General features: G+C 45.7%; 3 protein-coding genes and 1 non-coding gene across 5 annotated transcripts; 2 read left to right on the top strand and 2 right to left on the bottom strand.

Annotated features, from left to right (window-relative positions):
- The first annotated feature begins 13,365 nt into the window (after nt 1-13,365).
- CAPRIN1 (cell cycle associated protein 1) lies at nt 13,366-53,846 on the top strand. Its single transcript, XM_029059918.2, has 19 exons — nt 13,366-13,500; nt 13,759-14,037; nt 31,172-31,234; nt 31,376-31,462; nt 32,851-33,089; nt 33,231-33,313; nt 37,188-37,325; nt 40,831-40,883; nt 40,974-41,060; nt 42,753-42,908; nt 43,015-43,123; nt 43,924-43,985; nt 44,948-45,058; nt 45,334-45,483; nt 45,751-45,901; nt 46,827-47,021; nt 47,650-47,750; nt 51,299-51,362; nt 51,961-53,846. The coding sequence occupies exons 2-19, from the start codon at nt 13,759-13,761 to the stop codon at nt 52,023-52,025; spliced, it is 2,193 nt and encodes a 730-aa protein (XP_028915751.1). The 5' UTR covers nt 13,366-13,500; the 3' UTR covers nt 52,026-53,846.
- A 4,413-nt stretch (nt 53,847-58,259) lies between these two features.
- Nucleotides 58,260-89,292, top strand: NAT10 (N-acetyltransferase 10). Of its 2 annotated transcripts, XM_029061742.2 has the most exons (29): nt 58,260-58,321; nt 62,742-62,864; nt 63,613-63,704; nt 64,721-64,892; nt 65,803-65,925; nt 67,441-67,502; nt 68,180-68,294; nt 69,671-69,778; nt 70,009-70,142; nt 71,340-71,433; nt 71,609-71,707; nt 73,415-73,551; nt 74,456-74,580; nt 75,718-75,868; nt 76,387-76,483; nt 77,282-77,398; nt 78,651-78,752; nt 78,878-78,952; nt 79,538-79,654; nt 80,765-80,898; nt 81,154-81,202; nt 82,793-82,889; nt 82,985-83,095; nt 83,846-84,018; nt 84,621-84,740; nt 85,643-85,741; nt 86,128-86,201; nt 87,124-87,207; nt 88,300-88,411. In XM_029061742.2, the coding sequence occupies exons 2-29, from the start codon at nt 62,757-62,759 to the stop codon at nt 88,409-88,411; spliced, it is 3,081 nt and encodes a 1,026-aa protein (XP_028917575.1). In that variant the 5' UTR covers nt 58,260-58,321; nt 62,742-62,756. The 2 variants fall into 2 exon arrangements, with proteins under 2 accessions (XP_028917575.1, XP_028917576.1); XM_029061743.2 differs by lacking the exon at nt 58,260-58,321 and having other exon boundaries at nt 62,757-62,864; nt 88,300-89,292.
- Nucleotides 89,293-95,030: 5,738 nt separating this feature from the next.
- On the bottom strand, nt 95,031-260,432 carry ABTB2 (ankyrin repeat and BTB domain containing 2). The gene is made up of 17 exons (XM_029061740.2): nt 259,275-260,432; nt 148,131-148,277; nt 135,122-135,335; nt 112,377-112,529; nt 110,241-110,406; nt 108,879-108,968; nt 108,295-108,396; nt 105,648-105,744; nt 104,998-105,133; nt 103,092-103,321; nt 100,812-100,990; nt 100,341-100,446; nt 100,111-100,213; nt 99,538-99,628; nt 96,725-96,793; nt 95,937-96,050; nt 95,031-95,320 (listed from the first exon to the last, which is right to left on the bottom strand). The coding sequence occupies exons 1-17, from the start codon at nt 260,197-260,199 to the stop codon at nt 95,123-95,125; spliced, it is 3,120 nt and encodes a 1,039-aa protein (XP_028917573.1). The 5' UTR covers nt 260,200-260,432; the 3' UTR covers nt 95,031-95,122.
- Nucleotides 260,433-264,746: 4,314 nt separating this feature from the next.
- LOC114810381 lies at nt 264,747-264,884 on the bottom strand. The gene has a single exon (XR_003758081.1). It is a non-coding gene; the product is annotated as a small nucleolar RNA SNORA7 (small nucleolar RNA).
- Nucleotides 264,885-288,358: the final 23,474 nt, after the last annotated feature.

Raw genomic sequence — 288,358 nt, 5'->3', positions numbered from 1 at the left:
GGAATGTCTGAAAAATTTTGTTCGGCTAAGCAGAGAGGGATGTTCTAAAGCAGTGGGTGAAATTAACACATAGACACAAGGGGTTTTGTGACAGACACTTTTCAGTGACTCCACACCCTTGATGGAAGGGCAGAAATACAAAATCCTGCTGTCTCCACTGCCTCGCCCATCTGATAAAGAAAAGGGTGAGCAGTAGGCAAAAGCGGATGTAAAATCCTTGGGTGGCAGCTTTGAAGAGAAAAGCTGTTCCAAACCCAGTCTTCTGGGGACCAGAATACTAGCTGGGAAAAGTAGTCTGAAGTGCAGCATAGAGGCCAGCAACTTGCGCTCCTTTGGGCCCTGGGGTCTTCTCAGTACTTCTCTTTTTCCCCTCCTAGAGCGTCTCTGTTCCTGTGAAGTTCTGGGAAGAGCCAGAGAGGTGGTGACAGTGAAGGGGTTTGTGAGAGGCATCCAAGCTGCTCCACCAGCCAATCTTAACACTTCTGTATATTTCAATCAGGGGATAATATATACTGTTATATATATACTGTTTTGCCTCTGATCAGGGTGAGGCGTGGGACAGCATGAAGATAGCAGGTGATGTTGGTGGCTAAAGTCTTAACAGCTAGAGCTGGCTGTCCTGGCCACCACCTGCTGGTCTATAGGACTAAGGCACTACAACAGCCCTCCAGCGCTCAGCTGAGATTTGTAGAAGCAACGTGGCACAGCGGGTAGAGCATGGGCCTGGGAGTCAGAAGGACAGCGGTTTCAATCCCGGCCCTGCCACTTACCTGCTGGGTGATCTCTGGCAAGTCACTTTACTTCTCTGGGCCTCAGCTACTTCATCTGTAAAATGGGCATTAAGACTGTGAGCCCTATGTGGGACAGGTGCTGTGTCCAACAGCAGTGGAGACAGCAGTTATATATATAATTATGATACTTATTTATTCACATTCATTTGTGTGTTCATCTTTCCATGCCTTTGTTAGTGCTTGCTGTCTTTTTGCTCCTTTTCTTATTTTCTTTTCTTATTCCCATCTATTTGTAAATAAATGTGTTGTCTTGTCTCCCCAGTGACAATGCAAGCTCCTTGAGGGCAGGGACTACATCCTGTACCTTTATTTTAATACAGTGCTTTGCACATGGTAGGTGCTCAGTAGATACAATTGATTGATGATGGTGATGAAGATAAGGAGAAGGAAGGGGGGAAAGAGGAGGAGAAGGATGTAGTCTCCAGTAAATGACAGATTAATCAGCCCGATTAGGAAGTCTCTGGGACTGAGAATCAGACAGAGGGGGTGATGTGTCTCCATTCAGAGGAAGACTGGGGGTGGGGGGAACACTTTCGACAGGCAACAAAGTCCCTTGTATTTACAGTTACTACAAAGAAATGATCCCATTTCCCCTTTGTGGCACTAAATTTTTAAAGACGTGGACGTAAGCCTATGCCTAGCAGATTTGCCATGCTCAGCAGATAAATATTAGTTCAAAATGTTGGGGTATCAGAAAACCATCCTTGTGCCTAGTGAGATCTGCTTTTAGTGAGAATCATTTGCAGGTGCCTGGTTGCCCCACTAATGTGTTAATGAAAGAAAGCATCACTGACTAAAGACATCCTGAATATCTTTTTGTTCTTAAAAGATAGGAAGGATGGTTTTTACTGTTGTTCTGGGGTATCTCTGCTCAGGGTCCCCAGAACTATCCTAGTGAAAAGGAAGGTCTTGCTTATTTTTGGGATCGAAGCTAACAAGGTAAATTGTCTCAAATGCTAGCTGTAAATGTGGAAGAGAAATGTGTGCTCGAGGACCCCAATTTCTTTCCTGCCCACTTTCCCAAACTCTTCAGGGAATAATCATGTTAATGACCTATAGCAGAGGTTTTTAATATGTTGTAGAAAATGCCCCCGTACAGGGTTTTCCCTAAACTGCCTCCCACCCCCATATCTACACATATCAGTATGTTCCCTCATGTATTCCTTTGTCACCTCCATTCCCCTCTCCCACTGAGGGTTCCCTCAATTACATGCCCTTCTCTGTCTATTCCAACCACTCACCAGCTTCAAGTGATCCTCCTGATGCAGCAGAGAGCAATAGCAGATAATTCTGGTTATTAAACTGAGTACTGAGCTTCTTTTGTCAGTTTCGCTGACTGCCATAAAGGCCTTACCCTCTCCAGTGTTTTGAAGTACCCTTAGGGTTTCATGAACCCCCTTTAGTTGGTTAAATAAGTGATGATAATTGAGTCCCTGGTAGAAGAGGACAGGCTAGCCTTTGGAAGGCCTGGGGGCCCAAATCCTGTTAGAAGAAATAGATTATCATCAACCAGTGGTATTTATTGAGCTCTTCCTGTGTGCAGAGCACTGTATTAAGCACTTGGGAGAGTACATTAGAGTTGGTAGCCATGTTCCCTGCCCAAATGCCAGGGGTTAGTGTTAGGCCACTTCCACTCTCTCCTCCCTGCCAACTTTGCTCTGGCTGGGCTAATGGACGCAACAAGCCAGTGGCCAGGCAGGGATGCAGCACACTATAAAGTGCACGCAATGATTTTAAGTGTCATAATAATAATGATGGTTATTTGCTAAGTACTTACTATGTGTCAAGCACTGTCCTAAGCTCTGGGGTAGATACAACTTAATCGGGTTGGACACAGCACCTGTCCCACATAGGGCTCACAGTCTTAATGCCCATTTTACAGATGAAGTAGCTGAGGCCCAGAGAAGTAAAGTGACTTGCCAGAGATCACCCAGCAGGTAAGTGGCAGGGCCGGGATTGAAACCGCTGTCCTTCTGACTCCCAGGCCCATGCTCTACCCGCTGTGCCACGTTGCTTCTACAAATCTCAGCTGAGCGCTGGAGGGCTGTTGTAGTGCCTTAGTCCTATAGACCAGCAGGTGGTGGCCAGGACAGCCAGCTCTAGCTGTTAAGACTTTAGCCACCAACATCACCAGCTATCTTCATGCTGTCCCACGCCTCACCCTGATCAGAGGCAAAACAGTAGCAACGTGTCTGCTGGGAGCCAGGAGCTATGGGACCAGTGGTAAAGGCTTTGGATCAAAGAGTTACCTAGGGCATCTTGCAAGGTGGACAGGTTAAGCAAGTGGGGAAAAACTTCAAAGGATCTGTATGGCAAGTGAGCATAAGAAGTAGATGATTGCAACAGAGTAATACCCACAGAGATATTCATGGTCAGACTATGACTCTAACTGCAGCCAGTCACTTTGCAGCCAATGGCTGGGAAATAATAATAATAATGGTATTTGTTAAGCACTTACTCTGTGCCAAACACTCTTCTAAGCACTGGGGTAGATACAAGGTAATTGGCTTGTCCCATGTGGGGCTCACAATCTTAATCCCCATTTTACAGATGAGGTAACTGAGGCGTAGAGCAGTCAAGCGACTTGCCCAAAGTCACACAGCTGATAAGTGGCAAAACTGGGATTAGAACCAGGATCTCTAACTCCCAAGCCCATGCTCTTGCCGCTATGCCCTGCTGCTTCTCTAAGAATGTGGATGACTTGGAGCAACTCATTCCCACATTTTGGGCTGGGGGGGAGGGAATCAATCAACAGCATTTATTGATCACTTACTGTGTGCAGAGCACTGCATTACAAGCTTGGGAAAGTATATTAGAATTAGTAGATAAGATCCCTGCCCTCACGGAGGCAGACACTAAATTTATAGATAGGATGAAGTAATAGCAGTAACACTATTAATCATTTACTGTATAAGGAGCATTGGAATAAGCAATGGGAAAGAATACAGTGTAGAAGATGTATAGAAATGCAACTGGGAGTTGTGAGTATGAAAGTGCTTAGGTGGTACGAAAGTCCTGAAATGACATCTAGGGGATATAAGGCAAGAAGATTAGAAATCAATCAGAGAAGGTGTCATTTCAGAAAGACTTTGAAGATGGGAAGAGCAGAGTGATCTGTGAGAGCAGTAATCTGTGGGATGTGAAAGGGCAGGAAGTTCCAGGCTGGAGGGAGGGCGTGATAATGACAGAGACAAGAATGAGGCATGATGAATAGGTTAGTTTGAAAGGAACTAGGAGTGCAAGCTGGGGTGTTGTGGGAAAAGGGAGTGGGGTAAGTAGGGAGAGAGCTGATTGAGTACCTTAAAGCCAATGGTCAGGAGTTTCTGTTTGATGTGGGTAAGAATGGGGAAATAGTGGAGGTTTTTGAGGGAGACCTGTTAAGAACATTTTAGAAAAACAATCCAGGCAGCTGATTGAAACATGGACTGGAGAAGCGAGAGGCTGGAGGCAAGGAGATCAGCGAGAAGGCTGATGCCAGGAGTCAAGGAGATCAGCGAGAAGGCTGATGCCAGGAGTCAAGCTGGGATACAACAAATGCCTGATTAGAGTAGGGACCTTTTGGAAAAAGAGGAAAAGGGAGATTCTGGAAGAGTTCTGGAAGGACCAACAGGATTGGGTGACATATTGGATATGGGGGTCGAAAGAGAGGGAGGAGTCAAGGATAATCCCAGAGTTAAGGGCTTGAGAGACGGGGAGGCTACTGGTGGTGTTAACTGTGATGGGAAAGCTAGGTAGAAAAAAGATGAGTTCATTTTTTGATATACTGAGCTTGAAGTGACCGTGGGACATCCAGGAAGAGATGTGCTGAAGGCAGAAAGAAATGCAAACCTGCTGAGAGCCACAAGTTCAGACATCAGCAGAGGATTTTCCTCAGCTTTGAGAAACCAGGGAAAAGCCACAGCATTTCAGAGATGCCAGAACATCTTTGAGCAGCAGTAGTGTTACCTAGTGGATAGAGCATGGGCTTGGGAGCCAGAATGTCTTCATTCATTCAATCGTATTTATTGAGCGCTTACTGTGTGCAAAGTATCGCACTAAGCACTTTATTTAGATTCTAATTTCTTATCTGCTGTATGAACTTCGGCAAGTCACTTCACTTCTCTGGGCCTCAGTCACTTCATCTGTAAAATGGGGATTAAGACTATGAGCCCCATGTGGAACATGAACTGTGTCCGACCTGATTAACTTGAATCTACCCTCCCAGTGCTTAGAACAGTGTCTGGCACAAATACCATAAAAAAAATCACCAGCTCCAAGAAGAAAAGTGAGAAAGTTTGATTGCAGAAACTACTGGGGCATTCACTGCTCTCCAATGTTGGCAAAATCTTAGCCAGAGCCTTTTTTTTTTAGTGATACTTGTTAAGCACTTACTGTGTCCCAGGCACTGTTCTAAGGGCTGGGATAGTTACAAGGTAATCATTCCCTTCTGGGTCCCCTATCAAGGGGCTGATGCTTTGCTCTTACCAGTGGCTGTTTGATTTTGTGACTGCTGCCCCTGCTTAATTTGTAGCTGCTACAGAATCTCTCCCCTCTCAGGGTCACAGTTGGAAAATTTCCAGTACTCTACCAGTCTTGGCTATGGGAAGGAGAGTCAAGCAGAGGTCTACCTGTTCCATTCCTAGCTTGGACAGTGGCTAGTGAGTGGAAGGCAATCTGCTGTAAATCAAAACTCACCCATGCTGTGCAGCAGCAGCATGGGAGACAGTCGAGGGCGGAGACTCGTGTTTACTGGATGGAAGGCAGCAATGGTAAACCACTTCCGTATTTTTACCCAAGAAAACTTTATGGATATACTACCAGAATGATTGCAGATGGAGGTGGGGCGTTCTGGGAGAGATGTGTCCGTGGTGTTGCTATGGGTCGGAAACGACTTGACAGCATAAGAGAAGACAAGACAGTATCTCTGGACATCTCAGCTGAATCTTAACTGTTTGGGTAGGACTTCTCAAAAAGGACTTCTGCTGCACTCTCCATCCCTACTGTTTGGGATGTTCTCACCTCTGCTTTCTTTTCCACTGGTGCTGCTACTTTCCAAGACTCCTCTCATTCTGTCCCCTCAGGTCTCGCTCAGGAATTGCTGGGAACCCCAGGAACTACCAGAATTTTCCTTGACATAGCCTCATGTGCCACTCAGGTCGAAGTCAAGTTCAGGTAAGTTCCCTAGAGGAAATAGGGAGCTGAGCAGTTTCCCTCAAACACTGGAGAAAATGGCTTAGATGGCAAAGTGAGTACTGTCCAGGGACCACCACTCTGATAACAGTGAATAATAACAATGATGGTATTTGTTAAGTACTTACTATGTGCAAAGCGCTGTTCTAAGCGCTGGGGGGATACAAAGTGATCAGGTTGTCCCTCATGGGGCTCACAGTCTTAATCCCCATTTTACAGATGAGGGAACTGAGGCACAGAGAAGTTAAGTGATTTGCCCAAAGTCACACAGCTGACAAGTGGTGGAGCCGGGATTAGAACCCATGACTTCTGACTCCTAAGCCCGTGCTCTTTCCACTGAGCCACGCTGCTTCTCTGAATAACAATAATGATAATAATGATAATAATGATGGCATTTGTTAAGTACTTACTGTGTGTCATGCACTGTTCTAAGCGCTGGAGAAGATCCAAGCTAATCTGGAGTAAGTACCCCATGTTCCTGATGGAAATGGCAGCCCTGGACTTTCTGGGAAATTTTTCCAACTAGGTTAACTTTAAACCCTGGGCAGAAGGGACAATTGCCCCATACCTACCACTCTTGGGGGTGTACTGTGACTGCTCAATCTATGGTGTTTACTGAGTGCTTACTGTGGGCAGAGCACTGTACTAAGTGCTTGGGAAAGAACAATTTAATAGAGTTGGTAGCCCTCAAGGAGCTAATGGTTTAGTAAGGAAGACAGATAAATTACAGAGAGGGCAAGTAGCCAAGTACAAGGATATGTACATAAGTACTGTGGGGCTGGGGGTGGGGTGAGTATCAAGGGGTGAGTATCAACGTGCCTAAGAGGTACAGACCCAGTGCAAAGACAGTGCAGAAGAGAGGGCAAATAAGGGAAGTAAGATTTTTTTGTTATAGTTGTCTTTTTTTAATGACATTTGTTAAGCATTTACTGTGAGCCAGGCACTGTACTAAGCACTGGGATAGATACAAGATGATCAGGTTGGACACAGTCCCTGTCCTGCAAAGGGCTCACAATCTTAACCCCCGTTTTGCAGATGAGATAACTGAGGCACAGAGAAGTTAAGTGACTTGTCCAAGGTCACCCAGTACACAAGTGGCAGAGCCAGAATTAGAACCCAGGTCCTTCTGGCTTTCCATTAGGCCACGCTACTCCTCAGGGTTAGTCAGGAAAGGTCTCTAGGAGATGGGATTTTAGTAGGATTTTGAAGATAGGGAGAGGAGTGATCCATTGGCTGTGACGGGGAAGGGAATTCCCGGCTAGAAGGTGGACATGAGCAAGAAGTTGGCAGTGAGACAGGTGAGATCGAGGTACAGTGAGAAATATCTCACTTGTGCCATATTCTCTGCTATAAGCTAAACATACTCCCACAGTATTGAGCGGGTAAAGGTACAAATACACTCTGAACAGAGGGTGAACTTTGGTCAGGAAGTCGCCTCAAGCTTTTTCTGCCCAGCATGGCCTAGGAGAAAGAATATGGGGACCGGGAATCAGGAGATACATTTCCTCCACTTGCCTGCTTTGTGATCTTGGGCACATCATTTTATTTGTGTCTCGGTTTCCTCATCTGTAAGAAATGGGGATAAAATCCCTTTCCTTCTATGTGTTAAGCACTTACTATGCGTCAAGCACTGTCCTAAGCACTTAGAGCTCATAGTCTAAGTAGGAAAGAGAATAGGTATTTAATCCCCATTTCACAGTTGAGAAAACTGAGGCACAGAAAAGTTAAATGACTTGCCCAAGGGCACAGAGCAAGAAATTGGCAGAGTTGGGATTAGGCTCTGTGCCCCAGGTGAAGCAGATAACTATAAATGTAGAGTTCTCCAGGTCTGATTATCTCCGATCTACCCCAATGCTTAACACAGTGCTCAGCACCTAGTGCTTAATAAAGCCCATGATGATCCTTCTCACTGTGGCTGGATCTCACCTGTCTCGCCGCTGACCTCTGGCCCACGTCCTATCTCTAGTCTTGAGTAAGCTCCTTCCTCAAATCTGCCAAACACTCTTCCCCCTGCAAAGCACTACTGAAGGTGCATCTCCTCCATGAGGCCTTCCCAGACTAAGCCCCTTTCCTCAGATCTCCCCTTGACTCACTCCCTTTGCTCATCCCCCCCATCTCTGCCCCTCAGTACTTACATATATATGTAAATATCTATAATGCTATTAATTTATACTGATGCCTGTTTACTTGTTTTGATGTCCATCTCCCCCGTTCTAGACCGTAAACCCAATGTGGGCAGGGGTGGTCTCTCTTTATTGCTGTATTGTACTTTCCAAGTGCTTCATACAGTGCTCTGCACACAGTAAGTGCTCAAAAAATCCAAATGAATGAATAAATGAATACTTGTGATTTACTATGGGTTTGATCTCTCTCTCCCAGTAGATTGTAAAATCCTTGAGGGCAAGGATTGTGTCTACTAATTCTGTTGTGCTCTCCTAAGCACCTAATCATGTAGGCTTTACTCTCAGCAAACATTCAATAAATACTCTTGATTGATCTACCCAGGCCCTTACTCTGCCCCTGCTTCCAGCCCAACCATCTACAAACATTAATTTGCCTTATCAGCAGAATATTGGGTACTGGGCACATTTTTTTTAAATGTCATTTTCATAGAGGTAGAGTCAATCAGTGGTATTTTACTAATTGTTTACTTCATGCAAAGATCTATACAACACACTGTGACTATGAATTGTTTCCAGTTTACTGGGGCTCTAGGGTAGAAATGCTTCTTGGAAAAAATGAATTACATTCCTTCACTGAAAATGAAGAAAGTAAGGTATTTTGACAATGGACGATGTCTCCAATGATGTACATAACTGTTTGGGAGATTGTACAGCTAAAATGACAAGCAGCCAGTCAAGAAACTGGCTGGGTTGGGAGCAGTGGTCCATGTCTAAGGCCACCGTCAATCAATCGTATTTACTGAGTGCTTATTAGGTGCATAACACTGTATTAAGTGCTTGGGAGAGTATAACGTAACTGAATGCAATGAGTGCAGACCACATGTGGCCTGTTGGGCCACTCATACTGTGGACTTCCTGTTGCTTTGGCTGACCCTTAGCAGTGGCAAACCACGGCACCAGGTGGGCATATTTATAACAAATCTTTATTAAGCATTTACTCTGTACTAAGCACCAGGGAGAAATATAAGGAAATCAATAAAAAACAGGGCCAGTGGCTTATAAGGGGCTCAGAATCTATGAAGGAGGGCCGACACATAGAACAAAAGAGCTTTAGACAAACACAAGACAAAATTTTATATATTGTAATTTATAAATACATATTATATAGTACTTGGAGGGATAGTTTTCTGGCTCAGCGCCACCTCAGGCCTTTGATTACAAACTGCTGTAAACTCCCCAATATTCTAAAAGTTGGGAAGGCAGTCCTTGACCCATTTTCTGTTCCTAGTAGGAGGTAAATCTCACTCCCACAGTTTCTGGAGGAAGGAGGGAGAATGTTCTAGGTGAAAGGTGGATGCTAGAGTTCTGATGGCATGGGGATTCTGGACTGTGTGGCAACCAGCTTATTCCCACCCTTTGCTCCTACAAGATAAATCAATCAAGCGATCATATTTATTGAGTATTTACCATGTGCAGAGCTCTGTACTAAGTGCTTGGGAGAACGCAATATAATAGAGTTGGAAGACACATTCCCGGCCTACAGGAGCTCATAGTCTAGAGGGGGAAACGGACAATAATATAAATGAATAAATTATGGACTCCCACGGCTAGGGGCTGTAACATAGGAGCCCGTGAAAGAGAATGAGAAGAGGTCTGAGAGATAGGAGGAGAAACAGGAGAGGACAGTGTCAGTGAAGCCAAGATTAGATGTTTACAGGAAAAGTAGCGTGGCCTAGTGGAAATAAATAAGTGCTGAGACGCTGAGGGCAGGGTGAATAAAGGGTACAAATCCAAGTGCAAGGGCAACACAAAAGGTAGAAAGAATACGGGAAATGAGGGCATGGTTGGGGAAAGCCTCTTGGAGAAATAATTTTAATAAGGCTTTAAAGATGGGAGAATGATGGTCTGTCAGACATGAAGTCTGAGGGAGTTCCAGGCGAGAGGGAGGATGTGGGTAAGGGGTTGGCAGTGAGATAGATGAGATCTAGATACAAAGAGTAGGTTTCTGTTAGAGGGGCAAAGTGAAAATGCTTGGTTGTAGTAAGAAATCAGCAGGTAAGACTGGAAGGGGCAAGGTGGCCAAGTGCTTTAAAGCCGACAGTAAAGAGTTTCCGTTTCATGCGGAGGTGGATGGGCAACCACTGGAGGTTCTTGAGGAGTGGGGAAATATGGATGGAATGGTGTTTTAGAAAAATGATCCAGGCAGCAGAGTCAAATATGGATTGAAGCGGGGAGAGACGGGAGGCAGAGAGGTCAGCAAGGAGGCCAATGCAGTAATCAAGGAAGGACAGGACAGGTGCTTGGAGCGACGCAGTAGCAGCTTGGTTGGAGAGGAAAGGGTGGATTTTTGCAGTGTTGTGAAGGTAGAACTGACGAGATTTGGCGACGGGTTAAATACGTGAGTTGAATGAGAGAGATGAGTCGAGGACATCGTCAAGAGTATGGGCTTGTGAGACAGAGGGTAGTGGTGCTGTCTACAGTGATGGGAAAGTCAGTGGGAGGACAGGGTTTAGGTGGGAAGATGAGGAGTTGTGTTTGGATCATGTTAAATTTGAGTCGTCGGTGGAACATCCAAGTAGAAATGTTCTGAAGAAGGAAATTTGAGACTGCAGAAAAGGAGAAAGCTCAGGGCTGGGGATGTAGATTTGTGAATGGATAGTTGAAGCCTTGGGAGGGAATGTGTTCTCCAAGGGCATGGGTGTAGATGCAGAACAGAAAGGGACCCAGATCTGAGCCTTGAGGGACTCCCACAGTTAGGGGGTGGGAGCCAGGGGAGGAGGAGTCCAGGAAAGAGACTGAGGAAGGAGTGGCCAGAGAGGTAGAAGAACCAGGAGAGACCTGGGTCAATGAGGCCAAGGTGAGATGTTTCCAGGAGAAACAGCGTGACCTATCGAAAGGAGAACGGGCCTGGGAATCAGAGGGCCTGGGTTCTCATCCCAGCTCCACCACTTGTCTGCTGTGTGACCTTGGGTAAGTCACTTAACTTCTCTGTTCCTCTTACCTCATCTGTAAAATGGGGATAAAGACTGTGAGCCCCACGTGGGACAACCTGATTACCTTGTATCTACCCCAGTGCTTAGAACAGTGCTTGGTACATAGTAAGCGCTAAACAAATACCGTATTTTTACCCCAGTGTTTAGAACAGTGCCCAGCACACTTATCTAGTGAGCACTTAAGGGAGGCTGAGAGGTTGAGATGGATTAAAATGGAGTAGGGGCCACTGTATCTGGCAACTAAGGTATCATCGGTGAGCTTTGAGAGGGTGGTTTCTGTGGAGCGAAAGGGGCAGAAGCTGGATCGGAGGAGGTCAAGAAGAGAATCCGAGGAGGAAAAGTGGAGGCCGTGGGCCTAGGTAACTCGCTCAAAGGGTTTGAAGAGGAATGGTAGGAGGTAGACCGGGTGATATGGTATAGAGTCTTTAGAGACTGGGGGAGCTCGTGACCCGGCTAAGCCATGGGAAAGTGAGCTGCTCGAGGATTCCGAGAGGAACGGTGGGAGACATAGAAACAGAGGCGGGCACTTCTTTGGTGTATTTTGAAATATCATTTGAGGGATAATTGTTCCTGATGTCGGGGACTGGGAGCGAAGCTGGCTTTATCTGAACAAACCGAAAATCTGTTCGTTCCTATCTTCCCACTTCTAAAAAGGCCAGGGGATGTGCTGAGCTCAGTATGGCAACCTCGTGTTCAGTTTGTTTACTTTTCCCCCAACCCTCTTTCCCATCTTCCCTCCCTCCTCCACTGGGCCCACTTTTTTCCTTCCTCACCGGTCTTTCGTCCCTCCTCCCTCCCATCGATTTCAGGTTTGCCCCAGCTGACTTTTTCCTGCCACGACCCGATGTCCCCTAGGAAGCCTACCCTCTGAACCCGACCACTGAAAATACTTAAGGGACGAGAGTCGCCCCTGTCAGCTGTGTGACCGTGGGCAAGTCGCTTAATTTCTCTGTGCCTCAGTTCCCTCATCTGTAAAAATGGGGATGAAGACTGTGAGCCTCCCGTGGGACAACCTGATTACCCTGTATTCATTCAATAGTATTTATTGAGCGCTTACTATGTGCAGAGCACGGTACTAAGCGCTTGGAACGTACAGTTCGGCAACAGGAAGAGACAATCCCTGCCCAATGACGGACTTACGGTCTGTATCTACCCCAGCGCTTAGAACAGTGCTCTGCACGTAGTAAGCGCTTAACAAACATTCATTCAATATTCAATAGTATTTATTGAGCGCTTACTATGTGCAGAGCACGGTACTAAGCGCTTGGAATGGCCAAATCAGCAACGGATAGAGACAGCCCCTGCCCAATGACGGACTTACGGTCTGAATCTACCCCAGCGCTTAGAACAGTGCTCTGCACGTAGTAAGCGCTTAACAAACATTCATTCAATATTCAATAGTATTTATTGAGCGCTTACTACGTGCAGAGCACTGTACTAAGCGCTTGGAATGGCCAAATCGGCAACAGACACAGTCCCTGCCCACTGCCGGGCTTCCACCCACCTTATTATTATTCCACCCGAAGCCCAAGCGCTGAGTACGGCGCTCTGCACATGGTAAGCGCTGGCTCAGTAGGACTGAAGCGAGGTCCGTAGAGCCGAAGCTCCGTTTGGGCTGCGAGCCCGTGGTGGGGCAGGCCTCGCCTCCGCCTGGGGCCGAGCGTTCAGTCCAGTGCTCTGCGCGCAGGAAGCGCTGAAGACACAGGATGGAAGGAGCGCAGCTGCCCCTGGACTCGGCTTCCGAAGCCCGCCCATCGCCGTTTCTGGGGGGCTCCCGCATCGCCTTCGAGGGCTGCGGCCCGGACGGGCGGCTCTCAACTTGGGTGGGAGGGCAGGGGGCGGCGACGCCGAGGGAGTCGCTCCGTCCGTCCCCGGGCCCGGAGGGCGGCTGGGCGGCGGCCTGTCCCCCGCCGGAGGGTGGCCCCGGTGCCCGTCCTCCGCCCCGCCCGATTAGGGGCGTTCCCGGGCCGGTCCTTAGCGGGCCGCTCGGTCCCCCATTGTCCCCGCGGAGGTGGCGGCCCACTTTGCCCGAAGGCCCCCCGGGGTGGGCGCCGCCCGGGACGGGGCGGGCCGGGCCCGGCGGTCGGGGGTCCCCGGCGGCGGGGAGCCGGAGCGGGGGCGGCCGGTGGGGGCGGACGGGGCCCGGCAGGCGTTCGGGGCGGACAGGCCGGGCCCGCCCCGGCCCCGGCCCCGGCCCCTCCCCCTCGGCGGCGGGGCTGGGTAAGTCCCTCCCGCGCCCGCTCCCCTCTCTCCGCCTCACTACCGGCAGCGGCAGCAGCGGCAGCGGCAGCAGCGGCAGCAGCAGCAGCAGCGGTCGGTGCAGCAGGGACGGGGCGAAGCGGCCTGAGCCCACGGAGAGTCCAGTGCAGCCCGCAGACACCCGTCCCCCCTCTCCGCATCCACAGCGGCTTCCGCGCGTCCACGGTGAGGGCGGAGACCCCCCCCCCCCCCCGCCCCGAGGGCCCGGCACCAGCGGCTTCAGCCCCGCCGGCCGCGGGAGCCTGTCTGTGTGTGTGTCCGAGTGTGTGCGTTGGGAGGGAGGCCGGGTTGTGTGCGCTCGCAGGCCCTTTCCGTGCCCGCGGGCGACCCCCGTCCCGGCCCCGGGTAGGGGGGGAGACCGTTGCCCGGGTGCCGTTGCGTCCCTAACTCGGTGCTCTGGTCTGTCTCTTCTCGGCCCCGTAGATGCCCTCGGCCACCAACACCAGCAGCAGCAGCGGCGGCAAAGCGGCCGGGCCGCCGCCCCCGCCGGGCTCCTCCTCCTCCGGGAGCGAGGCGGCGGCGGCGGCCGCTTCGGGGCCCGGGGCGGCGGGCTCGCAGCAGCAGCAGCAGCAGCAGCAGCAGCAGCAGCAGCAGCAGCAGCAGGCCGCGCCCGGCGGAGGCACCGGCTCCGTGCAGACCGAGGCCATGAAGCAGATCCTGGGGGTCATAGACAAGAAGCTCCGTAACCTGGAGAAGAAAAAGGTGCCTCGGGGGAGCGGGGTGGGCGGTGGGGAAGGAGGAAGAGGGGACGGGCCGCCCCAACACACGCACGCCCAACTCGGCCTCGGTGGAGGCAGCCCCGAGGCCCGGGGCCTGCTCGCCCCCGGCTCGACGGACCCCCCGGCCGGGGGCTCTCCCTTCGGCCGCCGTTTGTGCCCCCCTCGGGCCCCCGCCCTAGGCCGCCCATCCGGATCGAGGGCATTGTCGACGAGGGCGGGGACGGCGACGTGGCTTCGGGGGTGGGGTGCCGCACCCCGAACCCGTTAGTCGGAGGCCGGTCCTTCCCGGGGGGGAGGCGGGCGGTGGGGGAGAGGGACGGTCGACGGGGGGCAGTGGGAGCCCCCGGGCCTCGCCCGCCCGTGCTCACCGCTTTGGGGGGACCCTTTCCTTCACGTGGAGCCCCCGATCGGCACGTTGGGGCCGCCCCGGGGTCGGGGGGTCAGTTGGGCCGCCAGCGGCCTCTTCCTCCAGCGGGCCCCTCCGGGTAGGGAGTGCCCGGACGAGCGCGCTCTTGCCCGTCCTTTGTGTCGTTGGGCCCGGCGGCCCCGGGACCCGCGCCTCCCCGCCCAGCCCGGGGGCCCCGGTCCCACCCCGGGGCTGTGGGTGCGAGGGGCCGAGAGGCCGGGTCGGGCGCTGGCCGCTGGGGCTCGGGCTCCGGAGGGCCGGGCACATGGAGGGGGAGACTAACATGGCGGCGGCGAAGGGGGGGGAAGAGGGAAGCGCTTCACAGGCGCTGCATTGTGAGCACAAAGCGAAAGCCGAGGGGGCGGAGGGAGCGAGCGAGCGACGGGCAGAGCGGGGAGGGAGGAAGGGAGGGAGGCAGGCAGGCAGGCAGGCGGCCGCCTTGGGTTCGGCGAGGGGGCCTGGGGCCCGACGCACCCACAGCCCGCAGGCCCAGGCCCCGGGCCTCCGGCCTGCCCCCAAACCGGCCTTTTGTTCCTCAGCCCCTGCCCGCCCCCAGCCCGGCCACCGGCCCCCAGGGCGGGACGAATCCCTCGGCCTCCACCCCAACGGGAATCGGGGGGGGGGGGGGAGGCTTCCAAACGATTCCAGCTTCTGTGGTGAAAACCCCTCACCAAGGATGGCAACGTTAGGCCGGGCCACTTGGGTGACGGGGCTTCCGCTTCGTTACTGAAACGGTGACCCTGGGTGGCCCTTTTTAAAAAATAAAATCACACGTTCCTTCAGTTAGGACTCTACAGACCCGTCTTACCTTTTCTTTCCTTTAGGATCAAGAAAATAACTTTGCCCCATTACTAGACGGAGGGCTTGAGTCTTTAAATTTAGGTTGTCGTGGGAATCCGTTTAAGAACCGTGAGGGAAGTGCCTGGGTACTTAACCCCGTGACAACTTAAACTTCTAAATATACCGGTTTCGTTGGAAAAGAAAAACTATCGGGGGGATTTTAGGGCGATTCTGCTTATAGTCGGATCTGAAGAACATTTACCCGTGAGGACAGATGATCACCGATTGAAGGGCTTGGCGTTCGGTGACGTTTTACATATTTCCTTCGTATCACATCTTTTCCTTCATTCTTCTGTAAAAAACTAAGTGGGTTTCTGTACTATAAACAATCAAACTTAAACCTCCCCGGAACCATGGAGAATGATTAAAAAAAAAAAAAAAAGCCCACCTTCGCCAAACTTGTTGATCTTAATTTGGGGAGTAAATTTAATGTTCCAAGAGAGTGGACCGGCTGGGTGCGTCCTAGGGCACACAACCAGAGTTCAGTTCCACTGGTACTGTGAAAACACAACCTGCAGCGAGGCGATCTGGAGCCCAGGTCTGGGCCCCCTCTGATGTGCAGTCTTCCCATCAGAATGGATAGGAGACTATGGCTGGAAATCCTAGATTAGCACCTGAGATCTCTCCAGTGGCCACTTCAAACCTGGAAGGGACTGCAAACCTGAAAGTACCGGTGCCACCCCAGATGTGTTTACCTTGCTGCCTGTTGGGGCAACCAGCAGCCTAGCATACTTCCTTTTAGACGAGATTGCCCGTCACTGGGTGTAACAGACAACCAGATATGTAAAGAGTTAAGAAATTAAGCAGCCTGGCGTGGTGAATAGAGCACTGGCCCAGGAGTCAGAAGGTTCTAGTGCTAGCTCCACCCCTTGTTTGATGTTACCTCATCTGTAAAATGGGGATTGAGACTGAACCTCACGTGGGACCCAATTTGCTCTCTAGACTGTGAGCTCGTTGGGGCAGGGAATGTATCTGCTTTGTCGTATTCTCCCAAGTGCTGAATACAGTGTTTTCTACACAGTAAGCGCTCAGTAAAGACGATTGAATGAATAGACGTGTTCTTAAAAATGAAAAATGGTTCGTAATGGTAAAACGGGTACCTCCCTAATCCCTAGAGAGGATGTCAGGGAGATCACACCAAGCTTTCTTGGTTACCACCGTCAGGGAGACAGTGGGCTCGAGGGACCATTGTCTGATTCCCAAAATGGCCTTTCTACTGTCCTAAGAAGTATGGCTGAAAAGATGGGTGAAAGAAAAGTAATGGGAAGCTAGTTGAAATCTCAATAAAAATGAAAATAAAACTGTTGTTTTGTTGAACTGAGCATATTTTTAAGATGGAAGCTTTCCTGTTTGGTAAAATAAAATCTATGCAACCATCAAATTTTGCAATTTCCTTGGTTGAGAGGATTCTTGTTAAGGCAAGCATAGTTGAGAAATGGGAATCGTAGTTGATACAGCTGGAGAGGAGAGTCCAAGGATGAACGGGTGTAGTTGAAAATGTCCAAAAAGGTAAAAGTGGAGTAAAAGTAAAACTAGTCCTAATCAAAGGGTCATTGTCATGATTTAAGTGTTAACTAAATATTACTGTGTGACATTTCCTATTTTTAAAATGGTATTCAAGCGCTTACTTTGGGCTAAGCACCATACTGCCTGCTGGAGTAGGTATAAGATTGCACAAAGTGTATGTCCCCCGTGGGGCTCAGTCTTAATTCCCTTTTTGCAGGTGAGGTAGCCGAGTTACAGTGTTTCACTAAGTTAGGTGCCTTGCCTGAGGTCACCCAGCAGACCCGTGGCAGAACTGGGATTAGTGCGAATTGCTCAAGTCCACAGTCAGGTGTACATCACACACCCACCATAGTCCTAACAGTAGCTGAAATAGGAGTTTTAATAAGCTTAAACTTGTGCCCATGTACAAGTGATATTTGTATAATTTCCAGAACTATAACCCAGAAACAGCTGTAGTTGCAGCATGGAGGATAAAAACAAATCGGACTGAAGAGGGACTATTTTGGCAAAGTCAGTGAGGAATTGGAGATAACTGCTCAAGGTAGCACTGATGAGAGTGGAATGTCTAAACTCTAGTGAGGCCGATAAAAAAAAGAAACCAGTCCACAGACTGGCTGAGAGATGCTTGGATTGAGTTGATTTTCTGGGTGCAATCTAAAGCCTCTTAGTAGTCATTCAGCTACACACATTCATAGGTGAATTTCACCAAAGAGTGGTAATTTCAAATGTGGACGAGCTCTTATAAATGTGTTTGGGTTGCTCACGTATAGGTAGAGGAGTTTCTTAAAACTGGTAACCGAATGCTAATGAGTTATTACGGTGGTCTTGGACCTATCATTTTGGAGCTGCCCTTTTTAAGTGCCCTTTATGCAGTGAATGTCACTAACCGAATTTTCCACAAGGTGCTTTGGTCAGCATAATGTGCCCCTTGCCCTAAATGAGACATTAAGAGTTAAAAACTTTAAGTAAAATGGAATACTATATCTTAGATGTTCATCTCATAAAGGTTCTAAAACATTAAACTGAAGTTTGAGTATTTGGGTCACGAGGAAAAACCAACATTGATTTTTACCTCAATTACTACCTTCTGCATTAATTATCATCAGTATGTATTGAATTCCTGCTGTGTGCAGAGCACTGCACTTGGTGCTTAGGAATATACAGCAAAAGTAGAAGATCTGGCCCCTGCTCTCAAGATGCGTATAGTCTAATGGGAGAGGGAAACAGACAACTGGTCACAATAAAAGCATAAATAAATAAATCAGTGAAATAAAACTGATATATACCCAGGTGCTAAAGACAGCTGTGGATTGACTTGAACAGGGAGGTAGGAATTGAGGTAGGTTTTTGTTGTCGTCATCATTGTTGGGGTTTTTTTTTTTTTTACATGGCATTTGTTAAAGACTTATGTGCTAGGCACTGTAGTAAGGGAAGGGGTAGGTACAAGCTAATAAGGTTGGACATAGTCCAGGTCCCACATGGGGCTCAGTCTTAATCCCCATTTTGGCAGATAAGGTAACTGAGGCACAAAAAAGTGAAATGATTTGCCCAAGGTCACAAAGCAGATGGTGGTGGAGCCAGGATTAGAACCCATCTATCCTAATACTTAGAAGAGGTTATCTAACATCCTTAATGGATTCCTTTTTGCCCTTCACTTTCCCTCCAGTAGTCCACGATAGACCTCATCCTTGAACTTACGCATACCGTGCTTGAACCTGATATTTTTGGCCTACATAACATAATGAATTACAAATGCCTGCTACTCGCTGTGAATAGAAGTGTTTTCTGTTTGTTTTGAGGCCTCTATCGTCAAGCGTCTGTGTATGCCCCTTGTTCTGGTAAATGTTTGGTATGGGCCAAGTACATTACCAAGCTCTGGAGTAATCAAGATGGGCATAGTTCCTGTCCCCATGGGGCTCACAGTCTACCTAGGAGGGACAACAAGAATTGAAACACCATTTTAGAGGTGAACAAATTGAGACCCAGATAGCTAATTGACTTGCCCAAGGACGTGTGAGTTGTGTCTTTTTAGCCCGTAGCCTTGGTATTATCCTCAGCTCCCATAAGTCTATCACCAAAGTCTCATTTCTACCTTCAGTCCATCCAAAAGGCTACCTTTCCGGATGGTGAGCTCTTTGTGGGTAGGCAACATGCCTACAGTTCTTTTGTATTGTACTCTCCCAAATGCTGTGTACACAGAAACCACCGAGAAACCACTCATCGATTGTAATGGTACCTATCTGTGATGTTATTTATTCACATTAATATCTGTCTACCCCTCTAATCATGATTATGGTATTTGTTAAGTCCTTATGTACCAGCCACTACGAAGCGCTGGGGTGAATACAAGCAAATTGGGATGGACACATGGGGTCCTACGTCAGGCTTACAGTCTCGATCCTGATTTTACAGGTGAGGTAAGAGACGCAGAAAAATGAAGTGACTTTCCAAGGTCACACAGCAGATGATTGGTGGAGCCGGGATTAGAACCCATGGCCTTCTGACTCCCAGGCCCATGCTCTATCCACTACGCAGTGCTGCTCTAGACTCTAAGCTTGTTATGGCTTTGGAAGGTATCTACTCATTCTGTTGTATTGTACTCTCCCAAGTGCCTAGTATAGGGCTCTACAACCTAGCGCTCAATAAATACCATCGATTCATAGTAATAGTATTTGAGTGCTTACTTTGTGTAGAGCACTTTACCAGGTGTTGGAACACAGTTGGTCCATGCACTTGTAGTAACCCACCATGATTATTGCCTGGACCTCCTTGTTGACTCCCTACCTTTAGCATTCCCTTCCCCTTTCCTGTCCCCCCTCCCCGAGGTCAAATGTCACCAAGGTCCCCAGACTATTTCTGTAAAGCACTATGGGGCTATCTCCCCATTCCTCCAAACCCTCTGATGCTTGTCCACCCATTTCCAAATTAAAGAGACACTCATCACCACCCCTTCTGCTTAACCTTGCTTCTTTCTGAAAAGAACCCAGGCCACACACTTGGCTCATATAACACTAATGCACTTACTGGTCCTCAATTGTATATCTTGCTGTCAATCCATTGCTCTGAAAACGTCCCCCCTTTATATCCAGCGGACCACCACTCTTTCCATCTTCAAAGCCCTACAGAATTCATATTTCTTCCAAGAAGTGTTTGCTCGCCACATCTACCCATTGTATTCTTTCCTCCCTTCTGTCTTACCTGTGCATTTATGTCTATACCCTCTAAGAACTGTGATGCCTATTCCACCCCCACAGCAGTTAATTACAATCAAAGGTATTTATTGAGCTCTTACTGTGTGTAGAGCACTGACCTGGGAAGGTACAATACAGCAGAATCAGTAGCCAATCCCTGCCCACAGTAAGCTCATGGTCTAGAAGGGGAGACAGAAATTAATACAAATAAGTAATCTACACATCTTTATATTCTGCTGATTCCTCTCTCTAAATGTCTGCCCAATTAGATTGTAGGCTTGACGGCAGGCATTGTGTTTGCTAAATCTACTCTTCTTTCTCAAATACTTAGAACTTTGCTCTGCACACAATAAGTGTGCAGTAAATACACCATTGATTGATTCAATCCTCTATGGTCATTGTTTACCAGAGGGACAAGCCCTTGGTCTCTCTGGGCTCTTCTCCTGTTAATTAGGGCTTCAACTCTCACTTTAAGCAATTTGTTTCTTCCTAGACCCTTGAGTTGTTGAAGAGCAGACTTGTACATGTGCAAAGTTGCCTCAGCTGTGCCATGTAACTTAACCCTTCCCTCCTTTTCCCTCCATTCTTTCCCTCCCCCGACAAGGAGCATTTGGATTGACCTTCTGTGTCTGAAGACCTTTGAGTTGCCTAAAACCAAGCCAGGTTAGTCCGAGTTCCCCAGAGCAACAGCTGAATGGATCCTACATCTGGGGGCTGCTGAACCATTTCTGTAAAAACCTACGTGGGTATCTCCCCACTTCCGAAAACCCTCCGATGCTTGTCCTCCCATTTGCTCATTAAAGAGAAACTCTTCACTCCTGGTGAGGCCTATAGGCTGTTCATTCAACCGCGGTCCCAGGATGTCCCGTGAGTGGGTTCATTGGAGTTAAGCTAAGCTTGCCTGAAGTATGTGGCTCACCAGACTGTAGGTGCGAAGAGATTCTGATCCGCCTTCAGAAGCTTGGACCCGGTTTTGGTTCAGAATTCAGGAAGTTCTCCAGTTCCGTCAACAATGCCCTGTCCCTTCAGTTTAGCGTCAGCAGAGTTCAGGTAGACTCACTTCGCATGGCTCAGTGGAAAGAGCATGGGCTGGGGAGTCAGAGGTCATGGGTTCAAATCCCAACTCCGCTGCTTCTCTGTGTGACTTTGGGCAAGTCACTTAACCTCTGTGCCTCAGTTACCTCATCTGTAAACTGGGCATTAAGACTGAGCCCCAGGTGGGACAACCTGAGCACCTTGTATCCTCCCGAGTGCTTAGAACAGTGCTTTGCACATAGTAAGCACTTAAATATCATTCTTATTACTATTCAACCTAAAAGGATGTATAACATCCTTAGGATAAAATTAAGTTAATCATTAGTTCCCTCCCCCCCTTTTTTGGGGGGGGCAAAATTAGAATTAAGAGCATCTTTCTATCTAGCATATCTACCTGAAAATCCAGGTATTGTGCTCATCAGGGAATAAATTCTGATCAGTTCATTCAGTGGTATTTATGAGAAGCAGCGTGGCTCAGTGGAAAGAGCACGGACTTTGGAGTCAGGGCTCATGAGTTCGAATCCCAGCTCTGCCACTTGTCGGCTGTGTGACTGTGGCCAAGTCACTTAACTTCTCTGTGCCTCAGTTCCCTCATCTGTAAAATGGGGATTAAGACTGTGAGCCCCACGTGGGACAACCTGATTCCCCTATGTCTACCCCAGCGCTTAGAACAGTGCTCTGCACATAGTAAGCGCTTAACAAATACCAACATTATTATTATTATTGAGCACTTACTGTGTGCAAAGCACTGTACTGAGCACTTGGGAGAGTACAATATAACAATAAATGGACACATTCCCTGCCCACAACGACTCTGTCCTTGAGACCTAGATCCCCTAAAGGCTTAAAAGAAAACAAATCATCTCAGTCCCAGACTTAAGTCTGAAATATATAGGAGTCACCTAATCAATGGAAACCACTTATAACTGGTGTTTTTTCTATTTTCTTTAAAGCAGTTAGCTTTTCAGGTAAGGCGTTTGGAAAAAAAGTATGTTCAGAAAATTGTGTAATGTAGGCCCGTGTGATATAGAGCAAGACACTGTGACACTTAAGATTTTAGCGTGCTAGCATTTGCTATTAAAGCTCAGCAAATTTACCTACAACTGAGTTGTAAGCCACCAACCAAGCTCAGGTGATGAAACATTGATGTTATTTTGCTTGAAAAGAAGAGCAGAGCAAGGAAATGAGCTAACTAAAGTACGAGCAGATGCTAAACTAGAAAGTTAGTATTGATTAATTTTACATGACCTTAAATATGAGTGCTAGTGAAACTCTTTCCGGCTAACAGTGAGTGAATGAAAAGATGGGGAGGTGGTAAACATCTCCTCTTGCCAGGGCATTGCAGTGTGCTAGTGCTAGGCAAAATTCTCACTGCAGTTATTTTATAGAACTGGTAATGTTAGGTTCCGGAGTAAATGATAAAAAAAAATGCTACTTTTTCATAGAGGTTCCCACTAAAACTGGCTGGTCTTTGTCAAACGGAAAATTGAGCCTTGGCTCGACATTTAAAAATCCCTCTGTTAACATGTGCATTTAGTTACAATAGCTTTTTAGCTGCAATGCAGAGGGCAAGATTGCTTTATGCTGTGCGTTCACCTTGGCCCGGTGAAAGAAGCTATAGTGCTGCTTTCTTAGAAATGGCCAAGATTATTAGCTTTTTAGCTCCTTTAAGGTGACAGAGAGGATTTAGTAAGTATGAGATGTTTGATGATTTTAAAAGTAGTTTAAATGGTCAGGGTCATTATGAACAGTTTAAATGCATGGTTATTTAAAATTGATGTTTCCTAGCAAGCTAATTAGTTTGATTTTCTTGCCCATTTTTGTGGACAGAGTGGTAGAATGAGAATGACAGGCTTTTAGGAAAAGGCTTTTTGGGTGGTAAACTTGGCCCAGCTATTTAATGAAACATTAACAAGTGTTAAATGGTCCTAAGCCTTTTTGTTTTCACTTACCTTTAGGAGACATTCTTAAGGATTTCTGAATGGTAAATTAGTTGAGTTTTCTGGGAAGACCTAAGTGAAAAGTACGTAGCCTGGAAAGGCATGATGTAGGAAATAAAGTTTGACCTTTCTTTGAAATCACTCTCAATTGTGTGAATAACTTAAATAGTTGAGGAGGACTTCCTAGGAAGTTTTTAGCCTTTAAAAAGGCAACACATGTTCATGTTACTGAGCACCATAGAGACTCCTTGCAGTTCCTTTTCCTGGCTTTCAATGAGCACCTGCTATACTGACAACTTAAGACCCAGTTGGAGTCGATGAAGTTTGTAAATCCAAGAGGAAAATGTCAAAAGGTGGCAGTGTGATGGTGGTATAAGTAGAGATGATCTACATCCTGATCCCTCTTTTGGAAATGGAATATTTTAAGCATCAGTTTCAAAGTGGACATATGGAGATTAGAGCCCACAGAGCAAGGGCTAGGCCGTGGAGGAGGGAGGGCAGCTCATCTCCCCACCTTGCAATCGTGTTCATGCTGCATCGACTCCTGGAAATTCATTGTCATATTTACTGAGCGCTTACTGTGCAAAGAGCAATGACTTACTCTCTCCCTTTTTGGTTGGAATTGGGATGCTTCTGTTTCAGGCGTCCCGGGTTTGGAAAGGTGGACTGATATGGAGCAACTGCGGGCTGGGGGTCTGGGATGGTCCCAGGATTTTCCATCCCGTGCCAGTCTTGTCTCTTGTGGTTTATATCCTTGGTTCCTTTACCTATTTCCAAGGGACTGCATCAGGTGCATGGCAGGAAGATAATTATATCTTTCTGGATTCCTGCTTGGATGTCTGACCTGATTGTTCCAGCAAATTCTTTTACAACGCGCCCCCCCTACCCTTCCCCCCCCCCCCAAAGAATAGACTGTTATTTTCAAGTGCCGATTACATTTAAGCCCTAAATGGCCGAACATGATGTTCTTTACACAGGGACGTTTTCATGGAATTAGAACCATTTGAAAGGAAATGTTTTCACCTTTGATCAGGAAGATGGGCAGTTCATTAACTTCTGGAACCATTCACTTAGTTCACTTAAATCAGAGCTTCACAATACTAGAGCTGTGTAGCTCCAATCATGTTCCCTTTCCACAAATTAGGAATGAAGCCATAGGTTGACCATTCTGTATACAGAGCTTGCTTTGCACCATAACTCTCCATAAATATTTTTTTTTTCCTTCTAGGATTGATCTTGGTAGCACTTGGGTAGATTTTTGGTATTGTAAGAGGAGTGAGTGTTCCTAGGGTTCCAGTTCTAAGCAAAAACCTCAAAAGTAATATTTCTTACTGCTTTTGCTTTTTTAAAGTAGGGATTTAGAGATTCCAACCTAATTAGAAAAGGCAATAAAATTAATTTAAATAGATGATTTCTCACAGTAAGAACTGGTTGCTTGTGAAGGTGGCCCAGGTTAGTTATGATTATGCTGTCCAGCTGAATTTCTTATTTTTCCCCCCAGCTAAATGTACTACATTTCAACCTTTTAAAATGCTCCACTAGAGAGAGAATTCTTTGCTAATCAACCAGTGGCACTTTCTATGTGCTAACTGGAGAGCCCTTTAATAAGATCTTGGGAGAGTCCAGCAGAAGCAAGACAATGTATCCTGTCCTCAGGGAGTTTAGGGAGACAGACAAAAATTATTTACAAATGGTGGGAGGAGGAGGGAGTGCAGTGGTATTACAGGAAGTACAAATGTGTCAGTTGGAAATAGCTAAATAAATTGAATGGGCTGGGAAGTAGTGTGGTCTAGTGGAAAGAGTACGGGCCTGAGTGAAGGACCTGGTTTCTGATGTTGACTCCTCTGTTTACCTGCTCAGTGATCTGGGACAGGTCATTTAACTTCTCAGTGCCTCAGTTTCCTCAATGGCAAAATGGGGATTCATTACCTGTTCTCCCTCCTACTTAGACTGTGAGCCCCATAAGGAACAAGGACTATGTCTGACCTGGTAGTAAAGCTGTTGAAGGCTACACAGTTGTGTGCCTCTTGAGCGACAGGCACCATGTCTGATTCCCAACTCTGCACTTGGAAGATGATATGGGAAAAGGAAACATCCCAGCCAATAAAGGTAGGCAGTTCTCAGGGCTTGAGGGTTCCTTGAAAAGAGTGTTAGTAAGCTACTGAAGGCAGGACAGGGACCATGTCCCGACTCTATATATTTGGTTCTGGACCTCTCATGCGCTTAAGGTATTTATCCTATCCCCAACACTAGTGTACATAATTATCTGTAATTTATTTTAATGTCTGTTTCCACCTCTTCAGTAAGCCTCTTATGGGTCAGGAACACATCACATATTATATTCTCCCAAGCGCATAGTCAGTGCTCTGCAAACAGTAGGCAATAAGTAAGTGAATGATTGATTTCACAAATAAAATATTTCAGATTTGGTATGCGCATCCTCCTGTGCAGTGAAACCTTTTTTTTTATCCTCATAAGCACTTATTCATTTATATCAATCAAAATGTGGGCCTGGAGAGAAAAATGTCACTTCTTTTGGCCAGTTGTCGGGACCTCCCACTCCAGGCCTGATGTTCCCGTTGTCTTGGGTGGAGCTGGAGCAGGCCTCGCTACTCCTAGACTCACCATCCTGGAGTCCCATGTGGTCTCAAGCATCCTCCCTGGGAGAATCCTTCCCGTCCCGATTATCGACTGCTGCCTTATAGTCTTCAAGTTTTGGTCCTTCCTCTCTCCTTCCCCACAGCTCATTCATATTTGGCCTGGAAAACGAGCTGGCGATCCATCAGAGAAAGCTGGTGTGAGCAGGTCCTCTCTCTCCTCCCTTTTCCCACCTTACTTCACTTCATAGGCTCCTCCTGCAAAGCCCCTTTATCTAATCTAAATGGTGCACCCCAGAACATTTGGGTTTAAAAAGTAATGCATTTCAGAATTGAGTATCCTAAGTTAGGTAATTGGGAAGCATGACTTCCTGGCACAAAATCACAAATAAGAAAACATTGAGACATATAGAGTGATTACTGCTGACATCTGCCCCAACATATTTTGCTATATACAGTCTGTTGGAGAAGGCGGGGTTAGGTTCCTGAAAAATCGTGGGTTATAGTAAACTTGAGTTATTGAGTGCTAACCCTATTCTTCTGATATAAGCTTATGAGTAGCTATACCATATGGAGTCCCTTGTTCTATATAGAGAACACTATTTTGGTGATTACTTTTCAGCTTTATGAATTAAGTTGGCCTGTCATACAGACAAAATAACAATCAGGTTTCCTTACTTTTTTTAGGGTGACACGTAGACTATACCACAGTGTTTTCCCTCTTCTTCCTTCACATTGAAAATAAAGTACAGTGCAAAATGTCATGGCATAATTGTGCTGTTGTGTGCAGAGCCAAGTACTAAGTGCTTGGTAGGGTACAGTATAACAAGAGTTGTAGACACATTTCCTGACGACGACAACATACTGCAACATCAAGCTTACAAGATAGAGATCTGTAATGCTGAACTCAAGGTAATAAACATGTTTGGACATAAAAGAGATCAGTTATGGGGTCTATAATATAAGTATAGGCAGTGGTACTGTATTTGTCATCAGTCAATCAATTGTATTTAGTGTTTACTATGTGCAGAGAACTGTACTAAGCGCTTGGTAGAGTTCACTATAACAGACATATTCCCTGCCCTCAGCGAGCTCACAGCCTAAAGGGGAGAATGCTAGCTACTTGGTTACCAAGATGTAATCATGTTTTCTTACAGCTGGAGAAGGGGGAGAGGGTGGCACAAATAAATACAACTTTGGTTAACTAAATATTTTCATTACTAATGCCTCAGAAGCCAAAGAGAGTTCTTCCTTCTGAGGACTTGCAATCTAATAGGGGAGGCAGGTTGACCCCCACAAATAATGGGAACAGGAGGAAGAGTAAAAAAAAAAAAATGTTGGTATTTGTTAAGCACTTACTATGCAGAGCACTGTTCTAAGCGCTGGGGTAGACACGGGAATCAGGTTGTCCCTCGCGGGGCTAACAGTCTTAATCCCCATTTTACAGATGAGGTAACGGAGGCACAGAGAAGTTAAGTGACTTGCCCACAGTCACACAGCTGACAAGTGGCAGAGCTGGGATTCGAACTCATGACCTCTGACTCCAAAGCCCATGCTCTTTCCACTGAGCCACGCTGCTTCTCTATAATAATGTTGGTATTTGTTAAATGCTTACTAGGGGCCGAGCACTGTTATAAATGCTGGGGGAGATACAGGGTAATCAGGTTGTCCCACGTGGGGCTCACACACTTTTAATCCCTATTTTACAGATGAGGGAACTGAGGCACAGAGAAGTTAAGTGCCTTGCCCACAGTCACACAGCTGACAAGTGGCAGAGCCGGGAGTCGAACTCATGACCTCTGACTCCGAAGCCCAGGCTCTTTCCACTGAGCCATGCTGCTTCTCCTTATTTGTTAAGTGCTTACTATGTGCAAAGCACTGTTCTAAGCACTGGGGGATACAAGGTGATCAGATTGTCCCACGTGGGGCTCACAGTTTTAATCCCCATTTGACAGATGAGGTAACTGAGGCATAGAGAAGTGAAGCGACTTGCCCAAGGTCACATAGCTGACTAGCGGCGGAGCGGGGATTAGAACCCGTGACCTCTGACTTCCAAGCCCGTGCTCTTTCCACTGAGCCATGCTGAGTAAGAAGATGACAGAATTAATGTTGGGATGAAAACCAAAAAAATACACTAAATACACCATAGTGAACATCAGGTACTTAAAGGGTGCGAATTTAAGGGGATAGAATGATTCATAAGGGAGAGGGAGTAGGGAAAGAGGGCTTAATTGGGGAAGACCTTGGAAGAGGTATGATTTTCATAAGACTTTGAAGGTGGGGAGAGTGGTGGTCTGTTGGCTATTTAGGGGGAAGCAGTTCCAGGCTTAAAAGAGAGGACATTGGTAAGGGGATGGCGGTGAGGTAGACGATTGAGGTACAGTGAGTAAGTTTTTGTTTGGGGACTGGTAGAGGTGCCTGTTGTATGGTGCAACTTGGGGTATTGGAAATTTAACCAGGGAAGGCTTCCTGTAGGAGATGGGATTTTTTTTTTTTTAGAAAGGCTTTGAAGATGGTGTTTTTAGGTGTTAGGGGCGAGTTCTGGGCTGTAAGAACAGCTTGGGCTAAGGATCAGAGGGCAAGAGCGTGGGAAGAGCAGAGGGTACATGCTGGTGAGTGATGAGTGAAGACAGTCAATAAAATATTTTAACTATGTTATTTGTTAAGTGCTTACTATAATAATAATGTTGGTATTTGTTAAGCGCTTACTATGTGCCGAGCACTGTTCTAAGCGCTGGGGTAGATACAGGGTAATCAGGTTGTACCACATGAGGCTCACAGTTAATCCCCATTTTACAGATGAGGTAACTGAGGCACAGAGAAGTTGTGACTTGCCCACAGTCACACAGCTGACATGGCAGAGCCGGAATTCGAACTCATGACCTCTGACTCCCAAGCCCATGCTCTTTCCACTGAGCCACGCTGCTTCAGGCACTGAGGTGGAGAAAAGCAAATCAAGTTTTACATAGTCCCTGTCCCAAATGGTATTCAGAAGTCTTAATCTCCACTTGGGACTCACAGAAAAGTGAAGTGATTTGCCCAAGGTCACGTAAAAGACAAGTGGCAGAGCCAGGATGAAAGCCGCTGACCTTCTGACTTCCAGGCTTGGGCCTTTTACACTAAGCCATACTGCTTCTCAAATATGGAAGATGGGCCTCGCTGGTATACAGCTTTGAAACTTGGTAAGGGGAAATTCATAGCCATTGGAGATTTGAGTGAAGCGGTATGTACTGAGACATTTAAAATGTATTGTTCTCTTACAAGTGCTTAGTACAGTACTCTGCACATAGTGTTCAGTAAATACCATTGATTGATTATATGGGCAGGGGCCAAAATGGGGCATGGCAGTTCCAGGGATTCTAATTAATAATAATGATGATGATGATGATGATGGTATTTGTTAAGTGCTTACTATGTGCCAAGCACTGTTCTAAGCACTGGGGTACATAAAAGGTAATCAGGTTGTCCCACGTGGGGCTTAATCCCCACAGACTTAATCCCCATTTTACGGATGAGGGAACTGAGGCACAGAGAAGTAAAGTGACTTGCCTCAAATCACACAGCTGAGAAGTGGTGGAGCCGGGATTAGAACCCATGACTTCTGGCTCCCAAGCCCGGGCTCCTTCTGTTAAGCCACGCTGCTTCTCTAGTTCATAATTCTAATTTAGAATTCCTGGCTGGAATTGCATTTGGAGTCACTTAGGATAGCCCTGTCCCGTTAAAATCCAGTGGGTCCTAAAGCCCTCCAGTTCTTTTTTCCTGGGTTGGACAGGATTTGGGGGTCCCTTCATTGCACACCCCACCTCAAGTCTCAAGCCCCTTCTTTTGCCATCACACCCTCATGTCTCTCAAACCTAGCACCCTTCCAAACCACAGGGGAATCATTCGGAGACCAGCCAGACATTTGCTGTCCTTAGAGGCTCCAAGAAGCTTGTGGGGAAAGACCTCTTTCCCTTCCTGGGCACCTGGACTTCCCAAGGCAGATGATGTTCCTGCTAAGAAAGCTGAATATGGGTTTAATGGGCACCTTGTAAGTGTTATTAACCTGTTAGTCAACTGATGCTGTTAGAGTGATTACCATGTGCAGAGTAGTCTACTAAACGCTTGGGTGAATATAGTGGAGGTGGTAAACATGGTCCCTGCTCTAAAGGAGTTTAGAGTCTAGTAGTAATCAGATAACAAATCAAACAGACTTGATCCAAACCACCTTTTCCTTTTCTGTAACATTTTCCCAGGACCCTTTCTTCTTTGGAGTAGGGTTCTGGTGCCTACGTTGTTTTGGTCCTTTCCCTTTTTCTTTTTGGGTGTCCCAAGTACTGATCTCACTCTCTCTGAGGTGTTCCCTTAGGATCTTCTCATGCCAGGGTGGGTCTGCTGCTGATCGCTTCTGGGGAGAAGCACTGAGGTCTAGTGGATAGAACACAGGACTGGGAGTCAGTCAGAAGGACCTGGATTCTAATCCTGCCAATGCAACTGTCTACTATTTGTTCAGTTCCCCAGTTGACCACCTGTCAGGGAAATGTATTTGGGAGTGAGCCTTCTGGGTTTCTCTCCTGACCTGGGTGGCTAGGTTTGAGTGACTGCCACAAGGGTTGAGGCTGGCGGCGCTGGAAGGCTTGGTAGGCAGTTGCTTGATTGTGATATGACAAGAGTTTGAATCAGCAAAATTGCTTGAGTCCCATTGGGACTAATGTAAGTCTCAGCTAAGCGCATCTTCCATCCCACTATAATGGAAAAAAAAATCATAGCAAAAGAATTCCTCAAAGTAGTCAACTTCTTTGCAATCATTAGTTTTCTTTTTTCTTTTTTAGCACCTGGCTATTTCTGAGTTCTGCCTGGGTAGAGAGGAAACTCCTGGAGGTGGCTCTAGCAAGGAGAGAACTCAAGAAATTGTTCTGGGTCTTGGACTGTAAATAAAGGGCATTCCAGAATAAATAGAGCAGGATAGTAACCCTCTAGGCAGTCTCCATTCATGAAGATTCTTTGAACTTTTTTTCAACCTGCCTGTAGAGTTGCTCAGTGCAGATATTCTCAGTGTCTCATCTAAATTATCTATTAAATTTCAAGGGTTTATGGGAAGTCAAAGATAATTTTTTATTTTAATTTAGGTAACTGCATTTAAACTTTATTTTTACTGAAATTTCACTCAAATGACGCGGTGTGAGGTAACCTGGGTGGTAACCTGAACGTGAAATTTAAGTTTTGTTTCATTTTGGGTTTTTTTTGCTGAGAATCCAAGAATAGTATATTTAATTTCTGGAGACGAAAAAACTTCAGACCGTTCAGCTCTCAGCAGAAAGGTGCCCTATTTTGAAAGCAGAACTCAAATTTATTTTTAATTACCAACGATGGAAGGTTAATTTTGTTCTACTGAATGGAGCTTTGTTATATCAGTGGTATTTAACAACTTGATTTTTCCCCTTTCAAATTAATAGAGAAACTCTTTGAATTCTATGTTCATATAAGCAGTGCTTCACATTCAAGTTCTACCTGAAGCAAGAAATGAGAGTCAGTGGATGGAGATGTCATTACATATTTAGGGGATTGGTTTTCCATCGTTAAAGCAAGAGGTTAATGCTATTTCTTTCTTTTTTTTAATCAGGGCAAACTTGATGATTACCAGGATCGAATGAACAAGGGAGAGCGCCTTAATCAAGATCAGCTGGTAAAGATATTAAATTTGACTTAACTTGGCCTATTCAGTATTTTAATAAGAAAGTAAGCCATCTTTCAGGCAGCAAAGGTATGGGGAGCTGAGGGAGAGTCCTGTAGGTTTCCAGTAAAGTTGGGACTTTTATCTTTTCAGGATGCAGTGTCCAAGTATCAGGAAGTCACCAATAATTTGGAATTTGCGAAGGAGCTGCAGAGGAGTTTCATGGCTTTGAGCCAAGATGTAAGTAGACATTAGACAATGATCACTGTGGATGTAGTTTATATATGCTTACGAAACTCGAAATGAAAATTGGTTATATCAGGGAAAAGTAAGATTATCTGATTCTTGGTAGAAGAAATTGCTTTGGGTGCTAAAATTTAATTCCAAAATATAACTAGTCAGAAAAACAATGATGCATTTGTCCAGACTCCACAGTCATAGAGACTAGAGATTCTTCTCCTTAACCTCCCTTCCTTTCAACACATGCATCTGCACCTGCACTCATATACATACAGGTCAGGCGATCTGCTCTGATTATATTGTATCTACTCCGGTTCTTAGCACAGTGCTTGGCACCTAGTAAGAAGTTGATAGTCTACTATCATCATTATTTTTCCAACATTTCTTTTTCACCTTTTGAGAAGGTAAACACTTGAGTGGTGCTCGTAGATCAGAGGATTCTCTCACACATTTGAAGCACGAGGCAACGTATTCTCGTAAATGATTGTTCCCTTGTGTACTTGGCAGATTTTTCAGATGCCTTGGAAAGGTGCAAACTGGCAGGAAAATGTGGTTTTGGGCTGTCAGAATCATATGAATTCTTTAACCATCCCAGTTTCGTGATATCACTTTTATGTCTGTTCCACAACACATTCCCCTAAACAATTGTTCCCTTGTGTACTTGGCCTATCTTTCAAATGCCCCAAAAAGGTGCAAACTGGAAGGAAAATGTTGTTTTTGGGCTGTCAGAATCATATGAATTCTTAATCCCAGTTTTATAGTATCACTTCTGTTTCTGTTTCCCAATTGGCTTTTGCCATCAAACATCTCATGTAATTTAAATTTGGTTTTGAAAATACATGTAAACTTCTCATGGTAGGGCTGGAAAATTCAGACTCATGCAGTTGAGGTATTGAATTTGGCATGGCTTCCTGATTAGCTCTAGAGTTCATACAGTGTGACAGCTGGCAGGGCTAGTGACCTGGACTCTGGATAATTCACCTGAGGTCACCTGAGAGACAAGAAGAAAGGAAAACAACAAGGTCGGGGAGAGGGAGAGGAAACATCTGAAATGCCTCCTGTAAATAGGGCAGATGTGTTGATGTGAGAATTCAGTTTCCCTTGTCCCACACTTTCAAGGAGGCCAAAATTTCTCCGTAGGGGGGAATTGGTCTGTGTGGTGTCTAAAATCAGTGGTTCCCAAAAGCCCTCCAGTCATTGGCTCTTGACCTAGGTATTCAAACAAAACCACTGCACCTCCACTCCTAACCAGCTCCTCCCCACGCCTGGATTGCCATGTTAAATGGATGTTGTTGTACTTTAATTTTTGATGACTTGAGGTGATCTGGCAGTTGTAGTAATCGGTTATTTACTGCTTAGGTTGTCTGAAGTTGTGCTTGGTCTTGTAGATTCAGAAAACAATAAAGAAGACAGCCCGTCGGGAGCAGCTTATGCGGGAAGAAGCTGAACAGAAACGTTTAAAGACCGTACTTGAGCTGCAGTTCGTTTTGGACAAATTGGGTGATGACGAAGTGCGCAGTGACCTGAAGCAAGGCCTCAATGGGGTGCCAATACTCACTGAGGAAGAACTGACAACGTTGGATGAGTTCTATAAGCTGGTTGAGCCTGATCGAGACATGAGTATGAGGTACTGCATTGCGTTTGAACGTGGAATGTTCCCATTTTAGATTGGTGATCCAAAGAAATACCAAATTTTGATAAGAAAACTATCTGAGTAGTTTTTTCATCAATTAGCAAAAAGCAAACCATTAAATATTCTATTTTTTAGATTAAATGAACAGTACGAACAAGCATCCATTCACCTGTGGGACTTACTGGAGGGGAAGGAAAAACCGGTGTGTGGAACAACCTGTAAGTTTTTTTTTTTTTTTTAATTTTCCCCTCTCGCCAACTGGCTCATCTTACAAAAAGAGTTTTAGAAGTTAGATTAGTTTTAGAAGTTTAGATTAGTACAACATCTGAAATCTCTCAGCCTTGTTGGTGAATTTAGAATGTGCACCCAGTTTTGCAGAAACATGTTTTTCATTTCTTGCTGCTACTTGGTTCTGTACTTCCCAGGTGCTTAGTACATTGCATTGCACCAACAGGGCACACAGTAAATGCTGCTGTGCTACATTTTCCAGCCTAACTTAGTGACCTACCTGGGAATGTGATGGATCTCAAAATTTCTAAGTAGGAACATTTATTGAGCGCTCGTTGGGTGCAGTGAACTGTGTGAGTAAAGAGGAAGTAAAAGCAACAGGTGTAAATGATCTGTTCTGGGTGTGTGGCTAGGAATGGGAACAGGGAGTTAGGGTGATAGCTCGAGGGAACTTGGGATTTAAGAGTGGGCTGTTGAGCTTTGGAGGACTTGGATGGCAGGGAAGGAGCCACCATGGTGAGAAGTTAGAGAAATCAATGAAGGAATGTGGGACCATGTGTTTTTAGAAGTGAAAGAGATAGAGCCAGTGCTGCAGGTAGAGAGGAAGGGTTTAGAATAGGAAAAAAAACCTAACAAAAATCGCATCCTTGGGCCCATGACACCTACTTGGCCTTCAATAGTCTATTTTGCTCATTGCCTCCCCTCTATAAGTAACTTCTTGTGGAAATATTTCCAACAAGTTATTGATTTTTAAATAGAATGCTGGCAAGTCAAATTTCCATTGAGATTTATTTTAGGGGACTAAAGAAAGTGAACTGTTAGGAATGTATGTTTGGAGTTATGCTCACCTTCAGTATTAGCAGAGTGAAGATCAAGCAATCAGTTAATGGTATTTATTGAGCATTTAATATGTGCAGAGCATTTCTAAGCTCTTGGGAGGGTACGACAGAATTAGCAGACACATTTCCTGTCCATAATGTGGTTACAGTCTAGGGGAGACAGACATTTATGTGAAAAATAAGTAATTTAAAATAGACATTTATATAAGGGCTGTGGGGCTGGGGGTGGGGTGATTATCTAATGTCCAAAGGTTGCAGATCCAAACCAGGAAAAGAGGGCTTAATCAGGGGAGACCTCATGAAGAAGATGTGACCTTAATTGATGTGCTTTGAAGGCGGAGAGAGTGGTGCTCTGGCATTTGTGGAAAGGAGGAAGTTCCAGGCTAGGAGGAGGATGCGGGAAAGAGGTTGGGTTGAGATAGACAGTTGGGGCACAATGAGTAAGCTGGTGCCAGAGGAGTGGAGTGTGTGGGCTGGGCTGTAGTAGAAGGTTGGCAAGGTAACTGAGTGCTTTGAAGCCGATGGTAAGGAGCTTCTGTTGGAGGCAAAGATAGTTGGGCGGCCATTGGAGGATCTCTTACGGAGTGGGTTATATGGACTGAACGTTGTTTTTGTTTTGGGGTCTTTTTTGGATAGATGATCTGTGCAGCCAAGTGAAGTATGGATTGGAGTGAGGAGAGATAGGAGGCCGGGAACTAAGCTGGGAGGCTGATGCAGTACTCAATCAAGGAGGGAAAGGATGAATGTTTGGATCAGCGTGGTAGCAGTTTGGATGGAGAGGAAGGGGTGGATTTTAGCAGTGTTGTGAAGGTAAACCCAACAAAATTTAGTGATAGATTGAATATGTGGATTGAATGAGAGGGATGAGTTGAAGACAATGCCAAGGTTATGGGCTTGTGAGACAGGGAGGGTAGTGGTGGTATGTGAAGTGGTGGGAAAAACGGGGAGGACGGTTTGGGTGTGAAGATAAGGAATGCAGATATAGACATGTAATTTGAGTTGTCGGCAGGACATCCAAGTAGATATGTCTTGACAGGAGGAGATGTGAGATTGCAGAGAAGGAGAGAGGTCAGGGCTGGAGGTGGGAGGTGTAGGTTTGCGAATCATCTGCGTAGAGATGGTAACTGAAGCCAAAGGAGTGGGTGTAGAGGGAGAATAGAAGGGGACCTAGAACTGAGCCTTGGGAAACCCCTACTGTCAAAGGGTGGGAGCCAGAGGAGGAGCCCCCAAAAGAGACTGAGAAGGGTAGGTCGGAGAACCAAGGGAGGAAAGTGTCAGTGAATCCAAGGTTGGATAAAGTTTTAAGGAGAAGGGGGTGGTCTACAGCGTCACAGGCGGCTGAGAGGTCTAGGAATGTTAGGATGAAGTAGAGGCCATCAGATTGGGCGAGAAGGTCATTGGTTACCTTAGAGAGGGCTGTTTCTCTGGAGTGAAGGGGACGAAGCCAGATCAGAGGGGATATAGGAGAGAATGGGAGGGTAGGAAGTGGAGACAGCGGGTGTAAACTCTCAAGAAGTTTGGAGAGAAATTGTAGGAGGGAGATGAGTTGATAACTGGAGGGTTAGTTATCAGAAACTCTTATGCCTGTGTCCCAACCAATACATATCTATCTTTCAAGGCCGGACAAAGAGCCGGTTCCCTATAGCATTGTGGAAAGTCCAAAGGTTGGGGCAGGGGAAGCTCTGACCATAAAGAGATTGTCCCAGTCTCTCCCCCAGCTAGTTTTTGCCACTGCTTCAGTGTTCCTGCTCCCAGCCACCTTTTCCATCCTGGTTCCCATGGCTTCTAGCTCCCCAGTGCCGGCCACCACCAGAGCCATTAATACTTGCTTTATAACCTGCCTGGATGCAGGGTGAGCTATTGTTTACTAAATGCCTTTGCTCAGGCCGCATGGTTTTTGCAGAGATGGAATTTTTTTTCTAGAAGCGAAGGTCAAGGGCCCATTAAATCTGGCCTGATGTAAGGAACGGATTGAGTATGATGTCTGCTTAACAAAGATCTGCCTGACGGAGAAAAGGACAAGTTATTTACTGTAAGGACAGACAGTGTGACTTAGTGAAAAGAATACAGGCCTGAGAATGAGGAGACCCACACTCTTAATACCGGCTCTGCCCCTTGCCTGCTGAGCGGCCTTGGCAAATCTCTAAAGTTCTCTGTGCTTCAGTTTCCTTATCTGTAATATAGGGATCCACTGACTGTTCATTGTGAGCCCCCATGTGGAAGAGGGGACTGTCTGATCAGATTGTACTGAATACCTCCCCAAGCTTAGTACAGTGCTTCACGCATGGTAAATGCTTAACATCCCACTGTTTTTATTTTTACTTCATAAAATTTCTGTGAAATGTCAGCAGCTTTAATTATGTTCCTCTAGTGGCTTGATATAAAATGTTCAATGTTCAGACCTCCTGGGTAAACTGCATGTAGATCCTGGTGCTCCCTCTGCTGGCTCTATTACATTCAGGTTTCTTGGATTTATGATGACCACAGATGAAATTTACTTCTTTGCACAAATGGGTTTCATTTTAGAAATTTTGGAACGGCTGTGTTTTCAAAACAACAGAAAAAAATCAAGAGCAGAATATATCAGTTCTTGCATGTGTATTTTCCACTATGCATTTTGGTTAGAACACTGCTAGAGAACATTGCCTTTCAACAATGTGAGCCATGCTGAATAGACTAGAATGCAGTGTTAGCAGAAGTGGTTTGTCTGGGTGCAGGGCATCAGTGAGGGAGATAGGCCAATTAATCGGACAATCAATGAATATATATTGAACACTTTATACACAGCACTATACTAAGCGCTTGGAGGAGTACAGTTCATTAGGCAGACATGATCCCTGCCCTCACAGAACTTACCCTAACACTTTTAAGCTTTAAGCTTTCCTTAATGAGGGTAAGTGTGACCTCTGCGTCATGGAAAAGCTGAAAGTGGACAATGTTTTCATTTTAAAAATTAATTTTCCTTTTTAAAATGTTCTCTTGGAATGATTAATTTATTCTTACTTGAATTCTTAATCCTTTATAGATAAAGTCCTAAAGGATCTCGTTGAGCGCATTTTCCAGACATGTTATTTTGACAGCACCCACAACCACCAAAACGGATTATGTGAAGAAGAGGAGACAGCCCCGGTACCTGCAGTTGAAGATCAAGTAACGGAAGCTGGTATGTAACTTTTTAATCATCAGTATTAAATTTTATAAGTACGTTTACATCTGTCATCTCATTAGCCCTCATACTATTCTGGGGCAGAATTTTACTGGTGGAGAAACTGAGGTCCTAAGAATTTGATTGTCCGGTGTTACACAAATATTGGAGCTTAGTCTAGAATTTCTAAACCTGTGGACTTCAAATCTAGCAGGAAAGGCAATAATATAAACTACAAATAGGGAAAACAGTAGGTAAGGATGTGAACACAAGTGTTGTGGGAGGTGGGTAAGAATCTAGGAGCTTGAGGGTCACAGATTCAAGTGCATAGGTGAGACAGTAACTTGGGCAGTTGAGGTTAATCGGGGAGGGCTTCCTAGAGGAGGTGTGATTTATTTATTAAGACTAAGGATCCACAGCAGGAGAGACAAGAGCAACACAAAGTTTGCAAGTTTGTGTTAGAGGAGTGCAGTGTGCTGGCTCGATTGTAGTAAGAGATTAATGAGGTGGGATAGTGGGGAGAGAGAGCTGATTTCTTTCAAGATGATGGTGAGAAATTGCTGCGTGATGTTGAGATGAATAGACAACCATTGGAGGTTTTGAGGAGTGGAGAACCATGGTGTGCACAGTTTTTTTTTTTTTTCTTTAAAGTAATACCTGGGCAGGCAAATGCAGTATGTCCTGGAGAGGGTGGAGGCAGAGGGTTTAGCCAGGAGGTTAATGCAGTAATTGACATGCTACGTGACAGTTGCTCGGATCAGGGTGGTAGCAGTTGGGATGGAGAAGAAGCAATCCTGGCGATGTTGGGAAGGGGCGGAAACGAGAGGAGGATCGTGACTGGGTATTTTACGTACCTTTATTAAAAACTTTGGCTGATAAGATAACATTAAGCACGGAAGTTTCCTGACCACAAGAACCTTATACTCCTAACAGGAAAGATAGAAATAAAAGCAGAAGCAGAAGCAAATAATTTGAATGTATAATTTAAATATACTCAAGTGCTTAGTACAGTGCTGTGCACACAGTAAGCACTTAGTAAATAGGACTGATCAATGGAAGGGCTAAGGATAAATGGAAATGTGTCACTGAATGTTTTTGGTCAGTTATCTGAGCAGTGGTGAATTTGCTGGCAGAATTATGAGGCACTCTGGTGATTAGTTGGCCTCAGAATGAATAGGTACTCCTCTGCTCTCTTTGTGTCATTATTATCTAGACACTTGGATAAATGGAGAATTAGAGGTACCTTACTATTGTGACCATATTCTTGAAATCTGCTACTTGAAAGCAAGTCAACTTGGAGTTCTAATTTCCCCTACCCCAAAGATTCCTGGTACCACAATAATTGTGACCCTGAGTTCAATATTTACCTGGGCAGTCTCAGATTTTTAGGCCGTCCCAGATGAATTTTGAAACTGCTGCCATGTGCTGGTTCCTAGCTTTTTGGCTGTCTGTGTGTTTGGTGTGTGCTTGTTGCCAAGTTTTCAGCAAGTATGGTGTGTGTGGCCTTCAGACCTGGAAAGCAAAGTCAGGGGCTTTGAAATAACGTTAACTGGAGTGAGGAGTCCAAATATATATTTTCTCCTATAGGTGACCTGCAAGCCCATCTCCAATCCTGTCAAAGTCCTCATGTACAGATTGCCAACTAAGCAAAGTGAGTTCTACATTCCCGAACTCAGCAATAAAAGCAATCCCACTAAAGCAAGCCAAAACAATGGGGTGCTCCTTTTTTTAGTTCTTGCAGTTTGTATAGGGCCCACATTACTCTCCCACAGACATCCCGTGGGAGCTCATGGACTTCTCCCTTTGTCGTGGAGCCATGCCTAGGTTAAATCCTCCAACATTCTGAGACTTGTACAAATAGCCATGGTATTAATGGACATTGCTGCTACTGCTCCTAGTTTCAGAATACTATGGAACATATACTTTTAAAAGACTTTACAGTGATGCATTAGCCAACAGGGACTATATAGGGAAAACTTGGTTAAATCTCCTGTGATGTGAAACAGCGTCTAATGGGGCAATCTTATAGCAAGGTATGCCTGTACAATGTCATTTTGGGAACTGGGGGAAGTGATAGCTGGTGATTCAGTGTCCATGTTTTTCTAGTCATGGAAAGACCAGTGCTCTGGGAATCAGGAGGCCAAAGCTTCTAACTCCAGATTTGGTTGAAGCTGGCCTACATAGGTGAAGACTTCCCATGCACTTCCTAATGTGCTACTTCCTTGTCATTCCACTTGCTGGTTTTATTCGGTGTACCAACAGGAAAGTGGCTGACATAAGTGAGTGGCATTGCACAAGCTAGTCCGGCTGTAGAGGAATGGATCCATTCCTTAGCATAGGCTCTCAGTCCCGAAGTCTCAAAACTGAGACTTAATGCTGAGGGGGATCGCCTCCTGCAGACATTTAGGAAACCAAATTGCCATTTGAATGAATTGCTTTATCTTTAGTTTTGTTAGTTCCAGAAGTGGGAAGGAAGCCAAAGGGATTGAAAAATTAAATTTGTTTTGTAATGGGAAAAACCATGCAGTGTGTCTTAGAGAGACTCATTGTCCTCAAAATCTAACTTGTTTCGTGGGTCACCTCGTACGTTGACCTGTGAAAATAGGCACTTGGAAGTTTTGCAGTTTATAATATCCACATAATGGATATGAATAAAATCCTGCACCTGGCTGTATAGCAGTACAACCATGTCAATGGAAGCTGTATTTTGGCTATTTGGTGTTCATATTATGGTCATGTTGTCTGGTGGATGTGCCACTTCTTGTAGTAACTCCTTGCCATGTCAGTTGAGAAGTGGAGGAATAAGCACTCAGAAAGTACTTGCAGTACATGTCCACCTTTGTGGAGCTTTTAATGTAGTCATGGAGACAAGAGAGGAAAACACAGTCAACAGGTAGTTATGATAATTTAAGGAAAAAGCATTTTGGGAATTGATGGAATTCAGTTAAGCAGGAATAAAGTTAAAGTAGAATTCTCTTCCTCTTTTTTTGCGTGTGATATTGAAATTAGTTACTGATATAGTAATATTTACTGAGCTCCCACCAGATGCAAGTGACAATGTTGCCTGCCCTCTCCATTGGATTTATCTGGGCAAATGGTTCAAATGTGTATTCTTGTGTATTCATAGGTGTGTGTGTGTGGGGGGGGGATTATTAGTAATAATAGTAACAATAATTATGGTACTGAGCACTTATGTGTCAGGCACTGTATTAAGCTGGAGTATATGTGTATACTGGGTGCCAAGCAGTATGCTAAGTGATATGCTGAATATAGATAACCAGCTCAAGTACATTCCATTTCCCACAGCATTATTTTATTCCTGTTTTATAAATGAGAAAACTGGGGCCCAGAGATACTAAGGCCCACGATCACAACCAGACAAATGGCAGAGCTAGAATTCAAACCCAGTCTCATGCTTTTGTCACTAGGCTGTGCCGCTTCCTCCACTTTCCATTAGGTTCATTTTTTGTTGTTGTTGTTCAAGATTCTTTTTCTCAGGTTTTTTCTTTATTTTTTGGTCTAGAACCTGAGCCAGCAGAAGAATATGCTGAACAAAGTGAAGTTGAATCAACAGAGGTATTTGGTTTGGTTTTCATTAGATGCTTAGTAAGTGAATTCCCCTCTGAAAAATTCAGGAGTCACCATGCTTATACTTCCTTTTTGCAGTATGTAAACAGGCAGTTTATGGCTGAGGCGCAATTCAGCAGCAGTGAAAAGGAACAGGTTGAAGAGTGGGCGGTCGAAACGGTTGAGGTAAGGTAATGCCGAAGTACAGTGTGTATTTTAATTTGAGGTATAAGTCCAGTTTTTGTAAAATTACTGGTAACAGTGAACTTAAACCAGACAGTAAGTTCCCTATTCAAGAAGCCTTCAAAGTACAGCCTTCTTAAAGCAGTACTGTGGGTTTGTTTACAAATCCCTAACAGGTTTGTTGGAAGCTGAGCATCCCTTAACCTCTTATTTCATAAGCCTTTGGTCTCCTCCCCCACCCCCCAGGCTATGGCTACTTTTAGCTGAGTCCTTGAGGTTGACAGGGAAATCCTATATTTAAAATATTGCTATTGTCTTCAAATGGAAGTAGAAACTTTTGCTCAAGATGAGTCACTAATACCTTGCTGTACTCCGTTCTTCTTGATGAGAAATGTCATGAAAACATGCAGAGTCATCTCTGGTGTCCACATCTGACTTATTTCCTTCAGCTACTCTTAGATACTTTAGATTATGGCACATGATGCGATAGGGCTGAAAAAGCCATCCAACTTCCTTGGAAATCCTAGGAATATGTAGGGAAAGTTCCCTTCCCTAAAGGGAACTTTGCCACTTGAATTCCGGATGGTTCCCTGAAACAGGGGAGAATCTCTTTTCTCTGGAACAGTATGGTAATTGTGATCATTGAATGAGAGTCCTTCTGACTCCCAGGCCCATGCTCTTTCCACTAAACCATGTTGTTTCTCTTATCATTTTCCTTCCCTTCTTTTCTCCCTCTTGACCCCAGCCCCCAGTTCCTTTTTTTTTTTTTTTGTCTTTAAAACATGGTTTTGGCTGGATGGGTTATATGGGACTGGCACTAGGATGCAGTCACATGACACAACAGTGACAATTTTGTGTGTATGGAAGCACAAAACCGCATCTTACATGTATGGTTCTACCCCTTTAGAAGTGGTCTCTGAACCCTTTTCTGGTTCTGGCTGGACTCGGCAAAAGCAAAATCCCTCAGTCCAATCATTTTTTTAGTACTTGTACAGCTTTGTAATGGAATATAAACTTTTTGGGGAATCTACGATTCAGGTGAATATCTTCTGCCAATTCATCATGTGTAGCACATTGCTAAACTTTGTGTAGGTAAGACATTTAATCTCAGTATAAAGATATGAAGAGAAACTTAAATTCTCTGAGTGGTCCTGTGGAATAGGAATTATCAAGTGTACTTGCTGATCTTTTTATGCCTGATAATGTGAACTCCGAGAACAGTGGAAACCACTTCCTTGAAGTGTCAATTTCAGACATGGAATACTTTTTCAAATCATTCATCATCTAGAGGGTTCTCTCTGTACTCAGTTTACAAAACAGGGAGAGGATGAGACCGACAGAAAAGGAAATACAAGGAGAAAAAAGGGTCACAAAATTAGGAACATAATGAGGGAGGAAAGGATAATGAGGATAAGCACCAGGAGACATGAAGAGGGGATGAGTAAGTATTCTAATCCCAGCTCTGCCACTTGTCTGCTGTGTGACCTTGGGCAAATGGTCTAACTTCTGTGCCTCAGATACCTCATCTGTACATTGGGGATTAAGACTGTGAGCTCTAAGTGAGACATGGAATGTGTCCAGGGGTGCAGTGTAGTCACAATATACGATTTCTTGTTATGGCAGATGTAGTTAAAAGGTTGAGTCATTGGTCTCAAATTTTTTTGTAATTTTTCTTTTTTCCTGCTCCGTTATTAGGTTGTGAACTCACTTCAACAGCAACCACAGGCTACAACCCCGTCGGTCCCAGAGCCCCATACACTGTCGACAGTGGCCCAGGCAGACCCTCTTGTGAGGAGGCAGCGAGTTCAGGACCTTATGGCACAAATGCAAGGGCCATACAATTTCATGCAGGTGGGGGTTTATTGTGAATGCTGAACTAAGGCCTGACTGGAAGTAATTCGGTTATCTGTCATTTGACACCTGATTGTAATTTCATTTTATTTCAATCTTGATTCAGGATTCCATGCTGGATTTTGAAAATCAGACCCTTGACCCCGCCATTGTCTCTGCACAGCCCATGAATCCAGGACAAACCATGGATATGCCACAACTGGTTTGCCCTCCCGGTTAGTGTTGCTAAATACATTGGGAAGAGGAGAAAATAGCCTTAACATCTAAAATTCCAGGCCATGACTGGGTACCAGTAGTTTTTTTAATCAACCCACCTCCCCACCCCCCAAATTTTCATATATGCTGACCTTTTGGCTTACCTCTTAAATTCTCTTTAAAACTAGTGTGCCCAAATTGAAAGGTGGAAGTAAAGTGGGAAGAGAGGGAAAAGAGACTTTGACCTAGAGACTCACCAAGGTGGATGGCAGATGATCTGCCATTTCCTTTACCTCTGTAATTGGTGATCTATTGCTGCCCAGCTCCCAATGCACTGTTTTTCCTCAAGTGTTCCACTGTGCATTTTGAGTAAAATGTCACATAGTACGCATGTGTACTTTTTTGATGTTAGTCGAGGTATGTGTACATAGGTTAAACTTTCCTTAGTGCACAAAGAGTTTATCAAAAACATTTAACCCCCTGCACTATGGGAGAATTAAATGCACTGTCATCACTTGAGCCCTGTACTAAGCGCCGGAGTGAAATCAAGGTTGTGAGCTATAAACCAGTCCCCCATCCCATAAGGGACTCACAGTGTAGCTAATGTCTGTTTTACAGTTGATGAAACCAAGGCCCATAGAAGCTAAGTGACTTCCCCGGTGTCACCCCGTAGACTAGTGCCAGGGCTGGGCTCAAACCCAAACCTCTTGACTCTCAGTCCTGTGTTTTTCCATGGGGTCTTTGTTCGGAACAAAATGTGATTTTTGAAACTCTATGAATCTGATAGTAAATGAAAGAACTTTGACTTTTGAATTTGCAGTTCATACTGAGTCCAGACTTGCTCAACCTAATCAAGTTTCCGTGCAACCAGAAGCCACACAGGTAGAATGATGCTTATCTGCAGATTTTCTTCTTTCAAATTTGCCTTCTTGATTCAAACAGAGTTTCCTGTTTCTTGAAGGAAACATTTATATTTTCATCTACTAGCAGTGTTTTAAGTGCTCAAATTGTATAGTCATTGGCATGGGTATAAACTTTTATTTCTGTTAAGTTAATTTGTCTTCTACCATATTAAGAGTGAGGGTATTGAGGGACTTGTGCGAGTGCATGGGAAACTTCTGATAAGTCAACAACCCTCCTGCCACACTCTTCCTGGGGTGGCAGTAAGACTGTGGAGAAAGATAACCTGGGGTGGCATAGGAGAGGGTGGAGGTGGGAGCCATAGAGAAAGGTCAGGAGAGGCTGGCTTTCTTGCTGTTGCCTTTGATAATAAAAATAATAATAATGGTGGTATTTGTTAAGCACTTCCTATGTGCAAAGCACTGTTCTAAGCGCTGGGGCATAGAGAGTAATCAGGTTGTCCCATGTGAGGCTCACAGTTTTAATCCCCATTTTACAGATGAGGTAAGTGAGGCACAGAGAAGTTAAGTGACTTGCCCAAAGACACACAGCTGTCAAGCGGCAGGGCCGGGATTAGAACCCACGACCTCTTGACTCCCAAGCCCGGGCTCTTTCCACTGAGCCACACTGCTTCTCGATTGTGCCTTTAAAAAGGCTAATTTTAAATTAGCATCACTTTAGGTATTGATAGAAAGAATAAGCAATGAACCCACCATATTTTCTGAATCATGTTAGGCTTCTGTCTATCTCTTTTGGGTTCCATGCCTTGGTAATCTGGCAGACAAAAAAGGCAAGTAATCAGCTATGTGTGTGCACTACCCGCACATTGTCCAGAGAGCTATTATAGCTAAATGGCTTCTTTATAGCTAAATGGCTTCTGTTTTGCTGTAATGGTCCATTTTGTTAATGAAAAGTGACTTTAAAATTCTGAATATTTGTTCTAGGTTCCTTTGGTTTCTTCCACAAGTGAGGGGTACACAGCCCCACAGCCCATGTACCAACCTTCTCACAGTGCAGAACAACGGCCCCAAAAAGAATCAATTGACCAGATTCAGGTAAGTTTTTCACTTATTACTGCTCTGATTTAAATGTGCACTCTGGTATACACTTTTGGATTTAGCATTACAAAAGAAAAGTGTATTAAGGGATAGTAAAACTTACTTCTTATGGCTTATTGGTCCTGATGGTAGGGTGATATAAATAGTGTATTTGTGGCATTTTACAAAGGACTGTCAAAACGTCTGTAAATGGAAATAAACCCAGAAGTGAATATTGATAATTAGGGCTTTATAGGAAAATGCTAACATGCTTCTCTTTCAATTATACTTAGGCCTCAATGTCTCTAAGTTCAGATCAGACAGCAGCATCTTCAACCCTTCCTGCTGCCTCTCAGCCTCAGGTATTCCAGGCTGGAACAAGCAAACCTCTCCATAGCAGTGGAATCAATGTCAATGCAGCACCATTCCAGTCCATGCAAACTGTAAGTCATAAATGAACAGAACTGAAGTTCTTGTTCTTGTGGTCACTTCACTTCCTTTTCTGCGTTTTGAGGCTGTGTGTTCTTTGAATAAATTCCATTAAGTGTAAGCTCTTAGTCACCAAAATACTAAAATCAACTTGGGTTCGTAAGAACTTGGGTATATATGAAGAAGTTTTCATCTCATGTTTATTTAGAGATTGGGAATAATAGTAATAGTTTTTGAGGCTGCAAAGATGTTCTAATTTTCTTTTCCCTCACCACTTTTAGGTGTTCAATATGAATGCACCAGTTCCTCCTGTTAATGAGCCAGAAAACTTAAAACAACAAAATCAATATCAAGCTAGTTATAATCAGAGTTTTTCTAACCAGCCTCATCAAGTAGAGCAATCAGAACTTCAGCAAGAGCAGCTCCAGACAGGTGAGTAACCTTACTTTTTAGTATCTGTAGTTCATTTGTTCATATTAATGTCTGCCTCTCCCTCTGATTGTGAGCTTGTTGTGTGCAGAGTCTGTTCCATTATACTGTTGTGTTGTACTCTCTCAAGCATGTAGTACAGTGCTCTCCACACAGTAAGCACTTAATAAATACGATTGATTGAAAGTTGGCTTACCGTATCGGGACTCTAAATATATTAGTGTAGCTATATTTCACCTCAAATTGAGTTTATAATTCTGGGTGATTTAGGTGAAAATAAGGCGTCAGATGGTGGTACCTGAATCAAGCCCCCATTTATTCCATTGCAGTTCTGAGAAAATTGGATGCAGTGTTTCCAGTTACTGATAGTCAGTTTTAGAGATTTCCTGTAAAATATACATTGGAGTTAAAAAACAAAACAAAACACCAAACCAACAACAGGAAGCAGTTGGGAATTCATATGTGGTGTAGGAGTACTATGTTTATGCCTCTATTTACATATAAATTATACTGTTTTATAATGTCATGGAAATAGCAGCCTGCACTGATGCCTGACTACTTGTTTTGTTGTCTCCCTTGTTTCGACTGTGAGCCCGTTGTTGGGCAGGGATGGTCTCTATCTGTTGCCGAATTGTACATTCCAAGTGCTTAGTACAGTGCTCTGCACATAGTAAGTGCTCAGTAAATACGACTGAGTGAGTGAATGACCCCCCAATTGGCGTGTCTTTAACACCCAAAGAAGAGGCAAACCATTTCTATAATTAATCGCTCAACTACTACGATTTTTGATCCTTTAGAGCTGCATGGCAAACCCCCTTGGGGAATATTAAAGGCAAACCCGACTTTGAAAAACGTGGTGCTGAAAATATTGTTGGGCAGTCTGGTCAAAGAAATATAAGTGGTATGTTATGTTTGCTTTCCATTTAAGTGGTTGGTGCCTACCATGGTTCCCAGGACCAGTCCCACCAAGTGGCAGGTAACCACCAGCAGCCTCCGCAGCAGAATACTGGCTTCCCTCGAAGCAGTCAGCCTTATTACAACAGCCGAGGTGTACCTCGTGGCGGATCTCGTGGCACTAGAGGCTTAATGAATGGATACAGGGGCCCTGCCAATGGGTTCAGAGGTAAAGAGCAAGCTTTTAATCCATTTTTGCAACTGTATCTAGCTTTCTCTTTCAGAAAGGCAAATTTTCACGTGGTATTGAAGTGAGATGCCTTGAACCAAGTATACTACCATTTAATAAATACTCTTTAAAGGTATCTGAATTTATCTGCATTAATGACTTGTGTTTACACTATTTTTCTGCCCCATTCTCAGTGCATCCATGCTAGTTCAGGAGCTTTTTAGTTTTATTTATTTATTGAACAGTGCATATGTTTTATGGCTGATTTGCAGTTTGGTCTTAGTCATTCAGAAGATTAAAAAGGGTAGATTTGTGTGAATGAAGATTTATACCAGTATCTCTCAAATTCTTGATTTATAATTGCCCTTTTTTACCTTAACAACATTTTTTGCCCATGATTTGTTCTTTTTGGATGCAATAATAAAACTTGCTAAAGTACACCTATTCAGATTTCATAGCAAAAATGGGTTGGGAGGTGTGGAAGAGGGGAAAATGGATTTATAGCAATTTCTGAGTTAATGAGAAAATGGACTTTTGTAGAAATTTTTTCCCTAGTAATTTTCAGTTGTCCACCATTAATAATAAAGCACATTCCTGTAAAGACAACATTTTTTCCCTTAAATTTTAGGTGGGTATGATGGCTACCGGCCTTCGTTTTCTAACACTCCGAACAGTGGTTACACGCAATCCCAATTTAATGCTCCTCGAGATTACTCCAACTATCAACGGGTGAGTAAGCAGGTTTTTGAAATGCGATTTGGATTTTTTTGGTTTATCACAATGCTTTTTTGAACAGCTTTCTCATTTAACTTAATAACATTATGGGGAGTGGAACTGGCGCAACATTATTTTGGTTTTATGATGCAGGGAGCTCAAGTACCTTATCTAAGGTCACAAAGACAGTGGTGGAGGTAAAATCAGAACTCAAGTCTCAGTGACTGAATAGTCTTCTAAAATTATTAAGTACTCCCTCCAGATTTTTTGATACTAGAGGCCTGGAGTCAAATTGTGAGTCTTTATTTTCTGAAGTTTAGTACCTGTTCTAAAAATTGAAGAGCAGTGTGGCCTACTGGAAAGAGCATGGCCTGGGAATCAGAGGACCTGGATCTAATCCTGGCTCTGCCACCTGCATACTGTCTGACCTTGGGCAGGTCACTTCACTTCTCTGTGCCTCGGTTACCTCATCTGTAAAATGGGGATTAAGACTGAGCCCCATGTGGGACAGGGACTGTGTGCAACCCAATTTGCTTGTATCTGCCCCAGTGCTTAGTATAGTGCCTGACATATAGTGAGTGCTTAGCAAATGCCCCAAATTATTGTTGTTGTTGTTGTTAAAATGTGATTCTGGGGAGGAGAGGGGGATATTTTCAGAGAGCTAGGAATGAAAAGTCAGGGGTGAATGGCACTTTTTCTCGGTGGAGAATTGTGAATAGTAAGATCTTCAGGAGGCTGGGTTAAGACTGATTTGTGTAGCATTTTCACAAATCATCTGCTAGGGGTACTGTTCAGGGAAACAATTTCTAGATTTTTAATTTTCCAGAGTTCTACTGAACTCTTCTGGGTTATTAATTGCCATGTTGGTCAATCAGTGGTACTTATTGAGAGTTTACCGTGTGCAGAGGACTCTACTAAGCACTTTGGAGAGTCCAGTCCAACAGACTTGGCAGATACGTTCCCTGCCCACATCAAGCTTACAGTCTAGGGAGGACAAATTGTAGGAAGCTGAGTGAGTGGGCAGCAGAATGTCAAGTGGACTTCCAAATAAATGAACACCTACAAGACAGTGCTTCTAGAAGTAAAAGTAATCTAAACTCCATTGTGATGCTCTTGGTACCATCGGAATGGATTCAGGAATCAATCAGTAGTATTTAATGAGCACTCTTACTGTATGCAGAACACCATACTAAGCCTTTGAGAAAGTACAATACAACAGAGTTGGTAGGCGTGATCCTTGCCCTCAAGAAACTTAGTCTACAGGGGGAGATGACGTTAAAATAGATATCTTCAGGAAAGGCATATTCATGTTGTTGACTGAGGGAAAGCAGCAGAAGCCCCCCCCCCCACTCCTTATCTCTTAAACATTCAACCTCCTTAGTGCCACACACCTGAGGGACTTCCATCAGCACCTAGGAAAGACCCAAACAAAGGCAGCATGACTTCTTAACTTTGAGAATATTGGGAAGGTCACCATCATGGCTGCGGCTTCTTTGTTTGTTGGTATGAGCCTTGGGGAGTCTGAAATCCAATTCCTGCTGTCCTTTTTATTATCGTCCTTGTCTTTTGTGTTTCACCTTTCCTTATGTGCTTTATGCCAGCCTTCAGCCTCTTGAGGACCAAAAAAAACCTGTCCTTACCTCATTCATGTACTTCTTTCCCAGGGCTGAGAACAATGCTTGGTATGCAGTAGGCACTTGATAAATACTCTTACACCTCTTCATGTGCTGAGGTAACCACAAGTAATAACAAAATGCTTGTTTTTTTCCACGTAATTCTTCTAGTTATATAAAACTAGGATTACACAGCTGGTATATGAAATTCTGGTTGGAACTTCATCAAGGAAACAATATTTGTTCTAGCTTCAGAGAGATACTTCAGAAAGTCTTCCTCTATACTTCCTGGTTGGGCAGGGAACCTATCTACCAACTTTGTTGTATTGTACTTTTCAAGCACTTGGTGCAGTGTTTTGCACGTGGTAAGCGCTCAATAAATACCATTGATTGATGCTGCAATATCGTAGACATCACTATCTTCCCTGTCCCACAAGCCTATAACCTTGGCATATTATCCTCAACTCATTCAACCCATATATTCATCTTGTCACCAGATCCTGTCACAGCATTGCTAAATTCCCCCTTTCCTCTCCATCAATATTGCTACTGTGCTGATCCAAGCACTTATATCTCTCCTTAACTACGCCATCAGCCTTCTCACTGGCTCCCTGTCTCTCCCCACTCTAGTCCTTTCTTCACTCTGCTCCTGAGTTATTTTTCTAAAATAAACTGTTCAGTTCACATTTCACCACTCATCAAAAGCCTCTAGTATTTGGCCACGCACCTTGACATCAACTAGAACCCCTTCCCATTTGGCAAGCACTTTCTTACGTCGCTGATCTACTACAACCCAGTCTACTCACTTCATTCCTTTCACCAGCTTATCCCCTGTACCTCAATTTCATCTAACTTGCCCCGACCCCTTGCCCATATCCTCCCTCTGCCCTGGAACTCCCTCCCCCTAAATATCCAAAAGATGATCACTTACCCCACTTTTACAGCCTTACTAAAATTACAACTTCTCCAAGAGGCCTTCCCAAACGAAGCTCTCCTTTCCCTTACTCCCTCTCCTCTCTGCATGGCCATGCACTTTGATCTGTAGTCTTTAAGCACTTGATATTCACACCACTCTAAGCCCTACAGCACTTATGTACATATCCATAATTTATTTTAATGTTTGTCTCCCCCTCCAGACTGTAAGCTCCTGGTGGGCAGGGAACGTGTCTACCAGCTCTGTTGTAGTGTACTCTCCCAAGCACGTAGTACAGTGCTCTGCACACAGTAAGTGCTCAGTAAATACCATTGATTGATTGATAGACTGGATCTGATGAAAATGGACTACCTCATCCAATTGCATGCTCATAGGAATAAGGGACATCCTTCAAAACTTGAGGTGATGAGCTCAAAACAAATTAAAGGAAAAATCCAAACAAGATTGGCAAGCATGTGGAATACATTACCAGAGGAAATACATTCTGTCAAGTGCTTCGTACGGTGCTCTGCACACAGGAAGCGCTCAGATGTCACTGATGGATTGAAATTATGAAGCATATCAACTAAGACTATCAAAAGGAAGGTTTTGATATATTCATCAGCACATGTTCTGTAGTATGGTATGAATAAAGCTATTGAACACCTACTATATGAATGCATTACTTGGGAAAGTACAACAGAAGCACAAGATATGATCTTTCCCCATATACTAGTAGAGTGTTCTAATGGAGACAGATATAAAATATTTACAAACCAAATATTAGAATAAAGAAGGATGTTAGACGACCTATCTAGGGTCAAGATGACCATTCAAGGTTCTCTGAGAACCTTTGATACTATTGTCAGTGACCCAGTACTGGACTAGTTAGACCACTCATCTGACCCAATATGAGATTGTGTATGCTTAGCAGTGCCAACGCTGAGGGTTAGTAGATAGTATGAAGGAGCTAAAACATAGAAGATACCAATTTTTATCTTGCTTCTAATTCTTTACCCCTCAACCCCCCCCTTTAGGATGGTTATCAACAGAACTTCAAACGTGGCTCTGGACAGAGTGGACCACGGGGAGCCCCTCGAGGTAATGCAGTGCTCATGGTGGCATTTTTAGGTCCACTCCATTGGAATTTCTAGTCCCATCTTGGAACTTGAGCTAGACCACATGTCAAGAATGCCTTTACCCTTCTCAGACTAGCTAGGTACTGAATTGTGGAACTCTTGAATGAAAATGCTCATCTAGTTTCAGCTGAAAGTCTTACATAGCACTTCTTCATCCAAACGAAGTTGTCTTTCGAGTAAAACATTATAAAGTTACCTTATTTTTTTAAAAAACAAAAACCTGTCATCTCACATGGGCTGCTGTTGCTCATCTAATTTGGAAGTTGCTCTTTGGTTCCTAAGACTTGGCAATATGTGCTTTTGGGTGGGCTTTAGCCTTTTTCGAATATTCGTTCAGAGAATGGTTCCTGTTGGGACCTATCTGTTTAGCCACAGCGTGAGTAATGAAGATCGTCATAGAAGAGAGAACGTCCAACCTTGGGGGAAGAGAGTTCTGAGACCTAGAATTTCATAGCAGATTTTCTTCAAATTCTTACCAAGCTTCTATCTCATCTGGTTGAAAGAAATGTGGAAAGAAATGTGTTTGAGAGAGATTTCAACTGCCCGTTTATGTTTCTTAGGTCGTGGAGGTCCTCCAAGACCCAACAGAGGGATGCCGCAAATGAACACTCAACAAGTGAATTAAACGGATTCACTGGATTATGTTGAAACGCCAAAAACACACTGGCCAGTGTACCATAACATGTTACCAGAAGAGTTATTATCTATTTGTTCTCCCTTTCAGGAAGTTCATTGTAAAGGGACTGTTTTCATCCCATAAAGACAGGACTCCAGTTGTCAGCTTTATATTACCTGGATATGGAAGGAAACCATTTTTACTCTGCATGTTCTGTCCTAAGCGTCATCTTGAGCCTTGCACATGATATTCAGATTCCTCACCCTTGCTTAGGAGTAAAACAAAAGCAACACACTTTCAGGGTGATCAGACCTCCATGATTATTTGAAGTGGCTGGAAAAAGCAAGATTGACTCATTTTTGACATTGGATAAAATCTGCAAGTCAGCCCCAGAGTTGTTGTTCTGATGGTAATTGACAAAACTAAAATATTTCCCATGAAAGGAAGCTGCAAGTTGTGGAGTGTGGTTTGGCAGAGTAACTGCATTTCACCGCTTTCCCGGTTAAATTTGGAGCAAGGAGTGTTTTGGGATGCATAGTAAACGATGCATGGGCCCCTAGTCACACAGATGAGGCTGAAAACCAACACTCTTCGTCACCAGGCCAAACTTTTCTGTGGTTAAAAAAATATATAAATTGCTTTGCGAAAGCCGATATTGTACAACAAAGCCAAAATGAAAAAATTAGGCTTTGATTGGCACTTTACAGAATCTGCAACAACTATGGGATGTAATCTGGATGGCCGCTTCTGTATTTAATGTGAAGTATTTAGATACCTTTTTGAACACATTTAACAGTTTCTTTGATAGCAATGACTTTTTGTAAGGATTGGTATTGTATATTTATCATTCCTTATGACATGCACATTGTCTGTCACTAATACTTGACCTTGCTGTATTGTCATCTAAATAATTGGTTCAGGTACTGATGAAAATCTCTAATGGATAATCGTAACACTTTTGGTCACATGTCTCTCTCCTGCAGCCCGAAGGTTTTTAAGAGAAAAATATCAAATGCCTGCCGCTGCCGCCCTTTTAATTGCTATCTTTTGAAAAGCACCAGTATGTGTTTGGATCGATTTCCCCTTTTAAGGGAAATGACAGCCAGCAGTTTCGATTCTAATGGTATAAGCAAAGACAAATAAAACATGTTTATAAAAATTGTATCCTGGAACACTGATGTACAATGGTTAACATGCTTATGAGATTGCTGTTATACAGTCATTTCGTTACTGTCTCACGAATTTTATGCTCTTGGAGGTTTTCCAACAGTTATTCCTGTGGTACCTGCACTTACGTCCTTGTCTTTAATAATCCACACTAATCGAGTTCTTGGTCTTGTGGAGGCATTATTCATAGTCCTATTTTTACCCTATGACGAGAATGCTTAGGGAGACAACAGCCACAGGTTGAATAGCAGGGCCCAGTTCCGGTAGCGGATTAGCCTTTGTCCGGGTTGAGACTCACTCTGGCTCTTGCCTCAGTTGTACTGCGATGTGCCTGTGAATTTACAGCTGCTGCTTGTCACATCCCACTTTGAGTTTGTCTTGGTTTAATCCCGTGTTAAGCAAAGGCTATTAAGTTAATGATACTTATTTCTCATATAAAGATTTAGTCTCTTCTTCTTTTCAGTAGTTTGACCAGTAAGCGTTCAACTCTTTGACGATTCTGAAATTAACTGTTAGAAAACTGGATTTTTTTTTCAAAATTGTAATTTTACTAAAAGGGTTAGGTGATTGACTCTTAGAACATTCCACATTCAGAGATTTTTCTTTTTGTAGGGGGTCTTTATTGTTTTATTTTAAAATAAAGTAAGTTCCTGTCTTTTCTCATTTGTCTGTGGTTGTGGTACATCTAGATGTCTGTGGATTTCTCCGTTAACCTTTCTGAGCAAGATGGCTTCTTAGCCAGCACCTCCCGTAATAGGCTTTGATGATGTTTAGCAGGGATGTACCACAACCATATGTCATCTGCCTTTGGGGTGCATATACGTCGGTGGAGTTGGTTAGGTAACTCACAAGCAACTCTACACTCACATTCCTTTTGTAAAAAGAAAAAAAAAGTCGTGCTATTTGTACAGAAAGTGGCTCATGAGAACTCTGAAAATGTAGAGACACATTAGGATTATAAATAGCTAAATTGGTAGATGTAGTGCCTTTTCAGTTAAATGTTCTTAATGCCTCATTCGACGTGGAGACGGGCCATCAGGGATCTAGGTTTCCCTCCAAACTGCAAGGGTGAAAACAGAATAGAAAACTTTTAAGATTCCTTTTACCACTTAGGGGGAAAAAGATTCCAAGGATCTAACCCTTACGTTTTCCCAACAGTTCGGACCCCTTTTAAGGAATGCCAGTATAGGGTACAGAGGAGAAATCCTAGCAGCTCGCTCATCTTAGTCTTCAAAAATTGAACAAGAAGTTGGTTATGGTTACCGTGTTCTTTGGCCTGGCCTACTGGAAAGGGAACGGGTCTGGGAGTCAGAGGATGTGGGGTCTAATCCCAGCTCCACCACTTGTCTGCCCTGCGACCTTGGAAGTCACTGAACTTCTTCCCTTGACTACAAAATGGGGATTCAATACTATTCTCCCTCCTATTTAGGTCTATGAGTCCCATGTGGGACCTGATTATCTTGTGTCTACCCCAGCACTTAGTACAGTGCTTAGCCCATTGTAAGCACCTAACAAATACCGCTATTGTCATTTATGTGGATGAATTGTCAGGGGAGGAAACAGGAATGGATGCCTCGGGATCTGTCTTCCACCTTCAGTGAAATGTGCTGAAGAACATCCTGATTTACATTCTTTAATAAAACAATTTTGGGGGTTTGGAGCAATGGAAGATATGAGAGTCGGACCCATTCCAAATCATCTTGCTATTTGAAGTGTCCTTTGTAAAGATTAACCAGTACCTACAAACTGCAACAGTACCCTTGACAGTGTTAAAATGAGTTATTCCTTAGTCTGCTAAGCCATATTTTATTGGAAATGCACTGGTAGGGAGAATGTGAGTTTTCAGTCACCCTCATGCTTTTGTGGATTCCTAACATCTTTAAGTGTGCTATATAAATGCACAATATATCCATTATTCTAATGGATCTTCGCGTATCTAAATTCTTTTAGCTTTAGGGTTGAATGAGGTTGGTTATTAGAAGTTAGAGCACGTCGTTCCCCAGGATCTTGGATTTCCTGGGAAACCTGAAGGATTTTTCTATTTACTGTAACTTGATATTAAAGACCAAGGTCCTTAAGATATTTTTTTACCATCATCAGCTGCTGAACCTTGTTTATTTTCCCAGTGTATGTCATGTTGCAAGAGACTTCCATTTCTATCAAGAGAATCATCTTACTTGCCCTCCTACTTAGACTGTGAGCCCCATGTTGGATCTGATTATCTTGTGCTTGGCACATAGTAAGCGCTTAATAAATAGCACAATCACTATTATTCCTTTCCCTGGTCAAGATTTTGGATATGGAGGCTCAAGGGCCCATTAAGGATAAAAGAAGTCCTCTTCTGTTTAAGTCTGCTTAAAGAAAGCCAAATACGTGAAATCCCCCATTAAAATTAGGGTTCCAGCAGTAAAGCAAGGAATGTGGAAAGTGACCACAGACCGTAGAGTTTTAGGTGTCTGGCAATTGCCTTCCACCCCCAGGGAAAATTGGGTATTTTGAGCCCCAACCCTTTCACCCAGTTTTCTTCAAGTCTTGTTTATGGCTTTGAAATTCTTGTAATTAATCACTGACTTGATAATAGGCATAACTGTGGCATTGCTCTATTCAAATTCCTCCATTCTCCAGGTCTATTAAAAAAATGTCAAGGGAACATATGCTCTAAATTAATAATTATGGTATATTTGTTAAGGACTTGTGCCAGGTGGAAGAAGTTTGTTTAAAACACCCAGACCTCCCTACAAAAATGAACTCTGCACCTATCAGGACATCTGTAAGACGAATACTGGCCATATAGTTTATAACGAGACTGTTCTAGCAGGGAAGCTTGAAATGATTGGGCATGGGAAAATACACTTCTTTAAATGATTGTCATTTCAGACATGCTTTGTTTCCTCTGTTTTGTGTCCTCTGCAAAGGCCATATCTTTGTAAATTCCCCTTGATTCTGGAATAATAGATTCTGAACTCTGGTGATTCAAAATCTTTGGCCTGATTTAAAGTAAAACTATGTATGAAACCTCAAGTAGTATGCATGATGAAAAATTCCAGATTTATGTTTCAAGACCATTTTATACCTTCTATTGAGTGTTCCTATACCTATTGAGTTGATATAAAAGAAAATAGTCTTAATACATAAGAATTGCCATTTCTTACTCCTGTATTTTCCATTTTATTCAGGGATAATAATGATGGCATTTGTTAAGCACTTACTCTGCGCTAAGCGCTGGGGTAGATACAAGGTAGCCAGGCTGTCCCACGTGGGACTCACGGTCTTAATCCCCATTTTTCGGATGAAGTAACTGAGTCCCAGAGAAGTTCATGCAATAGTATTTATTAAGCACTTATGTGCAGAGCACTGTACTAAGCACTTGGAATGTACAATTCGGCAACAGATAGAGACAATCCCTGCCCAATGATGGGCTCACAGTCTAAAGAGTGACTTCTCCAAGGTCACCCAGCAGACAAGTGGCAATGCCTGGATAAGAATAATATGGCATTGAAGTGCTTACTATGTGCCAAACACTGTTCTAAGCAGTGGGGTAAATACAGGGTAATTGCGTTGTCCCACGTGGGGCTCACAGTCTTTCTCCCCATTTTCCAGATGAGGTCACTGGAAGCCCAGAGAAGTGAAGTGGCTTGCTCCAAGTCACACAGCTGATGAGAAGCAGTGTGGCTCAGTGGAAAGAAGATGGGCTTGGGAGTCAGGTCATGGGTTCTAATCCAAGCTCTGCTATCTGTCAGCTGTGTGACTTTGGGCAAGTCACTTCACTTCTGAGAAGCAGCGTGGTTCAGTGGAAAGCACGGGCTGGGGAGTCAGAGATCATGGGTTCAAATCCTGCCTCTGCCACTTGTCAGCTGTGTGACTTTGGGCAAGTCACTTGACTTCTCTGGGCCTCAGTTGCCTCCTCTGTAAAATGGGGATGAAGACTGTGAGCCCCACGTGGGACAACCTGATGACCTTGTGTCCTCCCCAGCGCTTAGAATAGTGCTTTGCACACAGTAAGTGGTTAAATACCAACATTTTTATGATTATTCTTGGTGCCTCTGACCTCATCTGTAAAATGGGGATGAAGACTGCGCCCCACGTGGTACAACCTGATTCCCATGTATCCACCCTGGCACTTAGAACAGTGCTCGGCACATAGTAAGCGCTTAACAAATACCAACATTATTATTATAAGTGGTGGAGGTGGGATTAGAACCCACGTCCCCTGCCTCCCAAGCCCACGTCTCTGGGCCTCAGTGACGACCTCTCTCTGGAAAGAGCCCGGGCTTTGGAGTCAGAGGTCATGGGTTTGAATCCTGGCTCTGCCATTTAGCTGTGTGACTGTGGGCAAGTCACTTCACTTCTCTGTGCCTCAGTTACCTCATCTGTAAAATGGGATTAAGACCATTCAGATTAAGACTGTGAGCCCCACGTGGGACAACCTGATTCCCCTGTGTCTACCCCAGTGCTTAGAACAGTGCTCTGCACATAGTAAGTGCTTAACAAATACCAACATTATTATTATTATTATTATTATTATTATTATTAAAATGGGGATAAGACTGGAACGAGGGACAACCTGATGACCCTGGATCCCTCCCCAGCGCTTAGAAGCAGCGTCGCTCGGTGGAAAGAGACCGGGCTTGGGAGTCAGAGGTCGTGGGTTCGAATCCCAGCCCCGCCACTTGTCAGCTGTGGGACTGTGGGCCAGTCACTTCTCTGGGCCTCAGTGACCTCCTCTGTCAAATGGGGATGAAGACTGGGAGCCTCACGAGGGCCAACCTGATGACCCTGTCTCTCCCCCAGCGCTTAGCACAGTGCCCTGCACATAGTAAGCGCTTAACCCATCCCAACATTATTATTATTCCAGGCCCTGACCTCGTGCGCCTCCCCCCCCGCCCCAAGGCCCGCCCTCTACCCAGCAGGCCACGCGCGAGGCAGAACCTCGTGCCGGGGCCGCGCGGCGTTGGCGGCGCTGCGAGGCGCACGTCGCTTCAGGCAGTGCGGGGGCCAGCCCGGGCCCGCCGGGCCGGGGTCCTGCCGCGGCCACGTGCCGCCGCCACGTGCCGCGCCCGCCCTCCGCGCGCCTGCGCTCTGAGGCCTGGGCCGCGCGCTCTCCTCGTCTTCCTCCTCCTCCTCGCCGGCCGCGCCAGGTAAGGACGGGCCTGGGGCCGCCCGCGCCGCCATCTTTCTCCCTCCCTCCCTCCCTCCCTCCTTCCCTCCCCGTGTCCCGTGTGGCGGGCTGCCGGCCCTCCTCCCACCGGCCGCTTACCCGACTCCACACTTCCTCTCCTTCGGTCCTGTGTATTGAGCGCTTACCGGGTGCGCGAGCACCGCCCTCAGCGCCCTGGAAAGGCCCCTCGAAGTGGTGGACACGGTTGCTGGACCCTGTGCCCTGCACTGCGAGCCCGGGGGCGCACAGACGTTAACAGAAATAGACTAGGGCTAGGTAATAATAATGTTGGTATTTGTTAAGCGCCTACTATGTGCCGAGCACTGTTCCAAGCGCTGGGGGAGACACGGGAATCAGGTTGTCCCACGTGGAGTTCACAGTCCTCATCCCCATTTTACAGAGGAGGTCACTGAGGCATAGAGAAGTGACTTGCCCACAGTCACCCAGCTGACAAGGGGCAGACCCGGGATTCGAACCCATGACCTCTCACTCCAAAGCCCGTGCTCTTCCCACTGAGCCACGCTGCTTGGACCCAGGTCTCTGAACACTGCGAGCCCGGAGGCGCACAGACGTTAACAGAAATAGACTAGGGCTAGGTAATAATAATGTTGGTATTTGTTAAGCGCCTACTATGTGCCGAGCACTGTTCCAAGCGCTGGGGGAGACACGGGAATCAGGTTGTCCCACGTGGAGTTCACAGTCCTCATCCCCATTTTACAGAGGAGGTCACTGAGGCATAGAGAAGTGACTTGCCCACAGTCACCCAGCTGACAAGGGGCAGACCCGGGATTCGAACCCATGACCTCTCACTCCAAAGCCCGTGCTCTTCCCACTGAGCCACGCTGCTTGGACCCAGGTCTCTGAACACTGCGAGCCCGGAGGCGCACAGACGTTAACAGAAATAGACTAGGGCTAGGTAATAATAATGTTGGTATGTGCAAGCCAAATAATGTTGGTATGGATAGGGAAGCAGCGGGGCTCAGGGGAAAGAGCCCGGGCTTGGGAGGCAGAGGTCATGGGTTTGAATCCCAGCACTGCCACGTGTCAGCTGGGGGACTGTGGGCAAGTCACTTCACTTCTCTTTGCCTCAGTGACCTCATCGGTAAAATGGGGATTAACTGAGCCTCACGAGGGACAACCTGATTCCCCTGTATCTCCCCCAGCGCTTAGAACAGTGCTCTGCACATAGTAAGCGCTTAACAAATACCAACATTATTAGTATTAAAGAGCCCGGGCTTGGGAGGCAGAGGTCATGGGTTCGAATCCCAGCGCTGCCACTCGGCAGCTGGGGAACTGTGGGCAAGTCACTTCTCTGGGCCTCAGTGACCTCCTCTAAAATGGGAATGAAGACTGGTGCCTCACGTGGAACAACCTGATAACCTTGCATCTCCCCCCAGTGCTTAGAACAGTGCTCTGCACATAGTAAGTGCTTAACAAATACCAACATTATTATTATTAAAGAGCCCAGGCTTGGGAGGCAGAGGTCATGGGTTCGAATCCCGGCGCTGCCACTTGTCAGCTGGGGGACTGTGGGCAAGTCACTTCACTTCTCTGGCCCTCAGTTATCGCTTCTGCAAAATGGGGCTTAAGACTGTGAGCCTCACGTGGGACCACCTGATTACCCTGTATCTCCTCCAGCGCTTAGAACAGTGCTCTGCACATAGTAAGTGCTTAACAAATACCAACATTATCATTATTATTACAGAAGTGCTGTGGGGCTGAGGGGGACAGAAGGGAGCAAATCCGACTGCAAGGGGGACGCAGAAGGAGTGGGAATAGACATTCACACACTCTGCCCCCACTTCAAAGCCCCCCGAAGGCTCACCTCCTCCAGGAGGCCTTCCCAGACTTAATCCCCCCTTTTCCTCAGCTCCCCCTGCACCTCCACTTTGCCCCAACTCACTCCCTTTGCTCTACCCCCTTCCCTGCCCCAAAGCACTTGTGTACATAGCTATAATTCCATTTATATTCATGCCTGTCTTACTTGTTCCAATGTGTATAATTCCACTTATTTTTCTTGCTATTGATGCCAGTCTCCTCCTTTCGATGGCTGTCTCCCCACTTCTGGACTGTGAGCCTGTTGTGGGCGGGGGTGGCCCTTGTTGGCCACTTGTACTTTCCAAGCGCTTAATTTGGTGCAATGCGCAGAGTAGGCGCTCAATAGATTGAAGGAATAATAATAATAATGTTGGAATTTGTTAAGCGCTTACTATGTGCAGAGCACTGTTCTAAGCGTTGGGGGAGATACAGGGTCATCAGGTTGTCCCACGTGAGGCTCACAGTCTTAATCCCCATTTTACAGATGAGGGAACTGAGGCACAGAGAAGTGAAGTGACTTGCCCACAGTCACACAACTGACAAGTGGCAGAGCCAGGATTCGAACTCATGATCTCTGACTCCCAAGCCCAGGCTCTTTCCACTGAGCTACGCTGCTTCTCTAAGGAATGAAAGAGGCCCTGAGGGCTTGGTGGGGGGAAGCTCCCTGAGAGGAGAGGGAGGGCAAGTAATAATAATAATGTTGGTTATTTGTTAAGCACTTGCTATGTGCAGAGCACTGACCTAAGCGCTGGGTGGGGATACAGGGTAATCAGGTGGGCCCATGTGAGTCTCACAGTCTTCATCCCCATTTTACAGAGGAGGTCACTGAGGCACAGAAAAGTTAAGTGACTTGCCCACAGTCACACAGCTGATAAGTGGCAGAGCTGGGATTCGAACCCATGACCTCTGACTCCCAAGCCCAGGCTCTTTCTCCTGAGCTACGCTGCTTCCCTCGGATAAGCTTCCGAGACTTTGCTGCCTCTGTTTCCTGGATTTTATGGTGGGAGGTATTCATTCAGTTGTATTTATTGAGCGCTTGCAGTGTGCAAAGCTCTGTACGTCGGAACAAAGCTTGGTTAATAGACCGTGACCTGATCTTGGGACGCATTTCCTTTTGGCAGCCTATTCGTTTCATGGGCTTCGCATGTTTAGTGTACATTTATAGTGGGAATGAAACTTTTCCCCATCTTTTTACTGCTCGTCTTTCGTACTCAAAAATCTCTAGTGTTTATTAAACACTTTCATGTAAAAGCACCCTACTTAGAAGCAGCGTGGCTTAGTGGAAAGAGCAAGGGCTTGGGAATCAGAGGTAGTGGGTTCTAATTCCGGCTCTGCCATTTGTCAGCTATGTGACTTTGGGCAAGTCACTTCACTTCTCTGTGCCTCAGTTCCCTCATCTGTAAAGGGGGGTGTTAATACTGTGAGCCCCACGTGGGGCAACCTGTTTATCTTGTATCTACCTTTGCGCTTAGAACAGTGCTTGGCACATAGTAAGCGCTTAACAAATGTGTTAATGACAGTGAAGCAGCGGTTCTATTGGTTAGATCACGGGCCTGGAGTCAGAAGGACCTGGGCTCTAATCCCAGCTCTGCCACTTCTCTACTGGGTGACCTTGGACAAGTCATATCTCTTCTCTGTGCCTGTTAGCTCATCTGTGAAACAGGGATTAAGATTGTGAACCCCATGTGGGACATGGATTGGGTCCAATCTGATGACTTTTATCTACTCTAGTGCTTAGAACAGTGTTGGGCACATAGCACTGAACAAATACCATTAAAAAAAAATTACCATACGGATCAATACAGATCAATACAATATCAATACAGATACTGAATATGATCAGTCTGAGTCCGGGGTGAAGTGTTGGCCAGGATGTATGTAATTTAATCTCCAGGAAACAAATCAAGGATGGAGCTATTTTTTGCTTCTAGTGTATTCTCACAACCACTTTGTTGAATTATTGCAGAATTTTACTTTCCAAGTGCTTAGTAGAGTGCTCTGCCCACAGTAAGCGCTCAGTAAATATGGTTGAATAAATGAACCACTTAATATAGTGCTCTACACTGCTCAGTAAATACTAAATGCTTAGTACTGAATACTAGATTCAAGGTTCTAAATGCTTGGTAAATACTTTACTGCTTAGTAATACCACTCATAGTTTTTTTGTACAAGACCTAAAACTGAAATATATTTGAATTTTAGGCATTTGTTACTAGCAGGTTTGGGGCTTTTATTGCTTCAGAGAGAACAGGAAGCCATTCTGGTAACTTCACTACTCCTCCATTCCTGCACTTACCTGAAAAAAGCCATGTGTTTTGGACTCAGTTTGCTCTTTGCCCTTTTGGGAGTTGCTACCATGTTTTTTTGTGGGGAGGGGGAGGAAGACGGGGGTTCTTGGTGCCATCTGGAGTAACAGACACACGGTGCTCTGGCCCGTAGCACATGCCAACTCGTGACTGAGCTGGGTGGGGCCCACTTCCTGACACTACCATCCCTTTTGTCTCAGATTGGGTCGGGTGCTGCTGCCGCCTTGTAAGGTCATGTATATAAGGTCATGCTCTCTGTCCTTGTTTCCCCACTAGGTATCTCCCTTCAAAATGCAGAGGAAAAAGGTGGATAACCGCATCCGAATCCTCATTGAGAATGGAGTGGCAGAGAAACAGAGGACTCTCTTTGTCCTTGTGGGAGACCACGGAAAAGACCAGGTAGGAACAGGGAGTCTCTTCCTTGAGGACTCTATCTTGGTGCCTCTGAGGACTCCTGGAGTAAGAAGATGTCGCAAGGTTATCCACAGCATTTGCCTGGAGCTGTCGTAATAGTAGTAATAGTATGTACTAAGTACTTCATGTGAGGTAGGCACTGTTCATTCTTTCAGTTGTATTTATGCTCTTCCTGTGTGCAAAACACTGTGCTAAGCGCTTGGAAGAGTACAGTACAACAATAGACACATTCCCTGCCCACGACAAGCTCACCAAACATGAATCTGTTTTCCTGACCCATGCGGAGAAGGTGCTAGACAAGACTGCCCCACTTAAAACATCCATAAATGCTCCATGAACCTATGGTTCTCCAGGGTGAGACCAAATCTAGCTAGTAGGCTTAACAGATCTTGGAGTTGCCAGACTAGTAGCAGAGCATTAGTGGTGGTAACACTTCCAGGGTAGCGGGTGGTCCTGCGTGATGTCATTAGATGGGACCTTCTGCTGCTGCTCCATCCCCTCTTCCCTCTGGAAAAGGTGCAACTTTCTGTGCTAAACAGTGACTGAATACCCTTTGAGTAGCCAATCCTGCTTGCGTGCCTCCTGGAAGCTGCTTAGAATCCACCTGTTCAGTAGACCTGTACTTCTGGGCATTCGGGTGGGCTGAAGAGCTGAGTGCCCTCTACATTCTCAAATGAGGAAGAGAAGGTAGGTGGATGGGTGGATGAGCTTTCACTCTTCCTTCTTTTGGCAGGTGGTTATCCTGCATCATATGTTGTCTAAAGCAACGGTGAAGGCCAGACCCTCGGTGCTGTGGTGTTATAAGAAGGAGCTGGGATTTAGCAGGTACCTGACCGTAGAGCGATTCCGTCCCACCTGTCCGTCCCAACTCTTCGGCCTTTGCATTGCCTTTCCCTCTCTGGCTGAATAAAATTGGACATAAATAATTGGTATTTATTTAGCACCTACTATGTGTTAAGCACTGGGGTAGATTCAAAATAATAATGTCAGACCCAGTCCCTGTCCCATGAGGGGCTTATAATGGAAAAGCTGAGTGCTGGAGCTCCAGCTCATCAGAGGCTTGTCATAGTGATTCAGGTTGATTACAGACTGATGGCCAAGGACAAACATTTTGGAAGTGAGCCAACAAAGGTCACCTGGCTCCTGGAATGTTTATGGAATGTTTCACCCGTTTATGTGAAAATTTCCCAAAGAACCGATCAATCATTGGTATTGATTGCATGCCTACTATGTGCCGAGCACTGAACAGAGCACCTGGGGGAGAGTACAAGAAAAAAGTTAAATCAACCAAGCATATATGCATTTCAGATTCACAGGCCATTAGTCCACCCAGTCATGGATTAAAAAAAGTAGATGGTTCTGAAAAATCAGCCCCTGGGCAAATCAGAATGTTAATCAAATCTGAAAATAAGACCCACAGCCCTGATCATTGTCCTTTGGGCTCCTAATTCTCATTCTGAAGCTTGTAACTAAGACATGGACTCAGCTGGGATGTTTATTTTAAACCCATTATAAAGCTGGGCACAAATCTTTTTGGACCAGCCATGTGGAAAGTCACTTATCTAATCACCATTAATGTGTTCTTCCTTAATGTCCAATCTGTCTCAATTTTATGCATATGTATCTCATGTCGGGTGTTTGTAACCCTTGTGGGAATTTTGGCTCTAGAAATCTGGGTGGTTGCTTTGGGTAAATAGAAATAGACAGAAAATAAAAAATTTAGGGGGAGCTGTTTTGTTCACTTGTTCCTTTTCATCTGCACATTGAGCTGAAATTCGGAAGCTCTCTTTGGCTCCGGTAATTAATTTTTCCGGTGCCGGGGGTCTCCTGGTTTATTGCAGCCACCGGAAGAAAAGAATGAGACAGTTACAAAAGAAGATAAAAAGTGGAACGCTGAACATTAAACAAGATGATCCATTTGAACTATTTATCGCGGCAACAAACATTCGATACTGCTACTATAACGAAACCCATAAAATCCTGGGCAACACTTTTGGCATGTGTGTCCTTCAGGTACCAAGCTGTCTCTGGTTTCTCTTGCTAACTGTTTTACTGGATGGATCCTGAGCCTTTAGAGAGTGTCTGATTCAGCTGGGGGCCAGGGGCAAGTGCCTTCCAGCCAGAGGCATGCTCTCCCCTTTGCCCTCCACCCTCCATTGTTGAGGCTATCTAAAGGAATGTCATGTCTTCTGGCATACCCACCTGGAATGCATTTTGCCCTTTCAGAAACTTTTGCCACCCCCACAAAATTGTTTTTCTGGGCCTGATGTTTCCTGGAATAAAACATGCACCTTTACCTTGGGTTCCTTGACCCATCCCTTGGCATGTTCTGGCAGAAAGCCCTGGGTTCTGGCTTTCTCTGATGTTCTGCTTTTGGATCGTTGAGGCTCAATACCCAGGGCATCATTCAGCCCTTAACGGGAACTGCCAAATTCATTCTTTCTTTTGTTATGCATTTATAAATAGGAAGCTTCTCCTTGTGTACTTTTCTTGGGTGTTGTGGACTTGGGATGGTGATCGTGGAGGGAGGAGATGAAACTCCGCTCCCACCTGCCTTGGCTCTGAGCCTGCTTGGGACTCATCTCCACAGCTGGGGATGCTGTCAGCATTTCTCTCCTGCTGTTTTCCCTGTAGCCCTGCTTGGCCTGGTACAGAAGCTGACCTCAAAGGTTCCCCCATCCACCCCTGGGCTAAAGGCTGCCTTGCTCTCACCCTGTACTCTGTTAAACGGCCTTAGAGTCTGTCCTGAGCCAAGACCTGGTCTGGAACAAACACACTCTGAGTGGGCCCGGCCCTACTCACTGCGTTTCCCGGCGGGGAATTCCCCACACTGCTTTTCGGCAGGTAGGCAAGCAGCTGCCCGTTGCTGTCAGCATCTCCTTTTCTCTGCAGGAGGCCAGTCAAGTTTTTTTTCATCTTGTAGGATTTTGAAGCTTTGACTCCGAATCTTCTGGCTAGGACTGTGGAAACGGTGGAAGGGGGCGGGGCAGTAGTGATCCTCCTGCGTACTGTGAATTCACTCAAGCAGTTGTACACGATGACCATGGTAAGTATCCACTTGGGACATAATCATTGCATGTGTGTATGTTTCAGCCTCGTTTTGGGTTTTTAAGCAGTTGGGCCGGTTGTTATTATTGTACCTGTGAATTCAGTGCTCCAGTCTGAGCAGACGACAAAGGAAGCCCTGTTGTACTAGAGCCTCCTTCTCGCCTTTGAGGAGTCAAAAATGTTGGAAGACCGAGCAGTCCTCAAAAGGAATTGTCCACTTAATAGTAATAATAGTATTGTTTTAAGGGCTTACCATATGCAAAGCACTCTGCTCAGTGCTGGGAGTATGTAGCAGTATGCAGGTGGAAATTAGACATGTACGCTGTCTCTCACAGCCTGTGAGTATTGGTGGTGGCTTGATTGGTGGGGGTGGGGGGCCGGAGACACATTGAGAGCAATGAAGCACAAACATTAAGACAGTGCAAGGGGCAAGGTATATTGCCAGTGTATATTGACCAATATACAAAATAAAAATAAAGTCAGTAGGGGGCTGTGGCTAGTGGAGCAGTCAGTATTTCTCCTCTTGATTCAGCTTTCAAAGCAATGGCTACAGAGCCATTAGGTTTCCTGAGCTTCTGTGAGGCCTCCGCTTCTCATTCCCTCTGGGGCAGTGGAAAGAAGGACAGAATGGGGTCTGTCACCCACTCGATGGGATGGAGGGAGGGAAGGCAGTTCTCTTGGCCTCTGTGAGGGGGCCTGAAAGCACACGGGGATGTGAGCCTACAAATGCTGATTGTGCTGCTCCGAGGGTGAAGAAGGGCTGAGAAGACAGAGTGGCAAGCATTAGAAGTCTATTTTTAGATGTTTTCTAATGCCGTTGAGTTTAATGCATATTTTTTGTCATGTCTTCTGAGTGGGTGTGTTTAAAAAAAGCAAATTAGGAAATTATTCAGAGGGATCCAATTGAATATTTAATGCTTGACCCTCACATCGATCAAGGCACCTGGCCTAATTCACAGATGAGATTGCAAATAATCATTATGCGCAAGCACACGTGTGCATGAGGGTGCATACAGGTGAGCATGCACTTTTGAACCACAGGGCATTGCGGAAATTCTTCAGTGATTTATGAAGGACTTCAGTCAACCAGTGGTATCTGTTGAGCGCCAACAATGTGCAGAGCACATTGAGAAGCAGTGTGACAGTGGAAAGAGCACCGACTTGGGAGTCAGAGGTCATGGGTTCTAATCCCGGCTCGGCCACTTAGCTGTGTGGCTTTGGGCAAGTCACTTAACTTCTCTGTGTCTGTTACCTCATCCGTAAAATGGGGGTTAAGACTGTTAGCCCCATGTGGGACATCCTGATTACCTTTTATCTAGCCCAGTGCTTAGAACAGTGCTTGGCACATAGTAAGCACTTAACAAATAGCACCATCATCATCAGAACACTGTACTAGAAGCTTAGGAGAGTACGCTAGAATTAGCGGGTATCATCCCTGACCTCATGAAGCTTATGAAGAAGCTCAGTCCCATGCCATGTAATGTTACTCATAGATTTTTGCTTTCTGTTCTAGGATGTGCATTCGCGCTACAGAACCGAGGCACACCAAGATGTGGTGGGAAGATTTAATGAGAGGTGGGCCTTTTGAAAACTTTTCTATCAGGGGTTTTTCCTGGACCTACTTAAACTTTAATGAGGAAGATGCTGAAGCCTTCTCATAAATTATGAGAATTACCTGTGTAGCGCATCACAGAATTGTTTGTGAAAGAATGTGTGCCTATTATCTGTGATTTTTCAGAAAACTACTGCTACAGTATGCCCTGAAAAAAACTTGGGTAATGCAAAATATATTTCGGGTGGTGTTCCAGTTCTTGCAGATGTGGATTTTAATCCAAAACCATCCTGACATGTTCCTTACTCTTTGTGGGCTTTCGATGTTCTACTCGAGGAGGGTTTTCCTTTAGCTTCTTCATTTTTCTTTCCCCTTTCCAGGTTTTTCCATACCCAGAAAGAAGGATAGCAAGTGTTTTGGATAGATGTCAGAATATCATTCCACTGACCTTGGGCTGAATTTGAAACCGAGATTTACACTTTGAGGATTTGTGTTAGCTAAGGTGAAAGCCCAGGAAATATTAATAAGACACCATGTGATTAAGTGACGTGTAGTGTTCAAGTTCTGCATAGCCAGGGCACGGTGGGGTGGTGGTGCTGGATGCCGGTTGAAGAGACACTAGTTCTGCATTTATCCTAGCCAAGTGAAGAGGGACCGCTTACTCTCAGGGGTCTGTGATTGCCTTTGTTTCTTTGTTTAGGTTTATTCTGTCTTTGGCATCTTGTAAGAACTGCATAGTAATTGATGACCAGCTCAACATCCTGCCCATCTCCAGTCACATCGCTAATATTAAGGCTCTTCCTCCGCAAACTCCGGTCAGTGGGGGATAGGAGGAGGTGTCGGGCTGGGGGAGGAGCGGTAGGGTTGGGGAGTCACCGTCTGCTGAGCTGAGATTGACAGGGGACCTCTCTCACCAGGGTCTGCACTGGGGGCTGCCTGGGATCCTGGATGCTATTTGTAAAGTTGTGTAATTGGTTTAGGGGAAGAGGATCAAGTCACAAATGGAAGCTGGTAAAATGAGGTTTTGCTGGCTGTCAGGTTATTGCATGAAAGTCAGTAGGGAGTGTTACTGGCCATTACCCAGTCCCTGGAATCTAGTTCAGGCCCCTGATTTAAATGTATCTGTGGCATTATTTTTTCCAGGTATCTGTGCCTTCTTGGCACAGACAGTGAAGCTGGAAATAGCTGCCATTGGTGGTGTTGCCACTCGTGCATTGTTGAGCCTCCACTGATGAATTGGGTTGGTCACGCTCAGGGGAGAGCTGAGCGCCTCATCTACCATGCTCAATTAAGTGTGTAAGAGGGGCCTGAGTGGGTTATCCTGTCAGCCTGCCTCATCCGCAGCCAAGCACAGCTCTCTCCCTAATTCATGACTGGCTTCTAATCCCTCTCTGCCCCAAGCAGAGTTTAGCATCCAGACTGCGGCCTGTCTTTTGGGTCTAGCTTCTTGTCCCCCATCAGAAGGACTACACGTTTTCTTAACGGGGAGGGGGTGTTGTGGGATTGTTCAGATATATTCCAGGTTAGTAAGAGGCAGGGTCTATTCAGTTAATGGGCAGAACGAGGGGAGTGTCTTTAGGAAAGAGTTTCTTCTTGGACCAAAGTGAATTGTTCTGTTGGTGTAAGAAATAACTGAGATGGACCTCTGGAGTCTGGGACTTTTCTTCTTCCCCTTAGTCGGCAAAATGGAGAGTGTCTAAAGGGCAGCAGGTCAGTTTTGGGGCTTGGATTTGAACGGCTCCCTGTTCCTTGTGGCCGTGTTCCTCAAGCTAATAACTGCAGTCAAAGGAGGATTGGGTGGTCGGCTGGGGTGGTTGGAGTGGGGAAGGTCATACTTGATAACAGTAAAAAAAAAACAAAACACCCCCTGGAAACTGCATCCTGATGCTGGTGGTGAATGAAGAAGAAGGAAGGAAACTTGCTCTGTGGATTTTAGGCTCCTCAGAAAAGTGCCATCTGCCTCTCTTGTTTTCACCATGTTGCCATCAGGCTGGGTATTTGAGACATAATCTCTCCCTCTGTCATGTGCATGCTCGCATCCCAGTGAGCAGTGGGCTTGAAATTTCATGCCAAGCCTCACCCTCAGGACTCCAGCTCACTGTGTTAAAGAAGGTGAAGGAGTGGGCTGGGATTGCCCCATCTCTTGGGGCCTGGAACGGCACTGACGAGCCCTCTCCCTTCTCGCTGGCAGGATGACAACCTCACTCCTTCTCAGATGGAGTTGAGAGAGTTGAAGGAGAGCTTGCAGGACACCCAGCCAGTGGGGGTGCTGGTGGACAGCTGTAAGACGTTTGACCAGGTAGGCATGGGGTTCAGATGGAAGTGGCTTCGCAGCACATCATGTAAAGAGCATGTGAGAGCAAGTCCCTTGCTTGTCCACGCAGGCGGTTCAGGAAACGGGCCGGGAAATGAAAGCCATGGTGGAGGGTGGATTCTACTAAAAAGGCTAGAACTTTTTCTAGGGAGGCGATGCTCCCACACCGAATGACAAGGTGGGGCTACCGTGTTGTCTTCTCACCCATCTCCCAGGCCAAAGCCGTACTGAAATTTATTGAAGCAATCTCGGAGAAGACACTGAGGAGCACCGTGGCGCTTACAGCTGCCCGAGGCCGAGGCAAATCAGCCGCTTTGGGATTGGCCATTGCTGGGGCAGTGGCTTTTGGGTAAGTGTGGTGTACTTCTTATTTCTGTCTGGCTGTCCAGCCCTGGAATTTAATTTCATCCCTTAGTGGCGGAGCCATCCAGTAGACATTAAAACTCTATTCCCAGCACAGCCTCAGTCTCACTGTGGCCCTTTTTGACCTTGATTTCCTTATCTGTAAAATGGAAATGCTGATTTTTTTTTCCTGAGAGAAGCGATGTAAGTGTATTAATTTTCAAACAAAAAGGCTTGAAAAGTAAATTCTGGTTCTATCACCACCAGTACTATTATGGGTCTGAAAATGCCACGGTGGGGCCCCGCGTCCTGTTTCTAGTCTTACTTAGCATCATCACCGAGGATGGCAGGACTCAGGTCTGGGGCTTTCCAGTTTTGGACTAGTGTCCCTGACAATATTTGGGATATTTCTAGATGCCCTGCCTGCCAAGGTGCCAGTTAAGTTCTGGGATCTCCAGAGCTATGCCGCCTGGCCTGGCACCTTCAGCGTTCTCCTTGCCCATTCTTGCAAGTTGGCAGTGCTGGCTGTGCACAGTAAATATCCTAACCTGACCATGATACTTGGTTTTGGCTGGGGTCTCAGGGTCTTCTACCAGGAATAGTCCATACCATAAGTGCTAAACTAGTTAGAAATATGAAGATAGTGAGTGAGCTCTGTTCTGCAAAACTAATCTTTCCAGCACCCCTACCAGGAGTTTGCCCTCCTGAACTGTAGATGCCACTGTGTTGGGAATTGCTGAAGAATATCAGCAGCCATTAAGTGACTTACAGCAAACTCTACAACTTGGGTCTAGAGATGCCCCAGAATGTAAACCAGATTCTTCCTCTCTCTCTTTTTTTAATGGTATTTGTTAAGCGCCTACTATGTGCCAGAGACTGTACTAAGCCCTGGGGTGGATACAAGCTTATCAGGTCGGATACAGTCCACGTCTAACATGGGACTCACAGCCTTAATCCCCATTTTCCAGATGAGGTAACTAGAGCTCATGGTCGAACAGCAGATGTGGCAGAGCTGAGATTAGAACCCAGGTCTTTTGACTCCCAGGCCTGTGTTCTTTCCAGTAGGTCATACCGCTTCTCTTTGACCTACTGAGTATGATTTTGGGGGCATTAGTTCAGTACTGGAATTGGGAATTTTTGTAAACCCTAAGTGGAGAAGCCACCGATACTAGCGTTTCTAAGATCGTTGTCTGTTGTTCCATAGGTACTCCAACATCTTTGTCACCTCTCCAAGTCCAGATAACCTCCACACCTTGTTTGAATTTGTTTTTAAAGGGTTTGATGCCCTGCAGTATCAGGTAAGAAAAGCAAGCTGGAATATGTACACTGATCGGCCATTACTCTGGGTTTTGTGAAGTGATGTGTGTAGCTAAAGGGAAGCAAAGGGCTCAATTATTTAATGTTTAGCATGTGCTCCGGGTGTTTGCTTAAGTCTTGAATTCATGTCAATGTTGCTCTTATCTTATCCCTCAGGAACATTTGGACTATGAGATAATACAGTCATTGAATCCTGAGTTTAACAAAGCTGTGATCAGAGTGAATGTGTTCAGGGAACACAGACAGACCATACAGGTAATGTTTTAAGACCTTCTTCTCTAGGGTCAGATCTCGTATTACTGCCTGAAAGTAATCTGAAACAATCTCGTTTTATGGTGAAACTATGTTCTTGGTAATTGAGTGCATTGAAGGAGTTATCTTACGATAAACTCATTCCAGATTCTTGGCAGCTGCTAAAAAAAAAAATATGTCTTAGAAATGCCAGTCAACCTGAAAAGCTATGATCTCGTTCACTGTTAAATTGAATTAATGGATTGACCGGCAGTTACAAATACCTTTATTGTTTTGACTCTAGTTCTAATCTCCCTTTCAGTCCCTGTGAGTCTTGAGTTGTTGTGTCTGCTCCTATAGCAGAGCATTTCAGCCTCTGAAAAAGTGTGATGTGAATCTCCTTAGTTCAAATGACCATCCCATTATTTCCTGTTTTAAATAGCGTTTTTCTAAAACTTTAGAAAGTCTGTGGGCTCTTCATGTGGCTGAGGCTTTGGTTCGGTTCTTCAAAAGATAAAGGTCCTTGTTAAGCCTGTGGTTAGAACACAGTGTGAGACATTATCATGGGACTGTACCTCTCTGTATCGTTTAGTATGGGTCCTCAGTTGTGTGAGATTTAGGCCCAAGCTTCAGGGGGAAAAGAGTGATGGGCATGGGGCCAAGCTGCATTTTTTTTTTTTTGCCTTCCTCACACTTCAGTAGTTCTTTGCCATTTTTCTCCCCATCTTTCAGAGGGAGATGAATGGGGCCGGAGGAAGTTAGTAAAGGTAGATGAGGAGGTGGTCATTGTTCAGGAGAGGACATGGGAAAAGAGTAATGAGGGAATTCAGTGCCAAGGATACTTTTATGGCTGAGTGGGGCCTACTGGAAGAGCACAAGCCTGGGAGTCAGGACCTGGGTTGTAATCCCAGTCCCACCACTTGTCTGCTGTGTGACCTTGGGCAACTCAGTTAACTTTGCTTTGCCTCGGTTTCCTCATCTGTAAAATGGGCATTAAATCCTTCTCTCTCTACTAAACTGAGCCCATGTGGGACTGGGACTGTCTAGCCTGCACATCCCATATCTTTCTCAGCACTTAAAACAGTGGTTGGCATGTAGTGCTTACAAATACCATTATTATTATTATTATTATAAAAATACAAACCATAGGAGGAAATACAAACTATATTGAGTCAGCTCTTCTTTCTCTAGGAGTTTGTAGTGAACTATCCTCGTAGTATTTCTGTTGATTCCTTATACCATGTCAATCTGGAGTTTCAAGTAGAAAGCCTGAGTTTGAGGCTGCCTCACTGCCCTTTTCCTGGGACTTGGGTTCTGGGAAAGGGAAGGTGCAGAAACCAGCTGGTAGAGATGGGCCTTTTATGGCAAATCTTGTTTGAACTTTCCTCCCCCAAATTCTATACAGAGGTCAGGTCCTGCCATCCAAGTATCATTCTGTTGTGCTCCCTTCAGCAATCGGCTTTTACAGGCTAGGAAGATGAGCAGGTTAAATTTTTGGCTTAAATTTTGGCTTAAATTTTTTTGTAATGTAACATTTCTCCACCAATGCCACAGCCAGGAGGAATATACAGACACTGGAGAAAGGAGGATGGGGATTCTGGGGAGAGGAGATGTTCAAATGGGGAGAGTTGAAAGAGGAACCTTTGAAGTGTATATTGTTCCCAATATGAGCCTCGGCTCTGAGAATGGTGGAGTTAATATCCCCCTTTCTTCCCTCTTCTTTCCCTGCAGTATATTCACCCGGCAGATGCGGTGAAATTGGGTCAGGCTGAGCTGGTTGTGATTGATGAAGCTGCAGCCATCCCCCTCCCACTGGTGAAAAACCTGTTAGGGCCATATCTGGTGTTCATGGCTTCAACGATCAATGGGTAAGAGGCTGAAGAAGCCACCGGTTAGGGGCCCAAACCGTTCAGGTATGGAACTGAGAGAGTCAGATAGTAAATACAAGCAGAGTGAAACCAGGTGGTAAAGCCGTTTACTCTGTCAGCCTTTGTGTTCTAAACTTTCCTCTGCAGGGGTATGGTCCGTCTGGTCTCTGTGAAAATAAAATGTCCCATCCCCCCACAACCCCCCTTCTTTGATTGATCATGGTTTTGCTGAGGGACTCAGTTTTCTTGTCCTGGCATGATCGAGGGTTCCTCCCTCAAGAGTTGGGGTGAAGGGGATGGAAGGGGAACAGGTGGGAGATGGTTTTTAGACAAGCTGCTAGGAGGCTAGGATAAGATAGAAAAGTTTTAGTCATCTGGCATCCTGTAAGAATTTCAGCTTCTGCAAGTGGAGTCCCCATTCTGGAATGTTTTTTGTCTTTTCATCCATGGACCAAGTAGCTTTTACCATTTCCTGTTTGAGGTAACATTACCTTTGGAAGAACTGCACCATGCCAAAAGTGGCTATTTTTATTTTTGCCCCCCTCATTTGAGTGTTAGCTCTTTTATGGGCAGGAAATGTCCATTTTTAATTCTGTAATTCCCAAATGCCTGGTACAATACAGCACACTAAATGGCCGTTCGGTAAATCCTATTGCCTCTACTGCTGTTTTGGAGTTAAGGAAAGCGATTTTGATCAGAAGTAATTTATTTTTTTTCCCCTCTTTGAAAGTTGGGAGGCTTGTGAACGTGAGACTTTCTTGGTCTGACCACAGTAGCCTTGCAGAATGGGTGTTTATGGGGGCATGAGGCATCCCTACTGGTGCTGCTGGATAGATGATCATGGGACCACCTGTGTCATTTGGGAATTGACTGCCTCATTCTCCTGTCTCTCTTTGGTTTGCAGGTATGAAGGCACGGGTCGGTCGCTGTCCCTGAAACTGATTCAACAGCTTCGACAGCAGAGCGCTCAAAGCCAGATCAGTACGACAGCAGAAAACAAATCCACAACCACAGCCAGGCTGGCGTCAGGTAACCCAGTCTCTAAAATATAACATTTCTTAGAGAATATCTTGAATTTATATGGGGCCTTAGGTCACATAGCCTCACAGCTGCTCCAGGGTTTCACATAGAACAGACAAGGTCTACATTTCCTCATTTATATTTAAATGGGAACAGAGAATTTGACTACTTTTTTTTAATGGTATTTGTTAAGCGCTTACCATGTGCCAGACACTGTTCTAAGTATCGGGATAGGTACAGACTAATTGCGTTGTACACCATCCATGTCCCACAAGGTGCTCACTAACTTAATCTCCATTTTACAGATGAGGTAACTGAGGCACAGAGAAGTTGTGACTTGCCCAAGGTCACATAGCGGAGCTGGGGTTAAAACCCAGATCCTCTGACTCTTAGGCCCATGCTATTTCCCCCAGGCCATAATGCTTTCTAGATGAGCCTGTAGCAGAGTAAAGCGTAAAATCCTGATGACCCGGCTTCTGGTGCTGCCCTAAAGTAATAACGATAAACTTCTTCTAGACCTCATGAGTTTCAACATGGTACTTTCCTGACATTTTCTATGAAAGCTACCAAATTAGGCATTGTCCTGTGGTTGGTCTGCCTGTCCAACCATTGTCACATAACCCTCTTTTGATACCCTCTAAGTGAAGGACACCAGTGACCACCAGTGACCCAGATGGTGCTGGGACTTGACTGAGTTGTCTGCCAGTTCCCAAATCTGTAGACACAAAAGGGCACTTGAGCATCTGGCTCTACAGCATAGCTCCTCATATACCTTGGTTATTACTTAGCTTTACAGACTCTTCCTAACCTCATAGTCCAGCTGGTTTGCTCCCTTCTTACCTGGGGTCATTCTAACTTCTTCTGTAACAGTGTTTTGGGAATGAGGGATGGAGTGCAGATGGAGAGAAACTGAAAACACATTGGTTGGGAATGGTGAGGGGGGAATTGCCACTGATGCTTAAACTTGGCCATGGGGAATGTGGCATCAGATTGGATTGATGGGTATGTGTTCACAGGTTGGGGTCCATTGCCACGGGAAGGTTTTGAACGTCCCCCAAAACTGTATTTGCGTTCGAGGAGAAATGGTTTCCTTAATCACAAAGAATGGACTTTTTTTTAACCTTTTCTTCCTTGGGGATTGGACAGCTCGAACATTACACGAAGTTTCCCTCCACGAGTCGATCCGCTATGCCCCCGGCGATCCTGTGGAGAAGTGGCTTAATGACTTGCTGTGCCTGGACTGCCTCAATATCACCAGGATAGTCTCGGGCTGCCCTCTGCCCGAGGCCTGTGACCTGTATCCTCCAAAATAGTTAAGGAAACGGGTTGTGAAGTGAGGGTGGTGATGGGTTGGGGTGGGACCCAGCAATCCTGCCGAAAGCTGGTTGAGGCAGAACTTCTAGTGGTAATTTTCTGCTCCGGAGGTCAGCCCTTCAACTGCCCATGTCAAATTTCTTATCTTCCTGAAGTCTTAGGGTGGATTTCCCATTAGTGATTGCCTTCTGTACCTCTCAGCTTCGATGACAAAAATTCAAAAAGATGCTGGGATTGGTTGGGATAACTGTGGCACATTGCCAGCTCTATACCCCGTTCCCTCTTCTCCTCCTGGTGATCTGACTCCCTCCTGTATATGTTGACTTCTGAATCGGGTCCCAGCGGGAGGGCCTTTTTCTGGGAATGGAGGTATTTATTCATCTCTGCTTTGGCTTCCCTGGCAACCTAAGGGATGTGTGTTGATTTAGATGGAAGGAGCTATGAATCAGTACTGATGGGATCTTGATGGTTCTTCGGTTAGTTCCTTAACCCTGGAGCTAGGTACTATGTGAATCGAGACACGCTCTTCTGTTATCACAAGGCATCGGAAGTTTTTCTGCAGCGGCTGATGGCTCTCTATGTGGCTTCCCATTACAAGGTAAACCCAGAGTTCTTGGGAATAGAAATAGTAGCACTGAGGGGTCAAGTTTTTGAAAGTTTCGCATTTGAAAATTATCATGATTTAGCATGACAGTTGTATTTACTAAGTGCTTACTTTGTGCCAACCACTGGGTTGAGCACTGGGATATGTACATGCAGGACGAACAGTCGGACACATTTGCTTTTCCACCTGAGACTCACAGTCTGAGGGAGGAGAAACAGGTATTTTATCCCTGTTTTTCAGTTGAGGAAACTGAGATACAGAGAGGCCAAAGCAACTTGCCTAAGATCGCAAAGCTGGCAAGCAGCAGAGCTGGGCTAAAACCTGGGTCTCCTGACTCCTTGTCCTGTGCTCTTTCCACTAGGCCACACTTCTCCCTTGGCACTAGGTAGTCTCCATGGACGGAGTCTTGCACGTTCCTCTACTTGAGGATTGAGCAACCTGTTAACCCTCCTCTCCAAGCCTGACTCAAGTGCTCTCCTTGTTAAATTCCCTGGGTCAGGTCAGATTTCGAGAGTGCCATTTCCACCTTAGACCTGCTTGACTTTTTTACAATTTTCGCCACTTCAAAAACAGGCATTTACTGCTTGGAGGTTTCTAGCGACAAGATCCAAATTACAAGCAACAATCAAAAATAAAACTTCACAATATTGGCTTGAACCCTGAGTGGGGAACGGAGGGGATAGGAGGGAGGAAGTAATGTCAATGCAAGAGCTGGTAGCCACAATTTGAGTAATTTAATTAAGCCGCTGAGACCTGATTTTCCTAACTTGTTGCCATTTGGGATTGTTCCAGAATTCTCCCAATGACCTCCAGATGCTTTCAGATGCTCCTGCTCATCACCTATTCTGTCTACTGCCACCAGTTCCCCCGACGCAGAATTCTCTGCCAGAAGTCCTGGCTGTTGTTCAGGTGGGAAAGGCCGAGCCTCACCTGAGTGTTGATGTCCTATGTATGGCTTATATAGCCGAGAGCAGCCTGGATCATTAACCCCGGTCGGTCTATCGGGGCAGGAGATCCTCAACCTGGGACATGTCAAGTTATGATGGATGGTATTTGCATCCTGTTTCAGCTTTACAGGACTAACCGCCTAAGCTGTGATGTGGAGAGAAAATGTGAAGAGGATGGGTGGGGTGGAGTGGGAGAGGCTGGAGGGTGGCTGGCAGGGAAGTCACCTACTGTTTTGCTAAAGAATTATAATAATAATAATGGTATTTAAGTGCTTACTTTGTGCCAGGCACTGTAGTGAGCACTGGGGGAATCCAAGCAAATAGAGTTGATCACAGTCCCTTGTCCCATGTGGGGTTCACTGTTTCATTCCCCATTTTATAACTGAATAACTGAGGCACAGAGAAGATAAGGGACTTGCCCAAGGTCACACAAAAGACAAGTGGCTGAGTGGGAATTACAACCCATGACCTTCTGACTCCCAGGCCTGTGCTTTATCCACTCTGCAGCTGCCCTATTGTAGGACCACTCTGAGGTTCCATAGAAATATATTCACGTAGCACTGTTACTCAGTAGTTCTGGGTAATCTTTGGTAACTACCTTGGTTCAGGAACCAGTCCTCCCCCATTTGCAACGTTGTTCCCATGAGGCCACTGGCTCTGATCTGCGGCATTTCAATGAAACCAATTGTGCCACCAATCTGAGGACTGTGCCTGATAGTGTTGGAGTGGCCACTATCTGATAGGGACGAGGAGATGACAGAAAGCATTGGGGGGATTTGGGTATAACTATGTGACACCATGCCCTTTAGGTGCTTGGGGTGCAAATTTAATTGAGGAGCCCTTGGCCTTGCTAAAAAAGTTCCTTCTGTGCCATGAACCAGAACATGTCGGTTAACAGAAATTGTACTGTGTCACTGAACCTCCCTAAGCTGGTCTACTGGGTTGCAATTTCTGGTGGATGCATTTGTCATTAAGAATGATAGGGTTGAATATACTGCCTGCCTCTTAAAACTCAGAAGTCAGGCTTCTTCTGGGTCAGGAGTGGTGAAAAATAGCTCAGTTTTCATGTTGGAGTCCTCTTGGGAACCAGCTCTATGGAATTGACCAGATGACAAAGTAGAGCATCCCCATCTGTTTCCTTTTAAATAGTCTCAGGTGAAAAGTCCAGATTTGGAGAGAGAAATACCTCAACTGAGCTTCTTTCTTCTTCATAGGTGTGTCTGGAGGGGGAGATCTCTCGTCAGTCCATCATGAACAGTCTGTCTCGGGGGAAGAAAGCTTCAGGCGATCTTATTCCGTGGACTGTGTCGGAACAGGTAATGAGACTCATCCTGTTCATTCTGAGAGGTAGGATCCCTGGGAAATGACTGGGGAATAGGATCCCTGGGAAATGACTGGGGATTCTTCGTGGTTGAGTTACTGGCTTGTCTCTCCCTAACAGTTCCAGGACCCTGACTTTGGCAGTCTCTCTGGGGGAAGAGTTGTTCGCATTGCTGTTCACCCAGATTATCAAGGGGTAATGTATCCTGTCGTCTCTCAACTTCTTTCTGCTCCCTGGAGCCACACTGCCACTAATTACCTAAAGCCAGTGTGTCCCATTTACACGCCCACATGAACACGCGTGCACACGCACGCATGCAGCTCTGGGGGCTGCTGGGCTATGAACTTGGGGGCGAGGCTTGCATCTGAGACTATTACTGTTGATTATCCAAGTCTCCCTTTTTGAGAACCAGAGGTTATTGGCCTGAGCTCGATTCTGAGAGGTAATCTCCTGCTTCCTAGAACATTAGTTCTCATTACATAGCAGTTCAAGGCCCCATCTCAGGCACTTTAGGAGAGGTCTGCAGATAAAAGCCCAGGCCCCTGCCCTCACAGGCTGCTTCCAGTGTAGTTCAGACCGGCCAGACCAACCAGGAGCCTGCTGTCGTTACTCAAGGTTGGGTGGTTGAAGCCATTTTCCAGCAGCAGAGGTGATGGCGTCATTGCTCCGGGTACAGTGCTTTGGAATGAGTCACGGGTAAAGTCTTTTAGTGAGCAACTCAAGTTTTCCATCCTATGGTTTGTCATTCTCCTCTGTCTCCTCCCTACATTTGCCCTGCAGATGGGCTATGGCAGTCGAGCTCTTCAGTTGTTGCAGATGTACTACGAGGGCAAATTCCCCTGCCTTGAGGAAAAGGAGATCCAAGAGTCAAAAGGAATCAGCACCGTGAGCAGTGAGGTAGGGAAGCTTTGCATAACTCTGAAGGTGTGGGCTGTAGTTGGTACTTGAGATATCATCAAGTCTACGGGGTCCTCCAGGGTTGAACCATCTATCCAGTTAAGATCCTCAGAGCAATAGCAGATTTCCCTCCACTCCTTGGGGAACATGGCCATTGATTCCATTCACCGGTTCGTAGACTGTGAGCCCAGTGTGAGACAGGGAGTACATCTGATGCAATTGTGTTAATAATAAGGGGATTTTTTAAGGTATTTGTTATGTGCCAGGCATGGTACTAAGCTCCGGGGTAAGATACAAGCTAATCAGGTTGGCCATAGTCCATTTCCCACATGGGGCTCACAGTCTTAATCCTGGAGGAAACAGGAGGCAAAGAGAAGTTATGCGACTTGCCCAAAGTCACGCAGCAGGCAAGTGGTGGATCTAGGATTAGAACCCAGTTCCTATGACTCCCAGGCCTGTGCTTTTTCCACTAGACCAGACCGCTTCCCAGTGTTTTTATCTATTCAAGCGTTTAGCATGGTGTTTGGCACACAAGCACAAAGCTGATGTCATCGATATTTTTGTTAATGTTATTACTGTTTCGTCTTCTTTCAGCTGTGTAAGAGCCAGAGACCTAAAAGTTCTAGTCTTACTTTGCAAAACTAGTCACATGCTGCTAGTAGTTCAGCCTTCTATTAATGCCTCCTTTACTTGTGTATTAGTGCTGCATTTTAAAATTTCAGATGGTGTTTTACACATTCTTTACCAAGATGGGCACCTTGTTGGAACCTGTTAAAGATGCATGGGATTATTCAGCTGTCCCTCAGAGGAAAGCAGCGTGGCTCAGTGGAAAGAGCATGGGCTTTGGAGTCAGAGGTCATGGGTTCGAATCCCAGCTCTGCCACTCGGCAGCCGTGTGACTGTGGGCGAGTCACTTCACTTCTCTGTGCCTCAGTTACCTCATCTGTAAAATGGGGATGAAGACTGTGAGCCCCACGTGGGACAACCTGATTCCCCTGTGTCTACCCCAGCGCTTAGAACAGTGCTCTGCACATAGTAAGCGCTTAACAAATACCAACATTATTATTATTATTAGAACAAGTTGTCATCGTTTCTCACATCTTCCCCCAGGCTGTCAGCTTGTTGGAAGAGGTGGTGACTCCTCGCAAAGACTTGCCCCCTTTACTTCTCAAACTGAGTGAGAGACCTGCTGAAAATCTGGACTATCTGGGGGTTTCCTATGGCTTGACCCCGAGGCTGCTAAAGTAGGTTTCCTAGGGTGATGTATTCACCTGGGGCAAGGGGATGTTGTGGAGTTTCTCCCCTGGGGCTCTCTGTTTTCCTTGCTTTGTTCATAAAGTAGCTATGCTAGACTGTATCTGTGTCTCCACTGCTCCTCCCCTCCCTCCTTGCCTTCCCCGAGACTTCCTTTGGGGGCCCTATCCCTCCCTACCCCTCTTCATGGTGTATGACAGGACTGTTGGCCTGTGAGCATCACCACTGAACTGCTCTTCTTGCAGGTTTTGGAAGCGAGCTGGCTTTGTTCCCGTTTACCTCCGACAAACCCCGGTGAGTACTGCGCAAGTGCTTGGAGGAAGTGGGTCCGACTTTGGCCTTCCTTATTAAAAAAGATGATCCCCTTTGCTGGATGGGTGATGGGCTGGCTGGTGTTCCTATAATGAAACCCTCAGGTCCCGACGCCTCACCCTCTTAACAAAAGCAGTGTGGTGCGTGGAACAACCTCCCCTCTACCTGTTTACCAAGTCTCTCTTCAAAGTGACAGCACTTTTTTTTTTAAATGGTATTGGTTGAGCGCTTGCTATGTGTCAAGCCCTGGGACAGACACAGTTAGATCAGGTCGGACACAGTCCCTGTCCCACATTAGGGCTCAAAATCTAATTAAGCGGGAGAACAGGTATTGAATTCCCATTTTGCAGTTGAGGACATGGAGGCACAGAGAAGTTAGTGACTTGCCCAAGGTCCCACAACAGGGAGGTATTGGAACCGGGATTAGAACCCAGGTTGTCTGGCTCTCTGGCCCTTGCTTTATCCAGGAGGCCATGCTGCTTGAGGCCCCCCTCTTCTAGGACACCTTCCCTGAATGGCTGCGCCCAATATAATCAGTAGTTCAGTAAAGTGCCAGACCCACACCTTCCCAGCACTTCATTCCTTCAGTGCACTCCGAGTGTATTGATGAATTAATTTATCTCGCTGATTATGTTCATCCTTCTCCCTTGCCCAGTTAGGTTGTGGACTCCTTGAGGATAGGGACCAAATCTGTTCTTTTAAAAAAATACCCCCGGTGCCTGATATAATGCTTTGCCTCCTGTGGATACTCGGTAGGTTCTTTATGGTGTCCATGATGATGATGGTGAATTTTGGATCTCAGGGCCCCTGAAATGTTCCAACTAATGACTCAGAAACTGGAAATGTGCCATTAGACTTCGGATCCGTTAAAGCACTTCATATCCATTGAGAGCAACATACATATTGACCAACCCAAGCAGGCCTGTGTTCAATCCTCAGCAAAGATTGTTATCGGTGCCTAGCCTGGATCCAATCCTGGCTTGGCCCCAATGGGATTTTTTTTCACTAATTAAGATTGTCCTCAGGTATAACTTCCATTTTTGGGAGTGTGTATCATTTTTGAGGTGATTTGTCTTTACCTCCATTTGGCCAAAATCGGCATTGTACTTAACTGTAGGCTGTTATTCTAGGACTGATTTATCGGACATTCACACACTGTCTTATCAAGGGGAAGAGTTGGTATTTAGAATTTGCAAGGGCAGCATGGGGGTATCTGGGTCGGATTCCTGTTTTTTGCCTAGATTGAGCTACAAAAATCAAGGTTTGTCCTGATTCACTTAGGATGCTTTATCCTTTTTATTCAGAGAACCCCAACAAGTAGTAGCATGGGACTTGAGATAATACCCTTGATTTATGTCCCTTGCTGGATACCCCATTTCTGGGTCATTTTTTTTTGAAGTGGCTTGGTCTGGCTCGGATGAAAGGAAAGAAGGCCTTCTATGATTTAGCAAAGAAACCCTCCACCCTGTGTAATTGTTCTGTCTAGTAAGTGTAGCTAGCTTGCTACTCATTCCTGGTTAGTAATTTAAGAGGTGATGATCAATGCCTTTTCAAACTGCACTTGTTACTCAGAATGACCTGACAGGAGAGCACTCGTGTGTTATGCTCAAGATGCTGAGTGAAGAGGAGGAGGCCGAGCAGGAGCCCTGGCTTTCTGCCTTCTGGAAAGGTGAGCAAGCACTTAGAAGGGGAGGGTGGGTAGAAGCAGTGCAGGAAGAGGCCCTGGACTCATTTGCAATCACCGTCTGTTACTTTGTCCTTAAGATTTCAGAAGGAGGTTCTTGTCCCTGCTGTCTTATCAGTTCAGTACGTTCTCCCCATCGCTGGCCCTGAATATTCTACAGAACAAGAATATTGGGAAGAAAGTCCTGGCAGGTGAGAGAAGAGGTTGGAGTTCACGGCCCAAAAATATCCAAGATGGCTTCTCAGAGTCAGAAACTTGTGCCGCATTGAAGTGATGGGGTGTGTTCCGTGCAGTGATCTTGGCATGTTCTGTGTTTAAACTGAACAGCAGTCCTATTAAGTCCTCCGTTGACCTTCCCTGTGAGGAAATGTCTTCTGAACCTGGAAGTTGAAAGGGATTTGGGAGAGTGAACTCATCTGGACAACAGTTATGGTTCCTCTTGGCTCAGAGCTGACCAGGGGAGGGTGGGGACCAGTGAGAGTTTGGAGCTCCCTTGGCTTTGGTCACCCTGATGAGTGAGGTTGAGAGACTACCTTTAGAAGGGGCCCCGGCCCGTATTCGGCATCTCTCCAGGAATATTAAATACCCCTGCAGTGTAAGAAATGGCAAGGAGTCCCCATTCGTTTCTCTACTAGGAGCTGATTTTGAGCGAAGGAAACGTCACCCAGAAGGCACTGTATGAAATTGTACATTACCAGGAATTCTTTCTGGGATGTTTAAATAATAATAATTACAGGTTATTAGAGACACCATCAAGCCCATCTGAGGCAGTCTTGTCACAGTCTTGTCTTCACCTAAACACAGTCATTGGAGCAAGGGCTCAGTGGAGCTACCCGGGCTGTTTGACACACCCCCAAATAGGAGTGAGTGTGCCCAGTAGTTGTAAATGGGCACTGTTTATTCCTAGATAACTAAGCGCTATTTGGGGTTTGGGTGCACAGCGTTGAGTCGGCAAGAACTGGAAGCAGTCTTCATCTCATACGACCTGAAGAGGTTAGAGATGTATTCACGGAACATGGTGGACTATCACCTGATCATGGACATGATCCCGACCATCTCCAGAATGTATTTCCTGAACCAGCTGGGAGATATGTCCCTGTCTGCTGCCCAGGCGGTAGGTCATTTCTTCTCTCCTTGGCAGTTTTGTACAGGCGAGTGCTAGAACTGGAGTTACGCAGCTATCCCTTGCCAGAAATGTTGACCTGGGGCATCAGAATGAGACAAGAGAAAAATACAGTGGGCAGTGTAATTGAAGCCTGAGCAGCGAGGTCCAGCGGGAGGACCACAGGACAGGGAGATAGGAGACCTGGGTTCTAGCCCAGCTCTACCACTGGCCTACTGGGTGATCTTGGGCAAGCCACTTCACCTCTCTGAGCCTCAGTTTCCTCATCTGTAGAGAGATAGAGATTTTGCTCTCCCTACCACATAATATCATGAACCCTGAGCTGGAGGAGGACTGAGTCTGAGCTGATCACCTGTTATATCTCCCTGCTCTTAGTAGGATCCAATAAATGCTGGGATTGAGTTTGATATTAATTTAAAAAGATTTGGGGAGGGATCGTATGGAGCGATATAAATGGGAAAGGATCGAAAGTTTGGGTAGCCAAATTGCAAGCAGCATCAGAGGCCTCTTTAAATTTCAGGGAAACCTTCAGGTTCGCAGAGGGGAGGAAGGCGAATGTCATGAATTAGCTGTAATAGGCTTCTGTTCTCCAGGCGCTGTTGCTGGGGATTGGATTGCAGCACAAATCTTTGGACCAAATGGAAAAGGAGATCGAGCTCCCCAGCAGCCAGCTCATGGGCCTTTTTAACCGAATCATCCGCAAAGTAGTGCAGGTGACAGTGGGCTTGTCGGGGAGTGGCTTCATTCTTTCCCCTTAGTGACTGGGGCCAAATCGAGGGGATAAATGTTTTGCTGAGGACAGAACGGGTCTTGCACATTCTTGCTTCCGTCTGCTCTGGAAATTGGCATCAGCTCCCTGTCGTGTGGTTATGGAGCAAGGGACCCAGAACTGGAGGCAGTGGAGGCAACCTGGGGCCTGGTGGAAGTTTCCAGACCTGGTTTTGCCTAGAAATGGAAGCTGTTAACATGCCAGTAAGTGCCTCTTTGCTTTATGCTCAGTTGGTCACCAGGTTATTAATAGCTATTTAATAGCTATTAGTGCTATTAAAGCCCCCAGTTGAAGGCCCAGGAGGCTTTTGGCTTTTGGAGAGGCCCAACAGAAATATGATCAGCCCCGGCCTCAATGGCTGCCTTTGCCGACATCTGGCTAAGGGGGCAAAGCTGGCTGGCTTCCATTTTGGAGGTGAGCCTTAGCCTGCATCATTTCCTCCTGCTCCGAAGTTTGCCAGATGCCCCATTTTGACCATATTTGAAGTGGTGGAAGGTGATCCTGATGGTTTCCAAATCCGTAATTGAGCTTGCAACTCCGCTCCTGTCCTTGAAAACCTGTCCACGCCTTCACCGTACTTACCTTGACTGATTGGACCTGCTAGGGTGCCAGTGGCAGCCTTGGCCACAGTACCTGGGCTATGATATTCTGCTCCCGTCCGTCCATCCTGAAGGGTTTGGGTCCTGGCCTGAGAACCAAGGGCCACCAATGCTTCTGATCCCAGAAACGATTTGTGAGTCTCGGCAGCAAAGAAATTTGCAGGCTTCACCTCCTGGTGTCAGGGTTACCTAATGTCCAGTGGTCCGCGCTCCCATGTGCTGACTTTCTTGGTATCTTTTCCCCCAGTTGTTCAGTCTCATCCAAGAGAAGGCCATAGAGGAGCAGATGGTGGCAACAAAAGATATTGTAATGGAACCGACCATTAAATCTTTGAATGATGACCTGGTATGTTTTTTTCTTTTTTCAGAAGTCTGTGGAACTGTTTTTCATGTGGACCTGTGCTCTTTTTATATGGAAGAGAACCCTGTGCCCAATTTGCCCTATTACAATTGGAGTTGAGAAATTTCTGTCTTGGAATGTTTCAAATGTTTCTTTTTGCTCTTTTTTTTTCCTACAGTTATAATTGAAATCAGTATAGATTGCCGCTTTCCTCAAATATTTGTTCAAGGGGACATTTTAAATCAAAAAGGGAGAGGGGTGGTGGTGCTGAATTTGGGTATTCATAAGCCAATATCTTGCTGGGCCAGGGGAGCGAGAGTGACAGATTTTGGTTCTTTGTGTGAGGCGAAGATAACAATGTTTAACTCTCAATTTACTCTTTGAAAACTTAGAATGAAGCTGCTAAGGAATTCCAGGAGAAACACCAAAAAGAAATGGGGAAGCTAAAGGAAATGGACCTCTCTCAGTAAGGACTTTGTCTATGGCCGCTGTCATCTCTTAGTTCCTGGGCTTCTTTCTTATGGAATAATGGGTAGTGAATGTTTTATGTAAAACTCTGAAAGGTTAGGACAGTTTTCCCTGCTGTGTTTTGGCTCCAAATCCCGGTCTCAGAGTGTGGCTGATTATCCTCCCTGCCAGCAGTCTTGTCTGCTCCAGTGTGATGCAGGTAAGTTCCCAATATTACCACCCTGAAGGATGGCTTCAGGGTTGTGTCGGCAGCAGCCTTGTCCCACTTGGGGCCTGCAGGCAGCCGATCGTCCCGGGGAAACAGGATGACAAATATCTAGCTTTCATTGGTGTGTGTGCCCACGTGTGTGAGAGAGGGGGCGGGTTGGGAGTTGCTTGTCTGTGTGTCTCAGTCTCTGCTCTTGTCTCATCTGCCTCTCTCAGGCTTATCTGCAACTGTCTCTGTCTTTTTTTCCCCACCTTATTGTTGGACTACTACCTCCTCCATTGTAGCCATCAGTTAACACTGAATCTCCAAGAAACTAGTCGAGGTGGTTCTGTTCCCCAATTTCATTTGCTTTTGTTCTATTTCATAATAGCTTGCTAATGATTTATTAGTAGTTTGCAGATTTTGAAAATGTGTCCCACCAATGAATATTTAACTGCAAGTGCAGCCTATCCACATGCCATCTATAGGGGTCATGGGCTAAGGAGGTTTTGGGATGGGCACAGACCCCCATCTGCTGAGGACTGCATTGTTTTGAGGCTTATCACGGATGTGGGGTCTATGGTAGAGTCAGCCTGATGACTGGCAGTGGTGTAGCTCATTTCTCTGCTTCCTAGGCCGCTTCCTTTCTTTCTCTCCCATGAGGACATGGCCAGGTTTGGTTTTCATGGCAGGAAACAGATGGCCTCATTTGGACATTTCTTCTCTTGTATAGATATATAATCCGTGGTGATGACGAGGAGTGGAATGAGGTTTTGAACAAAGCAGGACAAAATGCATCGTTGGTCAGTCTGAAGAGGTGAGAGATTGACTACTCACAAGTTTTCCTCCTTCCCTAACCATTCTGAGAGGAGAATCTGAGAACCAGGCTGTTGTCTTTACTCGTGGTGTGTCAGCTTTCATTTCTTCCATGGTATAGAGTTGGTTGGTCCCCAGGGGACCCGAATTGGGAACAAATAAGGGGCTTAATCACTTAGAGGCCCACATAAGTGGGCTAATGGACACATGTGCCCACTCTGTCATTTCACAAGTAGACACACAGGCACACCCAGGCCTGGTGGAGAGGGCATACATGAACTTATAAGTGAACATGCAGGACAACTGGGGATTGGCAGGGAGACTCTTCCCCATTTAGGGTCTAAGACCTATTGTTGGAAGATTGGGGAAAGGGGTTTTAAGGGTTATGGGACTGAATAAAATAGATAAGGAGAATAAGACATAAATGTGTATTCTGACTCTGCCCCGGGTTTGGTGAACATGGAGTATAACACTGATTTCCAGCTCCTATCTAAGGTACTGACCACTTGTGGGAATATGTTGGCCATCCATGTCCCAAGTCCCGAGAGCTAGGAGGCCAGTGTGACTGCCTGGCTGTGTGTTCTGTTGCTAGGTGTGGGGCCTAGGACTTGGTCTGAGAGAGTGCAGAGCTGATAGTCTCCAGCCTGCAGCCAAGGTGTGGTCTCGCTCCTGCTAGTCTCTTCAGACTACCCTATCCCCGATGGCCCCACTAACAGAAATCACAGTGGGAGATCTGGTTCTGACCTAATCAGATTGACTTCCTCTCCAAGGCACTGTGAGGAGGCCAAATCCTAGCAGGGCATCTCTTGCCTTGGCTGCCCCTGTGTGACTCTTTATGATGGTGAAGGGCATGTGGCCTATAGCACTTCAGAGTGGGAGTTTGCGAAGTGTTCGGGAAGAGTCATCTAAGGTTTCGGTCCTCCTCCCCGTGCGAGCACAACCCCCCGCCCCCCAGAGGTGGAATAAGAACTTCTGGATCACTGGCATTTTTCTGAAGTGGCATATGGGCAGAGGACAATTTAAATTTCACGTTTAGCACCTATCTCCACTATCTCACATTCTCCCTCCCACTTTCTCACCCCCGTTTCTCCAGTGACAAGAAAAGAAAATCAGAAGGGGAAAAAGAACCAAAGCAGAACAAAAAGTTGAAGAAGAACAGAAATATGAAGCAGAAAAAGGATATGAAGCAGAAGCGGAGGAAATAATTTCTCCAGTGGACTTGGACGGTGATCAGTTGACACGCTGTCAGGATCCCGACTGACTGAGAAAAGCTGTTTCCTGGGCTACCCAGAAACAGCGCTGTGATTTTTCAAATAGACTGAAGACCGGAGAGATGCCAGCGGCCAGAACGGGGCCTGAGGCTGGGAGAGCCAGATACTCTTCTGGAGGCCCAGAGCAGGTCTCGGCAACAGATAGTTTCGATTACATCCCGAACCCCAACCCGCTCATGGCTGATTGGGCCCCCGGAATCTGGGGGTTGCCCTTCCTGGTCTCCTTTGGGCTCTGGTCCTCTCTTTGTTTCACTGGACTCAGCTTTGCCATCACCTGTCCACGTATCCTGAGGAAAGCAGCAGGGGCTAGCTCTCCCCAGGCTCCGCAGGGACTGACCTAGAAAAAAGCCCGTAGGACCGAGAGTCTAACCAAAGGGCTCCCAGTGCAGGCTGGACTTCTTTGGGGTTCCAGCCCCTCTGCAGCCTCCAGGGGGCGCCATCTGGCCTTGGAAACCACCCTCTGCAACCAAGGAGCTGCTCCCTGGGCTCCTGGAGAGTTTTGGGAGCGTTGCTCTCTTTAGCTCCTTTCACTGGTGCACGCTACCTGCTGCCCCCTTGCATCTCTGGCGGGGGGAGAGAACTTAAGCTGCGAATGGTGGTGTTCCCTTTCTCTCGATTTGGAACTTCTGAACATTTACATTAGACATTATGGGTAGGGATGCTGGGAACTGCACCTTTGATCAGCTGGGGAGGGTGGCTTAGGTCAGGTATATATCGCTTCTTTTTGTTGTTTTCCATTGAGAAAAGAGGAAACACATTAAAATCCTGCAGTTGCATTTGTTGCCTCTGAGAATCCTCAGTGGCCTCGTTTCAAACTGTTCGTTGGCGATTATTTTCCCTGTGATTCAGGTTGGTCAAGGCCAGTGGGTATAGCGCATCCAGGCCTGGTTAATTAGGCCAGTAGTGGTTGCCGGCACAGGCGCCATGCCACAGAGTGCCGTGGAGGAGCCAACAATGAGATCTGCAGCGGCTGTGAGTTGGCCTGCTGCTGCTGCGCCCTTGCCTCTGCATTCACATTCCACGCAAAACCATATATTTCAGTTTTTACTTTCATCTGCACCTGCAAAATTCATGTGGCTGTCTGCAGTTGTCCATGGATTATTATCCAGTGTCCCAGGTCCTATTCCCAGGATTATGGTTAACTAAGCCTTTCACAAGCCTGACAAGAATCCTCTTTTCTGGGTCCAGAACTTGAAACTGAAAAACCAAAGAGTAATTATAGGTCTGACTCTTGCTGATGTATGTCGTTTAACACAGAAACCATCATGCTTCACTCTGCTGCTTTTCATGGGCGTTTCATGAGAGAGAGTTTAGAATGCAATCCCCAGCGCCCCGAGTCCCCGGGAGAGTTAGCCAGGTCAACCCATGTGCCAGCTGGCCTGCTGTCAGTTTAACCGGTGGGCCACCTGCTTTGTCTGGGAGCCACCTGAATAGCTCTCGGTGGGTCAAGTGTCCGTTGACAAGGGCGTGGAAGGGTTTTTGTTTCCTCGATCGGCCGTTACGCCATTGGAAAAGACCTTTAACCCGCACTACGTGCGGGGCAGGTTCTTTAGCTGGGGACTCTATCTAATTAGAAATTGGGGAGGGGGGAGGGAAGAGGGTATTGGAGTAGCAGCAGAGCAAGAGAGCTGAGCTCAGATCTGCTCGGTCTGTGTCGAGAGCTGGCTCTGCAGGCTCGACTGGTTCTGGGAGCATAAACCAAGGTGGAAAGAGACGCGAAAGGCAGCTTTTGCTGAGCCCGAGAGCTGGGAGAGAGGGTTCAGATAAAGGACGAGAAGTTCAGAAATTCTCCTCTAGTCTCCGAGGTCATTGTGGCTAGGGAATGTGTCTGTCATACTGTTACATTGTACGCTCCCAAGGGCTTAGTACAGCTCTACACACAGTAAGTGCTCAATAAATACCATTGATTGATGGATTGATCAAATCGGCATGATTGATGGTTTGATCAAATCGGCAGTCTCTTGAAGTTTGTTAGTATTGATGAGCCCAGGGATGAAATAGGAGAGGGGGAAGCATTGTGTTCTGGGCCCTGCCTGAAGCTGAGTCTGAGTAAATACGGGCCCCAGTGCTGAGACACCTCACTTGGTGGCCAAGCTCAGAATGGTTATTTCAGTCCATTGTGATACCAATCAGTCAATCAGTGGTATTTACAGGGTGCTTACTTTGTACAGAAAGCATTGCTCTGAGCTCGGGAGAGTAGGATAGAACAGAATTAGCAGACGTATTCCTTGCCCATAATGAGTTTACAGACTAGAGGACTGCATAGTGCAGTAGTGTGAAATTGCCTCATTTCTGTTGTTCTCTGAAGAGAAGGTAGGATCAGGCGGGTCGGGGGTTAGCTGCTTTCTCTTCCTGTCATGCATGCTCGCAGGAAATGCTGGACTGTTGCTGCAGTTGACAGATGTGGTTATTAGAGGACCTTCAGAAAACCAATGCAGTATACAGCTCCCCTCCCATTCCCGGAAACACCAGCCTTGACTTCCCCCTCCAGTTGCTACCCAGATCCCATGTTTGGCCAGAACATGTGGGCTCCTCAGAGTCCACATCCACCTCAGGGCTGGCCCCAACCAGCTGGCCTCGGGCCAGAAAGCCCATCGGGTTCTTTTCTTCTGGCATCTCCTAGAGACCGTTCATACGGGGGATTTGGGAAGATGGTCATTCCATGTAGTGGCTGCAGGGCTCTTATTTATTATCGCCACTGGTGCAAGGTGGAAATATGCATTCAATTAGTTAAAATGCTGAGCAGCACAGAGTTACGCTGAAGGTCTTCTTTTCTGATGCACGTTTAAAGCGAGCATCCAAAGCAGCTGGTCTCTCTGCCTCGTGCAGGTTGGTCGTTCTTAAAAACCTGAACAACGATCAATTCCTTCCTCCAGACCCCACCATCTGGCCCCTAGACAGGGTGACATCTGTAAGGCTGAAGCTGTCTCAGGAAATCTGACTTGCAAAATGAATTCAGATGGGCTTGGGCATGAATGCCTTCCCAGGGATCGTACACAATCCGGAGGGCCGAAACAAAAGGAAATCGTAACGGCAGCATGTCCCTTGGGAGGAGAGGTCGAGGGCATTTGGTGGATCGGACCGAGGCTACCTCGGGCCTCAATTCAGTGCCTTGGTTACTCATCTGAGACTAACGTTTATGTATGACTCGGCGATGTCGAAAAAGTGTAGAGGAAGCTCGAGGAAGGCGAGGTACGGAAGTGGGAAATGGCTCCGAGGCCTGCTTGGCAGTGGTTTGTCATTACTTGCTCAGTCGGTTGATCAATCGGTGGTATTTACTGAGTGCTTTCTGTGTGCAGAGCACTGTACTACGTGCTTGGGAGACTGCAGTTCCACAGAGTTGGTAATCACGATCCCTAGCCTTAAGGAACTTACAGTCCATTGGTCTCCGGGCAATAATGTGCAAGGGTCCTACTTCACTGGATGAGGGGAGGCTGCTGCTGCCGTGGGCATGGATGCTGCCCGATCTGCCTCTCCTATTGGAAACGAGAGAATCACTCTGGATCATGCCTTTGAGTAGGCTGTGTCCTCGGGGCTCTCTGGCTCACCTCACCCCAGCCGGCAGTTGCCAGGTGACTGTGGGGTGAGGCGGGTGTTTGGGATAGAGGTTTCTGCCGCTGTGCTGTAAACCCCGTGGGCCTCGGCCACTGCCATCCGTCCAACGGCCCCACTTCAGATGATCCATCTGGGCCAGAAGGCAGAAGACGGCACGGCGGCAGCGGGTGAGCGTGTTCTCTCTGCCCTCTTCCATAGCAATTTTACATGGAGGGTGGAGGGGGTCTCCTGGTAGAGTAAAGCCAAAAGGAGCAGGGAGAATCAGGGGCCAAGATGCGCTGTAATCGGGGACTCTAACTTAGCATCTCCTCCTTTTGCTCCTCTCCCCATTTCTGATCCCTTCTCCGGGTACATACAGCTGTTAGTTGGGTCAAGCAGGCCCAGCGGTGGGAGGCCAAAAGTGAAATTCCCAGACAGGAGGTCCCAGCTAGGCCAACCTCAGCAAGTAGTTCCAGTTAACCCCCATCTTTGATGGTTATAAGACATCGGGCCACCCTGAGGTAGGGGAGAATGTGCCTTCCCTCCTGTTCAATATTTATTGAGGGTTTAACTGTGCACACAGCATTGTACTAAGCCCTTGGGAGAGTACAGTAGAGTTGGTAGACACGAGCCCGGCCTTCGGTAAGTTTGCGCTTTTGTGTGATGCTGTCCCTTTATGTGTGGTAGGGAGCCTGGCATGCAGTGTAGCTCAGTAATGGCCCACAAGAAACTGCCTGAACCTACAGAGATTCCTCTCTCCCTGGTCCTGTTCCCTCAGGGAGAGGGAGGCTGGGTGCTTTCTCACACGTGGCTACAGCCGCCCCTTTGCCGGTGGGCCCCAAGGCAGCTGGATCCGCTGAGGGGCTGTCTGTAACTGACCCCCTCACCTCATGACTTAGTTTACAACCCCTGTTTGGCCAGACTTAGAATGGCTGGGCTTAGGCCCCTAGTTACCCAGAACTAACTGTGAGGAAAGACTAAAGGGTGCCTTAGCCTGGCCCCAGGACCCCCAGACTGCCCAGTCCCAAGGGAAGATAGTGATGGGGCTGAGGGGGGTGCGGTGCATATGAGCACAGGAAGCTAACTTCATGACTCTTGAATTTAGCACTGCTCCTCTCCCTTGAAAGTAGGAGACACTGACACTTTCACCCAGTTTGGTGGAGAACTAATGGTCAAATTTCTAAATCTCCCTTCAAGAGGTAGACGGGTTAGAGACCCAACAGAATGTCTATCTTTCCCCGCAAGTAACTCCTTGCCCTCCTTGAGCAAAACAGCAGCAGCAGGCTCAATTAACGCAGTTTATTTGTTAATAAAACCATGGTACATTTACAGTAAATGACAACATTAATGTACAGTTAACATATCATACAATATTACAGCAATAAAATAATGCCTATCCCTTTGTACAGCTAGCTGAAGCAGCTATTTGAAAATATTTTCCAGTATTACAAGCCCTTTAGAGACTTTTCAAGAGAGGCTGGTGACTATCTTGAAAGGCCAATGGCTTTCTGAGAATAAATAGGTTCTGGTGAAGTTGACGATTGCTGAGACCATGTGCGCCAACTACACACTGAACGAGCCTTCTTCCAAAAACACAAGACAAATCGCTGGGCTCTCTCACAATTTACAGTGTATAGACACCCGCCCTGTCCTAGAGCCGATAGCGTTCAGGTTCTGACCAGGAAAGCGATGACGCAAAAGTCCTTTCCCCTTCCCTTCCCTTCCCCCACTCCCTATGGCACATTCTATATTTCCCTTTCCAGGCGCTTCCTGGAGTTCCAAGAAATCTGGGTACCAAGATTTCTTCCAACAGACACCTTCGCTGCAGCCAGGGCCTTGAAGGGTATATGGGATTTCCGTTAGGGAGGATCAAAATGCACAGGCTGTGAGTTTTAGAGAGGGGTCTGCTCCCAACTGCAGGCTAGGCCCCAAAGTTTACCTGTGGGCTCGTTGACCTGTCAATTTTTCTCTTCCTTAGCCCCTGAGAAGTTCAAGAAAAACCTTGTAGTTTCCAGCCTGTCAAGACTCTGGTGCTTTAGCCTCTATCGCATCTTCCGCCGGCTATCACCTTGGGCTGACCAGACTTTATCTGCTCAAAAAAACAAGGTTCTTTTTTTTAATTATTTTATTTTTTTTTTTTTACATTGCAACACCCTCTGCGGGTTGCCCTGAGCAGGCAGTTTTATTTTCAGTCTGCCTTCAAAGTCCTGCCAGCCCCAGGCTGGGTTGAGAGTGGGAATTCTGTACCCAGGACAGTAGCGGGAACAGGACTGGGGTGGGGAGGGTGCCTAGCTCTCAAGGGTGGCCTTGGAGAATGCCCTTTTTGGCTCTGAGTCTGAAAGCAGAGAACGTGCTCAAACACGGTGGATGGGAAGACTCCCTTCCCGCTTGTGATCCCAAAAATGATGCTTGAGGGTTCACGAGGCCGTGGGGTTTGGGACGGCATCCTTTCTCCTAGGTCTGTGAAGCAAGGCCTGCTGCCTGAGACCCAGCCTTGGGGCTGGAGGAGGGAATTGAATCAACAGTCAGATTAAACCATCAAAAGGATGTGAGAAATCAGTCCCCTTCAGAAAGCTATATTAGCTGTCTACCTGCAACCCAGGGGCCTGGGTAGATGTCTGGGGCTGGGGAATGTTTAGTTTTTAAGGTGCAAACAAGAGGGGGGAAGTGGAAAGGAGGAGCCATCTCCGGCCCCATCCACCGTTTGCGCATGACAGTTGTGTGGATGGACGGCTCTCTCCTCCCATCTGGGTACGGGGACCGAGGGGGGATTTGGATTCCTTTTGTTCTCCCCCTTAGTTCACCCACCCCTAGGTGCACACGGAGGTGCCTGCTTTAATTCTCCACCCGACTCATACAGGAACAAGGTCTTGAGCTTCCAAGCTGATGCGGCCGTCGTGAGCCCCAGAACCGAGGGACCTGCCCCAGTTGGACCCGTCGACCGAGCGGTCGTGACATAATTCATGGGGTAGGAAAGCGGTTTCCCTCCCCCCGTCTCCACCCCAGGGAGCAGCCCCGTGGGCCACAGCCTGGAACGGATCCCTCTGACAACTCCTCCGTGGCGGGGGAGGCTCATGGCCCGGTGGGACAAGGGAGAAAGGTGGCCCTTTGTCACACTCTGGAGGTGATGTAGACGGAGTGCACACGTTGGGCCAGGGTGCTCTGCAGGTCCTGCAGCGGGTCCAGTCCCTGCACCTTGCTGCTCCGGCTGTAAATGAGCTGGCGGAAGGAGTCCTGCTCCAGCAGCGAGTTCATGTGCTTGAGGAAGAAACCTTCGCAGAACAGGGCCAGTTCGGGGGCATTGTGGATCTGCAGGGCAGGAGCAAGTGCTGTGAGGCCCCAGTCCTCAGTAGGAGTGGGGAAACGGAGTGGGTGAGAGCTAGGCAAGGCTCAGGTGGGCCCATAACCCTTTCTCACTCTCTCTCTGCTTCCTGTGGGGACCCACCCCTGCTCCACTGAACCTGGGCTAAATGCCCTCATGCAAGCTGTGCCCACAGTTCTTGGCTGGGAAGATTTCTCTTCCCGATGGAGGGGCTGCCGGGTGGCTCCACCATCTTTTCCACATAATGGTATTTAGGCTCTCCCTTTTCTCTCCATCTGGCTCCCCAACTCAGGTCCTCTCGTGGTGGATGAGCACACACGGAATTTCCCTAGGGATGGGAACTCCTCCTCGTCATGTTCATTCCCTCCCTGCTGCAAGGCCTGGAGCCCTGGAGACAGAGCCTGAGCGGGAGAGCTGGTCAGGGGGCAGACAGGTCTAGAGGCGGCGCAGTGGGCCAACTGGAGACCAGTCGCGACCGCTCCCCACAGGGCCCCTAGGTGGGATGATGCCTCCGCCCCACATCCAGTTAGGACTAGATGGTCCACATAGGTCCCAAACTATGCCTGGACCTCCTGCAACCCCACTCCCAAATTTTCCCTTTACCTTAGCAAACTTGTAGATATTCACTGAGCTCTCCATGCTGATAGTTTGGGAACACCTGATCTCACAGTGTCTCTGCAAGGCATCCAACTGGAACAAACTGGCAGCAGACAGCAGCTAAGGGGACCAAACAGATTATTTAAGCACCTTACTCAGCTGGGCCCGAACCTAGAGCCAATCACTGCACAAAATGCCCTCTCCAGTAGCAGCAGCAGCAACACTGACTCCCTGTTTCCCTGCTCTCCTTCATAAGTCAGGTATTTCCCAGGAAGAAGGCCTGAGCTGGAAGACTAAGGCTCTTTCCAAGTAGCTCTACTGCTCAATGGTTGCGGCACCCTTACGCCTTAGATGTGGTGATTTCTGACTTTTGCTTTCGTTTCCTTGATTGCACAAATTGGGGGACCTTAAAATGGGAAGAGGTGACTCGGGAAGCGCTTAGAAGTTCTTTCCCTTGAGGTAAGATCGCCTGGAGGGCTTAGGAATGTCCCTACCTGATTCTTTGAAAAGTCCCATTGTCACCCCACTTTGTTGGTGGGGAAACTGACCACCTGGGGTCTCAGCATATAAGGGCCACCAGGGAAAAGGTTGGGAGCTTTCTGATCCAGCACAGAGCTAGTCACCAGAAAAAGCAACAATCATCTCCCTCCCAGGAGCCTAGTTTGGAACCAACAGTGTGGAGGGGAACCAAAGACAAGGGGACACTGGTTAAAGGAAGCGAAAGGCTCAAGGTGGGAAGTGTCAGCATGGGTCTTCCTGATTCCCCTTCCTAGCCCCAGGATTCGAACCCTCACCTCGAGGATGTCGGCTGTGGGTATTTCCATGGATTCTGTTCCTCCGTAATATAAATACTGCATCATCATCTGAAATAGGAAGACAAGGGCTACTGTGAATACTGGCCCAAGGCCTCGGAATCCCAAAGACTTGGCCTGGGGGAGGCCACAAGTAATGGCCCTTTCTCAGCTTGGGCCTCCCTCTACCTCACTGCTCGCCCTACCGCATGGGGACATCACTACCCAATGCCAGTCACTGCCAAACTGGAGGACGGAGGGAGGAGGAGGAATTACGGTATTCAAGAGCTTACTATGTGACAGGCACTTTTCTAAGCACTGGGGTGGATACAATCCCTGTCCCACGTGGGGCTCACAGTCTCAATCCCCATTTTACAGATGAGGTAACTGAGCCACAGAGAAGTAAAGTGACTTCCCCAAGGTCATAAAATAGACAAGGGGCACAACCAGGATTAAAACCCAGTTCCTTCTGAGGCCTGGGCCTGTGCTCTATCTGCTATGCCATGCTGCTTCTTGTGTCTGCCAAATCTGGTGCACTGTACTCCCCCAAGCAGAGTTCAGTGCTCTGCACACAATATATGTGCTCAATAAATACCACTGATTGAATAATACAAATAATTAATCAATCAATGGTATTTATTGAGCACATATACTGTGTGCAGAGCACTATACTGAGGGCTTGGGAGGCCAACAGAGCTGGTAGATACATTCGCTGCCTGAGCTTACAGTCTACAATAACAATGTGATATTTGTTAAGCGCTTACTATGTGCTAAGTACCAGAGTGGGCTTAAGATGATCAGATACAACAGAGTTTATCCCACGGGGGAGGGGAGGGAAGGGGAGCAGATATTTAATCCTCGTTTTAAAGGTTAAGAAACTGAGGCACAGAGAAGTGATCTGCCCAAGGTCTCCTAATAGGCAGGCGGTGGAGCCTGTGTTACCTGCCCCAGGAATCATTCAGTGGTATTTAGTGAATGCTGATTATGTGCAGAGCACTGTACTAAAGTGCTTTGGAAAGTACACTACAAGAGCATTAGCAGATATGTTCCCTTTTGGTTCTGCTGGGGACCAGACCAGAGTCATGAGGATGCTTGCTTTATCTCTCTCTTTTGGATTGAACAAGCGGTCCCAGAGCCTTGCTGGTACCAACTGAAGGCAAAGACCATCTCCGCAGGTACCATTTTCTGTAGCCTGAGAAAGCCTTCGGGGGTCAGGCCTGACACCAGCAGGGCTAGGGGAAACTGAGGAGGCTGCCTCATCCAGGGGAGAAGCCAGGGATACCACTTCCCATCCCCCGACCGCTTCTATCAGCTCTTGGCCTTTGGAATGGCATTTCAGTTTCCCTGCAGAGAAGGGGGCAGAGGAAACCGACAGGACAAAGGGAGACGGGGAGTCGGGTCAGGAATGCGAGGAGCGTGGGTTTTGATTGGCAGAGCTCTTGTGCGTGGGGTCGGGCAGCGGGGTCCAGCTCTCTGAGGCAGAAGGATGGATGATAGCGATTGGGTGTGGGGCCGGCTCTCTGAGGCAGGGGGACAGATGACAGAGCGAACGGGGGGTCTCTGGCCGTCTGCCGCCAGCTGGGTTCTGCTCTGGAAGCTTTCTCTGTGGCCCATTTTCCTTCTTAACTTGAAGTCCAGCTCCCATAGGCCCTGAGGTTCATTGCCTCCTGAGGGTCTAAGAGCTGATGGAAACATCCTTTCCTTTTCTAATGACCCTCCCTGAGGTCGCTCAAATAAGAACACGTCAGCAAAGACTCAAATAGGAATTCATCACATCGGGCCTTTAAAGGGAGCTCGGGTGACGGTTAAACATGTGAGGCAAATTAACGTGCAGCCTGACTGTTTCCTGGCACCGACTCTAGATATCTGTGCTTAATGCAGCATGAGCCGCTGACAGGAGAGAGGGAGAATGAGACAGTAGTGCTCTGGGGGAGGATTCCAAAGCCTGTAGGACTCTGGACAAACTGAATTAGAAACCACAGTCACACTGATTCTTCCTAGTTCAGCTGCCACTAAGAACAAGACCAAGGCTAAGGCTGGACTCTCTTCTCTGCGCTCCAGTAAATGAAGTTGCCAAGAGGTGACATGGCATTAAAGCAGTGCTCCACACCTGGGCCAAGAACATCAGGGAAAGCTAATGCCCAAGATGGCATCCTTCCTGATTTGGCTACATCAAAAAAACTGCCCAGCCAACGTCCCATCGACCTTTTTCAAAGTAAGTGCTCAAGTCACCTGCCTCGGAACATTTTGAATCGTACCATGGCCAAAATGCGTTTGGGCAAAATCGTGGGCAAAACATGCTTTCCACATCTCCCAAACTGCAGTTTTGGTGTAATGGTTCCGGGAGTGAGGAGAGAAAAAAACTAGATGAATTTTGATAGAATTAAAATGTTCTGTACCTCTCCTTTCTGCACTGCCTATGCAAAGATCTGTTCCCTTTAAGCATTTGATATTCACCCCACTCTCATCCCTAGACCACTAATGTACATATCCATAATTTGTATTAATATCTGCCTCCCCTCTAGACTGCAAGCTCCTTGTGTACAGGGAACAGGTCTAGCAACTCTGTTGATTTTACTCTCCTAAGCGCTTCGTCCTCAGTGATCAGTCAATAAATACTACTCATTGTTTGACTGAGCAACAAAACAAAACAGTCCACTAGATTGTATGTCCGTTGAAGTCTATGTCCTCTGGTGTATTCTCCCAATCAGTCGGTACAGGGCTAAGCACAGTCAGGCGCTCAATAAGTACCACCGACTGAGAGGCAGGAATAGGGGGACGGGGGTAATGGGTGAGCCTTTTAGGGCTTTGCATACCTGGAAAATATTGTACTTCATGTCGCCGATCTCAATGGTTTTACTGCCATGGCCGTCTTGCTCCGATTTATTGGTCATCAGGGTCTTAAATCTGAGGCAGGGGAGATAGAGATGGGCAGCTTGAAGGTGATTTTTCACCCTGTCATCATGGTTATTATGGTTCTTTTTCCAGGGGAATGAGATGCTTCTTGATTTGCTTTCTTAAATCATTTCAAATTCTTCCTTGTAATTATCAGCATAAATATTGTGAATGTTGTGTAACCACTGTCAGGCTGAACCAAGACTTCTCAGAGCTGCCGTTCTCACACATGTCTAAGTGATTACCTGGCCTGCTCAGCTGGGGCACTCCGTTCCAGAAATCTGGGTGTTTTATGTTTTTCAATAATAGGCAAACGGTAGTGACACTACCTTATCTCTCCTCAGTGCCTCTCTGAGACTCCAAAAGCTCATAGGGCCTTATAGATGCCTCCTCGTCTCCAACTCAGGGCTCTGTACACAATGTGCCTCTCTCCATTTCCTTCCACTCTGTCTTCTTCTGGACAAGTGGTAGCTAGGGGAAGAGCTCAATCTCACCTGTTAGAAGCTGTCACCAGCAGGACCTTATGTGCGTAGAACAACTTTCCTTCCACTAAGAATGTCACGTCAGACATCTCCTTGTTGTTCAGAAAGTGAGGATCTGGGTGGGACAAAAGAGAAAGAGATGGGCATGTTGAAGGGCAGAGGGACAGTTTGTGTTTGGGCGAGAGAGGGGTTGGTGGCAGAGAAAGACGCATGAAAGAAAGGCGAGAAACGATGCATCTCACCTAGCCGGGCTGGCAACGTCTTCCTGATCTCGGGGATGCTGGGGATGGGGCTGTTGCCATAGCAGTGCGTGAAGATTGAGGCCAGCTGCTGGATCACGGAATCGTTCTGTGGGATGGAAGGAAGAGGTAGAGTATCATGAGGCAAACGGCTCACAGCCGCAGGACAAGGCTAATTTTAAACATTCGAGCCAGAACTAGAGGTGGCTGATGCCCTTGACTCCTTACATGTTCCTGAATAAAACATTCCCCACCTTGGCATTTGTGGCCAGGCCCCATCCCAGAGAAAACACACTGATGCTCCCTCATGCACGGCTCTCAGAAGACCTGGCCTCCAGTCCCAAGGGCTGCCAGCTGAGGGGACGGGATATTTGAACTTGGGAGCAGTGTAAGGAGTTCCCCACCCTTTGTGGTTGGGAGGAGGGGAGGGAGAAATGGGAGGGGAAGGGAGGGAAGGAGAAGAGAAGCAAGCACCTTGCTGGTCTTCAGGATGTCAAACATGAGCTGGAGCCCGTCGTTCACCAGCTCCTCGTTGTAGTCCTCTTCCTTGATGGTGCTGAACTCCCGCAAAAGGCTCTGCACCACCGAGTAGCGCGACTGGCAAAACGAAGTCCTCAATGACTCGATCCACACATGGAGCTTCCAGGGGATCCCTGCAGCCGGGCAGGGGGGAGGAGAGAGTCCAAGGAGCACACAATCAATCAATGGCAATTACTTAGTGCTGACTGCTTGCAGAGCACTGTACTAAACATTCAATAGTATTTACTGAGCGCTTACTATGTGCAGAGCACTGTACTAAGCGCTTGGAATGTACAAATCGGTAACAGACAGAGACAGTCCCTGCCCTTTGACGGGCTTACAGTCTAATCGGGGGAGACAGACACACAAGAACAATGGCAATAAACAGAATCAAGGGGAAGAACATCTCATTAAAACAATAGCAAATAAATAGAATCAAGGTGATGTACATCTCATTAACAAAATACTGGGGAATCTGCAGTACAATTCAGTAAATAGACACAAACCCTGCCCCAAATGTCCTGTTGGAACTCCAAACCTGCTCCCTAGCCTCTCGCCCACTCATAGTGGTAGGGGCGCATCCTTTCAGTGAGCAATGCCGGTTCACATACGGATTCCTCTACTTCAAGCCATTTGCTGTTTTGCCCCTCCTCTCCGCAATTTGAGCCTTTAAAGGTCAGGATTGAAAAGCCAGAGGCCTTCATGAGTTGCTTGTCCTATTTCAGAAGATTTGAGGGCCTTGGCATGGGACCACGACAAAAAATTTAATTGTCCCTTCTGCGTCTCTTCGGGTGCTGTGCCAGAGGGCCAACTCTTAGGTCCTCTGATGTACAGAGGTGGAAAAAATGAATACAATATGCATTTTTAAAAATCCTAGCAAGTGTACAGGGCATCTGAGTTCAGAGCCCAAGCTGCCCAAAGCATCTGAACCAAAGCATCAGTCATTTGTCTCCAGATTCTTTCAGAAGGCTTCATTCACTCAGACTGCAGAGGTTCTGGTGAACTCAGTTGTCCAGAAACATCTCCAGTTCTTGAGATTCTTTTCCCTTCAGACAAAAGCCTGCTCCTTGGAATGAATGCTCTTTTCTGTATCCTGGCAAGTATACTCTTTGGCTGTCAGTCAATCAACATTATTTACTGAGCACTTGCAGTGTGCAGAGCACTGTATTAAGTGCTTGGGAGAGTACACTATAATGGAGCTGGTAATCACGTTCCCTGTGCGCAAAGAGCTCACAATCGAGAGGGAGCTTAATCCCCTATACTTGCAAAAAGCCACATGGAACTTAATTACTGCTTACTGCTTCCCAAGAGTGTGTACGACGAGAGCCGGCAGAGTAATTTCAAACTGTCTTGCCAAGTCCATGACTGTAAACTAATAGTCCTTAGTAATGAAAAGTGATAACATCTCCTTCTTCCGCAGCTGCATTTTATAATCATTATCTATCCTTGTAATGTAGACAGTATCATTATTCCCCCTTAAAACGGGCAACATGGGTCACTGTGACCAAGCTGGACAGAGCTCTGATTCCTTCCTCTCACTTTTCAGGCCTGGAGTTCCAGTTTATTTGTGTGAGGGAAGCAACATGACCTAGTAGAAAGAGCATGGGCCCCTAAGTCAGAAGTCCTGGGTTCTAACCTCAGCTCTGCCACAACTTCTCTGTGCCTCAGTGTCTTAATTTATAAAATGGGGATTCAATACCTGCTCTCCCTTCTACTTAGACTGTGAACCCCATGTGCGATAGGGACCGTGTCCCACGTGATTACCTTGTATCCACCCTGGCACTTAGAACGGTACTTGACACATAGTAAGATCTTAATTAGTTTCATAATTATTACTATGATTTGTGTCAAAGCCAGGCTGGGGTGTGTTTCCCAGGGTTTGGGGCTGAAAGGTGCTACCCAGAGCTGTTTTTCAGCCAAGAAGACATCTAGATCAACCATAAGCCATGTAGTAACTCCCTAAAACACCTGGGCGGAGTCTCCTGTCAGGAACAATTGACGCCTCAGCCTCAGACTGGAAAACTGATGAGAGTCTGTGGTTGCCACAGGGCCGCTCTCACTATCTTCTCACTACCAGCGATGTCTACCGCAACACCTGCACAGTGCTCCCTACCAGTAGGTGCTCAATAAGTGCTACTTATTGACGGCGGCTGGCGCTGCCCCATACTCCCCAAAACATATAACCTCATCATTCTGCCTTGAGAGTTGGAGGCTGGGGAAAGCAGAAGTGCTTACCAAGAACCCTCAGCTCCATCGTGATGTCGACATAGCCGTGCTCTGCGCTGTAGTACATGGCCTCCTGCAGGGCCTTCATCCTGGCCTTGCACAGCCGGATCTGGCCTTCGCTGGAGCTGCCTTGGCTGGAGGTATCGCTCTCCTCCACCCCCTCGGCTAAGATCTCCTCCAGGGAGAGGACGTCCGTCTTGGACTGCTGGGGCTGGGTGAGAAGCTTCCTCAGGACGTTCCTGGAGGGAGAAGCTAAGTCAGGTCAAGCCCCGGCTGGGATCTCACCGATCCGCTGAGGTTTCCCCAGATGGGTCATGGGATCGCTGGCGCCAAAGAGCTGCTCTCCCTGTGGGGCCAGGGCACTCAGGAGGATACATGCTTAATATTCGTGCCTTAAAACTGAATTAAAGAAAGCCATTTCAGAATGGCGATAAACTCCAAGAGTTTCTGCCACGTCTGTAAACTTTTAGAAGTCATGCTGGGATCTGGTCTGAAGCCTTTCCCCGGCCCTTGGCCAGAAAATGAGGTTTAAGAGCAAAACATGGTTGTTTTCCCCCTTTCGCTGTAACCCCATCTTCACTCTTTTCTCGGCTCCCACGGGCCAGCTTGTGTCTGTCTTCTTCCTTTTGTTACGGCCAGTTAATAGCACCCGTGTGATACCTAAGATAAACCATCACCTCTTAGCTCCCCCTTGGCCATGTTCCGGAGAGATCTTTCCATGGGAGAGCCTGGGGGGCGGTTAGGGGGAAATTTTCTCCTCCAAACCATCAACGCTGACAGGGAACGTTTTCTAGATCCCTCCCCGTGGAGGCACAGCCATGGGATGAGACAGAATAAAGGTTGGATGCAGGATCTCCCAGCCCCCGAGGTGCGGAGGTAGATTCCTCGTGCAAACCGGGGAGAGGACTCGATTGGAGCTGGCCCGGAGGAGCAGTGGAAAGCGAAACCTTTCCCATCCTCAATCACCTTTCTCCTCCTCCCCCTGCCAGCCCAGGGCAAACAGGGCACGGGTAAGTCAGAACCCGAGGACCAACTGGGAATCCCAACTGGGAGGTGGAAGGAAAGATGAGAGCAAGAGCCACGCTCCCCCGGGCGGGCGGGCAGGCTGCCTGCCTGCTTCCCTGCTTGTCTGTCTGCCGGGGCTGGCGCTTCCTCCCGAGTGCCCTGCCCAGGCCTCATTCCTCCCGGCAGAGAGGCTGCAGAGCCCAGGGCGAGGCCAATGAGCCCAGCGGCGGTGGCGGTGGCGGCGGCGGCGGCGGCGGGAGCCCTCCTCGGCCGCCAGCTGTTCTGCTTTGCAGCCACCAGCTGGAGCTGTGTCTGCATGGAACAGTGAGCACACTGGCTGGCTCTCTCCCCTCCTGGTGGCGGCGCTGAATCAATTTTTGCCATGTGCAAGCAACGCTTTCCAGGCGTTCAGTCCCTCCCTCGCCCCGAGCCAGCATCAGCCTGGAAAAGGAAAACCACTTCCCTCTCGATGTGACCGCCACCTCATAGCCTCACCCTTGACCCCGATAACAAGATCCATTCGGGCAAGTTGGAGCTCTGAAGGCCTCTGACAGGGAGAAAGGGGCAATGTGTCTTTAAACTTCTCTTCCAAAGCCTCTTTTTACCTCATCTAGATGCGAGCAAATAGTTTCCAAACTCCCAAAACACAAGTGGCTTAGAGGGAGGCTGCCCCTTTCCTTTTCTCTGACCAGGCCCTCACCTTAGTGTGCCCCCTCACGCCCCCCGGAATACCTGCGCGCGCTCGGCCGACCCTCCCCGACGGTCCCCCTCCACACTTGATGCCGGTGGACCGGGGTATGGAAGATTTCCATTTTCCCTTGATTTGGAAGCTGAGAGGGGCTCCGGGTTCTCTCTTATTGGGTCTCTCTCCTGCCCGCTAGCACCGGAAACCCCTCCCAAGGCTTGATACCTGTGCCCGTGGGCTGCCGAATGGCTGAAGCAGTTCATGTCTTCGTGAAGTGAGGAGGCCATGCCACTGGTTTCCAGCGTGCTCAGGAGTGGATCCGCCCCCCGGCTCAGCAGCAGACTGACCAGCTCATAGTTGCCTGGAAAACACAGCAGAGATGAGTGGGGAGAAAAAGTAGAACCCAGAACAAACTACAGGAACACAGCAGAGTCCGAGAGGAAAGGGAACTTGAACATTCGTTTTGCAAACCTGCCCCCCACCCCTAGGAAAGCAGCATCTAGAATGGGGGAACTGGTGGGTCAGTCTTGTAGTTGGGAGGAGGGAAGAAGGTGGCCAATGATGTCTCTTCGATGCTCTCAAAGGAACACCCGGAATAAACGCCCGCAAGGCAAGGGAGGATTCCTTCCTCCTGTCTCTGTTTAGACTTTGTCGGGAGCCCAAGCTCCGATGGAGTCTGGCCCTCTAGATCCGCCCTGATGGATGGGGAGTGGGAGATGCCAGCGAACGGGGTCCAAACCTAAACAAAGACTGAGCTGGAGCCATTTCAAGCCCCTCAAACCGGCGTGTTGCGTGTCCCTGCAGAGCGAGAGCGGCTGGGACCAGGGCCGGGGCTGGGGCGAGCCGCTCTGGGGCGGATGGGCGGGGCTGCCTACCTGCCGCGGATGCCAGCTGCAGCGGGGTCTCAGCGTAGTTATCCTCCCCGCTGTTCACGGCGGATCCCTCCACGTGGGCGCCAGCATCCAAGAGCAGCTGCCAAGGACACACGAGAGACATATGCTCAGACTGGCGGGGCTACCCCGGGAGATGAGCCGGGGGCAGCCTCTGGGCAGCCGGTGGCTTAAGTGCCCTGGATTTAGGAAACAGAGCCCACATGATGCCTCTGGCTGGGCAGAGGGAGAGAGAGCAGGGTCCAATAAGCTTAATGCATCCTTGGGGCCCCAAATGTGTCAACCCATAAAAACAATCAGCTGCTAAGTAGGAAAAGGACATTCCTGTTGCTTCTCCTCACTCTGGGCACAGCGACCACAGCTGAGAGCCTGCTGCAGACGCTTAACTGGGATTTATGGCCCTTGGTTCTTGCTCTGCGTTTTTCAGTGACGTGTTCCCAGTGCCAAGGGCCCTGGGCACTCAGCACATAGGAGTTTTTGGGTTAAAGCATTGACAGGAACTAATTCCAACTGCTGGGGAAAGCAGCCGGTGTGCTCTCTGCTCCTCCGACTGGATTACCCATACTGCCAGTGAGCTGGCCAGATCCTTAAGGAGGCTGCTTGGGAGAAGGGGAAGGTGGGGAGAGAAAAAACAGCTTCCTTTGAGCCTGTCAGGGTGCCAAGATGCCGGCCTAGGAGCCACGGAGAAGGAGCAGAACATTTTGAAACAAGAATCCTGCCGCTCCAGGCAAAAACGACATGACCAAACAGAGAGAGAATCAGCTTTCAGGAAAACCATCTCAGAGTGGGTAACAAAGTGGGTTGGATCTTCGAGATTCTAAGGGCAGACACTTTGGGAGCAACAGAAGCACCTCAGATCAAGACACACGCTTACCCTTACCCTTTTTCTTCTGCTCAGTGTTGACCAAATTGAAACCAGCAGGTGTGGGCTCCCCAAAATCTCCCCATCACTTTCTCAGCCTCTCTCCACCTCATCCAATCTTTCTGTTCAGGTTCCTCCTGACCACAAATCTTCCCACCATCAACCTATTGGTACTAAGGCAGGAAGCTGCCACACCATTTTTTACTGCATGTCAAGCATTATTCTAAGCACTGGGGCAGTTAAAAGTTAATCAGGTCGGACACCGTCCTCCATAATAATAATACTAATAATAATAATAATGTTGGTATTTGTTAAGTGCTTACTATGTGCCGAGCACTGTTCTAAGTGCTGGGGTAGACATAGGGGAATCAGGTTGTCCCACGTGGGGCTCACAGTTTTAATCCCCATTTTACAGATGAGGGAACTGAGGCACAGAGAAGTTAAGTGACTTGCCCACAGTCACACAGCCGACAAGTGGCAGAGCTGGGATTCGAACTCATGAGCCCTGACTCCAAAGCCCGTGCTCTTTCCACTGAGCCACGCTGGGGCTCACAGTCTAAGTAGTAGGATAATAGGTGCAGCTTTTACCCACATTTTACAGTTGAGGAAACTCAGGCCCAGAGAAGTCAAGTGACTTGTCCATGGTCGCACAGCAGGCCAGTGGCTGGACCAGGACTAGAACACAGGTCTTCTGACTTTCCACTAGGCCACACTGCTTCACCATGACTCATTCCTGATCAGTAACTTCAAATGGAATACCATCGCCACCAAGTGGGGACTCCCACTTTTCCCCTACGTGTCCTCTAGTCTATGAGTGCTAGAAAAGGAGTCAAAAATCATCTGCCTGAGTGAGAAAATACTACTGCTCCACTGGAAGCCCAACTAGATCAGATCCAGCTGTTATCTCTGGGTGTAAATCAAGGCCATAACCCTGAGTCATCCTAGGGGGCTGAATCTAAATCGCTGGGTTATCACTTCTGCTCCATGAGGTCTTGCCCATCAGTCTCTCAGATCCCCACTCTCCACCCTCCCCAACAGTTGCTTTGACACTTAATTCTAAATCACCTAAGCACTTGAGTTCTCAGCCTCCTATTGCTGTTGCACTTATGCACATATCTTTGCTTTCTATTGTTTCCTCTTGCCTGTAATTGATTATAGTGTCTGCCTCTCCTGCTAGGTGGTAAGCCCTCTCCTGCTAGGTGGTAAGCTCTTTGAAGGCAGGGAAGGTGTCTACCAACTCTGGTGTTCTGTCTCAAAGTCCTAGAACCATGCTCTGAACAGTGTCAGCCCTCAATAAATACTTTGATTGAAACCCCTCAGACAATGTTAGCAGCCCTGGAGTTCACCAAGAGGGTACAAGAGCAGAGTGGAAATGACCAAAAAACCACTAATTAAATTTTTTAAGGAGCTTGCCAGAGCTAGAAATATTTTCTGAACTTTTTCCTCCCCTTCAATGAATTTCTAAAGGAATTGTTCATCGTGTAAGTATCCTGAATAACCACTTCCATTGCATGCTTCAAACACCCGACTTCCTTCCTGAGTTGTGGGCTGGGAGTCAACACTAGTAGAAACCCGCCGGGACATAGCGAGAAGGTTTGTCGAAGGAGAGGGGGTGAAGTATCAAGTCCACTTGAAAATACCCACAGGAGAGTTCATGTCTGTCTCCCCTACTAGCCTGTAAGCGCTCTGCGGGCAGGGATCGTGTCTACCAATTCTATTGAGTGGTTGACTGAAAGTTTCGGAAAAGGTACGCCAGTAACACGGTCTTACCTGAACGACAGAGATGTGTCCATGCAGCACAGCAAACGTCAAAGAGGTCCAATGCCGGCTATCCGGGTGGACTGAGGGATACCGGGGTGAGCTGCCTGGGACCTGGAAGGCGCAAGGAAGGAAGGAGGGTTAGGTCAGGCGGCTTTTACCCACAATTGGCCGGATTTGCACTGGCTTGGGGAGCAGGTTGGAATGTGAAGAGAAGACAGCAATCTCAGGCTGCCAGCTCAGATCCAATTTGCAGGGCAGTGTGGGAGGCAGGTCTACAGGGCCCATGGCATTGAGGGGATGGCTGATGAATGGCTCCACGGGGTACATAGGACCCCAAAGAAATGATGCCCCAGAAATGTAAACCAGGGGCAGTCTCCCCAGCAGGGGGGCTTGGATTAGGCTATGGAGAATCTGATCTTCCAGGAAGGAAACCAATCTACTCCCCTCCTATTAAAATTGATTCCTCTGTAGGCTTAGCTGGACTTCGAGTCTTATGATTCCTAGATCTCTGGGCCAGGCCCATCCCTTGTCCCTTCGTCTAGAACTCCATGTCCAGGAAAACGTCATGAACCGGGAGGTCATCTCATACTCACCGGTATATCCAAGTTTGCGCCGGCATCGATCAGCATCTGCACCATTGCTTCATCCCCCGCAGCACAGGCATACATCAGGGGTGTCATCCCCTGAGCAGAACCAACACAGAACTGCTATTCCAGACAGCTGGGAGATGTGCACCTCCCACACCTCGTGCTTACTGCACACAGCCCACAGCCAGGCTCCCTGGACTTGCTCAGGTATGACTGTGCACTGGACAATGGGTGCAGTGCAGAATGTGTGTGTGAGTGTGTGTGTGTGTATATGCTCATGGGTGCAAGGAGGGCCAGGTGGGCACTGAGTCCTGAGTGCTCCAGCTGCATGTGAGCCCCATACTAGTACTGAGCATTTGCTGTGTGTTGGCCAGTGAAAACTCAGTCCCTGCCCGGTACAGACATGTAGTGCAACCATGGATATGGAATCCAGCTTCTTGGCTGCATTTATGTGGAAACTTCACTTCCTGGCCGTAACACCAACCAGCAGCATATACAGTTAACCAAGATCAGCTTTCATGGCTAGCATTTTTCTTGAGCTCTAACATGTTATTTATTAAGTTATTTTGTGTAGACAAGATCTTCACGCCTCCCCGCCTCATAAATCTGTTTGGTGCCCAGAGACAAATGAATAGTTTGAGATTAATCATGAGGGAGCCAGGGCCTGTTTACCAACAAATCGATTCATAAATATCAAACCTCAGCAAGCAAATAAAAAAGATGATTTAAAGATAGGTCAACTGGAATTGACTGAGAAAGATTGTGTGTGTGTGTGTGTGTGTGTGTGTGTGCGTGCGTGCACACACATTTTGCAGGTGCAAGGGAGAGGCGGAAGGAGAAATTATGTGCTTGGAATTATGGGTGTGGGTATACTATGATAGCATAGTAGAAATGGCCCATCTTCATCACTAAGCAGGCCTCAGTGTAGAGTTGCTCCTCCAAGATCCCTGGAGAACCTGGAATGGCTCCAAGATGCTCGCCCTGTGTGTGTGTATGTGTGTGTGAGTCTGCTCAGCTTGCTTGCCCTCCTCACCCCACAGGATACTCCCCTTTGAGCCAATTCTCCTCCCACCAACCTGGCTTCCTACTCCAATTCCTTCTCTCTTCCCCCAGGCAAAGCTCAAAAACTCCAGCCAGAGGGTTTGAAAGCCCCTTCCTGAGAGGTCTCCCAGATTGGGCACTGGTAGGGTCTCCACACTAGTTCCCTGTCTGGAGGGCTACGTGAGTGGGCAAGGGTGGCCAGGAGGCACGGCATCAAATTTTTCTGCACTGCCAATGCACAACTTGGGCTGGGCCAAGTCTGCTTCTAGCCAGAGTGGAAGTCAGTAGCGTTGTGTCAGAGAGCCTTTTCGGGGACTCTTGACCTACCTGGTCATCCATGGTGTTCACTCCATCCGGCCCCAATGCCTCAATGGCCTGGTTGATGAGATCAGTCCTCCCACAGTTGAGCATTCGGAAGCCCAGGTCCTGATTGAACTTTTCTGTGGCTGCTTTGGCGTCTAGTCTCCGGAAGGAACTGAAGCAGCATTCAGGTCTGTCCAGGGTAGAGACCAGATAGCTTAACAATGACGGTGCCCAGGATTTTGGGAAACTGGCTGAGTATGAGGCCCTGCAATGAGACTCTTCCTCAGAATGTAATGAGGCATCATCGGGGCATTTGGTTTGCCAATCGATGCAGATCACAGCCACTGGTTCCCTGAGTGACTCTGAGGCAGTGCTGGGTGGTCTCCCCGACCTGCCACCCATCCCATGGACATTAACAGTTCTATCACAAGAACCCGAGAAAGTGTAGACCGCACACCAAGCAACTTGGAGCTGCCATCGAATTGGTCTGTCTAAATTTATACTTCTTCCCTAAAGTTATTATTATTTGCCACAGAGTAGAAATGACATTAAATGGAGGAGAGGATAACAATGAGGAAGACACAGTCTTTCAATGGGAAAACTGAAGCTATGGTCCTTTTCCCTGGACTCCAAAGAGGAACCTAATTGAGCATTCTCTGAGTAGACTTTGGGGGTCCTTCAGTATCCTTGGGCAGATGCACAGTGTAATCAGTTACCCAAAGAAAGAGTCCTTAGCCTGCATGTACTTAAACAGAAGAGAGAATTCGTCCCTATCTGTAATCCCCCGAGTCACTTCAATCTCTCCCACTGCTTTTCCCAAGAGTCCAGATTAGACTCAGGATCATGAACCAAACTTCTGGGACACAACCGAAGGCTGTGAGCCTTTCTTATCAAAAATGCCAATTTACTTTTAAATTGTGAGAAAAACATTGTTTGTGAACCTGCTTCAGTTTCCCTGGCCAGGGCCAGGAAGGTTGACTGGGCTAGACATGCCTCCATAGAATAGGGGACTGAGAAGATTCAATTCCAAAATGTTCTTCACAACCAAGAGGGTGGGAGAGCTTCAAAACTGATGGTGAACTCAGGTCAAAACTCCTGCTTCTTCTTTTAAAGCCTTTGCAACCTCTCTGGCTTCAGCAATGATCCAGAAAATGGAAAGTTGAGTGGGTGGGAGGGACAAGAGAAGGACTTTTGCAGTGTTCTCAGCTGGCAATGGCCCATTTTTGTAGAACTAGATCTTCAATGTAGTTTAGTGTGATGTATGAGAACATGATGGGGGCAGAACAACTCTCCAACTTGGAATGTGGTCACTGTCCGGACCTCTTTCCCCAACAAAGATGGCTGTAGGAGTCCCAGGTACCACAGGAAGTAGAGATATGGGCCTTGTACTTCCTTCAGTTCAGTAATCTTTGAGGACTCTTGGAAGAGTTTAAGCTAATGCCAAGGGGGAGTGAAGGAGTCACACCCATCCTTTCCTTTGGCCTCCTTGCTCAAATTCTTCCATCTAAGCCCTATCTAGTTCCTGCTCCAACCACCAAATTTCAGTCATTCAAACCTCTAAACAAGAGTTTCTCAGTCCAGAGAAACAGAGTTTGAATCAAACCCCAAAACAACCACATGTGGACCAGTTCTAACCTGAATGAATGAGTGCTGTAACAACAGTACATGACCCTTTTGTGCATAATTTCTTAGAGAAGAATCTAGCACGTCTGTCCTTCATCTCAATGCACCTGAGAGGTAGGAAGTGGACAAAATAGGATATCCACATTTTATAGCTGAGGAAACTGAGGCACAGAGCACTTCAGAGGCTTGGGGTTGTGAGTGATCCTGAGACTTAAGAAGAGGCAGCCTGACCTGGAAGAAAGAGCATGGGTGTCAAGAGACCCAGCTCGGAGCGCAGCTCTGTCACAACCTCCCTGGGCCTCAGTTTCCTCCTCCGTGCAATGGGGAAAAGATAGCTAGCTTGTGAGCCCAACATGGGGCAGATACTGGATCCCATCTCAGAACCTATGCTTCACACATAGTAAGGGCTCAATAAATGCCAAAACTATTCCTTCCTTCCCTCCCCGTTGTTCCCTGCAGGGATTCCTTATCTCCCGGGCCCATCTCACACCCCTCCCTTCCTCAGGGGAGCTCAGAGGACCCCAGAAGTTCACTTACTTCAGCTGCCGGGGCTCACAGTCCAGACCTGGGAGGAGCAGCCGAGCCACCTGTCTGATGTCATCACTGTCCACCGTCAGGCTGCGTCGGTGATCTGCATAAGTGAGGGCCACTCGCATCCACTCCATTAGCGGAGGAAGAAGCATGAAAGGCCTATGAAGAAGAGAGTGAGCAGGGTAGTAAGGTTGGGCCTGGGGCAGATGGTGGTTGATGGCAGCTACTCGCTTAGGATGAGGGTGGGAGTTGGGGAAACGACCTCCACTATTTCCTGAACAAACAAATCCTCTTGGAAAATCACCAGAAAGCAATCTTACAGCTTTGAAACCCAACATCTCCTTTAAAAGAAAGCCCTCTCCCCTCTTCAGTCAGCCTTGTGGACTGGAGAGAGGATGTATCCGTCAGGTAGTAGGCATTTAGAGGAAGAACCAGAACAACCCCGTTTTTAGAAATGTTACCTGTACACCTCCTCTGGCTAGCTGTCATCTATAAGCTTGTTATGGGCAGGGAACATTTCTGCTACTTCTGTGGTATTGTACTCTCCCAAGCGCTTAGTGCTCTCCACAAAAGAAGTGTTCAATAGATACCTTTGATTGATTGACTGATTAGGGATCACACGCTCTGACCTGATTTCCTCAACATTTGTCTCCTTGTCCCCCTCCAGGAGCCTCAAAAATGGTAGGGAGAAATGCCCTCTCTGGTCCGGCAGGCAGAAGATTAGGAGCTGAAAACCCAAAAGTCACAGATCCAAGTGAATAGATGACCCAGAGGGAGCAGGGGAAAAGAGGGCTTAATTGGGCAAGGCCTCTTGGAGGTGATGTACCCTTAATAGTGATTTGAATGTGGGGTGACTGGTGATCTGGATTACATGGAGAGGGAAGGAGTTCCAGGTTAGGGGAAAGATGAGGGAAAGGGGTTGGCGGCAAGATAGACGAGATCGGGGCACAGAGAACAAGCTGGAGATAGAGGAGCAAAGGGTGTGGGCTGGGTTGGCAGTAGGAAATCAGTAAGGTGAGGTAAGAGGGTGGCAAGCTGACTGAGTGCTTTAAAGCCAAAGATAAGGAGTTTCTGTTTGATGCGGAGGTGAACGGGGGACCATTGGAGGTTCTTGAGGAGTGGGCAGACATAGACTGAATAGTGTTTTTTGGTTTTTTATAAAAATGATCCATTCCGCAAAGTGAAGTATGAACTGGAGTGGGAAGAGATGGGTGGGGGGGGCGCAAGGAGATCAGTGAGGAAGCAGAAGCAATAGATAAGGCGGGGTAAGATAAGTGCTTGAATCAGAATGGTAGCAGTAGATGGAGAGGAAAGGGTGGAATTTAGCAATGTTGTGAAGGTAGAATCAATAGGATTTGGTGAATATGTGGGTTGAATGAGACAGATGAAGAAGAGTGCTTGGCACATAGTAAGTGCTCAAAAAATGCCACAATTATTATTATTATTTGATGAATCAAGGACAATGCCAAGGTTATGGCTTGTGAGACAGGGAGGACTGTCTACAGACGGAGGAAGACAGGGTTAGGGTGGGAAGATAAGGAATTCTGTTTTGGACATGTTTCGCCCAAACTCGTCCAAGTCAGTGGGAAGAAGGAAGAATTTGAATCTCTCAATAGTAAATTCCCGGCCTCCCTCCACACTTCTTCTGGGCGTCCTCCACAGCTGGGCCAATGAGAATGGACTTTTTCCCCCACAGGTTTCACGTGATAGTCCAACTTGTCTGTAAACTAGCTAGCAAGGCAACCTTGACAGTGTCTGGCGTGGAAACTTCACGTAGACTCGAAGACATTCTCAACCAGTGGGACTCCCTGTGCAACCCTGCTGAGAAAGGGGGCTTTCCCTTTCCAGCTTCCCGATGACTAACTGCTGGAGAAGAGCAACAGTGGCGTCTCATCCAGATGGAAGATGGGGACTGGGGGAGGCGGGTGGGGAGGTAGAGGAGTGAGGGAGGGGGCTCCTGGCACAGGGACACAGTGACGATCAAGTCCAGAGCAAGAACAGCTGGAAACATGAAAGAAGTCTTCAAAGTTCCATACTTAGGAAAGAATTAGAGGCATCTAACCCCGAGCAGTAGTTGGGCTCAGGAACGGAACTACCATGCTGCATTTTGAACACCTCACTCCTCCAAGCTGGAGTCGCTTGGCTCGTCCAAACAAGGGCCTCTGTTGCCAGTGGGCCACCAACAAGGTCACGTTTGGGCAGGCCCAAGGGGCGTCTCTGGCAAAGTCCCTGGCACAAAAGTGGGCCCCAATTTCCAGCCCCAAAACCAATTCTCTTTCTTCTCAGTCCAGTGTAGCCAAAGATCAGCCCCCAACTCAGGGTCAGGAGGATGGCCGATGTTAAAGGCGGGTGCCACTGTTTCCCTGACTAAAGAAGGATCGCTTCCTACTGTTCTTGTCCAAATGATCTATCTGGTTTCCCAAGCAAAAGAGCCTCCACCTCTACCCTCAGGAGATCATTTCACAGTCTGATAGAGCTCAGCATTAGGGAAGTTGTCCTGACAACCAGACCCCCGCTTCATGACTCACTGGACACACATATGCACGCGCACACACACACATATTCTCTCTCTCTCTGGACGTAATCCACTCCCTCCCTGGCTGGATGGAGCTCTCCAGTGGGCAAGTCAAGCGGGAAAGAAATGCAGCCGCCAGTCCAGTGGGATTGTGGAAAAGAGCAATCAGTCCCTTCAAGTTCCTCTGATTACAAACTGAGAAGCCCGTTTCCATCTTCTCACTCAGCAATCCCAGCCTCTCCCTATATCCTCCCTGGATTTTTGTTGTTTCAGTAACAAGTCTGCAGACCAGGGCCTGGCTTTATCTCTTTTCACTGTATCCGGACGGTGCTTGATCAGGGAGAAAAACTCCACCCTTGAGTCCTGCTGCTGTACCAGAGTGGCCCCCACATCCCGCCACCCCCCGCCCCTCCAAGGATGGATTAAGCCATGTGTCCCATGAAACACTGAGGCTAATCCAACACAAAGATCACCTAGAGGTTATCAGGTGCAGAGCGATGTTGTAGGAACAGTGCTTGTACTCCTTGGAAAGGAGCATGGCCTAGTGAAAAGAGCATGTTCCTGCAAGCCAGAGTGCTTGGGTTCTAATTCCTGCTCTGCCACTTGTCTGCTGTGTGACCTCGGACAAGTCACTTAACTTTTCAGTACCTCAGTTCCCTCATCTGTAAAATGGGAATTAGAGCGTGAGCCCTACGTGGGACAGGGACTGAGTCCAACCTTATTAACTTGCATCTACTCCAATGCTTAGTACAGTGCCCGACACATGGTAAGCACTTAACAAATAATTTTTTTTTTAAAAAAAGGGGCCATTTGAATTAAAGACATTATTAATAACCCCAGACAGGCGAACTCAAGCCTAAAGCAAGTCCATTGAGAACAATGCCATTTTGTCTCTATAATAATGATAATTATTATTGTCTTTATTATGGTACTTGTTAAGCACTTACTATGTGCTAAGCACTGTACTAAGAGTTGAGGTAGATACAAGCAAATTGGGGTGGACACAGTCCTTACTTTGCTACAGCTCTCAGGGGGATGACCCTGATGCACACTGGAATGCAAAGATTTACAAGCCCCTTTTTCTTTCCCTGCAAAGCTACATGACTTGACCAGTCAGTAGGAGGAAACTGCCAGGGACAATGAGATAGGTATCACTTCAGCAACCAGTTACCAGACACCTGAACTGATCGTTGGCCTTTCTCTTTCAGTAACACACTTCCAGTGGGAATTGGGTTTCACCCCACAATCATCCTCCTATTTCTCTTGCCCCTACCAGCAGGCTCCCAGAGCCGTTTTGTGTTACCAGACAGTGGAAATGCCAGGAAACATCAGTGCTGCTGCTGCTATGTGGCAGGAACTGCCCACTGTAGAAATACTTAAAATGGAATGAAATGTGAACTGTGGGACTGGCTGTTTAGCATTTATTTTTCCTTTAATTAAAAAAGGAAAAGTACTCCCTCATCTTACTTTTCACCATGACTGCCCTCTGGCCCTATGGAAACATCCAATATTTCGGTTTTGATGACAACGGGGTAAACACGATGGAAAGTGACTTAAGACGACGTCTCGAGCCGAAGAAACACTTTGTTCAGTCCCGCTAGGCGTTACGTTTTCCTAAAGGGTGTTTGATATTTAAGAAACATTTGGCAGCTCATAAAAAAGCAGCTCACGCACTGGCGATTCAGCTCTGGGATGAGGTCCAGGGACCGGTCCTTGGACGGTGCAAACTCTGAGCTCCATCCAAAGATTCTTGCTCTCCCTGTCCTCAGCTGGGGTCCGAGGACCCCATCCTACTGTTGCTCTCCTGCAGTATTCTTTCTTACCAGGCTGGAGAGCCATGATCTCAGGGACCAAGAGGAAAGGGCTCCCTTCACTGGGATTCCCCAGTGTCCCTAAAGTCACGATGATGTGGCTTCTGTTTTCTCAATCAAAGCCAGTAAGTGACTCCAAACCACATGCAGACGTCTATTCGTCAAGTGTAAAAGTTCCACAGAATGCTAACCCAGTCCCCTCCCCACTGGCCCCTGCACTTAAAAGAGAGGGGTTTTTTGTTGCTGTAGTTTTTTTTATCTATTTCTTAAGCACTTACTATGTGCCTTGCACTGTACTAAGCACTGGGGTAGATACAAGATAATCAGGTTGGACACCATCCATGTCTCACATAGGGCTCACAGTCTTAATGCCCATTTTACAGATAAGGGAATTGAGGCTCAGAGAAATTAAGTAACTTGCCCAAGGTCACACAGTAGAAAAGTGGTAGAGTCAAGATTAGAACCCAGGTCCTATGACTACCAGGCTTGTGCTCTTTCCACTTGTTCACACTGCTTGTCAAATTGATACCTCTAAATTTGATCATTCTCAATATGCGAGTAATTTGATACTCAACCTAACCCCGCAATACTGATGTAAATATCTTTATGCTCTGCCATTGCACTTACCCCTAATCAATTTAAATGTTTGTCTCCTCCTGTAGCTCCTTGTGGGAAAGGATCACGAGCTACCAATTCTATTGTATTGTACTCTCCCAAGTACGATTAGCCTGTAAGCCTGTCAAACGGCAGGGACTGTATCTGTTGCCAACTTGTTCATCCCAAGCGCTTAGTACAGTGCTCTGCACATAGTAAGCGCTCAATAAATACTATTGAATGAACTTAGTATGGTGCTCCGCACACAGAAAGTGCTCAGTAAATACTACTGATGGATTAATAATCCAACAAATTTATTCTGGGCAAAGTAGGGCACTGGCTTTAGCAGTGAAGGCTGATAGGCAAACAGGGATAGATAGAAGGTGAAATGGACAGTTAAATCAGGCACAGCTTCCAGGACCAGGTAGGAAAATGTAAGTCCCTCTCATCATCCTGATTCCAGAGAAGTTTTTCCATTAGCTCTCCAACCGGGGGAAGGAGACAGTGGGAGAAGAGGGATCCAAGAGAGAGACCAAGGTGGCTGCCAGAGTATTTGTGGCATCCTGTCCAGTGGAGTCCCTCGGCCACCTTTCAGGCGGGGCTCGGTCTCAGCTAACGATCCTAGAGCAAAGAGGTGGCTCCTAACAAGCTAAGAGCGGGTCATTCTGGGCTATGGGGTTCACGTTCACTCAGACTCGACCTTCTTTCCCTCTCCCCCAGCTGGCCCCTTGGAAGGCAGCAGTTGCTCATTTTTCCAGCTTTCAGGCGCTACTTCTGCCCCTGGCAGGAACTCCATGAAAGAGGACAGACTCTCTCCGTTGGTCTGTGCCTGGAAATCTTAAAACTCATAAAAAACCAAAATGCAAACAGTTCACCGAGGGCCCTGAGTTTTAGAGGGCCTGGTACCCTGGAGAAAAAACAAAGAAACCAACAAACCCCATACCCAATACTAGAGTTTACTGATTTTGGTCTCAGAGACCGAGTGTCAGAGCTTTTGATTTCCCGGGTCCAAGCAGGCACTGTTCCTGCTTTGGAGTGGGCTGTGCCCCCAGCTATAGAAATTCCTGTAGGCAGAACAGCTATGGTCACACACCCAGGAATAGCAGACACGAGACTGGCACCTTGAGAGATATGATCTAGGCTCTCCCCCTCCCAATACGTGGCTTCATGAATACTGTAGATTCGAAGCCCCAATCTCAGCATCCGGCTCGACCGGTGGTCATGGGTGACTGGAGCAGTGTGCCGGCCACACTTGGATGGGTGAACCTGTAGATTAGGCATCTAACCACCCAATCCGTCATCAGAAATAGGGAGGCCATTTAGAGGTCTCCTTTAAGTGTGGCCTCGGGGCCAAAAGGAATTGAGGCTACAGGGGGATCCTAACCAACAGGAATGACCAGCTAAGATGTGGAAATAATTCCCTTGGTCATGGGCTTGGCCTTTTAATTGTTATATAGCAAGGAAGGGGTTCCCAGCCCTACCTCTCCCTCCCCATTTTGGTCAAAATCTGAAGGACGAAACTTTGGCAGGCTGGGGAACAGGAAAAATTGATGCTTCCGAATGTCATGTGCAGGCGGAGTTTCATCCTCCAGCCCAAATTCTTCTCTTCACCCATCTTCAATCCCACCCCCTGAGTGAGTGAAGCCCAACCGATCTGTTTACCCTGACTTTCCTTAATGGTCCCAACCCCCCACCACTCACACAACCTGCTCCTACCCCTTTCTGCTTATCTCCCACCTGGCAATCTGGCCTTCTGGACAAAACCTTCATTACGGCTGTTCAAAGGGCCAAGACTGCTTAAATAGGGAGGAGGAGGGAGTATGTAATTAAGCAATTACGGGAGATGAGGCTTTTCTCAGCAGAGCGATGGCTCCGAGACCTCTCCGAGTCGAATACCAAAGGTTTAATGGTGCCAACTTCTAAGCCATCGCCACAGAACACTACCCTGACGGAAACCTGGCTGCTAAAATCAAAGAGCCAATCTAAAACAAAACAACATTGTTTTATTCAATTCAGTCCCCCCTTCCTCCTAAACAATAGAAACCGGAGTTCACATCTTGGGCTCATTATGGTTTGAAAGTCATTGGTAAACCAGAAGGTGGTTAGCCAGATCCAGGCATGACCTCGTCCTCTCTCCCATTCCCCTACAGTTCTGACTATTGCAGAATAATGATAATTGAGGTGTTGGTTAAGCACTTACTAGGTGCCAATCACTGAGCTAGGCTCTTGGGCAGATGCAAGATAACCAGGTCGGACACAGTCTCTACTCTCCATGGGACTCACAGTCTAAGGGGGAGGGAGGGAGATGTGCCTGTATTTGGAATAGTTAAACAGTTATGTTTTACCACGGACAAGCTTAAGATGATTTCCTTTTGCAGCTCACTGACAGGCTTGGCTTTTAAGATGAAGGGAACTATAAAATGATATAGTGATCTTTTAGCTACCCATCAGCATTAACCCCAATTGGTGCATTGCCAAACCAGAGTTCTGTAAACAAAAGCAAATGTGGAGAGATTTTTCAGTTACAGATTTCTCATCCCTGGGAATTGGACTCTTCCCCTAAACACATTTTAGGATCCAGCTCTCAACATCAACATCTCAAAGGGCCCCAGAGCTTTGTTTGATGATTAGTATCTTGCTAACTGGGTAGGCTGTTTCTCTCACCTAAGAATATTGGCATCCAGGTAGTGAGAAGTAATGGCTGCAGAAAACCTTCCTGGAACAAATTCAAGGGGCTGGATCTAACCCTCTTAGATTTCTAAATGCAGCCTATTGGGGAAGAGAACTGGGAAGATGTGATACTGGGTAAGGAAAATGCTGCTGCTCCTAACATCTGTGATGGCTGTTCAGTGGTTACTATGTGCTAAGTACTGTGCTAAACCCTGGAAGGGATTCAGGATAATCAGATTGAACAGTTCTTGTCCTAGATGGGGTTCACAGTCTGAGGGGGAGGAAGACTATCCCAATTTTAGAAAAGGAGGAAATTGAAGCACAGAGAAGTTAAGTGACTTGCTCACGGTCCCACAGAGGAAAGTGGTGGAGTTGGGATTAGAGCCCGGGCCTCTCAACTCGCTGTCCTGGGCTCTTTCAACTAGGCCGTGTTGCTTCTCTGAAGCTCAGGTGAAAGTGGGTGTAATAGGATAGGGTTCATTTGGTGCTTAGGTTGGTGAGTCCTTAATGAAATTAAGAGGTTCCTTTACTGTGGATTCTTGTAGAACTCTCCAGGCTCCCAGGGAGAATGAGGAAGCATGGATCCTGGAGAAAACCTAGGCTCCACCAAATCCAGGGAGGGAGGGAGGAGTGAAGGGGAGACTTCCCTTTCCTCCGACTTGAGGGAGTGCCGGGATTTAGCATCAATCTCGGCCATCGGCTTCGTTTCATCACATGCAGCCCAGGAGCTTAAAAGCTCAAAGCTGGTTAAAGTCTTGTGGCAGGCCAGGGCCAGGCCAGAGCCAGGGCCAAGGCACCACCTTGGAACATTAAGACTGTGTGTGTCATCTCTCCCCTCTCCCACACCATGGTCAGGCTTCCATTATTGGCCCATGGGGTATCCCTCTCCAGACTCACTTCCCCAGACCCCGCCACTCTTCCACGCTAGGATCACTGAAACCTACCAGTGTTCATCATTGTGGTCGGCAACAGGCGCCGGCCCCACTCGCCACGGTAAAGTCACACCCTACTAAAGCCAACCCTCCCTGCCATGACCACCGAACCCACCCACCCTTTTCAGCTGGAACGCTGCCACTAGGTGGACTCATGTTGTTGACGATAAGTGGTTTGCTCATTGCTCCTGGTTAATAAGCGTGGTGTGTTTTGCTGCTCAGGGCTCATGAGCTTGGGCTCATTAGTTCATTATCCACTGTGCGTTCTGCTTGCTGTAGCCACAGAGGCAACTCACTCCACCAGAGGGGACTCCGGGTCCAAAGGATCTTGGCTAGTAGCAACAGGATGGGCTGTGTGATGGTAAGGGTTCCCGGTTCCCACTGGCCAAGATGAACAGTGGTGTTCTTCATAGCCAGCCTACGTAGGCTGCACTCACTGTCTCTACCTCGTGGGCATGCATGTACACACATTCACATGTACACACACACACTAGAGGCAGTGACATCACCCCTGACTGCCTGGAGAGAAGACGGCTCTTGAGTCAGACAGGGAGCAGCCAGAAAGTGATCTCTCCACCCAGCTGCAGAAAGATTTTCCCGAGGACTTCATCCCACACCTCTCTCACCCCGGCAGGGCCCTACCTACCCAGCGGCAAAGCCAGGTTCATTCAGGCCCCTCCACCACCAACAGGGGCCTCCATCACCAAAGGCCTCTAAGGCTGGAGTGAGCCTTGAGTCACACCGCCATGCTGGTGCTCAGGGCTGTGATTGCCACATCAGGAAGCCCTGCCATGGGTCATGCCCCTCAGGTTTACTGAGTGCTTACCGTATGCAGAACATTATACTAAGTGCTTGGAAGAGTACAATACAACAGAGTTGGTAGACATGTTCCCTACCCACAAGGAGCTTAGAGTCTAGAGGGGAAGACGTTAAAATAAATTGTGGATTTGACCATAAGTACTTTGGAGCAGAGGGTGGGGTGAATAAAGGGTAATAAAGGGTTCCTCCTATTCAACCCCCCAAAATCCCAGGACCAGAGGAGGGCAGGGGAGAACGGCGTGGATGGTGAAGCTTTCTAGAACAGCTGCTCCAAATCAGAAATGGAGCCACAGATCCAGAAGAAGCTGTCATTTGGTGACCTCTGCGCAGCCAGCTCGGTTTGTTTGTTGGACAGACTGGCTTGGGGCCTTAACTCTGGAGTATGGGCTAGAGGGTGGCTACCACCTGCTTCAGGGTCCTTTGCTTTGTTAGGAGTGTGAAGAGCCCAGGCACTTTTAGTCCCCTCGAGTCCTCCGGTCTCTGCCAGCAGCTGGCTGGGGACGAGGCTCACTCTACCTGCCTAGATCAGTCCGGCCTGGCCATTCCACTCAGAAAGACACCAGGTATGTCCACGCCTGCCACCTCATCCTAGGCCACAGCCAGGGAACAGACCTTGGGTAGGATAGGCAGGGCTCAGTCCAGAGAGCTTCATCTCTTTTCGCTTCCCTTCTGCCCTGGCCTCCGGATCCCGACAGATCACAAACCAAAGCTTCCATGAGCCCTTTTCTTCCTCGGTTTCCATGAAGAAATCAGGACTGGGCCAGGCGTATGCTGCTTATCATGTGGATGGGAATGATCCTTTGGGAGAAGAAATTCTCTAGACTGTAAGTTCCTAGTGGGAAGGGAACATGCTACGAACTCTGTTGTACGGTACTCTCTCAAACACTTCATTCAGTGCTTTGCTCTCTGTTAAGTGCTCAATAAATACCACAGATTGATGGATCCTCCTGAAAGTCAGCTTGACAGGCATGCAAGAGCAGGCAAGAAACCTGTTCAGCTGGGCTCCAGACAGCACGGCGGGCTCCCATCCTGTACAATCCTGGGGGTCTGAAATCCTGCCGTACAGTCTCCCGCTAAAAAAAATAAATTCCCTTTACAGTCGGGATTTCCCTCCGCCGGAGGGTCTCTTTATAATCCCGGCAGCTCTGGAGACAAAGAGTATTGTTGCCGCCGTTATCCAAATACCAAGCCAGCTCCAGGGGCCAGGGGCTGCAAACCCTCTCCCTTTCTACGAAGGCGCCTCAAACAATAGAGCAGGAAGTCAGACGAACCTGGCAGCCTCCGGTGCACTTGTCAGCAACCTGGCCGGAATCCTGTCCTTTCTCTATTACTGCTCTTGTTTGGCACCCACCGTTTCCTCCTTTATCCCTCATAATAACTCACATTCTGAATTGCTCCGGTGCTCCCTCGGCTGTCTCACAACACCCTCGGGACCTGGGGAAGGGGCATGGGCATTCCTCATGTGGAGAGAGCAGGCGGCCTCAGCAGTCACAGACACGACAGGCCGCACCTCCGGCCCAGGGCCGGGTGCTGGGTCTGCTGTCCACCAGATGCTGGGGAGCCTGCCACGGGCACTAGGGGAAATGGGGAGTGGGGAAGTTGTGCCTATAATTAACTGCTCAGGAAGGAGGATAAGGCAATATTTACTCCGATTCATAGAAAATAGGATTTGAGCCACCGTGATAATCCTTCTCTTTTCCCACAGTCCTTCTCACCTGGGGCTCTCATGGAGCTTTGCAAATATTACATCCCTCACCACTCTGATCAGGAAACTGATCAAGTTATAATTCTTGAGGCAGAAATGGGCTTTCTCCTGTCTCATGGAGGAAGCTTGGGACAGAGTTCAGACCAAGACCCCAGGCATTGTCTTTTCTACCCTGCTGCTCAACCCAATGCACAGTATTGCCTCCAATTTAAAAGAAAAAAAAAAAGATTGAAAACCTTCTCCTGCTTCCCCCATCTGGGTTGATTTCTCTGCTGTCAGGGCCATAGACTATAAAGAAGCCATTGCAGAGTTTTATGGGTCTTCCAGCCCCGGGAATACATCGAAATGGCGCACTTAATTCACCCAAGAGCTGCTATTCCCATTCCTGGCACTTCCATTCTCGGCTAAACAGATGGAGATTTAATGCCCAGAAAAGGGGAGGGAAGGGGAGGGGAAAAAAGCTTAACACTGCAAATCTTGGTGAAATGGTAGTTATGGGAAGCACAAGCCAATAGCATTAAACGAGCACTGCTATCATCTCTATTATATGATAAGAAAAAGCTTTCGCAAGCAGAGCAAAAGATTAACAATCCATATCTTTGGGTTTAAAGCAAAACCCTCCAGAAATAGGGAACACTCACATCATGTGAAGTGTTCACCTGAGCAAAAACACTCTCTCCTCCATCATGCAGGACTGTGAAAAGGGAGAGGCAACTCTAGGTCATAGAAAGTATAATTATTCACAGCATTCCTGTTCCATAAGAGCGCCTCTCAGTTTGAAAAAGATGAACCCAGCTATAATGGTTGCCGAGGAGGTTCAAATCAAGAGTCGTTCCTCCTCTATGCACTCAGCCCTTGGCAGAAACATCATAGGTGGGGAAGGGTTGACTGTTGCGGGGGAGTAGGGAGTGGGGAAAAGAGGACACCAGCATCCCCTAGCTCAACCAGAAGGGACTGCTCCTCACCCCAAAGACATGGTCAAGTCACCTCAGCCTGAACTCAAGGGATCCAGGAATAGAGCCTCCTCACGGGCTTTAGCCATAATAACAACAGTAACAACAACAACAATAATAATAATTATCTGTGGTATTTGTTAAGCACTTACTATGTGCCAAGCACTGGGGTAGATAGATACAAGATAACCAGGTCAGACACAGTTCCTATTCCATATAAGACTCTCAGTTAAGTAGGAGGCAGAACAGCTATTGAATCCCCATTTGGCAGATGAGGAAAGTGAGGCACCAAGAAGTTAAGTGACTTGGTCAGGATCACACAACAGAGAAGTGATGGAGTCGGCATTAGAGGCCGGGTCTTCTAACTCTCAGGCCCCTGCTTTTTCCGCTAGGCCACGCTGCATCTCTAGCCCTTACTAGTTTGTGCTCTTTGGACTGTGCTCCTTTACCACAACAATTCCCTTCCTTCTTGGAAGCAGCAAACTATGGCTACGCTTTTTACTGAGCAGATGGTGCTCAGCAGGTAACCTCCAGGTGAAGATTGATCCTGAACACGAGTCTGCCTGTGGATAGCAAATGCCAGCAAAACTGGCCCTGAGAGAGCCGCACGAGGCAAACCGACACTCGCTGCCCAAAGACTGTGGGGGGGGGGGAGGTTGGCGGTCAGCCTCTGGTTTTGCTGTGCCTTCTTTAGCACTCTTGTGTGGGCACTTTCTTTAGCACTCTTGTTTGGGCACTTCAGCCTCAATGCCTGCCTTGGCAGCCCTCTCAGCCCGGCTGGAGAAGAACTGACTGCGTCTTCCGCCTGGCATGTCCAGCCTGAACTTGTCGGGTGGGCATGGAGCCAGTCGGCTCTTCGGCACAGTGGAAGGAAGCTGGCTGTCTCCGTTCCCAGGCAGGGGGAGGCTGGAGCGGCGGATGGGTACAAAAGGTGGGAGCAGCCAGAGCCTCCGGCAAGAGCTCCTTTCCTCTCCTCCCCCCAACCTCCTCCACCAATTCACCCAGGAAGCGGCCCCACTTAGGCCCCCCTGCCACCTCTCAGACAAAGGCCGGGTGCCCTGGGGAAAAGGGGATTGGAAGACAATTGGGATCAGAGGGAGAGGACATGAAAAGCCAGAGCCGCAAGGCCAGGAGCGGTGTTGGCCATGGCAGCCGAAAGCCGAGCCAAGACCACCTGCCAGAAAAGCAGGCTAACGTTCCTCTGCTTCCTCTCGGGAGCAAGGCCTCAAGGGAGAGAGATGGCCCTTGGCTCCATCAACTTCAACCTCTACAAATTCCTCGGGACCACTGTGCTCATGATCCCTGCGCATGCCCTAGTCTTTACTGTCCTCAGGATTCTAGGCAGAAGGGGCCAGGTGGGCCGCCTCCTCTTTCACACCCGACATTTTCCCTCCGACAAAATATGCCCAATTACGGCCCACCTGCCAGCTATTCAGGTGGCCATTAAAGCTGCTCTTAATGGCTTCAAGAGGGAGGGGTGTGTCCACAGCTTTCTCTACATGGGCCACTGGCCTGTTTCTCTGGGTTTGTTGCCCAGCCCAAGCATGCCTATGCTACCAGTTCCCCTCCCCATCCACTCACTTCTGCCAAGGAGAATAGCCCTAATCCAGCAGCAAGAATCTCATGGGCCCCAAATCCATGAAAAGTGAACTAGGCTAGACCACATAAAAAAATGAGACAGAAAACACTAGAACCTAAAGCCTCTTGTAAGAACTCTGCAAGGGGCTCCCCTAAAACTCAATCTATTCAATTAATGAAGAAGGTTCTGACTAATCAATACCTCTCCCACTCTTCCCCTGTCATCCCACACCCAGCGAGAGCCAGAGGAGGCCTGGCGGGGTGTGTTTGTTTATGATATTTATTAAGTGCTTACTATATGTCAAATACTGTTCTAAGTGCAGGGGCAGACACAAGTCAATTAAGTTGGACACGGTCCCTGTCCCGCACGGTGCTCACAGCCTAAGTAGGAGGGAGAACTGAGGCGCAGAAAAGTTAAATGACTTGCCCAAGATCACACAGCAAGCAACTGGCAGAGATCTGGATTAGAACCCAGGTCCTCCGATTTCCAGGCTCGTGCTCTTTCCACGTTGCTTCTCGGTGAGAGCTAGTTGGGGAGCTTTAGGAATCAGCAGTGGCAGGGGAGGCTACTAACAACAACACTGCTGGATGCCAGCAGTGTTGTTCAGGAGGCTGAACAGAACCAGGCCCTCAACAGCTTTCTCAGTCAATTAACTAATGGTATTTATAGAGTGCTTACTGTGTGCAGAGCACTGTACTAAGCAGTTGGGAGAGTACAGTATTACAGAGTTGGCTTACACGTTCCCTACCCAAAATGAGTTTATTACCTCCTACCACCCCCCAACCAGTGTCTCCGGATGGGCTCTCTCCATCTGCCTCTCTTGCTGCAGCTGCCACCTCCCCAGCCATAACCTGTCCTAGTAAAATTCACTGTAGTACCAGATTAGGGCTTACTACACGTTTAGCACTGGGGTAGATACAGAATAATCAGTTCCGACACAGTCCCTGTACCATATGAGGTTCCCGATCTAAAGGGGAGGGAGACCAGGTATTAAATCCCTGTTTTACGTTTGGGTAAACTGAGGTGGGTAAATTTAGGGACTTGCCCACGGTCACGCAACAGGTCTGTGCCCTATCCTTTAGGCCTCGATGCTCCTTTTCTTCCTCTCATCCCCAACCCTCCTCCTCCCTGCCACTTCCCATCCTGTCAGAGGGCCTCAGACTCGTACGTTCTTTCCGGGCTTCTGAGCGTTTCTAAAAAGCATATTAGGTTTCTAACCTATCTGGCCCTAGCCAGCCATCCTTGGAAATTCAGCTCGAGATGACAGAGTAGAAACCACCCGATAGGAGACTACGTGGTGTCAGTTTAATTGCAGAAGACACTGACACCCGAAGAGCAGCAGCAGGCACCCAGGCCATTCCTCATTCCCTCCTCTCCATCAGCTGACCTGGAGCAGCAGCAGAAGGTTCCGTCTTAATTACAGGGGCTACTGTATGAAGCTATTCCTCCAGGACTACTGCTCCCAGCCTCGCACTCTGCAGGAGAGACAGAGGCACGTTCCTGGGGGCTCACCAACAGGCATAATGGCTGGGTCTGACATGTATAAGCAAGAGCACTGAAAGAACTTTGTCCCTTGGGGAAGTGGTGATGATCTCACCTGGGGCTATACTCCCTTCCCTCGGCATCCACCCTCATTCAAGGAAGGAAACCCAAAGAGGGCGATGGGGCTGGAGTTTTAATTTAACAGTAATACTTACTAAGTGGGATAGGCTGAAGAGGGTCTGACTCTCCAACCTGGAACAATGTGGTTCCTGTGGGATCCTTGCCAGGGGGAATGGGGATGAGGTGGGGTGTCGCTGGGGGTTCCCTATTGCTTTGGGGATTCTGGAGAAATTTCCCTGGAACTCCATCCTCTATCCCAATTCCTCTGAGCTCCCTCTCCCCCCGTTATGCATTCAGTAGCCTGAACAAGGAAGGAATGATGATACCACCCACAGACAATACAATATTTCCTTAAGCCTCCCATGGGTACAACTCGGGCAAATGTTTGGAGACAACCCATGTATATTCTGCATGTTGAAAGCCAGCAGAGGAAATGCAGCTAGTCCAGATTTACTCAATCTGAGTAGGCTGTTTGATAACCATTTTTTATATTTCCATCTTGGATGATAGGAGAGTCACAGACTACTCGGTCATCCAACAATAACAACAACAGTGGTATTTGTTAAGTGCTTACTATATTCCAAGCACAATAATAAACACTAGGGTAGAAATGAGGTAATCAGGTCAGGTACAGTCTCTGTCCCATAGTCTAAATATGAGGGAGAACAGAACCTGAGCCATTTTACAGATGAGAAAACTGAGGCATAGGGAAGTGAAGTGACTTGCCCAAGGTCATGCAGCAGGCAAGTGGCAGATCCAGGATTAGAGCTCAGGTCCTCTGACTCCCAGGGTTTTCCACTCGGCCCCACTCCTTCTTAGCAGTATTTCCGGAGCAGCCCTAGTACAGACTGGGCTGGTTGCTATGGGGCAATCAGAAGAGCGAGTTACAGGCTCAATCATCGAGGAGTCTATGGTCCACTATGGGGAGGAAGGCCAAAACAGAAATGGCTCCTTTAGCTCTAGAAAGTCTTGGGTTGTTTCTGCCCCATGCTAGGCCAGATACTTTCCTTAACTCTCAACAGAAACAGCCCTGACCCAGACCTGTGGCTCTTTCAGAAACAGTGTAATCTGGTACCTAGTACGGAGCTGTGAACCAGTAAATGCAGGTTGATGATGGGGAAGTGGGAGTTTAACACAGCCTATGATTCACCCGTATTTCAACATGGCTGCTCCTTCAAAGGCAGAGAAATTCAGCCCAGACATTCCTTGGCAGCCATCCGCCTCCCCCCCTTCAAATCTGAACCCCCTGGTCTCGTGCTCTGGCTGCCTCTGTGTACGAGCATACACTCTCTCAGAGGCTCGGGGCTGTCTTAGATAGGAGCTACAGGCTTCCAGCACATTAGCTGGTGCACTTTCTGGACCTCTGTAAGTGAGGGGAGGAGAAAGGAGGTGAGGGGGATCAGGAAGGACGCGCTCTGCCCTGGCCCTTAGTGCTGACTCTGTAGCATAGTTGCCCCAGAAATGAGTCCTGACCCTGCAAATTGGACAGCAAGGATCTCGGGAGCCAGGACGCAACCAGGCCCTGCCAGCTGCTCTTAAAATAGGGAAAGCGATGGGACAACAGGCTATGCTAGATCACAGCTAGCATAGCTAGGTTTTTATAAGGCACGTCTGCTCCAAGGTATCCCTTGTGCCAAGGTGGCAGTGGTGAGAGCTATAATCACTGGGCTCCTTTGTGGAAGCCTGGGCAAAATAACATGTGGAAATAGCCTGGGCTAAGTAAGGCGATTACCAACATACCTAACCTCTCCCAGCAGGACCAAGAAACCCTTTAGTGCTCATTGATCCCCTCTTCCTCTCTCTTCCCCAGGTAAATCAGCGGCCACGACTGCAGTGTTCCGGCATTAGGGTAGAAATTATATATAATAAATTATTTATTTATTTTAATGTCTATCTCCTTCTCGAGTCTGTAAGCTTGTTTTGGGCAGGGAACTCTGTGGCATTGTACCAAGAGCTTAGTACAGTGCTCAGCACACAGTAAGCACTCAATAAATACCACTGATGATGATGATTGGGGTGGTGACCGTTTGGAGACAGGGACCTGGAGTGAATGTTACATGAGGCCTCTGGTTCTCCTGTCGATGTGCACTTGTGTGATTTACTTAATAACAGTCAAGGGAGAAGGGACACCATCAATCAATGGTATATACTGAGCGCTTACTGTGAGCAGAGCACTATACTAAGAGCTTGGGAGAGTATAGTACAACAGAATTGGTAGACAAGATCCCTGCCCTCAAGTAGCTTACACTCCAGTGGAAGAGCTTAGAATGTAAGGAAGAAGAGGATAGGGGAGAGCACTTCCTGGGTTGACAGGAAATCCCCTTCCAGGCCTTAAAAAAGAGGCTCATTGAAGAACATTGTTTGCCCAGGGCTCCAGTTACTTTGGTCAAGACCTTACCCAAGTCAGACTGTGAAGTCACCAGCACTCAGATTAAATCCCTTCTCTGAAGGAGATGGCATCTCTCCTCCTGCCTCTCTGCTCTATGTTGAAAAAAGCCCCAAGCCCTGGAAAGGAATCTATTCTCACACCAGTCCAGTCTGGTGGTGAAACCGTTCCTCGCCAGATCAGCATCCTGGTGAGCGATGAGCCAACGCCAGAGCAGGAGACTGAGAAGTGAGTAAATAACCCCCACCAGTCCTATAATGAGAGCACAGTGGTGTTCAACTCCTCGCCCCAAGAAACCTAAGATACTGTCGGGGCTCCTCCGCCTGAGACTATGACAAATGCGCTTTGGAATGACACCCAGGGCCCACGGAGGTTGATGCTAAGAGACTGTTTACTTATAGTCTCGGGGCTTGATGTGATCTCCAGGGCCTTCTGCTTGCACCGCTTACCTTCTTCCTCCCCGACTCCTACTTTCCCTGGGCCACTTTCTTGGTTGGTATCCTCCAACCTCTTAATTCTGCTCATGAATAACCAAGCTCCTGGAAGCCTTAGGGGGCTTCTCACCACCTCTCCTTCAAATCTCTTCTCTGGACTCGCTTCTTTCGTGAAACCTTTCCCAGGTGGGCTCACCTGGCTGGAACCAAAGTTGCAGATTCGGGCCGCTAGTGAGTTTCTGTCTTCTCCTATTTACCCTGGAGCTAATTCATAGAATCACAGGGCCTAAAGGAACCTCAGGATCATGTAATCCTGCCAACTGTCTCCATACACATCTTTTCCTAACCCATCGGGAGAGATGGGGAGGGGGGCTAATGGGAAGGAGATACCTTAGCCTTGACTTTGGTAATCCATTCTCCCACCCCGAAAGTCTCTCCTTTCTTTATCTGTCTCTTCCTTCTCCCAATCGTGAACTTGCAGAGCAGGGGTTGGTGTCCAAACCAGAGTTTTGGGCCATGCCTAGTACATTGTTAACAACCAGTAGGCAAAGTAACCACTGAGGAGGGAGCCAGGGAGGTTCCCTACTCTTCTACTTTCCCAGGCTGCAGAGAGAAACCACTGACTGCCATAGGGGTAGAGTAGAGTGGAGCTGGAGGTGTTCAGGGGAGGAGATGCTGGAAGGCTCCCAGCCCTACCCAGAATCCATGCAGTAGTGGTCAGGCCTTTCCTGGCCTGACCTGGCCCTAGTCCTGGGAAGAAAGACCAGAGTTTGGGTTATTGCTAATCCTTGGTGCTGGGTTTTTGCTTCACAATGGGCTAAATGGGGTCAAAGAACTAACCTGAGGGCACCTCCCTGCAACTGCCACATCCTTGGGAGCACAGGTATGGTTTTCCAAGCCCCAGAGGGCCATGCAACCTGAGCACAAAGGGCAAGTCCCAGTTTGGGGCGAGGGCATAAATTGCTGCCAACCTGAGTGCGGGTGGCCTCCAGAGGCGAGACATGCAAGGCTATAAGCCCCAACTGTGAAAGAGACTGTGGTGACCTGATTACTTTGAATCTACTCCGGGGCCTTGGAACCTAGTAAACGCTCAATAAATACCATTGCTATAAAGAGGTATAAGTTGCCATCTGCCCCAGTCCCCTTCCCTTCTCCTTCAGCTTCCCAGACAAGACAAATCATCAGTTTGCCAAGATCTAGAATTCCTCGAACCAGGGATTCTAATCCCAGTGGCAGGGAACCAAACCCATAGTCTCCTGAGGTTAGATCGATAGAGTGCTTAAAAGGGAAAGAGCGAGAGAGAGGGAAAAAACAAGAATCTCTGACATCATGCGCTACAAAAGGGAGGAACTTCCCCTCAGTATCTCTGGCTGAAAACTTTGGGGAACATGGAACACCATTTATCCCTTGACGAGACCTGGGTATTAGTCACTCAGCAGAAGTCTAGTTCTTTTCCTGCTACACAGAGACCCTGCCACTTAGGAGCTGAGTCAGGAAGAGTTAGCGATGACACGGGAATGCAGCATAGCAGCTTCTTCAGGCTACCAGAAAGCTGTTGGGTTGCTGGGATATTTTTAGATCGTCATTTTGGTGCCAAAATTTGAAAATTGTTAAAAAAATTTCCAGTTTTAATTCCCGTATTTTTAGTTTTCATTCACTCAATCATATTTATTGAGTGCTTACTGTGTGCAGAGCACTGTACTAAGCGCTTAAGCAAATGATTCATGGAAAATATTCCTGCTATAAACTTATTTGTGCCTCATATAGATGGTTTTTAAATATACACATAGACGTGTAAGCACGCATTTCTCCCCACCCACCTCCCCAACACCGTCCTTCAAAATCCATATGTAAACACAGCAGAACCAGAGAAGCACCAGCACAAGGGAGGGACAGAGCTGTGTTTGGTGTCCTGGCGCTTCTATAATGGGCAGGTTGGAATTCAGCAGGATGTTTTACACCACCAGCCTTCAGGGTACACATACGTCTAGGGTAGGTAGGGATTTGCAAATCAGCATCTTAATCTCCTCTGCAGGATTCTGGAGAGGGAGGGAGTGTGGTGCTGAGAGGAAGGCACCAAGCAGTTGTCCAGCATCAGATCCCAGCCTCAGTGAACTGACCAAGGGACCACCATCTTGGTGAGCTGGATTGTGCTTGGGGACATTTAAAACAGTGACAGAAGAGGGCTGGCGTTTGTCAGAACAGTGAAAATTTGGGGAGCTGGAGCCCCGTCTGGGCCACTGTACCCTGCTGAGTTGGAGCAAAAACCTGGGTGAGCACCTCTAGAAGGTAGCCCCTTCCGTCACTGTCTAGTTTGCCATCAGAGCAATTCATTCATTCATTCATGAAGCAGCATTCATTGGATAAGCAGCGTGATTTAGTGGAAAGAGCATGGGCTTGGGAGTCAGAAGATGTGGGTTCTAATCCCTGCTCTACCATTTGTCTGCTTTGTGACCTTGGGCAAGCTGCTCAACTTCTCTGTGCCCAAGTTACCTCATCTGTAAACTGGGGATTAGGACTGTGAGCCCCACACGGGTCAACCTGATTACCTTGTATATACCCAAATGCTTAGAACAGTGCTTGGCACATAGTAAGTGATTAACAAATACCATAATTATTAATTTTTATTCATTCAATGGTATTTATTAAGCAGTTACTGCATGCAGAGCAATGTATCCCAGAACTGACAGTGACTGTAGCTTTTGTTGAGAGCCCCACTGGAAACCAATCACCTTGCCTCTGGGGCTGGGAAAAAGGAGGGGTGCAGAAGGCAGGGAAGGATGGGAAGAAGAAACTGGAAAATGGGAGGGAGAAGCCCTCAAGTTGTCACTGGTATTTTTTTATTACATTTGATAAGTGCTTACTATGTGCCAGGTACTAGACTATGCTCTGGGGTAGATACAAGATAGTCATGTTGGGCTCAGTCCCTATTCTACATGAGGCTCACAGTCTTAGTCCCCAGTTTACAGATGAGGTAACTGAAGCACAGAGAAGTGAAGTGACTTGTCCAAGATTACAGAGCAAATGAGGGGCAGAACTGGGAATCAGCTGGCACCAGGCCAGGCATTCCTTCCTTTCAGATGCTCAAAGGGGTTTACTTCCCACGATTGGTGAGAAGGAATTCAGTCTGCAGGGTTTCATTTTTATTCCTGCTGTTTGGGATTGTTGCTCTTAGAAACTGTGCTGTCTCTTGAGCTCACTGGAAAGGGGAAGGGAGCACTGTATCTACTTAAATATTACATGGTCTGCGCAGGATCTCAGTTGGTTTATGGTGGTAACTGGAAGGAATGCCTAGTGGGTGGCTTCAGCCACAGGTCTGGAAGTTACCACCTCTCTCTATATGTGTGTCAAGGCCATGGGATGGGGGGAGGGAAGCTGAAGGGGATCATGGGTTTAGAAACAACCAAAGCTTCAACACCGAAGAGCTCTGCTCTATTCTCCTTCATTTTTCCCTGACATTAGCACCTGCGCCTAGCAACTGTGCTGTTCTATGCCCCCTGCATTGTGTTCCTGGGCTCCAGGAACAATTAATGTTGGTATTTGTTAAAGTTGGTATTTGTTAAGCGCTTACTATGTGCAGAGCACTGTTCTAAGCGCTGGGGTAAACAGAGGGGAATCAGGTTGTCCCACGTGGGGCTCACAATCTTAATCCCCATTTTACAGATGAGGGAACTGAGGCACAGAGAAGTTAAGTGACTTGCCCACAGTCACACAGCTGACAAGTGGCAGAGCTGGGATTCGAACTCATGAGCCCTGACTCCAAAGCCCGTGCTCTTTCCACTGCGCCACGCTGCTTCTCTAATTATCAATAATAATAATGATAATAATAATATGTTAAGCACTTATTCTGTGTCAAGCATTATACAAAGCATTGGGGTAGACACAAGATACTCGGGTTGGGCAGTCCTTGTCCAACAGGGGTTGGATGTCTAAGTAGAAGGCAGAACAGGTATTGAATCCCTATTTTATATATGAGGAAACTGAAGTCCAGAGAAGTTAAGTGACTTAGCCCAAATTCACACAACAGGCAAGTGGCGGGGTTGGGATAAGCACCCAGGAGCTCTAAATCCAAAGCCTGCACTCTTTCCAGTAGGCCACCCAGTCACATCTACTTCTCTAGTACTTTGTACTTTCAGGCTTTCCAGGACTCACTACAAAGGACTGAAGAACCCCTCATTTCCCCACCCCATTTGCCCTTCCTCTGGCATCCCCTATGCACTTGGGTCTGCACCCCTTAAGCATTCTGATACACCATGTCCTTATAATCTGCTGCTTCCCCTATCTGTAATGTATTTTAATGTCTCCCCCACTAAACTCAAGCAACTCGAAGGCAGTAATGGAGTCTACCAACTCTATTTTATTGTATTCTCCCAAGCACTTAGTATGGTACTCTGCTCACAGAAAACACTGAATAGATATCATCCATCGACTACTTGATTGACAGATTCATAGAAACTGGTTTTCCCTACACTCACAGTCCATTACCTTGAGTCTTGGCGCCTTTCCCTCACCGCGCCCAGATCATAAGCTCCGGTGTGGCTCAAAATGGCAGCTGCAGCCCCAGGGCTATTTCAACCCATTATTGCAAATTCAGCTGACCATCCAATCAGGCCCTGGAGCACCACCAACTGCTGACGGAAGCTATGGTGCCCAGTCTCTGGGGCTCTAGCGTGCAGACAAGGAGAGACTGGCAGTCCCCTACTAGCCCAATCCCTTCAACCCCCATCCTCCCCCACCCCCCGTATCCCTACCGTTCATTATTCAGAGTCATCCTCGGGGGGTCCAGGTTGGGGTTCTCCATGGACTCCATCTGTGGGCACCGCAGGAAGTAGTAGAGAGTGTGGAGGGCATCTGGAGACCAGGTGATGGGCTGCGGTGGCTGACGGACTTGGCGGGCGGGGCTGGTTCCTGGGCGCAGGGAACTGAGGCACTGCATGTGGTGCATGGCACGGGAAACCAGGTCACCTGCATTAGGGATGGGGAGGCGAAGGAGAAGAGCAGGGGAAAAGTGAATTCTCCTCCAACTCGTTGGTTTTTGTTTTCTTCTCTGGGAAAGGGTGCTCACGGCTGATGGGAGACAGCTCCCGTCATGCACAACTATCATTTATAATAATGCTAGTATTTGTTAAGCGCTTACTATGTGCAGAGCACTGTTCTAAGCGCTGGGGTATTCATTCATTCATTCAATAGTATTTATAGAGCGCTTACTATGTGCAGAGCACTGTACTAAGCGCTTGGAATGAACAAGTCGGCAACAGATAGAGACAGTCCCTGCCGTTTGACAGGCTTACAGTCTAATCGGGGGAGACGGACAGACAAGAACAACGGCAATAAATAGAGTCAAGGGGAAGAACATCTTGTAAAAACAATGGCAACTAAATAGAATCAAGGTGATGTACATTTCATTAACAAAATTAATAGGGTAATATATACAGTTGAGCAGACGAGTACAGTGCTGAGGGGATGGGAAGGGAGAGGAGGAGGAGCAGAGGGAAATGTGGGGAAAAGAGGGTTAAGCTGCGGAGAGGTGAAGGGGGGTGGTAGAGGGAGTAGAGGGAGAAGAGGAGCTCAGTCTGGGAACGCCTTTTGGAGGAGGTGAGTTTTAAGTAGGGTTTTGAAGAGGGGAAGAGAATCAGTTTGGCGGAGGTGAGGAGGGAGGGCGTTCCAGGACTGCGGGAGGATGTGGCCTGGGGGTCGACGGCGGGATAGGCGAGACCGAGGGACGGTGAGGAGGTGGGCGGCAGAGGAGCGGAGCGTGCGGGGTGGGCGGTAGAAAGAGAGAAGGGAGGAGAGGTAGGAAGGGGCAAGGTGATGGAGAGCCTTGAAGCCTAGAGTGAGGAGTTTTTGTTTGGAGTGGAGGTTGATAGGCAACCACTGGAGTTGTTTAAGAAGGGGAGTGACATGCCCAGATCGTTTCTGCAGGAAGATGAGCCGGGCAGCGGAGTGAAGAATAGACCGGAGCGGGGCGAGAGAGGAGGAAGGGAGATCAGAGAGAAGGCTGACACAGTAGTCTAGCCGGGATATAACGAGAGCCCGTAGCAGTAAGGTAGCCGTTTGGGTGGAGAGGAAAGGGCGGATCTTGGCGATATTGTAGAGGTGAAACCGGCAGGTCTCAGTAACGGATAGGGTGTGTGGGGTGAACGAGAGAGACAAGTCAAGAATGACACCGAGATTGCGGGCCTGAGAGACGGGAAGGATGGTCGTGCCATCCACGGTGATAGGGAAGTCTGGGAGGGGAGCGGGTTTGGGAGGGAAGATGAGGAGCTCAGTCTTGCTCATGTTGAGTTTTAGGTGGTGGGCCGACATCCAGGTGGAGACATCCTGGAGGCAGGAGGAGATGCGAGCCTGAAGGGAAGGGGAGAGGACAGGGTAGATACAGGGTAATCAGGTTGTCCCACGTGAGGCGCACAGTTAATCCCCATTTTACAGATGAGGTAACTGAGGCACAGAGAAGTTAAGTGACTTGCCCACAGTCACACAGCTGACAAGTGGCAGAGCCGGGTCGAACTCATGACCTCTGACTGCGAAGCCCAGGCTCTTTCCACTGAGCCACGCTGCTTTCCTCTGAGCCAATAGGCAGGGGCTGAAGCTGTCCCCTAGGCACACAACAGCAATTTAATTTTCAATTTCAGTCTTTACTTTGCTGTTGAATTACCCGCTGGGCAGCACAGGAGGTCTTCAGATTTGAGGTCAATGCAATTTCTCAGCAGCACTGGAAGTCTCCAGATTTGATGTTAACACAGTTACTCTTTCAATCAGTTAATCAATAGAATTCACCATGGGCCTAGTGTATGCAGAGCACATACTCAGGGCTTTCATCATCCTCATTCTCTATAGCCCTGCACTGGCTCCAATCTGGACCCCTGGCCTAGGGAAAGATAGGCTGGGCTTGGAGACCAGTCCAATGTTTACAAGATGAATGGGACATGGCCAATTGAGGTGCCCCTTAACAGCTGAGCTGCTTACACAGCCCAGCTGGCCCTGACTCCGGACACTGTGCATTCAACTTAACCCTGGCCCAACTTTGGCAGTAACCAGAAACTTCCTAGTAATTGTAGCAGTGGCTCTATTTAGTCCCCTCTACTAAGCGCTTGGCAAAATACAACAGAAGCACAAGATACATTCCCTGCCTACGAGGAGCTTATGTTTTAATGAGAGAAAGAGACAAAGAATTTAAACACGGTGGGAGCATAGAAAGAACAGGAGTCGGTTAAGGAGTAAGTAGAACAAATAACTGAACATTCAATCGAATATACATATATAAATTAGTGCTGTGTACGGAGAAAAATACATAACTGCTGGAGGAGTCTAGTATCTGATGCAGGACGTTGGGTATTAATTAGGGAGGGCTAGCTGGAGGGGAAGATAGATCTGGGGGATTTAGTGGGCATGGGGAAAGTTCTAGGTTCAAGCAAGGGTGTGAGAAGCATGTGAGTCTAGAGTGGGATACAGTTAGAAGGTGAGATTGAGGGGAATGAAGAATGCAAGTTGGGGAATAGCAAGGGAAGGGGGTCCAATATGTAAAACCAAGATTGGTAGAGAATTTTGAAGCTAGTGGACAAGAGTACTTGCAGACTGAGGTTTAGCAGTGAAAAGACACATCCTGAATGACTTTCAGGAAGATGATTTGAGCAATAGCATCGAGTGTGGACCGAAGCGGAAAGAGGCAGAAAGGTAGCGATTTCAGTGAAGAGGCTAATATAGTAGTCTGACTGTGATATGATGCACTGAGCTCTCGAACCAGGGTAGTAGCTGTTTGGGTGGCGAGGATGGGACAGTCCTGGGAAGTGTTTTCAGGGAGAATCAGTAGGATTTAGCGATTGCTTGAATTGCTTGATTGTGAGAGTTGGGAAGCAGAGTGGCCTATGAATAAAGCCCGGACTTGAGTGCCAGAGGACCAGGGTTCTAATCCCAGCTCTGCCAGAAAAGACAGTGGCTCTAGTGATCTAGGCTCTCAAGGGCATTTGTGAAATTTCTCAGCTCGTGGCAGAGACTCTGGATAATCCTGGAGGTCTCCAGGTCTTGGGATTCTTTTGTTGTTTTTCTATAGCCTTTTTGGTCTTTCACAGGAAGTGGTCTCTCTATTGTGTGCCCTAGTGACAATGCTGAGAAAGGATGGAACCAAAATAGCTACCGGCACCTGCCCAAAAGACCAGTTTCTGGCAAGCAGTAGCCAAGTCACTCATTCACAAGGTGCCCCTTCTGCATCCCTGGCTTTCCATAGTAGCTATAGGTTGAAAAATGAAAAACCAGAGAGAAAGCAGATTTTTCACCACACATAGACAGACACTGATTTCTGTCCTTGGGAGTTCTGTATATTTTGGCCAAAAAATTCAAATTGCCAAACCTGACAGCTCAAATGAGCTTTGTCACTTGCCTGCTGTGTGGTCTTGGGCAAGTCACTTAACTTCTCCGGGCCTCAGTTTTATCAACTGTAAAATGGGCATTCAATACCTCTTCTTCCTACTACTTGATTGAACACCATGTGGGAGAGGAACTGTGTCCCTCCTGATTAACTTGTATGTACAAAGTTCTGCTCACAAAGTATCTTTTTTATGGTATTTGTTAAGCACTGTTCTAAGCAATGGAACAGGTACAAAGTAATCAGGTTGGACACAGTACATGTCCCACATGGGACTCACAACCTTAATCCCCATTTTACAGATGAGGTAACTGAGGCATTGAAAAGTTAAGTGACTTGCCCAAGGTCACACAGCAGATAAGTGGTGGAACTAGGATTAGAACCCAGGACCTGGAACCAAGGCCTTTGCTCTATCCATTAGACCACATTGCTTTGATCTTCATTTCTTCACTCCGCTGCCCGGATCATCTTTCTGCAGAAATGTTCTGGGCATGTCACTCTCCTTCTTAAACACCTCCAGTGGTTGCCTATCAACCTCCGCTCCAAACAAAAACTCCTCACTCTAGGCTTCAAGGCTCTACATCACCTTGCCCCTTCCTACCTCTCCTCCCTTCTCTCTTTCTACTGCCCATCCCGCACGCTCCGCTCCTCTGCTGCCCACCTCCTCACCGTCCCTCGGTCTCGCCTATCCCGCCGTCGACCCCTGGGCCACGTCCTCCCGCGGTCCTGGAACACCCTCCCTCCTCACCTCCGCCAGGCTAATTCTCTTCCCTTCTTCAAAACCCTACTTAAAACTCACCTCCTCCAAGAGGCCTTCCCACACTGAGCTCCCCTTCTCCCTCTACCGCCCCCCTTCACCTCTCCGCAGCTTAACCCTCTTTTCCCCCCATCTCCCTCTGCTCCTCCCCCTCTCCCTTCCCATCCCCTCAGCACTGTACTTGTCTGCTCAACTGTATATATTTACATTACCCTATTTATTTTGTTAATGAAATGTACATCACCTTGATTCTATTTAGTTGCCATTGTTTTTACGAGATGTTCTTCCCCTTGACTCCATTTATTACCATTGTTCTTGTCTGTCTGTCTCCCCCGATTAGACTGTAAGCCCGTCAAATGGCAGGGACTGTCTCTATCTGTTGCCGACTTGTTCATTCCAAGCGCTTAGTACAGTGCTCTGCACATAGTAAGTGCTCAATAACTACTATTGAATGAATGAATGAATTTCACTTACTGCAGAGGATACTCTCTGAATACAAGCTTCTGAATGGGGGTCCAGTGGGGAAGGTGTAGATTTTCTCTCTAACTTTTCTTTAACCCCTCCCTGACTTCTTCCCCAATTTTCATGTTGTCCAGATAAGAGGTTCAAACATTAGACATATCCCATGGCTACCATTCTCTCCTGAATCAGGCCCCATACGCCTCTCTCCATCATGGTAGGGAGAGGTGGAAGAATAATAATAGTATGATTATTATTATTATTATTAAGCACTTACTATGGACCAAGCACTGGAGTATTTACTCCAAGTTAAGATAATCAGGTCAGACACAGTCCCTATTTCATGTGGGGCTCACAGCCTAGCAGAAGGGGAGTGACATGCCCATTTTACAAATAAGAAAACTGAGGTGCAGAGAAGTTAAGTGATTTGCCTGAGTTCATACATGATGATGGAGCCGGGATTAGAACCCAAGTCCTCTGAGTCCCAGGCCCATGATGTTTCTGCTAGAACACGCTGCTGCATGAGGCCCAGCTGCTCCCCCAATACCAGAGCCCAAGGCCAAGCCAACCGCCAGGGAGACACCCCGGAGCCGCCTGTAGGCTGTCCCCAAGGATGGGTGTGTTAGTGGCTGTGGGAATGAGGGTTGCCCTTGGTCTTGTGACAAAAGAAAAAAAGCAACTAGTATGACTCTATTAAGACCCTCCCTCCCACACACATATACACACCAAACTGGACACATTAACATCCAGGAAAAGCCCCTATTAACACCTGGAGAAGACTTTACTAGTCGGGTCTCAATCCAGGGATAGGGCCAGCTAAGAGCTGAAAAGTGATTAGAGAGAAGGCTGATGATTCAATCATCTGGAAGACCCTGTTGCAGGGCATTGAGCCCCTTCCCCTCAGAACTTAGACCTGAAGAAGATGAGATACACTTAGTGAAAAATTCAGGTAGAGTCCTGATGGATTCAAAATGGGGCAACAAGGTATCAATACTTGGACTCCACCCAGCCTACAAGAGGAAGGTCTGAGAATACAATGGGGCAGCATACAGTGTGCGTGTGTGTGTGTGTGTGTGTGTGTGTGTGTATGAGAGAGAGACAGAGAGAGAGACAGAGACAGAGACACGCATGCACACACAAAGGGACCGGGGAGTTCAAGTCCTGGTGGGTGAATATAAGAGCATATAAGAGAGAGAGAAAAGGAGCGAGAGCTAACTTGAGCTAGGTGGCTTGCACTGAACGGGGTGCTGACTGGAAAGCCTGCACTCTCAGTGAGCCAGCAAGTAAGCCTTAGTGAAACTCATCTGTGACAACCCCTATCAAATTCTAGTGTGGGGATGGCTGCTGGGCAAGAGTCCTTCACTGCCACTCCCCTTTGACATCAGCCCCCTTCTGCTCTCTCCACCCGGGCAGGGTTGGGGCAGCAGCAGCCATGAGGTCTTACGCAATTCTAGAATGCTGGGGTGGGGTGGCTGTGACTATGTGACTCTCGGACTTGAATGGCATGGCCTGGGAGGGGAGAAGCAGAAAATTGCTGTTCTAGCCACAAATAGCAAGGTCTTTGGGTATTTTTTCTTTTTATGTTTCTTGTCTGTTTTTTATTTTATCTTTCCTTTCGTATCCATTGTCAGCCCTCCTCCCACATTATTATTATTATTACTACTACTACTAATAATAATAATAATAATAGTGGTACTTGCTTACTGTGTGCCAAGCACCGTACTAAATGCTGGAGTAGATCCACTATAGGCAGTTCGGACACAGACCCTATTCCATCTGGGGCTCACAGACTAAGTAGGAGGGAGAAAATAAATAAATTCAATCCCCATTTTACAGATGAGGACGCTGAGATTCAGAAAAGTTGTGTCTAGCCCAAGATCATAGAGCAGGCAAGCAGCATAGCTGGGATTAGAATTCAGGTCTTCTGACTCCCAGGTCCGGGCTCTTTCCACCAGGCAACACTGCTCCTTCTTGGATTAAGCCCCTTGCTGGACAGTGATCTTGATTAATTCACATCATTTCTTTTTTTCCAATGCTTAGTACAGGGCATTGCTCAGTAAATACTATTGAATGAATTAATTAGCAAAGCAGATGGCATGGTGACTCTCCTCCTCCTCCCCCACCTGCCCTGCCCCTTCAAGCCTTTTCTGTTTGATGGCTTACATTGTCAAGTGTGGTGACCATCTAAGTCTCCATTCATTAAGCAGAAAGCTGAGTTGAAGCGGAGCTGGAGGAAACTTCAGCTCTTCAGCACCTCCATGCCACAAACCCTCTCTTGTGTTCCAGGATTCAAAGGGTTGCAAAATGAGCACAGTTCTATGCTAGCCCCAGACATTAATCAGCATGCAGATGATGGAGGTGGAGAAGACTATACCAGCAAGTTGGCTTTTCATTAAAAATATATATATATATATATATATGTATATCAAGCCAAGAAAATGCAAATAATTTGGGTGAGCCCAAACCAAACCGCATTTCTTTTTCGATGCTCCTTTTTTCCATCTCGAGCATTTGGGTCACTGTAAGAAACTACCTTCTGGGATGCTGGTTGCAGCTGTCACCTATACAATTAGGCCAAGCTAGGGCAATCTCCTTCATTAAATCTGAGGGTTCTGCCCTCCCACCTCTGGGTTGGGAGAGACTTGCTTAATAAACCACCAGGCCTGACCCTATTTCAGCCCCTTCCCCTCCCGCAGCTCTTTCAGCTGTGAGCCACCGAAACCTGGCTGAGTCTTGGCTCCCGGCTCTACTGGCCCAAATGTCACAACTCTTGGCATCACTGGAGGAAGGAAAAAGCCAATCGTCTGTGATAGCATCACATAAGGACAATGTTGAAATAATATTTCAAAGGCACAACAAAGGAAAACTTTTTAGTAATGGATTAATATAGATGACTTTGGCGGCTCCAGGCCCGAGTCTCATAGAAAAGCAAGAACCGGGAGAAAGACAAAGGAAGCCCCTTTCCACAAACAAGGACTTTCTTAAAGGACATGAACATTCAAACATCCCAATACTCATTAAGAAAGGCAGAGTTTCTGATTGAGGATTGAGGTCTTTTACATTGCTCCCTCAGAGATTTCAGAAGTCAGCAAAGCACAGAGCTGACACGTTCACCCACTCTGCCCTGACCTCCTCCCTCTACCCTCTCTGAACCCCTATGTTGAGGGCTCCTACCTTAGGAAAGGAAAGGTTTTTCCTACAACCTTGCTTCACCAGCTTGAAAGACTAGAGCTGTCATGGAGAAGCAGTATGGCTCAGTGGGGAGAAGCAGCGTGGCTCAGTGGAAAGAGCCTGGGCTTCGGAGTCAGAGGTCACGAGTTCAACTCCCAGATCTGCTACTTGTCAGCTGTGTGACTGTGGGCAAGTCACTTAACTTCTCTGTGCCTCAGTTCCCTCATCTGTAAAATGGGGATTAACTGTGAGCCCCACGTGGGACAACCTGATTACCCTGTATCTACCCCAGCGCTTAGAACAGTGCTCGGCACCTAGTAAACACTTAACAAATACCAACATTATTATTATTATTATTATGAAGGCAGCAGCCCAGGAAGAGATCCACATAAGGAAAAGGTGCCTGTCCCAGCCTGGGTCTTATCCTTTCAGGGGTATTAACCTTTTAAAAAAAGCTCGCAGGTGCTAAAGTCCGACACATGGCTTTTCAAATCAACTGACCATATTTACTGAGTGTGTACTGTGTGCACAACACTGTACTAAGCGCTTGGTAGGGTACAATAGAACATCATAGCACCCATGAAATACAAGATGGAGTCAAAGGGATGGGATTTAGAACCATTCTGCAATACAAGCTGTGGTATTTTATTTTTATTATTATCATTTTAAAATTAGTGACAAAAGGGAAGCATATTTCCATGGACTCCTCTCCAACTGGGGGGTGAAGGTCAGGCACTTCCTACCAGGATGGTTGGGAGGTTTTGAGGTAATGAATGTCAAGTCCTGTGAGATTTCTGGGTGTGAGGTGTTCAGAGCCAAGTATCATTAGCCTCATTATTATCTTTGTGTCTGCGAAGTAGAGAAAGGAGTTGTTGCTCTCATCAGTTCAGTATCTGCCTCCGCCTCCACCTCTCCTCCCTCTTTAGAGACCGTGCCAACATGTTGGGAAACTCCATGGCCTAGTGGAAAGAGCATGGGCTTGGGAGTCAGGGAACCTGGGCTCTAATCCTGACTCTGTCACTTACCTACTAGATGTAACCTCAGGATAGTCACTGAATTTTTCAGTGCCTCTGTTTCCATGTCTTTAAAATGTTCTCCCTTCCCCTTAGACTGTGAGTTCTGTGTGGGACAGGGACTGTGTCTGATCCGATTAGTTGCAATTACTCCAGAGCTTAGTACAGTGCTTGACACATAAGAAAAGCACTTAACAAATAACACAATTAATATTAATATAGACTTCATGACTTTGCATTTTCAGAAGAACTGGGCTGCAGGAGCTAAGCATATTAAATTTCCTGGTCCACTCTCTGAAAAGTCAACTACCCTAGAAAATTGCTGTTTGGCAAGTGCTAGCTAAACAGCCCCAGGTGAGTAGCTAGGAGAGCATGGATATCCATTCCTCAGTGGTATTATTGGTACTAAGTGCTTGGGAGAGTACAATATAGCAGAATTAGCAGAAAGTTTCCCTGCCTATAATGAGTGTCTAGAGGAGGTGACAGATATTAATACAGATAACCATCGACTGCTGACCCAGAAGGAGAATATTCAGATCCTTGCTGGGTTCTAGCTGCACTAAGGTCCTTAGCAGCTAACACATGATAGAATTTGCAGTGGTGCTATTGAAACCCATAGTTCACATCAGGTCTGGGGTGAGGCAGGAAACATCCCCGCTCTACCAGGATTCCACCGGCACAACTGTGATAACATGCCAGTCCATTTAAGTGGACAAGTGGAAGGAGTCATCAGAGATCAGGGCGAAACCTATAACTTTCTCCAAGGAGCTGCTGCACCCCAACTAAAATCCTGGGTCTCTGCAGAGATGGCAGGAACTAGTCAACGAAAGGTAGTGTGACAAAAGTGAGAGTAAGTTCCCATCTGCTCTATCTATCCTGCGACTCTCAGTTTCAGCCTCAGACTTGCTGTTCTCATCATCTGGACGCAAACTCAGGCAGAATCCAAAACCGCCTTCACATTTCAGGTTTCTGCTGTTCAGGCTCAAAATAGCTCCAACTCAGAATCCAAAGAGCGAGGCCAGAGTATTATTAACTTTATGCAGACTCTGGGCTTGCGATAGAACCAGTCCTCTTTGCCCACTTCAGGGTTATCAGGATTGTCAGTTCTAATGCCACTGACCTCAAACTCTTTGGAATAAAAAATCCTGAGAAGAGCCTCCTCGCTGACCACCCTGGCTCAGGTCTCTCCCCACTCTAGGCCTTACTTCACTCCGTTGTTTGGATCATTTTTCTTAAAAAATGTTGAGTTTGTGTGTCCCCACTCCTCAAGAACCTCCTGGGGTTGCCCATCCACCTCTGCATCATGGAGAAACTCCTTTAAAGCACTCAATTAACTTTCTCCATCTTACCTTACCTCCCTGATCATGTCATCCCTTTGGCCAGGAACTCCCTCCCCCTTCACATACAACAGATGACCAGTCTCCCTACCTTAGAAATCTTATTAAAATCACATCTCCTCCAAAAGTCCTTCCTCAACGGAGCCCTCTCTTCTGCATCATGTATGCACTTGAATCTGTACCCTTTAAACACTTGATATTCACCCCACCCCCAGCACCATGGTTCTTAAGCACATATCTTCAATTTCTTTTAATGTCTATCTCCCCCTCTAGGCTGTAAACTCTTTGTTGGCAGGAAACATGTCTACCAACTGTTGTACTCTCCCTAGTGCTTAATACAGTTCTCTGCAAACTGTAAGAGCTCAATAAATACCACTGATTCACTGGTTGATTGCCATCAATAGCAGGAAGAAATAGGGAGAGCTGATTTGTAGGAGAGATTTTCCTTTGAAGTTGAAAGAAATTCTAAAGTAAATTTAAAGTCTTTCTCATGTAAGACCATATTATTTCCTTAATGAAGCGCTTTTGAGATGTCTCCAAAGGATCTATGGCTTTGACCAATTAACACCAAACCTTAAAGAGCCTAAAAATTTGCTCCTTTAATCACAATGCCCTTTCCCTCTTGTTGATGTTTTGTTGTCCTGTCTTTTATGCTGGTTTTGTGTCTTGTTTCATCCTTCCTTCGTGTCTGTCACCCTTCCCCTAATTCTTAAATTGTGAACTGCCTAAGGGGACTAATTTTCACTTGTGCAATTTTTTTTCCCAGTACTTAATAGCACACTCTACACAAAGCATATAATAAATACTCTTAGTACTATTACTCCAGAGTCTTTCACTTTGGGAGGGAGGTCTCTTACAGGGGGATCCTTCATTGGAATTCTTTCCTGACCATACAATGTGCTCAGCTGGGCACTTTCGGTACCTTTTTGAGATCGGTGTTACTGCTAGGTGCTCTCATTCTAAAACTGATGCCCTAGAAGAGTGGTTAGAAGCTATGAGCAGACTTAATCCCTTCCTTCCACGGCCTTGGATGTAAAAGTCTTTAAGAGAGGAAGTGGTCCCCAGGGCCTCCTGCTCTGCCCCAAAGTGATGGTCACACTAGGTAGCAGCCTGAGGATTTGCTGCTCTTAGGCTCTGACTATGATGATTGGTTGCAATTGCCTTTTAGGTGTCAAAGAGGAATTGATGATGATGATGGTATTTGTTAAGCACTTACTATGTGCCAAGCACTGTTCTATAGCTGGGGTAGATACAAGGTTATCAGGTTGTCCCACATGGGGCTCACAGTCTTAATCCCCATTTTACAGATGAGATAACTGAGGCACAGAGAAGTTAAGTGGCTTCCCTAAAGTCACACAGCTGACAAACGGTGGAGTCAGTATTCGAACCCATGACCTCTGACTCCCAAATCCATGCTCTTTCTCCTAAGCGATGCTGCATTGGTGTTCCCACAAAGCTTAAGTATGAACATGCTTCTTCCACTCAGCAGATGTCAAAAGCCTCCCCCTGCTTGGGAATCATTCCGAAGAGTAAAATGAAAAACGCAACTGTAACTAACAAACAATAGCAGGTTCCTGTGCACAGCTTTGAGTCTGGATCCCAAGGTGGGTGTACACCATGGCCCGTGGGTAAAATCTCTAAGAAAAATATTCCAGTCCCATTATTCAATGAGATATTCACACAGGACAAAGCTCAGGATAGCACTGACCACTTCTATTTCTAGACTGTAAGCTCGTTGTAGGCAAGGAATGTGTCGGCTTATTGTTATACTGTACTCTCCCAAAAGCTTAGTACAGTGCTTTGCACACAGTACGCACTGAATAAATATGACTGAATGAGTAATTCCTGCACAGTTCCCAGGTGTGGTTGAGTCAGGAGATCTGGTTTCTATTCCCAGTTCTGCCTCTCTCTGGCTGAAAGTGGTCTTGAACAGGCCATGTTGTTTCTCATCCTGAGCGATGGAGAAGGGCGAGAAGAATCTATTACAGAGATGTAAGGAGCAGGGGCTTGGAAATATCCAGGGGGGTATCATTCACATGAAAATGGCTAATAATCCAAATTTGAGGACAGAATCTGTTGTGCAGAGGTGGGGCACCCTACCAGTCAAGACTGTTCAAGTATTAGGGGCTGAGCCAACTCAGTGATACTGAAATTCTCTCAAAAATACAGAATATGTAAGCTTGACTTGAACTCAGAAGAACAAAGTGGCAGAAACGGTATCTCTGCTTAATAAACCCTAGAACACTGCTCTTCTCAAATCATCATACCATGTGTCCTACTAATGTAAAGGAGACAAATTCCATAGGTAGGGAATGCTTACAGGTGATTTATTTATATAATCAATTCTCAATAAGGGTGGGGGAAACCAGTGTTGAAACCTCCCTTGAAGTTGGCACTGCTGTTCAAGAGCAGATATATTGGTTTCACCCCTCCCTCCTCTCCACCCTTCCCCTCTCCCACTCTTGCACACTCACTCTCTCCCAAAGGTGAAATTACTGATGGGCGGGTGGGGTGGGGAGGAAGGCCTTCAGAAGGCAGTTGAAATTTTAGAGTTCGAGGAGGAGGAGAAACTGGGGTGATAAGATCTTAAATACTATCCCCTCCACCCCACCTGCCCCCTCCTGCCAATTCAGTAGGTTGAAAAAGCCCTCGCAAACTCACTCAGTTCAGAGATGCTCCCCACACAGGTAGCCAGGAGAGACTGTTCTAAAGTTCGAAGTTCCAGTTGGGCATAGGCATCGACTCGGTCATCGTCGCACAGGGATCCATCATTGTAGGGGCTGAAGTAAGCAGGCAGGGATAAAACACCTGGGAACAAAACACAGCATACTCCTCACCAAAATGTACATATTGGGAGGGGGAAGGCTTAGGGATAGCAGTTTCATTAGGTGGGTAATCAATTAATCCACAGCATTTACTAAGCTCTTACTGTGTGCAGAACACTGTACCAATCACTTGGAAGAGTACAATAAAATATAATCTAATGAGGAAGACAGACACTAAAATAAATTACATAAGAAACAGACTATAAGCATAAATATATTAACGTTGGTGCCGGGGGGTGGAGGTCATGAATTCTTAAATGCTTAGCTGGCATAAAAATGCTAAAGTGGCTGTTAGGGATATGAGGCAGGGAGATGGGAAATCAATCAGGGAAGGCCTCCTGGAGATCTAATTTCAGAATCTGAAGATGGGGAGAGCAGCAGATTGATGGATGTCAGGGAGGAAGGATACAGCAAGAGGTCAGTGGTTGGAGAGGCAAGAACGAGGCTCAGCGAATACGTTAGCTTCATGGATCAATCAACCAATGGTATTTATTGAATGCTTACCGTTACAGCATGCTGTACCAAGCACTTGGGAAAGTACAATATAATTGCTTTGGTAAGATGCAATCCCTGCCCCCAAAGTCCTGGAGTGCAAGCTGAGGTGGGAGAGGAGAGTGGCTAAGTCAGGGGAGACCTGATTGAGAGCCAGCTATCAAGAGATTCAGCTGACTGAGGAACAGAATGACCAACCATTAGTGGTGGTATCAACTGTGATGAAAAAGGTGAAGGAGAGGATTTGGGGAGGGAAGATGAGGAGTTAAGTTTAGGATATACTGTGCTTGAAGTGCTGGCAGGACATTCATGTAACAATACCTGTAGTAAGCTTGTTGTGAGCAGGGAGCCTGTCTATTGATATACTCTGCTCTCCCAAGCACTTAGTACGGTGCTCTGAACACAGTAAGCATTCAATAAATATGATTGAATGAATGAATGATGTCCTGTGAGATGGCAGAGGATAGAGGTGAAAGCTAGTGAGAATAGATTTGGGAGTCATCTTCATAGAGGTAATAGCTGAAAATAGGGAAGCTGATGAGCTCCCCTGCCTCAAGAGAATGAATGCAAATTACGATAAAGGAACCCAGATCATACCCTTGGGGGCCACCAACAGTTAGGGTACTGGAGACAGAAAGAGACTGACAAATAAGGTAATGGATTATCTCTACCACCGATGGTATTTTCTGGGCAATACTCCCATCAAGGTCATCTCAGCCCTGACAAGGAGTTCAGGCCCCAAAGAAAGTCCTGGATGAATTCCTGATGGCCCTGGTGTCTGAGGCTGTCTCTCTGTACCTGGGAATACAGTACAGTAATTCTCCTCACTTGTGTTCCATGGGGCAGACACAATTAACACTGGCAGGAATTTCTGGATGTGGAGGTAAAGGGGGAGGAACTCTAGCCTCCTCTGGGCGTTGCAAGGGAAGTCTCCACCCCCCTCCTCCCTTTAAAGCTCCAGACTGCAGCTAGAGGTGTGTCTCAGATTACACAGTCAGCAGTGGAATTCCCCCCCCTCCCCAGGCATTTTGCTCTCCACCCACAGAGCTCCATAAATCTCATCTTTCTTTCTTGGTGAAAAGGTAGAAAATTTTATGAAAGGGATGCTGCTTTCCACTAGCACAACAAAAGGAACAGGTCTTTTGATGGGCATGGACAAGGCCAATTAGTGTTCCTGATTAACACTTGAATGGCAGAGGCAGATCTGAATTGCTGCAGGGATTAGGAAATTAAGTCCCAGAGGGTGTCTGCAGTCTGTAAATGCCTGAAATGTTCTGTGGGGCTTCTTAGAAAAGCCTAAGAATACAAACTACTCCTTGTTTAAATTACATTTTGATATTTGAAACCGTGTGGTTACATAGATTTTGTCTCAAAGAACCTAGATTTTAAGAGATTTGAACCCAGAGGCTTCCTGCACTGGTAGAATGACCCATTACCCGTTCCTGTGCTCCCATTTTACTGTTTCCAAAGTTGATGGGAATACTATTGGTTTCTGCAATTATATGCAAACAAATAAGAAATTCATTGTGCTTATACCCAGAAGCTTAAGAAAAATGTGTGCCTTTTTAAACACTAGAAATAATTATCCATAGGAAAGTTCCGGGTGAGTGTGCAGTCATCTAAATAGGAGGAAGCGGTCAGTCGTTCGAGCCTGTAAGACTGAGGTGGAAGCAGGAGCAAGTTTCTATTCACGGTCTGGCCTATACGCTTCAGTCTAGACTGTAGCTTGGTTATTCTTGTCTAGGGATACCACTTTGTTCAGAGGAAGCCATCACAACCTTCTACTCTGCTAGTCACAAGATTCCTGCCTAAGGATTTTAATCCTGACAACCCCCACACTGCAAGCTGCTTTTTGTCCCTCTTGTCAATTCTTCCCCTTTGGGACCTGATGATTCTTTTTAACAGCTCTGTCAAAGTCTTCCAGCCTTCCCCCTCCAGCTCATCCTGCTCTCCCTGATCTTCCAGACAGCTCCAGACAGTTCATTTTTCTACATTTGGGGCTGGTTAGCACCTCCGTCTGTATTCTACTGCTGAGAATCTCCAGTCCCCGGGCCTTTCCTGCCCCTCATGAGCCTCAGGGCCACCCTTCATATCCGCTCCAAACTCGAACGCCTCCTGGAGGACTGTTATTCGGGGAATAAGGGACCAGGTTTAGACCACCTCCACTCTCCACTGTATGGTAATAATGTTGGTATTTGTTAAGCACTTACTACATGCAGAGCACTTTTCTAAGCGCTGGGGGATACAAGGTGATCAGGATGTCCCACGGGGGCTCACGGTCTTCATCCCCATTTTACAGATGAGGTAACTGAGACCCAGAGAAGTGAAGTGACTTGCCCACAGTCACACAGCTGACAAGTGGCAGAACCCATGACCACTGACTCCCAAGCCCGGGCTCTCTCCATTGAGCCACGCTGCTTCCCTAATAATTATGGTATTTCTTAAGCGCTTCCTATGTGCAGAGTACTGTCCTAAGCGCTGGGATAGATACAGGATAATCAGATTGTCCCACGTGGGGCTCTCATTTTTTAATCCCCATTTTTGCAGATGAGGTAACTGAGGCAAAGAGAAGTTAAGTGACTTGCCCAAGGTCACACAGCAGACAAGTGGCAGAGCCGGGATTAGAACCCACGACCTCTGACTCCCAAGCCCAGGCTCTTTCCATTACTGTTACTGTTACCATTACTGTGGTACTGTTCATTAAAGGAGTAGCCCTTGCCAACCACTGTGGAACTGGAGTTAGTAGTGAGCTCTAAGGATAAAATACAAAACCAAAACACTACACACACACACACACACACACACACACACACACACACACTCTCTCTCTCCATCATCACCCACCCACACACCTCCCTGCCCCTCCCTACCCCCAGGCCTTAACTCCCCAAAAACAACTCCTACACACACCAGAGAGCATAAATGCAGACCTAACCCACTTTCCTTTTCCATATAAGCCCCTTGAAAAAACCTTGATGACATATGGATCAAATTTACAGTGCTCAGAGAGCTTGAATGGGAAATTCAGCTGATTTGTCAAAAGATTCAAACAGAGGCACAAAATTTTAATGGATCTGGAAAGAGAAGCTGGCAGCTACATTAATAATTCTTCCCTGAAGTGGCCCCTCCTTCCAAATCTGATTTTCAGTATAGATTTTCTCCACATTATTAAGTGATTCTGTAAAAAGAACTGTATTCAGCCCAGCTCATTTTCCCATAAGGCTTAAAATGAGCATATAAATCCAGGAAGAGGGTGGGAAAGGTGAAGCTCTTATTAACAGGGGGGAATCCAAGTCTATAGAAACAGCACTAGAAGGGACATTAGGAGTTCTTTTGGTCCACGTCCTAGCCCCCAGGCAATGTATTCTAAACCATTCTAGACTGACAATTATTATTTTGTTCTTTTAAGTTCTATGGGAGAAAATGCCATAATCTCTCTTCCAAATCGAATCTTGTCCTGAGTGACCGATAATAGCAAGGAAGTTCTTACTTATTTCTAACCTCAAGGCTTCCTGTTGTAATATCTGTCCATTTGGCCCTCAGTTGAGGTGGGACACAGCTGGCCACCATTTTCAGAACACCCAGGCAGCATCTTTCACCTATTCAGAGACAAGCTATTTTTTCAGGTGAAATTATCCCAACCCTTCTTCTAATTCATCCTCCCCAGCTTTATTTTGCAAACCTTAACCTCTGAATCACTGAAGCAGTCCCCAGCTCTCACATTGAGTGTGTAGAACTCAGCAATAACTTTGCCCAGTTTCTTTCCAGCCCCCAACCCTTCAGAAAAGCCAATGAACCAGGAGTGCCCAGTCTTCTTCTGAGCTTTGCCCCAACTGTGGGATAATGGACATTCACAGTCACAGTACCCAGTACAGTTGGTTCTGTCAGAACCTTTTGGACAAAACATGAGGGCACATCTATTTCTCTACCTGGATTGATTGATCTACCTGGATACAGCAAGAAATGCACTGCAGAGAGTAAGCTCTCGATAAACCCCATCGATTGATTGATTGCTGGTTGCTGGCATTGCAAAGAAATGGTAGGGCACATGAGCTCAGCATCGGTCCAGAGGTGAATGTTACACTGCAAGTTTTTCCTGATAGTGGGTGCTTCAACCTTCTTAGTATACGAGAATAGAGTGTACTTTGTTTTCTTATTCTTAAAAGGTACAACAATTTCCTCCTAACATAACTCTGATCTAGGCAAAAATAAGTGCAAAGATTGCTATGATTTCTCCTAGTTGGGTCTCTCCATTTTCCACAGGATGCAAACTCCTCCAGGTCCCGGTTTCTGGAGAACTTCCCTCTTCAGCTGCTAGTTGCTTCACTCTGGGTTCGAAAAAACTTCCCTGAGTGCCCCAGGGAGCACCTCTTTCTCCAGTCAATCAGTGGTATTTACTGAGTACTTACTATGTGCAAATCACTGTACTAAATACTTGGGAGAGTACAACAGAGTTAGACATGTTCCCTGCCCACAGGGAGCTTACAGTCTAGAGGGGAGACAGATTTAATACAATTTTTTAGGATACATTCATTCATTCATTCAATAGTATTTATTGAGTGCTTACTATGTGCAGAGCACTGTACTAAGCGCTTGGAATGAACAAGTCGGCAACAGATACAGTCCCTGCCGTTTGACGGGCTTACAGTCTAATCGGGGGAGACGGACAGACAAGAACAATGGCAATAAACAGAGTCAAGGGGAAGAACATCTTGTAAAAACAATGGCAACTAAATAGAAACAAGGCGATGTACAATTCATTAACAAAATAAATAGGGTAACGAAAATATATACAGTTGAGCGGACGAGTACAGTGCTGTGGGGATGGGAAGGGAGAGGTGGAGGAGCAGAGGGAAAAGGGGAAAATGAGGGTTTAGCTGCGGAGAGGTAAAGGGGGGATGGCAGAGGGAGTAGAGGGAGAAGAGGAGCTCAGTCTGGGAATGCCTCTTGGAGGAGGTGAGTTTTAAGTAGGGTTTTGAAGAGGGAAAGAGAATCAGTTTGGTGGAGGTGAGGAGGGAGGGCGTTCCAGGACCGCGGGAGGACGTGACCCAGGGGTCGACGGCGGGATAGGCGAGACCGAGGGACGGCGAGGAGGTGGGCGGCAGAGGAGCGGAGCGTGCGGGGTGGGCGGTAGAAAGAGAGAAGGGAGGAGAGGTAGGAAGGGGCAAGGTGATGGAGAGCCTTGAAGCCTAGAGTGAGGAGTTTTTGTTTGGAGTGGGGGTTGATAGGCAACCACTGGAGTTGTTTAAGAAGGGGAGTGGCATGCCCAGATCGTTTCTGCAGGAAGATGAGCCGGGCAGCGGAGTGAAGAATAGACTGGAGCGGGGCGAGAGAGGAGGAAGGGAGATCAGAGAGAAGGCTGACACAGTAGTCTAGCCGGGATATAACGAGAGCCCGTAACAGTAAGGTAGCCGTTTGGGTGGAGAGGAAAGGGCGGATCTTGGCGATATTGTAGAGGTGAAACCGGCAGGTCTCGGTAACAGATAGGATGTGTGGGGTGAACGAGAGAGATGAGTCAAGGATGACACCGAGATTGCGGGCCTGAGAGACGGGAAGGATGGTCGTGCTATCAATGGTGATAGAGAAGTCTGGGAGAGGACCGGGTTTGGGAGGGAAGATGAGGAGCTCAGTCTTGTTCATGTTGAGTTTTAGGTGGCGGGCCGACATCCAGGTGGAGACGTCCTGGAGGCAGGAGGAGATGCGAGCCTGAAGGGAGGGGGAGAGGACAGGGGCGGAGATGTAGATCTGCGTCTCATCTGCGTAGAGATGGCAGTCAAAGCCGTGAGAGCGAATGAGTTCACCGAGGAAGTGAGTGTAAATGGAGAACAGAAGAGGGCCAAGAACTGACCCTTGAGGAACTCCAACAGTTAAAGGATGGGAGGGGGAGGAGGCCGAGAATGACCGGCCAGAGAGGTAAGAGGAGAACCAGGAGAGGACAGAGTCCGTGAAGCCAAGGTGAGATAAGGTATGGAGGAGGTGGGGATGGTCGACAGTGTCAAAGGCAGCAGAGAGGTCAAGGAGGATTAGAATGGAGTAGGAGCCATTGGATTTGGCAAGAAGGAGGTCATGGGTGACCTTAGAGAGAGCAGTCTCGGTAGAGTGGAGGGGACGGAAGCCAGATTGGAGGGGGTCTAGGAGAGAATGGGAGTTAAGGAATTCTAAGCATCGATTGTAGACGACTCGTTCTAGGATTTTGGAAAGGAAGGGTAGTAGGGAGATAGGGCGATAACTGGAGGGGAAGTGGGGTCAAGAGCGGGAACACAAGTGCTGTGCCATTGAAGGTGGGGCGAATATCAAATGCCTAAAGATCACAGATCCAAGTGGAAAGATGACACAGAAAAGAGAAGGAGCTGGGGAAAAGAGGACGTAATCAGGGAACTCCTCTTGGAGGGGATATGGCCAGAGAGGTCGATAATGAGTTGGACACCAAGACCCAGCTCCAACATACCCTCTTCCACAACCGCCAGAACCTGCTGGGTAAGATTCAAATCTGGTCCCATATTGGCCCAGGGCATTCTGACTCACACCCACCGGCAACCTGGCCTGCTGTGGATGGAGCTGAACACCATTAGACAGACACCTCTGGTCCCTTATTTGCAAGTTTGCATGATTGACAGTAAGCATGCAATAAATACCATTTATTCATTGATTGTTTGCTCAATCTTCAAAGTCAGTGGTTTGCCAAGAAAGAGCTCAGTAGGAACATTTCAATCCCTGTTCTGGAAAGTGAGCAATTTTCTATTTGGCCCTAGCAATTTGGATACCTGTATTTTTAGCATCTTGCCTCACCACCAATCCAAGCATGCTCTAAACACACACCTGACAGCACATGTGTGTGCACATGTTTTCCCCCAAGATTAGGCAATAAACAGCTTTTGCTTTAAATGATCATTATTTAATAATAATAATAATAATAATAATAATAATAATAATAGTATTTGTTAAGTGCTTACTAAGTGCCAAGCACTGTCCTAAGCACTGGAATAGATACAGGGTAATCAGGTTGCCCCATGTGGCACTTACAATCTTAATCCCCATTTTACAGATGAGGGAACTGAGGCACAGAGAAGTGAAGTGACTTGCCCAAAGTCATACAGCTGACATGTGGCAGAGCAGGGATTAGAATCCATGACCTCTGACTCCAAAGTTCATGCTCTCTCCACTAAGCCATGCTGCTTCTCTGATATTCTCATTTCTCACTGATACCTTCCCATTATAAAATCCTCATGCACCAGACCAATCATTATTGGGTGGAAGCATTTAAAGAGAGATTGGTGGAAAAATTTGCCCAGAAAACATCTCAAGTGTCTTTATTCAGACCCGCTTTCAGGAAAAGAAATAGTTGTATTATGATACTGACTACTAATATTACTATCATTGATAACATAGCTATTAATAATCAATAATAATGAGGCAGCAGCAGCAACAGAACCCATCCTGAACATTTATGAACACAACCATCCTGTTTAGTAATGTGGAATGGAATTCTCTAGATAATCTCAACCCCCCAAAATCATTTCCAAGTTATTTTCCCCTTTACCTGGGATTCCCAAAATATCATCTGGGGTACTTTAGGAATTTTGCCAATGAAAGCTTTAATATATTCCTACTCTTCGGGAGGCAGTCAGAATATTTCTTTTCTCAGCTGTAAAATATTTGCTTGGAAATAGGCTTTCCAGTTGTCATGCTTCCACAAAGAGAAATCACAATCAAAAACAATTTTTACTAAGGCTTTTCTGTACATGGACAAAACAAGATATTTTTGCAGGTCAGCTTTTCTTACAAAATGACCCCATTCATCAAAAAGTCATCAGTTCTACAAGTCAGATTACCAAAAATCAACCATCCATTTAACAAGCCTCCCTGATGACTAGTAAATTTTCTTCCTGGGACAGTCCTGTTATGACTCATATCTATTCATATGGTCAGTGTGTACTGTTTTGTTTTTAAAAGCCAGAGGGACTATGAATAGACCAATTTAAATAGTTTCTTTTCCTCAGGCTTTTGGAGGACAGTATGGGTGACTACTTCATTTCTCTGAAATAACAGGAGACTTTTGGGCATTTCTTTTGCTGAGTCTTCAAAGGAAACTCAGCTGGGTTTTTTTTCCCCCTGAGTAGCAAAATGCTGGGGTGGAGTTAGCATTATCAGCTGCTTAAAGTAAAACTGATACTGCCTGTCTAAATGGTTCTGAAACTGCCTGTGTTATTTGATAGCTTTTTTTTTTTTTTTAGGGAGACGGAATGTTTCCATTCTCTGACTTGGAATCATATACATCTTTGTATAAAAAAAAAAGCATATCTTTCAAATTTTTCAGTTCCTTGTTGTACATTAGTAACACTAGTAACAAAGAGGTTGGAGGTCTTTTTCTAAGAGACCACGGTCCTCTAATTCATAATGATTCTGAGGATAGTGGAAACTACTGAGCTACAGCCCTTCAGGCTCTTTTATATCCTAAAGGTGGTTTTGGGGAAGGGGAATGGAAGAGAATCCATCAACCAGTGTGAAGCAGCATGGCTCAGTGGAAAGAGCCTGGGCTTGGGAGTCAGAGGTCATGGGTTCTAATCCCGGCTCCACCACTTGTCAGCTATGTGACCTTGGGGAAATCACTTCACTTCTCTGGGCTTCAGTTACCTCATCTATAAAATGGGGATGAATAATAATGGTGGTATTTGTTAAGCGCTTACTATGTGCGGAGCACTGTTCTAGGCACTAGGGTAGATACAGGGTAATCAGGTTGTCTCACGTGGGGCTCACAGTTTTAATCCCCATTTTACAGATGAGGTAACTGAGGCACTGAGAAGTTAAGTGACTTGCCCAAAGTCACACAGCTGACATGTGACGGAGCTGGGATTAGAACCCATGACCTCTGACTCCTAAGTCCCTGCTCTTTCCACTGAGCCACGGACAGCCTGATTACCTTGTATTCCCCCCCCCCCCCAGCGCTTAGAACAGTGCTTGGCACATAGTAAGTGCTTAACAAATGCCATCATTATTATTATTATTAACCAGCCAATCAATTATACTGTAGGGAAAGCTGGACCTGTTTTGTGCACATAAATACTGTGTGCAGAGCATTGTCCTAAGCTCTTGGAAGAATTGGTAGACAAGTTACTAGCCCACAATGAGCTTACAGTCTAAAGAAAGGTTAGAATGAGACAGAAACAAAGAGAGAGAAAAGGTTGAAAAAGGCAGAGTTTGACTTCCCTGAATTCTTCTCTGTTCAGAGAGAATTCAAGTTGTGTTGGATGAAAATCGGCATAAGGTGAAATGCTGCATCTTGAAACATAAACTTCGTCAAAACTGGGGGAGCAGTGCCGGTTGGGACAGCAGATCTGAGTGAGATGAGGTGGTCTGAGACTAAGGGTGCACAGAATTTGAGAGGGGGAGTGGGGAATGTGCAGTGGTGAGGGAGCGGGGAGGAGAGAGAAGACAGGGAGCCTGCCCGATGCTGGCAAACCCGGACTGGGAAGGTGCTCTGAGAGGTTCCAGACTGGGCAATGCAAGAGTGAAGTTGCAGTTCTCCATGAGGTAAAGTATTTTCACATAGTTTACCATGTAGTTCACCATGGGCAGAACTCATGGTTGTCTTCTGGCACCTGAAATCACTCAGGCTATCAGTCCATCTCTTTCAGCCACTTCATCATTTTCTTCCCCATCCTGGCCCTTCCCATTTTTAAAGTCCTAAACTGAAAAGAAAAAAAAAACTACTTCCTGCCTAGAGTTAACACTTTTCACCATTAAATCATGAAATAATTATGATATTAACATTTACAGAACACCAACCTGCTGGTCTCCATCTGGAACCCAGAGGAAGATCCAAATCTAACCACAAGGGTGATTAGAGAAGGGAGTACGATCTTGATCCCTTGGTGTTTTTGTCAAATATCAGCCCTTATGTCCTGTCCGCATTGCTTTACTCTTTGAAAGAACCATATTATGCATTCTTGGGCCTTTTCTGTGGGGCCTGGAGGTTTTGGGGGGCAAGGGGTGAGGGGGGACACACTCTTTTTTTGAAAAGCTCTTTCAACCCTTATCAGCTGACTTCAGCACCCCTTACCTATCATGACAGCTAACACATCAGTTTTGGGAGCCGCTGAGCATTCAAGTGGAGTCTGGGGGTTAGTGGGGATCACTCAAAGTGCCCAACAGCCAATCAACCTGAGGGGCAGTGGAATTCTGTACTGGGTTGCTGGCTAGAAAAAAAAAATCTAGCCCTGTGCTAGCTCCAACTAACACCTTTCTGACAACTCATGGTCTGCATTTTTTTGCAATATGCCCGGCAAGATGGAAGATGTACAGGCCCCTGGGCGGCTGGTGGGGTTGAGAAGCATAGCCCAGTTCATGCTGTTTCAACTTGCTTTTAACATGGGCCTAATAAAATTAAATCCATCCTCTGCATTGCCCCTCTGGGCAACACTAATCCAAAACCAGAGTAACCAAACTGGATCGATTTCAGGAAATTAAACTGAAAAGCAAACTTTAGAAAGCATTGGGAATAATCACAAAGTTGGAGGTTAATACTTAAACTATTTAGTTTTCTCCATAGCAGGGGAATTGTTTTCCAAAGCAATTTATTGAGAGGTTCTGGGTGGCCCCATCCTGAAATCTAGTGGAGTAAGGGGACCCATTAAGAAACAGCTCAAGTGACGGGGAGAGCTGGAATCTTGGAACTCTTAAATTGCTTGTCAAGACATGGGCTGCAACCCAGTGCAGGAGCCAAAGGTCAGTAGAGCCAACAAATAATTTAAACTGAAAACAATTCTCTAAAATGGGAAGTAGGAAGTTCAGAACTTACAGGAATGTATGCTCTGAAATAAGGAAGCCACTGTTTTGTTTTTAATTGCATCCCCCCTCTCCATTTTCACCAGTGGAAATCCAAACTCAGGGTGCGAGCATCAACTCAAAATTACTACAAGAGACCAGAATGAGGTCAGAAAAAGAAGCTCACTGCCTGACTGTACCAAGAGAAACTGTTTATTTTCCTGAAGGCACTGTTATTTCTAACCAAAATTTTGGTCTGCTTTGGTCAGGATTTCTTTCTGTCATTTTAAAGTCACTCAATCAGCTCTCTCTCTCCTAGTACAGTGCTCTGCAGACAGTAAGAGCTTAGCAAATACTAGCACTACTACTAAATACTATTTCTACTACAACCACTCCACACACTTCCCTCCTCTAACACCATCCTATTTACCTTGAGCTCATCTATCTTGTTGCCGACCCCTTGCCCATGTCCTCTTTTTGGCCTAGAACTTCTCTCTCTCTCTCTCTCTCTTCAGAGCCCCCCAAATCACATTATCTCCAAGAGGCCTTCCCTAAACCCACATTTCCCCTATTCACCCGCCCCTCTGTGTCACCTATGCACTTGGAACTATACTCTTAATGCACTTGACATTCACTCCAATCTTAGTCGCAGAGCACTTATGTAGATATCCTCACACTCGGCCATTCCCCCTATCTTTAATTTATTTTAATGTCGACTTCCCCCTCTAGACTGTAAACTCCTTGTGAGGAGGGATCATATCTATCGACTACTGTCTTGGACTCTCCCAAGCGCTGAATAAAATGCTCTGCACAAAATAAACACTCAATACATATAATTGATTGATTGAGGCTGCTTATTTGGATCCACCCATCAATTTTCCCTCTTCTTTTTCTCACGTGGATTTGGGACATTTGTTTCCTGTCTCATCAAGCTTTTTCCGAGCTTAAAAAACAGCTACTTCCTGTTTAGATGAGTCAGTGAAGTTAACAGAATAACTGGTTTTGGGGGTAAGACACTTAGCCTTAATAAGTGGCATGGGAACTGAAGTGGCAGGCATTGCTTTAAAGAAACCTGAACCAGCTTTAACTTCTTCAAGGAGGTAGGACCTGGTTTTCAAGTCTTATCCGGAAGTCAGCCCCATGGAGTACGCTGTCTCCAATCTCTCGCCCTTAGGGAATGGTGATTCAGGAATGACTCTGGGGAAGAGTCATCCGAGGGACTTCCCACATCATCTTCACGGACTTCACTGCTCTCCAACCTAAGCAGTGATCTCACTCTGCCCTGCCGAATAAACGACAGCCAGACAGACACACATACACACACACAGACGCACCCCTCCCCCTAAGTCTGCTCATTACACTATTATGTTCCACGGGAAACTACTGCCTCCAAATCTCCCTCTGGTAGCAGGCACAGGCTGGAGAGTGCTGCCTTCTGACAACAGGGCCCGTCAGCACCAGCTTCTGAGATGAGCTAGAAGGGAGGTTCCAGGTGGGAGAGCAGCCCCGGCGCTACCAGCGTTGGGGAAGGATAAGGGAGGAAAGGGCAAAAGGAAAAGTTGGTGCGCGAAATGATTACTAAGTAGCTTCCGGGCTAACCTAATAGTGCTGCGGGCTTCAGCCAAAAAAAAAAAATAAAATTCAAATAGCATCTGCAGTTAGTAACGTGGTTGTTCTGGCATCTGAAAACAAATGGAGGAGGGAGTGAAACACTGGAAACACAGTGTGAGACAGACAAGGTTTAGGCTAGGCAAGGCAGAGACTGGTCCACAAAACACCTGAAGGTGATAAGAGGAGATAAAAGAACCAGGGATATGACATGAAGGTGCCTGGCCAGCACATCAATGGGATTTTATTAGTAACAAATCTAGGCGCTTATAAGTGTCTATGACAAGAAGAAATTCTTGAGTCTTTGCTTTATAAAAATGGATACTGGGATGCAGAGCAGATAATGGTCTGTTCTGGTCCCATAAATTCATCTTGGGATGAGAATTCACATCCAATAGTCTTTTCCATCTATTATTTACCACCCAATCTCATTCTCTGCCTCTTACACTTAAGCCACACAATTTCTTTAGCTTTTGCACTAAAAATGGAAATTCTGTTTCTTTTCATTTTTAAAACAGCAAAAATATGATTTTAACCTCACACAAGCAAAGGCATTGCCTAGTTAATTAGTATAAGTACTGGCTTTGTCCTTATCAATTAACTATTAATAGTACTGATTATTTTTTCCTAAACCTGATGAACTTCTGCCCAGGAAGACACTGCAGATTTATAGTCTGACAGGGCTTTTTTGCTTGTCACCTATAACCCAGACCATAATTTTTCGGGACAAATTCCTAAGTGCTTCTGGGAAACCAACTAAACCTAAATGATCCTGGCTCACGTTAGTTTGAGGGGCCGAACGTTAAATACATGGAACCCTTGTGCGTTATGGAAAATAGGTGGTTTCTATAAGCTTGGCAAAATACCACGGAGGGGAGAGGTTTCTCCATCTGCCTCGTGGGTCTGTTTCATAGTAAGTGCCCTGATGAGATCTTTGCTGAATGAAGCAATTGAACAGAAAATAACATCATATTTCTGTACCTCTTCTGACTCAGAGAATCTCCAAAGCATTTCTACCAGGAATTAAGAAAAGAACATACCATGCCAGAGTCGGGCTAGTGTTAAACTTCTGTAGGACCCAGATGTGTATGTATGTGTGTGTGTGTGGTATGCACATAAATGTGCATATTAGTGAGGGGTCACCTACTCTGGAAGATGCCCCTCTCCCCATCTCTCAGTAGCCACTGATGTCTTTCTTGAGCAGCTTCACTGGTGATGATGGCTCAGTGCTCATATCAGGTCAAGAAGCTAGAAAGTGAACTGCTCTGGGACTTGTAGAGGGTCTTGACATCACTAAGACCCCAACCAAAAAGAATTGAAGCAGGAAGGAGAGTAATAATAATAATGGCATTTGTTAACCACTTACCATGTGTTAAGCACTGTTCTACGTGCTGGGGTAGATACAAAAATCTACCTAACCCACACAGGGCTTACAGTCTAAATAGCGGGGAGAATGGGGTACGGAATCCCTATTTTACAGATGAGGAAAACGAGGAACAGAGAAGTTAAGTGCCTTGCCTAAGGTCATACAGCCGGTAATTGACAGAGGTCGGATTACCGTCTAGGTCCTCCGACTCCCAGACCTGTGCTCTGCGAGGTGTTCCCCAACTAAGCTACTTTTCCTTTACTGCCTCTCCCTTCTGTGTCGCCCTTGCACTTGGAATTGTACGCTATACTTATCCCACCCTCAACCCCGCAGCACATATGTACTGTATATACACTTATAATTTATTGTAAAGCCTCTCTCCTCTTCTAGACTGCAAGCTCCTTGGGGGCAGGAAATGTGTCTACCGGCTTAGTGCAGTGCCTGGCACATAGTAAGCGCTTAACAAATACTATCATTATTATTATTACTATCCCAAGCACTGAGTACAGTGCTCTGCATACAGGAAGCACTCAATACGATTGATTGTGCTCTCTCCACTAGACTCTGCTGCCTCTGCCACCTTTGCAGAGTCGTCCTTCGATTCCAAGACGATACATCAGACAGTAAGACTGTAGCCGTATCACTGAGAATTGCTTGCAATTGCACAGTGTGTCTGTGAAATATGGAAGTGCACCTTTTCTGGCCTCTTCCTATTTGGGGCAAGCATTGGCCAATGCTCTAAAGTATGTCCTACCACTGACAGGGTATGTGTGTGAATTGTTTTGGCAGTGGTGGTGATGTTTCTAACTATGCTATATCCCCACACATTTCCCTGACTCCCATGTACCCAAGGGCATGCACTGTAAGACAAGTGGTAGAGAGAATTTCTGGGTTCAATATGTGGTCATGGACAAAATCTTTCCACTCTTTGCAGCTGGTTTCACCCATTTAATAACTATTAACTACGTGCTAAGCATTGGGTGGATACAAAGTAATCAAACCTGCCAGGTCCTTGACTCACATTAGTGTGGGGGGTAGGTGTGTGTAGGGGTGGGGGGGGCAAGGGGGGAGGGCTTCCATCTATCTCATTCCCATTTTACAGATGAGATAGGTTTATATGCAAAAGGGAGGAAGAGCTGATGGAATGATCTCAAGAGAAATTGGGTGGCTGAGCAGAAAAAGCATGAGCCTGGAAATCAGGGAAGCAGGGTCATAACTCCAGCTCCTCCACTTGCCTGTTGTGTGACCTTGGGCAACTCACTGAACTTCTCTGAGCCTCAGTATCCTCATCTATGAAACGGGGATTAAATACCTGTTCACCCTCCCTCTTAGTCTGTGAGCCCCATGTGGAATGGGAACTGTGTCTGATCTCATTATTTTTTATGTACCTCAGTATAGTGCTTGGCATATAGTAGGTGCATAAAAATATCTTGATTATTATATAGTAAAAGTAACATTCAGAGGTCTTTTGTGTGAAAACCTAAGGTTGTGGTTTTAAAAGTAGACATCAAGATTTTTCAGGCTTCGTCTTTAATGAGAAAAACAGGGTTAAGGAAGACAGAACCAGCTCCTGGACGACATGGGTTTCCTTTTCAGACACATGAATGACTGAACAGCTGAGGAGACTCTGGATGGATCCCCTTGTGGCTTTTACAACTACAATTCCCAGTTCTGCTTCTGGCAGGGATCATGTCTACTAACTTTACTACTGTCCTCTCCCATTTGCTTTGTATAGGGCCCTGTGCAAAGTAAGTATTTAATAAATACCACTGACTGATTGGTAGGCTAACTCCAACATCCAGGCTTGCCCTCCTGGGCCATGGAGCTGCCTGCCTATTTGCTTTCAGAAATTTTGTGGGGAGGTGTCCTTGAAACATTCCCCACTCCCTTTAACGCTCTAGAAACATGGCCCTCCTACAATCCCCACTCCTCCCACCACCAGACCTCATTAAAGATACTAAATTCACAGTAGCACCGAGTACAACCTCTTAGCTCAATCATCAAAGATTCTCTGGCAAAGCTGACACAATGACACAGACTACTTGCTAGATAAGGACACTTTTCAAACTGTAAGACCCATGACCTCTTCAGTCCTACTAATGCAGCTCCCTGGGCAATGAGAAAGCCCCCACTTGCTTTAAGAGCTGTTTCTGACCTTTCCTGTCCTTTATGGCAAGTTTGACTCCAGCCTGAAGCCCCTCACTGTTTTTACAAACTCCTGCTCACGGGCTCAAATTAAACTCATTAAAAAAGAAATTTCCCGTGGGCCTGTAAATGTCACCCGAACAAGAGGAGAACAGCTTTACGAGAAACAGCGCGATTTACTTCACTCATGCCCACCATCACCATGAAAGAAATGGAAATAATGAATCACTCGCTTGACGTTTATTTCACCAAATCCCCCTCTCCCTCCCCTCAATTTTGTTAGCATCATAAACACCCCTTAAAGAAACTACATAGAGGAAAACCTTTCTCATCCCAGTGCTCGGAATTCCTCTTGGTGATTTTTTCCAAATTGCTCAGGTGGGCCTCAATCCTCTCCTCTACTCCAGATGTCTCTTCATTTTCCAAGCTATAGGAGCTTTGCTCTCTGCCCCTCTGCCCCAATTTGAGTTTAATTTTTCCCGAATCCTCCCTGTGTGGTCCTTAGCCTGCCCTTAGAACAATAAAATGTTATCTCTCTCCACTTGGACTCATCCCCTCCATTGACTCACTGGGATTTGAGCTTTAAAGTTTCCACTCATTATCAATCTCTGCTCTGTGGGTTGTGGGCCAGGGAGGGGTGGGTTCTGCTGATGGGTCCTGGCCTGGAGCAAAACAACAAAGCTTCCCTCCACATCCCCCATTCCTCAGGATTAGCTCCTGCCTTCAATCATCAACCACCAAGGAGCCTGAGGGAGGACAGAAATAGAAGACAATATGCAGTGTTATCAAGGATAGGCCACCCCTGTACATTAAAGGAGCAGGTCATCATGGGAAGCAGCATGGCCTATTGGAAAAAAAACAGGCCCAGAAGTCAGAGGACTTGGGTTCTAATCCCAGCTCTGCCACCTACCTACTGTGTGACCTTGGGCAAGTCACTTAAATTATCTGAGCCTCCAGTTCCTCATCTGTAAAATGGGGATTAAATTCTTCTTCCTAGTCTCCCATAATCTTTCCTCTCACACTCCTCCCCTCTTTTATTTCCCTTATCTACAAGTTCATCTTTTTCTCCCTTCTTTCTCTCCAGCACCCCTTATGTCTCAATATGGAAGAATACCTATTCTCCTTCCCCCTCAGACTGTGAACACCACATGGGACACGGATTGTGTCCAACCTGATTATCCTGTATCTATCCCAGCACTTTGTATAGTGCTTAGCACAGCAAAAGTGCTTTGTAGCATAACAATAATGTAAGCTCGTTGCCGACAGGGAATGTGTATCAACTCTGTTCTAATGTACTCTCCCAGTGTTTAGGACAGTGCTCTGCAAACAGTAAACCCTCAATAAACACGACTGACAAATTATTACCATGATGAGGACTTCAGTGTGGGGGAATGGTGTTGGAACACACTTCTCTCCACTATCAAATAAATTAAAAAGTACCAGTTCTGTGATCTCTGACAGACTTCCCTACCTAACCAGTGCTTAGGCAAGAGCATGAAATTGGAATTGAGAGAAGCATTTTTCCGCCCTCTGTGCCAAAAGAGCCTCTGTGACGCCCCACGGAGGAAGACGAGGATCAGTCACTGGGGCCTCAGTTACAGCTGGAACTGCTGCTATAAACAACGACTTTGATTCTGGGGAAGCTTTCAGACATTGCAGTCCCTAATGTCCTCACCTCCATCCCCTTCCACCTACAAAGGAAAGACGTGTCTGTTTGAAAATAAACACATGTGCCACTTGACAGTGCTCTTTAAGCTGATCTGCTGCTCTTGGATAGTCCTGAAGCGCCTGTGGAGTTTAGAAGTAGACACTGATCATTTGATTTTCATTTTCTCAAATAAACACTTGAAATTACTTGGCAGGGCCGTTTTTCCATGATCCAGGAAATCAGCCCCTTTGAAGCGGCTGCTTAAAGTGTCTCCTCCATTTGCAATGGCTCCTTGGTGAAAACAAAGCTTTGTGCCATCGTCTTCAGAGGGGCAGTGTCCCAGCTAAGCGTCTCCCCACCCCCCACCCCCAGGGAGGGTTGGGGAAAGAGAAGAGAGCAGAGAAGAGGGGAGAAGTCCACATCAATCAGCTGGGTCCAGGGGTCTAGTTATTCATTCATCCATACACATGTCCTCCCCTACCAAACTAGGAAGGGGACAATTTGGGGAAGTTATATGCCCTTTTATCCTATCGCAAGTACTTAAATACTCATAGGAAATTTGAAATAGAAAGAAAATGCCAAATGAAGCAAATTCCTTAGGAGATTCTGCCTCCGTTTTGGATTTCTCCCATCTCTGTGTTTCTAGCATTTTTTGCATTTTTAATTTACTCCCTCATATCCCTCCCCTCTTTTATTTCCCTTTTCTACAAGGTCATCTTTTTCTCCCTTTTTCCCCTCCAGGGCCCCTTATGTCTCATTATGGGCAGTCAATAGCTGCAGGAGAGTCTTGTAATGGAAATTCTCTGCAGGAGCCCTGCTGTCAATGGCAACCTCCTTCAGGATATCATGTCCTAAACTGCATGAAACTAAGACAATTATGGGTGTTCTCTCTCTTTCCCTCACCCTGGTCTAAGAGGATCTCCTGTGAGGAGGAGACAAAGGTTTAGTAAGGTATGTGTATCCCTTTCACAAGCCACTCAGACTAGACCCCATCTCCAGCAGGCCTGATAGACACAGATCCACCACTGTTTTCAGAATCCCTTTCAAATTAAACGAGATCCTCAGGACACTTAGCGGGGCAGAGAAGCAACTTGGTCTGGTGGACGGAGCATGGGATTCAGAGTCAGGGGACCTGGGTTGTAAACACAACTCCACTGCATGTCTCCTGTGTGAACTTGGGCAAGTCACTTAACTTCCTCATGCCTCAGTTACCCCATATGCAAAATGGGTATTAAATTTTATGTCCTCCTACTTAGACTGTGAGCCCCATGTGGGACAGGGACTATGTTCAAGCTGATTAACTTGTATCTATCCCAGAGCTTAGAACAGTGTTTGGCACATAGTAAGTGCTTAACAAGTACCATTATTATTATTATTATTATTATTAGAGGAGCAGCGTGGCTCAGTGGAAAGAGCCCGGGGTTTGGAGTCAGAGGTCATGAGTTCGAATCCCAGCTCTGCCACTTGTCAGCTGTGTGACTGTGGGCAAGTCACTTAACTTCTCTGTGCCTCAGTTACCTCATCTGTAAAATGGGGATTAAGAGTGTGAGCCCCACGTGGGACATCCTGATTCCCCTGTGTCTACCCCAGAGCTTAGAACAGTGCTCGGCACATAGTAAGCGCTTAACAAATACCAACATTATTATTATTATTATTATGAGGGGACAGTCACCTCTAAGCTGCAATGTAAATCTACATATAAATGACTTGAACAGCTAAGTATCTTCTAATTAGAATTCCCTGAATTCTGCTTTCAGAAGAAAGTTACTGGCCTGATCAACTGTATCTATGGACTATTCACATTAACATTTCCAAATTTACTCTCCTCCAAACAGCAGAGGTCGAAGATTGCTGGCATCAGTCAGCACTAACCACAGCTGATGTTTTAATTTCATATTTTCATTGCAGGAAAAACAGTATTTTCAAAACCCAGCAGAATCGAGTCTGTATTTAGCTTTCTCTAATTTAGCACAACTTTCCTTACATGTGTGAACAGATGGACATGGGATTTTACAGAAACAGGGATCACCACCCTTACAAACCCAAGACATTCCTTTTCCAACAAGGCATTTGTCCTCAGGAGGCTCAATCATAATAATAATAGTACTTATTAAATACCTTGTCCCAAGCACTGTGATAGGGACTGGGGTAAACTCAAAATAATCAATTTGGAAATTGTCCCTGTCCCACATAAGACTCACTGTCCAAAAGGTATTTTATCCCCATTTTCCAAGTGGTAGGGCCAAAACTGCAAACCAGGCCTTCTGACTTCCAGCCTTCCAATACACCATGCTGTTTCTCCACTGCCTAAAACAATTCTGCATCCATCAAGGCTGGGTCATTGTTTCCCTAAGAGGGTAAATGTCAAAACAAGGTGTCCTATCTTAGATACTCCTTACAGGTTTTCCCAATAAGGGTTTTTCCCCCTTCGAGTCATTTCTCCCGGATTAATAGGACAGGTAAGACATTTTCCTTTGGAGGGGAGCCAAAAATCCAGTGAGTCACTCTGCCAAATCTGAAACAGAAGGTAAGGAGTCCTAAAATAGCTATGGGAGTGTTAGGACACACAGTGCTATTTGTTAATCAAGCAATAGTACTTACTGAGAGCTTCCTGTGCACAGAGAACTGCAATATAAGCTCATTTGGGGTAGGTGACATGATGTCTACCAGGTCTGTTGTACTACGCTTCCCCAAAGACTTAGTACAGTGCACTGCATATAGTAAGGGATCAGTAAATATCACTGATTAATTGATTTAAATATGTCTCTCCCACTAGATTGTAAACTTGAGGGCAGACATCTTTTCTCCCAAAATTCTACTATATTATACTCTCTCAAGTGCTTAGAATTGTGCTCTGCACAAAGCAAGAGCTCAATAAATACCATTCATTGATTGGGAAAGTACAATAATGGGAAAGTACAATAATAATAGTAATAAAAATAATGGCAATTTTTAAGCGCTCACTATGTACCAAGCACTGTTCTAAGCACTGGGGCAGATACAAGGTCAACAGGTTGTCCCACATGGGGCTCACAGTCTTAATCTCCATTTTACAGATGAGATAACTGAGGCACAGAGAAGTTAAGTGACTTGTCCAAAGCTAACAAGTAGCAGAGTCGGGATGAGAATACACGACCTCTTACTCCCAAGTCCGTGCTCTTTCCATTGAGCTACATGACCCCTGCCCTAAATGCCAAGCACTGAACTAAGTGCTGGGGTAGATGAAACAGGTCAGACACGGTCCCTGCCTCACATAGGGTTCACAATCTAAGTGGGAGGGAGAATTGGTATTTAATCTCCATTTTTACAGATGAGGAAACTGGGGCAAAGAGAAGTTAAATGACTTGCCCAAGGTCAGACAGCAGGCTGTGACAGAGCTGGGATTAGATCTCCGGTCTCCCAACTCTGTCCTGTGTTCTTTCCACTAAACCACACTGTTCCACACTCAGGCCGAGGTGAGTTTGACATGGCAGTTTACTCTTAGGGCAAGAGGGAGAGCGAATGTTTATAAGTGTGATTGGAGCACTACACTTCCTCAATTCTGAGTTCATAACTTGCATCTGTCGAGGATTTTCTGGCAACCCCATAAAATGTGAAGCTACTGTAACCAAGAGGGAACAAGGGTTGTAAGGGGAAAATATCATTCACTCTTTGCCCGCGTTGATAACATAAAATATATCATTTAGAACTTGAAAGTGCTCCTTAGGGGGAGGAAAAAAAGCAGGGGAAAAGAAGCACACATTTCTTCCCTTTCTCTATCCGGTGCTCACTCAGGACCATCCTAAGGAAGATAGGAAGTTATCTCGCAAGCTCAAAGACTTTAATGCCCAGAAGTGCCCAGCTCCAAGGCAACAATTAGCAATGTGGTTTTAATGACTATTTAGGGAAGTTTTACCGGCTACAAACTGATCTTTCCAGTTGACATCACTAATTGCACGTCAGTGATTGGGCATGCTTACTGCCCCTGTTTCTGGTCACGGGTTGCCCAAGGCAAAGAACTGAAATCTGGGGCTTTCCCTCAGGGATGGAGCAAGGTGGGGTGGTGATTTTTGCAGGTAGCAAATCTCACTCCACCCCCGCTCTCAGAAACACACAACCCTAGCTGACATGACTAGTTTGCTTCTGCCTGGCTGTACTTACTGCCTTGAAGCACCTAAGAATTTCCTGCTGAAAGAGATAAATGCTGCTCTGAACTTAACTGAAAGAATAATTTTGGAGCACATGACTTTGACTGGCAGGTGGAGGGGAAGGTGGCAGAGCGAGGCAGATCAGTGGAGTCCGGAAAGGTTCTTTGCTAAAATCTCAAAAGACGTGTTTTAGGCTGAGTCCGCAGAAAGAAGGTGGGGGAGAAGGAAAAAAATAGTGACTGAAAAAGAGTTTCAGGAAATATTTGTGTTGTTTTTCTCTCTTTAAATCAGAATTTCGTTAAGAAAAATTTGGCAAATTCAAAAATTCTCCTACATTCTCCCCATCCTTGAACTTGAATGGCAGAGGGAATTACTGCTGACCTAAATTAATGGTTACAATTCTTCCCCCAATCACGTGAAAAAACCAAAACCACAAACAAACAGGTTTGGTCTGCACCTCTACTTTCCCCTTTACAGGTTTCAAAGGCTCTTCATTTTCAGATTTTAAACGATTTTGAAGAAATCTACTCATTTCTCTCAAATAAATCCTGCAAGTAATTTTAAAAAATGATCTCTCTTCTTGCTACCACAAAGAGCTAAATATTGAGAACTAAGGCCCCTAAACTGTCTTCCTCCAGCCCTTCCCTGCCCTTCTCCCTCCCTCCACCCCTCCACCCCAATAGGTTATTGATTTACCAATTCTTGTGTGAGGAAACAGTCCCTTCACTTCAGAGGGAGCCAGATGATGATTGAGATGCCATTATATCAGTCTTGACTGATTCAAAGGAGGATAAGGAACAAAGCATTTGTGTAAAGGGAAGATAAATGAATTTAAATCAATTGCAAAGCTATTTTCCATGATGGATTAACACCTTTCCTCTGCCCTTAATAATCTCTGTCCCTTTGTGCACTGACAGCGACTAATGTTTTTAAAGTCTGAGTGGGAATCCATAGGAATTCAGATATTCTAGTTACATTTCTATTTTTCTACCAGGATGACCTCAGTGAGCCTTCCCTAACTGCCGTGTATCTGGGATTTTGGCAAATTATTTCACTGTCTTTCCTGGGTGGGACAATATGATTGGACCTTTTATTGCATCCCTAAGGTCCAATTAGTGAGTCAGTTCCTTTATCACTCCACTGGAATGTCTTAGCCCCCCACAATCCACCAGTGACCCTGTCCTTTAGAGGAATTCCCCAAGGTCAAATAGGTTGAATGCAGGAAGAGGAAGCTCATTGTCAGCAAGACCTCTAGAGCCTCGGTGGAAGGAGTATGATCACTGGATGGATGCTGACCAATGGGTGATCTCTTTCTTGTCAAATACAATGGCCTATAGGCCATCCTAATCCTTCTCAACCTCTCAGCTGCTTGCTACACTGTGGACCACCCACCACCTTCTGGAAACATTATCCAACCTCAGCTTCACTGACACTGTCCTCTCCTGGTTTTCCTCCTATCCCTTTGGAAGCTCATTCTCAGTCACTTTCGTGGGTTCCTCCTCTAACTCCCATCCCCTACCTGTGGGTGTCCCTCAAGGTCCAGTTCTGGGTTTCCTTCTATTCTCCATCTACACTCACTCCCTTGGAGAATTCATTCACTCGCACGGCTTCAGCTACCATCTCTATGTATATGATTATCAAATCTACCTACACCTCCAGCCCTGATCTATCTCCCTCTCTGCAGTCTCACATTTCTTCCTACCTTCAAGACAACTCTACCTGGATGTCCTCTTGTCAGCCAAAAATTAAAATGTCTAGAACAGAACTACTTATCTTCCCACCCAAACCCTGCTTTCCCCATCACTGTAGACAGCAGCACCACCATCCTTCCTGTCTCATAAACCTGTAACCTTCGCTTTATCCTTAATTCCTCTCTCATTCAACCAATATAGCCAATCTATCACTAAATCCTGTTGGTGCGACATTTACAAAGTCGCTAAAATCCACCCTTTTCTCTTCATCCAAACTGTGAACACGTAAATCCAATCACTTATCCTATCCCGCCTTGTATCCTTGCTGATCTCCCGGCCTCCTTGCTGACCTCCTCACCTCCTGCCTTTCCCCACTCCAGTCTACACTTCATTCTGCTGCCCAGATCACTTTTCTAGAAAAATGTTCAGGCTATGTTTCCTCACTTCTCAGAACCTCTAGTAGTTGCCATCCACCTCCACATCAAACAGAAACTCCTCACCATTGGCTTTAAAGCACTCATTCATTCATTCATTCATTCATTCATTCATTCGTATTTATTGAGCACTTACTTTGTGCAGAACACTGTACTAAGTGCTTGGAAAGTACAATTCAGCAACAATTGTACTCAATTGGACTCATTCACCTTGCCCCCTCCTACCTCACTCCACTACTCTCCTACTACAACTCAGTCCTCACAATTGGCTCCTCTAATGCTAATCTTCTCACTGTATCTCTATCTCATCTATCTCACAGTCAACCTTTCACCCACCCTGCCTCTGTCCTGGACCACCCTCCCCCTCTTCATATCCGACAATTACTCTGCCCCAGTTGAAGGCACATCTCCTTCAAGAGGCCTTCCCTGATGAACTCCTCTTTTCCTATTCTTCCCCTCCCTTCTGCATCACCCTGACTTGCTCCCTTTATTCATCACCCTTCCCAGCCCTACAGCACTTATGTACATACCTGTACTTTATTTTATATTAATGTCTGTCTCCCCCTCTAGACTGTAAGATCGTTGTGTGCAGGGAATGTGTCATATTGTACTCTTCCAAGAGCTTAGTAGAGTGTTCTGCACACAGTAAGCCCCCATTAAATACAACTTACTGATTAACCAAAAAATCCTGGTACTCTCTTGCCTTTATGACCGCAAAGATAGATTATTGTGCTTCTTCAGAAAGGGGCAACTATCTGGATAAAATCAAAGTCAGGCTCTTTATTGTAATGCCATGACTCATAATTAAACTCTGCCAAGGTTTTAGTCCTTTGCTCAGAAGAGTCTGCATCACAAATACAGTCAATTGATTGTTATCTATGCCTGGGGACAGAAGAGGAGACACAATCACCTTTCACCTTCTTATCCCCTCCCCTTTCCTACATAACCTGGGAAATAGCACCCTCAGGCAATGCTGGGAAGAGCCCCTCTGCCCCAGCGCTTCTTCTGCTTACTGCCCTGAGGGGCTCTGTGCAAATCCTTTCACCTAGTGGGAAAACTAAAAAATACATAATAATAACCTTAGAGTCCCGCTGAACAATCTGCTGTAGTTCTACATTTCATTACGATCAATTTCTTCCCAACGCAAAATAACTAATGGACATTCAAGGATTGACAACTCCTGGAAATGTTAATCCTAAATTACCACGCAAAACAAATGCACACTTTTCTAAACTTCTGAAACCAGATGAGGGGAAATATATATGTGCGTATATATAAAAAACAAAGGATTTCCAAAGAGAAACTTCTTTCTCCCACAGTTTCTGAAACTTTTCCATTTGGTGAGCAGGATGGCCATAGTTCCAAGGAACTGCTGATCATCCACCTGGCTAAGGCAAAAGGCATTACATCATCCTGAGTTGCCCGAGAAGTGTGGTTCTATCACTTTTCCATTTGAGCAAATACTTCATCCGGCTGGTTTTTTGTTTTGTTTTGGTTTGGTTTGGTTTTTAGGGGAATGTTCAGGGCATTGCTAATGGATGTTTGATAACCTGCCCGATCCGCACCAGCTACTCCAGATATAGATCAGTCTTGTAAAAAAAAAAATGAAATCATATTTTTCAGGAATTACAAACTCTCCAGGACACGAGGTTTAGGAAATTGTTTAAAAAATATCACTATAGCCTAGGACAAATCTTCTCTGCATCAAGTGTGCTTACTTGTTCACGTTACCCTCAAGAGAAAGCTCAAAAATCTTCCTTTCCATTTTGTAGGGCTATTCATTCTAAGCCTGATTTTTGTTTCAATAATTCCATAAGAGTCCCTAAAAAAAAACAACAAACAAAACACCCAAGCTATTTATTAGGGGCTTCCTATGTACCAAAGCAGTGTGCTAAATTCTGGGATAGATTCAAGGTGATCAAATCAGACATAGTCTTTAGCCCACACGAGATTCACAATCTAAAATCCTAGGTCAAAATAATTACAATCGAGTGAAAGCATATGAATAACAACATGCATCGTGTATCATGTTTAAAACATCAATTATTTCATTTTAAAATCAATTTGGCTTGTCTTTTTTGAATCAATAAAAATCAAATGGCAACAACAAACATCCATTAATCTTCAACTTGTCAAATCAGCTAGTTGGGCAGACTGCTATTTTCCTTAGTGAGTCATGTTTTACAAAAGGGAGAGCAATCCTTAATACAATCTTCAATCAGCACTTAATGTTGTGGTATTTACTGAGTGCTTACTAGGTGCCAAGCACTATGCTAAATACTGGGGTAGAGAAAAGATAATTAGATCAGACTCACACAGCGCCTGTCCCACTTAGGGCTGAAAATCAGCGCTTCTTAGATTGGTCCCAGTCTCAATATTAGGCTCTGGGTGGTTTTGTTTTTTTCACACAATATTTTTCAGAGCATAAATATGTCAAGCAGTGTTTGCTTTTCCGAACCACGGGACGGAAGGAGTAGGGGACATGTCCACTAACTCCCATCGTATTGTACCCTCTTTTTCCCCTTTTCCCTCTGCTCCTCCACTTCTCCCTTCCCATCCCCACAGCACTGTACTCGTCCGCTCAACTGTATATATTTCCATTACCCTATTTATTTTGTTAATGAATTGTACATCGCCTTGATTCTATTTAGTTGCCATTGTTTTTACGAGATGTTCTTCCCCTTGACTCTATTTATTGCCATTGTTCTTGTCTGTCCGTCTCCCCCGATTAGACTGTAAACCCATCAAACGGCAGGGACTGTCTCTATCTGTTGCCGACCTGTTCATCCCAAGCGCTTAGTACAGTGCTCTGCACATACTAAGCGCTCAATAAATACTATTGAATGAATGAATGAATGAGTGCTTAGTAGTGTGCTCTGCACACGAATAGACCCATCTGCATACAGTAAGAGTTCAATAAATCCCACTGATCGATTGAATGATTAGTCAATTAGTCCCTCCTGCAGGACACCACACTGCAGCAGGCAGTACGGGCTCTCATACGGCTTACTTTAAAAAAAAAGTGGTTAAACCACAGAGAGGTTAATCCACTCATGAATATTTGAGAGTTGATTGTATCATTGATTATCTCGTAATCGGCATAGAGGTATACAGCAGGACTCAGACAGTGGTCAGTTAGGTCTTGCTGCCCCTTGGAAACAATAAAGAGTGCCACTGCACTGTAGGACTGCATACAAATAGCCCATGTGGCCTCACTTGAGAATGGAAAAAATGATCCGACAATTTATTTTCCCATATCTCCTGCACCAAGTAAAATGAGTTTCTTCTCATGAAGAGTCCGTTTTGATTTATTCTTCCTCGAGAATCCTCTTTTAAAAAGGCAGCCAGCAAGACATCCATTAATCTCTCATGGGGCCCCGAAATTCTTTTTATTAAAAACACTCTCAAAACCCCCTTAAACATCTCCTGTCTCAACTCATTTCAAAGACACAAAGCTAAGTTTCAATGGCTTGACATTAGAGATTGAATTCAAGAAGTTGGCAAAGCACCAAAAATCTCTTGTGGACGCTAAGATTTTTTGAGGTGCATGGGAAACTCTCTAGATTTTGGTCTGTGCCTCTCTTCTCAGGAATGCAAAGCGTGTGAAGTACAGATTGAGTGGCACACGTCCTAGAAGGAATGTAGGCAACATTTCAACGAAGAACTGGACGTTTATTGACTAGAAAGACGATACCAATGCCCCCTTCTTCCCTTCCCCCTCCCCCAACAATCCCCAGGAGGTTGTGGGCGGCTAGAGCCTGCTATATGAAGCACCCCCTTCCCCCCCCCGCCCACTTTGTGTGGGGAAGTAAACTCCCAGGTCCTGTCAACCATCAGAGGACAGAAGCCTTGGAAACGTTGGGAACACTGGGGAGATTACTGGGGTTTGGAACTCGCTTGGAGTCGAGAGGTGAGTCCAGCACTGACATCTCCAGTGGCAGTTATGCCACTTATTGTAATATTTTACATTGGTCTGATGCGTTTGGAATCAAGTTACCAAATGTGATATCTGATTGTTCCGAATATCTATCTTTCCTATCTTCAAGACTGTCGAGTCCCAGGTGTCCTGATCTATTTTCCCCTCATGCTGAATTCAATGCTTGGCACATCATAAGTGCTCAATTAATACATTTATTATTAGTGAGTAATAAATGCTAACTTAATAAATACCTTCCCCTACTGAGAAGGTGAGTCCCTTGTGAGATGGCCCATTTCTGAACTGATTAAATTGTAATTACCACAACTTTTAGTAGTATGCCTACCACACAGGAAGAGTTAAATAATTACCAATGCTACTATTACTTCTACTTCCAGTAGTTGGCAAATTAAATTTTTCTCAACTCCTAGAAATATTTGTGCTAGAATTTCACAGCTGTTCCTTTCAAGCCTGGTTACATCTATAAATCAATGGTATTTGTTGAGCGCTAACTGTGCAGAGCATTGTAGTAAGCAGTTGGGAGAATACAACACAGTTAGAAGGCATTTTTCCTGCCCACAATGAGCTTACAGTCTAGAGGGGGAGATAGACATTAATATAAATAACTACAGATAGGTACATTAGTGCTGTGGAGAGATTACATAAATGTAATCTCTTGATTTATTCCATAGGGTTGCCTGTTTGTCAAGCCCATCATCTATGAGTCATTGTCAACAAATAAGGAGTGAGATCAGTGTTATTGGCCCAAGAAGGTGAGAAGTGGAACAGAGGATGGGAGAACACACAAAACATGAATGAGCCAGGAAGGAGTGAATTGGGGGATGTTGGGAAAAGAAACAGGCAGGGAGCTATGCAATCTCTCATTATTGGCCCACCCCTCCACACTCAGTTAATGGATTGGTTTGAAGGAAGGCAGAGGACCACCCTCTGCCCTGCAGTGATTACTGGGATCTTTAGGCTGCTCGTTCACATCTCACACATCTTTTCAGATTTGTACAAAGCAATCAAACAAGTACATTCTGTGTCAAACCCACTGAAAAATCCCTCTGTCAAAGCACCAGAGAGGGACCTCCACAGGCCAAAGGAAGGAAGTCAAAGAAAGCCCCTGTATTTCCCTGGGAAATAATTTAATCCATCCACCACCATTTGTGCCAAGGTGTCACCATCCGGCTTAGGCCTGGCACTAAGCAAGCTGAGATGAAATGGGTTGTTTACCCCAACTCCAATCTTTTCTACTCTTATTATGGCATTTATTAATTGGTCTGGAACGCCCTCCCTCCTCAAATCCAACAGACAATTACTCTCCCTCTCTTCAAAGTCTTATTGAAGGCACATCTCCTTCAAGAGACCTTTCTCAACTAAACCCCCATTTCCTCTTCTCCCACTTCCTTCTCTCATCCTGACTTGCTCCCTTTATTCTTCGCCCCTTCCAGCCCCACAGCACTTATGTACATAACTGTAATTCATTTACTTATATTAATGTCTGTCTCACCCACTCTAGACCGTAAACTCATTGTGGACAGGGAATGTGTCTGTTTGTTGTATTGTACTCTCCCAAGCACTTAGTACACTGCTCTGCACACAGTAAGTGCTCATTAAATATGAATGAATGAATGAATCCAGAATGGCACCTATTTGGGAAGTGAGTTTTGACCAGACCCTCCATCAACTTCCTTCAAAATAGGGGGATTTATCACAAACAGCTGTTAAAAGCAAAAACATGTTCTGAGACCTAAGGAGATATTTAATCAATCCTATTTATTGAGCATTTATGGTGTGTGCGGAGCACTATACTAAGCACTTGGTAGAGTTCAAAATAACTAAGCTGGTAGACACATTTCATGCCCACAACGAGCTTACATTTTAGAGGGAAACAGACCAGCGTGAAACTCACTCATTCTTCTGGACCTTTAAAAGTCCAATTTGAAAATGGAAGAGGAGTCCCAACTGGATGGAGGGGAGGTGAATGGATCAAATTGCTGTCTCAGCAATGCCGAGAGATCAAAAATCTTTCCATTTCTACTAAAATAGTACTTTGCTGCTATGGCAAGGGGGGAGGGACTGGAGGACAAATGCAGAGATAGGGAGGGTCAGGAAGGGAATCAATCAATGGTATTTATTGAGCTGAGCAGGCTTAGGAGAGTACAATACGATGGAGTTGGAAGACATGTTCCCTGATCACAACAAGTTTACAGTCTATAGACATTAATACAAATAATTTATGGACAGGTACAAAGGTGAAGTGGGGCCGAGAGAGGGGTGAATACCAAATGCCAAAAGGGTACAGATCCAAGTACAAGAACAGGTGTAAGAGTTAATGCACCAGAGAGAATCCTTTTTTTAGCAGCTGGGGAACAGAGACTGTGTCTTGACTGCATTCTACCTCGTCCTCATCACTCATTTCAGGGCTCTGCATTTGGGGCTAATGATAATAATAATAGTAACTATGGTATTTATGGGCTTACTATGTACCATGCAATATACTAAACACTGGGATAGAGATAGGGAAATCAAGTTGGACACAGTCCCTGTCCTGTATGGGGTTCACAGTCTAAGTAGAAGGGAGAACAGGCATTGAATCCTCATTTTACAGATGAGGAAACTGAGGCATAGATAAGTTAAGTGACTTGCCAAAGTTACACAGCAGGGAAGTGGTGGAGCTGGAATTAGAACCCAGGTCCTCTGACTCCTGGGCCCATCTTCTTTCCAAAAGACCATGATGCTTCCCCCAGTGAACTCAAATGTTATTCTAGGCTGTAAGCCCACTGTGGGAAGGGATTGTCTATTTTTATTGCTGTATTGTACTTCCCAAGAGCTTAATACAATGCTCTGCACACATTAAGTGTTCAATAAATACTATTGAATGAATAAATGAATGAATAATGGTTAAAAACCAAGTTTGCTAAGGAAGCTGTTACCTCAGCTCTGGGCATTGAGGCAAATAGGGGAGAACTTTGAGGATGGAATAACCATAAAGACTTGAAGGTGTTCCATACTGTGTAAGAAGACACTCTGGCTGTTAAACTAACTTCAGTTCCATGCCTTTTAAACACCCCAATTGAAAAATTCATTAAACCCACAAAAACCCTCTTCAGCTTTTTACATCCAAGACAGAACAGCAATAAAATCCCCAGAAATCAATAAGAAAACCACATGTTCCCTAAATGCAATGGAACTCTAGAGATGGGGGCAGGGGGAGGGAGGAGTGTGCACAAATAGGTCAGAAAGGACAAACCAGCATGAGTGAGTGAGTGTTGACTGCTGGGTTGGGGATACTGTCCAAGGGACACTCAGCCCAGGCTACGTTTTTCAATTTCAAAAATGAAATGAGCTTCTGTGTGTACACAGAAGTGACCCAAAGGAAACCCCCGGGGGGGGGGGGGCATTCGGGGTGACAAGGAACAGCTGATAGGCACCTTCAGGAGTGCTCCTGCCTGGGGGCAAAGAGGAGGTGGAGGGAGAGGGGGATCGTGCCTGGAGGGATTCATCCTTGTGCTCTGGCCTTAACACAATTTGAAGGGGAAAAATGAACCTTTGTCTCTTCCAGCTGCGAGCATGTGATCTTCTCTTTGCCATCTCTGGGCGGATGGGGCTGTGATTTGTGAACCAGCTCTTACCCAAGGACTCCCACCACCGACTCATAGCCAAGTTACCGAGTAGGAAGGGGAAAAACTGAGGGACAGCCAGAAGCTGCTGTGGCTGATGCTTTCTTCAGGCTGCAGAATCTGCTCCTTTACCCAACAACTGCCTCAGTGGGGATGTGTGGCTCCCTGAAGGGCAAGTGCTGGAAGTTTTTAACATTACACCTTAGATCCTCTCTAATATCTGTAATAATAACTGTGGTATTTACAATGTGCTGAACACTGGCACAGTCCCCACCATCCCACATTGGGCTCACAGTCTAAGCGGGAGGGAGAACTGGAGTTTACCATCCATTTTACAGAAGAGAAAATTGAGACAGCAGCTAAGTGACTTTTCCAGCAGGTTAATGGCCGAGTTGTAAAAATTGTTTTTGGTGTTTTTTTAAGTGGTATTTGTTTAAGCACATACTATGTTCCAGGCACTATACTAAGCGATGGGGTAGATGCAAGTTTATTAGGTTGGATAGAGTCCCTGTGCTGCATGCGGTTCACAGTCTTATTCCTCACTTTACAGATGAGGTACCCGAGGCACAGAGAAGTTAAGTGACTTGACCAAGGTCACGTAACAGACAAGTGGCAGAGCTGGGATTCGAATCCCGGTCCTTCTGAATCCCAGGCCTGTGTTCTATCTGCTAGGCCACTCTACTTTTCAAGAACTGGGATTAGAATCAGGCCCCTGTTTTTTGCCCTACGACGCACTGCTTCTTCTCTCACCTTGTTCTGCTTAACCCCCTTCTTTTCTGAAAGGGGATAAGAAGCTACTAACTAAATCAATCACTTCTAATCAATCAAAGCACTGTAATAAGCACTTAGGAGAGTGCAGTACAAAACAGTCAGTAGATAAGCTCCCTGCCCACAAGGAGCAGTGACTTTCTTTATCCCTCTGGAAGAGTGATCAATTTTCAACAGAAATCCACACTGGATTCATGATTTGGCAGCATCCCAAAGATGTTGGAATTGCACTAACAAGTTGTTGTTTTGTGCATGTGTTTTGGTAGGTGCTGTAACAATTTTTGTTAAAAATAGTTGGGCTGCTGCTCCCTTCCCCATCTATTTCGGCATAATAGTTCCAACAGACTGCCACGTGGAGAGTCTGCTCTGTTCAAATAGACTCATATTCATTTCAGTCTCTCTCTCTCCCCATCTCTCTCTCTTTCTCTCTCTCTCTTATCCAAGGCTTACATGCAGCTATAGTTTTCATAAAGTTTCCTGGACCATTACTGTATTAAAACAGTTTCATTAAAACTATCAGCAACTCTATTTAAAAGGCTTTGTTTTCATATAGAATTCTGCCACACCCCTCTTTGGTATCATAGGGATGATGGAAGGTAATTCAGCTGCCGAACCAATTTTAGACTACACTGCTTTTCAACCAGAGGAAAACAAATCTTGCATGTAAAGGTCAAATCAACTCTGCGGAGCACCTGATTTGGGGTTTCAGGGTGAACCAGAGCACAAGCCTATGAGCTGTCACTAAATATCTATTTTAATATGGGTAACTTCATAGAGCAACACAAAGGCCGTTACCCTTAAGGGCATGACTCCCACCTTTCTTCCTTTTCAGAATCTCCAGTAGGACCACAATCCAATTGAGAAGTGAGGAGCAATAAGTCTTCGAAAGATCCTGGCCAACTTTTGGAATCACTTAAACCCAGTATTCCCTGCAGATCCCTCACCCATTTTTCATTACTACCAACACACACAGGTGATTTGGTTGACTAGCTACGATAACAGCAACAACTACCCTTCTCCTGAGGTAGTCATGAGAGTTGTGGGGGAGGATCCAATCACATGACTAATGAGAGGAGACACTTGGCCATGCATGGAAATAGCTGCATCACCACCTGCTATGAAAAAACCTAAGTAGTGTAGTCTAGTGGAAAGGGCACAGGCCTGGGAGTCAGGGCAGTGGGAAGCAAACTGAGTTCTAATCCTGGCTCTGTTGCTTGCTGTATGTATCCATTCATTCAATTCAATAGTATTTATTGAGTGCTTACTATGTGCAGAGCACGGTACTAAGCACTTGGAATGTATGTATGACCCTGGGTGTGTCATTTAGCTTCTCTGTCCTTCAGTTTTCATCTGTAAAATGGGGATTCAGTACCTGTTCTTCCTCCCCACAGACTGAACCCCATGTGAGACAGAAACTGTGTCTGACTTGATTACCTTGTCTCTATCCCAGCACTTAGTACAGTACTTGGTACATAGGAAGTGCTTAACTTATACCACAAATATCATTATTATTATTATAGGGTATTAACCATTAATATTTACTTAATGCATGGTTTCACAGGACCACAACCCTGAGTGTGGTTATTGGAGGAGTTGCTCCTGTGCAGTGAATAACCACTGTCTAGGCTGTGGCTATTTCAAAAGGCTTTCAATATTTCAAACTCAGGTGATCATAGACCACAGGAGATAGGAGGGCTTAGGAGAAATACTCAGCCTAGAGTCACTGATGGAAGATATGCTGAATATAATGGTGTTTGTATTTGTTAAGTACTTACTATATGCCAGGCACTGCTCTTAGTGCTGGGGTGGATACAAGCTAATCAATTTTGACACAGTCCATGTCCCATATGGGGCTCACAGTCTTAATCCCGATTTTACAGATGAGGTAACTTAGGCCTAAAAAGTGACTTGTCCAAGGTCACAAAGCAGATAAGTAGTGGAGCCAGAATTGGAACCCAGGTCCTTTTGACTCCCAGGCCCATTCTCTATCCACTAGGTCACACTGCTTCTCAGTGCAATTTTCTCCATGAGACACCCTTCCTTAAACCTGAGGAAAGAGGAATGACCCCAGCAGATAACTCCAACAGTGTCAGCTGAATGCCCATTCATTCATTCATTCACATTCATTGAGTGCTCACAGAACTGAGAGTTGAGAACAGTGGCCTCTAGACTGTCAGCTTGTTGTGGGTAGGGAATGTATCTGTCATACTGTTGTGTTGTACTCTCTCAAGCGCTTAGTACAGTGCCCTGCACACTGTAAGTGCTCAGTATATACGACTGTTTGATTGATTGCATTGCAGAATACAGGTCTCATCAATTAGTCAATCATATTCACTGAGCTGTGCAGTGCAGAGCACTGTACTAAACACTTGGGAGAGTATAGTATGACAAGGTTAGTAGACACGTTCCCTGAGCTTACAGTCTAGAGGGGGAGGCAGACATTAATATAAATAAATAAATTATGGGGTGAATAAAAGGATCAAATTCAAGCACAAAGGCAACCCAGGAGGGAGTAGAAGAGGAAATGAGGGCTTAGTTGGGGAAGGCCTCTTGGAGGAGATGTGACTGCCTTCAATAAGGCTTTGAAGGTGGGGAGAGTGATCATAGATTATGAAAAGGGAGGGTGTTTCAGGCCAGAGGCAGGAGTTAAGATCACCTGCTCTCCCTTAGATCATCTGCCTTCCTTTTGATGTTGAAAGTGTGGCTTTGGTATGAAAGGAAGTTGCTTGGAGCTTCTTGGGGAGTCTCTGGGAGAGAACGGGATGTGTGCAGTCTGAACACTGCACTACATTCTGGCTTCGGATCCGGGCAGCTAGCGTGGCTCCCCAGGGCACTTTCTATTCAGGGGGTGGAAGGTCTCTAACCAATTGGCCCCTTTTTATTCCAACAAAACCCAAACAGAGTTCCCTAAACAGAGTAACGTGGGTGGCAGGATCAGGGTCTCTGACTTGAGCTGGTATTGTTGCAGCCTATGAATCATGCTCTAGTGAAAGGAAAAGTTTTTGTCTAGACAATGCCAATAGTGTTTTTGCTCTTTGAGTGTTCTAGACAAACACGGTGCAGTCCGCAGTGAGAGGCAGGGGAGCCCGAGGAACATGGGCTCACAAAACCAAAGAAATCAAGCAACTTAAAAAAATGCCAAGACAACTACAGGGTTTTCCATTATCGATTTTCAATTGAATTAACCTCCCAACTCATGTATTCCAGAAGGTCAACCTGTGGGAGAAAAGACATCTACCCCCCGCTCCCAAACAATCTTGCCACACAAAGCCACTCAGCCAACAGTCTTACTGTCCCCTAAAAATCTAAAGTGAGGTTTTCAGGGTATGGATGGATTTGCCCTGCTGGGCATTTTTTTTATGGTATGTGCCAGGCACTGTTCTAAGCGCTGGATCAGATACAAGGTAATCAGGTTGGACACACAGTCTTTGTCCCACATGGGACTCAGTTTTAATCCACCAGGCCACGCTGCCTCTCTCCGGGATTTGCCAGCCAGAGCAAAATGGTCTAGAGAGATAATAATAATAGTGGTATTTGTTAAGTGCTTACTATGTGCAAAGCACTGTTCTAAGCGCTGGGGGATACAAGGTGATCAGGTTGTCCCACGAGGGGCTCACAGTTCTAATCCCCATTTTACAGATGAGGTAACTGAGGCACAGAGAAGTTAAGTGACTTGCCCAAAGTCACACAGCTGGTAGCAGTCAGAACCTATTCTTCCCAGTGTTCTGTTTTGAACTCTCACTTAAAATCATGAATGGGTCACTGCCAGCAGCAAAGCCTCTGCCATTGGTGAAGGCAAATGGGGAGTTCTAGGGCAAGGGAAACGGCATCAGCTCCACTGGGTCAGTCAATCATATTTATTGAGCAATTACTGTGCACAGAGCACTGTATGAAGTACTTAGGAGAGTACAATATAGCAGATCCATTCCCTGCCCACAGTGAGTTTACAGTCTAGAGTGGCTGAATGAATTCTGAATCAATCAATTGTATTTATTGAGATCTGCAATTTACTGTGTGTATAGAGCACTATACTAAGCACTTGGGAGAGCACACTATAAAAGACACATTCCCTGCCCAAAGTGCGTTTACAATCTAGAGGGGAAGACAGACATTAATATAAATAAATTACAGATATGTACATAAGTGCTGTGGAACTGGGAGGGGGATGAATAAAGGGAGCAAGTCAGGGTGATGCAGAAGGAAGTTCAAGCAAAGGAAAAGAGGAAAAGATCAGTCCTTCTTCCACCTCTGGATGTTGAAGCAGGATGAAAGCTAGCATGTTAGCCCATCCAGGATGGGACAGGCAGGTGCATATGTCTGGGAGCAAGGGAAGGTGGTCCTACTGATAAAAGCTACTTCTAATTCCCTCACTGCTAACTCTGGGGAGCATATCAATCGATACTATTATACCAGAGCACTGTAAAGCATTTGGGAGAGCACAGTATAACAGAATTGGTTGACACGTTCCCTGTCTACAACAGGCTTACAGTCCAGAGGCCTGTACCATTCTCACACTCTTGGGTTACTGAGCAACAGATAACACAATTATTACTATTCTCTTTGCAACAAGAGAGGCTGGGGTTCATGCACAATAGGCGAGCTACACTTTCAGAACCAGCGGAGAATGAGATACATTGTAGCTGCAAGCCTGAGGGGAGGCCAGAAATGCAGCAAGACCTAGTTCATGGGACTGGGAGTTAGGGGACCTGGGTTTGAGTTCCAGATCTCCCACTGCCCTACTGTGTCACCTGAGGGGGAGTCAGAATTTCTCTAGGCCTCAATTTCCTCCTCTGTAAAATGGAGATAGTGAGCCCCTTGGGGGACAAGGACTCCGTCAGATCTCATAACATTATCTTCCCACATCCTGCCCCTTGGCTGGAACTCCCTCGCCCTCCGTATATGTCAGACGACCACTCTCCCCACTTCCAAAACATTATTAAAGTCATATCTCCTCCAAGAGGTCTTCTCCACTTAAGCCCTCTTTTCCCCGGCTCACTCTCCCTTCTGTCATCTGTGCACTTGGATCGTGACCTTTGGACTTTTGATATTTGCCCCACCCACAACCCCACAACACTTAGGTACATATCTTTAGATTATATATTTTAAATTACTTATTTAGTCATATTAATGTCTGTCTCCCCCTATAGACTGTAAGCTTGTTATGGGTAGTAAACATCTCTGCTAATTTTGTTGTATTGACTCCCAAAAAGTTAGAGCAGTGCTCTGCACATAGCTGGTGCTTCATACCATTGATTGATCTTTTCAGTGTTTAGCACATAGTATGCACCTAAAAAATACCATACTTATTATTAACCCTACCACCACTAATCCAGTGAACATTAGATACCTCAGCATGTGTGGTCTTCTTTTTCCTATCACCCATTTCCATCACCTCCCTCTTTTGCCTGTTCCAGCTTCTACCAGTCCTCAGGACTTCCATTTACTTTCTCCTTCTGGGACCCTCTCTCCTTCCCTATCCAAACCAGCCAGAAAAACCTCCAAGATAATGAAATTCCTCTTCTCACTGCCTTCAGAATATTTCCAATTGATAGATTCCCTTCTGTATTAAAGTCTGCAATCTGGTCTTGATTGAGGAAGCGCACCCCTTATGCTAAAGTACACAAATGCACTAGGAGTAGTGACGGGAAAAATACCCAAACCAAGATCTTTTCCAACTCATGAGGAGCCTGTCCCCACAACACTTGCTCTGCTGCCTCTCCTCCTGCCTGGTCTCCCCACCCAGTTACCATCTCCAATGCTCAAATTCAGCAGGCAGTGATGACAGACTGGATTTTGTGTGCTTCATTTGCTCTCTAGGAGGTGCCATGTTTCAGGGAGCCGCAAACTTCAAAGACAGGAAAAAAGCCTCCCCCCAACTATGGTCTCCAACATGCAGATAGCCCCAGTCTTCCTCCCAGTCTGCTATCTTGGAAAGTTGCTTCTAGGCCAGGGTCCCTGATCAGAGGCTGTGGTGGTCCCTGGCATTAAACTCTGATGTTTCCATCCAGTGTACAGCAATCAATCCATCAGTGATAGTGTGTGCAGATTACTGCTCAAGGCCTAGCTTCAGGGGTAAGCCCCTTCCCCATACAAAACCATTGCCTTGTGTGTACACACATGGGAGTGAGGAGGGTGACAGGAAAATATTGATCGGGGATGGTGGATGGGGGAAGGGATTCAGATGCTCCTGGAAATTGTAGTGCTATCCATCTCTAGACTGTAAATTCCTTATGGACAGGGAACATGTCTAGCAATTTCGTTACACTGTTCTCTCCCAACCGCTTCATAAGTACTTAGTAAGTGCTCAGTAAATACCAATGATTGACTAATTGAGCTCTCTGAAGAGGTGACTGCTGCTGCATTAACAACTTTTCTGATGTAAGGGAAGCTGAGGTGCAGAAACTTCTCCAGAACCACACACCGAGTCAGGACTGAGCTGTGAGAATTTCACAGCTTACAACAAACCATCTGAGCTTTGTTCTGGATTAAATCTGGAACATTGGCCTGTACACTAGATATTCTCTTTTTGCTTGTTATAAATAGTTACCTGGTGAGCATTTGTTAGCAATAGTTAGCATTTGCAGTTCTGCTAGGATATTTCCCCTATGCTATCACTATACACTTTGCACTGCTTGTTAGAATGTAAGCTCCAGGGGACAGGGGATGTATCTTGTGTTTCTATTGTAATTTCCCGAGTGCTTAGTACAGTTCATTGCACTCAGTAGGTGCTCAATAAATACAATTACTCCTACTATTACTACTGTTGCCCAATTCACTAGGGAAATCATATTTAAACACTTAATCCACAGGCCATCCTTTAGAAAAAGAAATGTTTATCAAATCCATGTAGGTGATTTAATTCTTCTATAGCACACCCTGCCGCTAGCAGAAATCCCATTTATAAGTGAAACGTAAATGGCTATGCAGCATTCGACAAAATGTGATGAATGTGCTCAGCTTAAAATCTCCTGTAGGGAAAAGAAAGAGGACAAACTAAAATAAATCACATGTGTAACAGTCAAACTGAAAAACGTGAGCTTAATGAAACACAGACAGAAAACAAACCATTAGCTTGGTCACTAGTGATCAGTTTGCTTTGGAAAGCCTTCCCCGGGCCCCTGCTCACAAAGTCCCTGATGTATTCCACCTAATTCTGAGGCCTTCAATAAAGAGCCTTTTCTGACCTCTGAATCAGGTTTAAAGGAACAGTACAGCATTGCAGGCTATGGTTTCTGGAAAAGAAACAAAACCAGTTTTGTCATACAACTTTTTTCAACTACACTGTAATAACAGAACCATTTGTGGAGCCATGCTAAAGAAAACACCATATGGTGGACGTGTAAAAGCAGCACGGTGATTTTGACCTTTGAATTTTGGGGGTTTGTTTGGGAAAAGAGAGGAGAAAATGCCAGTAATAAGACTCAGTGTCAGTAACTTGGACAGTACGACACTTGACGACAGAGGAAAACTAGATTGGAGTTAATTTTCAAAACGAAAGGCAGAATTTCTGCAAAGATTTTTTTTCCATAAAAACAAACTTATAATGCAACTTCAGCTGCAGATGTAACTGCCTGCACATGATCCAAATGCACAATTATTCTAAGAAACAAATTATCTCAACTGAAAAAAAAGAAAAGCCCCAGCCAAACCTCCTAATTTGCTTAATACAAAATGCCACGTCCTATTCTATTAATTACTGCAGGAGATGTTCAAGTCAATCTGTGCTGGAACAGGTCTGGCCTTAGTTACCAATTAGTGAATTTTGTTTCGCTCAGGCTTTGTTGAATAAGATTTTTACACATTCACATATGTGCCTGACATTTATTTTGACAACTACTTTTGTAAATATTTTTATGTTTGTCTCTTTGGTTGGAATGTAAGCTCCTTGTAAGCAGTGAGGTCTAGTGGATAGAGCACAGGACTAACAGTCAGAAGGACTGGGGTTCTAACCTCAGCTTCTCCGAGCGTCTGCTGTTCAACCTTGACCAAGTCACTTCACTTCTCTAGGCCTCTGTTACCTCATCTGTAAAATGGGGATTAAGACTGTGAGCTCCATGTGGGACATGGATTGTGTCCAACCTGATTAGCTTGCATCTACCCCAGAGCTTAGTATGATGCCTGGCACACAGTAAGCACTTAAATACCATTAAAAAATAAACAAAAGGCAGGGACTATGTCACTTCTTTATTCTGTACTTCTCAAGCACCTAGTACAGTGCACATCAGCTGGGCTCTCAACAAATACTAATTCTATGAATACTAACTATAGCTCACAGTGTTTAGAGGTAATATTTAGTTTCTGTCAACTTGTGTTTACCAAAACTGCTAATCATCTGTGGGCAAAAGACCCACATCATTGGCTACTAGCTCTCCTTTGTTCTCCCTTCCCCCTTGAATTAAAGTATCCAGAGGATGCTAAATCCTCTTGATTCTCTCAGGGGAAATGGCTCACTCAACTCCAGATTGGCCTGCAGCAGGCAGCCAATAGTCTGCCAAGGACTCACGGACTTGCAACAGGTAACCCCGCTTCAGCTATTCAGTGAAGGGCCGAGCTGCCAAATGCTGTCTAGTTGGCACCCAGTTCTGCCACAACATGTGATGATAATGAACATGTGCTTTCATTCTGTATTTTGCCCAGGACAAACATCAGAGAATGTTCTTCTGACAACGTGAGCCTGTTTGGGGAGAGTTCATTGCAGTGCCGGATAAAGTGCGTTTTCCTTAAGGTGCAGTCTATTCCTCCCATTATAGAACTGGGTGTACTGTACAGAATATAATCCCCAAAATGACGAAAGGGAAGGCTATCCTAGGTTTGGAGGGATTGACACTGAAGAGATTATAAGATCGTTGCGGACAGGGAACCTGTCCACAAATTCCATTATACTGTACTCTCCTATGCACTTAGTACAGTGCTCTGCACTCAGAAACTGCTCAGAGCCATCACAAGAGCACATGTGCCACATTTCATTCCAGGGCAAGAGAGGGCATGGGGTAAAGTTTAGGTGGGGGGGTGGCTGGCTTTGAAGGGCTGAGCATTCAGAAAGCCCCAGTGTTCGGTCTTTTTCCCACGCTGCTTGGAAACTCTCGCTGAGGATGAGAGATGAAAATAGTTGGGAGTCTGACCCCAAATATTGCGGGATCAAAAATGACAGGTTTGCCCTGACAGCTGGAACCCTGGGGGGTAGGAGGGGGTTCCCATCGTCCCTGTGGAGTTGGCCCCTGTGTATACGTGTGCTTCTCATTCCCCTCAAACCTGGTTGCTTTGGACCTCTCATGGCTCACTGTGTAAAGATACAGTGTCTGGACACCCAGCCCAGTGTTACAATGGAGATCTGTCTGGTGACAATAATAATAATAAAGGTATTATTAATAAAGTGCCTACTATAGGCCAAGCACTTTTAGTAAAGTGCTGGGATAGATTCAAGATAAGCAGGCCAGACACAGGCACTCTTCTCCATGAGGTTCACAGTCTGTGGGGGAGGGAGAACAGATATTTAATCCCCATTTTATAGATGAGGAAACTGAGGTACAGAAAAGTTGATTGACTTGCCCAAGGTCATACAGCAGGTAAGTGGCGAAGCCAGGATTAGCACTCAAGCCTACTGACTCTCAGGCCTGTGCTCTTTCCACTAGACCACACTGTTTCTCTAACAGGGGTGGGTGCAGTTCAAAATGGGGTAATAAAAATGCCTGAGCACATTTTCTCATATGGCATAGTGGAATACAGACCTGTCTCCCTTAAAGATGGAGTTAGAGATGTAGTCTGCTATCCAAAGTGAAAATCAAGGGTAATTATATCCCTCTCTGTGGATCTTGGGGGTTTGGGGGGTGGGAGGTGTCATCTACACATGCACATGCCTCAAGTGATTTAGAGACAAAAGCTAAACATGTTTAAAAAAAAGTGTGAATGGGGCTAGAATGTGTCTATTATATTGTACTCTCTCAAGCATTAAGTACAGTGCTCTGCAAACAGTATGCACTCAGTGAATATGATTGATTGGGATAGCCGTACCCTGTTCTCTCTTGCTTCTGGACCACAGCAGTCTGGAGGAGAGAGAAGAGGAGAAGCAGCTGCTTCTCTGGGATTCTTCCTCCAGGATCACTGCCCCAGGAAGACCACAAGGAAAATCCCCAAGAGGCAATTCTCACAGCACAAAAAGGCCACAGAACTCATTCCTCTCTCACCACCAACCTCTATCTACCTAGTGGAGGCTTAGGTTGCTGCTCTCCATATATGCCAAGTTCACACTTGGTAACATCACAGGATTAAACAAGGAGGAAAGGGAGGAAAAAGTCTTTCCTTCAATAAAAACGCTTTTAATTATTCTCATGAATGAGTCAAGTAGTGCCTCCAAACCCCCTAAAGATAAGGGATTTTGGTGTCCTGCAGAATTAAATGGTCAAAACATTCCCTCCTCTTCCCCAGGGTCTGCCCACGACAGTCATCTTGGATTCCCCATCACAGCAGGTGGATGATCTGCACTTAAGGCCATACATTATGGTAATTGGCAAGACACAATGCAGAGTCAAACCTATTCCAGATCAATAGCTTTTCAGATCTAGTTAAATTACAAGATCATTTTTATAGCCACCATACACAGCATTCAAGTATCTCTGAATTTGTGTGACTACTGTAAAGTGTTCTTTCCAAGAGAATATTTTAAACTTAGCATGCCCAGGCAAAGGGTAGAGCCATAACCGGGATCTCCTGTGCATTTTAGCAATCCATTTCATAGAGAATTCCCCGCTGGACTAAGTAAGAGATAAAGTGAAATAAGAAGCTTAATTTGTATAGGTTTTCTGCAGCCACTAAGCCAAATGAACCAACCTGCAAATAACTGCTTTCTGAACAGTGCAGTACTTTTTGAATAATGCACAGGCCTCAATTGCAAATGTGGGTGTAATTTAATCAGGGTTCTCTTAAGTCAACACATCTTGCTCAGGATGCATGTCCACGGCTATGAAGATGGCAACGGCAACAATCCAGATAAAGTTACTCTGGAGCATCACACACACTCGATAGTGCTAATAAGTGGTTTGTTTTCCTGATAGCAAAAACTGAATATCATCCAACAGTGCTATTTTTTGAGTGCAGAGCACTGTACTAAGCTCTTGGGAGACTACAGTACAACCAAATTGGTAAACACATTCCCTGCCCACAAGGACCTTATGGGAGATAGCATTAAAATAAATTACAGATACATACAAAAGTGCTGAAGGTTGGGTGAATATTAAATGCTTAAAGGGTACATATAGATCACAATGTATTGGTGACCCAAAAGGGAAAGGGAAGAGGGGAAATGACAGATAAGCATGGCTCAGTGGAAAGAGCACGGGCTTCCGAGTCAGAGGTCATGGGTTGGAATCCCAGCTCTGCCACTTGTCAGCTGTGAGACTGTGGGCAAGTCACTTCCCTTCTCTGTGCCTCAGTTACCTCATCTGTAAATTGGGGATTAACTGTGAGCCTCACGTGGGACAACCTGATTACCTTGTATCTACCGCAGCGCTTAAAACAGTGGTCTGCACATAGTAAGCGCTTAACAAATACCAACATTATTATTATTAGGTAAGTCTGGGCAGGCCTCCTGGAGAAGAAGGCTTCAAAGGTAGGGAGAGTGGTGATCTTTCTTATAAGAAGGAGAGAAAGAGAGGAACTGGGCAAGGGGTCCGCAGCAACAAAGACAAAGTTAAGGTACAGCCAGTAGGGTGGAAGTGTGTGGATTGAGTTGTAATAGGAAATCAACAACGTAAAGTAGGAGAAAGATAGCTGATTCTATGTTAATTCATTTGTTTTACTCCTAAAAGAACTTTCCTGTATGTAGAAGAAAGCTGAAGATGTTTTTTCCTACGCTGATTGCCACTCCTGGCAGAACCCTATGGGCTTATATCACCCTTTTGCCTTTAATTAGTGTGTAACAATAGAGAAGGAGTTTCCCAGCAAGTAGAAGGAAACCACAGGCTAAATTTGTTGGGATAGACTAGACAGTGCCTAAATTAAATAAAACTATAGCTTGATTCATATTTCTAGGAGATCCAGGCTGCTACAATCAGCTCAGGATGGGGAGCGGGGTCAAAAGCAACAGAAAAAGGACAGATCATTGATGGAATTCCATCTTCCAAAATAATTGAAAGGTTAAAATATCACAATCCTATCACTGAGCCCAAATTAGTAAATTCATTTAGACACAATGCTAATACATAATTTTTAAATTCTGAACTTTCATTTGCTTTACACATAACATAAACATAACCAACTTCTTTTATAAGCATAATCATTCTCTCCATGCTGGTGGGGAGGGGTCCTCGCCTCTGCCTCCTCCCATTCCTTTTGTTTCGGCAGGGTGCTTCTGATGACTTTTTGAGACTTTTGTTGTTTTGGGGGTGTTTGAAAAATGGCCCTGTGCCTTCAGGGCAGTGGCTAAAATGGGGGCTGGCATGATGAGGAGAGGAGGGGAAGATAAGGGCAGGGATCCTACCCAGTGCAGGGAAGCAGCATGGCCTAGGGGACAGAGCACAGGCCTAAGGGTCAGAAGAACCTGGGTTCTAGTCCCAGATCCGCCACTTATCTGCTATGTGACCATGGGCAATTCACTTCACTTCCCTCTGCCTCAGTTCCCTCATTTGTAAAATGGGGATTAAGACTGTGAGCCCCTTGTGGGACATGGACTGTGTCCAACTTGATTAACTTGTATCTACCCCAGTGTTTAGAACAGTGCCTGGCACATAGTAAGCACTTAAATACCATACAAAAACCCCCCCACAACTGATGGGACCCCCTGCTCTCAGTCCTTCTGGGATCCTGAACCTCCCACAGATGATCACGCTGGCCTACGCCATTTCTCAAAGGGACTTCCGTGGATCTTGGCCAAACGTCCGCCACCAAAACAGGACTCCTGGTCCACCTGAGAAGAGAGGGCCTGCAAGTGCTACATGAGAGCTGTAGATAAGGTTTCAGGAGATGAAGTCAGTGCAAACAGTTAATGGGCTCCAGGTTTATTTTGAACTGAGCTCACTCCTAAACTGTGTCTTTTGTGCTAAACCACTCAGGGGATTGGTTTGGAGTCAAGAATGTTTCGATTGTTGCATTCTGGTTTTCATTACCCCTTTGGGCAAGTGTATTGCTTTGAAAACTTCCAAGCTCATCTGTAAAAATCCTGCCACTTTAGAAAAATGGGCGAGCAACTGAAGGGAGAAAGTGTGAGTGGCTGGAGATCCTTTGCTCAACATTCCCGTGTTCTATTTCAACATCCGTTGAGTAAGAAATGGGGTAAAGAAAAGAGCTTTCATTGCAACAAGAATAACAAGTAGGTGTGTGTGTGTTTGTGGAGGTGGGGGGGCTCACTTCCATCCCCAGCTTTTATTTGGACACTTTTTTGCACTGAACACCTTCCCCTTTAACTCTTAAAAATCTATTGCTGCTGTTTTAATAACTATGATACTAGTTAAGTACTTACTCTGTGGCAGACACTGTACTAAGCACTAGGGTAGATACAAGGTGATCAGGTTGGGCACAGACCCTATACCACAGAGGACTCAGAGACCAAGGGGTAGGATGAAAACATACTGAATTCTCATTTTACAGATGAGGAAACTGAGGCACAGAAAAATTAAGTGACTTGCCCAAGGTTACACAGTAGGCAAGTGGGGGACTTGGCATTAGAACTCAAGTCTCCAGACTCCCATTCCTGGCCTCTTTTCACTAGACCACATTTCTTCCCTTTTAGCTTTCCTCTCACCTGCCCCATGGACAGTCTCCTGTTGAAAATGGGTGGACTCAGTCCAGACTTGGAGATTTCAGGAGTGAAAACCTGCGAAGGGGTGGATTATGCTACTGATAGCACAGTGTTGCTCACACAGTCTTATCTCTGTAGTTGTGTTCCCCATGGAGCACTGCCCAGAGCACACGATAACTCTGTGTACAAAATCTGACTATGGCTAAAGTGACCTTAGCAAAACACTGGTGGTGTGGCACCACAGCCAGCAGGCAGGTGCTAGTTTAGCCCCTACCCTACAACAAATCACTTGGAGTTACCACCATCTTAGCTGGGCCAGGAAGTGAGCTCTCTTCTCCCACACCACATCCTAAGGCTGATATGCTACTGCAAGATGCTTGTAGTTCAAATTCTTCTTGGAGAGGCTCACTCATGCTTGATGTGGCAATAATTAGGTCATTCCAGCTTCTAGAAACATGCTATGCTTTGAGAGGCTCTTTCCTTCAACCAGAGGGTTTGGATGAGCACTTGTAACCCATGTCTAAAAAAGTGGACCTGTCCTACCCCGTGCCTGTGTTGTCCTTTGGGACAGACCATGACACAACAGGCAGAAGGGGATTAGTAAACACTTGCAAATGGGAGAAGCCGGGAACTGAAGAAAAACTCAGAACATTCGTCTAATAAGATGTGTGGGCATGGGCGCTGTGGGGTCTAGAGAACTTTTAACTTCCAATTAGAGAGCTTTATATAGTTTGATATTTTGTTTGTTTTAGAGCTTTGAACTAGCCACAGATATTTAGCCTTAGACGACACGGTACACAATAGACAGCTTTCTGGCAAGCCAGGAGGCGTGCCAGTGAGAATGACTGCTTCATCACTTTGGCCTTTCTTCATGTATCAGGATAAAATACTTTTTCTTGATACCTGTTGTTTCAGATTGCTCCTTGGTGTTTGCTCATCCAGCTCTTTCCCTTGGGTAGAGTCAAAGGCTTCTGAGGAACAAAAGGGCCTCCTGGATTAGATGACAATTTTTCACCACCATTTTATCCTTACAGGGACCAGGGGCTGGCAATTCTTTCAGCCATTTACCCAAGGTAAATCAGGTAAACGTGTGTGTGTGGGTGTGTGTCTATGGCCTCTATCTTTTCTACCCTGTCACTCACCAGCAGGGATTATAATCATCCTCCAGCAGTTTGATCCTTCTGAGAAAATATCTTTTTGTTCTAGTCAACAAGTTGTGTTTTCCAAATTGAGGCCCAATTGCTCATACCACTGATTGACAAAGGTCCTCTGCCCACCCCTTCAACTCCCCAGAAAAAAAGAAAAGGAGGAAGAGAATCATTTGCCCACATTCTAGTGCCAGCAAAGATTGGTAGATTAGTGAGTCAGGAAACCTAGTTTTTCAGTGATTGGTTGCATGACCTGGGGCAAGTCACTTTATCTCTCTGTGACTCAGTTTTCCCAACTGTTATCTATATTGCTATTCTTTGTATTGGAAGGAGACAAGGGGGTGAATCACTGATCAAGGTATGACTGAAAAGAGTAGTATTCTCAAATGACAGGCTCTTCCACACTGTGCAGATATAAATATGGTCCTTTGGTTTTGGCTGTAGGCACCATTTGCAGTATTCGGCTTCTGACTGCCTTACTGACCCATTCATGACCTTTGCTCAAGAAGATAATCACGTCACCCCACACCAGACCAGTCAGATGGATCACTGCTGCTGGTCTTCCAACAGGCTTCTCTACTGCAGACTGCTTGAGGTATTCCTGTATGTTGTTAAAACATCTTCTTGCCCTCCCGGATCCTGATGGACCATTTAGGATGACTACTTCAGAAAGTAGTCATGTTTATTGTGTGGGTATCACTGTTCATCTCCATTTGCATTTTGGCGGCAGACTGTATAGCATTTCTAAATCCAGGTCATATAGGGGAACTAAGAGCTAGAAAGTATTACTGTCACATCACAAGTTGGGGAGATGGAGGAGAGGAAGGGAGAGATAAAGGGGAAACCAAAACAGTAATTTAAATGAGGGGTAAAAGTTACCATTTTTGGTTCCTTTTTTTGTGGGCAAGATGTTCTTAAAAGTCAGAACCATAAGGTAGAATCACAATCCCCTAGAGGAACAATTTATTTCATAACGTTGTGGGGGGAAGGGAGGGTTTTCCCAATAGCACCGGGCCCCTTGCCAATACAAATTAGGGGGTGACGTCCTTAGATATACTATGGCACTCTAGGAAAAAGCAGCCTCTGAACCGTAGCAGTAGCATTTACTGAGCACCAGCTTGGAATGGTGGACTATAGTAGGCCTTGGGAAGTACAGAATAACAAAGTCATGTGTTTCCTGCCCTCAAGGAGCTTATACTTTAAGAGAGATGACTGATAGTTCATGATTTCTGAACAGGTTTATACCATTCTCTGTGGCATGAAATTTTCTATCCTGAAATCACTACCTTTTCTCTCACATACTCTGGGAGAGTATAAACTCTTTAGTCTTGGATTTTTAAGTCCGTCACAAGGCATTCACTCATTTTTGGTTCTTCACTCTGAAATAGCAGATGACTAAGCCATTGAATTTAAAAATGCTACTGTACTCCTTGGAGTATTTCTTTACTTCCTCCCCTTTCACCTCAGACATGTGCTAATCGTTAGCAGAGGCTTGATGAAGCTTGAGTTAGTAGGTGGGAAGGGTGGTAGGGAGGTAGGGATGGCCGCACCATGGGAAAGGGTGAAGAAAGTGTGATTCATTTTTCAGTGAGCCTAGTGAATTGCAATCCACATCCCCGCCCGCCCCCCCCTCCCCCCCCCAACTAAACATATATTTCCAAGAACTTCTTGAATAACAAAAACTTAAGTCAAATGAACCAGTTTAGAGAAGGCAGAGGTAAATGCAGGTATGGGTGAGAGCTGTGAGCTACACTAGTATTCATAGAGCACTAGTTCCGTGAGCACAGAGGAGGCCTTCCCTGATATTTCCTCAATTCGGCCTCCCTTCTGAGTCGGTCATGCACTTAGATCTGTAACTCACCCTCAGGCCCACAGCACTTACATATATATCTTGCTCTATGCTCTCACATTTTCCTCGATCTGTAATTTATTTTAATGTATGTCTTCCCCTCTCGACTAGAAGTCCTTTGTGTTCAGGGAACAAACCTACCAACTCTGTTACACTGTACTCTCCCATGTGCTTAGTACAGTGTTCTACCCACAGTAAGTGCTCAATATTCATTCATTCATTCAATCAATTTTATTTATTGAGTGCCTACTGTGTGCAGAACACTGTACTAAGTGGTTGGAAAGTATAATTTGGCAACAGATAGAGATAATCCCTACCCAACAATGGGCTCACTGTCTAGAAGGGGGAGATAGACAACAAAACAAAACAAGTAGACAGGCATCAATAGCAACAAAATAGATAAATAGAATTATAGACAAGTACACATCATTAATAAAATAAATAGAATGATAAATATGTACAAATATACACAAGTGCTGTGGGGTGGGGAAGAGGGCAGGGCAGAGGGAGGGAGTAGGGGCGATGGGGATGGGAGGAGTGGAGGAAAAGGAGGGCTCAGAAGGCCTCCTGGAGGAGGTGAGCTCTCAGTAGGGCTTCAAAGGGGGAAGAGAGCTAGTTTGGCGGATGTGAGGAGGGAGGGCATTCCAGGCCAGAGGTCAGATGTGGGTCAGGGTTCAATGGTGGGACAGGCGAGAACGAGGCACAGTGAGGAGGTTAGCGGCAGAGGAGCAGAGTGTGCAGGCTGGGCTGTAGAAGGAGAGAAGGGAGGTGAGGTAGGAGGGGGCAAGGTGATGGACAGCTTTGAAACCAATAGTGAGAAGTTTTTGCTTCATGTGAAAGTTGACAGGCAACCACTGGAGATTTTTGAGGAGGGGAGTGACATGCCCAGAGTGAAATACTAATGGATATATGATTGCATGAAGAGTACAAGCCTTTCAACAAATTCCCTCATATTCTGTCCATTGAGTGACAACCGTAGTCTACAGTAAAGAGCAAATTCAAGCCTACACATTTCGCACATATTTGAGTAATACTGGAGTCAGAAACAGAAACGAGGACAACATGTTTTGGTCTTGTTTAATTTGAAAGATATTCCCACATCTTGTCAGCTTGCTTTTTGGGGGGGGGGGGGGTTGTTTGTTTTTTGGTATTTGTTAACTGCTTACTATGTTCCAGGCACTGTACTCAGCGCTGGCGTAGATAGATATAAGGTAATCAGATTGGACACAGTCCATATCCCATGTGGGGCTCAGAGTCTTACTCCCCACTTTACAGATGAGATACCTGAAAAGGTAAGAGACTAGCCCAAGGTCATAGAGAAGACAAGTGGCAGAGATGTAGTGGGGTAGGGATTTTCTCTATTTGTTGCCAAATTGTACTGTCCAAGCACTTAGTACAGTGCTCTGCATATAGTAAGCACTCAATAAATACAATTGAATGAATGAATGAATTAGAACAAAGGTCCCCTAACTCCCAGGCCCGTGCTTTACCCACCAGACCACACTGCTTCTCTTTTCCATTTCACTTTTCTGGGGATCACCCCTTCTAGTTATACTTCCTTTCTACAGGTGAAATTGCTGTGTATTCCAACTTTGGTTAAAAAACACAAAGCAAAGTCCTTCTGGATTTCATTACTGGAAATGAATTTTTTCATTCATGCAAGTGAGAAGGATTCAAAGCGCAGTGTGACCAGGCAGCAATCAATCATATTTATTGACCACTTACTCTACGTAGGGCACTGTACTAAGTGCTTGGGAAAGTGCAGTATAACCATTTAACAGACGCATTCCCTGCGAATTCTAGTCTTGTGAGCTGACATGACCCTTTTAGAGATGAGATTCCCCTAGGTGCTAGGTGGCCGATATTAGTATTTCTACATTAAGGCCCTCGGAAATGAGAAGTACCAACCTAGTGTAAAGTATCACTCTTTTTTCAGAAGGTGACTTGAGACTTCACCAGAAACACTGGAAAGCTTTACTAGGTAATCTGGGCTCTCATTCTAATCTAAGTAGCTCTCAAAAGAGCATCCTTTAAATAAGCTGATTATTCAAATTCCATCTACTGCAAAGCAAGTGACTTGCAAAAAAATTATTCGCTTCTCAAATTTCCACAACAGATAAACACAGATGTATGCAGACATAATAAAAAAAAATCGCAGAGACTGATTTCTCTTCTTAAAAATGTGAAAGCCTATGTAAATAAATCCTCACCATAAAAGGAAAGAAACATGATTCAGGGTGTGATTACATAGTGAGGACAAGGGGTAGAAGTAGGTTCTTTAAAAGAAAACACCCACAACCCACCCCTTAATGTGTTAGTTTGTTCTCTTCAGCTGCTGCTTCCTTCCACAGCTACTGAGCAGTAGCAGTATTTACTCAATACCTACAGTGTGAGACACTGTATATGGCATTCGGGAGCACATACAATAGACATAAAAGAGGCAGTTCCTGCTCTCAAGGAGATTTCAGTTTAATGGTATATGATGGGCTTATAATTTTATATACTCTAAGGCAGAGGTCTGCAATGACTTTACAGAAGAACTAATCAAAATGAAAGCTTTAGGCAGATGGTATGCAAAAGTCCAATCTTACAATTTAAACAGAAGAGATGGGGAGAGAAGAAAAAATAGAAGGAGAGAGAGAGGGTGAGGTGCAGGAGGAAGAAGAAGGGTCATGTGGGAATAAGCTTCTAGCTATGCTAGAAGCTCCTGCTCATTCAGGGGTCAACCAGGACCCCCATTAACAGAGCAGCTACCTGGGCCGCCGCTTCTCCCTGGATCGCTGTGGCTGCCCCACTGGAGGCCATCCATCATTCCGGACGAAATGCCCCCAACCTGGGCCATGTCTTGGCTGGGGACCCAGGCTGAAGCAGAGGCAGAGGAAGGCTGCTTCTCTCCTTCCCCGCCCTTTCCCACTCCTGTTTGAGCCTCATCCAAGACAATCAGTTCTCTACCAAGCCCTCCGTCAGCCACCCTTTAGAACCTTGGAAAGAAGTTGAAATGACTCAAGGAATGGTTTCTGCCAGGCTCTCCTACAATGGAGTTCAGTTTAACCCCCTTCTCCCGGGTGGGCTGAATGGGTTTAGTCAGGGTTAAAGGCCAGGGTTCTTGGTGAGGTTATTCTTACACAATTACAGCGGTTGGGGAAGCCCAGGTCACGGCTGGTGGATACCCACAGAGTTGCCAAACCAACACTTGTGATGGGAAGTGCCTTCCCATTTAAAGAATGAGTAGAAATGTTACTAACAGATTATGTACAAAATCTCGGCAGTTTTCATCAAGAAGTGCTGACCCCTTGGGTATGAGGATTAGAATGTATGCGGATCATCTGGATTGTTTTCAGTCAATCAATCAATGGTATTTGAGTGCTTACTGTGTGCAGAACACTCTATTAAATTCTTGGGAGAGTGTGGTACAATAGAAATGGTAGACTCAATCGCTGCCCACAAGGAGCTTACAGTCAGGCGGGGGAATTTATAAATCATATAAATTTGGTGTTGGGGAGAAACCTTTTTCCTTTTTTTTCCAAGATATTTGTCAAGTGCTTACAGCAATGGTGGAGATGGAATTAGAACTCAAGTCCTCTGACTCCTGGGCCCATGTTCTTTCCATTAGATCACATTGCTTGCTCTGGTACTCATGCTGCCTGCCTTCCCAACGTGCTGCTGACAAGTGGTTCTTGAATCTATTCAAGTGCTCTTTTTACCCTCCATTTACAACATGACCCAAGACTCCGAAGGAAACATGTGAGCCTGGGAGTCAGAGGTCCTGGGTTCTAATCCCAACTCTGTCACTTGTCTGCTGTGATCTTGGGTGAATCATTTAACTTGTCTGGGCCTCTGTTACCTCACCTGTAAAATGGAAATTATGACCGTGAGCCCCACGCAGGACATGAACAGTGGCCAACTTGATTAGCATGTATCTACGCCAGTGCTTAGTACAGTACCTGGTACATAGTAAGCACTTAAATAACATTTGAAAAAAAAAAGCCTGCTCCTCAGCAGTTTTCCATATTTTAGTCTTCAACCTCCCCACAGCTTCCCAAGTCCTCCTCTTTCCCAAATAAGCACCCAGACTGACAGCTTTGCACACTACTGATCTTAGAGAAGCAGCGTGGCTCAGTGGAAGGAGCTGGGGCTTGGGAGTCAGAGGTCATGGGTTCTAATCCCAGCTCCGGCATGTCAGCTGTGTGATTTTGGGCAAGTCACTTAACTTCTCTGTGCCTCAGTTACCTCATCTGTAAAATGGGGATTAAGACTGTAAGCCCGATGTGAGACAACCTGATCACCTTATATCGCCCCAGCGCTTAGAACAGTGCTTGGCACATAGTAAGCACTTAACAAACACCAACATTATTATTATTATTATTGGCCCAGCATCCTTTTCCAGGAATGCTCCTACATCCAGGCAGAGCTGCACAGGGCCCTCCTGAGGGCTCTTCTCCAGCACTTTTTCTGTTTGAGCCCTGCTGTATCCCCAGGCAAATCTCTGCCAACATACCTACCTCACTGTCCCACAAGGTCCTCAATGTGTTCTGAGGGTAGGGACAGAGCTTTTTGGAGACAGCTCACATCCTCTAAGGCATATAATTGGTTTGCAGAAGTCTGGGCTGTGGAGCTCAAACCCAGGCCAAGTAGCTACAAAGTGATACCTCCAGTTTGAGGACATGTTCTACTTTGCCCTCTGGCTAGATGACAGGTATAGTATTTCTGGTTATCATACTGTGCTTAATATCTCCTCAAATATGCAGTGGAGAAAAGAAACTAATAATAATAATAATGTTGGTATTTGTTAAGCGCTTACTATGTGCCGAGCACTGTTCTAAGCGCTGGGGTAGACACAGGGGAATCAGGTTGTCCCACTTGGGGCTCACAGTCTTAATCCCATTTTACAGATGAGGTAACTGAGGCACTGAGAAGTTAAGTGACTTGCCCAAAGTCACACAGCTGACAAGTGGATGAGCTGGGATTCGAACCCATGACCTCTGACTCCAAAGCCCATGCTTCAACTAAACCCACATTCCCCCAGAGAGGAGAGAAATATCTATCAGTTCATGTGGCAAAGGTGGCAAGGATGACAAACACTGAAGTATTCCCAACAGGTTTGGCCCAAGAGAATTGAACAAACTTGGCTGAGGTCTGGTACAGAAGAAATTGAACTTGACGACATTGTTTCCGCCAAAGGCCTGAGAGCTGGCCCCGTAGCAGCCGACTTTGGCTTTCCCTTTGCTGATTCTCTTCGACTTCGGTGACGCACTTGCATCTCAAGACCACCCTAATAGGGAGAGGCTGTGCTACCAAGCAAACCGGGTGTTGCTCCTTTAAAAAACACTGGGATGACAGTGAGCAGAGCTGAGGCCTGTGGCTCTCGTCAGGGCCCAGCTGTTCAGGGAGTGCCTTCTGAAGGCCCCTTGCGCTCTCTCACAGAGTCACTAGTGCAGATTTATCAAGGCTTCACCCCGAAGTTACCTCCATTAGGTCACCTGCCCCATCTAACAACAGCCCCAGAACTGTAAGAGGGGAAAGGGCACGTGCTCCCCCTGCCTCAAGCTTACCAAAGCCACCAAAGCCACTCTAGGAAGGCCTCTTCTGCAAGGCCCCTGTTTCATTTGGGGAAAAGGCCACTTGAAAGCAGGTCTCAGGCAGGTGCCCTCTGGAATCACTAGAGTGGGATCTCAGCAGGAGCAGTAGCCCCTCTGGTTTCACTTTTTTGCAGGTGATCATGTGAGGGTCAGGCAAGATCAGCGGAGGGGCTGTTCACGGGGATATCGTTGAGCCTGTAACCCGGCTTTCCCTGGAGGAGATCCATTTCCCAGAACTGAGCACAATGAGTCCATTCACTCCCTGCTTTCTCCATTAGCCACCATGCCTCGATGAGGGGGGAAACGTTTTCCGTCCAGCCCAGGCCGGCTCTCAGGGGTCAGGCAGTTGTTTGCCTTGGTTTATCATCACAACGTTTTCGTGGGTACAGCCAAAGAAAATCAATGTCTGTTTAGATTAAACCCGTGTTGCAATTTGGAAAGAACACATGCTCCATCACTGCCGAACCTGACGGTAGGAAACTGCCTCTGCTCTTTGGAATCAGTAGGATTCTCCTGTCAGGAATACCTCAGTGCCTCATAGATGGCTTTAGTTAATGAAGGGAGGGGTGGGAGAGAATGGGAAGGAAAATGGCTGATGTTCAGTTAGCCTTTCTACTTGGCAACCAACAGAATCCAACGTTCATCCCCAGCTGTTGCAGGGAGCCTGGCCTGTGGGCACTCACGTTTACCCTTAAAGACTCCTCCGCCTTTCTGACCAGTCAGCAGCCCAAATCTGGAGACTGAGTGTATAAAACCAAAAGCAGAAGCCGACGGATCACTGAGGAAATGGATGTAACAAATTCAAAGACCAGATCCTGACAACAAAACTTCCAAGCAAAAAAATGAGGTAAAATGAAGGGTTTGGTTTAGGTCAGATTTACCAGAGAGAAACAAAGCATTTCCTCTCTCCTCTGTCACTATGTGTTCTTTATCCTCAGCTCTCCAACCTAGTTCTTCTTCTGAGCAGCGGCCCTTTCATGTTCTATATCCGTCCCTCACTTCCTTCCATTTTCCATTCCTGGGTTGTAACTGGAGGTGGCGGTGGTGGTGGAAATTTCCATCTCTGGGCATCTGTAAAAGCACGATAGATTCCATCTGACTGGGATGGGTGATGTGTGGTTTCACTTGAGGCCCAGGGAATGGGTTTGATGACCTATCAAACAAATGCTCTTGCAGTTTAGCTAGCACAGGGTCCTGCCAGGCGAACTTTCCAGACCCAGGAGTGTTTTCTGCTTTTCTACTTTATGGACTCTCTTGGGCGGTAATTGTTAATCACATCAGGCAACATGGAAGGTTGGGACATGAACAGAGGGAACAGAGCCAACATATTCATTCTGTCTCCTGATTGGAGACTGTACTGCAGGGTAAAATGACTGCACAGTGTGCTAATGACACATCCCGGATTCAATTTGCCAGGATCATGTCCTGATCCTAAGTTAAAGTCCCTAGAGTGTAAGAACCCATCCACTAGCAGTGGACAAAAGCCAAGTCAAACCACACACTGATTAACCTAATTCAAACCACAGCAGGAAAATTCAGATTCCGTCTTGGGGATCTGCACAATGCATTCAAGTTTAGAGTTCAGTCAGCATGCTAAAGACTGTCCTGTACAATGCTGCAGAGAATTGTCAGTACAGCAGTCAACCAATTGCTCTTCCCCTCTCCCTATCTTCAAAGCTTTACTGAAGGTACATCACTCCTCCAAGAAGCCCAATTGCTCTTCCCCTATCCCCACCTTCAAAGCCTTACTGAAAGGTACATCACTCCTCCAAGAAGACTTCCCTGACTAAGCCCTCCTCTCCTCTTCTCCCACTCCCTCCTATGTTGCCCTGCCTTGCTCCCTTCATCCAACCCCTTCCCCCAGCCCCTTTGCACTTATGTATATATCTGTTATTTATTTGTTTATATTAATGTCTGTCTCCCCCTCTAGACTGTGAGCTTGTTGTGGGCAGGGAATGTGCTTATTGTTATATTGAATTCTCCCAAGCGCTTAGTACAGTGCTTTGCACACAGTAAGCGCTCAAGAAATACGATTGAATGGAATGAATGGAAGAAGTGTTGCTTTTTGAGCATCGGATGCAAAGAAGTGTACTGGGAGACTACAACCGAAAACTTTCCTCCTCACAATTCTGCAGAGAATTGTCAATATACTCTGAAGAAGTGTACCTGGATAATATGCACAACTTCCCTTTGAATTTGAGCTTTAAGAAACTACGAGGAGAAGAATTATTGTCTTCTTCACATCAGCGTGAACTTCCTGTCAGTAGTGCAGAATTATAAGCCTTCGGATGCTGCCTGGAGCAATTTAACACTGGGGAAGTGAAGGACAGAGGACCTTGGGTAACTTCACTTCAAGCTTCCTCAAGTTTCTGAGGACTGTTTTGCTCAGGTTTGATCTGGGAGGGGTGGAAATAGGCAAATTTGATCCTTGACGCCTTTTTAGTAGGATGACAATTGGCATAGTAGTGGTTAGGGGTATAAGGCCACATAGCAAAGCCTACTGTAAACTACCACTTTTCTAGTTCAAACCACCTTGACAACATTCCTGGATAATTTTTCAGATTCTTTTATTTGCTCGTATGACCAGTTTTCCTGGGCCACCGAGTCTTGTTAGCGCTAATTGCTTTTAATGATGTACCACACATAATGATACCTTTTCTAACTCTCATACAAGGAGTATTATGTCGAATCTATGAATCCTCATGATATCCCCGTCTGAGAGGCTAAAAGTGTTATCATCATCATCCTATACTTCAAAGGTTCATGAGGCACTGGGAGGTTAAGTCAGTAAAAGGTCATTCAGTTAAATAATTGACTGAGGCAGATCAAGTGAAAACTCTAGTCTCTGATTCATTCATTCGATCATATTTATTGAGAGCTTACTGTGTTCAAAGCACTGTACTAAGCACTTGGGAGAGTACAATAGAAGAATAAACAGGCACATTCCTGCCCACAGTGAGCTAAAGACTCTTTTTCAGGATTTCCAGATCAGTCTGCTATCAACTGGACTGCACTGAACATTACTGAGATCAGGATTACAGTTGGCACATGAACAGTTTTTTGGGTTTTGTATGTGTGTGTGTGTTTTAATGCTATTTGTTGAGCACTTCCTATGTGTCAAGCAGTGTTCTCAGTGCTGGGATAAATACAAGTTAATCACATTGGACGGAGTCTCTGTTCCACTTGGGCCAGCAGTCTAAGTAGGAGGGAGAACAGGTATTGAATTCCTCATTTTCAGTTGAGGAAAATGAGGCAGAGAAGTTAACCGACTTGCCCAAGGTTCCATAGCCAGCAAGTGGTAGTGCCAGAAATGGAACCCAGAACCTCTGACTTCCACATCAGTGCTTTTGCCACTAGACCATGCTGTTCTGCTGAAATTCTGAAATTCAAGTAAGCAATCATTTTATATTGGCCACAACAGCCAGAAGAGGAAAATACCCATTCCTAGCTAAGAATAAATTTAGTCGAATAACTAAAGATTTATGGGCTCCATTTTCCAGGCAGGCTCTGAACCACTATGGTTAAAGATTCCATTTGAGGGATCCTATCTTCAATCAATCAACAGTATTATTGAACACCTGTGCATAAAATGCTGAAATAAGTGCCTGGAAGAGTACAATAAAAGTAAAAGATGGTCTCCACTCTTAAAGAGCTTGCAATCTAATGGGGAAGGCAGAAAGACACAGATAATTAGCTGGTAGTAGGAGCAGGAGACAGAAAAATGCTACAATAGCAGGAATATATGGCTGGCTAAAAAGAAAATAAGTTCAAATTAACTTAAGTCAAGATGTACTTAAGTGCCAAGAATAGAATTACAAGCATAAATGGAAACAGCATGGCCTAGTGGAAAGAGCCCAGGACCAGGAATCAGAGGACCTGGGTTCTAATCCCACTCTGCCTCTTGTCTACTGTGTGATCTTAGGCTAGCCATTTCATTTCTCAATGCCTCAGTTACCTTATCTGTAAAATTGGAATTAAGACTATGAGCCCCATGTGAGACAGGAACTGTGTCCAACCTGATTATCTTATATATATTCTAGACTATGAGCTCATTGCGGGGAGGAAATGTGTCTGCTTGTTCTTATACTGTACTCTCCCAAGCGCTTAGTACAGTGCTTTGCACACAGTAAGTGCCCAGTAAATATGATTGAATGAAGGTATACTCCAGCACTTAGTACAGTGTCAGACATGTAGAAAGCACTTAGCAAATACCACTATTATAAGTTGTAAGGGTGGTTTTGCTGTTTGGCTTTGGGCAAGTCACTTCAGGTCCCTGTGCCTCACTTTCACTCCCCACTCTAGTCAGTCTTTCTTTAGGAATTCTTTCAATACTATATATAAATCCTTTCATGATCACAGATTAATCCACTAAGTGGTAGATGAATGTGAAGCATTACTTCTAATTCAAAGGTGGGGAAAATAGGGTCCCCAAAGCGGCTTGGTCAAACTTGGAGTAGGTTGACGACAAGGTTAGAAAGATCTGACCTGAACCTGGGGAGATTACCTATTTTTGCAGAATTGACGATGCATAACTGAACAGGAAAATGTGAGTTGTATTATTTCCATTAGCCAGACGAAGTCAACCCGGTAATATTTAGGAATTAAGCTGCCTGTGACTGCCAATTCCATGAGGGTGGTTATACCCATTTTATCGGGTAACTTGAAAGTAGTCAAGATTAACTACATTAAGCGAGTATAAAATCTGTGTGCATAAATGTGTGGCCAATTCTCCCTGAACCGCCTCTGTTTTTACACAGACAAAGTTAAAATTAAACAACTGCAAAAATAAAAGAGCAAATGTGTTTTTTGGCATAGTTGCTTCACCTGAGCTTAAACTGGCTGGATTGGAAAGGAGATTGGTGATGGCGGTTCTCCACAAATGCAGCAACACACTCACCAAGACTGTTCTCTCTTGACTACGCAAGAGTTTCCTTAAATTAATTTACTAGATCTGGAATGTTAGAGTTTGAGGGAGTGGCACACACATCCATTTGTCCACTTTGTGAACTGAAACATCTAACCTCTCTCTTTTCACCCACCCCCTCCCGACCTCTCCCTACACTGTAAATTCCTTGAGGGCAGGGATCTTCCTTCTCTGCTGTACTCTTCCAAGCACAAACTTCAAGTGCTCTGTGCACAATAAGCATTTAAATACTATCGATTGACTGGCTGCAGAAAAATTGAAGGGATGCTTTCAACCAATCCTGACCCACCTGGACACAGAGTGCTAGTCTTCATATAGTGGGTGACGTAATGTCCCTAACAAATTTTCATGTCTATAAAAATTTACCATTTACACTTCTCTGACAAGCATAAGTCATTGAATGTCTCAGAAGAACCTCATTAAATGCTGAAAAACAGACCCGAGTTCCTGCCGAGCAACTCAGATTGTGAAGGTCAGAACTCAGAAATGCTCTGAGATGGACCAGTCAAATACTAAAGACTAAATAAATGCCAAGTGAAAATATGCCCCCCAAAATGTAAACAAAACCCAAAATACCTCTGCACTACAAATGAAAACTGGAACTAATTATGTTCTAATAGAAAGAAGAGAGAAATGAAGAAAATAGGTGAGAGGAATTTACTGTTAACCATGAATAAAGGTGAATGGAAAGACAGTTCAAAGACATCGATCCATGTAGCTAGCTTGGAAGGGGGGAGAGAGGCGACCAAAATGATAGCTCAGCACAAGTGCAATGAGCCATGTATAATCAATAGAACAACGCAATGAAATATGGTTGTGGAGAAGCAGGTCTCTGACCAAGATAAAAATGAACAATGAGGTCACGCCAGAGATACAACCCTTGATCAGCTGGATCCAGGGAGAGCCAGCAGCTGCAGTGGAGATGTGATGAGATTGAGAGTACATTTTTCACAAACGAAACTCCCAATGTCACACCCAGTCATAATGAAGCCACCCCTAGACACAGGGTCCTGACAAGCCACTTGGCCCCAAGGAAGAATTTGCAAATAGCTTTCCCCTTGCTTCCATCTACCCAACAATTGGCCAGAAAGGCAGGTGGTTTCAAACAGACTGCAGTCAGTTGGACAAACGGGGAAAGCATTGTTGGGGTTCTTGTTTTAAGGACAGAAAAATTTTTAATTACGCAGCGGGAAAAGGGTGGCCAGCTGGTCAGGTGGAAATCCCCAAGTTATCGGGAAACACAACGGAAGGGAGGGCAACCAGGAAACCTGAGAACAAAGCGGGAGCTTTTCCCCAGAGGCTGGGACGCTGACTCGGCCAGTCTGAACAGCTGATTAGAAAAGCCACAATTCAGTCTGGTCCTATTGATCACCATTAGGATGTCGCCTGGGATTGATCATTATGCACGAGAAGCGGACACATACTTGGCTACGGAAGGAACCGCAGACTGATGGAATCATATTCCTGACATGGAAAAACCTTCTTCTGCTATCTGCCCAGGACAGGGAAGCAATGAACAATGGCTGGTAGCTCACAGTCCCTTTTGAAGTGTTTATATTTCTATTAATAAAAGGCCTTTTTCTCTCAAGTCACTCATGACAACTAGTGACACCTTAAGGATCCTATCGAGTCATTATGTTCAGTGTTCTTGTCAATGCTTGGAATTATAGGTATGCATCTCAAAAATGAAAGGGAGGATTATATATTTATATATAATATAAGCCCCAAAGAGAAGAGGACACGGGGAAGGAATGGACCTTCAGAATGAAAATAGAGGTTGTCTCCATACTGCAAATTGACTTTCAGGTTCAGTAAATTTCCCATATCACAGTTTTAGTGAGAGTGCAAAATGAAACAGAAAAGAAGAAATCTCAACCACCGGTAACATATTAAGAAATGGGGCTAGGAAGCATTTCCAACACAGAATCAGTAAATAGAATATTTCACTGAAAGGTCATCAAGTTCTTTATAATTCAATTGTTCTGAAGTCCAACCTGCAGAGAAGTTGAATTTGGGAATGAGATCTCAACTTACACACCTTTTCTCAAAAAGCTTCTTGGCATTTTTGAGGCTCTTCATGTGTTTGGGCTATTGCCTGCAAGGAAAGGGGTCGATCCAGGGTCAAATCAGCTATCCTTGCTTTTCTATTCAGCTATCCTTGCTTTTCTATTCCTGGGCTTCATTTTGGTCTCGATAATATTTCTCACCCAGGTGAAGGAGGTAGGTTCTCTCTCATATAAGCTCCAAACATTGACCCATCAGCTCATTTTACTCCTAAACAGAATAATCCCCCCACACCGATTGCTCCTCCCCCACTGGAGGGGGATGGTTCGTGAACAGGTTGCCATATATTATCCATAGTAATGCTTAGTTTTATGCCCTCAACTTGTAACACAACTTTCCTCAAAACAGTACAGGATCTGTTCATAACATCAGCAATAACCTTTACGGCTCCCTATGGGGTCATTTCTTACTCACTTTTTCAAATGCAGAGACATGTAACATGGCACATTTTTACACAGGCTGTATTTTACGAAATGAAATCCTGCATTTCCTGTTCTGACTCTGCACTGCCCTAATGTGAACCCAGAAAACCTGTCTTTCCCAACAAGTATAAAGAAGCTATCAGAGATAAATGCAATTAAAGTTTGGCAAGGTAGCAAATAGTTCTTAATAGCTTGATCAAAAATCTTGCATTTTTATGCAAAGCATTCCTTGCTTTTCCCTGGTCGAAAAGGACAATATCATCCTATCCTAAGACAGATATAAAAAAAAATGCATCCCAATTCCAGCACTTTTGATGTGAGAAGCAGCAGGGCATAGTGGATAGAGCACAGAAGGACCTATATCAACCTATTAAACTATTTTGCTATCAGGCAAAAACTCCTCACTATTGTCTTCAAAGCTCTCCATCACCTTCCCCCCTTCTATCATCTCCCTTCTCTCCTTCTACATTCCAGCCTGCACACTCCACTCCTCTGGTGCTAACCTCTCACTGTGCCTCCTTCTTGCCTGTCCCACCACCTACCTCTGGCCCATGTCCTACCTCTGGCCTGGAATGCCTTACCTCCTCAAATCTGCCAACTAATCACACTTTCCCCCTTCAAAGCCCTACTGAAGGCTCACCTCCTCTAAGAGGACTTCCCAGATTAAGCCCCCCTTTTCCTCAGCTCCCCATCCTCTCCCCATCTCCCCAACTCACTACTTTGCTCTATTTCCCATCCCCGCCCCACAGCCCTTGTATATGCACATATCTATAATTCTATTTATTTATATTAATGCCTGTTTACTTGTTTTGATGTGTATATATCTCTAATTCTATTTATTTATATTGATGCTACTGATGCCTGTTTACTTGTTTTCATGTCTGTCTTCCCCTTCTAGACTTCCCGTTGTGGGCAGAGATTGTCTCTCTTTATTGCTGAATTATACTTTCCAAATGCTTAGTACAGTGCTCTGCACACAGTAGGCGCTCAATATATATGATTGAATGAATGAATGACCTGGGTTCTAATCCTGGCCCCACCAATTTGCTGTGTGACCTTGGACAAGTCACTCTCTGGACCTCGGTTCTGTCATCTGTAAAATGGGGATTAAGACTGTGATCCCCATGTGGGACATGGACTGTGTCCAACCCTATTTGCTTGTATTCACCGCAGCGCCTGGCACAATGCCTGGCACAGAATAAGCACTTAAATAATAATATTTAATAATTTTGGTATTTGTTATGTGGAGATGTCCTGGTTTCCATGATAAATTAATAAAACTCCACAAAAGAGCCCATGACCTCACTTCATCCTTGAACAAGTACAAAGTGCTATACCAATAAATTGTATTTATTGAGGGCTTCCTGTGTCCAGAGGACTGTATTAAGTGCTTGGGAGAGTACAATATAACAGTGTTGGCAATGTGTTCCCTGCCCACAGCAAGCTAAATAACTGAGATCACCAGCCTGGAAGAGAACCCAGGAGCTTTTATCTGGTTTTAAATTTGAGCCTCCTTGCTTTCAAGGGTTCATCCCAGGTGTCTTCTCTGCGGGCTTCCGGGCTCAAAGAGCCAAGGCCCGTGCTTTGGCCTGACATACAGAGGATTGCTAACTTCATGCCCTTGGCCCTACCCAGCTCTAGGGCCTCCATAACATACCATAACAAAGCTGCCTTAAAAGCAATCTATACTACCATCATGTCTAAGAACCAGCCATAAAAGCACAGTCATTTTTCATTCAAAGTGCTAATGATTATTTTTACAGGATGATATTGCCTCGGCCATGAAATTATTTTTTAAAAACAAACATCATGTTGACTTGGGAATCTAGGTGGGAGTTAGTACGCTGGGCTCTAACCACACACCTGTCCCCAATAAACCCTGGGAGAACAATACAAAAGAGTAGGTATAGACAATCCCTGCTTACAAGAACCTACAGTGGGCCCATGTGGGACATAGATTATCTTGTCACTACCTCATGTTTTGTACATACCTCAACACTTAGTAATAATAGTGTTATTTGTTAAGCGCTTACTATGTGCAAAGCACTGTTCTAAGCGCTGGGGGGATACAAGGTGATCAGGTTGTCCCACGTGGGGCTCACAGTTTTAATCCCCATTTTACAGATGAGGTAACTGAGGCACAGAGAAGTTAAGTGATTTGCCCAAAGTCACACAGCTGGCAAGTGGCAAAGTTGGGATTAGAACACATGACCACTGACTCCCAAGGACAGGCTCTTTCCACTGAGCCACGCTGCTTCCAGTACAGTACAGTGATTGGCAATAAAAATACCATTTTTATTCTATGCAAGCCAGTGACCTCATGGTGCCCGGGAAAGCATCTGAGTTTCCTTGGAGAAATTTAAAGACAATTTTAAGTTTGGCTCTTGAATAATAGTAATATAGTAATAGTAATAATAACAACAACAATGATAATAATAATAGTATTTGTTAAGCACTTACCTTGTGCCAGGCACTAAGTGCTGGGGTAGAGATAAGGTAATTGGATTGGACAACAGTTCCTATCCCACATAGGAATTTGGAATTTTACACTTGAAGGAACCAAGGCACAGAGAAGTGAAGTGACTTGCCCAAGGTCACACAGCAGACAAGTGGCAGAGCCGGGATTAAAATCCAGGTCCTTCTGACTCCCAGGCCTGTGCTGTATCCACTAGGCCACTAGGCCACGTAGCAATCACCTAAACACTGATCAGGATGGATGACAGCCAGGAGCACTTCAGAGTAAAAAGGACAGGGAGCAGAGGACAACAAGAAGAGTTTGCTAGAGAATGGAGCTGTTGGATGTTGGAATTCAGATTGAGACAGGACAGAGTAGAGAGAATCAACTGCCTCAGGCAGTTTAGCGCTGTGGACCAATGGCTGAAATTTCCAGCCTAAAATTTCCCGTGTTCAATCTCTGAAGTACTATAAATAGAAAGTGCCATAAAAATTTCCCAATAAAGTGTTTTCATTTCACTTTGTAAGTCATAGGAGAATAAAGTTCCTTTAAAGATCCATACAAGAAAAGTGGAATTTTACAACCTCCTTGGGACTTAACACACCAAATTCGCAGATCAAATGTGGTGGCTCCAAGTTCTCTTTCGCTGCCTGCCATGGCCAGGATTTCTCATTGCCTATTGTCTATTAACGAGCTTCAAATCTCACGAAGGCCCCACGGAAGCCAGTTTAATGTTTACAACATCTAGATGACCTGATGTATTAAGGCAATAATGGTCTCTTTCTAAAACTGGCTCAGAGTCAACTTTAATGTCTTCCCTCCAAGCTGACCAGCTTTGGCTCTCCCTGCCAATCTTACGCGTTGGACTGATTAGACCAAGAATGTGCAGCACATTTAATACCCAACTGTAGTCTGGAGGGAGGAGAGAAATCGAGTGGCCACATGTTTTGCGTCCGAGAGGAGGAAAGTCCGTGGCAGCTAGATCAGTAAGGTATCTGCAATGAATCTGACAATTACACTCTCAAGATCACCAGTGTATTACTCCACATGGGAGGGTCTGACCAGTCTCTTTGGCCCAGAGTCAGGCCTCAGTGGCATATGGGAATGCAAACCTCCAGCCAATTCTGGGTCGCCCACAACTTTAAGGGCAAACCTGCTGCTTTCATTTTGGCAGAGGGACTTAAATCAAGTCCATTTGGGTCTCAGCGTCTGCGGTTGACAAATGCCTCAATGGAGGAAAGGCACAAGAGTCTCCGCAACTAGCTTTCTCTGCTTGCAATGACCCTTAAAACAACAACAGCTCTCAGTCGATGGAAAAGTGCAGGATTCTGCCTAAGGACGGGGAATGATTTAGGACAGCCTGACTTGGAAACTCTTAATTTAGCGGTAGAGCTCTGTGACTCCTAGCACAAAGGTGATTTTATGCAGCTCGGACACTGCTAAACAGGACAGCCAAAACCCCCAAACCACCGGCTGACAGAAGCACATTCAGCCAGTGGAAAGGTAATTCAGCAGCAGCTTCACTTCTCCATCCTGGAGGAGTGAAACTGTTGAGTTGAGTACAGACAGAGAAGTGTCTTAGGCAAGGGCTCTTGGATCAGAAAACCACAGTTAGTTGTCCAAGGTTTAATCATTATTTAGGTAAAAGACCTAGGCAGTCCTGAGAACCATGCTGACCCTTGTCAAGGATGTGGGCTGCAGCCCTGTCTGTGAATTGCACTCAGGCTTTAGTAGCGTGAGCTAGTGGAAAGAGCACAGGCCTAGGAGTCATAGGACCTGGGTTCTAATCCCAAATCTGTCAATTGCTAGCTTTGTGACCTTGGGCAAGTCACCTAACTTCTGTGTGCCTCAGTTTTCGCAACTATAAAATGGGGATTCAATACCTGTTCTCCCTACCACTCTACACTGTGAGCCCCATGGGGGACAGGGATTGCGTCAGACCTTATTGACTTGACCTTACCCCGGTGCTCAGAAGAGTGTTTGACGCGTAGTATGCACTTAAGAACCATAAAACAAGGTATGTTGGCTATCCAAATGTGTTTAGGGGAAAAGAGATCTTGCTGATGAACCATGGTGTTTCCTCAGGGGTTTCTTGGTTTCTGAGCAGCCTGGAGACAACTGCTCCTGTGTGGAACTACTAGATGGAGAATGTGTGCCCTCCCAAGTTATTGCACAGCCCTTGCTCTCTTCTCCTTCCCCTCCCACTACCTACAACCATTAAAATGGGGAGGGGAAAAGGGGAATGTAGGACCAGAGAAGCTTGTCTGGGCCCTCTGAATCATAAATAGGCTTGGCGCTATCCTGACCCATTCCTGAAATCACATCTGCTCCAGGGAGGCCTTCCCCAATTAATCTCTCATCTCACTCCAACTAGGTGCCCCCAACTGCTACTTCAGCATTTCCATACCATCTTACCCCTGCAGCACTGAGGCATATATTTTATACACTCTATGACATCCTTCTAGCTGTAATTTACTTTAGTTTTTGTCTCCCCTGGTAGAGTGTAAACTCCTTGAAGGTGGGAATCATGCCTATGTAACTCCATTGTACTTTCCCAAATGTCTACAATAGTGCCCTGCTCAGAGGAGAGGCTCAATAAATACTATTGATTGATAAAGCTTTGGACCCATGGCTTAGGGCCCGCCTGAGCAGGTCTCCACAAGAGGCTTCATATTAGAAGCCTTTGAAAAGGCAGTTTGCATGTTTCATATGTGCTTAAGGAGTCTTTTCTACAATTACTCTACTCCAAGCAACATAAAAAGCATGGTCTGAGATCGTCTGAAGCTAAAATATAGACTTAATTCCCTCTTCAAGGGACACTTTAGCCGATGTTTTCATAGAGTAGATATGCACATGAAATTGTGAGCTCAAGGAGGAACAATGTGGCATATCACTAAAGTTTCCAGTCTGAAAGCTTTGTTTGGGCTATTTCTAGGGCACCTTAAAAAATGCTGATTCCCAAATAGGAAAAAAGAAATAATAATTTAGATAGAAATGTAAGTGCTGCTTTCCAAATAGGGGGAAAAGAATAAAACTTTAGACAGAAATCCTTCTGATCTCGAGGTCAAGATCTCTTGGGGTACAGTATTGCCTTATTTGGAGGAACTGTGGGTTTAGAAACCCATGGCAGTATTCCTCCTGGAAAACAATGAAGGTAGTTGTTTGGAAGGCAGAGTCTGATTTGGGGATCTTTCAGAGATGGCAGGTCTGAGAGCTCAGCTTTTCAATGTCTTTCTCCATCTCTCTCTCTCATGCCAGTTCACCACGCTTGGTGAAACACTTCAGGTTAGTAACAGACTCTCCCCTTCATCCTGCATAAAAAGACTTTCTTTTTATTCATAATTGGGTTTCCGTTTCCTGAGCCTAACGGATTGCAATTTTTCCCTGGCTTCGGCACCAAGATTTCAGTTCTGGACCCTGGAGCCAGTTGCTCCATGCTCCCCACTGTAAAGTGCTTGACCAAGAAAATAAAAGCAAAAGTGTGTTGAGGAGCAGAGACATTATCCTTATCCCATTACATGCTGAACTGGGGTAACACCATTTATTTTAATTAATAGGTTTGCTTTGGGGCAGGTTTTTCCCCTCATCCTAATTAACCTACCTCAATGGTAGCCTAGCTCTGCAAGGCCACCTTCCTTAACCCTGAATACCAGGACATTAAGAATCAAGTCACACCCTTGTTTTTCAAGTTACTGAAACAAAAATCAGATTGCTTTCAGCTCTGGGTAGTGGGTGAAACTCTGGAGGCGGTTCAGTTTCCAAAGTCACGATCAGAATGAAATGTATTTGCATCAATTACAAAAATCTACATTTTAGCCATTAAGCTTCCTTTACTCCACCCAGGAAAAAAAAAAGTAAAAAAAGTGACAATAGACAGCCTTTGGAGATAGAATGAATGTTTCTGTGCTATTAATCATTAGGTATCGGCTAGACTGAAACTCATTAATATAAATGAGAAGCCTGAAAGGATCACATTAGCATGCTATTAATTTGTTTGACAATCTACAGCATTGAAAGAGCTAAAATAGTTAGGCTGGACAATATTGCATAGTGCATGGAAGAATAATTCAGTACCATTAATTTTAGTCTGCTGCTTGCCAAATGTAATTGAGCATGATCAGATCTCATACATCTGTGTAGTTTTCTTCCGCTTATTACTTTAAAGGAAAATGAAGAAATCTGTGCAGAGGACTATTCTAAGAATCAGATGCAGTTCATTAATACTTGTAAATGCTTCTACTCAATGTCTCTTCCTCTGCTTCCTTTCTTTTTTTTCCATTCACTTCCTTCCTTTTTTTTTTTCCAGTGGGCCAAAATGTTAAGTGAAGTGAATGAAAATGTTGAACCCTCTACCGTGGTCTCCTTGCTTTTCTGGCCAGATACTGTGGACTGGAGAGGGGCAATCCCATAGCTCTCCCTGATCCTGGATAAGTGGGGAAGGATTTTTTTATCCTCCAACTAATGGTTTATACCTTAGAAAATGACAGCATTCTTTATTTCCACAGGTTGAATTCCATTTTTTAGCCATTTGAACCCATAGGTAAGATTTGATTGTCTGCCTCTGTCCAGTAAAGTACATTATTGGGGGTGGGTGAGAGGGGAGGATTAAGCAGGTGAGGACAAGTCCACTTACTTGCAGTTAATGGTATTTATCAAGTGCTTACTGTATGCAGAGCACTGTACTAAGTGTTGGGAAAGTTCAATACAATAGAATTGGTTGAGGCAATCCCTGCCCACAATGAGCTTACAGTTTACCACATGCTCTCCTGACTGAACAAGGCCCAACCACAAACCCTCTCCTTTTGACACATCTGACAGTAACATATCAGAACCCCACGTTCCCTCTCACATCTCAGGTAGGATCAATTGATCGTATTTAGTGAGTGCTTGCTATGTATTTATTGAGTGCCTTCTATGCCCACAATGAGCTTACAGTCTACAAGGGGAGACAGAAATTAATATGACTATCTACTTTATGATATATAATTAAAAAATGTGTACATAAGTGCCGTGTGGTTGGGGGTGGGGCAAATATCAAGTGTCCAAAGGACACTTGGCCAGGAAAGGAAGAGAAATGTACAGGGTAACTGCATATATCATCCTCTAATGTTTTACATTCCTTCCCCTTTATTTATTCAGAGACCACCACCAGGAAGGATCCCAACCTTGCACTTTACCTACCTCATTTATTCATTCATTCAATCATATTAATTGAGTGCTTATTGTGTGTAAAGCACTGTACTAAGCACTTAGGAGAATACAATACAAAAGTAAAAAGACACATTCCCTGCTCACAAGCTTACAGGAAACAAGAAGACTTGGGCCAAATGTTTGCCCCAGCACTGTTCTTTGCTCAAACAACTGATATACTCATCTCCAGTGACCAACATCTCTTTGGTGGCATCTCTTTTACAGAAATCAGGTTTTCTTTCTGCTCCATTTGAGATTTCATCAAAGATGAAGACTTAATTGTAAAGAAAAAGCTAAACTGTGATGAATGCACAAGCACTTAACCCAACACATCCCAAAAGGTGTGTGTGTGGTGGGGGGGAAGAGAAAGAGATATTGATAAATCATGGAACAAACCTGTGTGAAGCGAGCATCTGATAGATGCCACAGCAACAGAGTGGCCACCCAACCTTACTGAGAATGGAAGTCGGGAAGCTCACCTCCCCATGACAGCTTTTCCCGGAAGCTTCTCTTGTTCACACTCTGCCACCTCCACCACCAGCCCAATACCAGGTGGTCAAGCCACTATCAGCCTTCTGCCTATCCCAGAGGAGAATATGAGGGATGTCACATCCTATTGATGAGCTATCAGCCATCAAAATTATCCTATTTTAGCTAGAATAAGCTAATTAACCTAAACAGTAACATCAGCCTCCCCTTCCTTTAGACTGTAAACTTGCTGTGGGCAGGGAATGTGTCTGTTACATTGTTGCATTGTACTCTCCCATATTCAGAGCATATGATGATGATGGTATTTGTTATGTGCTATGTGCCAAGTACTGTTCTAAGTGTCGGACATGGTAAGTGCTCAATAAATACAACTGACTGAATACAACTGACTGACTTCCTGCTGATGGTTACGAGTGTTTCAAGAACTTTATCATTGATCATAGTCCTTAGGCCTAGTTAAAAAGCAGAAACTGAGACCAAAAGCACTGAACTTAGGAGTCGCTGCTCCACTCCACAAGTACTGATATGTCTTTCCAGGCCTAGCTCATCCTGTGTTACAGGAACAAGTTTCTTCTCTAAGCATCATCACCTGGCACTTTGGCATGATGGAGAGGGCTCAATCAGTCAATCACTCAATAGTATTTATTGAATGTTGTATGCCAAGCACTATACTAGGCACATAGTTTGATAGACATGTTCTCTGCCCACAAGGAGCTCACAGTTTAGTCGGGGAGACAGACATTAAAATAAATTTCTGACAGGAGAATGAGAGAGTACAAAGATATGTTCAAAGTGCTGAGGGGCTGAAGAGAGGGTGAATACCAATAATAATTTTGGTATTTGTTAAGCGCTTACTATGTGTAGAGCACTGTTCTAAGCGCTGGGGTAGATACAGGTTAATCAGGTTGTCCCACATGAGGCTCACAGTCTTCATCCCCATTTTACAGATGAGGGAAGTGAAGCACTGAGAAGTTAAGTGACTTGCTCATAGTCACACAGCTGACAAGTAGCAGAGTGGGATTCAAACCCATGACCTCTGACTCCAAAGCCCGGGCTCTTTCCACTAAACCACGCTGCTTCTCAAGTGAGTTCGGTCTCTGCTGAGGAGCTTTTTTTTTTTTTTTTAACCAAGAGTGCAGTATGTGAGCTCTGAGAGAAAAGTGGTGTCCTCTCTCCCTTCAGCCTGGGCATGTGAGGAACCCAGTGCTTGAGACCCTCTACCTCATAGCAGACTTGTGTCTTAGTGGGTCCTACAATAAAAGCAAGCTTTTCTTGTATGGTGAGATGGGATGAGAAGCCCCTTTCTGCTGATGGTTGATTAGTGGGACTGGGAGGAACTGGCTCCATGTTGGAAGTAGCAGCCGTTACGGGTTCTAGGTTCCCTTCTCAACCGCTCAGTGTTTAGAAATTAGTCGCACGTCTGGGGCCAAGATGCACTTCTGTGGGTTGTCTAGAAAGACTGGACAAAATGAGTCCATTCCCCCATACCGAGGACATCTGGAACTTTATAAACAATCTCCTGCATTCCCCTCATAGACCCCCATCCTGGGGGTCTCAAAACTAAGAATTCCCCAAGGCTGTGCTATTTAGGACACATGCATTCCATCCAAGACTGGCTGCGGCACAAAAGGGTTGTGTGCATTATTGAAAATGGAGTCCAGCTGATGAGTAGAGACGAATAAGACCAGCAGAGGTAGGAATAGGCAAGCGGTTCCGCACAAACTACTATAAAGCATTCTGTGCAGGTTCTCAGTCCTCAAGACTCAAAACTAAGGTCCACCCATCATTCTTCATGGGACACCCCATATACCCATTCTACCTCCATTCTATCTCTAACGATGGTATTCATGGTTGCTTGAAGGAACACTGCCACAGTTGTTCTCCTTGACATTCACTCTCATGGGTAAGGATATTTCTCTCTAATAAACCACCTGGAACCTATCCTCCATTAATTTGTCTATATACTTTTTGAAAGTATTTTCTGCAGTCAATTCTGGCTCTCATCATTCAGAGACAGGGGTTTGGAACACTCTGTGACAGGGTAGCAGTTGTCAATTCCAGATTTTGGTATTTGTGGCAATCAATAAAACATACTGGGGTAATATTATATATATTCAGTCAAATCCGAGGGCCTCCTACCACCCCAGGAAAGAAGCAGTTGGGGAGCCATCTGGACACGAGGGACTCTCTGCCCTACTTTCACCGTTGGGGGGAATATCCCAGGCATGGACACCAGTAGAGGGGGCTATGGCCTTCACTAGCCACAGTGCTTCACTGCCTTCCCCTGGACTCCCAGCTGGAGGCCGAGATAAACAGGGTTCTGAGGAAGGTTTCCAGGAGTCCTGAATTAGAAAGAGGTATGGGCGTCAGGCTGAGGGTGAAAATTAAGATCAGAGGCAGATAAGAGACCTCAAACTCTATTTCCTAGTTTTGGCAGATTTATGCCAGATTTTAATCACCGAACATGCTGAGTTCTTTTGTTTTTCACCTCCCTTTGATTCACTGTAAAGGCCCCGGGTCTCTTTCAGAGGCAGATGCCAAACAGACTGCATAATTACAGTAGTCAGGTTCTTTATACCCTACTGATGATGTACTGTAAAACTGCGGGTCTTGGGTCCTTGAGACAGGTATGGGAAAATCATGCAGCAATTTTATAAGAGCCTGGACCATTTGCATTTAAATATCACCAGGCTTTCAGAATTCAACTCAAAGAGATGGGACCGATTTTTGGGTTAAAATACATCAGGCACTGAACACTTGTCAACCCTTGCCAACTCTTAATGAAGACTTTTGTCCTCAGTTTGGCACACCATCTGAAATCGCTTCTTGGATTTTACTTGAAAGATCAAAATGTTTAACCTTGCCCAATGCATAACACAAAGATTCATTGCTGGGGCCCTCACTACCTTTATTTTTGGAAGCTGTTTTCCACCAAGTCACTTAACAGTAAAGTCTTAATCTGACTTGCACCCACACTCGTGCATGTGCATACATTCCCATCCCCTCCCTTCTCTTTCCGAAAATAAATACAGTTTGAAACATAACACATTTCATACATGCTCTTGCATCGACCAGGCAACTGGTAAAATGTGGATGTTTCTTTTCCCAGCACACTGAAAGCTCTGTTAGAGGGAACAGTTGCTGAGAGCTTACCTTCATCGCGGAAAAGAATCTGCCCACCAAAGTACGGAACTAATGGGGCAGGTAGCTATGGTGTGGGGCAAAAACTGAAGTTTTGTAGGGTGGGGAGATGGTACAGAAAGGATTAGGACTCTTTAGATTTTCTTCATGGTGATTTCTGTCTGCAGAATATGGGGTTAAGCAGAAAGTGTATTTGTACAGAACCTTTATCCCAGAAGCTTCAAGCCCTTCTGAGATCTCAGGTTCCTAATCTTCACACCATCCCAGTCACTCAGACAGGATATGTTCAGAGGCAGGAGATTTAAGCAACTTTCCCTAAACATCCAAGGGCATTCGCTTCTGGATCTCTCTTTTTCCTTTTTTCCTCTCTCCTCAGCCCCCACCCCTGGGATATCACAGCTTGTCTGGTCTTCCTTAGCCACCCTCATGTTTTTAAACACTGCTCTATCATTCCACCCTGTGCATACCCAGGATGCTGTTATGCTCCCAGAAGGCTTCAATAAAAATACCCAACTGAATTTAGAATGCAATCATCAGATATTTTCCATCCCAGTTGCAAACAGCATGCCTGCTTTCTCTGATGGAAACCTCAGCTGTAGAGTTTGGAGAGGTGGTTTCCCACATTGGAATGCTCCTAAAGAATAGATCAGGGCTGTAGCCCTCCTGGGAAAGAAACCTTTACTGGTCCTGTAATGAGTTTGCACGTTCTATTCAAGTGGATCCAGGCTCACTTTATAGTGCTCAAGGATTACCCCAACTCCACCTTAGAATAGCTCTGGTCCTCTCACCACTGTATTCAAACAGAATACAGTCTGTTTGAAGATGGACCTGGGCTGGGGTTCAACAGCTGCATAACAAACGGGGCTGTCAATAAACACCACCACATTCAATACCACTGGACTGCCAAAAGACCAGGCCCACTGGAAGTTAAACTTAATAAAGATACTTAGATCTGCTTTACCCCGCAAAGAGACTTCAAGGAGCAATATAAGGTGTCCATTTTCAATGGGAAGTAATTATTTAAAATATAACCCTAGTCACTAGCATTGTGCCTGAGGGTAATTATACTATTTTACTTCTCCTGACATGGAGCCCATTGTAAGCGAAAGAGGAAATACTGTGATTCAGGAAGATGCTGCTAACAATTCTCTGCTGCAGTCGGATGTCTAATTATTGGTTGGACAACACTTCTGACTCAAAATAAGCCTGTCAGCAGGTGATTCTGCCTGAGGAAAACACTTCAGGAGCAGTGCCAAAGACACCATTTTCATTTAAAATCTGCCTTTCAAGAGAGTGGCTTTTCAGCTTCCTTTAATTGACTCTAGAAGATGTTCAAGACATTCTGAATTAATTATGGGCCTGGGAGTCAGAAGGACCTGGGTTCTAACCACAGCTCCACCACCTGACTGCTGTGTGACCCTGGCCAAGTCACTTTAGTGCTCTGTGTCTCAGTTATCTCAACTGTAAAATGGGGATTAAAACTGCAAACTCCATGTGAGAACGGCCTGTGTCGTACTTGATGAGCTTCTATCTACTCAGTGCTTAGTACAGTGCTTGGCACATAGTAAGCACTTAAATACCATAAAAAAAGTTATCAACTCAAGTCTCAACTTCAGCCTCAGTTTAATAAAGCCATCAAGCCTCTGCCACATCAAATGGGAAACAGGTTCCTAAAGAAACAAGTTTAACTTGAGGTCGAATCCCTTAAACTTCTTACGAGTTTAGTCAGCCACAATAATCTCTGATTAATGATCCTCTCCCAGCATTTATGAAGAATTTAGCATTTCCCCCAAAATCCACCACACCTTGGAACTTCAGAATCTATCTTTCTGAGAAATCCTCCTAGGAGGTGAAGCTGAAGGATACTTCAAACCCGCTTATTTTTTTCTATTTGGGAAAACATCAGGCATTGAAATGGTTAATTATAGTTCATTGTCACTGTGTTAACTCTGCAGGAGCAACAGAGTGGATTTTCTTGCTGGAGAGATTCAGGATGGGTGTGTTTCCCATCTAGCAATCAAAGATCCTGGTGGAAATTGGGGTGTGAGCTAAAGCGTGAGAAGGGAGATAGAGGCAGAGAGTCAGACAGAGAGACAGAGACAGGCAGAGACTCTGAGATGCACAGAAAGAGGCAAAGACCGAGACACACAGAAAGACAGAGACAGAGAAAGGTAGAAAGGGAGGGAAGGAGTGAGAGATAGACAGAGAAAGAAAAACAGAGAAAACTGTCAGGTGCCACAGAGATTCTCTTTAGAGGCTGGTACTAGCAGGAATGATTTGGGCAGGGTACATTCCAACGGGCCCTGCCCCTGACATCTCCAGCCCAGATTTAAGTGGGATGTGGTCTGTCCACATTTTTCTATCAAGGTGGTAGTGCATTCTGGGATACCTGGCATGAGGAGAGCACAACAGCCTAAATGCGTCATCCTTGGGCTCGCAAGAGGCCCCACCTCTTCTCATCTTATCTGGGCCAGCTCTTCTCTTTTAAAAGGGGAACGCCCTTCCTTTTAAACATCTAGTAACCTTAGTTTAGGATACTGCCTGTCAGACAGGGTAAACTTCTGGAGTTTACCAGAAGGTTGCCATCTTTAAATGGTGGCCGAGGTTTGCACTGTTGTTCCCGCCTGCGGTGCTCCGTAGAACAATCAGTTCTCTTTCAAATTAAGGGGTAGGTTTCTGACATCCCCCACATGAAGGAAAACTCCCATTACAGTAAGTGCGCCTTGACGTACAACACATGGATTTGCACAACCATTTCTTCAAATATCACATCTTCTCCAGATAGATAGGCGTGAATTGTTGAAAGAATGTTCCCTAACTATATTGGGCTATCCAAAATGTATAGTGAAAGTGTGCGTTATAGAAGAATTGGGAATACTGAAAAATATTAGGTTAAAGATTCCCTGGTTCATATTACATGGGACATGAGTCTTGCATTCCCATAAAATAAACGCCTTAATTCCTTCTGTCTCTGAAAAGGACTTTCCCTTTGCTACTCGCAAAGAGGAAGCCAGCTCGTCAATGGCAAAATCCCAAAGTCAAAGAAGACTGCTTACAATGTGGCTGAATCACTGTGTGTCAGAGGAGGGCTCAGACCCCAGGCTATTGCTGGAAGGGCAATGGGAGATGAATGAATGTTTTGGGCAAAACATGCACGTGATGTCTTGTGGTTTGCAGTGATAACACAGAGCAGTGTAGAAGCTAGTGTCTGACAGAGTGATGAAAAACATTTCCCAGACTGTTCCCAGTGACACAGCTTTGTTTAGTTTCTTTCCTTCTCAAGTATTCAAAAGTTATGAAATAGTAGAAGTAGGAGAAGCAGAGCACAGCCCTGGGAGTCAGAAGGACCTGGGTTCTAATCCCACCTCTGCCGCTTGTCTGCTATGTGACCTTGGGCAAGTCACTTCACTTCTCTGTGCCTCAGTTCCCTCACCTGTAAAATAGGGATTAAGACTGTGAGCTCCATGTGGGGCTGGGACTGTGTTTAACCTGATTAGCTTTTATCTACTCCAGCACTTGGTACAGTGCCTGGCACATAATAATTGCATAACAAATGCCATTAAAAAAAAAAAAAGACCAGAAATGAGGAGCCTCTTTGAGGCCTACTGCAAAGGTCATGGCCCCTGTGCATCACAAACTAACGTTTCAAGTCCATCTCATCTGGGCCAGTCACTGAATTCTCCAGAAAGTCATTCCAATCACGGGTTACCCTCAGCACTAAGAATATACCAAAAGACAGAAAACACACAGAAAATACATAAAAATGATATAGAGTTACAGAAAAGAAGGAAAATAGTTTAGAGTGACATGCATGTTTGTCCTGCCTAGTCCATGTGAAGAAGGCAGGGAAACTTATGGAAAGAGCACGGGCTTTGGAGTCAGAGATCATGGGTTCAAATCCCGGCTCTGCCACTTGTCAGCTGTGTGACTGTGGGCAAGTCACTTAACTTCTCTGGGCCTCAGTTACCTCATCTGTAAAATGGGGATTAAGACTATGAGCCCCACGTGGGACAACCTGATTCCCCTGCGTCTACCCCAGCGCTTAGAACAGTGCTCTGCACATAGTAAGCGCTTAACAAATACCAACATTATTATTATTATTAAACTTCAGTGAGCTCTAGGTACCCAATACCTCTGTCACAAACCTTTGTAATCCTACAAAATACTGCTTGCTGTCAGATCCTGAGCATCAGTTTTTCCATCTTATATAGAAATCATCCCACGGAGCTGGGACAAAGAATGGGTTAACAGGGACACCTGACTCCACAATCTGTTCTGGGGAGACTTGAAATCTTCAGCCCTCTTCTCCAAACCATGGCTGGGATTTTCATCTTTTATTATTATTATTATTATGGTATTTGTTAAGTGCTTACTATGTGTTGAGCACTGGTCTAAGCGATGGGGTAGATACAAGGTTATCAGGTTGTCCCATGTGGGGCTCACAGTTTTAATCCCCGTTTTACAGATGAGGTAACTGAGGCACAGAAGTTAAACAGCTTGCCCAAGGTCACATAGCAGACAAGTGGCAGAGCTAGGATTAGAACCCATGTCCTCTGACTCCCAAGCCCGTTCTCTTTTCACTAAACCACACTGCTTCCTTTTCTAGGGAAATGATAGTCCTTGGACTGTGTTGGTGTTCAGTGGAGGGATGCTCTGAAATCCAAATACTACATAGCAGATTCCCTGCAGTTTATTAGGTGACTGGGTATAAAAACCTGAATAAAAAAAAACTGGACTATTTCCAGGGTGTTAAGAGGAATTTCAAGTGCCACTTCAAGGCCAGTTCAAGGCTCTTGAACATAAACAGAAGGGAAGAATGATCAGCAAGCAAATTTGGGGGGCACAAAACCAATTGCAACATACACACAATATCTTCTGTATAAGCATGGATAATCATGCAGGTTCTACCTTCATTAATCCTTCTATTAAGCCATCCAGATGTTTAGCTCTCAGATAAGATCCTGCATATACAGGCCGGAAAATAGAGTTCATGAGAAAACTGGTAAGTCATAAGGCAATCAGAGTAACAGCCGAATCAAGGGGAGCACCCAGTGATTGGCATCTGACCTATAACTTTGTCTTGAGTTGACATACAGAGAACTGCAGGCCAACATCAGGAAACACTAAAAACTCCCATGGATGTTTGAGAATGCAGGTAAAAATTGTAGGCGTTCTCACCTGTTTTCTGCCAAAAACCCCTCTAGCATTTCACTACATTTTTCCACACCCTCTCATTTTTCATAGGTGTTTCTCCCCTCATTTTTGCAGCTCCTAACCAAGAAATCTGTTGCTTATATAAACGTGCTTTATGTGGCAACCTACAGTGACTCTGCTACCAAAGCTTTCAGTTCACCAAAAGAAGCCCACATAGCAAAACCACATATGCACCAAAATTTTATACTAAAAAACCTTCAAGTAATGCAGTGTTTGTACATTACAAATGCTTCTGAAAAAAAGGGGGTGGGTATTCAAGGTCTCCCAGGAAAATGTAAATGCACACTTCCTTCGCTCTGCACTCCCCAAAGTGCTTAGTACAGTGTTCTGCACATGGTAAATGTTCAATAAATATGATTGGTTACCTAAGAACTTGGCATCTTAAAAACTAAAGGGCCAGGAGGTGTGTCTATGTGACTTGAGATGGTTTTTCAACTCCATATTATACTAATCATCTACCATCCAGTGTACCTCCTCACTTCAGCATACATTATTATGATGGCACTTGTTAAGCGATTACTATTATGGCACTTGTTAAGCGAATACTATGTGCTAAGCACTGTACTAAACGCTGGGTTAGATACAAAATAATTATATTGGGCACAGTCCCTAGCCTACAGGGGGCTCACAGTCTAAATAGGAGTAAGGTTTAATCCCCATTTTACAGAGGAGGAAACTGAAGTACAAAGAAATTAAGTGGCTTGCCCATGGTCATATGGCAGGAAAATGGCAGAGCCAGGATTAGGACCCAAGTCCTCTGACTCCTAGACCTGTGCTCTTTCCATTGGGCCATAATGCTTTCCTAAGATATATAACCTCTCAAATTCTGTCAATGATGGAGTAGCTCTATGAATGGAGAAACCATTCAGTTAAGAGATTCTCTGGCTCCTCTTTTTAGGGAGTGGATGTTGGGATATCTCTCAAACTCTTTGAGAAGGAGTATTAGGGAATCTTAAATGACTCCTCCAGCAAGGTCACGTCAACATTATGTTTCTCCCTTTAACAAAATTCTATGTTGAAGAAAGTCCAAATACAAGACTCTGCATTTGCATATAAATATAACCTGAAATTTAGCCAGCACTTTTTCCTCTGGGTAAGCTACATGCATATGAAGCTGAGTTAGTGACAGATACTGTATCTGTGGAAACCAGCTTCCTTCACTTTCTGTAGCCTAAGTAGAAACAGATCCATGAGAGAGATGCCCTAATTACCACAGAGAGCCTTCAGATTGAAACCATCAGGCTAGGGTTTCTGGGTTTCACTGAATAAATACACCAAGCTTGGTCTGACTGCTATTTTAGCAGATGGAGAAAAATCAAGTCAATATGAAATTATCTGCATTCAAAGAAGACTCCTTGTCAAGGGGTCCTGAAAGACAGAAAGTTTGACACTTGGACATTAAGAACTCTTTCTCCTACCTCATTGTCCCAGAAAAAAAAAAGTGGGGCTGATGTACTTTTATTTCAAAAGATTCTCAATTAATGTTAACTGGAGAGTTTTATAATTTGAGGGAGGACCTGCTTTGAAGACTGCAGCTACCAATCATTTAATAATAATAATAATTAATAATAATTAGGGTATTTGTTAAGTGGTTAGTATGTGCCAAGCACTGTTCTAAACACTGGGGTAGATACAAGGTAATCAGGTTGTCCCATGTGGGGCTCACAGTCTTAATGCCCATTTTACAAATGAGGTAACTGAGGCACAGAGAAGTGACATGACTTGCCCAAGGTCATACTGCAGACAAGTGGCAGAGTGGGGATTAGAACTACACACATCCTCTGACTCCCAAACCCGTGCTCTTGTCACTAGACCATGCTACTTTGTCAAATGGAAATAATTCATATTGATTCCAGGACAGATGTCTGGGTTACCCTCTCCTTTCTCCCCTCCCTTCAGTTTAATAAAAACTCATTGTGGCCAGGGAATGTCACTTTTTCTTGTTGTATTACACTTTCCTAAGTACTTACTATAGTGCTCTGCACACAGTAAGCACTCAATACATACAATTGAAGGAATGAATGAACCCAAGTATCCCCAACAGCTCAATCACTTGGTTTTCTCCCAGACTACATCATGCCCTTCCCTATCAAATTAGGTTATCCAATAATTCAAAGGTGGAAGAGAAATATGAACTGGAAAATTAGTTTCAGCCCAAAGCCAGTCTTTATGGCCAACCTATTAACCCCAATACATTGTAATAAGAGGTTAGAGAGAACAATGGAAATGCTGACATTACTTAAACAAGCAAAATAAATATTGTCCCACCACCCTAACAAAGCTGAATTGGAGGGGCACTCAACAAAGGGCATTAAAAATGGGATCCCATACAAATACTTGCAGTTCAAAGCATGACTTAAAACTCCTCTTGCTTTTAAAAATCCTTTTCAGCAGCCTTAAAAGGAGACTGATCAGCAGGGACCCTTTTGGTGGGAAAAAGGTACTTGCTGAAGCTGAAGACCTGCTTTCTTTAAACAATTTCATTTCTAACATACTTCAGGTCCAGAGCAACTGATCATGGTCTAATGCTTCCTGGGGCTTTTGCTGCACATCAACTAAGGATACTCACTGTCATTCTTACCTAACAGCCCCTAACTTCACTGTTCAGTAATTGAGAGAAGCAGCATGGCCTAGTGGATAGAGCTCAGTCCTGGGAGGCAGAAAGACATGGGTTCTAATCCCTACTCTGCTGTGTAACCTTTGCCGAGTCACTTAACTTCTGTGCCTCAGTTACCTCATCTGTAAAATGGGGTTGAAGACTGTGAGCCCCATGTGGGACAAGGACTGTCCAACCTGATTAGTTTGTATGTACCCCAGCACTTAGTTCAGTGCCTGGTACGTAGTAAGCACTTAACAAATGTCAATTTTTTTTTTTTAAAAAAAGGCCATAGCAGAGTCCCCTACCCACCTCACAGCTTTGTGTATCATCTGTTTCATTGCTAGGTTAATATTGGGTCTGATGGAGTATAGAGAAACATTTAGATGGATTGGCAGGAAGGTGAACCCCACAGCACTTGTGTATATTTGTACATATTACTTTATTTTATTAATGATGTGAATGTATTTATAATTCTACTGAACTATTTTGATGGTATTGATTCCTGTCTACTTTTGTTGTCTGTTTCCCCCTTCTAGACTGTGAGCCCACTGTTGGGTAGGGACTGTCTCCAGCTGTTGCCGATTGTACTTTCCAAGTGCTTAGCACAGTGCTCTGCACTCAGTAAGCACTCAATAAATACGAATGAATGAAGGAATGAATGATCTGTGGGCAGACACAGAACCTAGCACACACAGACTTCCTGTGAAATCTTGCATAAGTCACTTATTTGATGACTCAGGGACAGACGAGAATGGCAACCAACAGAAGAATATGCTCCTGCCAGTAGAGTAGCAAGCTTCAGTTGCTGAATCCTTGCTATGGCCCCGAAAAGGGGAGAGAAGGAGTCAAAATAAGATGATATCTAAAATATGCTTTCAAAAGGGTAATCTGTATTGTTTTCATCTTAAAAGTCAAACAGAGCAAGAGAGTTACATAAAAAAAACACACAAAAACCAAGCCCCTCACTGGTCAAAAAAATGACCTCAGCCACACAGCACGTATGCACATAACTGTAATTTATTTATGTTAATATCTGTCTCCCCTTCTAGACTGTAAGCTCAAAACAGTACAGTGGATTATCACTTCATATCCATGCTCTGGTCTGTCTTAGAATAGCTAAGTCTCTTTCAAGTGAAACAAAATAGCACCTTTTGCTGCCTGAACTACATTTCTAAAGAGGCCTAACTCCCAATCTGAAAGCCTGAGAATGTCAGCAGTAAGGACTCCTTTAGCAGCTGACTGGAAAGGGCTTGAATACTGAAAAATTGAACATCATCAAATTCAGAGTGCCTAGAAATGTGCTGAAGCGAATACCACCAAACCTCCAGAACAACTCTGAGGATGAGGCAGCGATATAAAAATCTATGTCCTACTTGGATTCAGCAGTCAGGAAGCCACAATCCAAGCTTTATTTTCTTTAACACGACTGACCTACGGCATTGATGAGGTGAGTCCAGTAAAGGTGGTGATGATTCAAGAGTGATGGATGATGTAGGCTGCAACACGGCTGATTTGGCCTCTCCTGTCCATCAGTGGTATTTACTAGGTGCTTATTGTATCCTGAGTACTGTAGGAAGTTCTTGAAAGAGTACAGTTCAACTCCTCTGATGTTTTTCGAGAAATCTCCCGTGGACAGGGAATGTGTCTACCAACCAAGTCTTTTGTGTTGTACTCTCCCAAATGCTTAGTGCACTGCTCTGCAAACAGTAAATCCTCAATAAATACTATCGATCGAGTGATTGAAATTGTAATGATAAGTTTAGTCACACTACATCTAATTAAGGCTAGCAGGTCCATGGACAATTGTGTAGGAGCTATAAGTTAAATACACTCCGTAAGTAGCTCTCCGATACCTCAAACAGAAGCATCTCACTGGACCTCAGGTTTCTGTTTGAAGTAGAATATATCCAACAATAATAATAATAATCATGATGGTATTTGTTAAGTGCTTACTACGTTCAAAGCACTGTTCTCAGCACTGGGGGATACAAGGTGATCAAATTGTACTACATGGGGCTCACAGTCTTAATCACCATTTTACAGATGAGGTAGCTAAGGCACAGAGAAGTGAAGTGACTTGACCAAAGTCACACAGCTGACTAGTGGTGGAACTGGGATTAGAACTCATGATTTCTGACTCCCAAGCCCAGGCTCTTTCCACTGAGCCACGCTGCTTCTCCAAGAGAACAAGGTATCACTAACAGGACTGTGTGAATACTTTTCTGGCAAGGAGCAATGCTGATCCTTGTTATCCTTCTTATCCTTTCCCTCTAGCTGAGTGTGGGCAGGAAACATGTCTACCAACTCAGTTATACTGTTCTCTCCCAAGACCTTAGTACAGTCCTCTGCACAGAGTAAGTGCTCAATAAATATGATTGACTAGTACGATTCTCTACTCAGAATCACCCCCACTTCTTTCATCATTCTACTTCTGGGAGGAGGTGCTAGTGGGTTTCAGATATCACAAGTTAAAGTTTTGAAGTAGGTTTAATAAGGTACTAAAAACTTTGTCCCCTTTCCCAAAAGCTTCTGAGAGTGAAATTTACCCATGAGTTTGGAGATGGTATAAGAGGCCACGCTGAACATTCAAATACTGTTCCTTACACTGCCTTCGGCAATCACAGCTGTTTGTGTTTTGTCTTAATCTGGTCCCCTCAAAGTTACGAACCCAAATTTTCTTGATTTTAAAATGCCAATTTAGTCTGTCTGCTCTGCTGTTTCCCACCACTCAGTTGTTATGCTAAATGCTGTCCAAAGCTACACTTCCCTGTATCCTTTAAAGCATTCCCTACTTTCAGTTGACAACAGCTGTTTCTGTCATTCATTTTGCATCCACTTTCCACCCAGCAAAACTGGGTTGAGGTGAGCATGATTTAGAGGTTTCAAAGCATGACCTCACTGTTTGTAATCCCACCTGGCCACTTGACCTTGAGTGTGGTTTGTAAGTGACAATGGTGATACTATTCAAGAAATCGAATGAAGCATCTCTGTCGTGCGGGGCCTAACAACTGCCTTATAGAAAGTTGGTTGGCACTAGTTCTGAAGACCTTCAGTCAGTCTGAAACTTGAGGCTAAGGGGCCATCACTCCATCAGTTTCTCAGAGACCATGATGGCCTTCCTGACTCAATTTTCTTCTCCCTTCTCTATCACTGCATCGCTGGACATTGTGTTGCCTATATAGAAGAATTCTGTGACCACATTTGATTCTGGGTTGCTGGTGAAGATTTTTTATTGTGTTTAGAATTTCTATGGTGTATGGTAATTCTACAAAATGGTTAATCATCTGATGGTTAACTATTTCAACACCCAATAGAAGTGAAAATATTTAAACAGATATATTACACATTCAAGAGCAATCATTCGAAAGCACTTTCAGTCCAAAGCCTCCACAATTAGGAAAGCAAGATCATCATATTTCAGAAACAACAACAGAAAAGGCAGCACGGGCATTGCTTTCCTGGGTAAAGTGAACAGAATAGTTTCACATCCCCACATTCCAGGGTCCTAAGGGGTAATTTCCTGAGTTGCCATCAACACCAATTGGATAAGAAGTATACAGCCAGCCAAAGAGGCGAGTGAGTGATGGCTGAGTTCTGAGTTCTTTCCGTAAAAACCAGCCAAGCAGGGCAATCCTGGCCCCTCACATAACAGGTTAACACCTCCTGGTGCCTGCCTCAGTGAAAAAAAAAAGAAGCAAGCTGCAAATGAAGGGACTACTTTTTATCAAGGCACCAACTGTGATGGGAAACTCATTTGTGCCCAGTCAGATAAAGCAAAGTGGATTTTTTCTTGTCCACTGATTGCCTAGACACTCCAAGGACCCTCCACGTACTATCTTTTCAAAAAATGTCTAACTTTAGCCCTCAACCAGCCATGAGGACCCCAATCTGTCTGCACTGACCCTCCAAATGATCTCCTGAATCCCGCTCTGTTTATAGCACCCAAGGAATGAAAAACCTGAGGCTGCACATCAACTTAAGCCACCAGAGATCTTGCCAGACCAATGGGTCATCATCCAGACCTTTATTAATCTCACTAACTGGATGGCAAAGTATTCTGAGGTTTGGAATGGGAGGGCTTCGGACTGGTGGGGACTGGTCTGTCCACGGCAACAGATCACAGTTTCCAGAGCTACTTTCCTTTACATTCACACAGCCCTGCCAGGTCTAGTGTCAGGAGATGCCAAAACTTGAGGAGTAAATGCTGAGAGTTTAACAAGAAAGAAATGATGAAGGTAACAGTAATATTTGGAGTTCCACCATTTGGCCAAGAGTCTCAGAGTGACTTATAAACAAGTTTCCATTAGTCTTCAAAATGTGTTGCCCTCCGGAAGCACCCAGGGGACATACTACATTATTCTGATTTTGTGGCTAAGTAACTGAGCATTGGGGAATGAAATGACTTGCTCAAGGTCACAGCAAGCCAGAGACAGGAGCAGGAAATGTGCTCAGGAAATCCCCAGGCTCTTTCCAAAAGTGTCTCTAAGCCTCCATATCACGAACTAGAAATCTACTTTTCTTTGAATCTTCAATTGGCTTAACTTCATCCTAAATGACAAAAGATCTTCAAGAAACAGGCAACTGCTTTGGGGAAATATGTTTATTTGTGGCTGAGACATCAGACCAAAGGAAAACAAGTCACCCCCATATACTCTCTTCAGTTCTTGCCTTTCTCTGTCGAGTAACCAGCAGAAAAAATAAACCACTTTCCTGATCAATGAGTACATCTCTTCCCACAAAGGCCTGTTCACAGATGTTTATGTATATTTTAAGGAAAGCCAGTAAACTCTCTCCAGGCTATGTAGGAGGAATGAAGATAATGGCGGGGGGGGGGGGGGGGGGCGACGGGGACGGGACGGGACAGGATGGGGTGACGGACACATTTGCTCTCCCCTTGGGTCACTGATCCTGGCTCTGTCACCTCACACTATGGAGCCCCATCAGGCTTTTCAGAAGTCACCCTCAGGGTTTCCCAGCCCAGCATAGATGGGTAGAAGCTTCTTAAAATGGAATTAATCAGATGCCTTGTCCAGGGGCTCAGCATACAATCCAGGAGCCCCATTCTCATCCACTGTGGGCCAAACTACTGGATGGGTGGAAGCCCTTAAAAAAAGAACTCATTGGGGCATGTACCAGGAGTGGGATGTATCCACTGAACAAAATGGAGGCCTTCCTGGCTCTGTGGCTGTTAGTCTGGGACTTTCACATTCATTTTTAAAGTCGCTTAGAAATTGAATGAGAACATTTTCTCTCTTTTCTTCCTTTGGGAATATGCAGAGTGCCTCAAAAAACTAAAGCACAGAAACAGATTAAAAGCCACACTGTACTTCCTGCGCAAAGTGACATCTTCAGGTCCTTTAGAAGAGTGCCCGGTGCTTAGAACAGTGCTTGGCACATAGTAACTGCTTAACAAATAACATCATTATTATTATAGTTCAAAAACACTACAACTTTTGAGGTATCCAATCAATCAGTCAAATTTATTGAGTGCTTACTGTGTGCTTACGAGCTTACTAAGCTCATCTTCTAGACTGTAAACTTGCTTTGGGCAGGGAAAATGTCTACCAATTGTAATATTATACTCTTCCAAATGCTCTGCACCCAGTCAGTGTGCTCAATAAATACCACACTGATTGATTGTGTGGAGAGTACTTACTGTACTAAGCACTTGAGGAAGTACAGTATAACAGAGTTTGTGAGAAGCAGCGTCGCTCAGTGGAAAGAGCCCGGGCTTGGGAGTCCGAGGTCATGGGTTCGAATCCAAGGTCTGCTACTTAGCTGGGTGACTGTGGGCAAGTCATTTCACTTCTCTGTGCCTCAGTTACCTCATCTGTAAAATGGGGATGACGACTGTGAGCCTCACATGGGACAACCTGATGACCCTGTATCTGAGAAGCAGCATGGCTCAGTTGAAAGAGCATGGGCTTGGGAGTCAGAGGTCATGGGTTCGAATCCCAGCTCTGCCACTTGCCAGCTGTATTGCACTCTTCCAAGGCTTAGTACAAACAGTGCTCTGCACACAGTAAGTGCTCAGTAAATACTTACAGATGAAGCATGTTGGATGTGATGTGCTTCCTGGTGTCCAGGCCCCGCCTAGAATATCAAATTTGTGAATTCAGTCCCACCCAGAGACGGGAATGGTATCCGATCAGATTGCCATGTAGCCATTCAAGTGCTTAGCAAAGTGTTTAGCATTTAGTAAACTTGTAATAAATACCAGAATTACTTATCCATAGGATAGAATAGGATTCTGCTCAACAACTTCCTCTGACAGGACAGTAAGTAGGCTAAACCACCTCACTGTTTCTGCGTATGCTGAGGGCATCACAAATGGTGCTTTTCTTTGGATAAGACTGTCTACTGGCAAGATAGCAGGATATCTCCCAGATTCATAGCTCTGTCTATCTGATCCATTGACTCCCTGGACCTTAAAAAAGAACCCCAGAGTAACACCTCCTCCCCTCTCTACTCCCCCAATTCTTGCCAGAAAATGGAAAGCATATTAGCAGATAAGATAACAAGCCATCAGGACACAGACATTCCTGAGCACTTGGGCATGTAATGGCATTTTGTCACACCTCCTCCTTGCACTTGTAACAGATTAAAAACAATTAACGGGGACACTTTGTGAAGGGAAGATGTAGACGATACTCAGCTCTACATTGATTAAATTGATATTAAGTCTAACACGGAATCTGAGAAAGAATTAAAGCTATGTCTTTTCAATTTGCCTGGCATAATTTGAGATGCCAGTAAGAAAGGATCATGCGCTCTCTGGGATTCATTTGGATTCTACACTGCACGTCTTCACTTGCAAATCTGAATAACTGCTTTTCTTTCAGGATGGAAAGCTGCAGGGGAAAGAGTACACACTATTGTGGTGTACTCACCCAAGTGCTTTAGTACAGTGCTCTGCAAACAGTAAGCTCTCAGTAAATCATTGAGTGATTGAGGAAGATGAGTAGTAGGGTGAGGGGAGGGGGAAAAAGGGGGAACAACCTAAAGACACCAACTCTAAAAAATACACTACATGCATAGCAACTGCCATAGAGGGGCACTTTAATGAGTTTTTCCTCTCCATGTACTGAATGCAAAAAGAAGGAATTGCCAGTGTACATGTAACAAGGAGGCTGAACAAAATGATTGATACAAATCCCAACAGGCTTGTTCTCCAATTACAATGGAGGTGTTAATCAACGCAAACACCTCATTTATGAGCTATCGCTTTAAGAAGGGGAAACTTTGGGACCAGATAATCCTAAATTCACCTAGTTCCTAACTATAAAGGAAAACAGTTCTCTCTCATTTTGAAGACATCTGACATTACATTCTTGGGTATCCTGGTTAGAAAGTCCTTTTCATGCTGCTCATTAGAAGCAGTAGCAATGGTAATTATTGAGTGCAATGCACTGAACTAAGTCAATAGAATAATAATGTTGGTATTTGTTAAGCGCTTACTATGTGCAGAGCACTGTTCTAAGCACTGGGGTAGACACAGGAGAATCAGGTTGTCCCACGTGGGGCTCACAGTCTTAAGCCCCATTTTACAGATGAGGGAAGTGAGGCACGGAGAAGTGAAGTGACTTGCCCACGGTCACACAGCTGACAAGCGGCAGAGCTGGGATTCGAACCCATGACCTCTGACTCCAAAGCCCGTGCTCTTTCCACTGAGCCACGCTGCTTCTCCAATAGAAGCACAAGACACTTCTCCTGTCAACAAGGTGCTTACACTCCAATGGGAGGAGACAGATATAGAAATGTTAAATACACAAGTGCTGAGGATAGGCATAAATACATTAATGCAAGAGGCAGCTAAATAGTAAGAATCTGGCTCCTAATAATTTAGGGCTCTTTTGGAGGGGGGAACTTGTTAAGCACTTACCATATACCAGGCACTGTTTTAAATGCTGGGGTAGATACAAAGTAATCAAGTTGGACACAGTCTCACATTCTTAATCCCCATTTGACAGATGAGGGAACTGAGGCTCTGCGAAGTTAAGTGACTTGCCCAAGGTCACACAGGAGATAAGTGGCAGGAGTAGTAAGGATTTTTGATGCAGAGGGAGATGAGACATTATAGGAGAGTTCTGAGGAGGGAGGGAATTGCTAAGAACAATTCTGGAAGATGATCCAGGTAGTAGCATAGAGTTAAGTACTAAAGTCTGTGTTTGTGTGTGTGCGCACACACAACTGGGGTCTGGGAACTAGAGGCAGGGAGACCAGTAAGGAGGCCAATACCATAGTCCAATCATGATATGACCAGCATTTAAGCCAGGGAAATAATGTGTGGAGGGGTACTGTTGGATTCAGTAGACGCTTTTGAGGGGAAAAACAGGCAAATCTGAGCTGTGACGGTGAAGTGCCAGTCCCACCCAGAGACGGGAACGGTATCCGATCAGATTGCCATGTAGCCATTCAAGTGCTTAGCAAAGTGTTTAGCATTTAGTAAACTTGTAATAAATACCAGAATTACTTATCCATAGGATAGAATAGGATTCTGCTCAACAACTTCCTCTGACAGGACAGTAAGTAGGCTAAACCACCTCACTGTTTCTGCGTATGCTGAGGGCATCACAAATGGTGCTTTTCTTTGGATAAGACTGTCTACTGGCAAGATAGCAAGGAGTGAGGAGTTTGGGCTGATGTCTAGGCTGCAGGCATCCAGCACAGGAAAGAGGGTGATTTACTGACAGTGGTGATGGGGAAGTTCTAGGAGAGAGGCACCTTATCTAGCCCCCTCCTCATTTGGGATGAGCAGAGTATTTTTAAACTGGTTGTTTAATAACCCTTGATGAGCCAGAATGACACTGCTCTTTAACTCCACCCCACCTCCTCCCCCCATTTCCACACTCATGCTGCTTCCCTGACCTGGAACTCCTCACCCTCCCCAAATCCACCAAAACAGAGCTCTCCCCCATCAGTTTTCCCAAATAGTTCACAAAACCCTATATCAAACCAACAGCCACCTTTACCACGTAAGAATTTTATTTTATTCAATCGATCAATGGTATTTATTGAAGGCTTAGTATGTGCAGAGCACTGTACTAAGTGCTTGGGAGAGTACAGAGTTGGTAGATATATTCCCTGCCCACCAAGGTGCTTAAGTTCTTATACATATAAAATATATTTGTATATTCAATTATCATCCTCATCCTGACATACTTTAACATTTTTAATGGTATTTGTTCAGAGTTTACACTAAGCACTGGGGTAGATACAAGCTAAGCATGTTGGACACAGTCCATGTCCCACATGGGGCTCAGAGTTACCGATGAGGTAACCAGCACAGAGAAGTGAAATGAAGTGACTTGCCCATGGTCACACAGAAGACATGTGGCCGATCTGGGATTAGAATCCAGATCCTTCTGACTCCCAGGTCCATGTTCTTCCACTAGGCCACACTACTTAATAATAATAATGATATTTGTTAAGTGCTTACTATGCAAAGCACTGTTCTAAGCACTGGGGTAGATACAAGGTAATCAGGCTGTCCACAGGGGGCTCACAGTCTTAATCCCCATTTTACAGATGAGGTTACTGAGGCAAAGAGAAGTTAAGTGACTTGCCCAAAGTCATACAGTTGATAAATGGTGGATCCGGGATTAGAACCCATGACCTCTGACTCCCAAGACCGTGCTCTTTCCACTAAGCCACACTGCTTCTCTACTTCTTCTCCCCACTACTATATCCTCCTACACACAATGTCTAAAAATACTTTTCTTCAACATTCTACTTATGATTGTGAACTCCTTGAGGGTAGGGAATTTGTGTCTTGTTTCTGTTGTACTCTCAAAAGTGCTTAGAGTGATTCACACTCAGAAGGTGCTCAGTAAATACCATTGATTGATGGTGGTCTTCAGGGAGAGATTAGTATTGGGCTGCCTACTTTCAGAGGATTTAATTTGGGGGTGGGTAAGTGGAAGGGGCTGGGGAATTCATGGAAAAACACCTCAGTGGGGTAAATGCTGGCAAAGGGGTCAGGCTGATCTCTCACTCAGTCCCCACGTGGCTACAACAGACAAAGATTGTGTGGTTGTGAATGTGAAGAAGTGCGGTCTAGCGAAGTAAGTGCACCTGGGTTCTATTCCCAGCTCTGACACTTGCCTATTGTGCCTCTGTAAAGTGGAGAATACCTGTCTTCCCTCCTATTCAGACTTGAGCCCAATATCAGTCAGGGACTATGTCCATCCTGATTATTTTGTATCTACCTCAGTGCTTAATGCAATGCCTGGCACACAGCAAGCAATTAATACCACAATTATTATCATTATTAGAAAGATCTGCTGAGACCTTTTCTGTAGCAGACCTTGCTGTGCCCTCACCTGGGGCATCATGTGGAATATGGCACTTTCATTAGCCATAAAAAGAGTCAAGGGCTTTGACTTCTTACTAAACTGATGGAAATGAATTTTTATAGGCAGCACATCACTGAAGCAACACATACTCTCCATACGCTCTGGGCAGCCAGAGACGGGGAATGGAGAGAGGGGAGGATGGAGAGATAAGGTCAATATTTAGGTCGGGAACTAACTGCCCTTTCTGGGCCAAACTTGCGGGTGAGGACAGACCACGCAAACTCTTTCCCACCACCACACCTGCTCTGCTTCTAACATGCTTCTTCCGCTTCTCTGGCAGGTGGCTGTCAGCTCCTAAATGCCACGGATTTCTTTCAAAAGCTCTCATTCAGCAAAAAAAGAACTCGTTCTTCTCCTTCATTCATGTCCCTTCCAAGTATTGGTCTTGGCGATCGCGGCCCAGTTCACGGCGAGAGGCATGGAGATAGTGACATCCATTCAGCCCAATCCAGCAGGGACATAGGCCCGGAGGTTCCGAGCCCTCCATTTGAACCCCTGCTTCTTCCACAAATCAGCAAACTCATCAAGAAATCGGTCAAGGGATTCATGGAAAATGAAAATGAATAGCCATCTGTTTAAGGCCCTTCTGGTGTGCTGGAATGTTTTCCAAGCTATGAAAAGTCCCTTTTTGAACACACTTCCACAGCTACATCTGCAAAAGTGCAAGTGAGATTCCCCCTGGTGATTTTTCAATTTCATTTAACGGCTTTTCAGGCAGGATGAAAAGACGCTTCTTTATGAATGAGAAGGTCCAGTTGCTGAATTTGGCTTCGGAGGCAGCTAAGCAAACCGATGAGGAGCAGAAGTAAGAGATCCCGTGGTCGGCGACCCTCTCCAGATTTTCCAGGTGCCAGATCCCATGAGAGAAGGCAGTCCTGGGGTTTGACAGGAGCACCCTTCTGGGAAGAGCCGACAGAGGCAAACTCTAAAATGGAGTTTTCTTCCAGGTGCTGGAGTAAGATGGCCTATTGTATCCACTCAACTGAAGAGTTTTTTTTCTTTTAACAACTTCTCAGGGTGCTCCCTGGCCATCAGATGTATAAAAGAATCGCTTGAAATTACACACATACTGCTTAATGTGGAAAAAATTAAAGACCCCAAACCAGGTCTGTAAAATATAAAGAGTCTTAAAAAAACAACCCAGCTTTACTTTGCACTACTTGTTCAGGAGAACAGATAGACTGTTCTCTCTCACTCTCTGTTTAACTGCAAACTTATACTAGTCTTGTGTATTTTGGACACTTTCCCATCCTACCATGATTTCCTGTCTGAGTCTGGATCCCATGGCAACTGCAGAAAATTGGAGCACAAGCCTTGCAGATGGTAGCAGTCCAATTGATTTGTGCCAGTTGGGTATCTTCTTCCACAACAAACATATTATCTCTCTCTAGGCTTTGAGGCAGGAGTTTACCCTCTTATGAATAAATTCACTTTGTCTACAAATGGTTCCGTCTTTTCAGGGAAACTATGCTCTTTTGTTGAGTAAAAGTCTTCTCTGTTTTAACTTCCTTCTATTGGGACGGAGAGGCTGCAAGTATTGAAGAAATCTAACAGCTTTGTCAGTTGCAGCAGCAGGGATTCAGTTCATTGACAAAATAAAAACTGACAAAATAAAATTTCATCACTCATGTTCTGTTCATACATCACCTCCCAGAACACTATTTCATAATCGTAGAGTCGATGCTCACTGTCGGAATAGTATTAAGTATTTACTGTGCGCAGAGCACTTGTACTAAGTGCTGAGAGAAATATACAGGTGGAATTAAATGCAGTCCCTGTCCCTTGTGGGGCTCATATTCTAAAAGTTTAAGTAGGGAGAAAGGATTGGAGATGGTGCTGAGTAATGCTACAGAATCATTACTGGGTAGATTTTGCTAACAGGGCAAACAGATATGCTCTGTCACGCAAAAGTAGCAAAGAAAGTTACGCTTTCCTTTCCTCCATTCCTATCTGTACTCGAAAGGTGGCTTAAGACAGAAAAGGGTGAGTGCCACAAATAACGCACATATTACAAATGGGCTTTCTGAAGAGGAAGAAAACTGCAGATCCAGCTGTCAGATGGGCCTGGACACATAGCCCTGTAGTTCCAAAAGCAAAGGCAAACAGATTAAGGACAACATTTATCAAAACTGCTATCTCCTGTCCAGGCAAGTAGTAAAAAGTGACAGAGCATGGGTCTGGAAGTCAGAAGGACCTTGGTTTGAATGCCGTCCAATCACTTGTCTGCTGTGTGACCCTGGGCAAGTCACTTCACTGCTCTGTGCCTCAGTTCGCTTGTCTGTTAAATGGGGATTAAGACTGTGGGACAGAGACTGTGTCCAACCTAATTAGCTTGTAGCTAATCCAGTGCTTAGTTGTGGCTGGTATATAGTACATGCTTAATAAATATCATTAAAATGAAAAAAAAGCAAGCCTGAAAAGTTTACTCTGAAGTCATTCATTAAATAGTATTTATTGACCGCTTACTATGTGCAGAGCACTGTACTAAGCACTTGGAAAGTCTAGTTTCAGTAACCAAGAGGATGCTAAAGCAAGGGTTGACATTTACATCTTTTTTGAAGGGAATTAAAAGGAAGCCAGAGGAGAGGAGAAGGCAGGAAATGAAGACAAGGGAGCTTTTTCGTTTAGGGATGCCAAAGAAATACTAAACATGTAGAATGATGTTTCAAACTCTCCTCCTCCTCCCCAACTCTAAACGCTTTGGTGCCTTAATTTTTGGGCACCTATCCTTCGTGTTCAGAGAAGCCATAGCTGATGGTGAACCCTATCACCAAATAGCCCAAGTCAAAAGCCTCAGTCTCACATCAGCAATAACAACTTCAGTTCTGAAATTATGCAGAGACGACAAAGCACACCAGGAACAACGCAAATGGAATGTTTCTGTTCATTGGGCAATCTTGTATTAAAAGAAATTATGTCGGTAAATTTAGTAAGATGTTACATCTGCTACAGCAAAAACGAAAAAGCTATCCTTGATCATGGCTCCAACACATGCTGTATATTTTGCAACCAAAGTCAACCCTCACAATCCAGAGAACAAAATAATTTAGATTTAGCAGACTTTAAGTAGGTGATTTCTAAGCGATTACCATTTTGTGCTCTTTAAATATTCAAGTCACCACAAATTGAGGCAAACGCAGTCCCCTGAGGGTACTGATTCATCTTTTCTTGCAGAAAAACCGGATCATCCATCTTCACCAAACCCCATAACCTCACCAATCTTCCCAGGACTTTCCACGAAGTCAAAATTTTGCTCTCAGACATGTTCGGGTTTCTCAGTGATTTCAACAGAAGTTTCATCTAGGCAGCTTCCCAAGGCAGAATCAGGAATCTCTCCCACATCTTCATGTGGACATGCCTTCCTCATTCAATACAACCACAGTCTGCATACGCCCAGAGACACTGTCCCACGCTTTCCTGAAAATGGGAAAGCCAGAGACTTGCCCTTCAGTGAATTAGAGAACAATTCTTGTGTTTTGGAGTGGGCTAATGTCTCCCTATGACTATCTTCCTCAAAACTCCTCTAGTACCCTACATGGACAAACCCCAGCTTTCAGCCACCCTGTGATACACTCAACCCAGAAAAAGAGTCAGTTATTATTTGACACCTCAAAAATCCAATGCATCCTTGCAAGGTGTCAAAAGATGAAAAAGTTGTGGCCTTTTCTCCATCAGCTCGGATTTTGGGATTAAGAAGGCTTACATACATTTTAAAGAAAGAAGTAGTTCTAAAAAATGACTGAAAACCTGATGGAGAGGAATTCAAACGGTGGGAAGTGTTCAGAAGGGGCTGGCCGGTTACTTTCCGAAAGTAAGGCCTGTTCAATCTAAAGAGGACAATTGCTTTACTATAGTTAAAAAAAACACTACCATAGTTAGCAGAACTTGCTTCTACTATGCAAACTCCTGCAAAAATTTGTATGCTAACTCCTCACTTAATGAATTTGAAATACTTTAAAAAGATAAAACCATAGCTTGATAATGCTTAATATAGCAGTATATATCACAAAAGAATTTAATATTTTTCCAGAGGTTTTGCAACAGAACCCAATTTATAACACAGTCTATGGGAATAAATACTCCAGTATACAGCCTTTCACAATGTATCACAATTTTGAGGAATACATCATGGTCATATCATGGGGTATAAATCAAAGGTTATTAATTTTGGATTTTTCTTCCTATGTCCAGTTACTCTTCCCTGGCCTTTTCCATCATGATGGCTTCCCTCATGCTTATCTTTCATTAGTTCATTCAGTTGTATTTATTGAGCGCTTACTTTCATAGATAGCCATGCAGATGGATTTAAGTAGGCATAAAGGGGAACATAGACAGCATCAACTTTGTGGGGTTGGGAGAGTTTCCTCTACTTTGCATGAGTCACCCAAAGAGCTATACTGAAATGGAATTCCGATATACCCTTCCCTCCCCCCACATTTCCTTCCTTTCTTTCTAGTCTTACGTATTACAACTTCTCCTTCTCAACATGGGTGGTAGCCAACTACAGCATTTGAATGGTCCGACGGCCTTCTCAGATACCGGAGGTGTCTTTGCCAACTCAGAACGGACGTATGTTATTTGTATTACATTGGTTACACAACGTAATGTAATGATTTCATTTGGAAGCTTTTACTGGAATCTATATAACCTAGATGTTTCCCAGGGGAGCCTGACACCCCACTTTGTTTCTCGCCCAGGTCTCCATAAAAAGGGGCACCAATTTAGATTCACAGAACTCAGATGCAAGAATTGGGGATGAAGGAAACTAAAAAAGAAGGTTTTTTTTTTAAAAAAGACAAAAGACAAATGCCCATATCAGACGGGGGAGACCAACTTGGGACTGGACTGTCTGGTATAAAACTAGATCAATTCCCTCTCCACCCCACCATAGGGTAGATTAGTTAAGTAAGATAAGAGAGGACAGTTCTCTAAGAAAATGAGGGCTTGGCCATTTTCATGTGGCACTGAAATACAGAACTGTCGCAATTTAAATCCATTTATTTTGACAATTACATCAAAATTATTGGATTTCCTGGTTGCAAGCCACTTTGAGTTCATTACAAGCTAAAGACTTCAAAAGTCCTGAATATGGGCAAATGAATGGCAGTTGTATAAATCCAGGCTCACTTTATGAGGCAGAGTAATCCAACAGAAACTCCCCTGCTGGGTTTACAAAAAAATTGATTGGAAGTTGCTTACCATCACTATCTCAAACAGAAAAGGGAAATCACATTGGTACTGGGGGGCAGGACTACTGACCTCACATTTAGATTCCCCTTCTCTCTTGGCAGCCCAGAGAATAACATCGACATAACTGAGCCAGGTCAACATTCCTAGCCCTGGCCCTCCGAGAGTGACAGCTTCAAGGCCAACCACTTCACACCTTCCTCTGCTACAGATCATTTATGGTTTCCTTATGAGGCTCCTTGGCTTCCACACAAGCATTCAGCCTAGGGATCACCACCTAGAGATTCGATTGTGCAGATCTGATCACAGGACACTTGGAACAGAGTCTAGCTAACCTTCTGGATCTTGGATCTAAGTCAGGGGTGGGCAAAACAAAGCTGGTGAGTCAGCTTTGGTTTGGCTTCAAGAGAACCGCTTCTATCCTTGGTGGTTCCTACTTGGTCAACTGCAGATGCGCTCAGCATCTCCCTGGCACACTGCGACATGCAGATCAGAAGCACGTTGGGCGGGGGGTGAGGGGCGTCACTGAGCATCAGAACTGGCTAGAAGACAGATGACAGATAGGAGCAGCTGCGGGCCAAAAATGCTTACATTTCCACAGTCTAAACTCCCAAACCACCCCCATCCTCACCTCACTCTGCACCATCAGCCGGCTGTCGTTTCTCTGCTGGCCACCAGCTTAGTTCTGGGGAGGAATTCTGTGGGTCTGAGTGAGGGCAGGTATGATGTGTGGGGTATACGTGTGTTTGCAGCTCTGAGTAAAGGAAGGTGTGACGTGAAGCGGGTGTGTGTCTGTGAGCAAGGGAAGGTGAGGGGTATGTGTGTGTTTGGAGATGCTATGGAAGAAGCAGCATGGCCTAGTGGAAAGAGCACAGGCCTGTGAGTCAGAGGACCTGGATTCTAATCCCAGCTCCGTCACTTACCCGACTTGTGATCTTGGGAAAGTCCCTTAACCTCTCAGTGCCTCAGTTCCCTAATCTGCAAAATGCAGATTCAATACCTGTTCTCCCTCCTACTTAGACTGAGTCCCTTGTGGGACCTGATAATGTTAAAAATCTACTTAGTACAGTGCTTGGCATATAGTAAGTGCTTAAAAAAAATCCCACAGTTATTATTATGGAGAGGAGAATGGGGTGTTTTGGGTGAAACTTGGAGACAAGGAGAATTGTCTCTGGTCTTATGCACAAGGCTCAAATTCTAAGTTTTGATCAATCAAAGGCAGCTGACTTTCCTTGAGGTAGTTAACCCCTTTTTGGGTTGTGATGATCAAGCTGGGATTCATCTCCCCTGAAATAGCCACTGAAACAGACGTTCAGAGAGACTCACTCTTTAGTTAGTGATGGGACCAGATCCACACAGAATTGATCTCCTTTCTCCTTGGGTCCAGAAGCCCCGAGGGAAGCGGGAGGTGAAAAATGCCAATTCTGGCTACAAGATACAATGCCACAAATAAGAAACTATAGAATGGTCAGAAGTAATTGGGAAGAGCAGACTCTTGGAACAACAAGAGCTGAGATTAGTTTGACCTCCTGTCAAGGGTCAGCTGGTTAGAACCACAAGAGCAGATGGCCTTAATTCTGATTTCAGTAAACAGAGGGTTTTTAAGTAGCTTGAGAATAGTGGAAAATTTAAGAGGGGGAACCTCAAAAGAAAAGAATCACTACACAACTATGGTCTCCAATTGGCTGCTATTCCTTCCTGTTTCTAACATAATCATTCACAGGTTATAGCGCCTTCTGGAGCAACAAAGGCACTAAAGATGGGAAGATGCCGCTCCCCTCTTACAGTGGATTTGAGGTGGGAAAGAACAAAAAGGCCAACTAAAGAATAATTCTACTTAAATTGCTTAGTACAGTTAGCACTCAATTACCATTGATTGATTCAAGGCTTGAATTTTCAGCTGGTTTATGAGGACCTGTCTTTAAAATACGAGAGAGACACTCGTGATTCAATAACCACATTTTCTCCTTTGACTTGGCTGTGATCAGTCCAGGTGGACTCTAATCACCGCAAGTGATAAATGGAGGCAGAGGGTTTGGAATGGGTAGACGAGGGGGAGTGGATTCTTACTCCAGAGGTTTTGTTCAGAGGCAGGTAGAGGTCTCAGTGGGTAGCAGCTTCCCAGTCTCCTTCTTACTAAATGATCTCCTTGGAGGATATTCCAGTTGCACTAACAGGACAGAAAGAAGCACTCAGTGGGATTGAACTGTGAATGCTCAGTGGGAGAACCCAGGCCTCTTGATAGTCACACCAGTTAGTCTGCTCCACTCTGTGGTTTACCACTAAGGTATGGTCAGGGAATTATTTGCAAATATCATTTGCACGTTCCTTTTCAAGCTTCCTTTAATGTTGTCTAATTTATACAGGCCCTGCCTTGGGTATCAGCCCACTTTTTTGTCAAGAAAGCAACTGCATCTGTTCATAGTAACAATAATAATAATGATAATAGTGGTATTGTTTAAGTGCTTACTAGATGCCAAGTACTGTATTGACGGCTGCATTAGATACAACATAATCAAGTTATTCACAGTCCCTCTCCCACATGGGGCTCGCAGTCTAAAGAGAAGGGAGAATGGCCACCTTAGTCCTATTTTAGAAATGAGGAAACTGAGACATAGAGAAGTGGCTTGACCAAGGTCACACAGCAGGCAAATAGCTGAGCTGTAATTAGAACCCAAGGCCCCTTACTCCCAGCCCTTTCTTCTTCCCATTAGGCCCTGCTGCTTTTCCCCCCACATCATTTGGAAAAAAAAAAAGGAGAGCACAGTGGCAGTAGGTAGACTCTATTCCTGGTTTTCTCCGCTACTGCCATTTCATGCCTCACTTTACCCACTGGCACCCCAGAGCCCTGGGATTTTCCAGATTCGGGACCTATTTGGTAGCGGCACCACAAAACACAGTCCCCAACGTTAGAGGACCAGCCCACTTTTGTATCCGGCACGCGGGCTCCTTACCAATGACTTGGAGGCACTTGATCAATTCCTTCCTACTTTAGCACGCTGATCTCCTTCTTCTACAGCAGAGCTCACAAACTTCACCCCTCTGTACCTCCATTTCATCCATCTTGTGGCAGACCCCTAGTCCATGTCATCCCTCTGGCCTGGAAGTCCCCCTCTCTTCAGACCCAACAGATCACCACTCTCTCTACCTTCAAAGCCATCCTAAAATATATCTCGTCCAAGAAGGCTTCCTGGACTGATCCCGCAGTTCCCCGCCTCATTCACCCTCACCTCTGTGTCGCCTACACACTCCTCTAGACTGTAAACTCATTATGGATAGGAGACATGTCTGTTAATTCTGTTGTATTCTCCCAAGCTCTTAGTACAGTGCTCTGTGTTCAGTAAATACTTTTTTGATTGATTGGGTCCGCACCCCTTAAATACTTTGGTAATCACATCACCCCCAAAGAACTTATCTACATATCCTTATACTCTTCTTTTTCCCCTAGCTGTAATTTATTTTAGTGTCTGTCTCTTCCTATAGCTGTAAGCTCCTTGTGGGCAGGGATTGCGTTTATCAGGTTTATAATGTTGGACTTTCCCAAGGACTTCCACACACAGTTAAGTGATCAATATCACTGGTTCAATGATCAGAATTCACTGAGCCTCAATCCCCGGCCCTCCAGGGATATACTCCTAGTGCCTTCCCTAAGCTTGGAGCCAGCCTGGGGGCCAGGGACCATTTCTACCTGTTCTCAGTAGCCCTGGTAGGTCTGGGAAAGGGGGACACGGTATGAACAATTAATCACATTTATCGGGTGCTTCCTGTGAGCAGAACATTGTACTAAGTGCTTGAGACATTATAATACAACAGAGTTGACATATACATTCCCTACCCACAGTAAGCTTACACTCCAGAGGGGGAGGCAGACACTAATAGATATATATATATAAAAAAGTGTTATGGATACACACATGAGAGCTGAGGGTGGGGTGAATGGCCCAGGCTTGAAAGTTACCTGATCGGACATGAACTCTCACCCTGTTCAAGAGTCATTACACAGAGTCCAAGCAGAGATGTTCAAAACTCTGGAATAAACACTCACCGTCTCTCATCAGCCAATATCCTGTGACCCAGGGAGACCTAGATGGGTTGGAAGGACCACCTACAGAGGGGTGAATAGAGGGTACAAATATGATACCAGGGGAACTTCAGGATGGGAAGGGCCTGCCGAGGAGCCAGGTCTGATTCTCCACTGTGCCAAAAGTAACTGCCTTACCTGTTCCCTCAGCACTTAGCCCAGTGCTTTGCACACAGTAAGCGCTTAATAAACACTAATTCTACTTACCAATCACCGGCTCGGGTTTGCCAGGAGGAAGTGAGTCAGGCAAGAATGAAGTGAAATATGTTGCTGTAATGGTAGTCTTTATCCCTTCTGAAGAAGCTAGATATCTGGAGGCTTTCTGGGTCGGTTCACTAACCCTTTGTTAGGGAGGAAAGTGAATGTATGAGCGGAACACCAGTGGTCTTCCAAGGCTCCAGAGCGGAGATCTGCTTATCCCAAATGTTTTTCCAGCTTAAATGACTAGGAATCAAGTAATTGTCTGAAACCTGATTCTTCACTATGCCTCATGAACCTGGAGAGCTACAAGTACTCAGTGATCAGCAGCACACCTTGATTTAATTAAAATAGACCCTGAACTACTGACAGGAAACAACAGATCCTAAGGTATTCACTAGACATGGATTTCTTCGGAATAACCTAGTTAGATTAGAGGAAGCACCTCTATTCTAACCTCCTAGCTAGAAGAGTGGAAGTACAGAATTTTAACCAGAGTCTCTAAAGTTAACGGATTTATGTTGACATCCAAAACAAAGTCTCATTTGTTTACTCAGTTACAGTCCCCTGGACGGCAGGGTGTACTTTTCAGTGACCAAGGGGCAAGTTTGGTCAATCAGTCATGTGGCCTAAGAGAAGATGTTTCATCATTTTTTCCTCCTACTGGCCACTTTGTCATTGAGTAGTCTTACCACTTTACTCGGGGTCCAGTGTCAGAGTAAGCAAAAAGGCCTGCAGCTCTGAACCCCAAGCCTAACCACCCAAAGCCCCAGAAGAGCAATGAAGAAAACAATCCAACCTTTCCTACAGTGGTCTGAAAGCATCTCAGTGGAATTGCTAGAGAAATCTATAAGGACCAATTCTGTCCCTGAGACTTAGAACACCAGTTGTTAGCTAGCAGGCATTAGACTGTTTCAACTCCGCCTATAAAGTTCTTGGGGAAGAGGGTCTGCTTCAACTATTTGGCTTCTCAATTGTGTGGAGGTGCAAATAACTTGAATGATCCAGCTGCTAAAAACATGCACACACATACACACCCTAAACCAAGTCCATGGTTTCCACTGCTGCCAAAATACAAGTCATATTGGTTGTGTATGTTATCCTCCTTACAACACTGTTTGTTGATTTTTTCTCTTTTAATTTTCTGTGAGAGGTCCCAAGACTAGGGGAAGATGATGCAGGCGGAGAACATGTAAGCCACCCACAGAGTAGAGCATTTCGGCGCTGACCTGCAACTCCAGATCTGGGCCTCAGGCCTTCTTCAAACTGGATTTGTGAAGTAAGGGTCGGAGTCCGTGCTCCTGAAGAGAAAAGGCCTTGCACCACCCCACTAGCCTTGGTGACCTCCTAACCGCTGGCCCTCCGGCATGCATCTTCCTTTCCCTTTCAGAAAGTTTCCGACTGCCAACTATTACAAAAATAATCTCCCTTTTTCTCACAACTCTGCCTTATAAATACTTCACAATACCAGTCTCTGTCACACATGGCAAAGCGAAGGGTGTAACTTTGCTTTTACTATAAATATCCTATGTCTGGGTGAGCCATTTTAAGCCCCAATTTTAAAATGTAAGACTGCATTAAGTCACCACTGAATTGGCCCTAACCATATTCCGGTTTGGAGCCAGATGTCAGCACTGAGTGTCTTTGACTATTCAAAAATGTACAGAACTCAACTCATCAAATTAAAAAGCCTATAAACGTGGTAAAAAATAAATGATCCCATTTCTGTTCATAACATTCAGTTTACTGCTACATCAACCATCTCACAGCCAGGTCTTGGGGGAATTGAAAGCTACGAGTTCCCAATACATATCCCATATTACCCAGATTTCAAAAGAGGTTAGATAGCAACTCTCAACCTGAGCAGTACAACACATAATGGCCTTAATGTGGATCAGAAGCTGGCCAACAAACACACTGTGGCCTGGGGAAGTGTTCAAACTCCAAACTACGTTGACAGACTTTGTGACTGCGTCAGCAAATGTGGCCTTTGAATGTGCACTGTGTAGGCCAGATTTTTGACATTCGGCATGAAAATTCCATTACGATTTTCCCCTAGCTTTCCAAGCACTCTCTGCTCCTCAGGTCTCCCTCCCTAAATTCAGTTTCTTGCCATGCTAAATTTTTCCTCCACTTGGTCGACCTTTCTTCTTCAAGGCAAATTCACTTTTGGGACATCACTAATGAGCATTAAGCCCAATTCTATAACTAGAAAATTACAGTAGTAATTTTCATAAAGTTATCTGTTTATATATAAATGAAACTTTAGAATCTGGGAAAACATCATTTGACGGATTAGAGTGCAATACACAAAAGTACATTTTAAAAACAAGGTTAATTAGGGCAGAGTGGTTGAATCACTAAAGAAATGTCTGTTTTCAAAACAAAAGAGAAAAAAACCACTTTGTGGCTAGTCATCCCTAAATCGGAAGCTTATAAACAGCGGCAAGAACAAAAAACATCGTCTTTAATTCATACTTCCGTATCACATGAAGTTTCTGGTGTTACGAATGGCCTGAAAATGAATATTCAGTTTGAGTTCACAGGTTAATTCAAATGTGAGAAGAAAGGTTGCTAAGAACTTCCCATAAATGCGTACTCTTGTGTGCGGCTTTTGTTATGGTCATTGCTATGGCAGTTGTTGGGTGTGTTTTAAAGTTCAAATTGGTACAATCTTTTCTGTCACTGTGATAGGTACCAGGAGGTCGCAGTGCTATGGTTAAAGATGGGCTAAGGAGTCAGATAGATAAAAAAGGGATTTAGAAATTTCTATGCTCGCACTCTGGCAGGCTCTACAACATCTGGATAAAAGATGTGGGGAAGGCTTTCATTTGAACTCAGATGTCCTGATTCCTTAAGTATAAGGGCCAACCAAGCACATTTCTGGATCAGGAATCAAAAGCACTCTTACTGTTCTCCTTCTTGGAGCCACTCCAAACGTGCAGCCAAAGTCCTAATATTGTTTAGGCCGCTTTTAAAACCATCAAAAATACCACAAAGTGTGTTTACATGACAGATCAGGCAAACACAAACACCTGCCATCTCTGAGGCTCAATGCTTGGCCCTGCAACAAATCAGGTCAAATATTCAGAGCAGAATTGTTCCTTGCGGCCCTAGCACTGGAGTTCATCCCATCTATACTGAAAAAGGCACAGGGGATGAGAGATCTATCTCGTTGCCCGTACCCTAAAAGTGAACTGAAGAAGAGTTTCAATCTGTCCCCAGATCTCTGCCCAAGGTCTTGTGCTTTCTGGTGGGTACAAGCCCTGGCCACCAACGGTCATCTCTGGTCACATCTCTGGGGGCTCCAACTCACAAGAGCATCTTTGAAAGCTGTCCTTACCAGCTACGGAGGATCACCAGAGGGAACTTTGCTTCTGCTGACCAGTGCCCTTAAGAAGTTCCATTCGCACCCACTTTTCCCTTACCTCTAGTTATTTCAACCCACTACTGCAAAAACTCATGGTGTGTCCCTGCAGTGCCAGGATATAACTTTCTTTTTAAAGGAAAACCTAGAGAACTAGGAACCCAAAGCGGCCCCAATCCTCTAGGCTGTAAAGTCCTGGTGGGGAAGGCGGAGAATGTGTCTATCAACTCTGTTGCATTGTACTCTTCCAAGCCTTAGTCTCCGTGCTCTGCCCGCGGTAATGGATTGATCGATCACATCTCTTAGGGAGGGAGAGGCAGCTGGCCTAGTCGACTGTACCCCAGGTGCCTGAGCTTTGTTCCCCTGAACAGCAAGGGGCCAGAAAAGGTGTCTGACTTTATTTTCATGGGCACGGCCTATGAGACATTCTCTCCTAAGGACATTCATTCCCATATCAGAAGCAGGAGCAGCAGAGCAGAACTGTCAAACTCTACAAAGTTGCCTCACAGCTTCTCAATATGGCTAATTAGAAGGGGGAAAAGCAAACAGTCCATCGTTGAGTTTCATCGATCACCTCAGCAGCTGGCATTTCGGAAATATATCCGCTCTATGGCTAAATCCCCAGCCTCCTCTTAGTAACTTACTGAAATCAATGGCAGCTCTTTGAGCATTCAAATTCATTTGGCTCAGCTAACCAAAAAGTAGAAGTTTGAATAAAGAGTACACACTGTAAGGTAATAATTTCCGTACTCCAAGGACCGACATTTCTGATCTGTCTTTCTCTGGTAATGCCATAGTCTCTTCCACAGCGGGCAGGCTGTCTATCCTGCATACATAAGACCCTCAAAGGACCATAGGCAGGCAAGCAAGCACTCAGATTTGGACAAGCTAACCATTACCCTCTGCTTGAGGCTGGAAATTGAAGTTAAAGTTATCCCAGTGCCTGGAATGCCAGTCCTCATAGAAACATGGGAAGGAGCATAGGGTAAAACAAAGAGACAGACCAGAACCTAAGAAACTCAATCTAGGTTTTCTCTGGATTGGGTATTGATGTTTGGACAGGTAATGGCCCAGTTTTGTTTCTAAACAAAGAGAAAAAAATTCAAGAAAGTGTAACCAAATAAAGAAGGGCATTCTAACCTCTCTTTTTTTATGGTATTCGTTAAGTGCTGATTGTGTACGAAGATTGGCATTCTACCCCTTTTTTTGTTATCCAAGTGCTTACTATGTGTCAGGCATTGTATACTAAGTGCTGAGGTAGATACAAGCACATTCATTCCACATGGGGTTCATGGTATTACAGATGAGGCACAGAGAAATTAAGTGACTTGCCCAAGGTCACACAGCAGACAAGTGGTGACACCGAAATTAGAACCCAAGTCCTTCTGACTCCCAGGCTCATCCTCTACGCAATAGGCCATGCTGCTTCTCCCCGCAGTGCGTGGTGTGTAGAAGTAGGGAAGAAGGCAGCTCTGCAGAAGAGCGTTTCTGAGAAAGTCTCTTTTGTCCTGAAATGACGGATGAGCTTCACTCAGTCCAGTCATGAAAATCTGGGGTCCAAAAACCTAAGTGAGGGCACTAATTATATCGCTAGTGATTTTTGCAGAGTCTGCTGCACTTTCTCAGCCTTGTCAGTAGTGTGTCCCCTCTGGGGCATGGAATGCAGGTAGCCAGGTTAAGGTGCAATATACTGGGAAGTGCAGATGAGAATTTTAAGTAAAGATCGATTTCTGTTCAAAGTGACCCAGCATGGTACCGATACTGTGCCGTAACGCCACTGACTGATAGGTTGTGTCCAGGGTGGCCACTTTGGTAACCACTGGGGTCAGTACTGCACACACTGGCCAGCTTCATTCAGGATTTCTTCTAGGTCTGTCCACCATGGGGGATATCCTCGATGATTCTTCAGTCCAAAAATCTTCACCACTGATGGCACAGCATCAGCCGGCACTCAGCCGTAAAGTAGGGTCATGGAGGTTATTCTAAACTCTAGTCCTGTGCATTGACATTGGCCCATTCTACTGCTCACTAATCCCTTAAATCCAGCAGTGGAGTGCCTTAAGCTTCGGGACCCTTTCGAAAGTTCGATAGTGGGAAAAGGCCAGAGGAAGAACTCCTATCCCTGAGAGTGGACGGTTTACAATTTACCATGGTCTTAGCATCACAATCATGGAGTAGAATGGAAACAATTCTCCACAGTCTCTCAGAGCACTGTTTGTAAGTGTGGAACACTATTAAAATAATTTCATTACTTCCACATAAGGAAGTCATGAAGATATCTTTTAATGACATTCCTCTGGTAAGATGGACATCAATATCCAATGAGCTTACAGTGCATACAGCAACTCTACCACAATAATGTGCTATAAACACTATGCAGGATTTTATCTTCCATCTCTGGCTGAGCGAAACCATATACTTGTCTAGCAATAACTGTGAGTAGACAGATTGTTGCTTCTTAAATTCCAGGCTTGGTGATATTAGCAGTTTAAAAACCATATAAGGGATGAGTCAAATGTACGCATCCATACTGTATAATTAGCGGGCATGGCAATAAATACATCATTTAAAGGGAAGACCAGCAGGGCAAGAAAAACCAACTCCTCCCTTAGCCCCTCAGCATGTGGTCCTCTCCTGTATAAATGGAAAGCTTTCTGGCCTTGGGGTATTTTTAATACTCACAAAGGTTTTCACTCTGGGTTTCTTTTCAAAGCAGTTTATGTTTCCATCTAAAATCAGCTTTTAAGCTTAAGTAATTAATTGTTCCTCTCCCACCCATTCTTTTCACTTTGTCTGAAGACCCTTAATAAATCAGCCCCTTGATGGTTCAGCTTCTTAAATCTCTGGTTTATCACATGTAAGCCAGAGTAGCAGGAGACTGCAAGTAACTCCCTCACCCAGAAGCATTCCTAAAGGCAGACAAGGAAATACTTTTCCCTTCTGTTCAATAAGTGAAATAGTTCTAGAGCTCAACTGCTGCCCCTAATTAGCACAGCATTCACGGTTTGTTGCCTTGCCTGTGTGTTTTTCTAATGAAGGCAATTGAAAGAGTTCCTTGAGGGGTCGGACATCCGCATCCTGAAAGGAAAGTCCCCAAAAGTGAGTCAGTAGCTTGAAGAAGACTCACACTCTAGATCAAAAAGAAAGAAACCGGACTCCTACGACTGACCATTATGCATGTTCACAACACCCTGAAAACATTACTACTACGCTGGATCTGCAGTTTGACAGGAGAGAAATTCAGGGACGCTGGGCAGCAGCGAAGACAGAATTCTACATGAAGAGCTTGTTTTTTACTCAGTCTGAGATCAAAGTCAAGTTGACTGAACTCAGGAACATTTATTACTTTGGAGGTCAAACTTCTCCTCCACTCTCCAAATCGTAACCTCTCTTTTTGCATCGAACCATCGGCGGCGGGACTGCGGGAGGCCGCACCTACTCATGGCTTCCTCACCTGATGCTGGTGTCAGCGTAATAAAGAAGCTACAAATCACCTGTTTGTGACATCACCAAAGGCCCCAGGTGAAGAAACAGGCACAGCCTGAACTGAAGGAAAGAAAAGTAGCTTCTCATTCACACCAACGTCTTTGGCCCTAGTGTACCGTAGTTCTAAAGCACACAAGCCACCAAGAAAACCCCTGAAAACACCAATTCGATAAATAGGTTAAAGTGTTTCTAATTGTTAAAATGGTTCTTCTTAAAATGCTCTTAAAAGTTCTGTTCCTTTTCATGGATTTTGCTTCCTCTAGACTTCGTGGCCCCTTTAAATTTAACATCTCTCAGGTAACCTGCCTTCCTGCTCAACGAACCACTTTTCCATCTTATGACAGGGGAAGTCATCCCTTTGCCCCTATTTTCTGCTTCCCCACGTGCCTTAAGTGTTAAAGTTGCTTGCGGCTTGTTGTTGAATGGAATTACACACACGAAGCACTGCCAGGAAGATAAGCTCTCTCAGCCATTCTGCCACCATGCTGGTAAATAGGGGAAACCCCGCTTCCCCGTGGTTTTCCTTCCTCTGCCTTCACACCACAGAGCCCTCCATCCACATATGCCTGCCCTCCAAACTCCCCAGTCCCCAGGAATATCATTCGGCAGACACTGTTGGTTAAGACTCTAAAGAAAACACCATGAATCGATGCCCTGAATCAAAGCCCAACTGGTGACAGCTCGGAAAAGGGAGTTCTTAAGAGACAGCTTCTTCCCCTTTGGAAAGGGATTGGGAGGCCATACGTTTTCCTTCCTACTCGAAGACTCATTTTCTTCTAATCGGGTGGTCAAAATCAGTCCAGCGGGATGATGCCCCAGGACAATCAGCTGTGACCTGACCCTTGCCTGAGCATCCCAGCGTCACACTGCTTGCCCTTTATTTGATCAGACCTTTTCCCTTCCATTACATGTCTTTTGCCACTTGCCCTTTTTTTTACCCTGTAAGAGAAGTACCTACAGCGGGAAGCATCAAGCCTCCTGAAGGGTCTCACAGGGGCCTTGGGCCACGTGGGTTAACACCATCTCTGCTGACCCAGGATGAGTGGAAATGAGATGGGAATGGGTTGGCTTTTCACATTTTTGGGGAGGGTGGGGACAAAGGGGACCTGCAAGCCTGGTGGCAACAGGTGTGCAAGACAGAAGTCTCGGGTTTGGCCCCAGTGCAGGGAGCAGCTGTGGGTGACCGCTGGCCACTTCGGGACACCTGGAGGCCTTCCCCCTCCCCCCCCAGCACCGAAGACGGTCCACCAGTGCTTCCCCTCTGTGGCCTGTCACCTCTGCCGACCCGGGGTACGGCGCTTTGGAGGTCTGGGTTTGGAAGGAGGGGAGGGTCCGATGTCCATCTGGGTTTGGAAGGGGAAGGTCCTGTGTCCGTCTGGCTTGGGAGGGGGAAGGGTCCGGTGTCCATCTGGGTTGGGGTGGGGGGAGAGGGTCCAGTGTTTGTCTGAATTGGGAGGGGGAGAAAGGGTCCGGTCTCCGTCTGGCTTTTTGAGGGGAGGGTCCGGAGTCCGTCAGGGTAGGGAGGGGGAAGGTCCGGTGTCAACTGGGTTTGGAGGGAGGACGGTCCGGTGTCCGTCTGGGTTTGGAGGGGTTAGGTCCTGTGACCGTGTGGGTTTGGAGGGGTTAGGTCCTGTGTCCGTCTGGGTTTGGAGGGGTTAGGTCCTGTGTCCGTCTGGGTTTGGAGGGGTTAGGTCCTGTGTCCGTCTGGGTTTGGAGGGGTTAGGTCCTGTGTCCGTCTGGGTTTGGAGGGGTTAGGACCTGTGTCCGTCTGGGTTTGGAGGGGTTAGGACCTGTGTCCGTCTGGGTTTGGAGGGGTTAGGTCCTGTGTCCGTCTGGGTTTGGAGGGGTTAGGTCCTGTGTCCGTCTGGGTTTGGAGGGGTTAGGTCCTGTGTCCGTCTGGGTTTGGAGGGGTTAGGTCCTGTGTCCGTCTGGGTTTGGAGGGGTTAGGTCCTGTGTCCGTCTGGGTTTGGAGGGGTTAGGTCCTGTGTCCGTCTGGGTTTGGAGGGGTTAGGTCCTGTGTCCGTCTGGGTTTGGAGGGGTTAGGTCCTGTGTCCGTCTGGGTTTGGAGGGGTTAGGTCCTGTGTCCGTCTGGGTTTGGAGGGGTTAGGTCCTGTGTCCGTCTGGGTTTGGAGGGGTTAGGTCCTGTGTCCGTCTGGGTTTGGAGGGGTTAGGTCCTGTGTCCGTCTGGGTTTGGAGGGGTTAGGTCCTGTGTCCGTCTGGGTTTGGAGGGGTTAGGTCCTGTGTCCGTCTGGGTTTGGAGGGGTTAGGTCCTGTGTCCGTCTGGGTTTGGAGGGGTTAGGTCCTGTGTCCGTCTGGGTTTGGAGGGGTTAGGTCCTGTGTCCGTCTGGGTTTGGAGGGGTTAGGTCCTGTGTCCGTCTGGGTTTGGAGGGGTTAGGTCCTGTGTCCGTCTGGGTTTGGAGGGGTTAGGTCCTGTGTCCGTCTGGGTTTGGAGGGGTTAGGTCCTGTGTCCGTCTGGGTTTGGAGGGGTTAGGACCTGTGTCCGTCTGGGTTTGGAGGGGTTAGGACCTGTGTCCGTCTGGGTTTGGAGGGGTTAGGACCTGTGTCCGTCTGGGTTTGGAGGGGTTAGGTCCTGTGTCCGTCTGGGTTTGGAGGGGTTAGGTCCTGTGTCCGTCTGGGTTTGGAGGGGTTAGGTCCTGTGTCTGTCTGGGTAGGTAGGGGGAAGGTCCGGTGTCCACCTAGTTTGGAGGGAGGACGGTCCGGTGTCCGTCTGGGTTTGAGGGGGAGACGGTCCGGCGTCCGTCTGGGTTTGGAGGGGAGACGGTCCCCGGGGTCCGTCTGGGCTTGGAGGGGAGGAGGATCCCCGGTGTCCGTGCCTTCCCCCCCGCCCCCGTCGGGGCCCGGCCCCGGGGTCCGGCCCCGGGGTCCCCCGTTTTCTGTGTGATGGGCGTTTTTACCGTTGGCGTTCTTTCCGCAGATGAGGTGCTCGTAGGGCTGCAGGACGCCCCAGAGCTCGGCGTCGTTGTTGATGACCAGGTCGAGGGCCTCGGCCGACAGCTCTCCGGCGGGCCCGTCGGGGCCCTGCGCGGCCAGCACCCGGGCGCCGATCTCCTCCACCAGGTGCTCGGTGCAGGCGGCGAGGGCGATGGCGGCGTAGCGGTGGACGCGCACGGAGATGCGGGTGTCCACCATCCAGCGGAAGAAGCGTCCGACGGAGAAGGTGAGGCCGCAGCGGGCCGACTGTCCGCGGCGGGGCCCGTGGCCGGCGCTCATGCTGTACAGCGACAGCGCCCGGACGGCGGCCAGCGCGCAGCTCTCGGCCAGCGCCCAGCTGTGCACCAGCCGCACGGCGCTCTGCACCTCGAAGCGGGTGCACTTGGCGTGCAGCACGCTCAGCCGCTGCGCCTCCCGGCCCACCCGCGTCAGCGCCCGGCGCAGCAGCAGCGCCAGCCGCCGCACCGCCTCGGCCGAGAAGGCGGCCGCCCTGCGCCGGCCCGGCCCGCCCCCGGCCCCGGCCCCGGCCCCGGCCCCGGCCCCCTTGGCCAGCACCCGCGCCACGTCCCCCTCGCTCCACGGAGCCTCCTCCAGCTCGGGCAGCCGCGGGCAGCGGCAGAAGGGGTCGGGCCCCTCGGCGTCCTCGGGCAGCGCCGCGTTGACCGCGTCCCAGCTGTTGTGGCGGCTGTTCATGGAGGCCGCCGAGTAAGGCCAGCAGCCGGCCCCCGGCCGCGGCGGCGGCGGCGGGCCCGCCCAGCCGCCCGCCGGCCAGTTGGACTTGGACGACGACAGGCTGAGCGAGCGGCACGAGTCCCCCGCCCCATACCCGGAGTCCAGGCTCAGGTCCTCCAGCGTCTTCAGGGTGGAGCTGGACGACGCGCCGGCCATGGGGGGCAGGCAGGGGACCGGCCCCGGCGGCTCCCCATGCGCCGCTCTGCTGCTGCTCCTGCTGCTGCTCCTGCTCCTGCTGCTGCTCCTGCTGCTGCTGCTCCTGCTGCTGCTCCTGCTGCTGCTCCTCCTGCTCCGGACGGACGGACAGAGGGAGGGAAGGGCGAGGGGCCGCGGAGGCGCCGTCCCGGCCCGCCCCAAGGACCGACCCGCCGCCCCCAACTTCTGCGCCGCGCAAAACTGCGCCGCGCAAAACTGGATGCCCGGCCTGCCACCCGCATGCAAATGAGCCGGGGGCGGCCCGCCAATCAGACGCTCCTCCGCGCCCCGCTCCGCCACTCTCCGTCGAGAGAGCCCGGCCTTATGCAAATGAGCGCCGCTCGCCCGGGCCGCGCGGGGGGCGCCCGTGAGAGAGACGACAGAGTGGGGAGGGGGTAGATGGAGGGGAGCGGAGGGGGACTGACTGATAAGAAAGCAGAGAAAGTTGGGAATCTGTTTGAACGGAGCACTGTTCTGACACCTGGGGTAGATACAAGGGGAGCGGAAAGGGGGACTAACAAGAAAGTAAAGAAAGTTGGGATCTGTTAGAACAGAGCACTGCTTAGAGCGGAGGGGGACTAATAAGAAAGTAGAGAAAGTTGGGATCTGTTAGAACAGAGCACTGCTCTAAGCCCTGGGGTAGATACAAGGGGAGCGGAGGGGGACTAACAAGAAAGTAAAGAAAGTTGGGATCTATTAGAACAGGGCACTGCTCTAAGCGCTGGGGTAGATGGAGGGGAGCGGAGGGGAACTAGCAAGAAAGTAAAGAAAGTTGGGATCTGTTAGAACAGAGTACTGCTCTAAGCACTGGGGTAGATACAAGGGGAGTGGAGGGGGACTAACAAGAAAGTAAAGAAACTTGGTATCTGTTGGAACGGACCACTGTTCTAAGCCCTGGGGTAGATACAAGGGGAGCGGAGGGGGACTAACAAGAAAGTAAAGAAAGTTGGGATCTGTTAGAACAGAGTACTGCTCTAAGCACTGGGGTAGATACAAGGGGAGTGGAGGGGGACTAATAAGAAAGTAAAGAAAGCTGGTATCTGTTAGAACAGAGCACTGTTCTAAGCACTGGGCTAGATGGAGGGGAGTGGAGGGGGACTAATAAGAAAGTAAAGAAAGTTGGGATCTGTTAGAACAGAGCACTGTTCAAAGTTCTGGGGTAGATACAGAGGAGAAGAGGGGGGCTGATAATAAAGTTGGTATTTGGTATCTGTTAGAACAGAGCACTGTTCTAAGTGCTGGGGTAATAATAATAATAATAATGTTGGTATTTGATAAGCACTTACTCTGTGCAGAGCACTGTTCTAAGTGCTGGGGTAGATACGGGGTAGATACAGGATAGGTACAGGGTAATCAGGTTGTCCCACGCGAGGCTCCCACTTAATCTCCATTTTACAGAGGAGGGAACTGAGGCCCAGAGAAGTGAAGTGATTTCCCCACAGTCCCACCACTGACAAGTGGCAGAGCCAGGATTCGAACCCGTGACCTCTGACTCCCCAGCCCAGGCTCTTTCCACTGAGCCATGCTGCTTCTCTAAGGGGAACTGCCCTTAGAGGAGGGTTGAAGAAGAAGAATTAAGACTAATAATAATGTTGGGATTTGTTAAGCGCTTACTAATGTGCCAAGCACTGTTCTAAGCCCTGGGGAGGATGCAAGGTGATTGGGTCGTCCCACGTGGGGCTCCCAGTCTTCATCCCCACTTTACAGATGAGGTCACCGAGGCCCAGAGAAGGCAAGTGACTTGCCCAAAGTCACCCAGCTGACAAGCGGCGGAGCTGGGATTTGAACCCATGATCTCTGACCCCCCAGTCCCTGCTCTTTCCACTGAACCACGCTGCATCTGCAGCAATTAAGAATAATCGCCCCATTTGTTCAGCGCTTACTAGGTGCCGGGCACCGCACCAAACCCCGGGGCGGATAGAGGCAGACCGGGTTGGACGCCGTCCCTGTCCCACCTGGGGCTCGCTGCCTCAATCCCCGTTTTACAGATGAGGGAATTGAGACATGGAGGAGAGAAATGATTTGCCCAAGGTCACACAGCACACAAGCGGCGGAGCAGGGAGTAGAACCCATGACCCGTCCGACTCCCAGGGTCTATCTGCTAGGTTATGGGAGAAGAGGAAAGAAAGTGGAGGGGAAAGGGGAGAGGGGAGGGAAAGGGCCTAAACCGGGAGCCAGGGAAGGAAATCAGTTGGTAGGATTGGGGGGTGCGTACCTTGGGGCAAAGCACTGGGCTTGGAAGAGTACAATAGGGTAGGAAGACATCTCTGCCCTCTAGGACTTTATGGTCTGGGAAGGGGAGTTGGTAGAGAGAGGGGTGGAGAAGGAGGTGGTGGAGAAGGTGGGAAATGAGATGGAAAGCAGAAGGGAGGGAGAATGTAATTCGATTAAAGATTTACCATGTGCCAAGTCAATATTCATATAAGACAAGGTATCATATTCATCATATTCATCCCACACAAGGGATGCCCTTCTTCCAATTCTTCTCTACGCCCAGACGAAAGTCTCTGCTCGGGCTTTACTTTTAAAATGCCTGGCGCACATCGGAGTTGGGTTGGGGGAAGCCGGTCCTCCTCTTTTTGATGGGGCTTATTTTAAGGCAAAGTTGACAACTCCCCGAAACCCGAGCTTCCCGCGTCAAGCACCTGAGATTAGAAGACAGAGAGGGATGGTTCCGTCACTCGGTTGAGAAATAGTCACCCAGCCTAGCTCTCGTGTTTAACCGGACTCCAGAAACTCTAGACGCCCCATTTCTTATTCTGCTGTGTACCCCATCCGCACGGCCACGGACGCGCAAACGTATGTATCCGTGTACAAAGTACGGTACTGTGTTCCTTTTCCCAGGGGCACCATCAAAATGTGGATTATAAATTTGTTTTCTGAAATCAGCATCCCAGCTCCTGAAAGGCTTCTTTGTCCCGGGCTTTACACCAGTTCTGACCTTGAACCGTGAGTTGGTTACGAACTAGAAATGTCGGGCTTTTCCTTTCCCCTCTAAATGAGGGCCACATTGCTTTGGGAGCTACTTTTTCTGACTTCTGTATGTGGGTGCGGCGGGGCCGGCCGGCCTGCCGGGCTCTTTACCTGTACAACGGAGCCGCCTTCTGGTCATAGGTGGAATTGAGCCGAGGAACCTGAAACACAACAACTAATAATAATAACGTTGGTATTTGTTAAGCGCTTACTATGCGCACAGCACTGTTCTAAGCGCTGGGGGAGATACGGGGTAATCAGGTTGTCCCACGTGAGGCTCACAGTTAATCCCCATTTTACAGATGAGGTCACTGAGGCCCAGAGAAGTTGTGACTTGCCCACAGTCACACAGCTGACAAGTGGCAGATCCGGGATTATGAACCCCTGACCTCTGACTCCCAAGCCCGTGCTCTTTCCACTGAGCCACAGTCGAAGAAGGCCCAGACAAGAAGGACGAGTACAGACCGGTAGCAAAGGTGGACACGTCCTCTTTTAGACAAAGCAGAAATATAAATGGAAGTAGGAGGGGGCCATTTAATATGCTTAAGTTGAAGAGGAAAGATACAAGTAAACATCGGACCCTTGGATGAACGGTGAGGAAAATAGATATCAGCAAAACAGGCAGATGCTTTCACTATGTATTGTCATTTATTTTATTTTTTAGCAAAAAAGTGAACTGTGAGGTGGGTTTGAAATGGGCTAATGCTTCAGGGGGAAGGAGGTATTTTTTGAAAGGAATTTCTCAATCGGCAGCAGCCAGATAGGCGGATCCGGACAGTTTGGGTGGTGAGGAATCCAGCGCTGAGTAAAGAGTAACAGAAATAAGAACTGTAGAGAAAGGCAGCCAGTGCTGCTGCCCCACAACTGTTCACCTCTGCTATCGTGACTGCTGTTTCTGGGGTCGCTCTCCGGAGCTTTCTTTTTTGCCTGGAGCTTTGTGAAAGATAACCATACAGAAACTTCTGGGGAGTTTACTACACTGTTTTGCACACAGTAAGTCCTGAGGAAATATTATTGATTTATTGATTTGTTCTTGGCAGCAGTGCCAGAGGCCAAAGCTGCTGCAGGGAGCAGCAATGACTGTGATGGTGGTGGTGGTGGTGGTGGTGAGGCAGATTTGTCTGCCATTTATCTGCAGCTGTCTTTGCTCACTGTCCTACACTAAAGATGCCATCACGGTGAGAGTTTGTGCGTGCGTCAATCAATCAATTGTATTTCCTTGAACATTTATTCTGTGCAGAGCACTCTACTTAAGCCTTTGAGGAAGTCAGTAGACATGATCCCTGCCCTCAAGGAGCTTATCATCTAGACGGCGGTCTTGTCTTATTCCATCGTCTCTAACCCATAGCGACACAGTGGACCCATCTCTCCTGGAACACCCTACCTCCGTCTGCAATCATTCTGGTAGTGCATCCATAGAGTATTCTTGTTAAAAATACACAGTGGTTTACGATGGCCTCCTTCCGTGCAGTAAACTTGAGTCTCCGCCCTCGATTTTCTCCCATGTCGCTGCTGCCCAGCACAAGTGAGTTTTGCCTTGTAGCAGATTGCCTTCCACTAGCTAGCCGCTGCCCAAGCTAGGAATGGAATGGGTAGGCCTCTGCTTGACTCTCCCTCCCGTAGCCGAGACTAATAGAGTCCCGGAAACTCTCCAGCTGTGATCCCCAGCGGGGTCTAGAGGGGGTGACAGATGCTAAAATAAATTACAGGCTGGACAGGGGAAGCAATAGATTATAAAAGTATGTACATAAGTGCAACATAGGAGGGAGGGGGTGTGTACGCAGGGAATTGGGTGATGTAGGAGCGCTGAAGTGGCAGGAGAGGGAAATTGGAATGAAGATAGGAGAGAGTAATCAAGGAAGGCCTCCTGGAAGAGATGGAACTACAGAAGGACTACAGATGGGGGAGAAGCTGTCAGTTGGATCTGAAGGGAGAGAAAGTTCAGGGCAGAAGAGAGGGTGTGAGCAAGAGGTCGGTGGAGAGAGAGATGGGAATGAGGCACAGTGAGTAGGTTGGCTCATGTGTGTCATTTCATTCAATCATATTTATTGAGTACTTACTGTGTGCAGAGCCCTTACTAAGTACTTGAAATGAGCATCATTTGAGCATCTTTAGGTATTTTTACATTATTCGCTCTGTTTTCTGAACTTTTCCTTGGATAACTGGTCCACCCCTGAAAACACATTCCACTTTGAGTTTCACAATTTTCTCTAATCTCATGTTGTTCTAGAAATTGACCAAAGTCTGTGCAGGTCCACTAAGTCTGGCTTTGAAATCTGAGGAGGCTAAGTTCAGGATAGTTGATTGAGGAGAAAAAAAAGTTAGCTGAATCCTAGGCTAAGGGCAAGAAGAGCCAAAAAAGGCCCAGAGGATAAAAATCTGACCGCGAATCAACAGTGCAGCACTGTGCTAGAGCTGGAAAACCAAGCATGGAGCTGGGAAGCCAAATAAAGAAGAAGAATAGCTTGTGGGGGAAATTAGATAATATTCCTTTACTGCTCAGCACTGCCTTACAGGTAATACTGTGCCACTATTGGGCTTCATATGTTTAAAGGATTTAGAAAAAGCACAGACAGGACTCAGAGGAGAGCCATAAAGCTTGCTGACAAAGCTGTCCTTAACCATCTCCACTTTAGTTAGAAAACAAGAGCAAATGTACTTATACAGCAGAGATTCAGGAAGAACAGATTAACCGAGGAGATAATGGAATCCTTTCTTCCAGGGATCTTTTAAAATCAAACTGTTTCTCATCTCTCTGGTGGGATTCAGATAGAGTCTTGTCTGAGAGCCGGCAGTTGGCTAGTCCTACCAGTCTATGAAATTCCATTTACTGTTTCAGGCTTCAGTCACGATATTGAAAGAGATTTATTTTTGCTCATAAAAATAAAGGAGAAATGAAACATACTAAAATGGATACTCCATCATTTCTTTGGCCAAAGGTCAGTAAGCCCCAAAGAGTCTCCTAGTAGGACTGTTTTCCACATCAATGTCTTAGAATCAGGCTCACTCTGAAGCCATCTCTAGTGGGGACTTCAGAAGAGCTAGAGATGTGATTCAAGTGGCATTATTAATATGCTTCAGTTTTACCGTTACGTTTGGATTCTCTAAGTCCCAGTTTATAAGCCTCCCTGAGTTCTACCGCTGTATTAGCCCCTTTCGTGGCTCAGTGGAAAGAGCACGGGTTTGGGAGACAGAAGACGTGGGTTCTGATCCCGGCTCCGGCCCTTGTCTGCTGTGTGACCTTGGGTGAGCCACTTAACTTCTCTGTGCCTCAGTTACCTCATCCATAAAATGGGGATTAAGACTGTGAGCCCCACGTGGGACAACCTGATTACCTTGTAACTACCCCAGTGCTTTAAACAGTGTTTGGCAGATAGAAAGTGCTTAATAAATACCATTATTATTATTATTAATTATTATTTATTGGTCTCCGGCCTCCAGCCTCTCCCCTTCTCCTTTAGCCTCTCCTCACCCTCTCCAGTACAGTGCACTCCAGCAGGGATCATCTTGAAGCATCTCTTGACACACCTCTCCACTCCTCCAAAACTTCCAGGGGCGACCTATATCTCTCCTCATCAAGCAGAGGTTCTTTAGGTTGACTTCAAAGTCCTCCACTGGCTTTCTCCCTCTAACATATTGGCTGCCTCCACTCACTACCCCCTGCTTGCGTTCTTCACTCCACCCACATTCATCTTTGACCTCCCTCTTGACTCTTCTACCTCCAATCCTTTGTTTTCATTCATTCATTCATTCATTCATTCATTCATTCATATTTATTGAGCACTTACTGTGTGCAAAGTACTGTACTCAGCGCTTGGGAGAGTACAACAACAGACCCATTCCCTGCCCACAACGAGCTGACAGTTTCATGCTATTCCTCCAGCTCTCAACTCCTTCTCAAATCCTCCAGACCACAGCTCTCCCCCATAAAGTCCCACCTAAAATTCCACCTCCTCCAAGAAAACTTCTGTGCTTAATTCATCACACTCCAATCATAACAACCCAACACTTGCCCTTGGTACTTATCTAGTTTCTTCTACACTATGTAGTTGTATATTTTAATTTATTTTTACATTCATTTATAATTATGTACTCAGCTACTTCATCATAATATCCTTGAACTACTTCTTGTGGTGTCTTTGCATTTCCTTTTGCTCCCACTGTTGGTAAATAATTGCTGTCAATCTCTCTCCTTAGAATGTAAGATTTCTGGGGGCAGGCAGTGGGTGTCTTACTGCTGTTGAATTCTCCCAAACCCTTAGTATTGCATTTAGCATTCACTAGGTGCTCAATAAACACCAATGTTTGAGTGATTGACCGATGTAGCTTTAGACCAGAAGGCAAAGCAATAGATATGATCTCTGTAACATAACAGATAGAGAAGTGTAAAGAACAATATCAAAACCTTTAATCCTCTAAATATTTTGAGTGTTTGAGCACCTACCATGTACAGAGAACTGTGACTATTTAGTGCTTGGGAAACACAATCCCTGCCCAGGCAGAAGGGAAGCAGCTTGATTTAATGGATAGAGCACACTCCTGGGAGTCAGAAGGACCTGGGTTCTAATCCCAGCTCTGCCACTTGTCTGCTGTGTGATCTTGGTCAAGGCACTTCACAGTGCTTGGCACATCGTAAGCGCTTAACAAATGTCATTATTATAATTATAATTATTATTCTCTGTGCCTCAATTCCCTCATCTATAAAATGAAGATTACGACTGTGAGCCCCAGGTGGGACAGAGACTGTGTCCAACCTCATTAGCTTGTATCTACCCCAGTGCTTAGTATAGTGCCTGGCACACAGTAAGTGCTTAACGAATACCATAAAAAAGAGAGCTTAATTAAAATGAGGGAGGAGACAGAGACAAATTCTTTACAGTTGGGAGGAAAAAGAGAATGAAAAGATAGATAAGTGTTAAAATATTAGAGCTTGTTAATGAATGTTTACTTAAGTGTAGAAGTGGTAGTTGGGAGGATATGCTCTGGGGAGAAGAAAATTAATCAGGAATCACTTCTAGAGGAGGTAAGATTTCAGGAATTCTTCAAAGATGGGGGAGACCTCTAGTCTGGCAGATGTGAGATTGAAGGGAGTTCCAGGCTGAAGGAACAGCCTGAGTGATGGACTGTTCATTTAATTGTATTTAGGAGCACTTATTGTGTGCAGAGCTTGGGAGAGTACAGTATAGCGATAGACACATCCCCTGCCCACAATGAGCTTACAGTCTAGAGGATTGGAGGCCTGAGCGTCAAGAGTGAGGTTGAAGGTGCCCCATGGCACTTATTAGCATATCTATAAATGATATAAATAACTTATTTATATTAATGTCTATTTTCCACACTAGACTGAAGATTTGTTGTGGGCAGAGAACATGTCTACCAACTCTGCTATATCTTACTCTCTCAAGTGCTTAGTACAGTGCTCTGCACATAACAGTGCTCAATAAATACCATTCATGATGATGATGATTCATTCATTCATTCAATAGTATTTATTGAGCGCTTACTATGTGCAGAGCACTGTACTAAGCGCTTGGGATGAACAAGTCGGCAACAGATAGAGACAGTCCCTGCCATTTGACGGGCTTACAGTCTAATCGGGGGAGACGGACAGACAAGAACAATGGCACTAAACAGCGTCAAGGGGAAGAACGTCTCGTAAAAACAATGGCAACTAAATAGAATCAAGGCGATGTACAATTCATTAACAAAATAAATAGGGTAACGAAAATATATACAGTTGAGCGGACGAGTACAGTGCTGTGGGGATGGGAAGGGAGAGGGGGAGGAGCAGAGGGAAAAGGGGAAAATGAGGCTTTAGCTGCGGAGAGGTAAAGGGGGGATGGCAGAGGGAGTAGGGGGGAAGAGGAGCTCAGTCTGGGAACGCCTCTTGGAGGAGGTGATTTTTAAGTAAGGTTTTGAAGAGGGAAAGAGAATCAGTTTGGCGGAGGTGAGGAGGGAGGGCGTTCCAGGACCGCGGGAGGACGTGACCCAGGGGTCGACGGCGGGATAGGCGAGACCGAGGGACGGCGAGGAGGTGGGCGGCAGAGGAGCGGAGCGTGCGGGGTGGGCGGTAGAAAGAGAGAAGGGAGGAGAGGTAGGAAGGGGCAAGGTGATGGAGAGCCTTGAAGCCTAGAGTGAGGAGTTTTTGTTTGGAGCGGAGGTCGATAGGCAACCACTGGAGTTGTTTAAGAAGGGGAGTGACATGCCCAGATCGTTTCTGCAGGAAGATGAGCCGGGCAGCAGAGTGAAGAATAGACTGGAGCGGGGCGAGAGAGGAGGAAGGGAGGTCAGAGAGAAGGCTGACACAGTAGTCTAGCTGGGATATAACGAGAGCCCGTAATAGTAAGGTAGCCATTTGGGTGGAGAGGAAAGGGCGGATCTTGGCGATATTGTAGAGGTGAAACCGGCAGGTCTTGGTAACGGATAGGATGTGTGGGGTGAACGAGAGGGACGAGTCAAGGATGACACCGAGATTGCGGGCCTGCGGGACGGGAAGGATGGTCGTGCCATCCACGGTGACGGAGAAGTCTGGGAGCGGACCGGGCTTGGGAGGGAAGATGAGGAGCTCAGTCTTGCTCATGTTGAGTTTTAGGTGGCGGGCCGACATCCAGGTGGAGACGTCCCGGAGGCAGGAGGAGATGCGAGCCTGAAGGGAGGGGGAGAGGACAGGGGCGGAGATGTAGATCTGCGTGTCATCTGCGTAGAGATGGTAGTCAAAGCCGTGAGAGCGGATGAGTTCACCGAGGGAGTGAGTGTAAATGGAGAACAGAAGAGGGCCAAGAACTGACCCTTGAGGAACTCCAACAGTTAAAGGATGGGAGGGGGAGGAGGCTCCAGCGTAGGAGACCGAGAATGATTGGCCAGAGAGGTAAGAGGAGAACCAGGAGAGGACAGAGTCTGTGAAGCCAAGGTGAGATAAGGTATGGAGGAGGAGGGGATGGTCGACAGTGTCAAAGGCAGCAGAGAGGTCAAGGAGGATCAGAATGGAGTAGGAGCCATTGGATTTGGCAAGAAGGAGGTCACGGGTGACCTTAGAGAGAGCAGTCTCGGTAGAGTGGAGGGGACGGAAGCCAGATTGGAGGGGGTCTAGGAGAGAATGGGAGTTAAGGAATTCTAGGCATCGATTGTAGATGACTCGTTCTAAGATTTTGGAAAGGAAGGGTAGTAGGGAGATAGGACTGTAACTGGAGGGGGAAGTGGGGTCAAGAGCGGGTTTTTTTAGGATGGGGGAGACGTGGGCATGTTTGAAGGCAGAGGGGAAGGAGCCCTTGGAGATTGAGTGGTTAAAAATAGAAGTTAAGGAAGGGAGGAGGGCAGGGGCGATGGTTTTAAGAAGGTGAGAGGGAATGGGGTCCGAGGCGCAGGTGGAGGGGGTGGCACTTGCGAGGAGGGAGGAGATCTCCTCTGAAGATACTGCAGGGAAGGATGGGAAAGTAGGGGAGGGGGTTGTTGGGGGGGAGGGGAGAGGCGGAGGGGTGACTTTGGGGAGCTCAGACCTGATCGTGTTGATTTTCGTGAGGAAATAGGTGGCCAGATCATTAGGGGTGAGAGATGGGGAGGGGGGAGGAACAGGGTGATGATGATGAAGGTGAGCATGGCAGGAGTATGAAGACAGTAAGAAAGTTTGCTTGGGTGGATTGTAGAGCATGGACTAGGGAGTAGCAAATGAAGAGGGCAGAAAAGTCAGAAGGAGGGACCCTGGAAGCCAATACTCACTGAACCTTGATCTCATCTATCTCACCGCCTCCCCCTTGCCCACATCTTTCATCCCTTGGAAATCCCTCCCCCATCATATCCTATGACTAGCACTCTCCCCACATTCAAACTCTTCCCACCTTCAAAGCCATTCTAAAAATCACATTTCTAAGAGGTCTTCCCTGGCTACGCCCTCATTTCCCGTATTTTCCCTCCCTCCTATGTCACCTATGCACTTAGATCTGTACTCCTTAATCTCCTGATACTACTCAACTCTCAGCTCCAGAGCACTTTATCTTCATGACTTTATACTCTGCCATTTGTTCTATCTGAAATTTATCTTAATGTCCATCTCACCTATAGACTGTAAGTTCCTTGTAGGCAGGGGCTATATCTACTCCCTCTATATTGTATTGTACTCTCCCAAGCACGAGTATAATGCTCTGCCTACATTAAGCACTCAGTAAGTACCACTGATTAATTGACTGATTGAATTCCTTGATGTGGAGGGAAAAGGTTCGCCATTGGAGGTATTTTTAATACCTTATTATTATTGGTATGATTATTGTACTCTGGCAAGTGCTTAGTAAAGGGCTCTGCACGAAGTAAGCGCTCAGTAAATACCACTGATTATTATTATAAATAATAGTAATAGCAACAACCTGATTTTATATAGCAGTTTTATTCCCAAAGCACTTTCACATTACTTGATTCATTCTGGTCCTCACAACATCTCAGTGAGATAGGGAAAACCAGGCATTTTAATCCCCATTCAGCAGATGGGAAAACCGAGGTACATCGAGGTCAAGTGATTTGCCCGAGGCATACAGCAGGCAAATGCCAAGGCTGAAATTGGACCCCATTCATTCAACTTCAACTTCTAGTCCTGTTCTCTTTCCTCTGTAATATGTGCTGCCTTTCCAGTGCTGCTAGTGGAGTGGAGTATAGGCTGCAGAGGGGAGAGGATGGAGGCAGAGAGACCAGTAAAGAGGCTGATACAGTAATCTAATCGGGAGTTGGTGAGAGTTTGAATCAGGGTAGTGTCCTTTCGGTAGGAAGGAAGGGGTGGATCCAAGAAATACTGTGAAGAAAGAACCTGCAGGATTTAATAGAGTGAATGTCCCTGGGACAGGAAAAATGGTAGTAGTGTCAACGGAAATGGGTAATTGAAGAGGAGAAGTGAATTAAGACGGGGAAATGAATTCAATTTTAGATATATTCAGGTTAAGGTGCCAGTGGGCAATCCAGGGAGAGATGTGCTGGAGGTAAAAGGAAATGCAAGATTATGTAGCATGACAGAGGTTGGGACTGATGAAATAGATTTGGCAGTCATTTACGTGAAGACGGTACTGACAGTAAGTAATGAACCCAGAACAGAGCTTTGGATTTTTCTAAAGCATTTGACACCATCAGCAGATCCGGGTTCTGGCGACTACAAATCCACTTTGACAGCCCTGAGAAGTTCACCAAGTCCTTAGGCTACCCCATTATGATGTGGTCGGTTTAATCCCAGTTGAAGGCTTCAAGTTTAAACTGAAGGTAACCCATCTAATCCTCTCCTCCTCAACCCTGCCGAGATAAAACAGGGTGATATACTAGGTTCGTCATGTTCAATGGCACTTTTCACTCAATCGTATTTATTGAGTGCTTACTGTGTGCAGAGCATTGTACTAAGTGCTTACTTATTGAGCACCTCTGTGTGCTTGCAGACCACTTGGGCTGGGCGACCATGCTGAAGCTGAAACAAACAGGGGACCACCTGAGCCAGGAGCCCCAGGGTCAGTAAAAAGTCTAGATCCGAAAGTGGCATTTTATTCCCTAGCGAGAATTGCTGCTATGCCACAACTCTCAGTAGAAATTAAGCACCGACAACAAGGGACGTGGTATGAAGAATCTGCTTTTGCGCCACTGGAAAACCTCCTTTTCAGAAGGCTGTGGGGCCTCATTGAAAATCTTTGAAACAGTCTGATGGCTTTGCTCTGAAGGCAAGTAAACAAGAAGATAATAATGAAAGCTCCCCAGATTCAGCACAGCAATCAATCAATCCATCAATCAATCAATTGTATTTATTGAACACTTCTTGTGTGCAGACCATTGTACTAAGCTCTTGGGAGAGTACAGTATTCCAGAGTTGGTAGACATGTTCCCTGCCCACAAAGAGCTTATAGTTTAGAGGTGTTTTACCAAATAAAACCGTCATAAAATTTGTGCGGGTCGAGGACAGAACTTCCTGCTCTTATTGAATTCTGCTCTCTGGATAGTGCAGCAGCAAATGATGCCCAGATTGACAAAGAAAAAAAGGAATCAGGAAGGCTATCAGGACTAACTCTGCAGTTTTGAGGTAATACTGGAAAAACGACTGAGGAGAAAATGACAGCAAGAAACGGAGAGAACTGGTGCATGGTAAAATAAATGGGGGCTTATACAAGCAGGGAGGGCATTCATATACATGTACATATCTTTAAATTCTATAATATAAATGATTTATTTATATTAATGTTTGTCTCCCCCTCTAGAATGTAAGCCTGTTTTAGGCAGGGAATGTGTTCATTAATTCTGTTGAATTCCACTCTCCCAAGTGCTTAGTACAGTGCTCTGTGTATAGTAAGCACAAAATAGATACCATTGACTATGTTTTAAGGAGTTTGTTTTTGTAAAGCACAGTCTCAGAAAATATGGCCTGTCAGCAAGCTATTGGAAGACAATAGCAACAGACAACAGGAGGCTAGCTCTTTGGGAAAAGAAGCGTATGGGAGATAGAGATACCCAGGCAGATTCAAGAATATTTATTCATTGATTCATTCATTCAATCGTATTTATTGAGCACTTACTGTGGGCAAAACACTGTACTAAGTGCTTGAGAGACTACAATATAACAATAAACAGATGCCCTCCCTGCCCACAGAGAGCTTATAGAGTCAGAGAGAGCTGTTTCAGGCATCCTTACAGCAAAGACTATACAGCAAACACTACATAATGTGGGATGTGGGGTGGAATTATTGGTCATGGATAGTCTTTGCAGGCAAACCCAGGTCCGTGGAGAGGTTCTCACCATAGTAGATGAATCTTTGAAAATGAAGGACAAGAATGTACATCCATAGCACACTTCAAAGTGAACTTTCTGCAATCTCAACGAACTAAGTCATCCCCACTAGGAGGCATGCTTGTTCATGTTTCAAAGTGTGATGACCTACTTTGAAATAACATCCAATTCATTCTTTCACCCTAGTTTCAGTGCATTGTCTATGCATGTCCTGGAACTTCGGACCAGAATCAATCCTAAATGGCAGGTTTGGAACCTAGGAAATGCATCTGGTGGGGATTTCCATAGAATGAACAATGGACTCCCTTTCCCCTTGGTTTTTTTTTTTTATTCCACTTTTATCTTGGACAAGTCTTTGGGCAAAAAACTTCATCCATTCTGTCTCAGATGCTTAAGCTTAGTATTTCATTCATTCATTTATTCAATCATATTTACTGAGCACTTACTGTGCACAAAGCACTGTACTCAGTGCTTGGAAGAATACCATATAATAATAAAACAGACACATTCCCTTCCCACAATGAGTTTATAGGTAGAGTAGTATTTACGTAGGGGGTTTCAGACTATCTGCTCCTCAGTAGTGTTGCTCGAATTGGTCTCTCTCTGTGCCCCTGAGCCCCTGAGTTCTGATTAAATACCACAGATGAATTTTGATGCTTGTCATTAATTGGATTCTATTTGGCTTCAGATACTGTGAGCCCCATGGGAGAGAAAGGCTTTGTCCAACCTAATTACCCTGTATCTACACCCATGCTTGGTATGATTCTTGGCACAAAGTAAGTGTTTAACAAATACCACAATTATCATCTCTCCATCAGAATGCCCTTGCTATAACTATTCTCCTCCCACCATTCCCCCATGCTGAGAAGCAGCATGGCCTAGTGGCAAGAACAAGGGCTTGGGAGTCAGAGGTTGTGGGTTCTCATCCTGACTCCATCACTTGTCTGCTCTGTGACCTTGGGCAAGTCACTTCACTTCTCTGTGCCTCAGTTACCTCATCTGCAAAATGGGGATTGAGACTGTGAGTCCCACGTGGGACAACCTGATTACCTTGTATCTACCCCAGTGCTTAGAATAGTGCTTGGCACATAGTAAGCGCTTAGAAAATGCCATCATCATCATGCCCCCCCCCCCAATTCCTTGTCTATGGGCCTGGGAGTCAGAAGGAGCTGGGTTCTTATCTCAGCTCTGCCATTTGTATGCTGTGTGACCTTCAGCAAGTCACTTAACTTCTCTGTGCCTCAGTTACCTAATCTGTAAAATAGGGATTAAGACTGCAAGTCTCCCGAGGGACACAGATTGTGTCAGCTTGTATCTACCCCAGGGTGTACTATAGTGCCTGGCACACAGTAAATGCTTAACAAATACCATTAAAAAAACCAAAATAAAACTTTTATCAAACATTTTCTAGATCATCCCATATATAAGAAACACTCCAGTCATGAATTACCCAGACAGTTTCCATGTGTTTTCTTCTACTGGGAAGCCAACAATTTAACAATTGCCTTTCTAGCCACCTAAGCTCAGATTTTCATGGGTGAAACCGATCCTTCAGAAAAGGTTAAAAAACTTACATGTCTAGAGTTTCTTTCTTTTTGCATCTCACTATTCCTAACTAGCTGTGAAGCTTGTACTACATCAGTGGTATCTCTAGTGTATTTTTAGGACAGGGACCATGTCTTCTGCTTTTATTGCAAACTCTCAAGTGCCCACTACATCTCTCCACACAGTAGGGGTTCAATGCATACTACTAATGAAGATGATACATAGATGGTAAAATAATTATACTCCATGTTCTTCTGCTATAAATCGGAACTCACCCCACCCATTCAGACAAGTGATTCTCACCGTGGCTGATTGGAGATAATGAGCTTTATTCTTCCTTCAGCATCAAAAACCAAGAGATCTTGGGCCCGGCAAGAGAAAAGAATCCTCCCCTCCCTGACTCCATCTGCATTCCACCTAAAAAACAGTAGGAAAAAGACTTCAGTGAAGCCAGAGAGCTTTTCATCATTCTCAAAGAGCACAGGAAATAGTAATTAGAGGCTTACAGGCTGCCTCTGGGCAATTGGGATGTTACCTGGATTCCTTTGCAACTGGGCAGAGCACAGTGGCTGTGACACTATGCCTAAGCATTGGGGTAGAAGTGAGAATGTCACAGCTATTAAATATATAGTGCCTCAGAGGGCTTTTGTGGGTTTGTTAGTCAAAAGGGTGGTTTCTCTTTCCCTTTCCTCACCCAAAACCCTCCACTTCCTCTTCCCCAATCCCCACAGAAAGGAGACTCAACTGTAAGCTGCAGTTGATCTTTAATCTCAATCCGAAGGTTTGAGGATTCAAGATCTGAAAAAGCTCCTGAAGTTCGGTGGGTAACAATCCCCCTTCCTCTATCGGCATTTGCAGCTCTAGTCTTCTGAGGGTTTGGGTGAAGGATGAAGTGACAGATTGCCTAGTACTGAGCTAGGCAGCTAGACTTCGGGGTCTCTCTATAGACTGCCCAGAATGCCCTAGTGAAAAATCAGAGGAAACCAGAGGTGGGAGATCTTCCTTACTGACTCTGCGGTAGCTCTCCAAGACCCACCTGAAGTGGAAGATTGAACTATCTGGTTGATTCTCTGCCTGGAGATAGACCAAACTGACTGTTCAGGTTGCCTACATGAAGCACTAGATTGTAAACTCCGTAAGGGTAGGAATTGTGTCTACCAAGTCTATTGTACTCTCCCAAGCACTTAGCACAGTGTTTTGTACATGGTAAACACTCAGTAAGTGCCATTGATTGAAGCAAATCAAGCAGGAAACCGCTCAAACTTCAACTTCCTTAGGATCAAGCTGGCCCAACCATCATTCTCTTTCCTTTCTTTCTGCATCCTTGGTTTTCATGGAGCATAGTTCACGGTAAACCATCACCTCAGGTGGCAATCCTAGTGAAAAAGACTAAATCAAGCGCAAGTGAACTGGCTTAGTACAGTGACTGGCACATAGTAAGTGCTTAACAAATACCACTATCGTTATCATTATTATTATTATAAAGTTTTAGATGCTGGTTTATATAAATCTTGGAGGAATCAATCAATCAGTGGTATTTACTGAGCACCTCCCATGTGCAGAACACTGTACTAAGTGCTTGAGTGAATACAATATGATAGAGTTGGTAACACAACTGACCTAGATTAAAAATGGCTTGGCAAAACACAACTACTCTCATTTTTCAAGGGAGGCCTGGGGGAGGAGAATTAGAATAAATTATAAAATTAGTGCCATTGTTTTGAAAATGGTAAAATCTGGTAGATCATTAGTTCCAAGGTATCAGGCACCAGAAGATTTTTGGATGAAATTAATGGAGAACGTTGTAGTCAATAAAGTGTGATTATGATAACATAAAGGAGATTAAGATCTTGTATTGGCTTGCAGCAACTAAACCTAAACACTGTATCATTTATAATAATAATGTTGGTATTTATTAAGCGCTTACTATGTGCAGAGCACTGTTCTAAGTGCTGGGGTATTCAGGACAATCAGGTTGCCCCACATGAGGCTCACCGTCTTCATCCCCATTTAACAGATGAGGTAACTGAGGCCCAGAGAAGTGAAGTGACTTGCCCCCAGTCACACAGCTGACAAGTGGCAGAGCTGGGATTCACACCCATGACCTCTGACTCCCAAGCTCGGGCTATTTCCACTGAGCCATGCTGCTTCTCTATGTTTTGGTTAAGACACTGGGGAAAGTACCCTATGGAATTCTTATATTTTGGTAACATCCTGCTAAATAATGCAAATGAGAACAGGAGTTAGGAATTCCCATTAATTATTTTAGCACACCAAAAGTGAAATTTAGTCAGGGGTGCTAACCAAATACAAAATCAAGAAAAGAAGTTTTGGACCATCACAAAAAGTCTGAAAACTTGTGACACTTTTCAACCTATAGTATGTCTACTAAGTCTATTAGCTGGTCTCTCCCATGAATAGACTGGAAACTCCTCAAATAAAGGACCTTGTCCTTTTTTTTAAGGTACATTCCATTCAGCATTTAGTATATTGTTTTGCACTTGCTATAAATGGTTTTGACAGTGTTTGTGGTGAATGTTATTTCTTGGGCAAAATTCATCTGCAGTTGATCTGGATAAAACCAGCCATATGTTTACAGGCCAAATTCCCAAATCCCATGCTCTGTAATAGCAGAAATGGAAGCAGCATTGGTATTAATTGATGGAAAGAGGAAATCGCAATTTATTTTGTTGCAGTTCAGCTGAATCAGCTAAATGTGGCTTGAAGCTTGGGTGGTTCTGTCTTCCATGCCTACCAACTGGCTCATGGTTTACTCATTGACAACTGTTACGACTTGACAGCCAACCGTATCTCGGGCTGCTGCTTTTTGACAATCAGTTGGAATTCCAGATGTGATTCAGGACTTAAAGTCCTAATCAATCAATCCCCACCACACCATGACAAGCTGTCCAGGCTTGGGAACAACAAGAATGACAGATCTAGGGAGGGTTGTGTCTGCTCTTGTTCTGTGTGCAAACGAGGAGAGACCCCAGCCTCAGAGCAACCAGAACAACTGGGACTCTGCTGCTTCTCTCCCATCTACTTCCCAGAAGCTTTAGACTTTCAGGAAGGAATAATCTCATGTTGGGGGCCCCCAGCTAGAGGGTCACCCCTGCTACTCTCTACTTTTATGGACCCCCCTTTTCTGCTGTTCAATCTGTTCCTACCAGCAGCTCTTCTAGCCAAACCAGTCAGAGCTTTATACTCACAGAAAATTGGATAGTCATCTGACAATTAGGAGAGGGCTGGAGGAATAAATAGTTGTCATTACTGTCCAGTCTGTCCCTCCCCTGCTCCACCCAGCAATATTTCTTTGCAGCATGAACCTGTTCGGTGAGCTGCTCCTGGAGGAGAAGGAGAAGAAGGAGGAGGAGGCCACTCTTGGAGTAAGAGAATGGAGGTGGCTGAGGGGTCTTTCCCTATCTCTTACTGTCCTAGACACTTTCCCAGGAGCAGCAGAGGCAGCCAGAGCAAACTCTGCATTCTTTTCACTATGAAAACCCATATTTGGAAAATTGTCCAGTTTCCCAATCAATATCACTTCAGTTGAGAAACAATCATCTGACTACAGCTGCCATCAGGATTGGAGTGCCTCAGTCAGTTTGTAAACTCTGCTCCAAAGGGGCTCCAAGCCATGAGTTGGAGTGGTTGCAAAAGGTTAACCTTCACGTGGAATCCACATGCCGATAGATGTAATAGTGGGATTGGTAGTTTAATCATTCCTGCCCCCAGGACCTTCATCTTTGTCACAAAATAAATTAACTAATCAGGAGTTCTTACATAACCAGGGAAGAGGAGATCACCTTATGTCAAACTCTTTAGCCACTAGAAAATCAAGAGGCAGCCATTTTGAATCGAGAGGACAACATGAAGACAGATTGCTTATCTGTGTTGCTTCAATTTGACATAACTTTTAGGATCTGTTCAATTTCTATATTTTCATCTTTTCCCATTGCTCAAAGTCACATCTGTAGGTTCAGATCTCACCTTGACTCTCAAATCTTGAGAAACAGCATGGCCTAGAGGATACAGCATGGGCCTGGAAGTCCCAGAGTTTGATCCTGGCTCTGCCTCTTGTCTGCAGTGGGACCTTGGGCAAGTCACTTAACTTCTCCGGGCCGCAGGTAACTTTTCTGTAAAATGGGGATTAACACTGTGAGCTCCATGTAGGACAGGGACTGTGTCCAACCTGATGACCTTGTATCTACCCCAGTGCTTAGGACAGTGCCTGGCACATAGTAAGCGCTTAACAAATACCATAAAAAAACCTAAATGTCTTCTACCCCAGTGCTTAGAACAGTGCCTGGCACATAGTAAGCGCTTAACAAATACCATAAAAAAACCTAAATGTCTTCTTTTGACAGCTGATCTTTGTATATGTCCCTTTCTGAAATGCCCACCTCTCTTAAGTCTACTTTCTTTAAAATTCCTGATTGGTTCCTGTTTTTCCTTCAGACTCAGATGTTAAAATTTATTTCCGGGAACCTATATCATTAGGTGTTATCCTAGATTCAAGTTCTTTGTCCTATCTTATCCTCTGTGTTTTGGGCAACCCTCCTGTACCTATTTCCTCAATCTAAAGAGGGATGTGTTGTGTAATATGTGCCCCATATGAACTTTACCAGGGTGGGCTGTTTGGGAGCAAAGTGCTATTTAAATGCAAATCATTTTATTTTCTTCTAAGCTGTATAATATTAGCTATCTGTTTCTACTCAAAAGTGGTGTGATTCTCCCACTGTACAGAGAAAAGAATGCCTTAAATGTATACAGAAGCATTTATTTGGTCTTAAGCGGGAGAAGAAACCATTACACACCCCTTGGCACACAGAAAATGTGCATTGCAGGGAGTCTTTGTGTGGATCCTTGTAATTTCCTGGCTGCATTCTCAGTTTGCAGATTGAAACCGTGCCTGAAAATAGGTCGGTGCAGGGTTGGTCCAGGGACTGCAGGCCAGACAGGTTGCATTTCTGCTGTCAATGTGGCCACCACCGCTCTAGAACATTTCCTGAAAGCAGCTGGTGGAGGCTTAATGGAAAGGAGTTGGGTAGGCAGCACTACAGACTGCTGCTGCTACTGCCGAGGCAGTGATTCTCTACATGAAGTAGACATATGTCTGTTTGAATACGGGAGCGGGCAGGGGCTTTTCCCTCCATGATTCCCAAGGCGCTTGGTTTCTCTCTAAGGACCCTCAGTCAGGAGAACCAAGCTCAACCGTAAAAGTTCTTTCTTTCTTAGAACCAATAAAATACCAGTGATATTTGCTGTATCAATGCTAGTCCTTGATGTCTTGATCACTCCAGCACACCTTTAGTTTAACCAGTGATCTGGCTATTATTCTTTTCCTCTTCGTTACTTCACCTGGAATGAAGGTAGGTCTAAGTGTTCTTTCTCAAGTCTAAGTTATGGCATTCTTATCGCTTCTGAGCTGGGTTAAGTCAGTTTAGACACAAAGCAAAACATTGTTTTGGGATTGTCTCTATCTGTTGCCGAATTGTACTTTCCAAGCACTTAGTACAGTGCTCTGCACACAGTAAGCGCTCAGTAAATAAGATTGATTGAATGAATGAATGAATTTGTTTCAAGATCAAATACAGGGTGGACTTTTGCTTATCTATCAATCTATATGACCTGATAGACACATAACCTAGATCGAATAGTAGCGATTACTAATAGGAATGGACTTAGCTTCCTAAATTGGACCTCAATCTAGTATATTTAGAGCCTCTGGCTTCCCAAGTGGCACGAATGTCCTCAGCAGAATGTTCTTGGTCATCTTTCCTCCACAGCTTCTTCCCTATCTCTTCTTCAAGCACTCATTACAGTACTCTGTACACAGTAAGTGCTCCATAAATAAGATAAATTGATTGATTATTGAGTAGGCATTTGAGCAGCTTCTGATTGTTATTTCCCTAAATATTCCAGTTATCCCAGAGACAGTCCACTGGGAAGTTGTTTGCTTGTAATGTAGCCATTCTGATTCATGGAGTATCCTCAAAATGTTACCACTTGAGTTTATCATTCTCAATGACTACTCTTTATTAAGCACCTTGGGTTGGCCAGTGGACCATCCAGTCCTACTCTAGGGAAAGTTGAACGAGTTTCCTTTCCAAGGCAGGAAATTCAATCAGGACCCCTGCTGTAAGGGAGTGATGGGGGTTAGGGGTTGAGGCAGATTTTAAGAGCACTAAGGGATAAGAACACACAGATAATCTGGGAAAAGGTAAAGATGCACTTAGCCAACTTGTCAGAGAGCGCATTTCTATTTTCATTTTATTAAACACTGACTGAATCCACACAGTGTGTCTCACTTCGGGTACAAACTGGAGTGAAAATATGAAGAAGAGAGGCTGTGCTCGTGATCACCACCCAGACAGAAAAACATTGCCTCCCCACTGGTAATCTGTGGAACATCACCTTCAGGACCCGAGCTCAGGGGGACCAGAACCCCAGGCCGGGACTAAGTGGTAGGAGTCATGCCGGCTCACACCGACCCTGTCTGCTTTGCTCTATCCCTGACTTTGTTCCCAAATTTCTGGTTTAGTCTAAAATTGGAGGGTGGGCTGTCCAGTTAGCTAAAGGTGATGGTGAGCTAGAGGTTTGCCAGGACCAAAGTGACCATGCTGAGCCTCAGCCACATGCCAGATCCCACTCCGGAGTTCCTGTTTAAATGGGAAGTTCGAGGGTAGGCCGGTTGGATGGGCTGCGGTGACATGTTCTGGGCTAGGATAGAGACCAGAAGGGTTTGGAAGACCTCACCTTACTTCCCTACCCACAGTCAACCTAACTGACCAGCAATGGAATGGATTCAAAGTCACACACCTTTCTTTAGAAATGTGTGATCTAAAAGTTCAGTGATAATGTGCTGTTAAAGAACATTTCTACCTAATAGCTCAGAGCAAATAAGATGTCAGATATTTCAGAGGCGGCCAACCTATTCTGAACTTCTAAGAGGCTTATGACTAAAAAAAAAATATTGGAGATTAGTGCTTTAATTTTCCCAGGTAGCTTCTTCTGCCTCATTCTGACCACACCTACCTCTTTAAAATCTCTAGACAACAGAGACACTGAAAACTCCAGAAGGCAATCATATATAGGAACTGAGTATGGCAATTTATTTCCTCTCTCTATGTTACTTCTTTTCCCTTGGCCCTGGTTGGGGCATTTAACAACAAAGTATTTATTAAGTTATTAATATTCAAATAGGCCTCTGACTCTCCAGATTTCTATTTAGGACAGGATGTTGTTGAACTTCTTAGGTAAATCAAAGCCAGACAAAACCAGACAAAGCCAGACACATAATAGTAAATTCCATATAATAAAGGCTAAGTAAGGGTACATAATTATGGCATTTGTTAAATGCTTACTCTGTGTCAAGCACTGTTCTAAGCACTGGGGTAGATACAAGTCAATCAGGTCAGGCACAGTCCCTGTTCCACATGGAGTTTAAAGTTGAAATAGGAAGGAGAACATCAAGCCCCTTTGGAGAAATCAGCTGTTCAGGGATTTATTCTTTTATATATTCTTTCTTTTTTTAAATAGATATTATGTCATATTGATGTTTTGAAAGCACCCTACCTCACTGCTCTTTCTTTGCATAAGTATATCCTTCGCCAACCAACCAAGTAATGACCTGGAATTGGTTGCAGGTCACATGAAAAGGAACTAAAAATAAATTCAAATCAGAAACTCTACTATTTGGGATTTCAGATAGGGAATCAGGAAGAGTGAATATGTTCAGTTAGGAGTGAATATGATGCATGGTGTATCTCGTCTGTCTCGCCGCCAATCCCTTTCCCATGTCCTCTCCTTAGCCTGGAACTCCTTCCCCATCTATATATACCAGACTACCACTCTTTCCACTTTCAAAGCACAGTAAAGGTCACATCTCCATGAGGCTTTCCCTGATTAATCCCTCTTTTCCCCCACTCGCTCTTCCTTCTGCTCATGTGTGCACTTGGATCTGTGACCTTTGAACATTTGATATTTGCTCCACCCCCAACCCCACAGCCCTTATGTACATATCTTTAAATTATTATAAATTATTTATTCAAGTTAATGTCTGTCTCCCTCTCTAGACTCATTATGGGCAGGGAACATGTCTGCTAATTCTGTTGCATTCTATTCTCCCAAGTGCTTAGAACAGTGCTCTGCTCATAGTAAGCTCTCAATAAGTATCATTGATTGATTGACTGATTGACATAGTGAAGTGCAGCATTGCCTAGCAGATAGAGCTCAGCCCTGGAAGTACCTGGGTTCTAACTGTGGCTCTACCACTTGTTTGCTGAGGGAGTTTGGGCAAGTCACTTCACTTCTTTGTGCCTCAGTTACCTCAAACATAAAATAAGATTAATACTGTGAGCCTCATGTGGGATACAGACTGCGTAATACCTGATTAGCTTGTTACTTCCCCAGTACAGGGCCTGGCACATAGTAAGCACTTAACAACTACTATTGAAAAAAAGAGAAGTACAAGTTTATATGAGTGCTGAAGGGGAAGGCAGTGTAAAAAAATAGAATGCCAAGGGAGGGGATAGGAGCATACTCATTTTTGATGATGGAGATTTTTCTGGATCATTTGCTCTTTCTCACTCCTTTCCTGAACTGGCTGTTTTCCAAACCGCCACCCGGTCTACTGAACATTTCCCATGGATCACATTATATTTTTTCCCTTAGTAGCATTTTGGCACCATATTAAACCGTGGTACACGCCCACCTGAAAGACTATCTATGGTTCTGGTTATTTCATCATAGAAAAGTCTTATGTAATGTGGTGCGGGAATTTAGAATACCCTAAAAAAAACCCTCCCTTGACCCTAAGGCTCAAGATGTCACCCCATCTCCTTCCTACCATTGAGAAATCAGCGTGACCTAGTGGAAAGAGCATGGTCTGGGAGTCAGATGATCTGGGTTCTAATCCTGATTCTGTCACTTGTTTGCTGTGTGATCTTGGGCAAGTCACTTAACTTCTCTGTGCCTCAGTTTCCTCAACTGTAAAATAGGAATTTGATACTTATTCTCCCTCCAGTTTAGACTGTAAGCCCCATGTGAGACCTGTTTACCCCAGCTCTTAGTATAGTGCTTGGCACAAAATAAGCACATAACAATACCACTACCACTATTATTATTGTTTTTACTACTACTATTATTACTATACTTCAGTATAGAAAGTCTGAGCAGAATCTTGAAGAATGTAGACAAGCTGAACAAAATGCCATTTATTCACTAAATGGCAAGGATGGGCATCCACTGAAGCTTGAATTGCTCATTGTGGGCAGGGAACGTGCCTACCAATTCTGTTATATTGTACTCTCCCAAGTGCTTAGTACAGTGCTTTGCCCACAGTGCTCAGGAAATACATTTGTTTAAATTCAGGAGGTTCAGAACAAACTACAAAAAGTACTGCATTGAAAGTATGAGGCAAAGCAAATTGAATTAATTACTACAGAAAGTTGTACAGGCTGAAAATGTCAGCAGTGTAAGTGGGATTTGGATAAATCCATGGACAAGAGGATCCAGACTAGGTTTACTAGGAAGAAATGAGGGAAAGAGAGGGACAATTCAAGATGTTCAGTGGTATAGACCTAAACATAAGAATGGAAGATTAGGAGGATAACAGTTACAAGGTTTCTCCAGGCATCCTGTTGTTACTCGTGGAGACAAAGTCCTAGGCCGTATGAACCATTGGTCTGACCCAGAAACAGACATTTCTTATCCTCTCCAGCTCTTCTGTACACTGCTGACATAGAGGATGTAGACTGTGTCTGAATCATCATCCTTGTTTTTTTCCTCAGAACTTAGCTCAGTGCTCTGCATACAGTAGGCATTCACTGAATACTACTGAATGAATAAAAAGAAGAAAAACAATCCAGAAAGGACAATCAGTGGAATAAATAATAAAATTCATAACTTGAAAATTGCTGAGTGTAGACAGCAGTTTCTGTATGCATACTGAAATTAGAGGTCTAGAGAAATTAGAATAATAGAATCCTTACAAACACACTATTGGCCTTTCCATTCCACGTGCTTGGAGGTAGCCCTCAGGAAAGTTCTAGCAAGGCGTCACCACTCTAGTTTCTTCCTTCCTTTCCTACCTTTGCTTTCTGGGCCTGCTTACCCTGACCAATTTTAAAAAAGCTTGCTGGGTGCTAGAGATATCGAAAAAGTTAAAAGAGACAATTTACATTATACATGAAGAGGAAAAGGCACTTAGAAGGAATTCATATTGCTTCAGGAACAGGCATGAGCGGTATTCCTCCACGTATCTCTCACTTTGGGATAGACAGGCTCAAAATTAATACTACCTTATTGGTTTCTTTCCTGACATTAATTATGCACTTGTCCTCTGGGTCAAGAAAGGAGTAATCTCTGGATTCTTTGTGATTGCATTCAGATATCAGTGAGATACTTGGGAAGGTCTATGCTTAAAAAAAGGTTCTGATTTTTTTTTTAAAATTTTGGCAGCAAGGTCTCTGAGTTGGTCCTGATTAAACACATGCAAAGCAAATACAAGCCTGGGAAATGGTAAGGATGGTAGGAAATAATTTAATTCCAAATCCGATGGGCTAGAAATTAGGTTCATGGGGAGGTGGTTTCTGTGTCTGTGTGTTTTACAATAGATCCTTTAAAAAAATCCTTTGATGTAACCTGGACTGAAAGCTTATGAAGTTCTAAACAAAATGTATATAAAAATAATTGTCTATTGTATTAGAAGATGACAGTGCTGATGGTGAAATCTATCTATGGGACTAAACTATAGACAGAGCCAGAGAGGGGGTGTGCATAAAGTAATAATAGACTTTGCTAACTATGCAGGGGAGGCTCATGGAACCAGAAGCCATACCCGTCTATTTTATTAATACTAGAAGGCAACCTTAAAGCCCTGGGTGGAAGAAGTTCTGGTGTTCTTTAGTAGTAACAGTAGTAATGATTGCTATATCGGTATCTTCATTCTTTCATTCAGTCACATTTATTGAGCACTTACTGTGTGCAGAGCACAGCACTAAGAGCTTGGGAAAGTACAATATAACAATAAAGAGTAATATTCCCTGCCCACAATGAGCTTATAGTCTAGAGGTGGGGAGACAGACATCAAAACAAATAAATAAAATTCCAGATATGTACATAAGTGCTATACCTAAGTGCTATGGGGCTGGGAGGGGGAGAAGAGCGAAGGGAGAATGTCAGGGCGATGCAGAAGACAGTGGGAGATGAGAAAAAGTGGGGCTTAGTCTGGGTAGGCCTCTTGGAGATGTGCCTTCAATAAGGCTTTGAAGGCAGGGAAAGTAATTGTCAGATCTGAGGAGTGAGGTCTCTCCATTGATATTTATATAGCTCTAGATGTATATGTGTGTTTTATATATTTATACATGATCGGTGAGGATAAGTATAAATAAATATGTTAATAATACATTGCTGGGTTGAAAGATAACTACAGCAGATGAGCTGGGAAATGTCCACTAATCCTGTTGTGCTGAACTCTCCCAAGCACTTAATACAGTACTCTGAATGTAGTAACAGCTCACTAAATACCACTGATTGATGATTGTTTAGAGAACTACTTGGAAAGTCTGGGTCATAGTCAGAACAAATAGGAACCAATTTCCTTATCTGAGATAGGGACAAACAGCCAAATCTCACTTAGTCATGCCAAGAGAACTGGAGTATTAAGTATAACTCAAATTTACAGATAATCTGCAAACTCAATTTTAGTAAATACTGCCAAACACTTTCCCCATTAAACCCTTCACCATAATAAATAACTATGAAGCAGCATGACCTAGCGGAAAGAATGCAGACCTGAGAGTCAGAGAACCTGGGTTCTAATCTTGGCTCTGCCAAAAGCTTCTGTGTCACCTTGGGCAAATCACTTTACTTCTTGTGCCTCAGTTCTGTTCTTCATCCTGTTTAGACTGTGAGCCCGTGCTAGAAAGTGACTGTGTTCAAAATGATAATAATAATAATGGTAGTATTTGTTAAGTGCTTATTATATGCCAGGCACTGTACTAAACCCTAGGGGAATACACACAAATCCGGTTGAACACAGTCCCTGTCCCTTACTGGGCTCACAGTCTTAATCCCCATTTTACAGGTGAGGTAACTGAGGCACAGAGAAGCTCAGTGACTTGCCAAAAGTCACACAGCAGACAAGTGGCAGATGCAGGATTAGAAGCCAGGTCCTTCTGATTCCCAGGAACGGGCTTCTTCAACGGGCTATGCTGCTTCTCAGACATGTGACGTCCCTCCGAGATTTGAATTCAGATGGATTCAGAATCCAGAGTGTTAATCATTACCTCAAGACTGTGAGCCCCATGTGGGACATGGACTGTATCCAACCTGACTAGCTTGTAACTACTCCAGTGCTTAGTATAGTGCCTGGCACATAGTAAGTGCTTAGAAAATACCATTTAAAAAAAGAACAGAGAAGAGTTTGACACAGTAGTCAAGCTGTGATATAATAAATGACTGAATCAGTGTGGTTGCTATTTAGTTGGAAAGGAAGGAGCAGATTGTGGAAATATTGTGGAAGAAGAAGTGAAAGGATTTTTTGACAAACTGAATATGGGGACTGAAAGAGAGAGAGGAGTCAAGGATAATGCCAAAGTTACAGGTCCAAGAGATTGCAAGGTGTAAGCTCCTTTCAGGCAGAGAAGGTGTTTACTCCATTAGAGTGTTCTCTCTCAAGAGAGTAATACAGTGCTCTGTGTAGTAAGAGCACAATAAATACGATTGATTGATTGCTGGTGTCAACTGTGCTGGAAAAGTGAGTTGGGGGAAAAAGTTTGGAAGGGAAAATGAGGATTACAGTTTTGGTGTTGTTGAGCTTGAGGTGGCAATGGGATATCTATGTAGAGATGCCCTGGAAGC

This window comes from Ornithorhynchus anatinus, chromosome 3 (genome assembly GCF_004115215.2).
Source record: "Ornithorhynchus anatinus isolate Pmale09 chromosome 3, mOrnAna1.pri.v4, whole genome shotgun sequence".
NCBI classification, from domain to species: domain Eukaryota; kingdom Metazoa; phylum Chordata; class Mammalia; order Monotremata; family Ornithorhynchidae; genus Ornithorhynchus; species Ornithorhynchus anatinus.
The sequence above is the reverse complement of the archived record's forward strand: the minus strand, read 5'-3'. Positions and strand labels throughout refer to the sequence as shown.

Excerpts from the sequence above, each read along its gene's own strand:
- CAPRIN1 (XM_029059918.2), top strand. The coding sequence starts at position 13,759 with ATGCCCTCGGCCACCAACACCAGCAGCAGCAGCGGCGGCAAAGCGGCC. Across the intron at positions 37,326-40,830 it reads AGATCAAGTAACGGAAGCTG|AACCTGAGCCAGCAGAAGAA; the intron begins GTATGTAACTTT and ends TTTTTGGTCTAG. Across the intron at positions 47,022-47,649 it reads CCCTGCCAATGGGTTCAGAG|GTGGGTATGATGGCTACCGG; the intron begins GTAAAGAGCAAG and ends CTTAAATTTTAG.
- NAT10 (XM_029061743.2), top strand. The coding sequence starts at position 62,757 with ATGCAGAGGAAAAAGGTGGATAACCGCATCCGAATCCTCATTGAGAAT. Across the intron at positions 65,926-67,440 it reads AGTTGTACACGATGACCATG|GATGTGCATTCGCGCTACAG; the intron begins GTAAGTATCCAC and ends TTTCTGTTCTAG. Across the intron at positions 75,869-76,386 it reads CTGCCCGAGGCCTGTGACCT|GTACTATGTGAATCGAGACA; the intron begins GTATCCTCCAAA and ends CCCTGGAGCTAG.
- ABTB2 (XM_029061740.2), bottom strand. The coding sequence starts at position 260,199 with ATGGCCGGCGCGTCGTCCAGCTCCACCCTGAAGACGCTGGAGGACCTG. Across the intron at positions 108,969-110,240 it reads TGAACACCATGGATGACCAG|GGGATGACACCCCTGATGTA; the intron begins GTAGGTCAAGAG and ends GGTTCTGCTCAG. Across the intron at positions 99,629-100,110 it reads CTGGTGACAGCTTCTAACAG|ATTTAAGACCCTGATGACCA; the intron begins GTGAGATTGAGC and ends CCCCTGCCTCAG.